Source organism: Mus caroli, unplaced genomic scaffold (assembly GCF_978045245.1).
Source record: "Mus caroli unplaced genomic scaffold, Mus_caroli_1 scaffold_13, whole genome shotgun sequence".
In the NCBI taxonomy this organism is placed as follows: domain Eukaryota; kingdom Metazoa; phylum Chordata; class Mammalia; order Rodentia; family Muridae; genus Mus; species Mus caroli.
In genome coordinates this window covers 15,649,220-15,930,449 of record NW_028227268.1, presented here as the reverse complement: position 1 = coordinate 15,930,449, position 281,230 = coordinate 15,649,220, and the positions used below count along the sequence as shown (strand labels likewise).

Genomic DNA, 281,230 nt, shown 5'->3' with positions numbered 1-281,230 from the left:
GACAGCTGTGTTACCCAGTTGATCAAAATCAGGTAGATGACCGATCGTAAGTTACACAAAGAATGTTTATCATGAATGATCTGTAGTCAGAGATTATTTGCCTATTGTTTTAGCAAGGGTCAAGTAAAATTCAGTATGTGATATATATAACGTGTATACACACACACACGTATTTCTTCATTTATTTGGAGAGTCTCTCCTTGTACTACCTAGCCTGGTCTAGAACTCATGACGTCACAGACAGTCATGCACTGGAGCACATCCCGTACCACATTTACCTTTGTATCCATCATTCCCTCTGTGACTTCTCCCATTTCTGACAGAATGGCCAAAGAGTCTGGCAGTCCATACTTTGCTCCAGACTTCGGTTTATCACTACAAAACTCACTCTGAAAGAAAAATCGACAACAGGAAACATGATATTTTATACAGTTCTTCCCAGACTAGGTAGGTACAATCTATCTTGAAGTGGTGCCTAACATCTGAGAGACAGAACTGTGCTGTCCTACAGAGCTGAACTTTGTGATGAAGAGACAGTTTTGACAAACAATTAAATTAGAGCAACTTGACATACCAGATCCTGCATCTCTTTCTGTAGTCGCAGCAAAGCTTTGCGAGTGCCGACAGCGAACACGTATGTGTCCATGTCCTCGTCATTCATTGTTACTTTTATTTGCTTTAAAAAGAAAACAAGAAAAGACAAGACTCGCTTACTGAGTTCTATGGTGGGTAGGTTTCTAAACAGCCCTAAAAGCTCAGCCTTCTGGTGACCACACTCTTCCCCCGGACAGGGCTCGTGGTGTAACAGAGGACCCGCACTGGGCTGATCCCAACTAAGAAAAGAGCATTGTCCTGGGTATGAGAAGCAGTTCAGCAAGTTAATAAGATAACTGGGCCTCAGCTGAAGGAGAGAAGCTTTCGGACCTACATGATCATCAAGGGAGAGGGATGGATTATAAAGTCCTGAGGTCCAGACCTCCAGACCTGGGTAACTCCTAGTTGATGGGCAGTGAAAAAACAGGTAATTATAAATACAAGGAACTGAATGTGCTTGAAAAGAAGGAAACACAAGCGTGGCTGACACCGTTTTCAGCCTTGCAGGCCTAAGCAGAGGACCCAGCTAACCCACTCTGGGCCGCTTATGTACTCATTCACTGTGAGATAATAAACTGTTCTGGTTTCCCTTTTTCCTTTCCTTTTGTTTGTTTGTTTGGCTTTTTGTTGTTATTGTTGTTGTTTTTGTTTTGCTTTTGAGACAAGGTCTCAAAATTTTTTTTTAAAAGTTTGCTGGTTATGGAAATGTATCCCTTTAATTCCAGTTTGAGGGATGGTCTACAAAGTGAGACTCTCAAAAAAAAAAAAAAAACAAAAAACACGCAGAAAAAGGTTTATTATTTCTATTCTATGTTATATGTTTGCCTGCATGCTTATCTGTGCACCATGTGTGTGCAGCACCTTTGGAGGCTAGAAGAGGGCACTGGATCCCCTGGAACTAGAGTAACAGATGGTTGGTTAAGAGCTGGGTGTTGGTTCTACAATCCAGGTATTCTGGAAGAGCTCCAACTGCCGAGCTGAGCCATCTCTCTAGACCCCGATGGTACTATTTTAAACTAATCAGTTTTGTGGCAAATTGTTATGAAGAAACACGGCACTGATACCCTTTCAGAGGTCCTGAGTTCAATCCCTAGCCACCACATGGTGGCTCACAACCATCTGTAATGAGATCCTATGCCCTCTTCTGGTGTGTCTGAAGAGAGCAATGGTGTACTCATATACATACATTTAAAAAAAAAAATTACGTCTAGGTTTGTCTCAGGTTCCTAAAACAGAGCTAAAACCTTTATGCTTCATTATTTGTAAGACACCCTTTTCAATCAGCCTGCGTTCACACTAATTTAAGTTCTCCACACAGCTTTAGGAATTGGGGGCTGATCATGTGATAGAGCAAATGCCCCTCCTCAAAGTCCTGAAGAAGAGGAACATGGAGCTTTGTGCTTTAGAAACCCTTGAGCCACATTCAGAAAGCTTCCATATTTGTAAACGTGTGGATTCACTAAAACAGCAGGATGCTCAGAGATGATAGAGAGACTCCACACTGCTCCGTCCCTTTCCACAGCACCTCACTGTGTAGCTCTGGCCAGGCTGAGTTCACTCGGCAGCCCAAGCTGGAGCTCCCTATGTAGTCTAGGCTGACTGATGCACCTGCAGACTCACCAGTGCTGGCATGGCATTAAAGGCGTGAGCTACCATGCCTGGCACCCTCTTTTTTTTTTTTTTTTCAAACTGGCTATTGCTGAGTTGTGTCCTTAATAAGTCAGTAAATATAAGCAAAGGTTTGCCATGAATTCTGTGAATCATTCAAAAAAAGTTATTAAATCTAGAGGGAGGGAATGGGAACCCTCAACTTGAGCAGCCAAAAGTGCATATGGTATGGAGGCCTCACAGGGGGGATCTGAGGGTGGGGAGTGGGGCCTGAACCTTCAACCTGTGGGACCTGAAGCTAATTCCAGGCAGTGTCAGAAATGAATTGTTGAATCCCTGCTGATGTCTAGACAATCCAAGAACACATGTGGTACAGACAGACATATAGGCACCTCACACATAAAATTCAAAAATCTTTTTTCCAAAGGAAGGTCCCAGGATGCTAATGTAGGAAAAAAAACCTGGTAAATGATAGCTGTATTAAAAAAAAAAAAAAGGGCTGGTGAGATGGCTCAGTGGGTAAGAGCACCCGACTGCTCTTCCGAAGGTCCAGAGTTCAAATCCCAGAAACCACATGGTGGCTCACAACCATCTGTAACGAGATCTGACTCCCTCTTCTGGAGTGTCTGAAGACAACTACAGTGTATAATAAATAAATAAATCTTTAAAAAAAAAAATTCTGTACTTCTGTATTTACAGGAAATTGCAAAAGCAGTCTCTTTAACAGAACCCAGAAGAAAAAAAGCAAATTAGTAACAATCCTATCTGAGAGTATCTCTTTGAGAGAGGCAAAAGACATTTTTGACAGTGAACACAGTATGTAGATTCATGTCGATTTAATAAATGAAAGACATATAGCCAATAACCTAGATTGTGATTTGAGCTCTTTCAATCAAAATTAATCATTTGAAGTAAAAATATTTGAAAAGAAAACAAAGTAAAACAAACAAACAACTTAAATTCCTGCAAAAAAGCAGTCAGAGGCCTCCGGACAGCTGAAATGAGAAAAGCTGACCGGCTTTGGTTGACAAGCATCACATTTTCTGGCATGGACACAGATTGTCGTGAGTTTCAAACACAATCCAGACAGAAATGGAACAGTTAGGAAACAATTCAGTTTGTAGCCAGAAAGCCAGGGGGAATACTTACCACTTGATCACTCACTGGCCTCATCATCCGGGCCAGGACATTAAGTAAGTCTTGTCTCTTAAGGAACTGCAAAAATGAGAAAAATTAGTCAATACCTTCAGCTTACAGTTACAGAAGGGCCGTGGAGGGACTTCAGGGAAAACAGAACTGCAGGGCAGACAGCCGTTGGAGCGGCCGCTCCCTACTCACCCTCAGTTGGATAAGCATGCCTTCACAGCACACTCGGCCAGAACACCACAGGTTATAGATGTGCTCATTCTCCTGATTCAACTTCCCTGTGCTTGTGGCTTCTTTGTTAGTCCCATCATCCCCTAGGAGTAAAAGCACTGAGTCTGACTCACTGGACCTTGGGATCCCTTTAGGACAGCAATGCTCTGCTATCTCACAGAATCTCCTTGGACAGGGATTAAAGGACCAGCACTGCTGCTTTCACTTCAGTATTATTTTAAAGGTTTTACACCTCAATAGACGTGATGTATAAATTTATCATCTGCTCCATCGTACATTAATTCATCTGTTCTTGAAGACATGCTCAGTGTCACATCTTCATAACAACGGTTGTGTATACGGTCTGGATTTTCTGCATGGGCTCCATTAATTCCAATTACCTCTGACAGGGTAGAGTTCAAAGGCAGTTTCCACACATTTCAAATCACCAAAATCATTATTTTATTTCAATTTTATACCAACTTCACGCAGACTACAGCAAACAACTGCCAGAGATTCCTGTGCAAAGGGACTGATTTCCACTGTTCCACCATTTTATGTTGCTATCCATTCATGTTCCTCTGTAAATTTATGAAGAGAGCAGAGAGAACGGTATCTCCTCTGCTACCAGTGCACAGCAGGCACCAAGACCGGGCATCAAGGAGATAGACAGGCTCTTTATCATCTGCTAGGCCAAGTGTGCTGGGGCGCCGAAGGTTGCTGCACAGGCTAGTAGAGGTGGGGCTTCTTTTTTACTTTTAAAACTCTTTACTGTTTCCATAAAAAAAAGTTATGGATTCTGTCTGGCATGAAGAACAGGGAGGGCAATGAGCCAAAGAATGCTCCCCACCACCCCCAACCCAAATTCTACCATCAAAAAACACCCTAAAAACCATGGAATAGGGGAGACAGCATCCACTGGTAAACAGGTATAGTTTAACATAGTCTAATAACATGGCTGCAATTTAACCCCTTAGATAAGCTTTAACATCAGCCTCCTTCATAGAAAAAACAGAAACTATGTCCCATCAACAGTGCTACCACAAAGAACAATTAGGAAACAATATGTGGCCAAAAAAAAAAAATAAATAAATAAATAAATAAATAAATAAAAGAAAAGGCCAACCAAGCAAAACCCAACATTTTATGAGGCCTAACTTGGTGGCATTGGGGAGGCAGAGGCATGGTCAGGGCTACAGAATCGACCAGTAAGATGGCTCAGCTGGTGAAGGCACTGGCTACCAAACCCTGACTGCTGGGGCCCAAGTGTGGCAGGAGAGAGCGGGTTCCTACAGGTTGTTCCCTGCTTGTGCTCTTGGTCACAGCATTCCTGCCCACCTCCAACACATAAAGTAACAAATTAACTAAAAACAACTAAACCCACCAGACAAAACAACGCAAGGGAAGCACTCACTGCAGTGTGTGTGACCGGCAGCAGATGGGCCCGACCTCACCACTAAGGAGCATGAAGGTGGCTGAGCTCACAACCTCACACAGCTGCCTGCCCTACCGACTGTGTGCATATCCCACATGTGGCATAAAAACCAAAGGACCCAGAACTTGAAGGAAGTGTGAGGATTTCTAAAAATCAAACTGAAATTAGTTTATCAAATAACCTAAAATGACAGTTTCTTGTTTCAACAAGAATTTTTTGGCTGGGCAGCGTTGGCACACGCCTTTAATCCCAGCACTCGGGAGGCAGAGGCAGGCGGATTTCTGAGTTCGAGGCCAGCCTGGTCTACAGAGTGAGTTCCAGGACAGCCAGGGTTACACAGAGAAAACTGTGCTTACCAGACTGTTTCCAGGCAGGCTCCCAGACTTGGATTGGCTTAACTTACCCACTAACGTAAAATTGCTCTCCAAAAGCTCTCTATGAGAGTTAAACCAGGCCTGAGCAAGTCGGCTGTTTTTATTCTTCCCGATGATGTAGTTCATGATATAGGCAAGCAGACCAGTCACCATCAAAATTTCTAGGTAATAACTCTCCCAACTGTTCTGCAGGTGTGCAGGGACCTTAAGAAGGAAAATTCCCATGTAATTTTGGCTGAGGTTGAACACGGAGTCTAAAGAATGGATGAAAAATGAGAAAGCCCAAAGACAGAAGTCGCTACTTTACAGAACTCTCACCGGGGAAAAGTTACACTTTATGGCCAGAGAGAAGACTCGATGGTTAGGAGCACTGATTGCTCTTGGAGAGGACATAGGTTTGATTTCTAGCACCCAGAAAGTAGCTTATAACCATCTCTAACTCCAGTTCTATGGACCTGATACTGTCTCTGTCCTCCAAGAGGAATAGGCACGCACATGGTGCACTTAACATACACGCAGAAAAAACACCCCTACACACAAAGTAGTCATAATTAAAAAGTTACACTTTGAAAAATATGCTCATTTTGATCTTCTAGATCAGCTTTTCATTTTTGAGTTTGTTTCTTTGTTTTGTTTGTTTCAAGTCACGGTTCTGTGGCCCTAGCTGTCCTGGAACTTGATTTGTAAACCAGAGAACTCAGAACCCTGAGATCTGTCTGCCTTTGCTTCCTGAGTGCTGGGACTAAAGGCATGGCTACTATGCCCAGCTCCAGGTCAGCTTTTGAACGCCTTTCAGAAGATGTATATCTGTGTGTGGTGCCACATGCTTTTAGTCCCAGCACTCGGGAGGCAGAATCAGGAGGGTTTCTGTGAGTTCTAAGCTAGCCTGGTCTACAAAGTGAGTCCTAGGACAGACAGCTACTACACAGAGAAATCCTGTCTCAAACAACAAAACAAAAAAAGAGGAAGAAAATATAAAGACTATCAAACGTATCAAGCTAAGTATGCCCAACCATCCACTTTTATACTCGTATGTAAGTAACGGTAGACAGGCCAGACTACAACATGAAGCTGCCTCACAGTGATGGATGCTCATCACAATTCGTGTAGGCTTTTTATTAGACTGCACTATTATTCCAGTACCTACTGTGCATTATGGATTATAGCTATGGTATCAATGGATTATAGTTTAGTTTGTGATTTAGAATCTTATATACTTACATCAACAATTGTTATCGGATCTTTATTTTTGTTAGAAGAGGTATCTGGTTTGTCTTCATAACCCTCAAACTCCTCATCATCATATGGCTCACTTTCTCTATCTCCCTCCTACAAAAACAAAACACAATCACATCTACAAATGGCGCCAGCAGTTGTGTCGCAGTTTGTTGGTAACATCTGTAGAGAAAAACATGACTTGTCAGCAACAAGTACAGAACAGAGAGACGTTCTTTTAGTACAATTCTAAGCTTGGAGGTGTAAGATAAGCAAGTTCCAGAAAACTAACATACACGTCAATGACATTTCATAACGCATTTCATATTTGAATTTCGATAAGAGAGCCAGGAATGGTGGCAAGTACACTGAATCCCAGCACCTGAGAGGCAGGTGATCTGTGATTTTGAGGCATCTTGGTCTACATAGCAAGTTCCAGGATAGCCAGGGCTACATAGTGAGACCCTGCCTCTAAACAAACAAACAAACAAACAAACAAGACAGGAAGACAATGTCCTTGATTTCTCACCTCTTCTCCCTACACATAAAACTATGTGGATGATGAAGATGGTAATTAGCCTGATCGTATTAATTTAATTCTGCAATGTACATGCACACCAAAGCATATGGTAAAAAGAAAAATGAAACACAGTGAGACCTTTTCTCAGTAGCAAACAAAATGAGATATTACACAGCATAAATAAATAGCAAACCTGAAGGATGACACAAAAATCCCCAAACACCAAAAGAGTGAGGACACTTACTTTAGAACCCAAAGTTCTAAATTGTCATTCATACACTATCTACTCTCAGTTCAGATCTTATCTACTCCAGAAAGTACAGGAAACACAATGCTTTATTAAGGTAAAAGGTATGAACATACCACAAAATATTCACAAGAGTTAAAGGTGGTGGTGGCACACACCTTTCATCTCAGTGCTTGGGAGGCAGAAACAGGCAGACCTCTGTGAGTCTGAGGTCTATAGTTTAGTGTCCCAGCCTAGTATACCAAGCCAGGTCCAGGACAGCCAAGGCTACAGAGAGAAACCTTGTGTCAAAACAAACAAACAAAAAACCAAGAGAATAAACTAGAATAGCTAAACAAAAAGTATTAGACAAAAATGAGGATTCCAGACAGCAACAGTCTCCCTATATTTGGGTTTTTGTCTGAGAAAGCACTAATAGATTTTCCCATCCTCCTGAATTCCCCAATAAATCAACAATAAACAACCTACTTCGTGGGGCTGGAGAGATAAATTAAGAGCACTTGCTGCTCTGGCAAAGGGCCTGGATTTGATTCCCAGAAACCATGTAGCTGCTCAGATCCAGAGGATTCTGTGCACATAGCACACCTACAGTCAGGCAAAACACTCAAACACATAAAAATAAATAAATCTTAAAAACAAAAGCCCCACCTGGGTATCTGCATCTTCGAAATCACCTTCTTGGCTTTCATCCTGCCCTTCCAACTCCACGGTGGCCTCGTCCTCATCATCTTCAGTGCTGATCACTCGCTGAGGAGACTCCGTAACAGAATCTTCCATGACATCCTCAAACTCAGCAAAATCATTATCATCATACTCTACTATGTCTTCCTCATCTTCGAAATCATCAAACTTGGCTTCAGAGACACTCCCAAACACCAAGAGGACCACACAGAAAGCATAGAAGGTTTTCATTGCACCTTAAAAACAAGCTGTGAGAAACAGTGTATGCTAAGTGAACGACCCTTGCACATACGTGATTATCGTCTTTTGTAAATTGTTAAGTCATTAAGAACCATCTAAGAGTTGTGGTACATGCTTGTGATCCCATTTCTTGGTGTGGTAGAAAGAGGATCAGAAGTCCAAGGCTTGTCTTTGGCTATATACTGAGCTCAAAGCAAGACCAACCTACAGGCTGACCCTTACTTAGAAAAATAAAACAATCTCACAAATGCCTCCTGCTTTTCTCTTCCGAGATACTCATGGATTCTGAAAGCCCTATGAAAAGGAAACAATGAGCCAAAGCCAAGAGGTATGGGGTCTATCCAGATCCTATCAGCAGTTCTCAGTAAAAACAAGGATACGCAATTGATTTCTTTTGGTTCAATTCTCTAAAATCTTTCTGTATATTATACATTCCATAGTTTTTTTGCCCCACCCCCTCAAAAGTATTTTTGAAGCCAGGCGTAGCGGCACACGCCTTTAATCCCAGCACTCGGGCAGAGGCAGAGGCAGGTGGATTTCTGAGTTCGAGGTCAGCCTGGTCTACAAAGTGAGTTCCAGGACAGCCAGAGCTATACAGAAAAACCCTGTCTCAAAAAACCAAAAAAGTATTTTTGAGAGACTATTAAAACCTTTCTAGGGTCTGGAGAGATGGGTCAACAGTTAAGAGCACTGGCTGCTCTTCCAGAGAACCCAGGTTCAATTCCCAGCACCCACATGGCAGCTCACTACTGTCTGCAACTCCAGCTCTAGGGAATCCAGCACCTTCACACAGTCACGCATACAGGCAAGTATTTTATGCACCAAAGTGCATAAAATAAAAATAAATAAATTATTCTTAAAAATCCTTTCTAAAAGAACTAAGGACTATAGAGAATAAGATACAACTATGGATATGTAAATAGTTACAAAATAACCCATAAATAAAAACCACCCAGACTGGAAAGAAGCTTGCCAGTATAATTCTTGTCATTCTTGTGACATACATAAGGTTGGCTTCACCATCAGTACTAAAAGAGAAAGCCATTTACCTACAGATCAACTGTAGATCTGTGTTTGGCCTGCAGACGTGTTCTCCTGGACACACACTAGCTGTGATAACCACAGGTGTGAACACCACAGAAAGAAGATGCACCAGCACAACTACCACGTCACTACATGGGCTCAGACTCAAGGTATTGATTTTGCATGAAATCACAGAATACAATGCAAAAATATTTTCAACCAACAAAATCATTTATACTATATTTTCAATTCTGCTCCCTCATCTAAATACCAGCACTATATCTTTAATTATCTAAAAAACAAAACAAAAAAAAAAACATCTATTTTTAAGCATTGAAATTCAGCCTAAAGGATAGATACGTGTAAGAGTATTATTACTGATAGGGTACGTGTATTACTACTGATGATTAGAAGTTGTCTTTTGACCTCCCCCCTTATATATGCCTGACCCAAATAAATAAATTAATGTAATTTTTAAAATGTTACAAAGGGAGGCTGGGGATGTAACTCAAGTTGTTAAGACTGTCTAAATTGATAGCAGGACCATATAAGATTAATCGGGTGTGGCGGTTTACTCCTGTAATTTCCAGCACTTGGGAGACTGAGGCCGAGAGTTCAAGGCCATCTTCTTCTACATAGTGAGTCCAGGCTTCAGGAGACCCCCGTCTCAAAAGCTCCAAGGGGCCGGTGGGGTGGGTGAGGTATCCCAGTACTCAGGAGTCAAATGCAGGCACATGTCCAAATTCAAGACTAGCCAGGACTACATAGCGAGACCCTATACTTCAGGGGGTGGAGGTGGTGGCAGGTATAGTAGTTCCAGTGGCCTGCCCTGCCTTGTCCTACATAGTGATAGTAGGCCAGCCTGCAAGAGTAAGAGGCACTGTCTCAAAGAACAAAGAACATCTGCTTTAGTGGCTCCCTTTCCAAGCAGAAGTAACTACATATCCCTGTCAACCTGACAGTCTGGCCATTTCAAACTCAGTCTATACCAGGAATGTTCACAACACAGAAGTGTTTCATACAGGCTCCCCTCAAGGTTATTTATGTTAAAATTATCCAAGCCATTTGTGCACTGGCTTTCTGATAAGACTCAGCTGGACCTGTCAACCGATTTCTCAGATGCACAGCTCTCTGCCTGGTCATCCAGCCTCTAGGACTTCTGAAGCAGAAAACACTAGACCCCAAGCCAGGCACAACATTAACACACCCATCTTGATTATCTTCGGCAAGCTCTCTCAGTAAAAAGGAGTATATGTAGCAATCATTGCTTGTCCTCTCAGGCCTCTGTGGCATTAGTCAAAATGATGAAATTTCTAGAAATGATGTAGACATTACTGTCACCTTACAAAGTAAAGTGTTGGTTACAAATAACTTGCATGTTAGAAACCTTCGGGTAAGGTCGACTCTAGAAGCGGTTGCCTCCGTGAAACTTCTAGTGTCTGGTCCTAGGTCCACCACGGAGAAGCCAAGTTCTATGCTCTTTTAATCTTCTGGCTACACACCAGATATTTTCTCAGATTTTGTCCTGTTGGTTGGGATCTACTCGAAACCTTCCCCCAAATCTTCCTAAAGCCCAACAGAAAATGGACCAGAAAAGGATGGACAGAGGTTCAGTCTTTCTTTTTTTTTTTTTTTTTTTTTTTTTAATTCAGGAGAGATAAGTTGCGGGTATTGATGCATGTCACTACCGGCCGGACTTAAAGGGTTGGTTAGGAGTGAAACACTACCTGGCTCTGCGGCCACGCAACTTAGTCACCGCTCGGCCTGGCACGGTCACACCGACTGGAATGTCATGGCCCCGCTACCTACCTGCACCCGAGGCTGCAACCGGGCCCGGGGGTCCTGAGGCCACTACCTCCAACCAGCCTGCCTTTGTCTGGTATCTGTCTTCAGGTCCCAAAGATAATCTGCGGGCCGCGATGTCACTGAACAGCCCAGAACAGGTAGCTCAGTCACGGCACCCTACTCTTCACGTAGCTTCAGCCGTCCGTTACGTAGAATGCGTACGGCTAGTTTGCGCCTGCGCGCGGGTGGGGGCGGGGCGCGGTCTTCAGGACATCCGCGCAAGGCGAACTAGGGCTGCTGGGAAAATTACGTAACCCCCGGCGTCCCCTGGGCTAAAAGTGCTCTAACTAGCGGAGGCTGCGTTTCTCCCGTAGGGTTCCGTCCGTCGGGTTGACGTCACTTTGATCGGATGCTCCGGAAGCTAAAGGTGGCCATAGTCTATGGGACCATGTGGACAGAGGCATGAAGGGAAATGTTGCCCGAATCGTGGGTTTTTTGTGTTGTTTTCGTTTTTTGGCAAGGGACGAGAGCTAAGGGAGGGTCGACATTCTTATGTAAATGAAGTTTCCAATCAACACCTTATTACCTTGAGTTTTTTGGGCGGTTCCCCATCGCCGCGGCTCTCTTCATTGCAGTTCCCTCACTACACGACCCAGACACAATCTTCACCCAGGAACAGATTCCTGTCCGGGGGTGTGTGACGTATTTATGTTGCGTTCCGGAATCGGAAGGGCGGCCCTAATTGGCGCCTTTCGGCAGCCGTAGCCCCAGCCCCACCCTTCGGCTCGCGCCCTACTTAGCGCGCATGTCAGACGCTCCCCCCACCCCACCCCCAGTCAGCAACGGGCCGTGAGGCGGCGGCGAAGGGGGCGGAGGAAGAGCGCGGCTGGACGCGGTCCCGCACCGCGCGTACGCAGGGCCGCGGGGGTTCTTTCGCGCCGACTGGAGTAGCAACTGCGTCTGCAGCCGCGGCAGCAGGTTTGGGCGAAGGGCTCGCCAGACGCGGCGCCGCTAGCCCCGGGGACACGAGAGGTAACTGGGGCCTGGCGAGGGCGGAGGAACCTCGGCCTCACTTAACAAAGAATCGGGGGAGCCTGGGGACCCGGGTGGCTGCGGGAGTCCGGGCAGGGATGGGTACGCGATCTGGAGCCCCGAGGTGGCCCTCTGGAGCTACGTTGCCTTCCCACGGCTCTGCTCCTCGCACGTCTGAACGAGGCCCACTTGGCGGCTTTCCGGAGGCGGTGCTTGATGGGCTCCAGGAAGGGATTTTTCAGGGTGCTGGGCTCTGAAGCTGTGAGAGCCAGTGGAGGTGTGTTGATCCTTGTAGGTAGCTGTTGGGGATTGCGGACCCACAAATGGAGGCGGGGAGGGTCTCGGTAGCGGAAGTTGACAGATTAGAAGGCTGTGATAGTCATTGATCTTTGTGAAACCTTGAGTAGATCATGATTAACATCATCACCATAGTTACAAACTTTTTGCGGCCTACTTGAGCCTATCTGATTTAAATAATATATATGAATTGAGAACGCGTACCAGAATCGTAAGGAAAAAATTATACTAGTCAAGTTTTATATAAGCTTTTCTGTCATCTTAGCTTTTCCCTTTTTACCCCTACCCCTTTAGGCTGTGGTTTTCCTACTGTGTTGTTGTTGTTGTTACTATTTGCAAGTGTTATTTCTGTATTGTCTCCTACACACACCTGAACAGCGGGGGTTATGTCTTTTTTTTTTTTTTTTTTTCCCTTCGAGACAGGGTTTCTCTGTAACCCTGGCTGTCCTGGAACTCACTCTGTAAACCAGGCTGGCCTCGAACTCAGAGATCCACCTGTCTCTGCCTCCCAAGTGCTGGGATTAAAGGCGTGCGCCACCACCTGGCGGCGGTGGGGGGTAGTGGTGGTAGTGGTGGGGTTATGTCTTAATTCGTTAAAACTTTGTAGAGTCCAATCCTGTTCTGACAGGTGGGAAGTGAGCAGTAAGTCTGATATAAAAATTTATTCTTCCAGGGGCGAAAATGTTAATTTCCTTTACCTAGAAGGAGAATTGCAGTGATTCATTAAAAAAAAATTGTTATTGCCTTGCCTCTGTGCCTGTTCTCTCTTGAATTGCTTAAGTGTTAAATCTATGACCACTGCACTCATGAAACTCTTTATATACATTTTTTGGACGTATTTCTTTTGTTTGTTTGTTTGTTTGTTTTTGTTTTTTCAAGACAGGGCTTCTCTGTGTAGCTCTTGTTGTCCTGGAACTCACTCTGTAGACCAGGCTGGCCTGGAACTCAGAAATCCGCCTGCCTCTGCCTCCCAAGTGCTGGGATCAAAGGTGCGAGCCACCAGTCTTTATGTATGTTTATCATGCCCTCCTGTAGAGGTTAGAGGCCAACCTCTGGGAGTTGGTTTTCTCCTTCCACTATGTAGGTCCTCAGGATGAAACTCTGGTCAGGCAATTAATCTGTAGAACCATTTTACCAGTCCATTTATGAAACTTTCTAATGAAGAAGGAGAGACAGATGTGTGTGATGCTTTATGTTAAAGGGTGGTCTGTACCAGCAAAGGAGGCTTGGGAGAAGCTGCAAGAGAGTAGTCAGGGAAAGCCCTTTCTGGTATGCTAACAGATATTTAAGCAAGCTAGAAAATGGTGAGAGCATCTAACCACGGAGATATCTGGAGAAAGAAACGTTCTGAGCAGGGGGACAGCAATCATGAAGGCCTTGAAGGGGACAAAGCTGGGCCTGTTAGAGGAGCAGTGTGTTTGTAGCATTTGGCAAATGAAGGAATGCGAAGATGAGGATGAAGATGAGATGACGGATGAGACTGTAAAGGAAGAAAGGAAAACAAAGCAGCTAGGGCCTTGTAGACGGTTTTGAAGATTTTGTCCTCATTCTGCATGAAATGTGGCTGTCTGAGCAGAGGAGTGCTAAATCTGACTTACATTGTAATTCAGTTCCATTCACTGTAATGTAGGTTGTGATAATATAATGTGGTCTTTGAAATTATACTTAACTTTGTGTTCTGTCAGTTTCATAGCTCCAAGTTGTCCTTGGCTTTGTTAAAACTGATAGGAGAGGGGTGCTTTTCAGACCACTCTGACCACTCCCCTCACTCGCATTTTATTAGATTTGGAATGTGATGAAAGTGTTGGGTATTTGACAGCTTTGCCTTACATTAAAGAAAGTGACAAAATTATAGTTTGAATATAGCTATTTTTTATTCTGTTTTAATTTCCTATTAGGCCATTAAAGAACTAACTGGCTCTATAGTTTTTAAGATGTTCTTACTCGGCAGGTTATTAAGTAGAGTAGATACTAACAACTGTCATTGTAGCTCTCTTATGAAGCTGCTCACCCCACTCTACTCAGTGATCTTGATATGGTAAGTGGTGCTTGACACTTGCATGTGAATCTGAGTTAAGAGATCTGAGATTATCATTGGGGAGATTGCTTTCTGGAGAGATGATGACTATGCCTGTAGTGTGGGTTGCACTGTGTCTCCATACTTCACTCAATGTATTTGAGTTTTACTTATTGAATTTGGTACAGAGTCTCACTCTTTAGGTCATGTTGATCTAGAGCTCACTTTGTAGCCCAGGTTAGTCTTTAACACACAGGATCCTCGCTGTCAGCCTCTTGAATGCTGAAGCATGGGTCACTACACATTTGTTCCCCATGATTTTGGAGTAAAAACCTAGTAGTAAGGTGTATGATAGTCTCACCATTTTGCAAGTGGAAAATCTGCTAATAACATCTTTAAGATTCATGCTATTAGTGGCAGAATTAGAGTTTGAATATAGCTAACTGGTATTCTTTTTCAATCCTGTTAAAATTTCTAACTGAGCCATCACATTTTGGTGCCTGGATACCAAGCTGTCCTTCATAACATCTTCAGTTATTCTCATCCAAGGGTAGCACCTCTTTAAAACTCTTGTATGTAAAGCATGAATAATGAGTATCTGCTCTTAAAGACCGAAGAGAGTGAAGGTAAATACTCAGTCATGAAATGTATAGTGTTTAAGAAATAACATAGTGTCAGGTGTTTAAAGACCAGAGAAGGGATTTAACATGAATCTAGACAAATCATATTTGTGTTGATGTTCTAGAATTGTTATTCCAGTGAGCTGTACAGGTAAGAAGGACCTTGATAGGTCAATGTCAATAACAGATTTTGTGTGAGAGAACCCAAGTAGAGGTAAGAACTCCATCAGACTGCTTGATTTTCTTTGGAACCCTGGGCAATATGGGTGGTTAAAGTTATTTACTGCCACAATGCAACACCTAATTCTAGTCTGACTAACTGGAGAGCAGTTAAATTGAAGGGAGTGACAGAAGCATAAATTGTTATTTTGAAGATGGTTTTGCTGAGTGTGTGTACTTCAGGAGCTCTGTTCTTTGTTGTGACTTTCCTTGATTACACAGTATTAACAGACACAGTGCTGTTCAGCCAAAGGAAGTAGAAATTCATTTTGTTTTCAGTTTTGTCTCATTCTTACTTCATTTTATACTTTTCATTTTGATTTTATACTTCATTTTTTATAAATTATGGAATGTTAGCTAGTTGTAGATGCAGCGTCTAGATCTGAGTCACATGACTTTTCCAGGACAACAGACATTGTTGAGGCAGAGAAGTAGAACTTTTGCCCTGTTGAGTAATATACTTAGCTCAGTGAGTCCTTGACTTGTCTGCAGTACCTCACCTCCTCGTCCTGCTTGCTTTCATTTCATGGTATTTTTACGATCTAAAATAGAATAATGTCATTCCTTCACTCCCTCCCCATCTCTGACCACATTGAATTCCCTGAGGGCTTTCTGATTCCATGCTTGTATCCTCTGAGCCTAAAAAACAATTGCCTGACACAAAACAAGCAAGCCATGTATTTTGCTATAATGATCACTCTAGTAATTATGTGGGGGCTTGATGACTGTCAGTCTTGTTGGAGAGTTGCAGTGGTAGAGTAAAGATGGAGAGAAGAGCATCTATTCCATATGGAGTTGGGGAGCGCATGTCAGAGAGTGGGTGGTGATCAGAGTGAGACAGGGGAGCTCACCAGTATCCAGCTTGAATTGAGTCTGCTGTATGGGGTTGTTTGGGTTTTTGTTTGTTTACGAAATTAGGTGTTTTAGTTTTTAAAGGGATTCTTTTTTTCCAGTACTTGGGATGAGTCTGGGGCCTCACCTGTGCTAAGTCAAGAGCCATACCACTGAACTGTATAACTTGCCTGGAATCTTCTCTTTAAACCAAAGTGATATTCTGTTTAAGGTGTATATGTAATGTTTTGTTTAACCATTCATCTGTCAGTGAACATGGGGTGGATGTCACCTTTTGCCTATTGCTTGCTATTAATGTTGCTATGAGCTTGAATGAACTTTGCTTTCATTTGGGGGAGGTGAATATTTATAAGTGAAATTTCTGGGTTATATGCCAATTCTATGTTCTTCTAATTAACAATAATAACAACCAAAAGAAACAACCCCAAAACATTTGTTTATAGAATTCCAAGTAGTGTTTCATGGATCCCCCACCCCCAGTTTTGTCATGATTTTTGTTTGTTTTGGTATTAGATAAATGCACACATTTAATATGAAGCTTTACAGCTTACATTTTAAATGCCAGTCATAGCTGTATATAAGTTGACTAAGTAATATATTTGGGTCTGGTTAGTTTGAGTGTGGTGTTTTTATTTTCAAGGGTTTTCTTTTCTTTTTTTAACAATGAAGTTAATAAAACAAAAACAACAAAAATCCTGTATATATTTATTTGTGTTCAGAATACAACTTGGAGGACTTGGTTCTCACTTTCCACCATGTAGGTCCCAGGAGTTGAACTCAGACCGTCAGGTGAGGCAAGTCCTCTTGCCCAGTCATCTATCTTGTTGACCTTGCTTGATTTTTTTTTTTTTTTGGGAAGAAAAATACTGATTGCCATAGTTACCTTTTTGTTTGTTGGTTGGCTTTACATTCTACCAGCAGTTCGCAGAGGTTCCAGTTTCCCTACGTCTTTGCCAGAACTTTCTCTCCCAGAGTTATGTCCTCAGTCCTTAGACTGAGGTGATTGCCAGCATAATAAAGTCCTGGATATACCTTCTCTCCATCAGGCCTGATCAGTTTGGCCCTGATGAGCCTTGGTGAATACAACAAATTGTCTCTGTCTTCCTCCTGGCAACTGTGCAGGGGGTTGATAGCACAGTGATGGAGTGTGTTTCTCTTGAGAGCACTTTGCTGAGGATACTTGTGTTGCTTTTGGGTTAGTACAGTCTTGGGGGCAACCAGAAAGGGAGCGATTGCTGATCTTTATTTTTGTGGCTTTGAGCATCTGTCAATACTGAGTACTGCTTTGGCAAGAGCAAGGGATTTCTTTGCTTTCAAAGATATCTTGATAAAAAGCTGTTTTCTGGGGCATTTGTTTGTTTGAGGCAGTATGAGATACCCTACTGTTTTTTAATAAGTCATCCTAATTGATATGAAATGGTATGCATTGTGGTTTTGATTTACATTTCCTTCATTGTTTATAGTATAAGGATTTTTGAGACAGTCCTATACTGTGTAGACCAAGCTGGTCTTGTACTTGAGATCCTTCTACTGTAACATCTTGAGTACCAACATTGCATGTGTGCATTACCATACCTGGCTTTGATGCAAGGTGTCTTTTCATGTAATCTACTGATCAGTTATATATTGTCTTCAGAGAAATCTATTTAAGTCTTTTGCCTATTCAAGTGTTTTGTGTGTGTGTGTTTAATGTGTATGAGTGTTTGCCTGTGTGTGTGTGTGTGTGTGTGTGTGTGTGTATACCATGTACAAAACCTGGTCCTAGTGGAGCCGGAGGAGGGTATTGTAACTGGTGTCGTGACAGTTTTGAGCCACCACGTGGTGCTGGAAATCAAACCTGGGTTCTCTGGAAGAGCACCAGTGCTTTTAACCTCTGAGCCATCTCTCTAGCCTTCTCTTCCTTACCTTCTCATTTGTTTGTGGCTTTTGTTTTTTTAAGACAGGTTCTCTGTAACAGCCCTAGTTGGCCTGGAACTTGATTTGTAGAGCAGGCTGGCCTTTAACTCAAAGAGATCCTGCCTGCCTCTGCTTCCCCCTTACCTATTTTTAAAACTGGATTTGTATTTAGTGAAATTTACCCGCGTAAATGCTTAGGAATAAATATTTAAGCCAGGGGTGGTGGCAAATGCCTTTAATTGTAGTATTCCAGAGGCAGGTGGCTCTCTGACTTTGAGACCAACCAAGACTACCCCAAAAAAAAAAAAAAAAGAGGAGGGAGGTAGGGTGAGGAACAAGCAAGGATGAAGGGCCAGTGAGCGAGCCGCATGATAAACCTAAAAAGTTCTGATCTGCAATTCCCACAAGGTGACCAGAGCATGTGGACAGTCCTTTCATCTCCACATTTGTACCAAAGCACACGTTTATGTTCACACACACTAAAGATAGTAAAGATTAAGGTTAGGAGATTGTCTTGCAGTTTTGATCCTATATTAGAGATCCCAGTGTAGGTACTGTCTTAGGATCATTTTTGACAACTCCCTCCAATAAATATTTTAAGAGAAAAGTCATTTGGTTGAAGTTGTAATTGTATCTGAAGGCCAGTGTTACAGGCCTTCACGTGGTACTGGGGCCTCCACACGTGGGACAAGTAAGTACTGGACCACTAAGCAGCACCTTAGATTTGAGGGTAGACATAGAAAACAAAATGAGGGTTAGTGAGGCTGTTTACAAAGTCACATTAATATGTGTGCATCTTGTTCCTAGCACCAGTCATTGGCATCATGAACTGGAATAAAGGCGGCCCTGGAACCAAGCGGGGATTTGGTTTTGGAGGTTTTGCTATCAGTGCTGGGAAGAAGGAGGAAGCCAAACTGCCACAGCAGTCCCACAGTGCCTTTGGGGCAGCCAGCTCTTCTTCTGGATTTGGAAAGTCTGCTCCACCACAGCTTCCTTCTTTCTACAAAATTGGATCTAAACGGGCCAACTTTGATGAAGAAAATGCGTAAGTGATAATTCTTGATGATTAAACCAGTGTGAAATACTAATGATTTTCAGGATTGAAGTCCTTGTCCCCCACCCTGAATTTGCTTGGATTAAGGTATACAGTATTCATGTGCTTGCTTAAATTGTTATTCAGGAATGGTGGGTTTTTTTCCTGATTAGTGTTCTGAACAAGATGAGCATAATGATTTTGGTGTTTGAGTCAACTGAAGAGTTTTATATTTAATTCAAATGGAGTTTGATGGACTTGTGTTTTGAAGTAGGATCTGGATATGTAGCCCTACCTGGCTATGATCATGATCCTTCTACCTCGATCTCCTCCGTTCGAGGGTCACAGACATGTGCCAACAAACGCTGCTGGGAATTCCTATTGTGTAATACACCAGGGTGAAAGCGTGGGCTAGTGAAGGTTTTAGTCTCATTACTGGTTTGTCTTAATTTTTAGGTATTTTGAAGATGAAGAAGAAGACTCCAGCAATGTAGATTTACCTTACATTCCTGCTGAAAACTCACCTACCCGCCAGCAGTTCCATTCCAAGCCCGCAGACTCTGACAGTGATGATGACCCCTTAGAGGCATTCATGGCTGAAGTGGAGGCAAGTGTTGGCTCTTGTTTCCTTAAAATAGTGAGCATATTGAAATAGCCCTTGGGAGGGGGGTTGTTTTTGTTTTTGGTGTTTTTAGAATTTTGCTATTTCCATTTGCCCTCTTAAGTATTTTCAGAGGTAATAATCAGTGAGTGGCACGAATAGTTAATTGCAATGTTTGAACATAGTTACTCAAATACATATTTTGTTATAAGAATTTTAGTATATTCTTAAGTGGGATACTGTAGTATGCACTCTAGCATTTATTAAATCCTATTTCATAAGGAAGCTAAACCTAAAGGACGTCATACATAGAATTAGAAGAGTCCATCAGGTGAGGTTTCCAGAGCTTCCTCTATGGTGCCACCAACTAGGCAGTAAACCCAACTTGGGACCCTTTTTAGGAATGTTTCATTACTAAATCATAACCTCCTTGTGTCTATGTCCAACTTTTATCAGGCACAGAACTAAGACTGACTGACTCCTGTTCTCTCACAGCAGCCTAAATAACCTCTTCCAGCACCGTCATGGCTTACCTCATAAGACTGTGCCCAGCACAGGTCTATAGTCTTCTTGTCCTGGCAGCATCCGTGTATTGGTAGCTTGATATGTTAGATGTTTAGCTTTCTCACTTTTGATTTAAATAACCTATTTGTCTAGAGAAAATAAACCTCATAAGTGGTTGAGCCAGAATCCAACTCTAATCCTTGTATTCTTTATGTCTCTGAGTTCTTCTAGCTTACAGGGTTTGTGTTTGTTTTGAGAAAGGGGGTCTACTTAGTCCTGACCATCCTGGAACTCACTATGTAGACCAGGCTGGCCTTGTGATTTTTCCAGCCTCTGCCTCCTGAGTTCTGGGATGAATGCTATGAGCCACATGCCTGGCCTTAACATTTTTTCAAATTAACAGACCATAGAAGACACCAAAACTTAATAAAATTATTCAAGGCATACATGTATCTTGCAGTGTAGTAGGTATTGAATCAGTAAGTAATTTGCTTTAAAAATGAAAGATATATAGTGTTTGATACACAACGTTTTTTTCATGCTCTTGAGAGAGGACATTTGCTACAGGGCAGTATTTCTCAGAAATCTCATTCATTCATTCTTTTTTTTTTAATGTTTGTTTATTTATTTGTGTATTTGAATATAAGATTTGTCTGCGTGTATACCTGTACACCAGAAGAGGGTAGGATCCCATTTCAGATGGTTGTAAGCTTATATGGGTGTTGGGAATTGAACTTAGGACCTGTAGAAGAGCAGAGCAGCCAGCGTTCTTGAGCACAGAGCCGTTTCTCCAGCCCCACTATTTCATGATAATCCTAATGATAAAGTATAAGAAAAGTCAGCTCTTGGCTTTGTTGTTGGTTTTAGGTTTAAATTTAAAGCTTTGTAAGTTTATATGGCTCCTTTTGAATGAGTTAGTTGAGAATGGCCAAATTCTTTTGCTTGACATTTAAATAGCTGAAGTTCTTTTGAGTCCGCTGACACACTCCTGGATCTCTATAGTATTAGGAGATTTATTTAGCTAAGTACAGAGAGCTCAGTTGTCAGATGCTGAGTCCTGATGTCAAATGCCAACTTGTACAATGTATGAACTTTTCTTAGACTTGAATTTGATGAAGGTTTATTTTTAGACAGTGTGCTAATGAAAGATTTATATAGGCTTAAAAGAATATTTGAGGCTAGAGAGATGGCTCAGTGGGTAAGATCACATTACTGGTTTTCCAGGGGACCTGGGTTCAACTTCTAGCATCCATGTGGCTATAATTCCAGTTTTAGGAAATCTGATGTCCTTTTCTACCTTCAGTGTGCACTAGGCACACACACACATAGCATGCACACTTGCATATAAGAAGTGATTTTTTTTTTATTCAGGCTGTGGTGGCGCACGCCTTTAATCCCAGCACTCGGGAGACAGAGGCAGGCGGATTTCTGAGTTCCAGAGTAAGTCCAAGATAGGCCCTGGCTGTACAGAGAAACTTTGAAACTCAAAAAACAAACAATTAAAAAACCAAAAATATGTCCTGCAAATGTAGTGATTTGTTTTATACGTACCAATATTGTTGGTATTGTGTTCAGTTTATAGCCCTAGATGTGTCCCTATCAACCCAATCCCTTGAAAAGTATATAATGTTTCTTTTAAAAATAATTCCTCTTTGATGAAAACATTTCATTTATAAAACATCTGGTCATGCCATGGTATATGTAGTGACTTTTGTTTTGGGGGGATTTTGTTTGTTTGTTTGTTTAAGATAAATACAAGGGCCAGAGAGAGAGTTCTGAGAGCACTGTGTCCTCTTCTAGAGTACCACCTGGGTCTGATTCTCAGTACCTACCTGGTAGTTCACGCTCTTCTATAACTCCAGTCCCAGGGGATCCAATGTTTCCTTCACCCTCTACAAACACTCAACACACATGGCATACAAATATACATGCAGGCAAACATGCAAACACACACTATTAAACTAAAATACAAAGAAAAATTCACATTTTCTTTATGCTGAAGGGCTTTGGAAAAAAGTAATCCTAGCATTACTTTCCAAATGTATCAACCAAAGGATCAGTGTAGAGCAGTGATCTGCAATTGTCATTTTTCTAATATATAAGAACTTGTGTAGAAAATGTAACAATGATACACTTAATTCTATTCCTAAAGGTTTTAATTTACTGGTTTTTTTTTATAGCACATTTTCAACTTTATTAGTATTTATGATTAGGTAATTTTTATTATGAGTGTTTTGATTTTTTTTAAGATTTATTTATTTTTATTTATATGAGTACACTGCAGCTGTCTTCAGACATACCAGAAGAGGGCATTGGACCCCATTACAGATGGTTTTGAGCCACCATGTGGTTGTTGGGAATTGAACTCAGGACCTCTGGAAGAGCAGTCAGTTCTCTTAACTGCTGAGCCATCTTTCCAGCCCATGTTTTGTTTTTGAGAGACAGAGTCTGTGTAGCCCTAACTGTCCTAGAACTCACTATGTAGATCAGGCTGGCCTCTAACTCAAGAGTTCTGTCTACTTTTGCCTCCTGAGTACTGAGATAAAGGTATGTACCACTATGCTAGGCTTTAGGGCTATTCTTGTTGGAGAATGTGTAGAAGCATCTCTAGCCCCTACCAGCCTGTATCACTATTTTTAGTTATCCCACCTCACCCTTAATTCGTAAAAGCAAAAATGCCAGACATTGGGGGGGGTGGGGGCAGGATCAAAGCAAAGGTGGAGGGGAAATTACTTTCAAGTTCAGAACCATCCTTCCAAAATAAGAGTCAGAACTCAATACATCTATTTTTCCCTTTGGCTTTTGTCTGTTTGTTCTTTCAGTTTGGGGTGGGTGAGTGGCTTGTTTTGTTTTGTGGTGGTAGTGCAGGATTTTGGTTTTGTTGTTTCAACTACTTCTACTTCAAGCTATACTTAAGGCTGATTTGCTTGAATTTCAGGGCATCTATAGCAAGTTATTTCCTTTTCTAAGACAAATCACCAAAGATTTATTGGTGGTGAATTAAGCATTTAAAAGTGTATATGCACTTACATGTATGTGTGGCATATGTATTACAATTAAAAACTGTGAAATCTATGTATAGCAAAAGACAACTGGATATTTGTTTTGAAAAATATTTGTCAACGCTTCCTGGAAGACTGATTATATGGAAATGCAAGTGTCAGAACACATAAGGAAAACTGTGGTGAATGTGTTTCAGTATATAAACTGTCTGTAATGAACTTCTCCTGCAGCATTTTAAAGTGAAGTCACTCCATGTAGCCTTTTATTTCATTAGGATCAGGCTGCTAGAGACATGAAGAGACTTGAAGAAAAGGACAAGGAAAGAAAAAACGTCAAGTAAGTTTTTTTCTCCACTCTCACAAAAGTTACATAGAAATTGTTGAAGAATAGCAAAGACTATTCTTAAAAACTTATAAAGGAAAGAACATTAAAGTACACAAAGATCTTTATTTGAGCTGTCTCTGTATCTTGAGTATTTCTCTAGGTATGAAGATGGCACAGCCTTTGCATTTGTAATAACTAAAGGCATTCTGTTTGGTAGAATAAGTATTTGGTTATAAATAGTTGTCCAAGAAATGGGAAGTGAATTATAGTGAGGGTAAAGGAAGTATAGTTACTACAGTTTAGGTTCACTGTCTTAGATTTCTTCTCATAAAAACAATAGACTAATGCCTATGTGATAAGTAATTAGAAGTTATGATGGTTATATAATAAAACTATATAAAAATTACAAGTGAGTAAAAGCTAATTTCATCTGATGTTACTCTGTAGCACCAAATGCTGAACTTAAGTGCTATATTTTCTGGGAAAGAAATCTTCCTCTGCTGAATACACTCCTAAACCTTTAGACATTTTTTCTCTCTGTTTGGAAGTCAGGCCCCTCCCAACGTTTCTGTGCCAGATGGAGAGTCAGCCATCTTTTGATGATTGCTGTATGCTGCATCCGTCTAGTTGCCTTGGGAATAGCAAACGCTGCAAGTTGGTTAGAAAGAGACTGGAAAGAGTGACTGTAGGAAGTAAGCAATAGTCGTAGACGCCTGAGAGATGCAGCAGTGGAGGTGGTTCCATTCTCTATGTGAAGTACTAGTTTCAATTCCAAACTCATGACAGAATTCATGTAGTTTCTTTCTCTCCCCATCCCCAAGGTAACTGATTTTGACTAAAACCAATTTATTCTAGAGCTAGAAGTCACAGGAATAATAAAGTTGTGATACTCCTTCAACTGTACACCAAACCCAGGAGGGTTTTGTTTTCTTTTTAATATGTAGTACACAACTATGTTATGTTTGTTGTATATATTGACAAAGCTTAGTATCCCTCCATACCTCTCTTCACCAAGAAAGGTTTTACTTTTTTTGTTTGTTTTGTCTGCCTGTCTGCCTAAGACACTGTTTCTGTGTGTAGCCCTTAGCTGACCTGGAACTCTATAGACCAAGCTGGTCTCTTAACTCAAGAGATCCACCTACGTTTGCATCTGGGGTGCTATTTAATTCCTCTGAGGAATTAAAGGAATGGGCCACCACTTCCTAGCTAGATTTTACCTCTCATGTCAGTTGGTAATTGATGTTTCTAAGGGTACCATATCATCTCATTGCAAAAAGAGGGAAACTTTAGCTCATAGAGTTAAGCCACACATATATTATGGGTGGATCGTGTACAGTATACTTATTGTTGCTTTGTTAACGTTAGTGTTGAGAGTTCCTGTACTGTATGGAATTCAACACTAAGCTGTTGTAAGTATGGAGCTGGGTATGTGGAACATTTGCAGGGAAGTTTGTTTCTCCGCTTGTTTTTCCAGGGGTATTCGAGATGACATTGAAGAGGAAGATGACCAAGTGAGTTTCTATGCAGTATTTCTATCTTTTATTTTTACTCCACAAAGTCTATACTGGGGACAGGTCAGAGCTTGCCTTCACTGAATGACTCACTCCTTTTCTGCCTGTGTGACCAATTAACACTATCTCCAGAGTCCCTTCCCCCATGTTGCACGTGGGACTTTTGATCAACTGACATTTTTTTAAAAAAGAACTTTACTCAGGTTTTTTTTTTTATCCAAATTTTAGGTTTACTGTGATAAGCCAGTAATATGAGTTGTGTAGGGCCTCTTACTGTTTTTTGCCTCTTTCCAGTAACTGTTTGTGACTCTTACATTGTAGTTGAAACATTAGTAACTGTCCTTTAGTACTTCTTTTTGCCTTGTCTAGTGTGGGATGGTGAGGACCATAGACTTCCAGGTTTGTGATCTTTCTAATCAGTGTTAACTTCCAAACTTGGATTGGCATAAAGCCAAAGCATGTCTTCCTCAGCTCTGGGTAGGGTAGTAAGATGTCCCCACAAATAGGAAGGCTTCTGTTAAATAAATCAGATCATTGTGTAATATTGTCTTGCTCATTGATTTTGAGTATTGCTATTGTAAAAGAAATCATTGCTAAGTTAGTGAAAGTCTTTCCTTATTTGATAGGTATTTGTTTAACTTATGTAATCTTATGGTTCACTGTGTGTGCACTGCATGTGCACTGATTGCAAATGTATAACTGTTTTTAACTGTACTTAGGTTTGATTGTGCTCTTGTGCTTTCCTGCAGGAAGCTTATTTTCGATACATGGCAGAGAACCCAACTGCTGGGGTGGTTCAGGAGGAAGAGGAGGACAATTTGGAGTATGACAGTGATGGAAATCCAATTGCACCTTCCAAAAAAATTATCGATCCCCTTCCTCCCATTGATCATTCGGAGGTATCACATTTTTTGCTTTGTTTCTAACTGATACAGTTTCATAGTTTGGAATCTTTCTTTCTGCTAAGTGGTTGGATCAGAAATTCCATGAGGCATTCATAATATATAAACTAGCTCACTGTAGTCTCAACACTTATGAGACAGAGGCAGGAGGATAGCCAAGAGTTTGAGGTCAGCCTAGACTGCATAGTGGTTTGCAGCTTAGCTTTGTTTACTAAATGAGACTATTTCAAAACCAAAAAGGCTTACTGTAAACAGAAGAAAATTTGGGGCTGAAGATTTAACCCGGTCAGAAGAGTAACTTGCCTGCCATTCACAAGGCCTGTTGTTTAATCCCCAGCATTTCATAAAACTGTATGTGGTGCATGTCTTGAGTTCCAGCACGATCAAGGCCAGCCTGGGCTGCATATTAAGATACTCTCAAAAAAACCAATCAAAACAAATCAGCCAAAATAGGCTTGGTCGTTCATTTTAATAAGTTACGTGAGCAATTTTAGAGCTTTACAGACTTTATTTTTGGAACTGCTGAAGTTATTCTGTGGCTAAGAGCACCTGCTGCTCTTCAGAGGACCTGAGTGTAGGTCATAGCACCCACACCCATACCAGGCAGCTCATGTATAAAAGCTAGTTCCAAGGAGTGTGATGTCCTGTTGTAGCTTCCCCAGGCATCTGACATATGGGACATGCACTCTCACAGACACCTACATAGAATAAAAAGAGTTTTATATTTTTTTAATGATGTGTGCATGTGGTGGGGATGATATGTGCACATGAGTGCAGAGTCCAAAGGACAGAAGAGATCTGCTATCTCTAGAGTTAAAAGCCACTGAGGTGGATGCTGGGAACTGAAGTTGGATCCTCTGCAAGAGCCACTTCTCCAGCCCTAATTCCATGCTTTAAAAAAAAAAATTAGAATTCCTTCTCAAGACAAACCTATCTTTAAAGGAAATACTGATAATGTTTTTAAATGCTTGGGCCTGGATGAACAACTAAATCCTAAGCATAAATGATATTTGTAAAATAATTTCTTTTTAAAAATTTGTCCTCTGAGACCTTTAGCACTACAGCCATTCATTATTCTGCTGCATGTTATTAAAGTCTGAGATGTCTGTGGAAAGTAGATTGGTGTCTGTTTTGAAAGTAGGAGTTGAAGCCGGGTGGTGGTGGCGCACACCTTTAATCCCAGCACTTAGGAGACAGAGGCAGGCGGATTTCTGAGTTCGAGGCCAGCCTGGTCCCAGAGTGAGTTCCAGGACAGTCTGGGCTACACAGAGAAACCCTGTCTCAAAAAAACAAACAAAAAGAAGAAAGTAGGAGTTGGAAAAAATATAGGCTGTACTTTTTAAGAGTGTGTCAGAAATAAATGAATTCATTATCTTTCTAGAGAGAATGCCTTTGTTTTTATAATATTTGTAAAAAGTTATCTTACGTTAAATCAAACTTACAGGATTGACTCTTGAATTCTAGACTAACTTTGAATAATTGGACCTGCAGATTGACTATCCACCATTTGAAAAAAATTTTTACAATGAACATGAGGAGATAACCAACCTCACTCCACAGCAGTTAATAGACCTGCGGCATAAGCTCAACCTTCGGGTAAGAACCATTACGCAAGAATCCTTGCATCAGTGTTTGTACAAGTTTAGAATTACCGTTCATCCAGATAGTAATCCTAGATTTATTTACTAGGGAGAATAATAATTTAGCCCTAGGGTTTGTGTGTCTTAGATTTGATTGTTTTAGCCCTAAAGATGCTATTTCAGAAAGATTATTTTGGTTTTAAGTTTTCCTCGTTTAATAATACTATGTGTGCACATATGTGTGTAGATTGGGGTTGCTTTCAGATATCACCTTGCAGAAGTTGGTCCTCCTTCAGCATGTGGTTCCTGGGAACAGAACTCCTTGTCAGGCTTGACGACACTGCCTTTGCCTGCTGAGGCTCTCATCAGCCCTATGTCTTGTTTTGCACATTCAGTCAACTTTGTACTGAGTTAGGTGGACTAAGAATAAAAAAATAGGAAACACATCTTCAGAGGCAGGAAGTAGAATTAATAATAGATGTGAACAAACCATGAACTGTTGGAATATTTTGAAATTATATTTTCTTCAAGTTTTATATGATGTGATTTTTAAAATAGTAAATGAGAAGGCTGGAGAGTTGGCTTGGTGCTTGCTGCTTAATCATGAGAACTGAAGTTCAGCTATTTGCACATAAGCTAGGCATCCCACAGATATCTGTATTCAAGTTCAGAGGGCTTAGACCTGCTCTGAATGAATGAACAGACACACATGCACACACACACACACACAAATAAAGTCTACTTAAAAAAATATTCAAATAGATAACTGACTTTTAAAAACATTCTTGCACTAATTTTACAATAACACTTTAAATTGCCACCAACAAATTGAGTTGCCCATTTACCATATTACTTAAAATGTTTTTAATGTTAAGGTCACATAGCAGAGAGGATATGTTGGTTTGCTCTGGTGTGAATGACTGGTTTATTTCTGCTTTATTAGTTGCTACATAATGTTTAAAAACTCAAATTTTCAAAGATCCCATAGTATGTGTGTGTGTATACGTGTGCACACATACACGTTTACACTCCTGATGGAGTCTCTAAAGTTACTAGTGCCTTCTTCCCCAAGGAAAGGCCTTCAATTATATGTATATATGTTTATTATTATATATCATATATATATATATAAAATGGAAGTCAGTAGTTCTCTTTCTTTACTGGGACCCAGTTGAAACGAGGCTTGATGGTGGCTAGGCCATCACGCTCTTGAGAAATCAGTAGGTTGCATCTTTACGATAGATGTGTTTTCATCTTATTTGCAGTTTTAATTTACCTTACATTGATTCTTAATTTTTCTGTCATCCCAGCTAATGTTTATTCAACTCGGTAAAAAGAATGCTGATGACTTTTTCAGTTAGTTGAATAATTTGTTTCCATTTCTCATAAGAAAATGAATTTTGAGGTAGTTCTGTGTGCTTAATCATTTAAAATTGGTGGTGGGATTATATCAGGAATTCTTACCATGGTTTCTTTTGCATGCGGCCATCGTGTTCAGGGCTTGACCCTTTTTGGTGTTTTTGCTTACATACCTGCTTTTCACTCTTTATTCTAGCTAAAGTGCTTGGTCTGAGTGTGCACTGTTGAACTGTAAATGCTGTTTAAGTGAAAGTACCGGTTTTCCTGGGAATTGTCTTTGTCTCTAGGTCTCTGGTGCTGCACCTCCCAGACCAGGAAGTAGCTTTGCTCATTTTGGGTTTGATGAACAACTTATGCACCAGATTAGGAAATCTGAGTACACACAGCCGACCCCAATCCAGTGTCAGGTGCGTACAGCTTGGTGGGTGGGGATGGGAAGCCCTGGAACTTCTAAAGATGGAAGAAAAGGAGACATTTTGGAAAAGGTTTTTGTACCTGCTGAATCCATTGAAAATGTTGTGTGCAGAAGATACTTTCTTTTCTAAACCCCACAGAAAGATTTGTCTATGGATATATTTTGTGCTTTCAATGACTAGAATCCCTTTGTAAATGACATGAAAGTTTTTCATTTCTTGCTGTGACGAATAGCTTCTGTTGGCCACTCAAATGTGGAATTTATGTATTCCTTTACAAAAACAGACAGAGAAATTCCTACATATAAGTGAAGTGGTCTATTTATTTTCTAGGAGAGGACATTAGAAAAAAATATATTTTATGCATAGAGTATTTTGCTTGCATTTTGCATTATGGGGTACCATGTGGGTGCTCAGTATTGAACTCAGGTCTTCTGGAAAAGCCAACAGTGATCTTAACCACTGTGTCATCTCTCCAGCCCTGTACAAAATTTTTAATAAACTCTCTTTATACATCAAGTCTTTATTTTGACATATCAATACAAATGGGAGTCATGATATTTTTTATAAATAGTGCCTTCATGAAGGTTATATTTCCTTTAAATCAAGTTGATTGGAATGTCAGGATTCAGCTAATGTTCATGGCCCAGAATATTTTTGTTCAATGAAATGAATGTCCTTTGTAGTAATTTTCCCCAGGACGTTAGTTCATCTTTAGAATTGAGTGTATATACCTTTCCTTTCTTCTTCTCTAGGGTGTACCTGTAGCACTAAGTGGGAGAGACATGATTGGTATTGCTAAAACAGGCAGTGGGAAAACTGCAGCCTTTATTTGGCCCATGTTGATTCATATAATGGATCAGAAGGAATTGGAACCAGGTGATGGACCAATTGCAGTTATTGTGTGTCCTACTAGGGAGCTTTGTCAACAGGTATGTGCTTTGTATAAAAGGCCCCTTCCTACTTTTGGACTAGCAAGGGACAGTGATTAGAATGATCTATGAAGTTTAGTTATTGTTGCTTGGAGGTGCATGCTTGGCACATGCATACATGTGGTTCTATGAGAGAAGTCTGAGGTTGACTTTTGGGTGTCTTCCAGGATTTATCTTCCCATTTGGTGAGCTAGTACTGCTAGTTTGGGTTGAGCGGTTGTTCCATATATTCTGTCTCCACCTCCTGGGTGCTCCTGGGGTCATTGGCAGGGCACTAGTCCCACTAGCTTTTATGTGGGTTCTAGAAGTCTGAATCTCATTTCTCACACTTGCGTGGCAAGTGTTTAACCCACTGAACTATCTCCCCAACCTCCTCCAACTTTTGTTTTGAATATAAAACTATATATAAAATTGGCCATCTTAACTAGCCCATTTTAAGTATCTAGTTCAGTGGCTGATATTAAGCATATTCACATTATTATCTTTTCTGTGAAGTTTTGAGAAATGTGAACATATTTCCGTAATAAGGGTAGCATTTTTTTAAAAGTCACAAAGGGGTGTGGGTATTGTGGGAATTGTTTATATTATAAGCTCACAATGTTTTCTGTATAATGAATTTAATTTTCTTGGTAAATAGACTGGATCAAGAAGAAGATGAATGATGCAAATGAAGACCATAGCCTTGTTTTATGATTAAGCTGGATGTAGTAGGAGATGTATTTAATCCCAACACTTGGGAGGCTGAGGCAGGAGAATTTTCTGACTTTGAGGCCAGCCTGGTCTACATAGCAAGCTCCAGGCCAGACAGAAATAGAGAGAGAGACTCGGCCTCAAAACACAAAAAACAGAAATGGAAAAAGAAACAAAAGAATTTCGTTTTAAGCATGTTCTAGGTTTTTCCTTTTTCATTTTTTAAATGGTTGTTCTTGTTTTGGTGTGTGTGTGTGTGTGTGTATGTGTATGTGTGTATGTGTGTGTGTGTTTTCAGTAATAGGAATTGAACACAGCCTTTGAGCTATATGACCAGCCCTCTTCTGTTTGTATCTTCCTAGTTTTTGTTTTTGAGATTGTGTCTTAAGTTACCCAGGCTAGACTCAAACTTACTATCTTTCTGCTTTAATCACTTAGTTAAACTATAAGCCTGTACCACTAGGTACAGCTACATTTTGATTTTCTATAGTGATATATACTGTGTTCTAAGAACTGTGTTTTGAGTAATGATAAAAGTATTTTTAAGCTTACAGTTTTTAAAATATTAACAACTTTTTAGATCCACGCAGAATGTAAGCGGTTTGGGAAAGCGTATAATCTTCGATCAGTGGCCGTGTATGGAGGAGGGAGCATGTGGGAGCAAGCCAAGGCCCTTCAGGAAGGGGCAGAGATTGTTGTGTGTACCCCAGTAAGTATATCTTGTTCTCAATCTCTCTTGATTCAGAAAACATGATTGCTTTTGAGGGAATTCCCTCTAAATATGGGAAAGCAAGGCTGGGATTATCGTGTGAGTAGCCAACCTTTGGCCTTGGTTTCATGATGATCAGTTGACTAAATGGCAGGCTAGGTATAATATCCATGACCAATGTATCAGCAGCTACACGTTTCCATTTTAAACAGGTCTTCTTAGGCTCTCTGAAAAGCTGGGTCTGTGGTTACCAAGAACATGAAGAAGTGTTCTGAGAGACACTCAGATAATAGTCAGACCTGGCAGAAGATGTGGGGTCGACATAAAACCCATCCAGAAGTTTTCACATCTTTTCAGAGCATATTACAAGAATGGTTCGGGCCCACTTGCCCATAGAGTTTAAACTGTAATTAATGTAAAGGAAGAACTTGAGTCTTCAGAATTCTATTCTCACTAAGTATGGTGGTACATGCCTTTAGTCCTAGCAGTTAGAGGTAGAGGCAGTCAGACCTCTGTGAGCTTCAGGCCACCTGTGAATAGCACCCTGTCTCAAAAGTTATCTATTTTCTGGGATTGGTAGAGAAAGACTGTCAGATCAGTTTGGTTCAAGACCAGAGAATTTACACTTTTCCAGGAATATAACTAAAGAATGTCTTTGACTGCCTTTGATTATATTAACTATTCATTTTGTGAATCTCACAGGGTCGACTGATTGATCATGTGAAGAAAAAAGCTACTAATCTTCAAAGAGTCTCTTACCTTGTGTTTGATGAAGCCGATCGAATGTTTGACATGGGATTTGGTATGCCTTGAATATTAGCTTCTTCTGTCCCTATTCTCAAGTTTTTGCCATATCTTTCTAGAATTAACCAGTACTGTTCATCACAAAAGAAGTTAAAAACTCTTTGGGGTTTCAAATTAAGGGATAGACGAAGCCATAAACCATCGTAGTTTTCTGAAGAGAAGTGCACACGTCTTGACTGGGTTGAGAACTTGGACAAGGGCTAGGACAGAAGGAATGTTTCCTTTGTTCTTCACTCTTACTCACAGGCCTTTGAAGGTTAAAGTCCATATTCATGGATAGGTAAATATTAAATCATCCAAGGTCCTTTTCTTAACCAAGCTGAGCAAATTTCTAAATAACCACTATCTACCTAGTTCAGCTATGTTGATGGTTTTTTGAAATTTCATACTGAATTCTATCTAGGAGTTTGAAAGCTTTTTTAATTCTGGAGCGTTCTCGGGTAGATTTTACTAAAGTAACTTTTCACACCTGTCTTAACTGCATCACATTAGTGTGTTGATTACTGTTCTGTTTTTTTCAGAGTATCAGGTTCGGTCCATAGCAAGTCATGTTCGTCCTGACAGACAAAGTATGTATGAAGCAGCTTTATACTAAAACTATATTCAAAATGAACCCTGATTTTTATAAGTACTTACAGTTATGTAAGCAAAAATTGCTATGTATGTCCTGATAAGTACTGCAAAGAGGAGAGTTAATGACATTTATTTGAGCTAAAACAGACCTTAGACGACATCAGATGTGAGGTGTGTTTTGTTGTTGTCTCTTGTATCGAGCCTATGGTGTCATGGATGTTAGACAAACATTCTACCTCTCTAAGCTGTATATGTATTTCCAGCCCTCTTTTTCACTTTGTTTTTTAGGTAGAGTCTTGCTAAGCTGACTAGGCTGCCCTTGAACTCACTACAGCCTAGGCAGCCATAAACTTGAAGTACTCCTTCATGCTTCCTCCTCCAAATAGCTGGGACTATGGGTTCATGCCACCAGGCCCAGCACACTGCTCACTTTTTATTAGTGCTAAAATTGAATTTAAATAATTTCCTGCAGTGTAAATCTGCTGATTCAAAATTAAAGTCTTTTCCTGAACCATTATGGCAGCTCATTTCTTGATTGAAAATGAAGTTTAAAAAAAAAATCACTTTTATTTAGTGATTCAGTTACATTACAGAAGCTTAAAGAGTGAATTCAGTAAGAAATGATTTTTAACAGAATTTGCTTTATCTTTTAGCTCTCTTATTCAGTGCAACTTTTCGAAAAAAGATTGAAAAGTTGGCCAGAGACATCTTGATTGACCCTATTCGAGTGGTGCAGGGAGACATTGGAGAGGTAGGTAATCCTGCTTAAGGCAGGGTGGGTCCTGGGATTTATTTCTCATGAGAACGTGGAATTTAATTCTTAAGTAATGATTGTTCTGTTTTAGATTTAGGTTTTTTTCTTTTTTTTTTTTTTTAATGATTTGCTTATTTTTATTTTATGTATGTTGGTGTTCTGCTTGCTTGTATGTGTGTGACAGTATTGGATCCCCTGGAACTAGAGGTACAGATAGTTGTGGACTGCTCTGTGAATACCGAAAATTGAACCCTTGTCTTTTGGAAGAGCAGCCAGTGTTCTTAACTGCTGAGCCATCTCCACAGCTCCTGGATTTGTTTTAAGATATACAAGTTAAGGGAATCGTGAAAACAAGAGTGGCACAGACGATTGATAGAAGATGAGTGATGGGTATATGGGAATTATGTTTGTTCCTTAAATGCCTTTTTTTTTTTTTTTTTTTTTTTGGAGACAAGGTTTCACTATGTAGCTTTGGCTGTCTTGGAACTCACCATGTAGACCAGTAGACCAGGCTGGCCTTGAACTCAGAGATATCCCTGTTTCTTCCTTCTGAATGCTGGGACTAAAGGCGTGTGCCACCACGCCTGGCTTTTTCTACAAGTTTTTAATGTTTTAAAGTTTTAAAAGAACTGGGTGGTGGTGGTACACTTCTTGAATCCCAGCATACAACCGAGTGAAGAGAAGTCAAGGCAGGAAACTGGATCCTGCAAAGGCCATGAAGGAACACTTGCTTTTGTCATGCTTCCCATGACTTGCTCAGCCTACTTTCTTACACAACTCAGAACCACCTACCCAAAGGTGGTACCACCCCAGAGGGCTGGCCTCTCCCATCTCAATTAGCAACCAGAAAATGCCCCACAAATTGCCTACAGGCATTTTGTCAATTGAGGTTCTTCCTCTGAGATAACTCTAGCTTGTATCAATTTGACAAAAACTCAACTAGGACAATAGGGTTTTTGACACATAATTATAAATATTTATGGGATATTGTGTGGCATTTCAATACATGTATGTAATATGTAATTAGCATATCTAACACCTCAAATAGTAAATCCTTTCTTTGGAAACAGATCTTTATTAAAATATGTATTTATTAGCCAACCATATCTATAACTCCTCATAATTGTTTGTAAAGTTTCTGAGTGGTTAGCACCTTTCTATGTCGGCTCTTATTTTTAATGTACTTACATACAGATGCTGCTTGACAGTGAGCGGGTAAGACCCTGAAAAGAACTCCCGAGGGAATAATAAACACAGGTTTATAACAATCATTGTAGATTATTTTGGCATACAAATTAGAAATGAACACACCGGGGGAGTTGGTATGCAAGGTGCTTTAAAGGAATAATAAGTTTTAAGCTATATTTGACATACTAAAGGAAACCCCGAAGATAATAGGGATTGTCCAGAGCTATTCCCCATGCAGGTAGAAAATAGAATACCTAGTCTCGGAAGTTTCCTGTGACATCAGTCATAATTAGTTACTTTATTTCCTCTCAGGCAAATGAAGATGTGACCCAGATCGTGGAGATACTCCATTCCGGACCTAGTAAATGGAACTGGCTTACTCGGCGTCTGGTGGAGTTTACTTCCTCGGGGAGTGTCCTCTTGTTTGTTACTAAGAAAGCCAATGCTGAAGAACTAGCCAATAACCTTAAGCAGGAGGGTCATAATCTTGGTCTGCTCCATGGGGACATGGATCAGAGTGAGAGAAACAAGGTTATTTCAGATTTTAAGAAAAAGGACATCCCCGTCCTGGTGGCCACTGATGTTGCAGGTAAGAGTATGAATTTCATCATAACCCCAGCCTTTATTTTATGGGTGTTGCCCTGCTCTGTAATGAGACCTGTAGAGCGCAGTGGCTCTGTGGCCACCTTCACTTACTATTCTTGGTCATCAGAGTACCCTTGCAGCCAGAGGATGTCTTGACGGGAACAGTTATACACTCATGTCCACTGCAGTATCTTAAATTAGTAATATAAGCTTTGGCTTTACTCTGTTAAGTTTATCGGCTACCCTTAAAAGCTAGTGTTTTGGGCCTGCAAGATGGTTTACTGGGTACTTGCCAACCAGCCCTGACAGCCTGAGCTTGGTACTCAGGACTCAAAAGTGGAGGGAAAAAACCCGACCCCCACAAGTTGTTTTCTATCCTCTATACATAAGCTATGATATATATATATGCATACACACACACACACACACACACACACACACACACACACACACACAGGTTCTGGGTACTGAACTCAGGTCCTTACGCAAACATGATACTGCTAACTGAATTACAGTCCTTAAACAGTTAACTTGTATGGGGTTGGGGAGGGGTTGTTTGTTTTCTTTTTGTTTGGGGGGGGGTTGTTTTGTTGTCTTTTCAAGACAAGGTTTCTCTGTGTAGCCCTGGCTGTCCTTATGTAGACCAGGCTGTCCTCAAACTCAGAGATCCACCTGCCTCTGCCTCCTGGGTACTGGGACTGAAGGTGTGTACCACCACGCCTGGCTTCTGTTTTTATTTTTGAGATGAGTTCTTATATACGTATAGCCCAGGCGACCTTGAACTTTAATCCTTCTGCCTACCTCTTTCAAGTATTGGAATTACAGGTGTGATTCCAGTAAAATTATCCACAGTATTTTTTTATATTTATGTTACTCCCAAAAGAGTGAACTACTTTTTATTCTTGGCTTCATATCCATGAGCTTGCCTAGGTATGGGAAATACACATTATTAGAAATCTAGCATTTCTAGTTATTTTGATTATTATTTTTTTCCTTCTTAACTGTAGATAAAAAGTAAAAGAAACTCAATACTTTGTATTTCAGCCCGTGGTCTGGATATTCCTTCCATTAAGACAGTCATTAACTATGATGTAGCCCGGGACATTGATACCCACACTCACAGGATTGGCCGGACAGGAAGAGCTGGTGAGAAGGGTGTAGCCTATACCTTACTGACTCCAAAGGACAGCAATTTTGCTGGTGACCTTGTACGGAACCTGGAAGGAGCCAACCAACATGTTTCTAAGGAGCTCTTAGATCTTGCAATGCAGGTAAGGGTTAGGCACTTACAGTTAATAGAAACAATACAACTGAGTAAGGAAGTTCAACGGGCAAGGGAGGGAGTAACATAGGAGCCTAAAAAGAAAATGGGCAGAAAGGGCTGGTTACTATGTAGACTGGCACCATGGGATGTCACAATTCATGTGTACGTTCTTTCTATACTTTCTGTTGAAAAACTGCTCCTTTCTTTGGGCTAAAATCTGTTTCTTTAGATTCTACTTGCCCCATAGCACACTTTTATGACTAAGTTTAATGTCAAAAGATGCCCACTGTTCTTGCCCATTCCTCTTCCCCAAGTCTTCTCTTTTTGAGGGCTAAAAAATATTTGTTTACTAAGGAAACAATTGTGTGATTATTTGTTTTTGTTTCATTTTTTGTTTTTGCAACTAGGCATTAAATCCATGGTTTTTTGTACATGCTAGGCAGTGCTCTACTATTGAACTACATCCCCTGCCTCTCTGACATGGGCTTTAAGTATTTCTTACATATTAACATTTCACATCTGACCATACTGATTGCCCACTTCCAGATATGCTCGCTTCCAAAACTAAGTAAGATACTATGCCAAATTATACCTTGGATCACTTATTCTGTGCAGTTCTCAAATAACAAGTTGATTCAGGACAGTTTGTTTTTTATTGCAAGCTAGTGATTAAACTCAGGGTCTGGGTGCTAGGCACACATTCCTCAAGACAAGTTCTGATAGTAGGAAGTATTTGACTCAAGCCAGTCTGGCTGTTTTAGCCGTTTGTAGCACAGCTGGGCTGTTGGGAATACTCTTGTTTGTCACGCTAGTGGTAGAGAGCTGCAGTGCAGAAGAAAGGAGAGTGATCTTTTTTACCTTTTCCTTGATAGAGAGCAAAACTAATATGTGAAGGGTATAGTTTGCATAGTGTTTTGTGTTTTGGGCTTTCTGTGCTCAGCACCTTTCCCAGCCTGCCGTACTTTAGTGAGTCTCCGATGAAGCTTTAACCCTGCGATGTTGCATTCTGCTTGTTTGTTTGCTGTTCTGAAGCAGGGCTTCACTATGTGGCCCTGGTTGTCTTAGAACTCACTATCTAGATCAGGCTGGCTTTGAACTGACAGACATCCACCTGTCTTTGCTTTCCAAGTGCTAGAGTTAAAGGTGTGTGCCACCATGCCTGTCTAAAGTCAGTTCTTAATAAGCCTTATTTCATCTAGCTTTTTTCCTTAATTTCTCAATATTTCTGTTCTTTATAAAGCTTTGCTCCTAACTGTGTAAGTTTGTGTCCAGTAGGAGGATTGAGTCATAGTTCCCAACCTGTGGGTCACAATCCCTTTGGGTCAAATGACCTCTCACAGGAGTTACCTAGGACCATCAGAAAACACAGATGTTTATACTATGATTCATTACAATAGCAAAACTACAGTTACAAAGTAAGAACAAAATAATGTGGTTGGGGACTGTATGAAAGGTTCAAGCAGTAAGAAGGCTGAGAAGTCTTAGGATGTAAAGTAAAGTACAGGCCTGAAGAGATGGCTCCGTGGTTGAAAACACTCACTGCTCTTGCGGAAGACCCTGCTTCAGTTCCCAGCATCCACATTAGGTGGCTTACACCTGTAACTCCCATCCCAGAAGATTTCAATGTCCTCTGCAAACACGAGGTGTGTAAGGTGTGTACCACACACTTGGTGAACTTAAACTTACACAGACAGATACACACTCACTAATAAAAATAAATCATTTTTACAAAAGGAAATATAAATAATTTTCCTCTCTAAAGTTAGACGCGGCCAATGTAAAATAGTTATTTTACATTTTATGTTTATTAATCACTGTACTTCCACAAAGCTCTGGAAGAAGGAGTAACAAGGGACACCTTAGATAAGCACCTAAGCACACTGATAAATTTGTTATGTCAAGCTATCAAAAAGAGGGCATATTGGAGTTAGGAATGTGGCTTGTTGTTACAGTGCCTCCCTGGTGTGCTTGAAACCCTCAATTAAATCCCTGTTGCCATGTAAACTGTACATGGTGGTAAATACTTCTGATCCCAGTCCTTACTTAGGAAGTGGTAGTTGAAGGTACAGAAATTGAGTCATCTGTGTCCTCAAAAGGCCAAGACAGGAACTTGACTACGAATGGTCCCTCTCATCAGAAAAGCATCAGCTAAAGATGAACAAGGAAGCTCCTCCTTCCTACCTAAGTGTGTAACCCTGTCTGCTTCTCTTCTCGGGTTTAACCTTGAATTGTGTTCTTTGCAGAATGCCTGGTTTCGGAAATCTCGCTTCAAAGGAGGGAAAGGCAAAAAGCTGAACATTGGTGGAGGCGGCTTGGGCTATAGAGAGCGGCCTGGGCTGGGCTCTGAGAATTCGGTGAGTTTATTCTACAGCAGTACTCTAGGGATCGGCCCTATGTCTTAAATTATGATGATTTGCTGTACCTGAGCCTCATGAGCCCCAAATCCTGTTGTTCGGGGGATTTGTGTTTACTGTGCTGATAGGAGTCAGTGTGGTGCTGTTTCACAATGAAACTGCCATGGGAGAAGCATGTGTGTGCTTGGCTGACTAGGCTTGCTCAGGAAGTTAGTCTAGCTTTAATGGATCTCAAATTGCAATATCCTACTGGCGGGGACCCAGCTGATTATATATGTATATAATTTTGCCCCAAATGATTGGTTTGGTATGGTGTGGGGTTTTTTGTTATTGTTTTGGCCGTTTTGGTTGGTTGGTTTGGTTTTAGAGACAGGCCTTTTGCCATCCTGGAACTTGCTCTGTAGACCAGGCTAGCTGTCCTTAGAGATCTATCTACCTCCACCTCTGCTCCCACCTCCTAGGTGCTGGGATTAAAGGCATGTGCCACCACTGCCCGCCTTGCAGTAGTCTGTCTTTAAAAGCCTCTCTATACTGGCCTAGAATCTGTTGCTTGGAAAACACTTAAGAGGGTCACTTAGCTAGAACTATACTCAGAAATAGTCTCTACCCTGAAAATTTTGGTTAGAAGGATTTGAGAAGATAAGATAGATGGTCTCTCATCGCATAAAGCATTCACTCACTGGCTTGTCTGTTTGTTGTCATAGTGATTCTTAAAGCTAGGAACAAAGCCGTCAGTATACTTGGATAGAGCATTAGTGTTAATTTAGCATCACTGGATAAGCAGTATTCCATACCATATCACGGTAATGTTGATTGTGGAAATATTAGTGGTTCATGGGGATTATTAAGCACTTTAAATAAGCTGGGGCCATTCCAAATATTTCCGTTTTTAGCCAATATAACTGAGTGCAGTTAATGAAAGTTAAAAGTTGCACGCTAGCAAAAGTTGAATTAGAGATTCATCTCTTTAAATGGTGTCACTTCAGATCCTGTGAAGCTACATTGTGCTATTATTGGCCTTTTCATCTTTAACATTTTTACTTAATAGAATGTTGATATAATAAGCACTCATATCATTGATAGAGTATATAGTCATGTACTACACAGTCACAAAACAATTGCATTCTGATCATTGGAGTTGGTTCCCAGAAACAAATGTGCTAGATTAAGGGAGGACTTAAGGGGTTTTTTTTGTTTTTGGTTTTGGTTTTGGTTTTTCGAGACAGGGTTTCTCTATAGCCCTGGCTGTCCTAGAACTCACTGTGTAGTCCAGGCTGGCCTCGAACTCAGAAATCCACCTGCCTCTGCCTCCCGAGTGCTGGGATTAAAGGCGTTCGCCACCACGCCCGGCATGACTTAAGTGTTTTTAATACCTCTTTATTATTGCACCTTTTCTCACAAAGGAAGTAACTTCTAAAAATATCTGGTGCCTGCTGCAGCCCTGAACCCAGGGTTTCAGTGTGATCGGACTGTCTGCTGCAATTGCTTTTCTTTTCTTTTTTTAATTAGGTATTTTCCTCATTTACATTTCCAATGCTATCCCAAAAGTCCCCCATCCCCTCCCCCCACCCCCCTTTCCACCCACTCCCACTTTTTGCCCTGGCGTTCCCCCCTGTACTGGGGCATATAAAGTTTGCAAGTCCAATGGGCCTCTCTTTCCAGTGATGGCCGACTAGGCCATCTTTTGATACATATGCAGCTAGAGTCAAGAGCTCCGGGGTACTGGTTAGTTCATAATGTTCCTCCTATAGGGTTGCAGATCCCTTTAGCTCCTTGGGTATTTTCTCTAGCTCCTCCTGCAATTGCTTTTCTAATAAGTGCGCTTGCTTTTTTTTTTAGGACCGAGGAAATAATAACAATGTAATGAGCAATTATGAAGCCTACAAGCCCTCCACAGGAGCCATGGGAGATAGGCTCACAGCAATGAAAGCAGCTTTTCAGGTCTGAAATAAATATTCCGTTTTAAAAGCTTTCAAGATGGGGCTAGAGAGATAGTTCAGTGGTTAAGAGAACTTGTATTCTTGCAGAGGATCCAGGTTTGTTTTCTTAGCACTCACATAGCAGTTTATAGCCATCTTTGATTCACTTCCTGGGAATCTGGCACCCTCTTGTGGCCTGCACAGGTACCAGGCATGCATGTGCCATACATGCATACATATACACAGGCAAAAAACACTATGACACTTATAATTAAAATAAGTCTTTTTTTTTCAATTTTTTATTAGGTATTTTCTTTATTTACATTTCAAATGCTATCCCGAAAGTTCCCTATACCCTTCCTAAAATAAATCTTAAAAAACAACAACAACAACTTTGAACAGTATCTCTTGGAAGAGTGAGGAAACCTTCCTGAGAAAGCAGCTGAGTCTGTAAGCTTCATGCTAGATTTAGAGCCTTCTGTTCACTTGATTTTCACATACAGGCATTAGCAGTATCCTGCCTGGATATGCAAGTGGAGTTTCAGTACACTATCATTAACGATCATTTGTAACATTATTTGTATATTGAAGTTTGTTATACTTATTCCTGGTGGTTTTTGTTTTGTTTTGTTTTCAGTCCCAGTACAAGAGTCACTTTGTTGCAGCCAGTTTAAGTAACCAGAAGGCCGGAACCTCTTCTGCAGGGGCAAGTGGATGGACTAGTGCAGGAAGCTTAAATTCTGTTCCAACTAATTCAGCACAGCAGGGCCATAATAGTCCTGACAACCCCAGCACCAGTTCTACCAAGAACATCCCAGGCTTCAACAACTCTGGGAATATCAGTAGTGCCCCAGTGACCTACCCTTCTATTGGAGCCCAAGGAGTCAACAACACAGCTTCAGGGAATAACAGCCGTGAAGGGATTGGGGGTGGCAATGGGAAGAGAGAGAGATATACTGAGAACCGGGGTGGTGGCCGTCATAGCCATGGAGATGGTGGCAATCGACATGGAGATGGTGGGCGCCATGGAGATGGATACCGTTATCCAGAAAGTGGTAGCCGTCATACTGATGGCCACCGACATGGAGAGACCAGGCACGGAGGAAGTGCCGGCAGACACGGAGAGAGCCGGGGTGCAAATGATGGCAGGAATGGAGAAAGCAGGAAAGAAGGTTTTAATCGTGAAAACAAGATGGACCCCAAGGTGGATAGCAGCAGGATGGACAAAGTGGACAGCAAGACAGATAAGACACCCGATGGCTTTGCTGTTCCAGAGCCACCCAAACGAAAGAAAAGCCGATGGGATAGTTAGAGGGTATGTGAAAACCAGCATCGTCAGTTGTCTTTAATTTTATTTTTAGAAAGATTTTGGTAATGAGGCGTCTCAGGGCTGGGTTGGGGTCCAAGATATACAGACCCCCTGCCCTTGGTGGAGAACTGGAGAGTGGATTAAACCTTCATCTGGTGTTCAGAGGTTTCCTTGGGAACCTGAGTTGGCCCTGGAAAGCAGAGAGCTGGGAAGCTTTTGTTTGCTGTGGGTGAGTTTTAAGGAGGGTAAGTAGAATACTTAGGGAGAAAGGGCCTTTTAGGGCACAAAAACTCACTCTAGGTTTCTAATAGCTTATATTTTTTACTAAAATGTCACCTTATAAACATCTATAAATTGGACTTTTTTTCTTAGCTGTGGCCAGGCATTCCCAACGTCTGCCCTGTTAGGGTGCTCGGGAAGCAGTGGTGCTTTCAGACGCCTGAGCGCGCAGGTTCCACAGACTGTTCCCAGCCCTGAGACATGTAGGAAAGACAGCCTTCCAGACACAGGCTAGGACTGAAGGAATGATCATCTTGGAAGGATTCCAGGATAATCCAGTCCTGGAGTACTGCTAAATTTACCATTTAAAACCAACCCCAACAGTAGCATTCAAAGTGTCTATTTGTTTTGTTTTGTTGTTTTTTAAACTTGCCCTAATAGTAGAAAAAGTCTTCTGCTGAAATGATTTTGATTTTTGTTCTATCTTGTTTATAAAAGAAAAAGAAATATACAAACTTTGAATTTTGTGATTTTTGTGAAGGTTTCTTTAAGATGTGCATTCCCTCTCTGCTTGCTCGATAGTAAATGTCTTACTACTGGGACCTGAGGGCTGTCGTTTCTACCATACAAGTTAGTTGCTACATATTAAATTATGGCTTGGAACAGTACAGCCCATGGTGTGAAATGTGGGGAAGTGCTTGCTTATTAAACTATCAGAAAAGTTATCTCTTTTATCTTTTTATTCAAATACTGGAAAAGGGTGGGAGAGGACTCCGAAGGAACCACAGGCTACAATAAAGGCCAGCAATACTGAACCCCCCCTGAAGGCTTATAAAAGATTTGTTCCCATCCCAAGTTCCATCTCAAGCCAAAATGTGGGTTGTCAGTCTAACATGATGAAGAAATGTTTCCTCGGTGCTTTCATGGTACTCTTGTAGCAGCTCTCCCAATCCTACCAAGCCTCCAGAGAGAACCGTACACCCCCTCCCTGTCTTTCAGTCTTTGCAGACAACTCCGCTCACTTGCGCTTGTGTTTTTTCTTCTGTTCCTTCCGTTGTTGCGCTCTCTGATCCTTCTTCATCCGAGAGTCCACGACCTTGAAATGACCTCTGACTCCAGCTGGCCTCCGGACCTTACGGCCTACACCCTTTTTGGCTACAACATAAGTGACCTGGCGTTTCTCCTTGCCAAGTCCAGCCTTCTTGTAGAGACTATAAAAGAAAGAACGAAACAGGTTAAAGGTCTGCTCTCTAGAACTCTATTTAACCCAGTGTCCTTGTGACTATTCTCTGCCAACTCACCTTCGCAGCTGTGCCACCTTTTCTCGTTCCGAGATGTCCACTGTGTTCACCACAGCTTCTGCCTTCTTTTTGGTCTGCTCCAGCTTCTTCAGCATCTGGGAGGAGGCATCAGTTAAAGTCTCTTACACCTTTCTCCACAACTCCTAACCTCAGGCAACCTCAGCCACTTACCCTCCGTTTCTTTCTGGCCTTGGCCTCAGCTACTTTCTTGATGGGCCGCGCATTGATTTCCCGCCAGCGTTTTCTGTAATGTTCCACCTCCTTCTTATCAACAGGCAGCTGGCGTATCCGATGCTGCTTTTCTTCCTGTGCAAACCACTCAGGAAGTTCTCCCTCCTCTTCATTAAAAGCATACCTGAGTAGAGAGGACACCAGGCCACTGATCACCTGAGGAAAAGTTGGCCTTTGTGCACTGCACCTGACAGTGTGCTGCCCCTTACCGGTTGAACGAGTTATCTATAAGGTCTCTCTTTGCCTTTTTTGAAGAGGCAATAACAGCACCTAGAGCAAGGCCTTCAGGGTCCAGAATTCGGTATTTCACTAGAGAGGGAAAGACAAAAGTTAAAGCCCCATCCTCGTCGCTGAAACTTGAACTGGTTTCTCTCTCCACTTTGTATAAACCTCTTACCTGGGTCCTCAATAGGCACCACCTCAAACCCATCCTCCTCTGCCTTAGAGCCACGGCTTCGCTTCACACCACGGGATACTTTCCAACTGGAAGAGATAGATTGTGCTTACTCCACCTTGCTTCTACTTTCCTCCCATTTAAAACTGCCTAATGCAATTAATCACACAGAAACCCATCAGCTGCATCCACTTACCTGTCTTCATCCTCACTACTACTGCTGTCACTATCTGAGCTGTTGCCTCTTTCCTCCCCTCCAGGGTCAGTGACAGCCTCTGTCCCCAAGATGGCTTCTGTCTCCTTAGGGGCCTCATTCTGGCACTGGGGAGATTTCTTCTCAGTCTTCAAATTAGTAGGTGGTGGAGGTGGATCTGTTGGCTGCTGCTCCTTCCGACGGCTCTTGTACAGCAGCTGTGCCTGACTGATCTCCAGGGCTTCGTCAGCATCATCCTCTATCCCACTGAAGCCGTCCTATAATAGGAAAACCTCAGCATCCCTTCTGCTAGGGAATGCCATGTCCCATCAGGCTCCCTAGCTCTACCTTGGAGAACCACAGGCTAGCTTGCTCTTCCTGCAGTACTGCCTTTTCTTCTAGTGGTACCAGCAATGGATTTTCTCCTTCTTCCTCTTTATTGTCATCTACTTGAGCAAACCGCAAGCTGTAGACCCAAAGGAAAGAAGTCAGATTCAAGAGACCCAACCAACCTCATAGGCCTTTCTTTGTCCGTGCCCACACTAGTTAATTCTGTCTCAGAGGGCAGCACTTGAGCCCTTACCACTTCTGCTCCTTCAGATCCGAGTGTGTCTTGACTCCTGCCAGCTCTTCTGGATCCAGGTCACTTTCCAGAGAAGTATCATCATCGTCCTCAGCATCTGACACATAGATGTCATCCCTTGGCAGATCAGACAGAAAGGTGTCTGCAGCGTTCATGTCTCCTTGTGTTACTTCCTCTAATAACTGAAATAAATTCAAGAACGTAGGCAGCATCTTCCCAAGCCCATTAACTTAGCTCAGCAACATCAATAAGAAAGAACACTGGCAAATATTAGTTCCTACACAGCAGCTGTGACCTAGGAAGTAACCAACCTGTCTAAAATGTACAGGTGCTACATACTGACTAGTTTACAAAAAAAAAAAAAAACCCTCAAAAGCCACTTGACATACAGAATTCACATTTGTGTAATTTGATCCCAAGTAAAGGAGCACTCAACAGGCATCAAACTGCATCTGTTGATTTTGACTACTATTAGAACCCCAAAGCCTCTTCTCATGGTGGACAGAGCTGCTATTTGAGTATCACAACATTCTGGGGATAATACTCAACCATTTTTTTTTAAACCTCTCGATAAGATATGGTGTATTCTTATTTAACAAATGGGGAAAACAGACTTAAGTTACATAATAAAAGGGGAGTTGGCACTAAACTGTTCCTGCTCTATTGCCTCTCCTGTGTCAGAAAGGTGACCATGCCATTGCACCACAAAAGCTCATTTTGCTGTGAGATTGCTTTGAAAGGCATGTTCTTCAGCAGCCCAAATCACGGTGCTCATTAGACCCAGTGAGGTCAATTGTGCCCCCTTGGTAACCCAGGCACTACAACTTCATCTCCTGTCATGTGAACTCTTGGTCTTAAATCTAGCTTATAGATCTTCCTGATGTCATCATATTAGAGGTGTTTCATTTGAGCATTCTGGAGTCTCGGGTACTCCTTTTCTCCTCTAGTATTTATAGGTAAACACAACAACCAAACCCCATGATCACTCAATATATTTAACTTGATGCTTCCCCCGACCTCTGAGCCCTCAAACTGATGGCCCAGCCCTCCCTTACCTGCTGGCCACGGATGGTTCGCAAGGAGAACATGCCTGTCTCCCCTTCATCTGCAATAGAAACTCCAGGCAAATCCATCTTCAGCTCGACACGCTCCCGCTGCTTCCTCTGCTCACGAAGCAATTTCTTCTTCTTCCTGATCAGATAGTTGAGGGATTTAACCTGCTTGTCTCCAAAACTTTCCACGTACTCCTCCTCAGACCCCTCACCTCTTGAGTTCTGCCACTTCTTGGGCTTTCATCTCTGCCAGAGTCCGATTAAGCTGTTCTTCCTCCCTCTCTTCTTCCTCCTCTGGCGCCTGCTTTGTCTCAGCTACTGACTCTTCTTCATCACCTTCTTCTTCTTCTGAGCTGAGGCTGGCAAACCAGTTGAAAGGTGTGTTTATTTTCCCAGACACTTGATCCCACACCCAACCCTCCCTAACCCTGGCTACCTCCTCCTTACCTGATGTCCAATGCCTTTGCTTGCTCTTTCAGCTTCTTGGCCACATATCGCCGAAGCTTTGTTCTCCAATTCAGAAGAGACCTGCCCAAGAAATACTATTACTGACTAATCTATCTCCATCTTTGTCCATGTCTCTTCCTTAAAGTCCACACTCCAGATTTCAGGCTTTAGCCATAAACTTAACAAAATCCTGGTCCCCAGAGTTCAACATCATGTTGCCCTTACACCTGTGTACCTAAGTTCCTTTCGCCCCAGCACTTTGATGTCCTGACAGCATACTCTAATGTCTTCAGTTGTAGCTGGGTGCTGTGCCAACTCTTCATCATCTATTGAGATCTGTTTGTGAGGGAAGGGAATGGGATGTTGTTCTGGCCATGTTTTCAGGCCTCCCAGAGACTCTCACTCTGGGAACTCACTTCGCTGGCCTTGGAGAGGAAGTCAACAGGATTGGCGGCTCGCAAGAAGTCCGTAACTGAGGTTCGATGATAGAGAGTAAGGTCACCTTCGGCATAGCCTTCAGCCTTAGGAAGAGAAATAAAGATAATTACTTGACAGTTGCATCTTAGATAATCAAGTTCTCCAGTTTCAGAATCCACTTCTTACAACAATAACAAAGCCACCTTTGGCTTCTTCTTTGTCACCAACTCAGTAACGGTTTTAGCCTGAACTTCAACCTCCTTAAAGGCAAACTTGGGATCGAAGAATTTAGCATCAACCTTGTCCGGAGCCAGGAATCCTAAAAGGAGAAGATAGATTAAAAGTATGCTTTCATAATTAGGTTGTGTCAAGAGGAAGCAGTGATGTCTCACCTTGACAGACTACAAAGATTTCTGCAGACTCATGGCGAGAGGCTTGGGGCTTCGTGGCCTGGACACGGTGGAACAGCTGCTGGAAGATCCACAGCAAGGGCTGATAGTCTCGGGAACGAAAGACTTTTGTGATGAAACAACCACCACGGGCCAAAAAATCACAAGCCAACCGCAAAGCCATCAGAGTTAGGTGAGCTGTAGGACGGAAACAGTCAGGGAACCTCTGCAGCCTTGAGATGTGCCACCTCCACCCTTACCTCCAAGCCCACATTCCCTGTACCTTGTGAGTAAGCGTCATGGACCCAACTAGCCCCCACATTGGGAGCCCCATCATTGAGCACAACATCAACTTTCCAGGTCTTCAGCTCCTTCCTCAGGGCCTAATGAAAGTAAAAGGGTTATAGCAATGGAAACACAGTAATTGCTAAGAACAGAATTCTGGTTCAGTCATCTGTCTAGTCATGTACTGAGTGCCCATCATTGTCAACATCCTGCACCAGGGACTAGGGATGCAACAGCAACAAAAAATATGTATCTTCACCAAGCTTAGAATTAGTTCCCCTGGAAAGAATTTTAGATCTCTTATCCTTCCACCAATTCACAGTACTATCCCTGCCAGGCACGGTGGCACTCGACTGCAATCCCAACTTAAGAGACAGAGGGAGAGATACTGCACGATCAAGGCCAAACTAGGCTATGTACTCAGCTCCACAGTTAGCTATCCTAAAGTACACAGCAAGACTCTATCTCAAGGAAAAACGAAAACACTTGATTGTAAATAAAGATGGAAATGTACACAAGGATTGTCAGTCTTTTTGGCCATGTGCTTGAAACCATGGTAAATTGGGAAGTGTTTCATTCACTCTTAAGAGACAATGACAGCCGGGCAGTGGTGGCACACCCCTTTAATCCCAGCACTCGGGAGGCAGAGGCAGGCGGATTTCTGAGTTCGAGGCCAGCCTAGTATACAGAGTGAGTTCCAGGACAGCCAGGGCTACACAGAGAAACCCTATCTCGAAAAACCACACACACACAAAATAAATAAATAAATAAATAAATAAATAAATAAATAAATAGGCAATGACACCAGCACATAAAGAGGAAAGAAAAGAAGATGAGGTCTTATTACCTGCCTACAGCGTTCTGTTGTGATGTCTTCCTGGAGAGTCACCACATTGGGGAGAGGCTTGATTGGAACCAGGTCCACTCCTAAAAGATGTTAACTCAGTGTATTACAGGGTGGAGGAAGATGCAGGACAAAATTAGTACCTAACCCACCTCTCCCCCTCAAATACCCAAGAGTCACTCACCTACAATAAGACTGGATACAGGCATAAACTTGGCAGCCACCTGCAGCCTGTGAAAGAGACAGATTTAAATACCTTTCATCCCTTGGCAATGTGACTTCTCATCCCCTTAAGGGATGTTAAGTGTAGTGGCCAAATGTCTATGCATACATTCAAGAAGCAACCTGTTGGGCATGGCAACACTGGGCTGCATTACCAGCCACTAAGGAGGGCAAGAGATTAAGACCAAAAGTTCAAGGCCATTCTTGGCAATTTTTCAGAGTCCCTGTCTCAAAATAAAGCAATTGGAGATATAACTCGGTGGTGGAGGGGCTGCCTAGCATGAGTTAAGTCCTTAGGTTCAGTCCCACAAGAAGGGGAAAAATGACGCTCCCTTCCAAAATTTGAGACACATACTATGGAATATTTAATCTGAATTGTGTAATCGGATTCCCATTCTCCCCCAAAAGCAACTCAAAGCCAACCAGTGCCAGGAACGTGTCATCATAGCAGCCCCTGCCAAACGTTACCATCCGCCAGGCGCAGCACACAGGTCCAACAAGGCCCGGGCTTTCTGCAGGAACTGAAAGCGGCGATTGAGCTGGATCAGTTTGAAGGCAGAGCGCGAACGATAACCTGGATCGTGGAGCGTGGATTTATAAGGCAATACTGTCTGCGGAGACCTTTCCTAGGAGGAAAGCCTCACAACCCCATAATCCCCTCGAAGGAAAAGGAACTCGGGATTAGAAGAAGCGAAAAGACGGGTATGTTGTTCCTCAGCGCGAACCCACTCACCAGTCTCCTTGGCCAAGTGATAGAACTTGTCCCGCCGGCTCTTGCCTACTTTGCCTTTCTTGCCCATGGCGGGATGGGGTAGTATCACTCACTCTGGGGAGAAAGAAAAAGGTGAGATCGTCTTTCCGAGCACTGGATCTCGCTTCCTCAGGCGGTGGAGCAATCACTTACCCGGACGTTAAATAGCCCTTAACTCCGCAGGTTTTCAACCCTTAGGAAGCAGCACATGTAGGCAGTAATCGTACTTCCGCTTCTGCGCGCGTTTCCTACGTTCCTGGCGTCACGATTTCTGCCATTTTGAGTGTGGCCAAAATGTTTGTGTCAGCGGGTCTTACAAGTTAAAAGTAGAGGCTAGGAAGTAGAGTGCAATAACTCGTATCCTAGACGCTAGGAAGCATCAACCAGAAGTTCTATATCTCTTCACAAAACTAGAGACCTCCAGTAGAGCCTCTACTACTAGAGCCACTGTGTTTGTCCCGCCACACACCCCGCCCATTGACCCGGAACTGTTCTCGGTGGTGACCCAGGTCGCACGCTTTCGCCTCCGCGCCTGCGCGATAGGGTGACTTGGATGCCGGCGGTCCCTGCCGAGAGAGGGAAGATGGCGCTTGATGGGCCAGAGCAGGTAAGGATTCTGCCGCGGTGGCTGGGCAGCATTCCAGCTGAGTGCGGAGTGCACAAAATCTGAAGTGAGGGGTGGCCACGAGCGAGAGGGTCGAGTGGCTCAGGGGTGGGTGGATCACGTCAGACCCGACCCTGCCTGGGACTGGATCTGCTGTGTCAGCGCCGCCCTGAGGAAAGCAGGACAGGGGTGGGTAGAAACTGAATGAAGAGCTGGCAAGCCGAATGGCCTGGGCTTCGACCTGGACTTGGTCCCTCCGTTCTGCCGTTGACTGTAGTAGTTAAACCTTGGGGATGTGTAGCTCTAGCCACAGGGCAGTGCGCTCGGTGGGTATATGGCCCCTTGAGACTCCTAAAAGTCTTCGAAGGTAGGCGGTAATTGCATCCTTGTAGTGGATTCAGAAATGAAGGGTTAGAACCAAGAACTAAGCCTCCGAAGTTCAAACACACAGACCTCGCCCATCGAGATACCAGTTTCTGAGGAAAAGGAAATGATATTTTCCTGGCCTTGTTTCTTAAGCTATATGGTAGAGTGCCTCAAAAATACTTTGACTTTACCCCTTAGTAGTTTATGCCTTTTCTTTTCTTCTTTTTCTTTTCTTTTCTTTTCTTTTCTTTTTTTTTTTAACATTTACACGTGTCTTCAGATGGAACTGGAAGAGGGGAAGGCAGGCAGTGGACTCCGTCAATATTATCTGTCCAAGATTGAAGAACTCCAGGTGAGTACAGACAGCAGAGGGAGCTAGTGGAGGATGGGAGCTGGTAGGTGCAGATTTCTCTGTGTCCTTTTTCCACTGGGAGTGCAGCAAAGAGTTCTTTTCCAATGTTGTTCGTTTGCAGCTCTTTGGTTGTCTGTTTCTTATGTGTATATGTATATATGCCTGCGTAAACTTAGGTGTATCACATATATACAGGTGTCTGTGCAAGGCAGAAGAGGGCAGTGGATCCCCTGAAACTTGAGTTACATACAGATAGTTATGAGCTACCACAGGTGCTGAGAAGTAAACCCAGGCCCTCTGCAAAAGCAGTAAGAAGCCCTCTTAACTTCTGAGCCATCTCTCCAGCTCCTTCTTTGTAGGCAGGAAGTACCAAGCTGTGTAAGGTAGATTGATAATCTCTTTGATGGGAATAGTGTTTAGTTAGGATTTTTGTTGGTGTGCTTGCTTGCTTGCTTGCTTTTCCAGGTTTTTCGTTTTATTTTATGTGTTTGGGTGTTTTGCTTGCAGCTAATGTCTGTGCCCTACGTTTGCCTGTGAAGGCCAGAAGACAGTGTAGGATGCCCTGGAAATGGAGGTACAGAAAGTTGTGAGCTGCCATGAGGGTGCTGGGCATCAGACCCAGGTTCTCTAGAGGAGCAGCTGCCTCATTTATCCACCTCTCCAGGCCCAAGAGTCAAACCTTACACCTGTAAGGTTGGCACTCCAGAGCTGAGGCAGGAGCAGTGTTTTGAGTTTGAAGCCAGTCTGGATTATGTACAACCCTGTCTGGAAAACACAACCACCTGCAGAGGAACCACTGGCCAAAGGTGGAGTGGGAGCGAGAGTCAGAGAGAATGTCTGAACCTCAGGCGTATTTGCAGTTTTTCTGTTTAGTTTACTTTTTCTTCTTTAGACAAATGTCTCACCATGGACCCGCAACTCCCCATGTAGACCAGGCTGGAATCAGTCTCAGAATTCGCCTGCCTCCCAGGTGCTGGGATAAAAGCATGAGCCTCCACACCCAGTATGGTTTTTATCCCTTTTTAATGCTTCTCCGTGTGATTTCATCCCTCCTGCGTCTGAAATGAAGCCTGAGAGTGGATGCTGTTGTCTGTCGTCTTCTATTGTCTTGCCTTTGTCTTATTTTTGTTTATTTAATGGATTTGTTAAAATAGAATCTCATTGTATAGCCCAGACTGCAGCCTCAGCCTCGTTAGGGTTGGAATTACAAGCCTGTGTCATCATGCCTACCTATTAGACTAACTGTTTTTCCTAATTTTATATTTTGAAATCCTTATCACCACCATCACCCTAAATACTTAAATACAACCTGTTCAGTCTATATAGTGTTACCGGTATGTATATGCTCACTTGGTATTGGATAACCAAATGGGGGTTCTTCCTTGGAGAAGTCTATTGTCCTCTTAGCATTTCTCAGTAGCCCTTAATTTTTTGTCTAGGGTTGAGGCCCCATGAATGAGCCTCTCCCTTCCGGGTTACCAAGCATGTCCGTTGGTGTCATCAATGTTCAGGACTTCCTTAATTTAAGCAGCCATATTGATGAGACTTCATGAGTGTGGCCTCTCTGACATTTCTTTTTTGTTTGTTTGTTTGTTTTTTTTGTTTTTTTGAGACAGGGTTTCTCTGTGTAGCCTTGGCTGTCCTGGAACTCACTCTGTAGACCAGGCTGGCCTCGAATTCAGAAATCCTCCTGCCTCTGCCTCCCGAGTGCTGGGATTAAAGGCGTGCGCCACCACGCCCGGCCTCTCTGACATTTCTAAGAGACAGTCTCCCAGCAAACTTTTGTCTCTGGCTCCTAGAATCTTGAAACTCCGAGCCTCAGGTGTAGGGCTTGTGTTGTCCGTGCATCAGTTGGGACCAGCCACCGAGAGTCCCGGTCTCTACATTTTGATCAGTTGTGGTTGTCTGTAATTGTCTCCATTTGCTGCCAAGAGAAGTTTCTTGAGAAGGGATTAGAACTCCATTTGTCTGTAGTAAATGCGCTCAGTTGGGGATTATGCAGGTAAAGTGATTGTCGGTTCTCCAAGATTCATAACTTAACTAGCCCAGCGTAGTTGGCTATGTTTCTAATGCCAGGCGTGGTTTTCCTCCTGTTAAGCAGGCTGCAAGTCCAGTTTGAGAACTGTTGGGCGCCACCACGGTAATCGTGGTTCATAGAACTGTTAGTTGCGCCCCCCCCCCCCGCCCCCCAGAAGCTTGTGTGGCACCTTAGGGAGAAGGCAGCCAAATCAAGTGCTCTGGGTCCTGTGTGTGAAGTGAACGGTGCCTTCAGCAATGGAGTCGTGCTTCACTCCTCGGGAGGAGGGGCACCACGAGCAATAGAAATTGCTTGTGTTTTAGGTGGCTTCTCAGACGTGGTGGGTTTTTATTAACCAGTCCTGAATGGAGCATTATCAATCCAGATGGGAAAATTGCATTTAACTACATGTATAGCCACGGCTTATATGCATTATATATTATGTAGGTAGTAATGCCTTGGTGACTTTTTCAAATGTCCTTACCATCTCATCTTGCTCTTCCCTCCTGTATTTCTCCTCTTCCTGCTCTCTAATTAAAGTGCCCTCCATTCTTCTCACTTTCCCTACAAATCACTTAACACCCGTCTGTTACACACATCCACACACACACACACCATGGTTTGTGTGTCACTTCCCTGGTGACTTCCTTTCTGCAGTCACTCCAGGCTATATACATACTTCAGAAGACCTGCAGCTTGGAACTGACTTCCCTTAACTCACAGCAACTGGGCCAGAACTCAGGCTTCTCACTCTAGGACCTTCCCACCATACCATGTTACCTCTCCAGAGGCCACTCCCATGAGCAAAATATAGTTCTCTCCATTAGATTTTGTTCTTCCTGGACAAAAAGTGGTGGGCCTTTTGTGATACTTGCCTGGGGCTCATTAGGAAATCCTTTTTTAATTTTAATTAATTTATTTTATTTATATGAGTACACTGTAGTTGTCTTCAGACACACCAGAAGAGGGCATCAGATCCCACTACAGATGGTTGTGAGCCACCATGTGGTTGCTGGGAATTGAACTCAGGACCTCTGGAAGAGCAGGCAGTGCTCTTAACCGCTGAGCCATCCCTCCATCTTTATGAAATCTTAAAGAGGACAGGACAGGGTCTTCAGATACTGCTGGAGAAGCTAAAGAGGCAACTTAAACCTGCCTTTAAGAGGCTCAGCCAAGTGCTCGCTTCGGCAGCACATACACTAAAAATTGGAACGATACAGAGAAGATTAGCATGGCCCCCACACAAGGATGACACGCAAATTTGTGAAGCATTCCATGTTTGTATATGTAGCAGAAGATGGCCTAGTCGGCCATCATTGGGAAGAGAGGCCCCTTGGTCTTGCAAACTTTTATGCCCCAGTACAGGGGAACACCAGGGCCAAGAAGTGGGAGTGGGTGGGTAGGGGAGCAGGGTCAGGGGAGGGTATGGGGGACTTTCAGGGTAGCATTTGAAATGTAAATGAAGGAAATACCTAATAAAAAAATTGGAAAAAGTTAAAAAAAAAAGATGTTACTGGTCAGCTGTTTCTACCCCTATGCCTTTGTTTTGCTATCATGAAATCTAACCCTCTTAAACCATAAAACATTTAATAATAATTAAAAAAAAGTCTCAGCCAAGCTGGGCAGTGGGGCGCACGCCTTTGATCCCAGCAATTGGGAGACAGAGGCCAGCGGATTTCTTGAGTTGGAGGCCAGCCTGGTCTACAGAGTGAGTTCCAGGACAGCCAGGGCTACACAGAGAAACCCTGTCGAGAGAGAGAGAGAGAGAGAGAGAGAGAGAGAGAGAGAGAGAGAGAGAGAGAGAGAAACAGACAGAGAGAGAGAGACAGACAGACAGAGAGAGAGAGAGAGTCTCAGCCAAGATCCAGTTTCCTACAGGCTTTGACCTTGAGTAATGGGGTTGTCTCTTGTCTCCACAGTTGATTGTAAATGATAAAAGCCAGAATCTCCGTAGACTGCAGGCACAGAGGAATGAGCTGAATGCAAAAGGTGAGAGGGGAGAAGACAGAAAATTCAATGTTGGTTTGAGGCAGGGTTTAGGTGTCCCCATCTTTGTGCAGCGCTCAGTCTCCTCTCAGTCGACAGTGATGCTCTCACTGTTCTCTGTGGCTGTTTCCCGTCCTCTTCAAAGCCCTGCCAGAAGCCCCTTTCAAGTCTTAAGTTCTTTCTTCCCTTCCAAGTATTAAAAAATGGTCCTTAGGTGGCTGATGTTTCTTTAATGGTTTGGGGGGGTTGTTTTTAGTTCGCCTGTTGCGGGAGGAGCTGCAGCTGTTGCAGGAACAGGGCTCCTACGTTGGAGAAGTCGTGAGGGCCATGGATAAGAAAAAAGTGTTGGTCAAGGTAAAAGCAGCATGCCACTGCGGCCAGGCTCCTAGCGCTCCCTCCCTGTCGTGTTGCCCCCAAGCTTCCCTGTGGGAATCCTGGTTGGGGTGGCTATGCTGACTACCGAGGGAGAGCATAACCCCTTATTATCTCCTCAGGTCCATCCTGAGGGCAAATTTGTTGTTGATGTGGACAAGAACATTGATATCAATGATGTGACGCCCAATTGTCGGGTCGCTCTAAGAAATGACAGCTACACTCTGCATAAGATCTTACCTAACAAGGTGGACCCTTTGGTGTCACTAATGATGGTGGAGAAGGTGCCAGATTCAACCTACGAGATGATTGGCGGCCTGGACAAGCAGATCAAGGAGATAAAAGAAGTGATCGAGCTGCCCGTGAAGCACCCCGAGCTCTTTGAAGCACTGGGCATCGCACAGCCAAAGGTACCATCAGTCTTAGCCTCCCGCTGACCGCAGCCAGCAACAAGGTTTCCAGAGCAGTAGTTTGAACACACAGTCCAGGAGAGGTATCTCCCTCACCTCAAGCAAGGACCCACACAAAGCCCTTACGTGTACACGTTCTGTGAGAGAGTTGCCCTTTCCCCTAAGTGGAATGTATACTCTCCCTCTAGGGAGTCCTGCTCTACGGACCCCCAGGCACTGGGAAGACATTGTTGGCCCGCGCTGTGGCTCATCATACAGACTGTACCTTTATTCGTGTCTCTGGCTCTGAACTGGTACAGAAATTCATCGGGGAAGGTAACTGGCTAAGGCTGTGAGGAGTGAGTGGAAGGGTAGACGGTGGGGTGCACATAGCTCTAATGCCGGGTTGGCCTTTGCACAGGGGCAAGAATGGTGAGGGAGCTGTTTGTCATGGCCCGAGAACATGCTCCATCCATCATCTTCATGGACGAGATTGACTCTATTGGCTCCTCACGGCTGGAGGGGGGCTCTGGAGGCGACAGTGAGGTACAGCGCACGATGCTGGAACTGCTCAATCAGCTGGATGGCTTTGAGGCCACCAAGAATATCAAGGTGAGATGGTATGAGCCTAGACAGGCCAGCGGAAGGTGTGAGGCAGGCCTGAGCTGTGTAGCTGACCCCACTCCTCCTCTTCCCAGGTTATCATGGCTACCAATAGGATTGACATCCTGGACTCTGCCCTGCTTCGTCCTGGGAGGATTGACAGAAAAATTGAATTCCCACCCCCCAACGAGGAGGTCTGTGCTGGAGGTGCCTGGAGGAGCTCTGGCTATGGAGACAGTGCAGGGCTTAGGGCTTTCTTCTCTTATCCCTAGGCCCGGCTGGACATTTTGAAAATCCACTCTCGGAAAATGAACTTGACCAGGGGGATCAACCTGAGGAAAATTGCTGAGTTGATGCCGGGAGCTTCAGGGGCTGAAGTGAAGGTAACTGGAGGCTTCAGGGGAGCAGGCAATAGCAGGAAGCCTTAAGAGCCAACTCAGTGCTAAGGGGCTCCAGCAGCAGGGTCTCAGCTTCTCTGTCCACCTAGGGTGTGTGCACAGAAGCTGGCATGTACGCCCTGAGGGAACGGCGTGTCCACGTTACTCAGGAGGACTTTGAGATGGCAGTAGCTAAGGTATGTGCCTCCACTTGTCTGTCTTTGCTGTGGTGGCTCTGGAGCAGGGGTCACGCTTGTGTTCACAGTTCATGAATCCCTGCTCACCCGTGTATATGCGTTCTCTCTCCCTCTCCAGGTCATGCAAAAGGATAGTGAGAAAAACATGTCCATCAAGAAGCTATGGAAGTGAGGCTGTGTCCTTTGTGTGCTCCCCCTCCCCCTAAATAAAGGTCTGTGCGATGATAAACACTACAACTCCAGTTTGTTAATACGCGGTTGCACTGTTCAATGACCAGGTCTGGGCACCACCAATAAACAAAAAGATTTATTTGGAATTTTCCAAGTTTGCCAAGCCTTAGGCCCATCCTCTTTAAGACCAACTGCAAAAGGTAACAGCAGTCCTCCAGCTTTCCCCTTCCCCTGCAGCACGCACGCGCACACACGCACACACCCCTGCTGTAACTGGGTTAGAGAACTGGCTCATTCCCACCCTCAGGAGATTCCACTCCCCCTACCCAAGCAGCTATGGGTTGGGCAGCCTTGTGGCATCCCAGGAGATGATGGCGGCTGCAGCCGCTTGCATAGATTAAGAAAAGAAAGGAAGGAAGGAGGCACCAAGTGGGCTCCCTGAAAAACCCCATTACCTCTGTACAAAAAGTGGCTCCCACATAGAAAAACCTGCTCCCCAAATAGTGCAAATACCCAAAAAGAAGGACAAACCAGCAGCAAGACTGGGCTTGTAGGAATGGCAAAAAACTTTGGTTAGAAAGGCCAGGAAGAGTCTAGGGCCTTCTCTTCCTTGCCGAGCTCCCCAAAGCCAGCTCTGGCACTGGCCCTAGGGTGGAGCCTGTAAACATGCAAACCCAGCAGCCTTTGGTTTGGAAATGTCTGTTACAAAGTTAAAGCACGGCCTCCAGCAGTCCTACTCGGGCCTGCCTGCCTGCAGGGGGCTGAGGCGGCACATTGCAAACCCAATTAAAGCCAGCGCTAAAAGGTCAGTAATAAGGCTTTGGGAACCAAGCAGTGAGGGATCTAAAACTACATTTATGAAACTAAAGCTGGGGAGTGGAGGGTGACAGGAAACACGCCTCACTCCATCCTACATGTCTGCAGCCCAAGCCAGAACCAAGAGGACGGGCTCTTGCCAGGTTCCAGGGCAGGGGAGGAAGGAAGGAAGCGATCCCTGAGCAGTTAGGTCAGGCGAATTCCCAGCACCTGTTCCAGTTCCTGCCTTCGCTGCTGCACCTAAAGACGACGACAAAGCATTACCTCAGGCTTCAGCTTCTCAAGAAAAGCGGAGGCCAAAATGGCAAAGCCTCACCTTGGCAAAGATGTGCCTCCCCACTGCTTCCTGAGCCCAGGGCTGGTGGTAGAAAGCAGCTCGTCTCTCCTCCTCAGGGTTTCCAATCACATCTGTGATGATCTGTGAAGAACAAGGGGTGAGGTGTGGCATGATTCGATTCCCACCCCTGCCTCGGTCAGAGACATGGGGTAGAAAACCTTTCACCCACTATGTTCCATGGAATACCCTTCAAAAAACAAGTATACCTTGAGGTCTCGGCGTTGGGAACGGAGCCACTCCTGGATGAAGTCCTGAGGCTCGGTGCTAAAGCTGAGCATGAAATCCCTCTGGGTCTTTAGCTGGTTGATGGACTCAATGGTCTCATGGATCTGGAAAAGGGGTGTCTGTGTCAAATGTGCTCCAGCTCTAGGGTCTGAGGTCCTGTCAGTGTGCTGGGTGAAAGGGACAGACCAACTCACCATCGCCCTGGCCCCAAAGGACTCACCTTGACATCAAGAGAGGCAATCTCCTGCTGGTTGGTGGTAGAGGCCAGGAAGTTGCTCATCTGGGCCTTCAGTGGGTCATCAACTTCTACATCAATGTCATAGCAGGCTGTCTTCTTTTGGTCATTAGGATCCACACTGCAGGCAGCACAGAAAAGCATAGAAAAACATGGCTATCTTCATCCCAACCACCAAGTCTAAGTAAGGTTTCAGGGTGAATTCTGTTTTCCAAGAGCCATCTCATTTCTCTTCCTTCTATTTACCTAATGACATGATTAATAACAATGGGGTCTGGATGCTGCAGCAATCCAGCCAGCTTCATGGGAATCTCGGAGAAACGGAGTCGGCCACAACTGAAGATCTGGAAAGAGCATCAAAGGCACGGTGATATGAGCCTGAGGGCCTGGGGAGTTGACTATTCCAGGGCCAGGACACAGCAGTCAAAGAGGACTAAGCACTAGGGTTCCAGAGCAGCTGAGCCAAGGGCTGAGAGGAGAAGAATCAGGTAATTCCAGCTGACCTGGCGGAAGTAACGATTGCAGTTGATGTACTCGCGCTCATGGCCATCCTGCAGCTGGTTGTGTTTGATGTAAAGCCACAGTGCCTGCATGATTGCCGCCCTGGTCTGTGTGTGCACTCCCAGCAACCTCGCCAGGCGGGGGTCCAGTTTATACTGAGGAGGCTGGGAATGGACAGAAGGAGTCAACTAAGATTCTTGTGCGGAAACAGCATCTGAAGGGGTTAGAACCATGGTTCTTAACCTTCCTAACCATACCATAAAATCATTTTCTTACTATATAACTCTAGTTTTGCTACTGTTATGAATTATAAATATCTGTATCCCAATGGTCTTAGATGACCCCTGTAAAATGGTCACTTGACATCCTCCCCCAAAGGGTCATGACCCACAGGTTGAGAACTGCTGAGTTAAGAGGACCCTGCACCCCTTCCCTGCATGAAACCTATGGCCTCATTTGTGAGCCTAGACAACTGTCACCTGATGATCCAGCATGAGCAGAAGAGTGCACTTGACATTAAGATCTCCTGGCCTTTTCACCTGAAAGCCATCTGTTTCCTGCGTGGTGGGCATCCGATGCCACTGTCGGGAAAGAGGACAGCAGAGTTCATCACTAGCAGATAGGTTACAGCACTCTACCAGCACACTGATGGTCTGCTCTGTATCCCCTGGCAGCTTGTCCCCCCCTCCAGGCTCCAGAACCATTCTTACCTCCACCAGATGATTGTCCGGCCCATACAGTTCCTTGTCCAACTCAATCACAAGGCTCTTAAAGAATGATGAGAACTTCCTCTTCTGTTTGCTAGGCTGTGAGTGGAAAAAGCTACATAAGATGGGTGTGCTGCAGCCGGGCGTGGTGGCACACACCTTTAATCCCAGGAGGCAGAGGCAGGCGGATTTCTGAGTTTGAGGCCAGCCTGGTCTACAAAGTGAGTTCCAAGGGCTATACAGAAAAAACCCTGTCTCGAAAAACAAACAAACAAAAGATGGGTGTGCTGCTGAATTTATCAATCAGAAGAAACGATTCAATCATGAAGCTCAAGGTCCAGTCTTGGGCCCTGAAGTAGCATTCAAAATTTGAGCAAAGTGACAGGAAAGGGCACTTCATGAGCCCCACTGCCAACCAATGAGGAAGTGAATCCGATACATCTGACTGCCATCTACAGGAAAACTGTAGTAACTACAGATGTTCACTCTAGACTAGTATAATATATGTGTGGGGCATAGAAACAACCACCCCAAGTCTAACCTCTAACTGGATAGATTAAACCCTTTCCCTAGGCTAGGACTTCTGAAAGAATGCTCACATCTGTCCTCAGTCTAAGCTCACACAGGCCTCCTCCCCTCCCAACTCACATCATCCAGCAGTTTCCCCTCCACTCGAAGCTCCCAGGAGGCCACCTTGTCTGCTGCCGGGGTTCCCCCAGGGGTCCCCGCAGTTCCGGCATTATCTCCATCCGCCTTACTGGGGCTGAATGTATTGGAAATATAGATCCGAAGTTTTCGCTTTTGCTGAAGAGGAAGAACAAGAGGCAGGAGGACTGAGTGAGTAGCCATATGTAGCAAGACACCATTTCAAAGCATGCTATAGGGAGTGTGTGCTCTACTGGTGAGTCCTGTGCTCACACTGTGAGTCCTGCTCGAGCCCAAGCTCATCCCTAGAAACCAAGTCCAGGAAGGAAAACAGTTTGGGAGAACTTGGGGTAGTATTTACCGTCAGAGGCTTCTTGATGGCCTCTTGAATCTCCATCCGCTTGCGAGCGATGGTCTGGTCCAGCTTCCTCTCGAAAGCTAAAAGATCCATGTATGCCTGAGACTCTGGGACAAGCTCCCGGATCTGCAGGTTGAGAAATCCGATGGCTTGTTTCACCAGCTCTAGTTCTACCATCCTCCCCTCCTCCCCACTCCAGGACTCCCACCCTGGTCAGCCAGACCTGGCAGGCCTCCCAACACACTCACTCGCTGAGGTAGAACCTTATCTGCCATCTTTCTCCTCTTTAGCCTAGTAGGAAAACAAACCCATTTAAGAGGTTAACAGTCCAAACTCACCATCTTCAAAACCCTCTCCCAAATGGCCAAGAGCCTCCTTGTGGTCAAGATAGAGAAACTTACCACCCAAGACAAGCTAGGCAAGGTATGAGAAATAGGCTTACCCTCGGCGCTGGGCAGGCATTGGGGGCTGGGCCTGAGGCACAAGCAGGCGTTTTCGGAATGGATCCATCATGGTAGGTGGCATGCCAGGTCGGAGTGGAGCAGCTGTGCCAAATGGGGAACCGGCGGGAGGTCCCACCTGCAAGCCAGCCATGGGCATCCTGCTTCCTGGTGACATGCCAGGACGCTGAGGAAAGTGGAACAGTGGAGGGACACAGGTCAGTGGCGGAGCCCTCCGAGGTCCATAGCCCATACCCTCCATCTCTCTCTCAAATGGGGAGACCAGGAACAAAGGGGAACAGGCGCCTGAGCCCAGCGTGTAAACTACACCTGCCCCGCCCCTGCAACCGCCCTGGCAGCCGTGCCAACAAATGAGGCAGCCAGAGTCCATGGGTGGGAGGGGGAGGAGAGTACCTCTTGCAGAAGGAAGGGCCTGAGGGACTTTCTAGTATTAATCAACACCTTTCCAGCTCCCGTATGCTATGTCCTGCACCCTGGGATCAGCCAGCTTCAAGGTATTTATAGAGTCCTTAGATAGCCCACTAGAGACCCCTTCTTCCTTTCGCCATCCTGAAGGAAAAACATTACTCAGGAGACCAAGGACAATGCATAGCAACCCAGGGGAGTCCAGGAGGCTCTGTGAAGTCTGCTGCCTGGTGGCTGACGGGAAGAAAGGCAGTAGGGATAGCAAGCCCGTTAGGCCACAGCACCCCAGGTGAGCAGGTACAATAGGATGGCTCGGCCATGTCACAACTTGTGGGGATGGCCTCAAGAGAGTACAGACACCATCTGGTCACCACATGGCCCCTATGGCTCCTAACACAACCTGGACCCATTGTCCCCTCCCCCACCCCCCCCTCGCCCTCCTTCCTTATTGCCATGCCCCTATCTCTATGTCAAAAGACTTTCAAAAAAAGAAATTATGGTTCTTGGGTGGCCTGTGGGAATGGGAACAGCAAACATCTGGACTCTGCCCATGGTCTCTGCACCACCTGGCAGCCAGGCCGCTGCTGGTTCAACTTAACCCTAGCCATCCCCAGCCGCAGAATGCGACGGTCCTGGGAGGCAAGGATACAGAGTCAGCAGCAGCATCAGTCTAGGTGGCACAAGCAGCCTTGACTTCCCATCCAAGGCCCAGGTTTCTGCCGTTTCCTGGGAGCCCTCCACCTCCCAACTCATCCACATAGCTGCTGCCTGAAAGGCCTGTTTGGCAGCTCTGCCTTGCACACACTGTCCCTGGCAGCTTCACAGGGCTGGCCCCGGGGGCCCAGGTTATGCAATCAATCAGTACAACCAGACAACCGGGCCAGCCTGGGTGGAGATTCACACTGAGTTAAAAGACAGCCCCCCCCCCACCCAACCCCCACACCCAAGCATCCTGGAGATGAGTCCCTGCAATTTCTTTATCCAGCACTAAGGAGTCAGACGCATGACCCAGAGACAAGGGAAAGGGGACGAAAGCAGAGCAGGATGACAATGGCAACTGAGGAGTTAAAAGTGGGAGACCCTGGGACCTTGGGAGTCCTGCCACAGCCTCTCCTCATCAGGAAGAAATTCATCAACGCTGCTGAAAGGCAGAAGACAGCCTGTTTCTCTGCCCTAATAAAGCTAGAGCAAGAGATTATAGAAGGGGGGAGGGGGACAGAAGAAAAACCTCAGGTGGCCACAACCTAAGACCCCCATCATCACTCCAGACTCGAGGTTTTCCTAGAGTAACTGCAGATATAATCTGAAGTGCTCTGCCCCCCCACTCCCAAAGCTCTCCACTGGGGTTCATAAAGCCTGTAGTATGGCTGAGCCCTCCAGGAAATCCCGAGGCAAGGCAGCCCAGGCAGGCCTGGAATAGGCCCCACCCAGACATCTGCTCTAGACTTCTGGGGCTCAGGCTCCAGGCCCCTAGCTCACCCACAGCCTCAGGGGAAGGCTGCTCACAATTCAAGTCCTAGTTTCCTCTTTGTCAAGCTCTACACCTGGGCTTTGACGAGCTGGTAACTCCTACTTAAAAACAAAACAAAGTCAACCACCACAGATTCTCAGCCTCTCTGCCAGCCTGCTCCACCATGGGGATAGGCAGGCCTGCTTACATCCCCAGGACACCAGAATGCAGTAACTTCCACTTGGTCAAGCACCAACCCCACATTCTAGGCTTGATTTTATAACCACCAAGGCAAGGGAAATAGGCTAGGCCTGATTCTGCCATCTCTGGATTAAGAATGTCGGGCTCCTTAGCCGGGCGTGGTGGCGCACGCCTTTAATCCCAGCACTCGGGAGGCAGAGGCAGGCGGATTTCTGAGTTCGAGGCCAGCCTGGTCTACAAAGTGAGTGCCAGGACAGCCAGGGCTATACAGAGAAACCCTGTCTCGAAAAACCTAAAAAAAAAAAAAAAAAAAAAAAAAAGAATGTCGGGCTCCAGCAACTACATAATGGCTCACAACCATCTGTACAGCTGGTATACTCATATACATTAAATAAATAAATAAATCTTTTTTAAAAAAGAAAAAAAAAATGTAGCGCTCAAGTAAGCATGCTCTGCCGGACGTGGAGGCAGAGGCAGAGGCAGACGGATTTCTGAGTTCGAGGCCAGCCTGGTCTACAAAGTGAGTTCCAGGACAGCCAGGGCTACACAGAGAAACCCTGTCTCAAAAAAACAAAACAAACAAACAAACAAAAGAAGCATGCCCTGCTCTCCTCCAAGTCTGTAGCCTGGTCCTTCTGATAGCTGCCTGACCCTAAGAGCCTCATTTGGAGGACATACCCTGACCCTATGAACAGAGGTATTTTAAACTCTGAGCTGAGTGAACCCTGCAATAATGCACACTAGGTTTTGTTAAGCTCTTCAGGGTAACTATACTCCAAAACTAGAAAAACCCTCTAGAGGTCGGTGGGCGATCAATTTACTTCAGCAGCTTCCCAATATGCTCATCTTGAGCACACAAGTCTTTGTTCTTCCTGCTCACCCCAAGAACTCTAACCAGGAGCCCCTCTGTCCTCAGATTCCAAGACTTTCTGGAAGTTGGGCACTTGGACATGGGAAGAAGCAAGCGGGATCTCCTTCAAACTCAACCAATGTTAACTGGGTTCTCCTTCCCTCCTTTCCCCTGCCTTTCCCTGGAGGAGGAGGATGAAGAAGAGGAGGAGGAGGAGAAGGAGAGGAGTGGGGTGGAGGAGGGGGGAAGGAGGAGGAGAGGAGGAGGAGGAAACAGTTGGTATGGGATGCCCAGATTCAAGGCCATCTCCTTCCTCACAACTAGCAGCCGCAGCCATTCGGCTGGCCAGCCTGGCCTCAGCATAGACCCAAGGCTACTCTACAAAATATGCAGGAATCCATCTTCCCATCTTCAACAGGGGCTTTCCCAATAGCATGTTCTCTATCAGCTGCTTTCCAAGGAAATGGGTCTACATAGTGAGTTACAGGACAGCCAGGACTATAGAGAGAGACTTGGAAAACCAACCAACCAGACAGACAGACATCCCCAGTGCCTGTAGGAAGCTTCCAGACCAGCTCTAAACAAGCAGAGCCAAGGGCTGATGCCGAGCCTCATCAGTGATATACTAGGGCCATGAATCTCCAAAGAAAGCCACGTGGGAAAGATAACCCCAGCTAGTATCCTTGGAACCACATCTATCTCTGTTTATACCCAAACTCGTCATTTTCTTTTTAGATAGGAGTTGAAATGAAGGGGGTCACTTATCCCCACCCCGACCCCCAGTTAGGTATCTCCTTAGAAATCTGATTCCTGGGTGGAATATGCATGCACCATGAAGATCTATTTCTGAGACTTCTACCTAGAGACACCAGCAGGGGACAGAGCAAGCTACAGTGCACACCTTCGCACCTCTCTGGCACATAGGTTGAGAGACATATGGCCTTGCCAGGAACCTGAGGGACAAGGAAACAGAGGTTGGGTGTGATAGTGTGTGACTGTAATGCCAGCACTTGAGAGAAAAGAGCTCAAGGTGGGCTTTGGCTACACAGCCAGCCTGGACTATATGAGACCCTGTATCAAAAAGCAAGTAACAAAAGTGACAAGGATGTGGGAGAAGGATGGACACAATCCCCAGGCACTCTGGGAAAGGAGGTGCAGCTCCCTGATACAGCAATCGTCTGCCACGTGCAAAGCCCTGCCTGGATTCCATACTCAGCACCAAAATGCAAAAGCAAAACAAAATTCCCAAACATTCTGGAGCCACTTGAACCAGAGCTCTGGGGAATGAGGAGCGCCACAGGCAGAATCAGGCTGAGTTCCCAATGCACTGACTGACCACGGGATCCTGTCTCTGCTTGTCAATGGCCTTTGATGCTGCAACCTGAGACAGCTTTCTGCCAAGACAGAAGGGTCAGGGCAGTACCCTGTGCAGCCCAAGACCAGCAGGACTCCACAAAGCCTCCCTGCTCCTCCAAACTTTACTGGACACTGGCATCAAGAAGGAAAGCCCCGCACAGAGGATATCTTGAATGGTCTGTTAATGGGATCGGGCCTTCTTCAGACCTGGACACAGCTACTTCTAATCCATCCTGGAGTTATCTGGGCCCAATCTCTTTAGTCTCCCATTTCGTAGGAAGCCTGGCTTCCTTCCTACTCAACTTGAGCAGCTGGGAGCCATCTCAGACATACTAGGGATCTGCCAGTTCCCAACTAGGGGAAAAAAAAAAAAAAAGCCAAGGCAGAGATGCAGTGGGACCGAGGCCAAAGAAAGAGTAACCCTGTTTTCTCACTAACGACCCTCTTCCAAATTTTCCTCATCACATCCCGGGTCACTCCCTCACCAGTATCTACTCCGGGACCTGCCTTACACTTTCAACCTGATTGCCCACAATTCTCTAGATCTCACGAAGCCTCCATCTCTAAGTTACTCAGAGCCAAGAAGCCCCGGGACTCCTCTAACTGCTCAATCCTTCCACCGCAGAGGGTTTTCACCCTTTCCCCAACCCCAAGCCACTAACCAAGGGACTCTGGCCTGCCCGCCACCAGCCCTCGACAGTTCCTCCTGCAGTGTCCCCTGGGCCGCCTGTCCTCACCTGAGGCCCCAGGGAGACCGACCCGGCGCCCTCGCGGCGCCGCTCGCCTGCCTTCCTCACCTGGTACTGCGCCGCGGGGCCAGCGGGGCCCATGGGGCGGAAGGCGGCGGCCCCCGGTACCCCCATGCCTCCAGAAGGCCCCGGGCCCCTGAGCGCCGGGTTGGACAGCATTCCGGGTCCCGCAGGCGGAGGCGGCGCACCAAGGGCCGCGGCAACGGCGCCGCCGCCGGGGCTCAGCGGAGGCAGCGGGAACCCGCCCGCGCCACGGCCCGACATCACTCTGTCCCGTCCCGCGGTGCAGCGATCCGGCCTCCGGTCTCCGTGTTGAGTCCGCTCCGCGAGCTTCGTTCCGCGATCCGGGACTTCCCGATTTTACTACCGGGTTCCGGGATCTTCTATTCCAAGTTCGCAAGTTCTTCGCAGCCCGGCTTTAGGATCCCGCAGCCCCTCTGACTCCGCTCCTGCCAGGGATACTCCAGATCCGGGATGTGCGGCAAGCCCGCAGGCCTCTCCCGGCCTCCGGAGGTTTGATCGCCCGGGTCCAGTTACCCAGAGGCGGTTACGAACTCCCAGCCCCGCCCAACCCAGGCCCTGCAGACCCCGCCCCTGCCCGGCAACCCAATCGAGAATGCCTCTTTAAATCCCGCCCTCGCGAGACCCGCCTCAAACCAGCACCTCCCATAACTGACGGCCTTAGAGCCCCGCCCTTTGGGGAGGCCGCCTTTTCCCGGAGGAGCAGGAGCGGAAACTGCACGCGGAAGCGCGGAGGAGAAAGGCCGGGGGTCAGAGTTCGAAGGTCGCGTAGGGCCGTCCGAACTGTTACGTGTTTGCTGTTTGCTCCGTAGTGCTGCTGCCTCTTCGAAATCCCCGATATGGCCCCTCCAAAACGGTTCCGTCAATTCTGCGTCTTCAAGCCTTAAAAATAAGCGATCCGCGGCAGGAAAGCCGCCAACCACTTTTTAAGAGCCCATCTCCGGGCCGGTGGCGTAAGGCACCCCACATCCAGCACCCCACACCCACCCACCCATCTACCCCCAGAAGCCTGTATTGGTTGCTCTGCGCTTCCGAGGACATGGGCGGCCTCAGACTTGACCCAGCTGAGTGAAAGCTTGGCTTGGCCCAGCTCCGAGTACTTAACTGCACTAACTTTGCCGGTGCCTTACTTTAAGGAAGCCTGGTAATTTACTTCGCAGAAAATGTTTTTAGGTGAAGGGATTTTGCATGCTAAGAGAACTCCAGGTACTGAAATAAGTTTTATCCAGTTTGTATAGGACTTAGTTTTGAAAAGTTGAGAACCAGCCGGGCGTGGTGGCCCACGCCTTTAATCCCAGCACTTGGGAGGCAGAGGCAGGCGGATTTCTGAGTTCAAGGCCAGCCTGGTCTACGAAGTGAATTTTAGGACAGCCAGGACTACACAGAGAAACCCCGTCTCGAAAAACCAAAAGTAAAGAAAAGAAAAGTTGAGAACCTTTTCAGAAACCTCTGGCTTCGGCTATGTTATAGACCTACCCTCTGTTGGTATCTCCTCCCCATGGTATAGGATAGTGCTGCTACTTAACTAGGCACTGAAAATCCTCAGAATCGGGTCAGGGGGTGTAACTCAGGTTATAGCATGCACAAAGCCCTGGCCTTGAACCCCAGACTGCACCAACTACATGGTGGTGCATCCCCAAAATCCCAGCACACAGGAGGAGGCAGGTGGGCCAGAAGTTCAGGATGGTTCTCTGCTACATCACCAGTTGATTCTACAGGAGACCCTATATCAAAAGAAATCTGAGCTTTTTGTTAAAATGTGGTTTATGGTTCAAAGAAATGGGGGCAGGGTGCAAGATTCTGTATTTCTTTTTTGTTTTTTCAAGATAGGGTTTCTTTGTGTATCCCTGGATGTCCTGGAACTAGGTCTGTAGACCAGGCTGGCCAAAGATAACATGGGCTTTTTTGACTAAACTGCTTTTGTTAACTTGTCCAATAAAGAGTTGACCTGAGCCGGGCGTGGTGGTGCACGCCTTTAATCCCAGCACTCGGGAGGCAGAGGCAGGCGGATTTCTGAGTTCGAGGCCAGCCTGGGCTACAGAGTGAGTTCCAGGACAGCCACGACTACACAGAGAAACCCTGTCTCGAAAAACCAAAAAAAAAAAAAAAAAAAAGAGTTGACCTGTAGGTGGGTTGATCTCACTTGTATGTCACAAAGCTTTTGAACTTTCAGAGATGGTAGCAGATCCCAAAAATGTCAGGGAAGGAGGGTCTTGAGACCAAAGCCAGCATGAATTACTTATATGAAAAGTAAGGTCTGGATCAGTTACCTAAGAACTAGACCATCTGGGCAGAGAGAATGGGGGGAGGGGGGGTCTGTCTCCAGAAAGGCACCTTCAAGTGACTTTGGTTCAGAGCACCTGTTTAGTGGCAGCCATTTGAAAATTAAAGCCCTGGAAGTGCACAAACACACACACACCTCTTCTGTGATCACAGTCTTTACATACATAGTCTTAACAGGCAATCTAAAGTATAGAATCTGCAGACAGTGGAGGGACCAGAAGCTGATGTAAAAGAACATGGAATTAGGTCCTAGGAGCTCAGCTTCCTATCCTGGAACATCCCAAGAAACTTCATTTAATTTGCTTCTGGGGCTGCAGTGACAAAGGCTTGGCAAAGAGGAGCTTATGGAGTTTGGAAAGGCTCTTTTGGAAGGAAAAAATGACTTGTAACGTTTACAGCTTTGCTTGGGTTCTGCCATCAGAGTGTTTGCCAGATGTTTTCTTCTACTTCCTAAGCTAGCGTATCATATCGGCTTCTTTGCTCTGGACTGAGGAATATAACCGGGTTGGCAGTGTGCTCGCCTAGCATGCATGGAGCCCTGCCTCCCATCCCTAGCACCACATAAAGCTGGGTGTGGTCATGCATGCCTGTAATCTCAGCACTTGGGAGGTGAAGGCCGGAGAAGTGGAAGGTCAGTTTCATTATTGGCTACAGTGTACATAATAAGATCCTGTCTCCAAAAGATGGGGGAAGAGCTCCTTTGTTCAAAGAGCAGGAAAGCTAAGCATGCATGAACTGGCCTGTGAATCTTCTGTGGGGTCAGCCAAGTTTGACTTGCTGCTCTGTAGAGCCAAGGCTTGCTGTTATCATCCTAGTGTTTTCTTTATATCATGTAACAGCATCGGTGTCTGACAACAGAGAATCAGATAATACCCATGAAACAGTGTTACATGGTCAGTAAAAAGGATGCTGCAGGGATGGAGACATAGCTCGTACATTAAAGTTGCTTTCCAGTGGTATTGGCTATTTTTGTATTGCTGTGACAAAATGTGATGACCAAAGCAATTTAGAAAAGTTAACACTTAAACTGCCTGTGGGGGGTGCAGACTTTTGGTCCCAGTCAGGACACAGAGGCAAGTGGATCTCTGTGAGCTCAAGGCCAGCCTGGTCTACAAAGCAGTTCCAGGACAGCCAAGACTGTTGCACAAAGACACCCCATCTTTAAAAAACAAACAAAACCCATTTAATTGGCCTTATGGTTTCGAAGGGTTAGAGTCCGGTCCGTGATAGGGATAAAAGGCAAGGTGGTGACAACAGCTTAGAGCTTTCTCTTTCTCGACACCACCGTCATCGGAATTCCACCACTACCACCACCCCACCATCACCACCATTTTGAATCACTGACTTCTGTGTTTTCCCAGATCTTTCCTAGCTCCTCAGCATGTCTTTCTCCCCATCCAACTGGCTTCCTGCATGGGCCACCCTAGCCAATCCTCTGGCATTTCTTCTCCCCCCCCCCTCCCCCGAGAAAGCAAATCAGGACACTTCCATCCACGAACACGGGTGTCCTCACTTCATCTTCATCAGGGGGCTTCAGAATGTGGCTCTCTGGGCTTCTCAGAACTCTCAGGGACTCTGAGCTGAGTCTGAGATAGGAGAGGCGCTTCCACCTTCCCTTCCATCCCGACTTTGGGAACAGCCCTGCTTTGCTGTATCACGTGATCGCAGGATTGCCTGTAAAGGGCCCCACCGCTCTACATAGTCTAAACGCCGGTAACTTTTGGAAAAGCCTGTCTAAACAACTTAGTGCGGCATGGTTGACTTTACTGTCCCCACCTAGCTTACTGTCTACCAACAGCCCAAGTATCAAGGCATGACCTTGCACTGGTATTTCTCTTGCTACCAGCTCCCATAAGCAAGGGTTATGGGTCTGCACCACCAAGCCTCGCTCAGTAGCGATTGTCTAGAGACAAATCCGCACTCCCTTCGAAGCAGGAGATGGCTTCCCTACTCTTCCGAAGCACCCAGCTTTTTAAGCTATTTGTTCACGCTTCTCCTCTCAGCCAATCCTGTTAAGAAGCTGAGTAAGCGTCATGAGTTTCTGGGCAGATCAGGGAACTTCGGCGCAGCACCGGCGCACAGCGCCCCTTGCAGGAGCGCGGACTCAACGGTTGCCGCACGTGGCGGTTTCAAGTGCGTTGGCGATGTCGCTGTTCAGTCTGAGGTCCCCAAGCATCGAGGAAGGTTCGGCAGTGAGGCAAGAGGGACAAGACGACCGCTTTGACTCAGTGAGGATTTGGGTCCTATTTGGTTTGCTTGGATTTATGTCGGTTTGTACTTGTGAAATCCAGGAGAGGATCAGCTAGCTGGTGGGGGAGTTCGCCAACACGCCTGGAAGTATTTGGTTCCCATCTATTTACAAGTGTTTTAAATACTGCCGTTAAATGCCTTCAGACTCAACTGTATGCATGCCACTTTCCCAGCTAGAGGGAACCTCCTTACCAGCAAAAGCTGGCCTTTTGATCCCCATCCAAGTGTTCCTTCCCACAAGTATCAGTTTATATTTCCTTTGGTTCCACCATTGGTAATTGCTATAACCGTTCCAGTCTGTAGGAACCCATCAGTGGATAAAACAAGAGGCCCTTCCTTCATGGTGTTTATAGTCCAAGGAAGACAGACACAGCCTTTTTTTTTTTTTTTTTTTTGGTTTTTCGAGACAGGGTTTCTCTGTGTAGCCTTGGCTATCCTGGAACTCACTTTGTAGACCATGCTGACCTCGAACTCAGAAATCCGCCTGCCTCTGCCTCCCAAGTGCTGGGATTAAAGGTGTGCACCACCACGCCCGGCCAGACACAGCCTTTTAGTTCAGGGAAGAGAGACACAGCGGAAACTTGGAAAAATGTTCCTGGCATACCACCACCACCACCACAAGCCATTGGCAAGAGAGATCTTTATTCAGTGGCCAAAGATGCTTCTCAATTCAGAGCTGCTGATAGTAGTGGTCATGTTTTCTGTGACAAAGTCAGAACTTTCCAGGACTCAGGGTTAGGCAGTGCTGTCCCTTTTTGCTAATTTCATGGCCTGATGATTGTAGTCACCACTGCTGTAGGTGACTTTAAAGGGGGGTGGGCTCTAGGTCAAGTTAACCCCGTATTATCCTTTTGAACTGAAGTGTTTTCAAATGGTCCCATATATCTGCATGCAACACTGTCTGAAGACAGAGGCAGGCCTCTTTATTCTCTCCAATCACTCATCCAAGGCTGGAGTGAAGAGTGCTTTCAGTCGAAACAGTCTTCAGGATGTTTTTAAAAAAAAAAAAAAGTAACCTAGGCAACCATTCTTAACTCTGTGGTCAGTTGCAATCTATAACTGGGAGGCCAACACTGCATTGCTACACTGTGTGACCTTCACAGTGAGTGGCTTTTTAAGTTAACAGAGAACAACTGAAATTAGGGGGAGTTATTTAGGTTCTCTCTGTGGTAACACTTACAGGGCATGGCCACCATAAATGTGTTAGAGGTGATGTGTCGGATAGGAAAGGAAAACAGTGGCATGGACAGGCATTGTGGGTGCTGAGAGCTGAAGGGAGAGCAGTCAGGGTAAGGGGACCTCCTAAGAGATGAGCAGAGAGCAAGGGGAGGAGGGGGTGGCTCCCAGGCAGAGAGGAGGAGGCTCCCGCTTAGGAGAAATCTCAGGAACACTTGGATGCGAATGGGCTTCGGGCTTCGAGAACCCAACGTCCAAAGCACAGGATGTGGCTGAAGCCATACCTCACACATCCTGTCCCACAGTCAATCCCCAAGGGTCTGGACCCTGGGCCTGAACTTTCCAGTAGTTTAATCCTAGCTGGTCCTGGTGTTACACTCCTGTAGTCCCAGCATTAGGGAGAGATAGGAGGATCAGGAGTTCAAAGTCATCCACAGCCACATAGCAAGTTCAAGGCCAGCCAGCCTGGGCCTCGTGAGGCAGTCTCAAAAACAACAAAGCCAAAGGAAAAAAACCCAGTTTAAGTTCTCTAAGTTGGGATATATTTTACAGAATAAACCCAAGGAATACATAGACCATAAAGTGAGCTGCCAGCCTTGGAGTGACCAGACAAGTGTAGGCTGAGTGCTGGCTCATTCAGAATCAGATCATATGCGTGCTGACGAAATGATGAAGGATTAGAGCTGTGGATGTGACAGGCAGATGGGAGGAGGGCATGACACAGCATAGCGCACAGAGTGTCTGGGAACCTGGTATGGTGGCACAAGCCTTTAACACAGCGCTGGAAAAACCAAGTCAGGAGGACTGTGAGTTCAAGGTCAGCCCAGGATAAATACAGATTGGCCTGGGCTATAGAGCAAGATCCTGTCTCAAAATAAAAGAAAGAAAGAAAGAAAGGATGGAAGGAAACAAGGAAGGAAGGAAGGAAGGAAGGAAGGATAAACACAGGTGTGGAGATGAGGGGTGATGGGGTGATGACCAAAAAGAACCCTCACTTTTCCCTGTTTCCCTGTGTCTACTGAGGGGCACAGACCTATACTAGTAGCAACTATAGGGAAACCCAACCAGTTTGACTGCAGTGTATCTGTTCCTTTGAGCCAGCATCTCTCACTCAGCTTAGGCTGCTGACCGACAAGCCCCAGCAAGCCTGTCTTGGCCCTTCTTAGGACTGGGCTTGTTAGTTGTTAGGTTTTTTTTTTTGGTTTTGTTTTTGTTTTTTTTAGTTTTTTGGGGTTTTTTTGTTTTTTTGTTTTTTGTTTTTTTTGAGACAGGGTTTCTCTGTATAGCCCTGGTTGACCTGGAACTCACTTTGTAGACCAGGCTGGCCTCAGAAATCCACCTACCTCTGCCTCCCAAGTGCTGGGGCTAAAGGTGTGCACCACCACGCCCGGATTGGGTTTACAGGCTTGCATGGCCACGTCCAGATTTTTATTTGAACTCAGGTCCTCCATATCCCCAACCAATATTTTCTACATCTTATGGAAAATTTACAAAATATTGAGGCCATCTGCCACCCACCATGCCACCGTTTGAATGCAATACATGACTGACAAGGACTCTGCAACTGAGGCACATCCTTGGGTCTAACCTGTCATTACATCACTTAGCAAAGGTATCGTTTTACATTTGCCTTTCCTACTATAAGGAATCCATTTCTACAGGATAAAGGTGTTTCTCGTCCTCCTCCCCCTCCTCCTCCTCTCCTTCCTCCTCCCCCCCTCCTCCTCCCCCCTCTTCCTCCTCCTCCCCCCCCCCCCTCCTTTCTTCTTTGACACAGAGTCTCACTGTCTAGCCATAGCTGTCCTGGAACTCACTATCTAGACCAGGCTGACCTTGAACTCAGAGAGAACCATCTCCCTCTGCCTTCTCAGTGCTGAAGTTAAAGGCCATCAGCACCTGGCTGATTCTTCCCCATTTTACTTGGAGCCTGGCATGCTCAACAATACGTTTATAAAAATGCATGAATGAGCTGGGCGTGGTGGCGCACGCCTTTAATCCCAGCACTCGGGAGGCAGAGGCAGGCGGATTTCTGAGTTCGAGGCCAGCCTGGTCTACAAAGTGAGTGCCAGGACAGCCAGGGCTACACAGAGAAACCCTGTCTCGAAAAACCAAAAAAAAAAAAAAAAAAAAAAAAAAAATGCATGAATGCCTTCTGTCCAGTCTGGGGACATTTCCTTCGGAATTGTTATCCAGCTTACATTTGGAAATTCAGTATGCTGGGCGTGGTGGCACACGCCTTTAACCCCAGCACTCAGGAGGCAGAGGCAGGTGGATTTCTGAGTTCGAGGCCAGCCTGGTCTACAGAGTGAGTTCCAGACAGCCAGGGCTACACAAAGAAACCCTGTCTCGAAAACAAACAAACAAACAAACAAACAAACAAAAAATTCATTCAGAGTCTAGTTAAGGTATTCTTCCTTAAATAACGACAGCTCTTAGGAAAGAGTTGTAAATCAGCTGGGCACGGTGGCGCATGCCTTTAATCCCAGCACTTGGGAGGCAGAGGCAAGCAGATTTCTGAGTTCAAGGTCAGCCTGGTCTACAGAGTGAGTTCCAGGACAGTCAGGGCTACACAGAGAAACCCTGTCTTGAAAACAACAACAACAACAAAACAAAAACAAAAACAAACAAGAAAAGAGTTGTAAGTCACTGGAACTAAGTTTGGAAACTCCCGTGGCTAACACTGTTTTCTTTTTTTGCACACACACACAAAGGAAGAATTTAATAAAGAAAATGATTTTTCCTGTGTAACTTAAAAGCTAGTTATAAATCACTTCCAACAGACTTTTTAATAATGGTATATCATCTTTGGAATAAGTTCTGGCCCAGAACTCAGTATGTAAACCAGGCTGGCCTTGAATTCATAGAGCTCCACCTGCCTCTGTCTCTGCCTGCCAAGTGCTAGGAAGAACTTAAAGTGTGCTGGCTCTTAAAGTGGTTATTTTGGAAAAGTAACATTCACTTGGAAGTATTACTTTTGATATGCCTGCTACATATGTACAAAAAAAGACCAAAATAAAACAAACAAGCCGGATGTGGTGGTGCACGCCTTTAATCCCAGAACTCAGGAGGCAGAGGCAGGCAGATTTCTGAGTTCGAGTCCAGCCTGGTCTACAAAGTGAGTTCCAGGACAGCCAGGGCTATACAGAGAAACCCTGTCTCAAAAAAACAAAACAAACAAACAAAAAACAACCTCCAAATCAAAACAAAGCAAGAAGGCTCCTGGCTGGCTGGAGATGAGATCCAGAGTAGAACACTTGTCTAGCATACCAGAGGCCTAAGCTGTGTTCCCTGGGAGAAACAAACAAAGAGGGAAGGAAACGGGAATGGGGGAAACTTCCAGAAGAAGTTAGTTTAGATGGGGTTTTGTTTTGTTTGAATAAAAAGAAACAGAACAGGGACAGGTGACCCAAGCATGGACCTGGACGACATAAGTGGAGCCAGCTGAAGGGGAGCCATTTGTTTGTTGAATGTGGTGGCGAACCAGGGAGAGACAATGATCTTGAGAGATGTTTCACAGAGGTTCTGAAGAGGCCAGATGGAAACATTTCTCTCTTCTATCAGAGAGCAAGCTTCCAGTGACTGTGTTCGCTGGGTTCAGGGTCACTTTGCACTGAACACGGCCAACTAGATTTCATCTCCCCAATCACCATGTTTAATGGTTCCTTTCTGACACACTTTTTTTGGACTCAGTTTAATAGACAAGACAAACTAGGAAAAGGATATGTACAATACAGTCAATACATTCCCGTCCTCCTTATGCCTTCCCTGTCCTTGAACAAGGACCAAACTTAAATCAGTTGTCTGCAGGAAGTTCTTTCAAGACCACACTGAGAGTCTTGCTATAGTGAAGTTTCTGGTTTCATACACATGCATGCACGCACATATATAAAATATGGGTGAACATAAATATATGAATATATGTGTGTGTGTGTTCCAGTCCTTAATTTTTTTTTTTTTTTTGAGATGAAGTCTCGTGTAGCCCAGGCTAACCCCCAACTCTCCAGGGACAGTAAAGGAGGGTGACCTTGATCCCCCTGCTTCCACCTCAGGTGCTTGACTGTAGGCAGGAACTACAGCAAATCACTTCCTTTTACACCTCTTTATTTATAAAATTATTCTCCAGACTGGAGATTGGCTTGGAGGTTAAGAGCACTGGTTGCTCTCGCAGAGGCCTGGAGTTGGATTCCCAGACCCTCCAGGGTTGTTCACTGTCTTCTATACCTCCAGTCCCAGGAGAGCCAGGCTGAGTCCCCACAGGTACCAGGAACATGTGTGGTATACCGGCACATACACAGGGAAGTCACTAATACACGTAAGTTATTATGGAAATTTAATGAAACTGTATCTCTCCAGCTCTTCTTTCTTTCCTTATTCCCCAGCTTTTGGACTTTCTCCCAAGAATGAAAATGCTTCTGTTGGGTGTCTGGACACTGCTGGCCTTGATCCCTTGTCCAGGTGAAGGTATCTAGACACATTTCTTAAGTCACTACGTGCCAGGACACACATGGGTGATCACGGAGAAGGGGATGGGGTGATGGTGAATCTCAGTTCTCAACTTGATTGGAGCTAGGAGGTCCTGAGAGATGAACCTCTCTCTGGGCTTGCCTCGTGGTGGATCGTTTTGATTTGTTTCATTGGCGTGGGAAGACCCGCCCGCCCACTGTGGGTGGCAGAGAGCCTGCACTGAATGAAAAGGAGAACATGCCCTGGTAGCGGTGGTGACACACACTTTAATCCCAGCTATCTCGAGGTCATTTGTTCCCATGGTCCTATGTAGAGGAGGGCTCCCACGAGGCTTGTTTTGTTCTCAAGCATATTTCTGGGCGTTCGCTGGTGGATAGTCACTCTGACGTGCAGCTGGAGTCTGCAGTTCTACAGCCATTCCAGGTGATTCTGGAGAAGGTAGCCTTTAACTATCATTTGAGAGAAATACTGCTTTGGAGTGTAAGAATGAAGGCCCCACTAGGGTCTTTAGTGCCTGATCCCAGACAGCTACGAAGATCTCTAGAAGCTTACAAAGAGAATGCTTTCCAGCATGTGACTTTTCAAAATCTGTGGCAAGATCTAGACCACAGAACAGGAGGGTAGGGGTGAGACCAGGGTCCAGACTTGCCCTTGGTGATGCAAGGGCTAACTCACCAGATCCTTGTACTTAGTTATTCTTGGCAGGTTGTCTCTTCTCTAACCTAGGTCGAAATGACAGAATGGCCTCTCAATGCATTCTGGATCTCCTGATCTCCCCAGCGTTTTTGGCATGTGTGCTTCTTTTCAGGGGCCACCGAGGAGCTGTTTCAGGTATCTGTCCATCCAAATGAGGCCCTGGTAGAGTTTGGACACTCCCTAACGGTCAACTGCAGTACCACCTGCCCAGACCCTGGGCCCAGTGGAATTGAGACCTTCTTAAAGAAAACCCAGCTAAGCAAAGGGTCCCAGTGGAAGGAGTTTCTCCTGGAGGACATCACAGAGGACTCGGTGCTGCAGTGCTTCTTCTCTTGTTCAGGGGTGCAGAAGGACACAGTGCTTGATATCACCATGTACCGTGAGTACGGTGGAGGGAAGACTTAGAAGAAGAGAGGAGTGGGGAGATAGGAAGGCATCCTCTAAGAAGAATTAGGAAGTTTTCTTAGGGGAGAGAATTTTACACACACACACACACACACACACACACACACACACACACCAATACACCAAGTAAAGATTCAACCATACTGTCAGGATTCTCTCCCTTTGTACAGGCTGCCTTCTGAGTTTACAGCATAAGCCATGGGGCATCCTTAAGAATGCACAGATAGCCGGGCGGTGGTGGCGCATGCCTTTAATCCCAGCACTTGGGAGGCAGAGGCAGGTGGATTTCTGAGTTTGAGGCCCGCCTGGTCTACAAAGTGAGTTCCAGGACAGTCAGGGCCATATACAGAGAAACCCTGTCTCGAAAGAAACAAAAAACAAAAGACCAAACAAACAAAAAAGAAGGCACAGATCAGACAGGGAGCAGATGCTAAGAATGCCAGCCTCAGCGTGGCCAGAAAAGTGTAAGATGAGTGCCAGCTCTTACGCTAAGCAGAGGATGAGGGACAGATGGGCAGTTAGAGAAAGAAGCCTGTGGTGCAGGCCCTGAGCGGCCCTCCTACAGAGCAGGAAAGGGGCTCTGAGGTGTTGGGACTGGTAGGCAGGATCCTACAGGGGGCCATCTTGCATTGCAAAGGTAAGAATGAGTAGGATCTCTGTGGGGATGAGTGTAGTTTTCATTGACTGCTAAAGACCTACCCACCAAGCTTCTTATGCCTCTGAGACCTCTCTGATAAGAAACAAAATGTCCCAGAGTGGCCAGAATAATCAGAGCAGAGGCCTTCCTGCTAACTGTCACAATTCTTGGCCATGGCCACCTTCAGCAGACAGGGAGCTAGCTGGAAGGCTAATTCATCTCCGAAGCTTTGAGGGTCACAGTCACTTTCCGCTGAGACATTTCCTTCTGGAGGTGAGTGCCGCCTCATGGAGGCTTGCCTTTTTGTCTTAAAGAGCCACCAGAGCAGGTGACGCTGGACCTGCAGCCTGAATGGGTGGCCGTGGATGAAGCCTTCACAGTGACGTGTCATGTACCTAGTGTGGCACCCCTGCAGAGCCTCACCCTCACCCTCCTCCAGGGTGACCAAGAACTTCACAGAAAAGACTTCCTGAGTTTATCCCAAAGAGCCGAGGTCACCGCCACTGTCAGAGCCCACCGGGACAATGACAGGCATAATTTCTCCTGCCGAGCAGAACTGGATCTGAGCCCACATGGTGGGGGGTTGTTTCACGGCAGCTCAGCCGCCAAGCAACTCCGGATCTTTGGTGAGTCAGAGTGCAGTCATGAAGGGAGCCCAGGGCCTGCTTTGCCCTTTGGGACTCTGTTCCCACGTGGTTTAGGGGTGAGGGTGACTGAGCCTCACCTCTAGTTCGCCATCAGCCCTGTTCCCTTCCATGGCGACCCATGTGACATGTTACTGTGGCTTTCCTCCTTTCTTTTTCTCCATTACTTGGCAGAATTCTCTCAGAATCCCCAGATCTGGGTGCCTTCACTGCTGGAAGTTGGGAAGGCAGAGATTGTGAGCTGTGAGGTGACCAGAGTATTTCCAGCCCAGGAAGCTGTCTTCCGAATGTTCCTGGAAGACCAGGAGCTGAGCCCTTTCTCGTCCTGGAGGGAAGATGCAGCATGGGCCAGTGCCACCATTCAGGCCATGGAGACTGGTGACCAGGAACTGACTTGCCTTGTGTCTCTGGGTCCCGTGGAGCAGAAAACAAGGAAACTAGTGTATGTCTACAGTAAGTGACCTCGCCCCTTCTCCATATAGGGTCTCTGCTAGGGAGAGTTTTCATAGCAATATGCATGGCCTTGGCTGCAGATATTTATCCTTGCTACCCTTTGCTGGGCGTCTTCTTAAGTCAGCATTAGCTTTCCTCTTTCTCTGGTGGAGGTTGGTTAGAGACCTGATCGTGACAGCAGCTCTGTGTGGCCTTCATCTTCAGTTTCTAACCTGTTCTGCTGATAGGGAAATTGTAGATGCTTGAACTTCATTCTAGAATAAGCCTTTGAACTGAGTAAAAAGTCTGCACAACAAGGAGACATCCTGTTGTCCTCTCAGAAGGGACCTGGCCTAATGTGGCCAGGTGTGAAGGGAAGCTCCCAGTCCTTAAAATACATTGTTGTCCCCTCTCCTGAGCCTTTACAGGATCAACGATGCTTTCCCAAGTCCCTCCTTACATCATCTACCCGAGGAGACCTCCAGCATGAAGAGGACAAAAGTGCGTACCAGGCTGGAAAATGTGTCCACTGTTCTTTTTCCTTTCTTTGTAGGTTTCCCGCCACCAATCCTGGAGATAGAAGATGCTTACCCTCTGGCAGGGACGGACGTTAATGTGACCTGCTCAAGTCACGTGTTAACATCACCTAGCCCTACTCTTCGGCTTCAGGGATCCCTAAACCACTCTGCCCCTGGGGAGCCTGCCTGGCTTCTGTTTACTGCCAGGGAGGAAGATGACGGCCGGACTCTGTCCTGCGAGGCCTCTTTGGAGGTACAAGGCCAGCGACTGGTCAGGACCACGGAAAGCCAGCTTCATGTCTTATGTGAGTAGAGGCCCCATCGCCCTGGACAAAGGCAAGATACTTAGTTTCCCTTAAGGAGAGTTGGGTAGCAGCCTTGTTAGTTGCAGGACCACACTTTTCTAGTTGGAAAAACCCAGAGAAGAAAAGAAAGTGAACTCTCACCAAGCTTGTCTTGCCCTCAGGAAGGTGAGTGGGAACAAGATGGGAGAGGCAGCCCAGACAGGAGAGGGGTTCCTGTAGTCAGACGCTGTTAGTGGAGACCAGGAGCCGGGGGACACAGCATAAGAGGAGACAGCTGAGGCTGACGCTAGGGAGAGAAACCTCCAAAATTCCATATCAAGATTTGTGTTGGGGTTGGGGATTTAGCTCAGTGGTAGAGCGCTTGTCTAGCAAGTGCAAGGCCCTGGGTTCGGTCCTCAGCTCTGGAAAAAAAAAAAGATTTGTGTTTTGGAAAATAAGGAAATCCTTATTTCTGAGGTGACCCTTCGCCCATCCAGAAGCTAAAATGGGAAAGTCCCCTGGTTCTCACTGGCAAGGCTGCATTATTACCTAGCTGAGTCCCCAAAAGTGCCTAGGCTGCGTCTCATATCCTGTACGGTAGGGGAGGGGGGGGATGAGAGGCTTGGGTCTAGGCAGGGGGCTGATTCTCTTCTCTGTGAGGAAGAAAGTGCTGGGTTGAGGGAGCAGAGTTTGAGTTGATGGGGAGAGGAGCTGTGAACGGAAGTGAGAAGGGAATGGGACATAGAACTGGGCTCCTGGCGGGCCTCTCTTGCAGACAAACCAAGGTTTCAGGAATCCCGCTGCCCTGGCAACCAGATATGGGTAGAAGGGATGGATCAGATGCTTGCCTGCATCCCAGAGGGAAACCCCACTCCAGCTTTGGTGTGTGTCTGGAATGGGATGATCTTTGACCTTGATGTACCTCAGAAGGCCACTCAGAACCACACGGGAACCTACTGCTGCACAGCCACCAACCCACTCGGCTCCATCAGCAAAGACATCACTGTCATTGTCCAAGGTACCCGCTGCACCAGGGCCCCACCAGGCTCGGGTAGGGAGGCCCCCTAGGGGTTTGGGATTCTCCCTCAAGCGTGGAGGGAAGAGAGATGCTCCTGGGCTGGAGAAGATGTGGGCTTGGTGGCTTGGGACAATGATTTTCTCATCCTCAGCCCGCCTTCCCCAGTTGTGTCTTCTATGCCTACACAGGCCTGCCTGAGGGCATCAGCTCCTCCACCATCTTCATCATCATCATTTTCACCCTGGGCATGGCTGTGATCACTGTAGCATTATACCTGAATTACCAGCCCTGCAAAGGAAACAGTAGGAAACGGATGCACAGGCAGCGGGAGCAAAGCAAGGGCGAGGAGAGTCAGTTCTCCGACATTCGGGCGGAGGAATGCCACGTGCATCTCTGCTGACCACAAACAAACTCTTTGCTGGAGTGTGACTTCAGCTACCAGCATTTCCAGGGACGCAAGAGCGGGCCAAGGAGGAAGGCGGAGACAATGTGAGGCTTCACTTCCTTGCATTCCCTTGTCCCCCAAAGCAGGGTTTCACGGGCCCCCGTGGCTGGCAGCCAGTCTGTCTGGAGCTCATTTCTCTTTTGCGTTTATTCCAGTTTGTAGACGTTTCAGTCTGATTGTTCCATCTGGTGAGGGATCCTCTCATTCCTACTCTGTATTTAACCAGGCCACTCTCAGGCACACAGAAGGCCCTGTCCTGGCCTCTTATTCCCACTGCCCACCTCTCAAACAGCAATGGAGAAGGGTCACCAGAAATAGCCTGGCGTGCGTTGCTCAGGGTTTCCGGATGACTGGCTAGGAACTTATTTCATAGTTCAGGGACAAGACTTCATACATAGGATAACAAATCAATAGGCAGGAATTAGACCTCTTCCCCTGACCGTACTCCCCTGCTCCCCAAACGGTGCCCGTTGACATCACGAAGGGTGCTGGCTGGCTTCACCCTCACCCTCGTGTAACCCTCTGCAATTTTACTTTGGGTCAGTGAAGTCAGCTTACCTAGTTTTCTAAGAAAACAAAAAACCAAGGACTTACTATGTAGCACAAGATGGCTTCAAACTTGTGATCCCCATGCTGAGTTCTGGGACTACAAGTGTGTACCATCACACCCTAACTAACTTTTGGAGGGCAGCTGTAATGTAGAAGATAGAATACCTCCATGAAATCGGTCTTAGGGTGCCACACTCTGAATCCCTTTCTGTTAGAGGCAGAGTCCCAGGTTTGCTCTCGCCCTCCACAAGAATTGCCTGTTTTCATCGTTGTCGGTGCCACAGAGCCCCACCTAGGATGGAAGTACACAACCCCAGGGCAGTGTGCTTAACACACAGATGGGTCTCTGTTCTGTCACCGGAATTCTCTGTGACTGGTTCACCCTATGCAGTAACAGCTCAGCTTCTTTCACTGTCCTTTGGAAGGACTGTGTCCGCCTAGGTGATGGCTTGAAGTACATCAAACCAGGTCTTTGCTCCAGAGCTGTCATGAAATGTCTACTGAGACATTAGCTGTGGCAAAATAATATAGGCTTTGTGAATATGAGTTTCTTTTCCCGTTATTGTAAGTGAAGCTTGTGTTATGTTAAGCATAAATGGTTACGTTTCAGAACTTTGAGGATAGCTTTCAGTTGGTAATGTGAGCAGCTAGCCTACAGCAAGGGATGTCTCAGTTCCAGTCAGCGGCCTGTTTTTCCTGCTCTCAAAACCAAAGCTCACACTCATGCCCAGTTTCCACCTTGCAGATACTAGCTAGAAACGACGCAGGATCAGATACCAAAGGGTGTCTCCCTTTCTTCCTGGACCATCCTGAATCTGAGGTTAAGGATTTGGTGTAAAAATCATCCTTTGGGGGCTGGAGAGATGGTGCAGAGGTAAAGAGCACTGACTGAGCTCAATTCTCAGCAACCACATGGTGGCTCACAGCCATCTTAATGGGATCCGATGCCCTCTTCTGGTGTGTCTGAAGACAGCTGCGGTGTACTCATAAATAAAAGTAAATATTGGGAGGCAGAGGCAGGTAGATTTCTGAGTTCAAGGTCAGCCTGGTCTACAGAGTGAGTTCCAGGACAGCCAGGGTTACACAGAGAAACCCTGTCTCGACACCCCCCACCCCCGCCAGATTTTTAAAAATAAAAATAAATAAATCTTTTTTAAAAATTATCCTTTGGTTTCACCATACAAGGTAACAGAGGCCCTGTGGCAAACACAGTGTTTGTCTTTGCTTCTACAAACAGAATCTACGAGGAATGTGCTCACTTTTTGTTGCTGTGACAAATATCAGGTAAGTCAACCCACAAGAAAGAATGATTTTCACTATAGTCTCCAAGTCTTCAATTTATTTGGGCTTCTGTAGAGGCAGTGTATTCTGCTGGAAGCACAGAGGGGGCCTTCCACTTCATGGAAGAAGGAAGCAAAGAGAGAAACACAAAGGGGCCAGAATTCTAGAAATTCCCTCTGGACATTTCACTAGGTGCCATCTTGTTTCATGGCCTCCCAATTGTGCCATGGTCGGGGAACCCTTAAGACATGGGCCTTAGGGGGAACCCAGGTCCAAACTGAAGGCACATTTATTTCTATGACCAGAAAAGTGTGGTTTGTTTAGAGAAAGTCTTAACTCAGGACCTAGAACGTTTTTCAAATTTGTAAATCAGTATTCCCAGAAAGGCCTTCGCAATGCCAATTTCCACACTGAGTTTGGTAGTTCCTCTCAAAGTCATCTTCTCAAGGCTAGCATGTGGGAAAGTACATTAGGAAGCAGATTTAAGACAGGTACACAGACCACCTTAATCCAGGGACCTCAGCAGTCTTACTGTCTTGGATTAGCTGCACCAGACTTGGTCAGCAGCAGTCACATTTGCAGATGCCACCTAGGGCACATAAACCCAAATGTTGACGATGCCATTGGCTTTGTAGGCCCAGCAAGGGGAGCTAGTGGTTTAGACTGCTGTGACTTCTTACTGCCACATGGTGCCACTGTTACCAGATGGCCCTGCTAGGCCCCTGTTGGGCGAGCTGCCAGGTATCTGAGATGATCCTGCTGACTCCGGCCCGGCTTTCCATGTGACATCTTTCATAGGTTAGTGTACTGACTGGTTTTGTGTACTGACTTGACACAATCTAGAGTCATTATAGAGAAAGAAGCCTCAGTTGAGGAAATGCCTCCATGAGATCCACCTCTAGAGCATTTTCTCAAATAGTGATCAACAGGGGAGGGCCCAGCCCATTGTGTGTGGTGCCATCCCTGAGCCAGTGGTCCTGGGTTCTATAAGAAAACTGAGCAAACCATGAGGAGCAAGCCAGTAAGCAGCACCCCACCATGGACTCTGCATCAACTGCAGGTTCCTGCCCCGCTTGAGTTCCTGCCCTAACTTCCTCCATGATGGACTGTGATCTGGAAATATAAGCCGAATAAACCCCAACTTGCTTTTAGGTCTTGGTATTTCATCTCAGCAATAAAAACCCTAAATAAGACAGTACCTGCGTCTCTCTTCCATAGTTACACCTTTTGTTTTGTTTCTGAGACAGGGTCTGTCAATGTAAACCTGGGTGGCCTGAAACTTGCTATGTAGACTATACTGGCCTTTAATACATAAAATATCTACCTGCCTCTGTCTTCTCAGTACTGACTTTAAAGTTGTGTGCCACCATACCTGGTACATAAGCCTAGACTTTGAAAACCCCCAAAGACAATTCTTAATACTATTGGCACTATTCCTTCCAAGACAAAGGACAGGAAAAAAATTCTGCTAGAACTCCATTCCTTGGTAAACTCTCAAGTTTGGGACCAGGGCATCCCCGGAAATGGTATAAATGTCCCTTATCTCAATTAACTGTCAAAACTTGACACAGCTTAATGTCACCTGAGAAGAGAGTCACAATTGAAGGGTTTTTCCCAATTAGGTTATCCTGTGGCCTGCCTTAGGGTGGGCTTATTTATGTACTAATGTAGGAAGGCCCATCCCACCATGGGCAGTGCTATTCCCTGGGCAGGTGATCCTAGGCTGCATAAGAAAACTGTCTAAGCACCAGTCTGAGCAAACCAGCAAGGAGCAATCCTCCTCCTCACAGTTTCTGCCCCGCCCTCCCCCAGTCATGGACTGAAACCTGTAGGCTGAACCATTCCCTTTCCTCCCTAAGTTGCTTTTCATCTAGTTTTATCAGGGCAACAAAATGAAACTACAACACCAGCAACTGAAAACTCACCACTGACCTTTGCCCAGGCCTAGACTAGGTCCCTCCATGCCCTGAGCCATCTCTCAGCCAAATGGGGTGGGGGCGCATGGGGAGGAAGCTTCTACAAGGTCATCAGGGAGATCTGTAGCACTTGTATTACCTCTTCAGGACACACTAAAGAAGATATGGGAAGACTAAGACCAGGCTAAATGGCTTCATGCTTTAGGAAAGGAGAACTCACCTGCTAGTACAATTCAAAAGACCATTGATTACTCTCCTTAACCTGGCACTTACCATGTTTTAAAAATCTCAGCCCGGCGTGGCGTCGCATGCCTTTAATCCCAGCACTTGGGAGGCAGAGGCAGGCAGATTTCTGAGTTCGAGGCCAGCCTGGTCTACAGAGTGAGTTCCAGGACAGCCAGGACTATACAGAGAAATCCTGTCTCGAAAAACAAAAAACAAAATCTCTCTCTCTCTCTCTCTCTCTCTCTCTCTCTCTCTCTCTCTCTCTCTCTCTCTGTGTGTGTGTGTGTGTGAAAAAGAAGAATCCATGTGTAGCCCAGGCTAGCCTCAAACTCACTACCCTACACCCTGGAATGATGGCCTCGAAAGGATCCCAGCCATTTCGACTTCAGAATCACCTGTAACATTGCTGGTCCTACTTACTGGTCAGAAAGCCAGAGACTTCTACTCCCAAGAAAGACAAGGGTCAGATATTCTGACCTCGGCAGCAGGAAGCTCTGGACATTGGGCCCCCGGTTAAGAGATGTGCTGTGCTTTGAATGCTAAATTCCTCCTACAAATTATATGTTTGAATGCTTGGTCCTCAGCTGGCGACACTGTTTTAGGGGGCCAATGGAATCTTTGGGTTAGAGGGCTTGCTAGTAGACAGGTCACCAAGGGCAGGCCTTGGAGGTATACCATCCTGGGCTCAGCCTGTCATCTCTACCTCCTGCTCCACCAAGATGTGAAAGATGTCACCTTGCATTGTGGACAGCCCAGCTTTTACACCTTCCCTTGTCATGATGGACCAGCGCTGGAGCTGTGACCCAGATTAAACTTCTTTTGCCTTAAGTTGCCCCTTAGATGAGGTAATTTTGTCCTAAGGACTAGAAAAGCACCTGATGGAAATCTAACAGGGAAATGGAATAGGGGCCAAATGACCCAGGGAAAGAGGCAGTTGCCTAGCAACACAAGGCCGATGCAACTGCAGAGTTGCCCCAAAGCAAACAGCATGCAGCTTCGCCCCAGGAAAACAAGACCTTGCCAACACTGCCTGGGTACAACTTGGCTGACCAAAATGTTTGCAACAGCGCCTCCAAGCGGGGAAAATGGGCAAATGACCCAGGAATGGCTGAAGGAATCAAAGAGTACTTGAGATACATACACCAGTGGGATCCTTCCAAGCGTGAGCTGTGTCTATCTTACCTCCCAGGAAGACTTTTCACCGCTTAAAATTTTTTAAACTAAGTGTGGTACTGCATGTCTTTCTCATTTTTTCTTTTATGTATGTGAGTCCACTGTCACTGTCTTCAGACACACCAGAAGAGGGCATCAGATCCCATTACAGATGGTTGTGAGCCACCATGTAGGTGCTGGGAATTGAACTTCCGACCTCTGGAAGAGCAGTCAGTGTTCTTAACAACAGAGCCAGACCCTCTCTCATTTTCAAAGACAGGATTTCTCTGTGTAGCCCTGACTGTTCTGAAACTCCTCCATAGACCAAGCTGGCCTCAAACTCATTGATTCACTTGCCTCAGCCTCCCAAGTGCCGGGACTAAAGGCTTGTACCATCGTACCATCATGCCTGTCTGATACTGCATGTCTTTACATGCTTAAAGGGATGAGGCAGGAGGATTACAAGTTCAAGGCCAGCCTGAGTTATGTAGCATGACCTTATTTAGAAAACAAAGTTCGTTGTGCCAGGGTTGGGTGGTAGCGCATGCTTGTGTTCCCAGAACTTGGAAGTCTGAATGGAGCACAGGGATTCTGACTTTGACCCCAGCCTCGGATGCTTAGCAAGATTGTCTCCCTTACGCCCCTCCCCCATGTTACAAAAAAATACACAATATAAAACTTACATCTTCACTGTTATGTGTTGAGCATGTCCACACTACAACCATCAGTCAAGGGAACTTGTTAGTTAGTGATTGTAGAAACAACTATGTTACGGGGTGTGGGCGTGCAGCAAAGCTCCAAGGGAGGCCTTTACTCAAAGGGACCGGGACCGGACCAGCACTGCTCAGGCTGCCTTGAAGCAAAGGACCCAGCTTTTTATCGGGTTGCCAGTGAGGGCTGAGACCATCACTGTACTGGCCATGAGTACAGCCTTTTATATTTCTTGTGTAAGATCTGGGCCGTGTGGTTTTTGTACTATCCTGGTTGTTGTTATTTAAGATTAATGATTTTTATTTATGTGTACATATGCGTGTCTGTGTGTCTGCCATATATATGCAGGTAAACATAGAGACCAGAAGAGGGTATTGGATCCCCTGTCATAGGTTGTTGTGAGCTACTCAACATGGGTGTTGGCAGTGGAACTCAGGTGCCCTGGAAGAGCAGCAAGCGTTCCAAACCTCTGAGCCATCCCTCAAGTCCCCTCATCCTAGATTTTCTGGTGCACCTGCTCAGCCTGATCCCAGGGGTCAGAGTGGGAGGCTGAGAAAAGATGCACCTACATGTAGGCCACTAGGGGAAAGACACAGCTGCTACTCTTAGTGGGAAACATGAATTAAAACCCCGGAGCTCACCCACCTCTCTCCCCAGGTGGTCCTTGACTGGCTCCTCACCATCCATCTCCAAAATGCTTTGCACATTTCACAACTGTTTTTTGTTTGTTTGTTTGTTTGTTTGTTTGTTTGTTTGTTTCAAGACAGGGTTTCTCTGTGTAGCCCTGGCTGTCCTAGAACTCACTGTAGACCAGGCTGGCTTCGAACTCAAAAATCCGCCTGCCTCTGCCTCCCAAGTGCTGGGATGAAAGGCGTGCGCCACCACCACATTTCATAACTATTAAGCTGCATCCGTCACCCAACACACACCCCTTTCAATCAGGATACTTTAATGGAATGAGTTGTCTTGGGTCTCTCAGCTCAGAGAAGGCCAAAGGTACAGCTTTGGCCACATCATCTGAACCTAAACCTGAATCCAGCTGCTACACAAGTTTGACACCAACAAGATCAAAGTCATCTATTTGAGCAGCATCGGGGCCATAGTTAGCAAAAACAAACAAAACAAAAAAATACCCTTGTCAATGACAGGACAAGGGAGATTGTCCTGAAGGACTGAGGATCATAGCAGACTCACCTTCCAGGAGGGCAGAAAGGTCCTGCTTTCATTTAAAATGTTTTTTATAGATATTCACTTCAGATGTTCACATATAAGTCTGGATGTCCCCACCTCAGAGGGTTTTAGAGACCTATTCCTCCGTGGTAAGTGGTGACAAGGTCAGAGGATCCCCCGTTTAGTGAGGCCCTCGGTCTTCTGGTTACACAGGTCCCCACCCTTCCCTTTTGTAGCTTTCCCTCACACGGAAGCCTCGTGTCAATGGTGATTTATCCCCACCCAACGAGCTTTTTCTATCTGATACATATTTGTGTGTGTGTGTGTGTGTGTGTGTGTGTGTGTGCGCGTGCGCGTTTCTGTGTGTGCAGTGCACATAGATGTACACATAGATGTGACAACTTCAGATGTCATTCCTCCGGAGCCTTACTTTTTGAGACAGGGCCTCTCACTGGCCTAGAGTTCATGAAATGAGCAGGAATCTGCCTGCTTCCACCGCCCCAGAGCTGGGCTTACAATCTCCTGCCACTGTACCCCGGTTTGTTGTTTAGGGTCTTGTGTTGTTTGTTTGGTTGGTTGGTTTGCTTTGCTTTGTTTTAATGTGGATTCTGGAAATTGAACTCAGATCCTCATGCTTACAAGCCAAGCACCTTACCAACTGCACCATCCCTCAGCCCCTGCCTGGTACCCACTGGAATTACTACTGCAGTCTTCATCTTACAGCCTCTCTTCCAAAACCTTTACCCTAATTTAGAGGACAGACGTCCTAGACTAGCCTCAAACTCACAGCCATCCTCCTGCCTCAGCCCTTTAAATGCTGGGATTGCAGGTGTGCACCACCATGCTCAGCTTCTAAATTCATGTTTGAACTGCCTCCATTTCCCAGGTGTAGTTGATACGAATGAAACCCATTTAGACTTAGGTACAACAGTAAATCTGTGATTTTACTCATTTTCTCGTTTCCCTCCTGTGCTTCGTCTCCCTTTCATTTCTTCCTAATCTCCAGGGCAGGGGGCCATTTGGTCTTCCTGATTCTGGCTGGAGGAGGGAGGAACACATTTGAGTACTTTATGGGGGTGACCTATGGCTTTGTCGTTGTTGGCTTCTGGATGCCTAGAGAGCTGGGATTTTGACCATGACATGGGAACGGACTCTGTGTAATGGAGAAAGTGGTGTGCTGAATCTATGTGGCCCAGGGAGAGCCAGGGCTGCTCTTCCATCAGCCCACAGGATTCTCGCAGGCTTCCAGGATGCACATTGACACAACTGCTCCATCCCATAACAGAAAGACCTCTAGCCGGGTGATATGATGCATCTTAATTTTATTAGGACAAAGCGCAGGGACGGCAGTTGCCAGGGGGCAGGGAGGCACGGGAGAGTGCAGCAGAGACACTGGTGAGTGGCTAGAAGGCACAGCTGCTTTCCACAAAGCGGCGACACTTCATGACCCGCAGGTAGGTCTCCGCTTTGTGCAGGTCCTTCTTGAAGCAGGAGAGCAGCCCATAGTTTTTGAGCAGCGCGTCGTCGCTGCGCATGTTGGCGTCAAACTTGTCATAGGTTTGCTTGAGGATCTGCCCAACACGGGGGCTGCCATCTTCCAGCTCCTGTCGTGGGAAAGAAGGGCAGGAGACTCGGGAGCTGTGCCTCCCTCCACCCCAGGACCAAAGGAAAAGCCTGGAGGCTTCATAAGGGAAAATGAAGAAGAAGCCTTCTCAAGGGTCTAAGGGCTGACCGGTAAAACAGAGAAGGACAGTGAGCCCCACCTAGGCTCCAGGTATAACCCCAGGCTAGGGACCCCCAGTCCATCCTCACCTGCATCAGAGCCTGGATGCCCTCTTCCAGGTCCTTCAGTTTCTCATAGACACGGTCCGAGGTGCCGAACATCAGGCTGTTGGTGAAGATCCTGCTGAGGAACTGCACGGGCCCCAGCCATGACTGGATGAGCAGCAGCGAGAAGCGAAGCAATTCCATGTCCTGAGGGGGCAAAAAAGGGGGCTAGGGGTAGTGTATTGCCTAGTGACCTCTGCCTGGGACTCCCAGGTTACCCCAGCTTCAGGGAGGAGCTGGTCCCTGGACTGGAGTGCAGCTAGGGCTGCATGGAGGGAAACGAGGATTTGTGCAGACAAGGCCTGGGACTACTCACAGTTCTCTGCTGGGCCTCCTCCTTGCCTGTGGGGGCTGGGATGGTCTCTGAGAAGCAGAAAGCAGCCTGGGCATTCTGAATGGAATAGCGCTGTCCCTCGGGAATGTAGGCACGCTCCTGGAAGAAGGGTGGTCACTGAGGGACCAGCTTGTGGCTCGTCACCATCATTACTATGGTACGGCATTGGCTAAGATTTCCCTACCCCATAGTTTCCCTCAATGACTTCCTGGGGGCAGGAGTATGGGGTGGGACCTGCCCCTTCCTGCTTCCACAAACGGGCACCCATCTCTGGGGGACTTACGAACTCTTTGTAGGTGTCAGCAGCCAGCTGGTGCAGGTGCTGGGCTCGGAGCACAGCATTGGAAAACAGACTGGACAAGGGCATGGCGGGAAAAGCATTAGCCTCCTGAGGCCAGAGCAGGCAGAGCAAGCTGACGGTCAGGAGCCAGGAGGTCCGAGAGTCTAGAGAGAGAGAGAGACAGGAGGGCAGGACAGACCTAGGAGCAATGGCCAATCTCTCCCAATCCCCATAGGGACCCAGAGTATTCCCGACATGGCAGAAGTTGGGACGCACTCACATTAGAAGCCTCAGATCCATCTTCAGGGGCCCTTGGTCCCAAACCACACCCAGCGGGATTTGCGCATGCTTACCTGTAGCCATTGCCACGCAGTGATCTGTCCACAGGACCCTGAGCAGTTTGGAATCTGGACTCTAGGATGCTGGACTTGGTCCCTTGTGTGCCCTTTTTATACCCTACCTGTTTTCCTCGACCCCCAAGGCTCCTGCCTTTCCCCTATACATTTATTCATGGCTGGGGCCACTGACAGCTTGTGCTGATGGATAATTTAGGAGCTCCTCCCACTCATCGCGTCCCCACTCCTCTCCTGCGGTCATGTCCCTGACCTTATCCCTTATCGTCTCATCGCCACCTTTGCCAGGCTTATGGGCATTGGTTATGCAAGATTCCAGCGACAGAGACCACCCGGTGTGTCCTTTTGCGAGCATCTTGAATCCAAGGGTAGGCTACTCTGACAGGGAGGAGGAGCTGTTTGTTCCCTAGGATGACGGGCAACAGAGCCTCTCCAAGAAGGCGATGTCCCCATAGAGGTTTCTTTTTCAGTTACATTTGTGTGTGTGTTTGTGTGTCCGTCTCTGACTGTCCATCCTCAAGTGTGTGCACATAGGGATCAGAAGATAACTTTTGGGGAACGATTCCATCTTTCCATCATGTGGGGCCGGGGGATTGAACTCAGGTTCTTAGGTTTGGCTTCAGGTGCCTATACCTCCTTGGTCATTTTGTTGGTCTTATTCTGTCCTCTTCTTCCTCCTATTCTTCGTCTTCTCCTATTCTTCCTCCTCCTTGAATCTCTAAATCCCCGCCCCCCCCAAAATGTCCTGGATTTAGAGATGGCTTATATGATAAGGGAGCTTGTTGTTCTTCCAACGAACCTGAGTTTGGTTCCCAGCACCCATGACAAGTGGCTCACAACCACCTATACTCCAGTTCTAGGGGCTCTTCAGATGCCCTCTTCTGGTCTCCACGAGCACTTTCATACATGTGACATAGACTCACACACATACACACCAGTAAAAATAAAAATAACCTAGGGAGGGAGGGAGGGAGGGAGGGAGGGAGGGAGGGAAAGAGAGAGAGAGAGAGAGAGAGAGAGAGAGAGAGAGAGAGAGAGAGAGAGAGAGAGAGAGAGAGAGAGAGAGAGAGAGAGAGAGAGAGAGAGAGAGAGAGAGAGAGAGAGACTGTTGGGAAAAGGAAGACTTCTTCCCTTAGCATAAACTGGTGGAGGGCAACTGGATGTAGTGCTAACACTGACCACTAGAGGGCACTGTCCACAGTCCACACACAATGCTCTCCCATAAACTCTAAGATAACCCTTAGGTCTGCGGAGCACAGGACCCAAACCTGCTCCTTGGACCGGCCAAGCAGCTGTAAACCAAAAAACAAAATTCTTGTAAACGGACTTGGACCTCAGGTGCTTCCCATACAGTCCTGAAGCCTTGGGCACCTCAAAAGCTCTTCAGGGTTTTGAGCCTTCTGGCTGAGGTGGGAAACAGGGTGGCCTCTCTGAAAGAAGCCACTTCACCCACTGTAGCATTCTGCTGCCCTGAGTTTCTCAGGAGGCAAAACCCACGCTCACATTTGGTCCCATGGCTGACTTGGGAATGCGGGATACACATCACACCCATTTTTCAGAGGAAGAGACTGAGGTTCTGAAAGAACAAATTCAAGCGCTGGTTCTGCTGAGGCAGCAGCTCCTTGAGCTTTGTAGTTCCCATGGTCCATGGCCCAAGGCCCCTTATCCCTAGCACCTTTGTGGTATCACCCAGCTATCTCAGTTTCTGAATCCTTTTGAGTACTAGGTCTTACCCCTAAATGCAAGGGTGCCTTCACCCCATCTTGTTTTCCCTGGCCCATAGGAAAATGGCCCAGGAGCATGGGGTGCAGATGGGAAAGCCCACAACAGGACAAAGTCAGGGCCAAAAAGGGCTGAGCTGTGTCAGCATGTGAAGATCACCAGGACCCGAATCCCCAACACTCCCTGTGGCTAGATCTCTTACCTTTGGATCTCAGGATGTTTAATGTTTGATCCAGTATGAAAACACACAAGCAAGCGAATCTCTCCAGAAGTACTTGGTTGTGATGTCAGCAACCAACATTGAAAAATCATGTCCCTGGGGGCTACAATGTAAATGTCGGGGCCTCTACACCTCTCCCCATTGAGGACCAACAGATATAAACATCCCACAAAGCATTTCCCAACAGCTTTCCCTGATTTATCCAGCACTCTTAGGAGGCTGCTATGGCCTTAAGGGCTAAGTCTGGGGAAGGCTCCAGGGACTAACCAAAGATACAGGCGCTGAGAAAGAAGGTACCCCTGAGGGACAGGGTTGTTGACATCTTCTCTTGCCATATCAGAACTGAAGTGACCTCAGAATGGAGTTGCCCAGAAGATCTTGGGGGACCCCTGGGGATATCTTTATAGAACACTAGTATTATAAGCTCTAGGCCCAAGAGGGTGAGCTGAGATAAATGTGAGATCAGAGTGAGTTGGTGATCTTTTCTCTAGTCTGGACCATTTTAAGATGTCTGGTGACAGAGACCAAAACCAGAATTCATTGCTACTAGAAGCTAAGCTTTGACTTAACTTAGGGTTTGTTCAGTACTTCTGGAAAGTTGCCCAGTCTTGGTGTACCGCTGAGACCTCTGAAAACTTCAGGCTTAGAGGCTGCCAAACAGTGTGACCAGCATCTCTGATTCCAGCCTTCAAAAGTTCAGACTGACAGCTCCCGTTGTCTCTAAGAAATATCCATTTTAGAGCTGGAGAGATGGCTTGCTTCATAAGCATGAAGACCCTGGCCTGGATCCCCAGCATCCAGACTTTGTAAATCAGAGGTGGCTCTGTATACCTTAATCCCAGTGCTGGAGAGGCAGAGACAGCAGGATGCCTGGAACTGCTCTAGATGGATCTGTGAGTTTCAGGTTCAGTAAAAGACCCTTTCACTAAAAACAAGGGGCTGGAGTGATAGCTTCAGAGCATGGACCGCTCTTGCAGAAGACCCAAGTTTGGTTCCTACTATCTCCATGGGGCCACCACAACTGCTTGTAACTATAGTTCCAGAGGATCCAATACTCTCCTCCCGCCTCCATGCTCTCCTGCATTCATGTGTACACACACACATACACACACACACACAAATACACATACATACACACATAATACACAAAACTTCAAAACAAAACAGTGAAAGTGAAACGGAGTGGACAGTGCTGGAGAAACTATCTGCTGACTTCTGGCTTCCACACACAGGTGCACACACACGTATGAAGAACATACATGAACGGATACAGGCATACACAGAGAACACCCCTTAAAACTTTGGGTCCATGGGCTTCTATGTTTGGAAGCACTTTGTGTTTCTAGACTTGACTGTCTTTGGAATTCTTCGAACCTATCAGACAAGGTCATAGACCTGCTCCAAAAGCAGCGTCTTCTACACCTTGAGGTTCAAGTCTCTGGGTGGAAGCAGTCTCATTTTTCCTAATTCTGGTAGTGGGAATGACCTCAGGGGGGTTAAGGGGTAGCTCTGCACACTCCTCACTGGGAATATGAAGCCTGCCCTTTCCACTTCTTGCTCTGTCCTCTTTTGGAGGTCAGGATTGGCTATTGCATTCGCATACATACATATACTACATAAAAACGCACATACATATTCTTGTTCAGGCTACCTTGGAACTCACTGTGTAGCCCAGGCTGGCTTCAGACTTGTGATCCTCCTGCCTCAGCATCCTGAGTGCTGTGTAAGCTGGTACATGAGTCTTAGCACTTGTTGATCACTTGCTCTATTGAGCCACAGTCTTTAGACTCTGAAGTTGGTTTTTTTCTTTTTTTCTTTTTTTCTTTTTTTTTTTTTTTTTGAGACAGGATTTCTCTGTGTAACAGAGCCCTGGCTGTCCTGGATTCCCTTTGTAGACCAGGCTGACCTCGAACTCACAGAGATCTATCTGCCTCTGCCTCTGCCTCTGCCTCCTGGGTGCTAGGAATAAAAGCATTCGCCACCATGCCGGGCTTAGACTCTAAAATTTAGAGTATTGTTTGGGGATTCCCAAGGGCCTTTCCAGGAGGAGTGTGTTTCTGAAGACCCACCTTGTGGCAGGAACTGTACTGGACAATAGGGCATGTGCGTCTCATTTGAGAGCAGAGGAAACTAACGCTTCAAGATAGATTGCCTGGGTCTTGTAGTTTCTAAGGGGTGACTCTGTAGTCTCCCCCACCCCAACCCCCATGCACAGCCCTTTAGAAGCCTGCTCTAGTAAAGACAAGGGCCCTGCCTGGCCTGGATAGGACCTTCCTCAGTGCATAGCAAGCCCTCACACAGATGTTCACCGAAGGTGGGAGGAATCAAGGGAATTGGATTTCCTATGCTAAGAAAAGTCGTAGGAAAAAAACCCAACCCGATGCAGCCTGGGTCAGTGAAGCAGACCACACCATCGCTCTTCGTATTTGTATTGCACGTTTCAGTGTGCCCCGTGGTTTCACTTCCTGTATTTTCTTGGACCCTGGAGTTCTCTCTCCCTGCAGTGCAGTAGAAGGCACTGAGTGGAAGGCTGGGTAGGCACCCCTTTGTATCAGTGGGGGGTTGTTTATGCTTGGGCAGGGTGGGGTAAATATATGAGCAATCGTGGTGCTGAGGAGACAGGCAGGAGGATCCATGGGGAGAGTGAGCCAGCCATGTTTGCTGACTCAGCCGGTTCCAGGCCAGAGAGGGACCCTGCTGAAAAAAAAACCCTGAGGAGTAATACCATCCAAAGTTGTTCTCTAGCCTCCATAAGCAAACATGTATACCTGTATACACATGTGCACACACTCACACACGTACAGTGCTCTCAGCTCTTACCTTATCCTTTGGCTATTTGTGATTAGCTTGTTCCCATTACCTCGCTTTGAGGTGGTATTCCTGCCTTTCTTCTACTCATTCCCCACCCTGCCCTACTCCTCTCAATGAGACAGAGATCTCACTATGTAGCCCAGGTTGGACCCAGTCTCTCTATCTTGCTGCCCCAGCCCCTGAGTGCTGGGATTACATACAGGTGCAGGCAACCATTCCCTGGCCCCTGGCTCAGCCATTGAGCAACTGCTGGCGATCCATCCTCCAAGGCCAGGAAGCTGGATGGACCTCCAGGAACAAAGGTCAGGATACTTTCTTTTCTTTCTTTCTTTTTTTTTTTTTTTAGGTTTTCGAGACAGGTTTCTCTGTGTAGCCCTGGCTGTCTTGGAACTCACTCTGTAGACCAGGCTGGCCTCGAACTCAGAAATCCACCTGCCTCTGCACCCCGCCTGGTGTGACAGGATACTTTTTTTTTCACTGAGGTGAGAACAAGCCACCCCATGGAAGGAGCAGGCAAGCTGGTGTACTGGGCAGACGACCAAAGAGCACCTGTTCATAAGAACAAAGCTTGGGAAAAGAGAACCAAGGGAGACCCAGGAGGCAAACCAGCTACAAATAGCAAGTAGACATGTCCTGTCTCAAAGTCTTTTTACTGAAACAATTCTTTTGTTTTTCTGTTATTGTGGTTTCTTTCTTTCTTTCTTTCTTTCTTTCTTTCTTTCTTTCTTTCTTTCTTTCTTTCTTTCTTTCTTTCTTTCTTTCTTTCTTTCTTTCTTCCTTTGAGACAGGGTCTCACTATATATACAGTCCATCCAAACTTGAAATAAATGTAGCAACCCTCCTGTCTCCACCTCCCAAGTACTAGACCTACAGCTGTGAGTGGCCACGCCCAGCCCAACTTTCCAACTTTATAGCTGCTTTTAAATCACAGGGACAGGAACACAAATGTACAGCAACATACATGTGAAAAAAAATAACTGGAAAAGTAGACAAGGGTGCATGCCCACACTGATAACAAGTCTACACAAACAGACCCATGCTTGTGGATTCTGGACCCTAGTGGTGTCTGGCTTCTCCATCCTGCCAAGTGGAGGAGATGTAGCCAAGGAAAGATTTTTTTTTTAAAGATTTGTTTATTTATTTACTGCTTTGATTGGTTGTTTTGACAGTGTTTTACTCTGTAACCCAGGTTGGCTTCAGACACACACACACACATGTCCATCCTCCTGTCTCAGTTTCCCAAGCTCAGGGCAAGTGGGGTTACAGATGTAAGCCACCACACCAGGGTCCAATGTTGTTTTTTTTAAAAAGGCAAACCAACCGTGCTAGGATCGGTTCAAATGTTTTTAAACAAACTACTTTCTGACTGAACTCAGAATTTAATGCCTGTTAATTTTTGTTCTTTGCAGTCAGCTGCGTTTCCAAGGAAAGCCTCCCGGGTTGGGAAAGGCACACCCACACACACCCACACACCCCCTACACACCGCGGGTTAAACGTTGGTGTTTTCATTACAATGCGAACACTGTGGGTGGAGGTAGGGGTGGGGGTCAGCTTCAAGGCTTGGGAAGCATCCAGAAAGTCTCCAGTTCTCAAGTGGACTTAAAAACAGCAGACAGAATCCCGCAAGTACAATGTTCCAGTGACTAGCGATGAGAACTACCTGCTGTTCCCACCCAAACAGACATGGCCTTTGGTACTTTGTTTTTCTCTCATCTCTGATTGTGCTGGAAAAACACCCAAAGCCATGGGTCAGATGGACCCGGCTCAGGCAGCACCTGCATCGAGAAGGGCCGGAAGTCAAGCTAGAGCGGAGGAGGAACCATTCTGTGCTTAACCCAGGGCCCCGAGGGACCGGGCTGGATTCCCCCAGTGGGCAGTGGGGCATGTGCCCACCCAGGGCCTCTGAGCTGCGTTCTGTAGAAAGGAGGCCGGCCGGGCCCAATAACAAGGGAGTGCGTCCTACTTTGTGATAAATGGGAAGAGTGGAGCTTGCTAAACCACAGTTCTTTAAACACCTACTGGAGTCCCGTCCCATCGTCCCATGGGCGGAGAGGGGTTCTATCCCCAACTCCCTTTCTTCTCCACCCACCCCCCTCTGCCCCCTTTCAGTTTTGTTGCTGCCCAGTCCCATGAGGGAGGCAGCCATGAAGCAGTAGCAGAATGGATCTTTGGATCACAAGACCTGGCTGTTGCTGTTGGCCAGTTTTTCTGAGCTTGCTAGACTTTTCCTGTGAGTGTGTTATGGGACAAGGTTACTCCTAAGGTTAAATTAGGGCTAAGCAGTATCCTGTAGATGAGGATGGGGGGGGGGAGGTGCCTCACAAAAATTTGTAAGCATTAAAGAGGTGTTCAATATTTATTTGTTGTGCTCCGTAATAGCTTTTGGTTCCTGTTCCATTTCCCAGTTAGTAAGAACTTGACATGTTTTAGAATTCATGGAATGAATGACACAGAATAACAGAAAAGTAAACAAACTTAATTATTTGATGTGACATTAAAAAAAAAAAAAAAGCGGGCAGTGGTGGTGCACGCCTTTAATCCCAGCACTTGGGAGGCAGAGGCATGCCGATTTCTGAGTTTGAGGCCAGCCTGGTCTACAGAGTGAGTTCCAGGACAGCCAGGGCTACACAGAGAAACCCTGTCTCAAAAAACAAAAAACAAAACAAAACAAAAAAACACAAAAAAAACCAAAGCCAGGCAGTGGTGGCCCATGCCTTTTATCCCAGCACTCAGGAGGCAGAGGCAGGAGGATCTCTGTGTGTCTCCAAAACAAGAACAAAAAACCAAACAACAAAAACCAAAGAAAAAAAATGAAACCCCATTTAGGCTGGGAAGACACCTTAGCTGGTTAAGCATTGGCCGCATAAATGTGAAAGCTTTGGCTCAGTTCCCAGAACAAATGTGCAAACCCCTGGCACAGTAGCACATATCTGTAATCCCGGTGCTGGGTAGGGGGGTGGGTGGCGCAGATCATAGATGCTTGGAGCTGGATGGCCAGCCAGGCTAGCCTCATCCAAGGGCTCCAGCTAAGTTAGAGGCCTTGTCACACAAATTCATGAAGCACCCACCATTTTTCTGTATAAGAAATACCCGGTATCTGGCTCAACTGTCTTCCTTCAGATTTTCAGACAATTCTCAGTATATTGCCAAAACTGGCCTTGAATTCAAGCCCCTTCCTCAGCTTGGGTAGCTGGGGTCAGTAGGCATGGGTAATCATGGCTTGTGACAGCCAGATTGCATTTATGATCCCTGTGTTGCAGATAAAGCACCCGGAGACTGAGAGGGAGTGTGCCCTTGCACTCATACGGCCTGAGAGGGCCCTCACACTCATACGGCCCAGCTAAGTTTTCACCATCTGTGTGAGTTCTAGGGGTCCAGGGATCCCCAAGACAGGCAGAGTGAGACCATCAACTCTCTTGAAACAGAAAAACACACCCAGGAGGGATCCGGCATCAAAACCAAGGAAGTCACTGCCCAGCGAGGGCGTCTGCTGAACTTGGGGTGCCTCCTGTCCAAATGATTCTTTGTCAACAAACATTTCAAGGCCCAGGGAACCCCTGCTGCTGAAGTGTGGTCTCCCCTGAACCAGGGCGGGCCCCAAACAGAGGAGATCCTACTTAGGGGAGAAGTTAAGACTCCCCCACCCTGGCTGACTACCTAGTCCCTAGTGGAGGTAGGGGACAGAATTAGCCCTCATATGCAAAATAGCAGGAAAGTGAGGCTCTAGCTCAGTGAAGGCAGATGGCAAAACAAGCCAGTTCCCTCTGGCAGCCCAGACCAGGGGGTGGATCCTATCCTGGTTCACTGTGTGACAGGGACTCTGACCTGAAGGCCCAGGCCCATGTGCCTTATCCACTAGTCCCACCCTGAATCCCCATAGCATCGGTAGTCTCAGTCTTTCCCACATGCTGCCCAGGGTAGAGATTCACCTGCCTGAATTCTCAGCAGGAACAGTAAAGATGTGTTATGGGTTCCACCGAGGTCAGTTAGGGAGTAGAAAGCCAGAGTGGGGCTTGGGAGGCAGGCTTGGCTTATACAGGCTGACTGGCCCGGGCTTCCTAGTTGTTTAAGGGGCTCCCAGATAATCTCACAGCTGGTAGGTCACGACCTAATTTGTAAGGCATTAGAGTCCATGGAGGGTGTGGGTAAGGACACTTTGCTTCCCTGTGATACAGGGATCACCCTGAAAAAAAAGCCCCCAACATTCACCATTCGAATCCTGTTTAGGAATCTATCTCTGTCTGTCTGTCTCTCTCTATCTCTCTTTGTGTGTCTCTCTCTGCATGTCTCTCTCTGTGTGTCTCTGTCTCTGTATCTCTCTCTCTGTGTTTGTGTCTGTGTGTCTCTCTTTCCATAGCCTTGTCTGTCCTGGAACTCACTCTGTAGACCAGGCTGACCTTGAACTCAGAGATCTAAGTACTTCTGCCTACTGAGTGCTGGGATTAGAGATGTGTGCCACCACACCCAGTAGGAATCTCTCTCTTAATGGTTTAAGGAAGAGCAGGTTGAGGGTGTCCCTGTTCATCAGAAGGATGGGTTGGATCCACTTTCTCCAGCAACTGTTTCAGGGCCCCAACTAGGCCTCCAGAGGGAAAGGTAGGGTGACTAGGGCAGCCACTCCCTCTCACAGTTTCATAAACCCACAGGTACCACATTCAGATGTCATCGTAGCTTATAGAACCACACCCACCCACCCAGCTCAGAGAGATGATATCACGAAGGTCTCTGGTGTCAGGCACATTATTTATTCCACAGAAGGATGGGTTGTAGGCTTTGGGTGGTCCTTGGGATGGGAGAGAGAAATGGCATACTGGCAACCTCTTCTGGTGCCAGTGTGAACCATGGTCCTCCTGGACTCCTCTTGAAGCCAGTGTGCTCTGAGTCCATTTGCAGATTCCAACAAGTCCCTGCTTTTCTTTCCCAAACATGGGGACAGGTCCTGCATGGCACTCCCAGAAGCCTTGGGTCAAGTCTATCCCCAGAGAACTCCTTACTCCATGTCACCACCCTATTGTCCTTCCACCCCAGGCCCTTCAGCAAGAGCTGGGGACCAGGGGCTAGAATGAGAGGTGGTATTGATGGTCCAGCTTCAGATGCTGGCCGGGGTATCCAGGAAGCAGGGAATGGGCTGTGAGCCAGGCGGTTTGGAAGCAGTGAGGCCCAAGAGTTGAGCAGGATGAAGGTGACCCTCATTCCTGGCCTGGATGCTCTCCCACCGACCACTTTACCTCCCCTGTCCGAAGAGTCACTATGTCTTCATAGGTGGCTGTCTGGTCAATGTTCAAGCCCTAGAAACACGAATTGGAGGTCAGGTCTGGGCCACATTCTAACTATCACAACAGAGGGTGAGCACCGCAGCTCAGAGCTGCTAAGTAACCCTGTCCCTTACCTCATAGGTGTGATCTTCCTCCATCCCAGCCTTGCCATCATCCTGCACAATGGGGTGGGGAGGGAATGCAGTTCAGAGGGTTAGTATCTTCCATCTCTGTCCCCTGACGGGCCAGGCATGTGGGTCTGGGTGGGAACGAGGAAGAAAGAATCTCCAAGACCAAATGAGTGAATGAACAGGGAGCCAATGGACAGAACTTGGGGCTGGATGAGCAGCCAGAGTCTCAGAATATGGAGACCCTGCCCATGTCCTGTCTGCCCTGCGCCAACCTCCCAGCCTTCCCGAGGATCCCCCTCCCCCAGCTCCTGTGGGCACCTTGTCAAGTAGCAGGAAGATGGGCACAATGATGAAGAGGATGATGAGGAGGGTCTGGATCATGATAATGCCATCTTTCAGTGTGTTCCGCCGCTTCAGTTGGTTCAACGTGCTGAATCCTGGGGGAGCAGGGGAGCAGGGCAGGGCATAAGGCTGGCGTTGAAGGTTAAACATGGTGGATCGTTGGACACCATCAGAAACTACTGCTTAGCAGCTCTCCTGGGGACTCTAGAATCATAGCCACTTCCCCTGGTAGGTAGGCTGAGCTGGGGAGTGGGTGTGGATGGCTACACAATCTACCTTGCACACACCTAAGACTAGAAGTTCCGTGCCACAGCTGTCGGTGACATTATGGTTGGCGTTGTCACATTTCTGCTTGCAGAAGTAGATACCATTATCCTCGTACTGGATGTTTTGGATAGTGAGGGTGTAGACAGAGCCATTCTGGGTCTGCACAATGCGTCCTTCTTCTGAGACCAATTCCTGGGGCTGCTGGCTACCTCGCTTTCGGAACCAGGTCAGTGCACCTGAGTGGTTTGTGTAGCAGTGAAACTTCACCACGGAGCTTCGCTTTTTGGCTGCAAACCTCGGGTGCTGCCAGATCTGGGAACAAGGGCTTCCTGCGGACATATCAGGGCAAGGTTCAAAATCAGGCTTAGCGTCTTCCTGTAGCCTATCTCACGTGTCTGGAGCATCGGGTTCATGAGGCAGTCAGAGGGTAGAGGTATGAGAAAGTAGAGTCTGTGAGAGGCCTCATACCAAGCCACTGGTGTACACCTCTTCCTGATCTAACCCCTGTCCAGTTGTCTGTCCTTACGGAGGATGCTGGAACCTTTCCATTGCTTTTATGTTCACTGGAATGGCCTCATGAGCAGGACAGCCTTTTGACCTGGTTGGATACTTTTAACTATTTCCTCTACACTTTCCTACACCCACTCCAAATTCTCCAGGTCTGCCCACCATCCCCAGGGTGATCAAGGTCGAATCCTTAGCCTGTCACCCGAGGCCCACCTCCCTTACCCTTCTCAGGGACCCACGCCTCTCAGGGTTCGGGCCTGAGAGGTTTGTTGGGTTTCCAATAACACAGACCCAGGCCTGTGGCCTTGTGGACTCCCCTCTAGCACTGTCCTGCTCTGATCCCCAAACTTGGCTTGGTTCTGGCCTTCAGTGGCCAGGGCTGGAGCACACTAGTCTGATGAGAGCGACAGCTGTCCAGCAATGGAGCCTTAATGAGGCCTTGATGAGGTGGTGTAAGTATGGGCACTCTAGACAGGGAGCTCCAGGCAGAGATAGGGCTGTGTTAAACAGACACATTTGTCCTAGAAGTGGTGGCTGAGGCAACTAACCTTGGAAATTCAGTGGCAGGTCACTGCTTGTCATTGCTGGTACCGGCTCACCTGGAGGATGGAAGGAAGTGGGCAGGGCTAGGTCAGACCTCTCTACCCTCAATTGATTGCCCCACCCATAACCTCTCCACATTCCCAGAGCTACTTCCTCCTTCCGGGACTACAGCTTCAAGCTCCTTTAGCTCCCCTGCCCCCCGTCCCTGTACTGGAGAGGCAGAAATAAGGTAGGGGTACTGGAAACCCCATACCCAGGCCCCCTGCTGCCTTTGATCATCAGGCTGGCCTGTTGCTTCTGTGGAAATGAGAGGGAATCAATCCACAGCCAGCAAGGCTCTCCCAGTCTTTCCGGGAAAGAGAGGACAATTCCTGGAGCATACTATATTCCAGGATATAGGGAAAGAGCCTTTTCTATGCAGTACCCTCAGGGCCTCTTCCTCCTGCAGCCCCCACCCAACACACACACACACACATGATTAATTAGCCCCTTGTACTAAGCTCAACCTGATACCCTCCAGGCTGGAAAGGGCTGGGACACCTCTGACCCTGAGCCCACCATTAAGACCCACAAACTGGGCACAGGACAGTTAGAGGGAGACAGACAAGAAGCAGACAGCAAAATGCAAGAGGCCGAGCCGAGAGACCGAACTGAGACAGGGAATGGAGCCGACCGACCGACCGACGGTCCTGTCTCAAAGCCAGAGAGCCTATCATCTGTCACATAAGTCATACCTGAGAAGAGCAGCAGCAGGAACAACAGCCAGTGGCAGGGCATGGAAGACAGCACCAGTGTGGCCATGGTCACTGCTCTGTCTCTGAGCCCAAGGAGGTTTGGGGGCGAAACATGTAACTGTATGTCAGCCTGGGCTGCAGCTTGTCTCCTCTCCACCTCTTCCCCATTAGGCCCCTTCCTGTCATGCAAATTGAGACCCAGGGGAGGCACCATCCCTCCAGGGACCCTATGGGAGGGCAGCTTCATCAGCTGGTCTGCTAGGACTCGAAGGGTGGTCCTGCCTGGGCAGCACAGCTTTGGGGTCTTGAGAGACCCCCTGGGAGGGGGTTGTTCCTGAATCTTCTAGGGACAGCCAGTGTTTCTAACTCCCTCTGTCCCACTGCGGGTCATCTCTTAGGTCAGCTGGTCTCCTGTGGTTGCCTTGCTCTGGAAGAGTTGGGCCTGGGGACTTTAGCTAAACACACACCAACCTTCTCAATCAGCAGTTTTCAACCTGTGGGTGGCAACTGCACACATTTCTGGTGGTCTTAGGAACCCCCAACCATAAATTAATTTTTGTTGCTATTTCATAACTGTAATTTTGCTACTGAGCAGTGTCTCAGTTCCTAAGACCATTGGAAATATGTGTTCTCTAATGGTGGTGACCCACGGGTTGAGAACCATTACTTAAATGAATCTGACCTTGAATTCTCTGCCCTGGACAACCCTTATCCTCTAGGAGGAGATACACCAAGGACAGACAATTTAGGAGACATACTCACACCAGGCTCCTGGAGAGGTCCAGAATAGAACTTCTTGGAGTACAGGAACCCATGTCAAAAGTTGGCTTTGTGGGAAGGGAGCCATAGAGGTTCTTGTGCAAAAGTATGCCAACAAATAGAAGAAAATACAGCCCAGAGTCGGGTGGTGGTGGGTCATGCCTTTAATCCTAGCACTCGGGAGGCAGAGGCAGGTGGATCTCTATGAGTTTGAGGCCAGTCTGATCTATAGAGTAAGTTTCAGGATAGGCAGGGATACACAGGGAAATCCTGTCTTGGAAAAAGAAGGAGGAGGAAGAGGAATAGGGGAGGAAGAAGAGGAGAAAGAGGAGGAGGAAGAGGAAGAAGAAGAGGAGGAGGAGGGGGAGGAGGGGGAGGAGGAGGAAGAGAAAGAAAATGAAGTCTAGGCCCTCAACACAGCCCTCTTCTTCTTGTATAAGAGTTTGCTGTGGGCTCCCAAAGGGGCTGGACTTAAGTAGAAACCACTTAGGGAAAACCCACCACTTAACCATCACGGTTGAAGGGGCTTTTCCAGAGAATTCTGTGGGATGCTGAGATCATTGAAGTGCTGTGTATAGGAGTCCTGAGTTCGAAGGGGGATGTGGGCTGAGATGGGCGAGCCCTCTGATTCTTCAATGAAGGCTCTTTGGCCCTACCTTGACATCTGGCAGGACCATAGGAGAGACCAGAGTGTTCAGGGGTTCATCTGAGCATTCAGGGGTTCATCTGAGCTTAGCTTTGTGTCCTTGCCCAGGGTCTATGCAACTCTTAAAACCTTGGGTGATATCCTTGTCCAATGTGAAATCGACACAGCCACCTGTGGCAGTCATGTAGATCCTAACCTGTAGCCTAACCCCCTCTGAGTCACCTCTTAGTAGCTTCTCTCTCTTTCTTGTCTTCTAGTCCCCAGGAAAGACAGATCAGATATGGAGTCTTCAGTAGCCTCTGTTGACACTCACTGTCCCCACAGCCCATAGGCAGCCTCTGTGGCTGGCAGAGTAGCCCAAACTTGAAGAGTAGCAGTGTCCTTCTTCCTTCAGCAGAGTTGGAAGGTGCGGTGGGGTGTCTGGACGCTCCTACCCCTGTCCCGAGTCTGTATCTCACTTGACAGTGGCAGGGTAAAGCCACTGAGGGAGTAACGTAGGCCTAGGTTCTGGGCTATGGGTATGGGGGATAAGAGGGTTAAACTTGTATCTGAGAAACAATTCATTCTGGGCAGTCGCCGATGTTTTTGATTCTTTCCAGATGTTCCCAGTGGAAACAAAAATTCTCTGAAAAGGTGTCACAGGAGAAACAGTAAATGTCACCTAAAGTCAGCCATGGGAATCCTGGGCCCTTCCCTGGCAGTGAGACAAAATCAAGGGTCCCCCCCCCTCTTGATAGACTGGACCCCTCTGAGGATCTAGTGACGGAAGCCTTAGTTGGCTGTGGGGTTAGGGAACCTCAAGGTTGAAAGGTCAATAGCCACGTTTTCAGGGGGGACACACACGTGTCACCCAGGCTGTGTGCTTGCTCAGGAGGTAGTTCTGGGGCTCAGGTAAGTAAGGGAGGGCACGAGGGGTTGACAGGGGGTGGCTGACACCAACATCCTCTGTAGGAGGGATGTTGATGTGCCCTTTGGGTTTCATCCCCATTCATGCTAAGGAAGGAGGCAAGGGGGGGGCGCCCCTGGAGGGTTATTTGTCACAGTTGGGGCCATGTTGTTCCCTTGCTAGTGACTGCCTTGTCCCAGGGTTATGACACCTGTTCCTTCCCAGAACAAGAGGTCTGTGTAACCCACCCCCGCCTCTGCCCTGGGTTGTCCGAGCTACATACCCCAACATCTGGCAACCTCTCCCCTCCCCTTTCCAGAAAGATAGCACGAAAACAAGATGAGGAAGACAGGGGAGGGACAGGTGCTCAGGTGTATGGCGAGGAGTCACAGACTCCAGGATGGAAGCGCTTAGGAAGAGTGAACGAGAGGGACTCAAACTCTCCCGCTCTTGCCTGAGTATCCTGTGCCTGCAGATCTTGGTTACCAGGAGAAAGGGCTGTGGAAGGACAGGGGACTCAGATTCAAGCCCAGAGTTCCTGTCCTGTCCTGGTCCCCAAATTCACCATCCCCGCTTGTTGCCATTGCTGGCTTCTCCTTCCCTCAGCCCTCACCCATATGGAAGTTTAAAGGAGACCACAGCCCAGAGGCACCAGGTGAGGGTTTATTATAAGAACTGTACAAAGAAGCTTATCCAACAGCCTGGAGTCAGGCTGGTTCCCACCTAGACAAGGTGGGAGCTGGGCTCACTCAGCAGAGGGTTCACAGGCAGCGACAGCAGGCTCTGCTCACAGATCTTCCTCCACAGTGACTCTTACAGTTGGTGGACAACATCAGACCTAATAGATTCCTGAGGCTCTGAGGGCCAAGCCAGGCTGGGCTGGTGTGGGAAAGACAGAGGAGCTGGGTTCTGGGCAAGGGACTACTGACTCCCACTGCAGGGACCTTCTGAGGGGACAGTCAGTACCACAGGAAGGAGGACTCAACTCCTTCTACACAAGAGACATGGGAAGGGGAAGGGGGCGAGGCCATGGGTGTTGAGGAGAAGAAACTGAGAAAGGGGGAGACAGAAGCTCAGAAGAGGGAGCCAGAGGTGAGGCAGGGAGGCCTGACCGAGCAGGGTAAGCAAGGAGATCCATGGCGCCCACATATGTGAATGCACGTGCGCACATGTCTTGTTTTTACCACTTCCTGAGTTTTACCCAAACTGTTTATGAGAAACAAGAAGAAAAAGAAAAGGAATTTAGGCCAGAAGGAGACTCAAAGCTCAGATATGTGTTCCTCCGTATTTACTCCTGCACAGGAAAATGCCCTTTCCCACATTTAGGGATGCTTAGATGAACAAATGGGTGGGGAAGGCAAAATGTTCATATTCTCTCTCTCTCTCTCTCTCTCTCTCTCTCACACACACACACACACACACACACACACACACACACACAAACATTCATACACATGCATATCTGCAACAAACACACAAACATTCACAGACACATTCGTATCTGCAGACACAGTGGCTCACATACATACAGTCGTGTACAAACTCAGGATGAGCTCAGGCTCACAAGCACAGATGTGCAGGCACACACACAAGTGACTGCTGAATCCAGAGACCCCTGAGCAGGACCCTCATCCCCTCTTCCAAGCCTGGTCTCTGCTCTCTGAGCCTGGCGAAGTCAGATCCTGGTGAGCAGCGCTAAGCACATTGGCTTTCCTCTTGGCAGTGGTGGTGCAAGCCTTTAATTTCAGCACGTGGGAGGCAGAGGTGGGCGGATCCCTGAGTTTGAGGCTAGCCCAATCAACAGAATGAATTCCAGGATGACCAGGGATACACAGAGAAAAGAAACCCTGTCTCAGGGGGAAAAGTGGCTTTCTAGGTAGCAGGAAGCAGGAAGACTGAGACCGAGCCTGGTGAGCCTTCTTACTGCACGCCCCAGCATCAACACATCTCCCCGAGTGCTGAGTTCTAACATTCTCAGAGTCACTTGAGGAAGCAGAGAAGGGGCAGGGGAGAATTGGACAGAGATTAAACAGGAAGAAGGAGGTCTCTCGGGCTTGATGGGGCTCCCACGAGCCCTGGTGGTCAAAGGAAGAAGGCGTGGAGACAAGGAGGAGGGAACAGACAGATTCTTATTAGAGAGCTTCCAACCTGACCTCAGGCAGATGTGGGTGCTCAGACTCAAGTGCATGAATGCAGCTGGCAGGACCCAGCCTGTATGACCCATCCATGCAATCTAGAGAGCGGTAATTCCTCAGGACAGTCCTTCCACAGTTCTTCCCCCAGGGGCCAGCCAGGGGAGCTGTCCACCGGCCTGGATATGACTGGGCGAAAGGTTTCAGAAGTCATGTTTCCAGCCTGATACATCCGGATCCAGCAGCCAATTGGCTTGGTGCAGCAATTTCTGTACCAGAACCGGTTCCCCTTTTCAGGGCATTCCTGAGCCGGCGAGGGGTAGGGGGGAGCTGTGTCCCAGAATCATGGGGGTGAGAGGAGTAGCTAAGCTCTAGGGTCAGGTGTAGGTTTGGGGGTTAAGGTTTGTCTTTGTCCTGGCTAGAGCTGGGGGACCTGGGCTCTTAAAGTAGTGACAGGAAGGTGACCAACCCCTCCATGGTATGCTGACTCGCTCCCAAGAAGGAAACAGTATTTCCTCTGGCCGAGAGAATGTTAGAGCATTGTAAAGATGAAATCAGGAGGCGGGGGTCTTCAGAGCCACCTGACCCTGAACACAATCTCCATTTCCCTCAGCCCAGGTGTCAAGCCCTGTAGAGCCCCACCCTCTTCCATCTCAAAGCCCCATTCCCCAACTCTGCATACAGCCTTGATGCTGCTCTCTAGACAAGAGACTCTTTGACCCCTGGGCGCACTGTCTGCCCTTGTGGTGGTGATGATGGTGGTGGAGGAGAAGGAGGAGGAGGAGTCAGAGCAGTGTCCGAGCTGCTGGGGGCTGTGACTTCCGTGGTGGGTCCAGCATCCTCTGTTGAGCCTTTCTCTTTCTCCCCCTGGCTCTGCACACCGTTGTCCTCTTTCTCGGAGCCATACATCTTGTTCATGGTGTTGGCAAGCAATCCCTCCTTCTCAGGGGCCCCGTCGCCATTGCCTTCCTGGCTGTGGCGGTACATGTAAGAGGCCTGCTTCACAGAGCGCTGCAGCAGGTGGCGGCGGTAAGCCCTCTGGATTTTGATAGCACACACCTCCTCCTGCTTCCTCTTGAGGGTGGTGGTGATGGGCTCATAGGAGACCTTGGAGGGGTTGGCTGCCATGAACTTCTCCTCCATGGTCTGTTTGAGAGCATCCATTTCCCCAGAGTCACCCAGTACCTCTTTGGTCAGGGCAAAGAGGATGTCCAGGCAGTGGATCTTGTCCCCGGGTACCATGGGCAGGTCTAATGTGATAAGCTTGATCTTATTGGGCTTGGCAATTTTCAAGGGCTCCTGCAGGGTGTCCACAAAGTCAGAAAGGCGGCTGTAGTCGATGAACTGAGTTGCGTCAGGGTCGAACTTCTCCCAGGTCTCATAGAACATCTCGAAGTCGTCCTCGCAGAGGGGCTCACTGCTCTCTTCAGTGGCCACATTGAAATTCTCTAGGATGATGGCAATGTACATGTTGACCACGATGAGGAAGGAGATGATGATGTAGCTGCAGAAGAAACAGATGCCGATGGATGGGTTGCCGCAGTCACCCTTGATATTGGTGCCTGGGTTCTCCAACGTTGGGTCACAGTCTGGGGGCCCGCTGTTGAGGATGGGGTTCAGAAGCCCGTCCCAGCCAGCGGACGTGGTGATCTCGAAGAGGCAGATGATACTGTTGCCAAAGGTCTCAAAGTTGAACATGTCGTCGATGCCCGACTCTTTCTTGACGTAGGCGAAGTTAGACATGCCGAAGATGGAGTAAATGAACATGACCAGAAAGAGAAGGAGGCCGATGTTGAAGAGGGCAGGCAGGGACATCATCAGGGCGAACAGCAGCGTCCGGATGCCCTTGGCCCCACGGATCAGACGCAAGACACGCCCGATCCGAGCCAAGCGGATCACACGGAACAGTGTGGGTGACACAAAGTATTTCTGTATCAAGTCAGAGAGCGCGAGACCTACAGAGACAAACAGAGGCTCAGTCACGGAACTGGGGACATGGAGGGCTGGGGGCCTGGCCTGGTGTGCTCAACCCTCTGAGCACGGCTTCTAGGGCTCTTAGGGGTGCAGGGGATTACGGTGTCCTGACGGTTACAGGTGGGATATACTAAAATGGATGGGGAGAAGGGAGGAGAGAGTAGCCATGTGGTTTGTCCTCTTCTGTAAGATGGGGAGTGAGATGGCTTTGCTATGGAAAAGCAGAGCCGTGCCTGTTAAGTACATAGCAAATGTCTGGCCTACAGTAAACCCTCAGTAAACAGTAGCTACTTACTGCCATGGTTGCAGACATATCTGTTCTCCTCTTGGTCTATAGAGATTCTGGAACCCTTTTCTTATCTGTGTGTGTGTTTATACATGTATATATGTCCTTATTTGTATATATGTGTACATGTGTGTGTACATGCTTGCATGTACATTCTTATACACATATAGTGTGTGTATGTGTGTGTGTGTATGCATAGACATAGACCAGAGGAAAACCTAATGTGTCATTTCTCCTCAGATGTCATCCACCTTGTTTTTTGAAACAGGGTCTCTTACTGGCCCTAGGGTCCAATGATTAGGCTAGGCTGGCTGGCCAAGGACCCCTTGCTCCCCAGGGTTCCAGCAAGCATGTGTCACCATGCCCGGCTTCTTTACATGGATTCTGGGGCTCACACTCAGATCGTCATGCCTCTGCAGCAAGTGCATTATCAACTGAGCTACCACTCCAGCCCCATCTCGTGCTTTTGATTCAACATGTGGCCGTCCAAGTACACATGTGCTGATCCGGCCAGTGTGTCTCAGGGTGATAGGTGGCCTATGAGCAATGCCTTTGTGTATTAAAGGTGAAAGAATGGCAGACACACGTGTGTGTTTGTACATGTGTGTGTGCGCAGGTCTGCGTGCAGGAGGAAGGACTTCCCTGGATGGCTCATCTTGGTGTGGCCCTGCCAGCTCACCCACAATGGACAAGATGACAACCACGAAGTCGAAGATATTCCAGCCAATGGTGAAGTAGTAATGGCGCAGGGCAAACATCTTGAGCACACACTCCCCTGTGAAGACGATAATGAAGACCATGTTGATGTTATACAGGATGTCCACCTTGAGCTGGCTCTGGTCGTCCGTCTCCACCATCATCGTCACCATGTTGAGGCAGATGAGGATCATGATAGAGATGTCAAACACCTGCTTTGTCACGAAGTCGTACACCATGCCTTGGATCTTGTTCTGCAGTGACACGGAACATGCACACATGGGCTATGGGGTTGGGGGATATGGCCAGGACCCAGACAGGATGGGTATGGGTATGCATTGGGTGGCATGGGATGGCACAAAGATAGCATGGGGGAGGAGGGGAGAAGGGGGAGACGGTATAAAGGATAGTGGTGAAGGATGCCACAGGAGGGAAGACATTGTGACATTGTTCTCTCTCTCTCTCTCTCTCTCTCTCTCTCTCTCTCTCTCTCCCCTCCCCACCCCCCATTTTGTATTCGTCAGTCTCTACTATGGGACCTTTTCTCCCTTTCTCCCTATGATGTTGCCCAGTTCTCTCTACCCTTCTTCCCAAGTCATTGCTTGCTGGACTGTGTGGCCCTCCACATCCTGCTCCTGTCTCACAGGCCAGAGGTCCCACATGGGAAGGTGGGTCGATACTGGGAAGCTGCACAGGGATAGATGAGCGATAATCTAATAACAGGAGCCCAGAGACACTTGCTGTGCTTGGGAGCAGAGCCTTTGTGAGGTTATGAGTCCCCAAAGGTGGTGGGCAGAGCGCAGGCTGCATTGACTCCTGCTGGCCTCGTAGGCAGCAGCCTGTTAGAAGTTACAGGAGGAGGGCCCAGAACCTGGTACCTGAGGCCGGGGGATTGGCTTCTGGGGCTTCTTGGAGCCAAGCTTCTTCATCGCGTTGTAGTATTTCTTCTGTTCCTCTGTCATGAAGATGTCTTTCCCTCCAAAGTATAGTAGGACAGAGACAGTAAGACTGAGGTGGGTCCCTTTCCCTGCTTCCAGGACCTCCTACTTCAAATACCACCTTGAAGGTGACGTTACCCTTGAAGAAGTGTCTGATTGGGGAGACAGAGCTTTGGAGGGACAAGAGGTAGAGCAGTGAAGAAGGGAGAAACTGGGCCTACAGAAGTGGGGGAGGGGATGAGTCAGGTGGTGGCGGCGCATGGTTTTAATCCCAGCACTTGGGAGGCAGAGTTTGAGGCTAGCCTGGACTACAGAGTGAGTTTCAGGACAGCCAGGGTTACACAGAGAAACCCTGTCTCAAAAAAACAAAACCAACCAAGCAACCAAACATACAAAAAACCCCAACAACAACAACGAGAGAGAGAGAGAGAGAGAGAGAGAGAGAGAGAGAGAGAGAGAGAGAGAGAGAGAGAGAGAGAGAGAGAGAAGAAGAAGAAGAAAAAGGAGGAGAAGGAGGAGGAGGAGGAGAAGAAGACGACGACAACGACAACGACAACAAGGGGGCAAAGAGGGTTGTTTCAGGTCAATTTCCCAGTTTCAGGCTAAATTCTACCAGTGCTTCACTAATGAGTCCTTAGTCTGTATCTACATAGTTTCATTTATTGTTATTGAGGTAGGGTCTTTCTTTACAGCCTAGGCTGTCCTCAAATACACTATATAGCCCAGGCTGTCCTACAACGTATGAACTTATTGTCTCAGATATGTTAGTGATAAAATTCCAGGTTTATTACCATGTCTGTCTCTACATCAATCTCATTTTATAGATCAGAAAAATGAGGCTCACGGGGTCAAGCCCCTGCTCAGTCCCTAGTGAGATTTCCATCCATGTTTGCTGCCCCAGCCATCTAGGTCAGTGACTGCTTGGGGCTGCCCAGGCAGCTCACGCCTCTAGGAAAGAATAGAAGGATGGGGGCGGGGAGCCTCTGAGGAGGGCCAGATACTCATCTTCTTCTTCTGTTGGTTGAAGTTGTCAATGATGACGCCAATGAAGAGATTGAGGGTGAAGAAGGAGCCGAAGATGATAAAGATGACGAAGTAAAGGTACATGTAGAGGTTCACCTCGTAGTCTGGCTGCTCCTCTTTCTGCAGGATGGGGTACACACATGGAGTTTCTCTTTGATCCCCAAAGTACTGTGAGGAGGACACCCCTCCTCCCCAGGCTGCTGGCCTTCCAAGGAGATAGCGTGGTGGGGTGGAGGTGTCGGGTGAGAGTGGGGAGGGCAGAATGGACCGCTATTGCTGCTCCTCCAACTTACCAACTCGGTGACCCCACTCACCTCCCGGGAGTCCACAGCTGCATACATGATGTCCATCCAACCCTTGAAAGTGGCCTGAGAGATCACGGCAGGGCATGAGGGGGGGGCAGGGCACCACACACCACCATTCATGTTCTCCCCCCTTTCCTCGATCAAGCCCGCCCCCGAGACCACCTGCCACCCCACTGGGTTCTGATCCGATGAGGCACAACCAGGCACTTCTACCCATTTCTGAGCAGGCTCAGTGGGTGCCACTCACCACCTGAAGAAGGGAGAGGTAGCCGAGACCCACGTTGTCATAGTTGACCTTGACGTTCATCCAGCGGACCTGGCCAGTGTACATGAGGCTCTCACACTCGGACTTGTTGTTGACCACAGAGACGTCGAATCTCTCGGAGGTGGTTGTGTTGATGCAGTAGTAGAACTTTCCAGCAAACAAGTTGACCCCCATGATGCTGAAGATGAGCCAGAAGATGAGGCAGACAAGGAGCACGTTCATGATGGAAGGGATGGCTCCCAGAAGGGCGTTCACCACCACCTAGGGGCCAGGGTGGTGGTTGGGGTCATTGCTAGAGCCACTCTCTGGCATCTGACGGGGGCTCCCAGCTAAGATCAGCTAGGGGACCATGCAGGAGCTAAGCACTGCCACTCAGAAAGGGGCAGGGTTAGCCAGCCCGGGTGTGAGAGGAGTCTGCTGGGGTCTCTGTGTGTAGGGTAAAGGGTAGGATTAGGAGCTGCCACGCTGGTCTTCTAGAAAGGTTCTCTGCTTGGCTGGAGTCATTAAGGCAGAGTAAAGGGGCCAGGCTTCTCTGGAAGCAGCCCAGGTCATGGATGACAAAGCACAAGACAAACACTGCTTTCTCAGCCCCCATAGGAAACTCAGCCCACGTGACCCGGCTGTGACCCGGCTTGGCTCGCTGCTTCTGTGAGAGACACAGAAATGGCCTAAAAAAGAAACCACCTAGATCTGTGAAGCCACAGGATTCAGGATCAGGTTCCTGACCCTCACCAGCCCCAGCCATATAGGCCTACCATGCTGCGTTAGTCTTGGCTGGATCTGAGAACCGCCACGATCCTTCTTTAGGTCTTTTGAGACAGGGTCTCGCGTATCCTGCCCTGGACTTGAACTTGCCATGTAGCTGAGGGAGACCTCAAGTTTTTGCCGCCGCCTCCTGAGCGCTGGGGTCAGAGGGTGTGTGCTACCACACCTCATGTATGAGTCTCAGAGGGTTATCCTGAGCTTACTGCATGCCAGATAAGCACTCGACCAACAGAGCTTACCCTAGCCTGAGCTATGTCATGACCTCTGGACAGAGTCGGTGGCAGGAGCAGGGGTGGGGGCGAGGGGGTGCTGTGTTTCTTCAAATCACTCAGTTGGCTCTGAGCAGATTATTAGTGGGCAGAGGTCCCAGCACCAGGACTGGGGGCCTAGCCTTAAGCCAGCATCTTACATAAACTAGGAAGGGCAGGGTGCTTAGTCTGAGCCTGCTGCTGCCCTGGAATGAGTCTCATCTCCTGTCAGTGGGGGAAGTCCCACTGGTCGTGCCCTGTGTTTACCTGTTACTTCCTCTCTCACAGGCCTTTGGGGATCTTTTCTAAAGTGCCCCTGAACCCAAGGGCATGGCTCCATGCTCAAGAGAGACAGGCTCAGAACTGAAGCAGAAATACTTGTTCACGTGCTCATGTTACAGGGCCCTATGGGGGGCCCCCAATCTGAGTTGGAGGGGGGGCCCCCATGAACCCGCAGGTAGATCTTTCTTCCTGGTCTTGCCTCAAGCCTTCCAGGCCACTGCAGCAGCCTCTGCTGCCCTCCAGTGGTAGCAGAGTTAAGTTTAGAATCTACTAGAACCTGGGGTGGGAATGGGGTTACCTGGAGATAGGTCACAGCCCTAAACCTCAGTGTCCCTCTATCCACTACTCACCCTCATGCCTTCAAATCGGGACAGTGCCCTCAGAGGTCGCAGGGCCCGGAGCGTGCGCAGGGATTTGATGGGCCCCAGCTCAGAGTAGCCCAGCCAGTTAGCCACCAGGCTGATGATGGAGACCTGGAAGAAGTGCGTGCTCAGGAGGTGGAGGGTCCCTGGCTTTCTTCTAGCCTGGGACACATGAGAGGGGTACCCCAGTTTCTGTGTGTCTCCTGTAGACCCCATCCCTGATGGATAATCCTGTCTTCTGGGAAGAGTAGGCTTGTGGCCTCTAGCACCTGTAGGACCAGGGTTCACCTCAATGATGTCACCTACAACCATAATTGGGAAGGGCAGTACCCATCTCCTCAGGTTCCGTGTATCTATCAAAGAGCATATAAGAATTACACTGGCAGGGATCATAAGGCCCCAGGTCTGGGCTGTCATGTCTGGGAAGGAAGAGGCTGGTCTATAGGGAGCAGTGCTAACCTGGGAGCTCTGACTGTGTCAATTCAGATAGGTCCTACCTCCCAGAGCCTGGGTTATCTAAAGGTCATGACATCCGGCTGTGTGGCCAGATCTGGGAGACTCACATCCACAATGAGGAAGTCGAGCCAGCACCAGGCATTGGTGAAGTACACCTTGAAGCCGTAGGCCACCCACTTTAGCAGCATCTCCAGGATGAAGATGTAGGTGAAGACCTTGTCAGCATATTCCAGGATGGTTCGGATGACTCGCCGCTGTTCAATGTAGATGTCCTCGAAGGCCTGGGGACACCAGTATAACCCACAATGGCCAGGGGTTCAGCAGCTGGGGCAGCAAGCTGTTCCCCACCCTGCCTGCTGTTGCTGGTTTCACAGGACATAGGCTGTAGCACCTCTGGGAAATTTCCATTCCCAGTCCTATCATCAGGAGGGGGAGGGGCAAGATTCCTGGTAGGGAAGGAGGCTTAGCTCTCAACACTCTGTTAGGGGTCCACAATAACGTTATCTTCAGTTCTGTCCGCCCTTAACTCCAAATTCCCAGGGCCCACCTACCTTCCTATTGGCTGAGGGGACAGGATCTTCAAAACAAAGGGACCAATCTTTTACTTTAAGAAACTAACGCTGAGCCGGGGAGATGCCTTATCTGTTGTGCAAGCATGAGAGCTGAAGTTTGGATCCCCAGAACTTGTATGGAAGCCGGGTGGCAGCAGCAGCCTGCCTGTAACCCCAGGCTTACGGAAGACAGAGACAGGGAATCCCTTAAACAACCCAAAAATCGAGCTCTGAGTTCAGTGAGAAACCCTGCCTCAATGCAAAAGATGGAGAACAACTGAGAAAGACACCTACCATTCACAACACGCTCTCGTGTGTGTGTGTGTGCGCGTGTGCGCGTGTGCACACACACACAGACACACAGACACACACACAGAGCTAATGCCATCTAGAAATCCAGATGAGTCCCCCTTTAGATCCTCTGGGTTTGGCCGTGTCCTGTTTGCCTCCATCCTTGATATGGAAGCCTTAGGAAGCAAGGCACCCACTCCTGCTCCCACCCTGTCCCCTGGGGGAGGGTGCCTACCAGGGCCCCGCTGCTGAGCAAGATCATGAAGACGATGAAGGTCTCAAACCAGTTGTGCTCAACAATCTTGAAGCAGGCCCTGCGCAGTGTCCACCACATTTTCCCACGGCCCTGGGAGATGTCCACATAGAGGCAGGGGCAGCGCTTCACACAGGCTGGGAGGCAGGGCGGGAACATGTCACTGGCCTTTGGATGTTTCAGAATGCACCTCCCCACCCTCTGCCATGCTACCCCAAGACTGGGGCCCCACCTCCTCCCCACAACTGGCTCCATCTGGTTAACACAGCAGGGACTCAGGGACTCTCTCAACAGCCCGAGACTAAGATGCTTCACAAGGAAGCTCAGGACATCAGCTCTCCCCATGGTCCCCCATCTCAACAAGCCTAGGCTCTTTTGTCAAATGCCTCTGGGGCTCAGGTGTCGGCTCCCCAGGTAAGGCAAGGTGAGCAGAACCATTTCTGTATTTCTCCTCTGGCCTGGGTGTGGGTGTGGTCTGTAGGGGTGTCCTCACCCTCTGTGAAACACTCTTCAGGTAGCTCCCCCTCAGGGTTCTCCTCAGCCTGCTCCTCAGGGTCCTCTTCGGGGGGCTTGTAGTCAGCTGTGCTGCAGACGGAGGAGTTCCCGTCGTACAGGGGCTGTAGTGGCTTCTGTGGGAACCACAGGGCATGTGACTCCTAGGTCCCAAGAGATCCCTTCATTCTCCCAATAGGTGGGGTAGTATGGGAGACCAGAGAGAAAGAAGAGAATAGAGCAGGAGCCACTCATTCATTAGTTCATTCATTCATTCACTCACTCAGCCCTTATAAAACTACCACTGTGCCCTGGCAAAAGCACCCTAGTGACAAAAATGTCCTCAGTTCTGCCCTCATGGTACGTGGCATCTAGGAAAGCACAAGGGTGACATGAGAAGGCCTGGGGAGGAGTGTGGGGAGGATGGGAGATGGGCTGTGGGGTGGTGAGGTGGGGGGGGGCTGGTTGGCTCAGCCCTGTGGGGTCCTAGGAGGTGTAGGGATATATGAAGGGGTCAGTAGAAGAAAAGAGGCCTGAAGGTGCTTTTGCAGGGGCAAGGTTAAGAAGCGGAGCCAAGACAGATCTGGGCTGCCACAGCTGCAGAGAGCAGGCACATGGTGCCCCCAGAGTCCAAGCCTTGCCACCCCCAGGGTCTATTTGGCTGAGAGACCCAGAAAGGATGGAAAGTTTTCCCCAGCCAAGGCTCCGGTGTGGCGCCAAGGGAATCTGATCATGGTGGGGGCAGGGTGTGGGGGCTGGAACTCTGGCTTAGCTAGTTCTCCTCCCACCTCCTAGCGCTGTCCCAGGCCAGATTCTCAGGCTGGCCTCCATGCTTCAGGGAGATCCTTCACGGTGAAATCTCTGAAGAGAAAGATGAATTGGGCAGTCCCTCCCACCTGTGTGTGTGTGTGCCTGTGTGAGTGTGTGCATGTATGTGTATGTGCACATGTGTGTGCCTGTGTGTGCGTGTTCTCATGCACATGTAACTAGGGCAGTAGTCAGAAAGCCAAGAGTGGGCGGGTCTTGCTGCCAGTTGACAGAAGGGAAACTGAGGCACAGAGCATTTGATCAATCAGGGCATACACTGGACTGCTGACTTCACCTTTGCACGTTAACTCCCATGATTGCCCTTTAAGCTCTGCTTGCAGCTCCTCAGATATCTTGCCTCCCCAGAGTCACGGACCTACCACTCTCTAGCTAGCCCCTCCCCCACTGAGTTCCTCATACCGAGGTCGAGGTTGGTGCCACGTTTCCTAGGGTATTTATAGCACAGTAGGCACTCAAGCCCCTGCTAAGTCAACGAACCACATACTGGTGTGTGTTGGGGGCTGGGATAAGGAGTCAAGAGTTTTTAGGGCAAAGTTCATTAGGTTCTAGTGCCCTAACGGGCCTGGGGCAGAAGGGTGTCATGGGTAAATGTCCCTTGATTCCATCACATATTAATCCTTTTCCTATTAGGGCTGCAAGAAAAGTGAGGGGCCTCAAAGCCAGCTCACCCCGGGCAGCCCTGACAGGGTCCCACACTCTAAAGGTGACCACCACCTGTGTCTCCCAACTCCCGTTGGGTTCTCTATCCTTGTATCCTTGCCCTGGCCCTGGTACTCAGCCCTACACAAGGAAGATTGGAAGAGTCCCAGAGGAATTCTACATAGAAATGTGAACATGCCATTATCAGCCAGCACGGGGGGCCTCGGGGTTTCGGATCAGATCTGAACATATTTGGAGCAAAGACTTAGCAGGGCCTTCAAGCCCAGAGAAATATTTAAGAGAGGCCTCTTGGGTTCCTAGGGGTGGTGCTGATGTGCCACAGATAGGAACATTTGTCAAAGAATGCCACGTGGTGGTAGAAAGGGCCACCAGGTGGCATTCTTTAAAGTAATGTAAAGCTAGGTCTTATTGGCCCTTATCCTCTGCAGGCAGACACTCAATGGCCTCACCTTGATGTCCTCAGGCTCCGAGAAGGTGTCAGTCTCCTCTTCTGTGGGCATTTCCAAGTCGGACTCCTCGGAGGCAATGGGCACATGGATAGTGAGGTAGGGGTTGTTGATGAAGTTAAGGTGGTCCATCTCGATGCTGGAGCGGGGTCCATCAGTCAGGCCCACGTGGTTCAGGATATGATTATCTTTCAGCTCCTTGTTCCCATCTTCCGGTGGCGGCTCCTTCTTCTCATCCTCGGGAGGGCTCTCCCCGTTTTCCCCAGCACCCCCAGGCTCGCCGAGACGGAGCATTATGTCCTTGAGGCTCAGGATCTTGCCATGCAACAGCCCCAAGAGGAAGGTTTTGGCAAAGGCGATGCCCCACTTGATACGCCCGATGGCGATCTGTAGGTTGTTCATCTCACCATCTTCATCTGATGCTGCCAAACTGTCAGCACTGAAGGAACTCAACAGGAGAGCCAGGAACAGATTCAGGACCTGGGAAGCAAGGGACAGATGGTCTCAGGACAGCCCGGGTCTGGGGTCCTCAGGACTATACAGCGGAACTGCCTCATGTTGGGTACTTAAAAGGACGCCATCTACCGGGCAGTGGTGGCACACACCTTTAATCCCATCACTCAGGAGGCAGAGGCAGGCAGATCTCTGTGAGTCTGAGGCCAGCCTGGTCTACAGAGTGAGTTCTAGGACAGACAGGGGTGTGTAGAGAGACTTTGTCTCAAAAACAATCAAATAAACAAACAAACACAAACAAACAAACAAATAAAAGGGGTGCCATCTAGTGAGGTGTTCACAATTGCCAGCAGGAGGGTGGGGTGCTGGTATCATTCCCCCTTGCTATAGAAACTGGGCTCACATCTGTCATAGGACCGTGCTGCTCAAAGCAGTGGCAGGGTCCACCAGATGACAGAGGCTCTGACTGTGGCTGCTCTGTGCTTCCTCTGTTGGGAAAAGAAGAACAAAATTCAACTCCAAGCTCCTAAAGCTTTTTAGAATCTTAATCTTTTTAGTTCACTTTTAAAAGGAAGTCTTAGGTAGCCCTCGTTATCCTAACACTCACTGTATAACCTAAGCGGGCCTTGAACTAGGGATCTTCCTGCCTCGGACTCCTGAGGGGTGGCATCAAGGGCATGTACCACTCACTTGCCTAGAAACCCTAATCTAATCACAGGTGCCCCCCCCTTCTTGGATTAAATAGAACTTGTAAAAAAAATTAGTGTGTGTGTGTGTCTAAGGCAATAGTCCCTGAAACTGGAGTTATAGGAGGTTATAGCTATCAGGTTCTTTCACATCCAATATTTGTGCTAAGACTTGAAGCTGGGTCCTCTGTTTAACCACTGTGCCATCTCTCTAGTCCTTAAATGAGGCCACTCCCCAGGAGCAGGAGAGCTCAACTGGGGGTCTTCTCCTCTACTGCTTGTTCCCTGCTGCTCTGGGAGGGACATCTGACCTGCAGCCTCCCTACCCACTCTAGTTTCCTTCCCTCATCTCTGTGGACTGGGTCTTAAAAAAAATCATAGATCAACCCATCCAGACCCTCCATTTTATTGTCCAAGGGACAATGACTACACACCTGCCACGTGGCCTCAAGGAGCCCACAGCCTAGAGAAGCAGACCTTCGATCAGACAAATCCAATACTGTGGTCAGAGGTGGCAATAGAAACTAGGGGGTAAATTTTAGCACCATGCTACCACAGATCAGCCTATTAGCTGTCCGGACATCCTACGCCTCTGTTCCCTTATCTGTATGATTCAGGTAGTTCCAGCACACTGTGATGGCTAGAAGAGTTCCAGCACACTGTGATGGCTAGAAGATCAATACAGATAGAACGCGTAATAGGTACTTGAATTGGCAGCTATTACACACATGCTGTGCTAGGTATGAAGACTGAATGAGTGGCCAACCCCAAAGTTGGGCTAGCGTTTTGTAAGTAAGAAAACTGAGTCCCTGAGAGGTGGAATGATTTGTCCTGAGTCAGACAGCACAGCCAGGACAAGATCTCAGGTTTCTAGTGTCATTATACAACCTTAAGAGAGCACCACTCCTTTATACTACAAGACGAATTGAATCCCGGGAGGCTCGAAATATGGCGGCCCTCCCTCCCACCAGTCTTTAAACAACAGGATGAAGGTGAAGCTGTCTGGGGTGGTTGGTCATAGCTTCTGCCTGACAAGGGCATAGCTAAGGTCTTGCTCTCCTGGGTATGAGGGAATGAGGGAGCTTATGTGTGAGAATCTACTGTCGCTGACTGTCTTCATAGGCTCCACTGCCTGGCACCATCAGTGTCCTCCCAAGGTCTTCTCATCATGGGCTTTAATGATCAGGTTAACATGGAATCTCTCAAAATTATGTTAGAATCTTTTCAGAGGAATGTGCTTAGAGTCACTGCCTCACATCCCATACCTTCCTGCCATTGCCCCCACCCACATTTACTAGTCGTTCTTCTCCCTCTGGGGAGGGGACATCCAGCTGCCAGAAACACATTTGAGATGGGAATTAGCTGCTCTCTGGGTCAGCAGGGTTTGCACACGGCTCCTGCCTGGGACAGAAATAGCTTCCTCAGGCAAAGAGTGGGGGAGGGGGTGAAAGAGGGAGGGCACATTCCCTAGGGGGCTCTGTGGGGTAGGGTACTTGTGTCCTGGTCCTTTACCTTTTTACAGTAACCCAGAGGAAGTGATCAGGTGCCAAGGCTGTGGAGGGTATGAGTGCTCACGAGCCCTGGCAGGGTGCCTTGGTGCCCTCTGGCAGACACCTGCTTCTCTGTAAGCCTGAGAGGGAGAGGGGTGAGAGGGGTGAGAGGAGACAGCACCCAAGGAAATGGCCACAGTCTCTTCCTGGGCTGCTGCAGGCCATCTGAGCTAATGGGAGGAGTCACAGAGATGGGCTGGAAAAGAGCTGGCAGGGTGTGTGTGTGTGTGTGTGTGTACGTGCGCGCGTGTGCATCTGTGTCTGTGTCTGCATCTGTGTCTGTGGTGTATCAGTGCACAGAGGCAGTGCAGTGTCATGACTACAGATTCAGGAGTCAGAAAGCTTGGCTTCAAATATAGTAGCTCTGAGCCTTTGCTTCCTGGTCCAGCCCTCTTAGGGTGGTGAGGATGGAGTGAATACTCAGACCCAGCACAGGACTCTGGGCAAATGCTTGACCAAGGGCTGCTGGCATCAAGGTTACCAAGTCACTGCCACTCTCAATGATGCTCTGGTTATTAGAGCCCCACACCCAGGCTCTAGTCCCACTTCATCATCTCAAGAGCTGGGCATTTCTGGGTGACGCCTCCTCCAGGGTGGAGACAGTATTCCCTGCTTCACAGAGCTGTGCTGTCAGAAGCTTCAGGCTAATGGCTGGAGCTCCCCTCCCCAAGGGGAGACAGTAGCCAATTTTATTATAATAATTATTAACCCAAAGCTACCCATCGCTAACATCTGGCCTCCTTGAATTTAGAGCCTAAGTATTGAGACCTGTGCCCTGTAACTCTTATGACTACACCATTGGGTATCTTTGTTTTCCAGATAGAACCTTATAGATAGAATCCAGATAGCTAGGCACCTCTGTTTTCCACCAAGAAAAAAACAGGTGAAAATTACTGCGAAGCATGTGCCAGTGAGATGACCAGAAAAATGTAAAAGGGCTTGTCACAAAAGTGGTCCCACATTCTTTCTCTCTCTCTCTCTCTCTCTCTCTCTCTCTCTCTCTCTCTCTCTCTCTCTCTCTCCCTCTCCCTCTCTCTCTCTCTCTCTCTCTCTCTCTCTCTCTCTCTCTCTCTCTCTCTCTCACACACACACACACACACACACACACACACACACACACGGTGGAGCATGCTTGCAAATCTCAGTGCTTGAGTAGCTGAGGCAGGAAGATCTTGAGTTCAAGAATAGCCAAGGTAACAAACAAAGAGACAAACAAACAGAAAGTGGCACAAAATGTTCATGACCGCCCTTGTACAAAGAGCTAAGTCTCCTAACTCTTTTAGCCACCCCAGCCATTAAATCTACAGTCACAAACTTTGACTTCAAGCATGCCATCCCCCTGACTCCCCCTGACTTCAGAACACTCTCCGAGGAACTGCAGTTCTGATTTCTCTCCTGTAATAGTCCCACAGTCTCCTCCAGCTGGGGTGACACCCCCTCCCCCATCAGCACCAGCCCCCAGGCAGAGCTCAGCGATATCTGAGAAGCGCTGACCCAGCAGCCCACAATTCCTCCAGTCTTTGTGAAGGACATGTGGGCAGCCTCTTCCACCCTCTGTTGCCCAGGGCAAGTGTCAGCCACCACAAGGGGCAGCTGAAGGCAGCACTAAAGAGCCCTGATGGAAGAGAGCTGACCTCTACCCCAAGTGGTAGTAGAGGATTTGGCCCTACCCCAGCCACAGATATGTTGGCCAGCTAGACCATGAGCCTCACCCCTGACCTGTCTGCATCTCTTCCATGCACAGCACCCCCCCCCCCAACCCTGGGTGTGCACACACAAATACAGCCTACAAGCCAGACATGGTACACAGCTTTACTAATGGGCCTCAGGAAACTGAAGCAGGACTGCTGAAAGTTCTAGGCCAGTCTTGGATTATAGAGTGAGCTTCAAAAACAAACACTGTCTCTGAACCAGTGACAGCAGCTTTGTGTGGCGCTCCGAGCCTAAGCTCTGGAGTTGGCCGAACTAAATTCTCCAAGACTGGGGACAGGAACCTGTTTTAAGAAACTCCTCCGGATTGTTAGGCGGACAATTTTGAAGCTCACTGAGAGGAATCATATAAAATTACCATCTTGGGAGGCGGGGCATAGAAAACATTTTTAAAAGTTAGATTTCTTCATTTTATTTTATATATGTTTTGCCTGTGTGTGTGTGTGTGTGTGTGTGTGTGTGTGTGTGTACCACATGAGTGCCTGGTGCTGGAGGAGGTCAGAAGAGGACATTGATCCCTTGAAACTGGAGCTATGGATGATTAGGAACCACCATGTGGGTGCTGGGAACTGAACCCAATCTTCTGCAAAAGCAACGAGTGTTTTTAACTGCTGAGCCATCTCTCCAGCCCCCACTGGTATTTTGTTGTTTGTTTGTTTGTTTGTTTGTTTGTTTTTTAGACAGCCTTGCTCTAGAGCCCAGGCTGTAGGGGCATTCACTAACTAGCCCAGACTATATTTGAACTCTCCGAGATCCTCTGCATTAGCTTCCAGAGTGCTGGAAGTATGGTGTCCACCACCACCAGGCCCCCAAAGACCAAGAGTTTTATACAGCTATACCTTAATGAACAAGCCCCTCAAAAGAGAAAGAAAGGACCTGAACATGCTTCATGGATTTCCTGTGTAAGAGTCAGGAAGCTTGCCTGACAGCCTCACTTACCACCAGGTTGCCAATGACCATGACCATGAGGAAGACGGTGAGGCACATGGCCTGGCCGGCCACTTCCATGCAGTCCCACATGGTCTCAATCCACTCCCCACAGAGGATGCGGAAGACGATGAGGAAGGAGTGGAAGAAATCGTGCATGTGCCAGCGGGGCAGGCTGCAGTCTGAGGCAATCTTGCACACACATTCCTTATAGCTCTTGCCAAACAGCTGCATGCCCACCACGGCGAAGATGAAGACGATGATGGCCAACACCAGGGTCAGGTTGCCCAGTGCGCCCACTGAGTTGCCAATGATTTTGATGAGCATGTTGAGTGTTGGCCATGACTTGGCCAGCTTGAAGACACGCAGCTGCCAAGAAGAGACAATCCGAGTATGAATGAGTTTTGGGTCCACCAGCCAACCCCAATCCCAGCGAGCCCCAGGAGGAAGAGCAATGTCCAACAGTCTTAAACCCCACCCTCCTGATGAGCAACTTCAGTTTGTCTCTCTGTTATTGGATGTTTATGTCTTACCCCTCCTGTCATCCACATTTAAAAGTAAGATGTTCTTATCCATCGAAGATAAAATCTGAAGTATTTACAAGCAAGATTATATACCAGAATTTGCTTTAACGTATTCTCTTCAGGGCTGGAGAGATGGCTTAGCAGTTAAGAGCACTGACTGCTCTTCCGGAGGTCCTGAGTTCAAATCCCAGCAACCATATGGTGGCTCACAACCATCTGTAATGAGATCTGACGCCCTCTTCTGGTGTGTCTGAAGACAGCTAAAGTGTACTTACATATAATAAATAAATCTTTAAAAATTAAAAAAAAATATTCTCTTCAATAAGAGGAGATCATTGAAACAGGAATTGCAGCGTGTGGGGCTGGAGAGTTGGCTCTGCAGTTCAAAGCACGGACTGCTCTTCCAGAGGACCTGTATTCAGTTCCCAGCACCCACATTTGGTGGTCCACAACCACCTACTACTCCAGCTCCAGGGGATCCAACATCCTCTTCTGGATTCTACAAGCACCCACAGCACAGACATGTGGCATACAGACACACACATATAAAATTTTAAATATTTTTAAAGATAAAATTATGATCAATATGCTGGTGGCTGTTGGGTGGGAGACAGACACCCAAGGGGCTATTATACTTCTGCTACACTCTCTGCTGTTTGCACCCTCCTGATGACATTTAAAAAATAGGAGTGAGCCGGGCGTGGTGGCACATGCCTTTAATCCCAGCACTCGGGAGGCAGAGGCAGGCAGATTTCTGAGTTCGAGGCCAGCCTGGTCTACAAAGTGAGTTCCAGGACAGCCAGGGATACACAGAGAAACTCTGTCTCTAAAAACAAAAAACAAAAAACAAAAAAAAAACAAAACAAAAAAAGGAGTGAACTTCAAGAGGTAGAGCAAAAATTAGTAATTCCTAAGCCCCAAGCTTGTTACTAACTCATAATGAGGATTTGTCTTCCTTCAGGCCTGCAACATGGAGCTGAAGTCTAAGGTCACCTAACGTTGGCTCCCAGGGCGATCATTTCGGTGCCCGACCCCAGCCCTGGGTAACAGAAAGGAAGGACTCTCTTTCTCCTCCTTTACAGTTGAGCTTCCAAGGGGCCAAGTGGCATGCACAGGGTGGCCTCTTAGGGAATCTCCTCCCACCCTCCTCAGCCCCTGGGTCTGTACCAGACGGAAAGAACGGAGCACTGATAGGCCCTGCACGTTGGCCAGGCCCAGCTCCACCAGGCTGAGGGTGACGATGAAGCTGTCGAAGATGTTCCAGCCCTGTTGGAAATATTCATAGGGGTCCATGGCAATCAGCTTCAGCACCATCTCTGCGGTGAAGATGCCCGTGAAGACCTGTGGGGTGGGACAAGGAATCCCTGTCACAGAGCCTCGTGAAGAAGGCTCCCCTCCCCCACCTCCTGGCAGAGGCTTTGGGGACTGAAGGGCAAGCGTTCAAGACCCAGAAAGGGGGCAGAGAGCAGTACTCACAGCCCATGTGTGCATGCAGTGTCTGGTACAAAGGCCATGTCATATGAACAGGTGGGTACAACATAGACCCATTCCTATCCATTTATGGATCTTGTGACCACAGTCAAGATGCTAACGTCTTGTGTCTTTGACCTGATCGTAAAGTTCAACGTTCGTGAAGTGCTAGTCACACAGACCTCATTGGCATGCTGTTCTCTACAAAACTGGAGGATTATCACACTCTTTCCACAGTTAAGCAATGGACGCTCAGTGACGTGCACCCCAGCTCCCTTTAAGACAGGTTCTCAGCTCAAGATTTCTCCTCTGGGCTCCAAGTCTCCCTACTAAATATAACTCCAGGACGTAGCAAACTTTACTTTTTGATTTTGAAACATGTATCATGTAGCTCGGGCTGGCCTTGAACTCACTACAGAGCAGAGGATGGATGACCTTGAACTGCCTCCACCTTCCAGGTGCTACGGTTACAAAAGTATGTATTATCACATGTATTATCACGCCTGGCTTTATTCAGCTCTGGGAATGGAGGTTTGCACATTAGGGAACCACTCTCTACCAACTGAACCACATCTCAACCACCTAGCGAGCTTTGATGGGCACAAGGTCTCGGGCAGGGACAAAAAGGAATAAAATTGATAAACAGGATCAGATCTGCCTCCTCAACCCCAGAGCAGGTACACAAAGGCCTCACAGCCCCTTAAAGTTCACTGGGCACGACCCCACTCCTACCAGGCACCAGCTGCTCTGGGGTCCACAGCCTGCCTAGGCACACACTGGATCCCTCCGAAGAACTTTCCCTGGCCATAGCAGGTGCCCAGATAGCACCACAGTGTGCAGTGGGTGGGCAGGCAGACAGGTCCTGCCCATTTATACACACTCTGGCAACTGTGCCATGCCTGGAGCACGCTCTTGCCTCCCTTGCCCAGCCTGGCCACAGCTGCTTCACAAGATAGACATATGTGCGTTGAAGGCTGAGGATTTGAGTGATTTGGGAGTTTCATGTCCCCTACCCACCCAGTCCTGCCCCAACCCTCCCTCACATCCTACACTGTGAGTCTGCCTCTCCCTGGAGGTAGGGGCGAGAGCCTCTTGCCCATTTTCCACTGGAGGTGGAATGGGACAGCAAAGCACATTGGGAAGAGTGGAGTACAATGGGTCGGGGCTGGAGGAGGAGGCAGAGGCTTTCCCTTTGTCAGGCTCCACTGGGGCTGGCAACGAGGTGCTAATGCTCCTAATGGGTAAGGATAAGCAGTCGGATCAGAGCATGTCAACAATAGCCAGGCAGCAAAGGGCTCCCGGAGAGAGTAGCGGGTGAGGCTGGAGAACAGAGAGGCCTCTGGGGGCAGGGGGAGGTAGACCGCTTTTGCATTTGGATGTCTCTGGCTATATGGCCCCACTCCCAGGTCCCTTGGTCTCTTTTAGGCTCGTGAGAGTCTATAAACGTTGAGAAACTTGTTACCTACCCATTTACTCTCTCTCTCTCTCTCTCTCTCTCTCTCTCTCTCTCTCTCTCTCTCTCTCTCTCTCTCTCTATCAAATCCAATATCAAATCCAATTCCAGGAGGTGGCCTGGATCCCAGACCTCCAAGAATCCCGATCCCAGCTCACTCCACCTCCTTGTTCCCAAATGCTTTGAAGTTCAATTATTGTATCTGCTAGACCACTGCCTGTGCCTCCTCTGTACAGCTCATGCCAGCTGTCCCCACATGCCCTGCATGGTCACACAGCCCAGGCAACCACGCATCTGTCCTGTCCTCCAGATGACCGACCTCTCCTTCGTCTGTCCCCTCCTTACCAAGTTGCCCACAGAGAGCACGTTGTCAAAGTGCTCGGTCATGGGGTAGTGCTCCATGGCCATGAAGAGGGTGTTGAGCACGATGCAGATGGTGATGCCCAGGTCCACAAAGGGGTCCATGACGATCAGGAGGATAATATGCTTGAACTTCACCCACGGGGCACAGCAGTTCCAGATGAGCACTTTGTGTGCACACTTGTACCACCATGGGGGGCACTTCTGATGGGCCTCTTCCAGCTCTGGAGGTCATTGCAACGGGTTATAACGGGCTATCTGATGAAGAGTCTCTGCCTGGCTCAACTCTTTCTCTGTCTAGCTCTTTGCTCCTCTTTGGCACTCCTCTCAGGACTCCCTTCAGCCACTGACAGGCCTGCTCTGACATCTTCCCTACAGACTCCGCCTCATGGGACATTGCCCCGTAAGCTTAGCTTTCTCTCTTAAAGATTTATTTATTTATTATATATAAGTACACGGTAGCTGTCTTCAGACACACCAGAAGAGGGCATCGGATCCCATTACAGATGGTTGTGAGTCACCATGTGGTTGCTGGGAATTGAACTCAGGACCTCTGGAAGAGCAATCAGTGCTCTTAACTGCTGAGCCATCTCTCCAGCCCCCTTCTCTGCCCTCTTTTGCCCACCCTCTTAATAAGGCCTTCTCTAGCCTCGCCCCACAACACCTCACTCTCAGGACCTGTTCTCTCCGAGCTCAGCCCCCTCGCGCACACCTCCTTGGTAAGCCTTAACCCACACCCCTCCCTAGAGCTCTGCTTTGAATGTTACCATTTATTTGAGTTCCCACAATGCCCTCCTCTCAGTGAGCTGGAGCTGAGCTATCTGCCAGCCTCTTGGGACTGGGATTCCACCAGGGGAGAGAGATCCCCTGGCCTCTGTCTGGGTTCCGGAGTCTTTAGGGAACAGAGAGTCCACTTTAGGGGGACAGTCCCCAGTGCTGCCAGCCAGAGTTCCTGAAGGCCTTTCCTCCCTGCTGGTGGTAACATAGGTCACTCCAGATTGTCCCTGAGCATAGACACCTTTCCCTCCAGAGACTTTCTGGAAACCGCCTATTCCTGCCACCCCCAAGCTGTGGGGTCTATGGGATAGGGCTGTTCCTTCACATGGCCTCCTTCTGGATAGGCTCTCCAGCACTGGGAACAACAGTCTTGACTCCACCTATTTAGCAGGTGAAGGCAAGACATTAGGACAGGACGGATGGCAGGCCCTTGGGGACTCTGAGTGGGGCTGGGGTTCCACCGAGGAGTGAGAAGAATGAACCTCTTTGCAGACTGTGCCAGACTAGTCTGCCTGAGCTACTGTGGGTGCTTCAGCGAGATTGGAAGCCCGAGAAAGAGACCACAGCAAGAGCAAAGAGGGTGGGAGCTTATTGGGTCAGCTCCGCCCAGTTTTCCCTGGACATTTCTCCACCACCTCCACCCTCTGGCAGGACACAGTCACCTGAGTGCAGAGTGTAAAGTCAAGTGAGATGGATCCCTTCAAAGGTTTACAGAGCCCTGAAGAACTCTAGACTCTGCTTTTAACACTAAGTAAGCCCTGGGGAGCGACTGGGTCCCTTCTCTGGGCCAGAGATTCTTTCTAGCCCCCTTCTTCCTCATTTCCTTCCTTCTTCCACATCTCTACTGCTCCTTTCTTCTTCCCTCCCTCTCCCCTTCCTCTTTACCCCGACATACAGCCATCTTTCTTTCTTTCCGGTCAGTTATCCGTTCCCCCGCATCTACTATGCTTCTGTCTGCCCTGTCTGGTTACAGATTTTTAATTCTCCTCCTGAGACTCTGGGGTACCACAGGACTTGTGGAGAGTCTGTGATTCTACTTGGGGGATTTAACCATCGATCTTTAACCTGTGCCCAGGAAATAGTGGAGTAGTTTCCGGAACACCAGGCCTTCCTGGTTAGTATTATTAGCCTGTCCTTCCCCGTTGCCTTGGCAGCCCCAAGAGCCCTCCCGGAAGCCCCTAGTTCCTGCAATGGCCTGGCCTTACAGCCAGAAATGGGCCAGGTTGACAGGTCTATATTTAACCCAGCTTATTTCTTTGGTGTCAATATTAAGTTACTGCCCTCCTGAAACTGGGTCCAAGCAGGCCCCACCCTACAGCTCAGGAGGCTAAGAAGCCTGGTGGGCAGCGCAGGCAGAGTAGGAGGGGAAGGGGGCACAGGGCACTCACCCTCCATAGCATCTGAGATGGCACTCTCTGCGCTGCAGCTTGGCCTCGGGGGCCCCTTCTCCCCGGATGTATCCAGGCTACCATTGCAGTCTTTGCTGTGGGTTGGGTCCCCATCTGCCTCCTCTCCACCTTCCAGAGCCTGGGCAGCCTTCGCCTATAAGTCAGCAAAGATGACAATTAAGAAATTTCACTCTGGGGCTGGAAAGATCTCTCAGGAGCACTGACTGCTCTTCCAGAGGTCCTGAGTTCAATTCCCAGCAACCACATGGTGGCTCACAACCATCCGTAATGGGGGTCTGATGCCCTCTTCTGGAGTGTCTGAAGACAGTGACAGTGTACTCACATACATAAAATAAATAAATAAATCTTTAAAGAAAAAGGAAAGAAGGAGATTTCACTCTGAGCCAGGAGTATGAACATGCTGACCCTTACTGAGACGTTTGGATGACAGGCACTTTTCTTAGCTGATGTCAAATCTAGTGCATGTAGGAAAGGGACAGTCCTTAGTGGCAATTGAATGACAGGGTAAAGACAAGGTAACCGAGGACCCTTGACCCTGAAGAACCCTCAACCCTAAGAGAGAAGCTGCTCCATGAATAATCGGGGACCCCATCTCTACCTCAACAAGGACCCAGAAAGCAAGCAGCCATAGGCCTTTACCCTAGAGGGAAGTTCACATTTGATGGTTGTCCTGAGGCAGCAAAGCTCCCAACCTGGGGCTTTCTGCTCGTTTTGCCCCACAGTCCTTTCTTTCCTCTTTCCCTTCCTCCCCCCAGCCTGCCTGGAAGGAACTAGTCACTAAGTCCAGGCCAGAGGCAGGGAGACCCTTGGCTCCTCACCCTAAGCTCCCTGCCTGGGTCCACACCTTTTCCATTTCCTCCTGATGTTTTTTGAATTTTTCAAGCATCTGTTGGAACTCCTCCTCTTTCTCCTGGTCTTCGGCCAGGGTAGCCTCGTTCTGCTCAGCGTACGCCATGGCCACCACCGCCAGGATCAGATTGATGAGGTAGAAGGAACCCAGGAAGATGATGACCACAAAGAAGATCATGTAGGTCTTGCCAGCGGCTCGAAGGGTCTGGGGATGCGGAGAGAAGGAGAAAGAGAGAGAAGGAGAAGGCGGCTGTTGCTCAGGTGGGGAAGCAGAGGAGGGTCCCTCAAACAGCCCAGAGATTTGGGGGTCTTGGAGACAAGGTACGGCCATCCTCAGCAAGTCAGCCATATTCTAGAGAACCTCAAAATACATGCGAGTGGCCCAGGCATTCCAGCCTCCCATATCAGAGCTGTGGGGAGTCCACATAGGCACCCTGAGGCCAGAAAACCAGGATGGACAAACAACAAGCAGGGCCTGAAACCTTGCCTTACCCCATATCCTGGTGCCTAGTACACATTCAACGAACAATAGACCTATGATCATTGTTATTATTAATCTTGTTAGAAACGCTGCCAAAGATCAGAGGAGAAAATCATTCATTCTCAACCCACCTGCCACACACACAGTAAAGACCAAGTGCAGGCATCCCTTGGTACCCTGGGAATTGGTTATATCAAGACCTGCAGATGCTCATGGCTCCTCTAGGAAAGGATGCAGTGTTTGCATCCAACCTAGGTACAGCCCCCTCTTCTAATCCTTTCTAGATGACCCATGGTATCTAATACAATGTAACTGCTACGTATACCGTGGCTGGGCTTGCTAAGTTATGGAATAAATATCTTTGCCCATAGAATATCTGTGTGTGTTTTCTGAAAAGGTGTCTCATCTATAGGTACAGTTTTTCCTTCTGAAATACTTTATCTCTCACTTACACATTACCGGGACTTGGACACAGTACCTTGTGTGCGCTAGGTAAGTACTCTCCCATTGAGCCACACACCCAGCCTGTTTTATTTGTTTTCATTTGTTTTGTTTTGTTTTTTCAAGACAGGGTTTCTCTATATAGCCCTGGCTGTCCTGAAATTCATTCTGTAGATCAGGCTGGCCTCGAACTCAGAGATCTGCCTGCCTCTGCCTCCCAAGTGCTGAATTAAAGGCACATGCCATCACTCTCTGCTCCATTTTCTACCAAGTATTTTCAATCTGTAGTTGGTTGAATACAGAGGCAGAGCCTACAGACATGGAAGGTCAACTGTCATTGTGGAGGCCGGCAGGGTTCAGTTTCTCCGTTGGCTATCTTACTGGTGCCTCTGAGGCTTGGAGATTCCTGGGCCTGAGTCTGTGGCAGGCCTAGACTCTCAGCTCATAAAGCAAAAACAGAAAAGGAAAAGGACTGGGATTTCTAAGAGCCCACAGTGGGACTGAAGAAGTCCCTTAGGGGAGACAGTGCAGTGGGGGTCTGTCCATTGTGGGTGGGCTCTGTGAAGCTCTGAGGAGAGTGGCATGAAGTGTGTCTGTGGGGCCAAATGGCAGAGTGAGGGCATCTGTACCAGCTGGAAAAGGTTCTCCCAGTAGTCCTGTGTCATGAGACGGAAGAGAGCCAGGAAGGCCCAGCTGAAGGTGTCGTAGCTGGTGTAGCCATAGTTGGGGTTCCTCCCAGCCTTCATGCATTCGTAGCCCTCAGGGCAGTGCCTGGTAGTAAAAGGGGGGGCTGCCTTAGGGAGAGAAGAGATCTGAAGACAGGTGAAGAATGGGGGATCCCCAGGTCTCCATATGTCCTCTAAGCATGAAAGCTTTCTATTCTCGACCACTGGTTCCCTCACCTTCTCTCCACCCCAGATCCCTGTTCCTAATGAACCCCACCCCCAGAATACTGGGGTACACTTTGGCCACACAACTCACCCGGCATCACTGCTATTCCCACAGAGCAGGGCATCATTGGAGCCCTCCAAGAAATAGAAGTTCCCTTTGGGAATCAGAGGTCACAGAGAAGACATGTTACCACACAGAAGCCCAAGAAACACATGTACACATCAACAGATCTGTGTGCCCAAAGAGGCCATGCAGACACTCCCTGCCCCCCTCACCCCCGTCTTTTATGAACAGTTCTGAACTCCAGGGTCTCCAGTGGATAAATTGCATGGGCTCAGCACTAAGCCACATCAGCTTGGTACCTGCTGTGGTTATGAAGTCAGGATTCACCAGAGCCCTAATAAGGCCCAATGTCAAAAAGGCATGTTTCTGTGTGTGCACTGGGGAGGGGTTGGGGTTGGAATCTAGAGACCACAGTGAAGGAAGGACACTATTCCCATGAAGACACTGTGTGTAATAGTGACTGCGTGAGACTGTGTATGTGTGTTGTGTGTGCTGTAAAGGACAACCACGCAAATGGGATGTGACTGGCAACAGCTTTACCAGGGAGGGCACACAGAATGTGGGGAAGGAGAATATGCTTAGGCTATAGAAGGATGATAGACTGTCTCTTTGTACAGTGAGAGCCTTAGCACACACGTGTGTGCGTTCCTCTGTGTGTGTGTGTGTGTGTGTGTGTGTGTGTGTGTGTGTGTGTATGTGTATCTCTCAGGGCAACCTTGGGTGCTGTTTCTCAGGACCAATGGTACACTTTTTTCAGAATTCTCTCATTAAGATCTGGTGCTTGCCAATGAAGCAGGGTTGGCTCGCTGCACAGCAAGCTCCTGGGACCTGCCTGCTTCCACTCCCCCAGAGCTGGAACTACAGACATGTGCCATTGTGCCTGGTTGTTTACACAGGCTCTGGGGATTAACCTTGAGTCCTCAGCTTTGTGGGGCAAGCACTTTGTGGATTGAGCTCTCTCAGCCTGACAGATGCAGGATTTTAAAACGGTGTGTCGTCATCACATTAACCCTTTGAGGGAGGTTTTGCCATACTCCACTTAATACGAAACGGTTCTAAGGGTCATGACTGAGAGACCTGTTAGAGGCTACTACCCAAGCTGGAGAGGGATGGGCATAAGCTATGTCTTCTCTGAAGAAGCAGCTGAGACAATGGGTACCTGAGGAGCCAGGTATCTCCTCTAGCCCTTCTACCTCCCTTCTCACCTTCATCATTGATGTAGGCCTCCCAGTCAAAGGTAGAGTTGCTGACCCAGCTCTCCTGGCTGTTCCAAGTGTCATTGCCATACCAGGTGTCATTGCCATACCACGTGTCATTGCCGTACCACGTATCATTACCATACCATGTGGTGTTGGTGTCATTCATGGGCGGGGGCCAACGCACGCACTTCTGACGCAGGTTTCCCATGAAAAGCTGCAGCCCCACCAGGGCAAAGACGCTCAGGCAGAAGACAGTGAGGATCATCACATCGGACAGCTTTTTCACAGACTGGATCAGGGCTCCCACGATCGTCTTCAGCCCTGGTCACAGGGAGGGCGAAAGCGTCAGCAGGGGTAAGGGTGGGATGGTCGAGGGGCTCCCGCTCTGAGCCTCAGCCAGCTCCAGCTCTGGTTTCACTCCTCACAGCCTCTTCCCTGAGGTCTCCCTATAGCAAGCCTTTTCTAGGCACTTCCCCCAGTGTGGAGCTCGGCTTTGCCCGCAGAAGAACGACCTCTAAGATCCAATGGGCTGTTGCCTGACCTCAGAACCACACAAAAGCATACAGAGAAATTTAGTAAGTGTCACTAGGTTAGCGCTTCCAAAGTGTGTTCTCAAGACCATCCCTCATCTCACGATGCCCTTAAAGAAAAGGGGAAGCCACCATGTTTAGGAAAGGCAGTACCCTAGAGTCCATTACTGATTAATACCCAAGGACCAGTGGGGTTCACCTTAAAAATCTCTAGACTGATTTTGAAAATCAGTGTCTTCATGCAGAGCAGTGGTGCATATCTTTAATCCCAGTACTCAAGAGGCAGAGGCAGAGGCAGAGGCAGAGGCAGAGGCAGAGGCAGAGGCAGAGGCAGAGGCAGAGGCAGAGGCAGAGGCAGAGGCAGAGGCAGAGGCAGAGGCAGAGGCAGAGGCAGAGGCAGAGGCAGAGGCAGAGGCAGAGGCAGAGGCAGAGGCAGAGGCAGAGGCAGAGGCAGAGGCAGAGGCAGAGGCAGAGGCAGAGGCAGAGGCAGAGGCAGAGGCAGAGGCAGAGGCAGAGGCAGAGGCAGAGGCAGAGGCAGAGGCAGGTAGATCTCTGAATTTGAGGCTAGCCTGGTCTACAGAACAAGTTTTAGGACAGCCAGGGCTATACAGAGAAACCCTGTCTCAAAAACCAAACCAACCAACCAACCAACCAAACAAACAAACAAACAAGCAAAATCGCAGTGTCTCTTTGGATAAACATTCGTTCCACCGGACACAGAGGTAAGAAAGCAATTCTGATGGAATCCCATGGGACAGATTTCTGTCATTGAAGGAAGTCACAGCTTCCTTCTTGGACCTGGTCATTCATTTCTCCCTTCTTTTCCTGACATGGAAACCAGATGTTCAGCATTTCCCTTTGAAAGCCCTCCTGAATACTGAAGATGCTGAAGAGGAAGGCGTTTAGTGAACTCCATCAGTGCTGCGTGTCTCACAGGTCTCCAGTGCACGAAAGGGCTCTGGACTATCGAGGACCGCCATACTTCCTAGCATAAGGACTGAGTGAGCTGTGTCTCTCCTCCACAGCCTGCTTGCCATCCCTTTGGGATAATCTGTCCTCCCTGAGTAAGCTGTTTACAGGTTCTGTCTATGCTTTCTGATGCTGGGGATAAACCCAGGACCTCACAATGCAAAGCAAGAAGAAATCAACCACTGAGTTACACCTCCTGCTCTCTGCAGGTAGTGTGTGCACAAATGTATATAAGTATGCATATATACATACATATGCATGTATATATTGTTTGAGACTGAGTGTCTATATGGAGCACAGGACCGTCTCACGATTGGAGACATTTGGTCTCTCTGGTGCTAGGATTGCAGGTGTGGACTCACCCACCATGCTGGTGTTTTCTGAGTAGCTGTGTGCCTCATTCTTCTTTTTATTAGAAAAAAAAGATTCATTTTGGTTTTGCTTGGTTTACTTTTGCGTATGTGTGCATGTATGCATGTGTGTGCTGGTATCCAAGGAGGTCAGAAGAAGATGTTGGGTCTCATGGAGCTGGGGTGAGGGGCAGCTGAGCCTGATGTGTGTTGGAATCTGAACTCTGGTCACTCTGAAAGCTTAGCCATCCCTCTAGCCCCTGGTTCTTCTTGATTACTTTGGAATTGCCTGCTGGGATGGAGGGGATGCTTTTCTCTGAGAGCACCGAAGACTGGCACTTGTCCTGTTTGGAATCACTTTCAAGTAGAGCTCTGGGCTCGTCTGATCTCCTTGTATCTCAGGCAGAATTCTCCTTAGTGTAAACGCATGGGCCCTAGAAGATGCTGTTTTAAGCATCTTATAGATCGGTGGTTCTCAACCTTCCTAACCCTTTAATACAGTTCCTCATGTGCAGTGAACCCCCAACCATAAAGTCATTTTTATTGCTACTTCATAACCGTTAGGGATCGTAATGCAAATATTTATCTTTTCCCATGGTCAGGCAGAGAGTCCCCACACCTCCCAATACCTGGGATGACCGTGATGGTTTTCAGGGCCCGCAGCACACGGAAGGTCCTCAGGGCTGAGATGTTGCCCAAGTCCACAAACTCTGTCACATACCTGAGTGGGAAATTGAGGTGGGGCATGTCAGAGCTGGGACAGAAATCAAGTGTCTCTGGGTCCAGAATGAGGATTCCTAAAGAATTTCTTGCAATTGGGATTGTCACAAGGAGAGGAAGGTGAGGTCACAAAACCCCCAAAGGTCCTGTTTTAGCTGGGAAGACTAGTGCTGGGTTTTTACTGCTAGAGAATGGAAGGACAAGGACATCCCTGGTCACCCACTGGCTGTGGAGCTCTGAGTCAGGCTGCCCGCTAAGGTGTACATAGCTTGAGGAGGGGACACTGGCCTCTGAGAATGCCCTAGATCATGTGGCTCAGTAGGCATAAGTGATCAATAGCCCCCACCACCTGTCAGTGCCCGCTTTGGTGCATTGGCCCTCTTGCAGCTCCCACCCCAGCTTCTGGTCCTGCTCACGCCATTGTGATGACACTGAAGTCCAGCCAGTTCCAGGGGTCTCGGAGGAATGTGAAGTCATCAATGCAAAAGCCTCTGGCCAGCATCTTAATGAGGGACTCAAAGGTGTAGATCCCTGTGAAGGTGTACCTGGAGAGAAGAGGGCCAGTCAGGGTCGAGTATGCCGTGTGAGTGTGTGTGTGTGTGTGTGTGTGTGTGTGTGTGTGTGTGTGTACTTGGCAACTGTGGGCACTAGAAGAGCAGAGGTACCAAGATAGCATAAGGCCACCCAGGGCTGGGACATCTGTGAGGGAGAGAGCATGCCCACCCCACCTGGCTTAAGGTGTTGTGTCACAGGGACAGTGTCTCCCCTGAAAGATAGAAGCAGCATCACTCTGAACACTGAGTGCAGACCTGGGAGAGGGAGTTTGGTCGGGGGGGGGGGGGGGGAGGGAGACACACACTTACTCCACGTCCTTGGACCAAGAAGGCGGGTTGCTCATGGTCATGAACACGCAGTTGGTCAAGATGGTAATCATGATGAACATGCTGAACAGCGTGGGGGGCGGGTCAAGGAAAGATAGGGAGCAGCTGGGAAGAGGAGGGCATAGGAAGGTCTCCTGCCCACCCCTAACCTCCCCACCTCTCCCACGTAGGCAGGATATGCGTGGATGAGCACCTTGATAGCCACCCGCCGGACGATGCTGAAGGGGCTCAGCATGTAGAGGGCAGGGGTGGCAGAGAATCGGAAGATGGCCTTTCCTTTGTTGAGCACAATGAAGGTCTGAGGCAGGGAGAGAAACTGTGAGCCTGGCAGACAGATTGATGGAAGGATGGATGAATAGACGGACGGACAGACAGACAGGGAGCCCTCCCACACACGGACCTTCTTGTCACTGTAGTAAGGGTCCAGGTCCTCCAGGGGGATGCCAATGACTTCAGGTGGGGGGTCCCCATAGATGAGTGGGAGGTTCTTGCCAGCTTCCAGGTCACTGCGTGGCTTCCGCTCAGGCTCCTCAATCTCCATTTGCTTGTTCCGCTGCAGCCGGGCTTCCTCCTCCATTGCCCTCTGCTCTATGGCTGCCAGGGACTCTGGGGTGAAGGGGCGCAGGCAGTGGGGACCCGGGGGGACCAGGGTGGGCAGAGATGAGCTGGCCATCCTTGCATTCTGGGCTCAGGGTCCAGAGGGTGGTTGGCAAAGATGGAGCAGCTACAGCCTGAAGTCCTTGGGTTTTGGGTGGTCACTAACGCCCTGGATCTACTGTGTATGCCTCACTCTCTGCCTGCCCAGGGGTTGGGTCAGGGAGGTGGGTGTCCTGGTCTTGTTGGAACTGAGAGATGTGCCTGCAAGACCTGGGTGTGCTGATGCACAGGACACTGGGCACGGAGCATCCCCCCACCCCAGGCCCCACTGTGTTCTCTTCTCAGCAATAGGTTGTGCCAGCTTCAGGATCAACAGAAAGCGAACCAGATCTTCTCCAGCCTTAGGAACTTGGGGCCAATGCCCCACTGTCCTGAACTGTCTCCTGGGTTCAGATGCCAGGAACTGTGTGACTTCAACCTATAGGGACACAGAGAGAGAATCTGTACTGGCTGTCTACATGACCTCCAGATGGACAAGGGTAAGGGTCTGGTGGGGTTACCCTAAAACACGACTATAAAAAGAATTTCAGCTTGAAAGTCATGTGGATTGGCTGATATTGGCTAGCAGGAGATGTGGGTGGAGACCATTGAGGTTTCAGCAAGAGTCAGTGCCAAAGGATGATGTCTACCAGGGACAAGCTCAGAAAAATGTGGGCCCTGTCTGTATTTGTCATCTTAGCCTGGAGAGAAGGAACAAAGAAAGAGCCCAGGTCTGCACGGGGTCTCAGCACCTTCCTCCCATGGCTCTCTGCAATTAAAACCTCTGGGCAGATGTTGCTGGAAGAAGATGTAAAGTACAGGTGGGGGTGTTAGAAGACCTGGGACTGCTAACTTAGATGGCCAGGAAAGGGATAAAGAGATGGACAATTCCAGTAGGGCAGGGTTAGAGCCCCCGCCCCGTGGGAACAGTTTTTGGTCACTGTTCTCTTATGAACTGGAATGGAGAAAGAAGACTCAGCAGAGGCCTTGGATTTTATAAGCAGCAGGTGGACCATCCTTAAGGTAGCTCCTCCACCTTCTCTGGCTCCTGCTCCCCACAGAAGGGCTGTGCTCGGTTAGTTATTGGAAATAGATGTTGAGGAATGATCCCTTCAGCAAACAGAATACTGGTCTAGTTCCTCAAGGCCACTGAAAGGCCAATATGGGACTGAGGGCATATTCAGAGGCCTCCTCTGGCCTCTGCAAGCATGCAGCTCAGTGGGTAAGAACATATAAGGACCCCAGTAGGGATTCTAGCATTCAAATTTAAAAGTAAAGGGGGATGGAATAGCCTCATGCACATTTGTAACCCCAGTGCTGGGGCAGGAGCAGAGAAGGATGGTTTCAGGGTCTCATTGGCCATTAGCTTAGCTCCAGATTCCAGGAACGAGCTGTCTCAAAGAAATGTGGTGGGTAGGGAGAAAGCAAAATGGTCAATGCCCTCCTCCGGCCTCTATAAGCACATGTGCACACACACACATACACAGAGAAAGAGAGAGACGGAGACAGACAGAGCATGCACACACATGGGTGGATCCTAGAACCTTCACCCTAACAGGCCCCCAGATCAACATCAAGTACAGCCCTCTCACAGAAGACTCGGGCACAGAGGCTCTGGTCATTGTACATACTTCTCAGGCTTGGTCAACAGATAGAGCAGATGACAGGGAAGGGCCAGAGCCATTGGGCAGAGCTGGCCACACCCCCTTGCCCGCTACCCAGCTGCTTCTTGCCAGGCTCCAGGGAGTCATGTTTCTGGGGGATGACTCTGCTGGTTTCCAGTCGGTCAGTGACCCTGCTGTGTGCAAGCGCACGCACAACACACACGCACACACACACACACACACACACACAGAGGTCTGAGCTGCAGCCCCTCACAGAGACACTCAGCCTGTCATATATACCTTACCCTGACCCTATACACGCACTCGCATCTTATCATATAGGCAAGGCTGGCCTGCTAGATGACCTCGGAGGGACCCACCCAGCCTGAAGCCATCTTGGCAACAATACCCTGATTCTGGTGCTGCCCTCCGTCCCACACTGGAGCCCAGAGGGACCACAATAGCCCAACACCATAGTCTGGGCCTAGTCCAGCCCTCGAGGAAACTAGCCTCATCTGAATTCACAGGAGCGCAGGGACAACCCCAGTGTTTCTCTCAGCTGACCCCTCCCCCCAGCATCCTGCCCTGCTCCCAAGTCTTGGAAATGTTGTGGTCCACCCCACTGGCCCACTTCTGGTCTCTGTTATAGTAACACTTTTCCCCTCAAAATCACCTCCCAACCTTCCTAGCCTTTACCAATCCTGAAGCCACTTCACGTTTGGCTGTTCTGCTGTGTGAGGGGAAATTATCTGCATTCCCAGCACCCACACAGTGGCTCACAGTCATCTGTAATGTCTGTTCCAGGGGATCTGATGCCCTCTTCCGATCCCCACAGGGACTGGCACACACCTGGCAAACAGAGGTATGTGCAGGCAAAATACTCATACAATAAAAATAATAGTTACTTTGTTTGTTTTTTGGAGACAGGGTTTCTCTGTGTAGCCCTGGCTGTCCTGGAACTCACTCAGTAGACCAGGCTGGTCTCAAACTCTGAGATCTGCTGACTTTGCCTTCTGAGTGCTGGGACTAAAGGTGTGCACCACCACCCTTACCTACAGCTCCATGATCACATTACCTACGGTAGCTGTTTGTGGGGATGCCCCCTTCCGCAGGGCTGGGATAACACATATATTCTACCACACCCTGTGTTGTCTGTCTGGGGGTTTGTTCGTTTTGTGTAGGAGCTGAGGCTTGAAGTCAGGTGCTCAGGCCTGTACCACGTGTGCCTTACAGACCAAACCATTTCCCATCCCTGCAGTGTTTCTCATGAGGCCTTTCGAGAGCACTCTTTGAATGCTTCATGTCATCTAACACTTCTTCAAATGCCCACACTCTCCCCTTAACACTCCCTCGACGACGCTGCCTCGTCTTCCTACAGAAAGTCAGCATGGAGTCAGGTCCACAGTCATCTCCACTTCCCTGACTCTTCATTCTTCCCCATTCCTGGCATATAATAATAATAATAAATATTAATAGTTAATACTACATCATTCCACAATTCCGGGCGTGGTGGCTCACACCTTTAATCCCAGCACTCAGGAGGCAGAGGCAGGTAGATCTCTGAGTTTGTATCCAGTCTGGTCTACAGAGTGAGTGCCAGGGCTACATAGAGAAGTCCTGTCTTGAAAAACTATTAGGGGCTGGAGAGATGTCTCAGAGGTTAAGAGCACTGACTGCTCTTCTAGAGGTCCTGAGTTCAATTCCCAGTAACCACATGGTGACTCACAACCATCTGTAATGGGATCCGATGCCCTCTTCTGGTGTGTCTGAAGACAGTGTACAGTGGACTCACATACATAAAATAAGTAAATGTTAAAAAAAAGAAAGAAAGAATACTTGTAGCTGATGGTACACACCTTTAGTCCCAGCACTTAAAAGCAGAGGCAGGTGGATCTCTGAAATTCAAGGCCAGCCTGGTCTACAGAACAAGTTCCAGGACAGCCAAAAACAAATGAATGAAAAAATAAATATTAAAAAGAAAAGAAAAACTAACAAACCAACCAAATAACAACAACAACAACAACAATAATAATAATAAACAACCACCACCACAGTCTGGTCCTCACACGTGCACCCAATCCCTGGGCTCCGTGCTTCCCCGTGACCTCTCTTTGCAGGTCTTTCTGTCTCCTGCTCCGGGATGACTGACTTCTACATTAACACTAATGACAGCTGCCACTCATCAGCCCGCACCTCCCACCATCCAGTTTCCGGTCTTCCTTTCTCTGTTCGCAGAAGAACTTCTTGGAAAGTCTCTACACCAGCTGTCTCCACTTCCTTACCTGTTGCTCCCTCCTCAACCCCTTCCAGCCCGGCTGCTATCACCCCTCCCGCCCCCCTGCTCAACCGGAACTGCTTTTATTGAATCACTAATGCCCTCTGCCAAGTCCACAGCACCGGTTCCTCTCTTCCCCTCTCTTGACCTCTCAGGAGCGGTCAGCCCAGTAGGCCACAGCCCCTCTCTGGAAAATTCTGTTCCCTCGGTCTCCATGGGATTACACTCATGGTTTGTCTTCCTCTCTGGTTGCTCCTTAACAATTTCTGCGGTATGGCCCTTTCTGTACACGATCTCTGAGATGCACAGGGCTCCGCCCTCATGGAGCGCCATCATTTCTATGATGGTAGAAAATGCCATAGGAATAAAACGAACCTTTTCCTTTGAACTCTACACTGGTCTCTGGACAGCTCCACAATGCTAAGATGTCCCCCCCTACCCTGCCCCTGCCGCACACAATTGGAACAGAGCTTTTGTGGGTTTTCAGTGGTTCCATACACAAGCCCTATTAAGCCATAGTTCCATAATGCATGGAAACCCATCTTTCCCCAAACTCTCATGCCCACACCACAGACATTTCCGGGGGTAGCCTGTCTCATACTACCACCATCTTTGCCACTTGTCTTCTGAATCGGTCCTACAAAGGCAGCCACTGATTCTTCAAAATAAAAGTTGGCTTGTGTTTCTGTTAAAACTCTCTAATGTGCTTGGAATACAACCTAAGCCTCCTGTGGTGGCGGCCCAGGTCCTGGCGCTCTGACCCCGCCTACTTCCCTCACTTTTGTCTATTGCTGTCACCCTGGGCACTCTGTTCCAGTCCCATTGTCTTCCTTGACCTTGTTCCTGCCTTTGGGATTTTTACCAAGCTCCCCTCTGTCTCTGGAACTCCACAGCCCCCCTTTCTTTTCCCATAGTAGTTCCCTCTCTGTCTTCTATTTTGAGAGAGTTCTTCCTCTTCTTCTTACCACACACCCCTGCATCCCATTGACATTACTTTTCATAAGTTGTAAATGCTTGCCTCATTTGTTTTGCGTGTATTCTCCACGAGATGGAAATGTCAACACAAGCAGCAATTGTGCCTGTCTGTGTCACCATGGCTAGTCCCAGCAAGCAGCAACTGTGCCTGTCTACATCACCATGGCTAGTCCCAGCAAGCAGCAACTGTGCCTGTCTACATCACCATGGCTAGTCCCAGCACTGGGCATGTGGTGGGTATTTAGAAAGTGTGTGCCAGGCATGGTGGCACATGCCTTTAATCAGCACTTTGGAAGTGAGACGTCATATCTCTGTGAATTTGAGATCAACGTAGCCTAAAGTCCTCTAAAGTTCTATGCCAGCTGGGGCTACATAGTGAGACCCTGCCTTAAAACAAAAATACCAATAAGAGTGAGCCTTGGATACAGATCTTCTAGGGACCTCATGGGCTTTTCTATGCTTCATCTACCAATCCATTTATTCATCCATCGGTCTGTCCATCCATCCACCCATCTATCCATCCATCCCTCTATCCGTTCTGTTCACATCTCAAAAGCCAAGATGGCTATGTGTAGAGCTCACTGATCCACAGTTACATGCTTGCAGAGAGCTGACAGTCTGGGGAAAATGGTCCTGAGCATACACGGCTTTGACAGGATGACACAGAGCCCATCTTCAAGAGGGGCGTGGCTGGTGTTGGAGGAGCTCAGGTGTGAGAGATTACTTACAAGTAGGAGGAAAGCGGATGACCTTTTCAGGTGGGTCCCAGTGGATGGAGGAGAAGGATATCCCAGGGAGAGGGGACAGCCAGGGTAAGGGCAGGACACTGGAAACTCATATGGGTCACAGAAGCCATGCAGGGAATAGGATGGGGAGAGGTGGATGGTAGGGGGCAGTTACGGTTGCTGCCAGGCCTGAGGAGACCAGACTTCACCTTGTAGCCTTGGAGAATCCCTCCCAGGGCTGGGAAGTCAAATAGAGTCACTACCGCCCAGGAGTGAGCTCCTTCTGCCTGCCCTTCCCATGCATCTGGAACAGATGGGGAGAGTCACGTTATCTTTGGTGGTACCAGTGACAGGACAAAAAGACAGCTGCGGAGTATGGATGTTCCTGTCACCATGTAGTAGGCTTCTTGGGATACAGTGAGGTGTGAGCATGGTAGGATGACCGCTCCTTCCACCTAACTCTGTCCCAGTTTGGCCCGAGATGTGGCATTTGAGGGTGAGGGTTAGGGTCCTCAGGGCAACCTTTTCCCAGTGCAAATGAGAACATTGGTGTTTGAAAGACCTGAGAGAGCAGCGCTCCCAACAGGGAACTGAGACTCGGCAACCACAACTTCCCAGACCACAAGTTCACTCATTCATTCAGCGAACCTTCAGAGTTTGTGGTACATGCCCGGCTCTGGTCTTGGCCTCAGGCAGAGCAAAGAGGAGGTAAAGTCCCTGCCCTCACGGAGCTTGCATTCCAGAGGGAGGAGGCAGGCAGTAAATAGGGAGCAAATAAGATAATTTTAGCGTGTGATAAATGAGCGGCCAAGCCAAGGCTAAAGCTATCTCCCAGGAGCCAAGGCTGGAGCCCATTTAGGAAGTGCAAAGTCTCATGAAAACCGCCTTTGAAAAGGAAGTTTGGGCGGAAGTGGTGGGTAAATCAAGCCTTCCTGGGGGCCTGGAGACGGTGAGCCAGAGCAGGATGGAGGTGGGGGGGGAGGAAAGGTCAGGAATGGTGAGCCAGGCTGAGGCCAGCTGTCCGCAGGCCAGGAACTGAGGGTGAGGACGCTGAGGGTGAGGCAGCTCCTCCTGGAGCAGCTCCAGCCCAGCATTGTCTCTCCCTGCAGGGCAGCCAGATTGGAGCACCAGATTCCAGATATAGTTTGACCACAGAGGCTTTTTCTCCCTGGCCTGGACACTGTGTGTCCATTCATCGTAGACGGAGTCTGCAATCACTTTGGATGTCTCTAAGACCTGTTGTCTAATTCCCCATCCTGTAAATTACCCCGATTCTTCTCTTTTCAACCTTTATACACCTCAACAAAAATAGTAGCTGATTTAATATCCAACAGCATATCAAGGGATTATGTACCACGGCCTCATGGGATTTATTTCAAATATGCTAGGCAAGCTCAAAAAGTTAATGTAACTTCATATCAATAGAATGAAGAAGAAAAAAAAAATCCCATGATCATATCAATGGATGAGAGCAAAAATTAAAAATAAAAGAAAAAACCCATAGTCCCTAATCATAATAAGGCTGTGGCAAATTAGAGAGGAAAGGAATTCCCTCAAGTTAATGAAGACAATTTATGAAGAATTCTGCCGGTAGTAGTGATGGCACACACCTTTAATCCCAGCACTCAGGAGGCAGAGGCAGGCAGATCTCTGAGTTTAAAACCAGCCTGATCTACAGAGTGAGTTCAAGGATAGCCGGGCAACACAGAAACCCTGCCTTGAAAGTCCTGCAGCTACTTCAGTTGGCATTTACTTTAATGATGAGAAATTTCGGTAGAGAAATTCTCTACCGAAAGTCACAACCAAAGCAAAGGCAGCTCCACACTTCTTTTCAACAACCTGACCGAATGGTTTACCTTTGCAATAAGACAAGACAAGGAAATAAAATAGAACAATTGGGAAGGATGAAAATACAACTGAGCCAGGCGTGGTGGCGCACGCCTTTAATCCCAGCACTCGGGAGGCAGAGGCAGGCGGATTTCTGAGTTTGAGGCCAGCCTGGTCTACAGAGTGAGTTCCAGGACAGCCAGGGCTACACAGAGAAACCCTGTCTCAAGAAAAGAAGAGAAGAGAAGAGAAGAGAAGAGAAGAGAAGAGAAGAGAAGAGAAGAGAGGAGAGGAGAGGAGAGGAGAGGAGAGGAGAGGAGACGAGACGAGACGAGACGAGACGAGACGAGACGAGACGAGACGAGACGAGACGAGACGAGACGAGACGAGACGAGACGAGACGACTGTCCTGTTGACAGGTGACAAAGTCAGAACTGACCAAAAGATTCTAAGAACTGGAAACAACCACAGAAAAACCGCTGGATACAAGCTTAACACAAGTCGATGTCTGGGCTACAAAGACCTTGGTCACTCGCCCCTCCTAAGCCCCAGGACACCCCAGTCTATCTGCTGGATGCTGGTTTCCTCTGAGATCAAGCCCTTCTACCATGAATGAGTATCTGCGATGCTAAACATGCCAAACGATTGGCCAAACCCAGCTCAGGTGAGTCTCCTAACCCCAGATGCTTCCACATACTTCTAGAACCTTCCTTTTTGGAAAGGTTCATATCTTTTTCTTGGGGGGGGGGAGGTTGTCTTCAAATATCCAGAAATTCATTCATCGACAGCAGCCTGCAATCTTTCATGTGGTCTCAGCTATGCCCCTATTACTCTGTGATATAAAGCTACTGTAAGAAACCGTCTTGGGAAGTTGGCCATGGGTAGAATGGCCTCTGTGCACACCTCTCCTATCCCCTTTAGAGAACACCTCTACAAGTACAAAGACGGCCTGCCTCTCGTCTCACTAGCTGTCTTTGTTCAGGGTCCAGCTACCACTCTTCTTCCCAAGTAGTCCAGCCTTCAAATCTCACAAGACTGCTCATCACCCACCACTCTCTTGTTTGTTTAAGAAAGAAATGAAAGGGCCAGCTAGATGGCTCAGTGGGTAAAAGCACACAGTACCCAAGCCTGATGATCTGAGTTCTATCCCAAGTAAAAGATGTAAGGGAAGAACTGACTCCGCCCCCCACGTGCATGACGTGATTACACACATACCCTGCCTATACACATCACACATTTATAATAATAATACAAGTAATAGAGAGGCGTGGTGGCACACACCTTCATCCCCAGCACCTGGGGAGCAGAGGCAAATGGGTCTCTGTGAGTTGGAAGCCAGCCTGGGCTACACAGGGAGCTCCAGATGAGCCAGGACTGCATAGTGAGACCTGTACTTGAAAAATAACATAAGACGAACAAAACTATCTAAAACAACCTGAGTATGCGAGCTCGTGTCGGTAATCTCAGTAAGTGGAGGGCTGAGGCAGAAGCATTGCCGTGAGTTTGGGGCCACCCTGGGCTACATAGTGAATTCCACTACAGAGTAAATCTTATCTTAGTGTTTGGTTTCAGGGGTGGAGGGTTAGGGGGACTGAGGTGTATATTGTACATATCAAAGCAGATCTGGTCTTCAGGTCCCCCCCCCCAGCAGCCCTCAGTCCCTACCTGGCATACCCTGCCCCACAATCCTGAACTTTCCAGCCCAGGGGCTGAACCGTCCTCCCCCAGATGTTCTTCCCTATATAACCCAGATATTTTGGTGTCTCTCTTCTTCCCCCTCCCCCTGCCCCTCCCCCTCCTTCTCTCTGCCCATGTGCCCTTTCTCTCTTCCCTACCCCTCACCTCTCCCCATGGCAGCTCCCCTGGGCTCCTTCCTTGGGGCCAGTAAACTCTCCCACCCGAGAGCAGCTTCCCAATAAACCTGCCTGTAAAACATTCTAATATGGCTTCAATTGGCTCCTGTCACAGGCAGAGAAGAGACTTATCACTCAGAACAGACAAGGCACAGACAGACAGATAGATGGACAGACAGACAGACAGACAGAAGTTGCTGAGCGCTTTATGTGCCAGTGGGGATCTGCTTTAAGGGCCTCCCACAGTGCAGGCTCCAATACAAAACTTCCTGGGTGACTCTGAACACACCAAACTTCAACTCTGGTCAAAGTGAGCAATTCCCCCAAATCCTTGGGTTCCCACTGTGCCCAGTTCCAAGAGTGAAAAATGGATGCTCACATCCCCTGGCTGGAAGTCTCAAGTCACAACTCTTTTTTCCTGTGGAGGTGGGGATGGGAGGCTGGGTAGCTGTGTTACTGCTCTGACAACAAACACTTAGCCTGGAGAGGAAGGAGAACAGCAGCCTTGGCCTTGGCAGGCCACAGTACAGAGGAGGTCATCCTAGGTGGCCCTTCCCTCCCAGTCTAACACTGTCTGTAGAGAAAACTGTTCCCGTGGGGCCTCAGAGGGTGGCCTAGAGCTGGGAGCCTAGAGTGGAGCCCCAGGGGCATTAAGTGGCCCCCAGAATTCAGGAAACCAATGGTGTTACCCAGGAGACTCATAAAGGGGTACAGGGGCTTAGAATAAACCTTCTTTCTTCAGATTCCAAATTCACCCAGCCTGGTCATCAGTTAACCAAGGGCCACAGGTAATAGTGATGGACACATTTATTTTGCACTAACTGTGTACCAAGGTGGCCGTCTGTTCACATCCAAAGCCTCTTCTTCCACAGTGAGTCCTGCAGCCTGCGGGCTCTAAAGACCCTCAAAGGCTGCTGGATGGTCCTCTCCTGAGCGCCCCCTGATGGCTCAAAGCGATGATGTAAGAACCTTGTGAGTAGGCTGAACCCAGCCTTTGCCCCAGACAGCACCTTCCCAAACTCCTCACAGCTCCTCTATCTCTAGGAACACGGCCCCAGGGAAGATTTTCCCTCCCAGGCCTAAACCTTTAAAACCAACAAACAAAAAATTTATCTCAAGATGCAGAATTCCAGGTGTCTTCCAACATGGAAAACGCTCTACGGAACAGGATGGGTTCTTCTGGCCCTAAATCTTGGGGCGTTCACCTGTACATCTGACTCAGGAATCATGGAAAGGGGCAAAGTTACTGTCCAAACAAAAAAACAAACCAAAACCAAAACCAAAAAACAGGTCTCACATAATTCAACAACCCAAACTAGACTAGAAGTCCCTATCTAGTCAAGAGCGGTGATCTTTAACTTCTGACCCTCCTGCCTCCACCTCCCAATGCTGGGATTACAAGCCTGTGTTACTGTACCTAGTTCAGTGCACTCTGGGAATTAAACTCCCAGATTTATGCATGCTAGGCTACACCCTCAGCCCTGAGCTATATCCCCTTCCCTCCCTTCCTTCCTCCCTCCCTGTCCCTTCCACCACCACTTTATTCCTCCATTTCTTTCTTTTCTTTTCTTCTCTTTTCTTTTTTTTCTGGTTTTTCAAGACAGGGTTTTTCTGTGTAGCCCTGGCTGTCCTGGAACTCACTTTGTAGACCAGGCTGGCCTCGAACTCAGAAATCCACCTGCCTCTGCCTCCCAAGTGCTGGGATTACAGGCATGCGCCACCACTGCTCGGCTTATTCCCCCATTTCTTTTTCCTTATTGTTGATACAGGATCTTATGTATCCTAGGCTGTCCTTGAACTTGCTACATAGCCAAGAATGACTCTGAGCTTCGTATCCTTCTGCCTCTACCTCAGGAGGACTGGGATTGCAGATGTGCACTATGCCTGCTTTCTGTGCTGCAGGGACAGGGCCCACACTAGGCAGGTACACAGCACTGAGTCATCCCACACCCCCAGATTCTTTGTTGAAAAGTCAGCACCATGTACCAGGCCCTGGTTCACCTACTGCGGTTTTATTATACCAAGGAAGGATTTGAACACAGCTTTCTTTCATGCCAACCCCACGTACCTACTACTACAAACGTGGCCTCCCTCCAGCCCTTTACAGCACTGACCTGGGCATGGTTGACCTACAGCACAAATGGCCCCCTGCACTGAGCTGGCTTTTGCTTCAGGGCAGGCTAGAGGCCTTGCTTGAAGCCCCTTGAAAGGTATGGCTGCTGAAGATGTCTGACAGGCCTAGAAGGACCACGCTTGCTTCTTGGGTCTCTGTGTCGTGGGCTGAAGGCCTGGGAACACACCAGTCAGCAGCCTGGCAAAGAACTTTTTGGATCCTTGTTAGTTTTAACTCAGGATCTCAATATGTGGCTTGGGCTGACCTTGAACTCACTATAGGATTGTACCACCATCCCTAACTGGAACCAATTAGCCCCCATATCTGTCTAATGTCTACTATGGCCTATTTGTATGATCCATTTCTTGGCACACGCACACATACACACACAGACACACAGTGTCAGCTCTGTGACTCATTTCCCAGCTGTCAAAGGGTTGTGGAGACCGATTTGTTCTATCCAAGCCTGGGACGTCCTGCCTTCTGTTAGCTTAAATCTCCCTAAGGAACAGTGCCTAGCATCCAATGCTGGCCCCTCTCCTTTGCTCACACTACAGCCATGTGTGAGCCCCTCGCCTTCTCTAAACATGTCTATGTAGGCAGTGCTGTCCCCTGCCGTGGCTCCTCCTTCTGGATCTTTCTTTTCAGGAGCTCGATGCCTCTGTTGCTCTCCTTCAGCCTCTATATACTTCACCCTGCTCCTTCTTTCTCTATATGTACTTCACCCTGCTCCTTCTGTCCCCCTAGAGTCCAGAGAATTCCAGCTCTATACCTTCTTCCATCAGCCCCCATCACATGGGCAGGCTAAAAAGCCTCCTTGCAGAGACCCTGGGAGCAGACTGTGGCTAACCAGCCATCCTACAACACCTGAGATCAAGGAAGACTGACAGGTGTCCTGCTCTGACAGCTGCCACCTGTCCCCAGGAAGCCTGGGCTGCCTCCTGCTCCTCCTCCTGCTCTTGGGGACATTACCTACAAGTTGTTATCAGGAAAGGTCTTTCCCCTTCTCTCTTGGAGCCTCTTTTTCAAAACTGGACTGACCGAGACCTGCCAACCTCAGCAAAGACACAAGGGAACAGAGAACCTTACTACAGCAGACTCCATGGCCTCTGCCTTATTTCAAAACTCCACAGCTACCCAGATGAAGGGCTCCCCCGCCCATGTAAGTGAGGCCCTTACTTCCAGAGGAAACAGATAGGAATAAAAACTAAAAACAACCGTTAACTTCCCCTGCCATGTGTGTGTGTGGTGTATGCATACATGTGTGTATGTGTGTGCACATACATGTGTGGGCTAAGACTAAGGCTACTACTATTTGTTGTTGTGTTTTGAGCCTGAAGCTCACTGATTCAGCTGGACTAGCTGACTAGCAAGCCCCAGGTATCCTCTTGTCTCTACCTCCCAATGCTGAAATTACAGGCACACCTGGCTTTTTATATGGGTTCTTAGGATTCGAACTCAGGTCCTCATGCTTACACAACAAAAAAAGCACTTTATGGACTGAGTCATCTCCTCGGGCCCCAAACCTTGGTTTTGAAGGGTTTCTAGAGCCTGTAGCTTTCTTCCTTATCTCACTCCTGTGGTGAGGTGTTTCCTTTGTCTTCATAGGCACAGTGAATTTAGTGAGCTCTTCTACAGAGCTACGACTGCACGTGAGATTCCGCTCTGGACATTCCAGGAACTCACTGGTCCCTCTCTGTGAGTTTGTGGTTATCACCTCACCTGATAGATGATGCAGGGGAGAATAAATGCTCACTATGTAGTAACTGGGGTTGACAGCTGGGCCTTCAACTTGCCTTAACCACCAGGCTAAACTGCTCCTCACAGGCTGTAACCCACTAGCACTTCTCAGGGGCTCCTGAGTGGAGTCCAGTGACCACTGAGTTGTACCTTTCTTTCTTATGCCAGGTCTCTAGGCAGAGGGCCCTGAGACAGGGACACAGCCTCAGGTGTCTTCCACCTTGCCCACTCTTGCCCCTAGGACCCCTGGAGCCCTCAATCCTCTGCCTCCCTCCCCACTCTCAACATAGGGTGTTGACTGAGAATGGCGGGGAATAAAAATAGCCATCGCTGATGCGGCAGAACAGGACGCACATGTGAGGCCAGGCATGGTGGTAAAGGTGAAAGAAACCTGGGTCCCTGGTGCCCTCAGATGGAACCTTCCCCGCCATAATGAGACTGGGGACCCCTGAAAGAGTCATCAGACTGGCTCCAAGCCCCAGAATCTTCTCCCATAACATAGTCTCCACTGTCCCAGGAAAGCTCTGTCCTGACTTAGTCCAACCCAAGTTCCTCCCCAGAGAGCACTGGCCGTGGCCACTGTGGATGGAGCCTTGGCCACTCACTCACGGTGTGCCCCAGGCAAGTGGTGTGACCCTTTGGCATCTGAGGATCTGCTGAAAGGTGTTGAAGAAGCCGACTGTAGGACCCATGGAGTGTAAAGCCGTCACCCACACATCTGCCTCTGTCCCCTTCCCTCATGGCTCCTCCCTGTTCTCCAAGCCTCATGTCCAGTCTTCATGGGTCAGCCACTCCCCTCTTCTGGGAGCTATGACTCCTTCTCTCTTCTCCATTCTCCCTCTTCCTGGAGCCTTCTCTGAACACTGCTGCCCTCAGCTGCGTTAACTACTCCACTTCCCTGTCTACCCATGTTCCCTTGCTGTTCTGATGGCTGGAATTGACGGTCCCCCAAGGCAAAGCCCTTGTCAGGAAATCCCCAGCATCTCCATAGGAGGTCCAGTGACATCTGTGTCTGAGTCAGGTCCTGGGCCCAGGCGTCCAGAAACCTCTGGAGAGAAGTTGCTGGAGCAGGCTTCCCCTCTGCCCATCCTTGAGCAGGGGAGGTGAGTCCCAGTTCCAAGTCCTCACCCATACATAGTTCCAAACCAGAAATGGCAGGCAGGGCAAGGCTGGGCCTACAAAGGTCCCTCATCCACCTTCTCCTCACTCCCTAAATCCCTACATATAATCCTTTGAGGGGTGCCTTTGAGGTAAACTTCTGTGATCACCAGACACAGGGCCTATAGTTTCTGTCCTCTGTTACCTGGGCACTGTGTGGGGACACAGGCCTGGCTTATCTTTGGATACCCTGCCTGACATGGCCGGTTCAAAAGTCCTGAGATATTTAGCTTCTTCTTCGTTCTACATAATTAGTGTGACTGCAAAGGGTAGCATAGTGGCCACTGCTGTCCCTGTCACTGCCACAGAAGGCCATACCTCCTGCTCTAGGCAGAGGTCTTGGAGGAACACCCCTACCTACCCCTATTTCCAACCCTACCACACACAGTGATCACTCAGCCTCTGCCACTGTTAGGATCCTCCTGACACAGCTACAGCTGTGGTGGCTGGTAATATACCTTGTTCCCTAAAGCTCAACCCCTCTCCCTCCCCAACTCCCCGACCTGCTCATTGGCAGGACTTCAGCAAAGGCTCCCCGTGCGTGCCTCTAACCTTCCAGGCTCTGCTGAGTGACTTGTTCATGTGCAACCTTCCGGAGGTAAGGGAGAGGAGGGGACAGGTGGAGGGTTCCCTCCTGGGTGGGTGGGTGGGCGGGGCTGCCTCCTGACAGGAGAGACTCTTGGGCATAGCCTAGCCCCACACTGTTCTATCTTGGAGATCTCTACCCATATGGAGTCATATGTTACCCAGACTGGCCTTGAATTCGAGGCAATCCTCCTGCCTCAGCTTTCTGGGATTATAGACCACTACGCCCAGCTAAGACTATAATGCTTTGATACCTATCACCAAGTTGACCCTTCTGGTAAACAGCCCAACTAGTGCCCGCCCCTCCAGCCCTGGCACACCTCTTCTCTATCAGCTATTACTGCCTACCCTCTGTCCTGGTGTCCCGAGGGCTCTATTCTTAGTAAAGGGGGTGAAAGGGGTTGAGGTCCCCTGACCTACATTAGGAACCCATGTATCCGCCTGAGTGTACTCAGGGCTGCCTTGGTCTCCAGCGTTCCACACAAGTGATTCAATTCCATCTCTCCTCTCAAGGTGCACTCTCTGGCTCTTCACACCCACGTCCCTCTTAGCTATACATGGGCAGCTTCCTGGGTCCCCTCTCTGCTGTGTGGGACTACACCTCTGCCCACCCCCACCCCGTCCAGATTCGCTAGGAAAAGAGACCTGTGGCTGGCAGAGAGGGCTGGAGGAGGGCGGGACAGTGGGCAGAGCCTTGCCTAGTGGCAGCCGGGATGTGTCCTCTGCTGGCATCTCACAGATTCCTCTTTCAATAGAGCAAAGGAGCCGCCACCGCTGCCACCCTACCCCCACCCAGCCTCCAGCCGCTCTGCTCCTCCACTCTCCACCTCCCTGCTCCTTAGCAAACAGGCCAAGCCGAGTCACTGTTTTGGTTCCCCGTTATGTCCCTTCCTGAAGAAACTACAGCCTGGGCCCTATCCTTTGGATCATCCTACGCCTGTCTGGAACTAACCTTCACTCACATTTGTAACCGGAATGAGGACTCTTGCTCAGGGAAAGTTCAGCTAGGCAGGGGCAGAGAGAACAGAAGACAAGACAGAGAAGGCAAGTTTGGGGACAGAGAGGGTCAGGGTACAAGGAGGTTTTGACAGGGCAGAGTGGGGTCCGGGTGCAGACAGGAGAGCTGGGCGCAAACAGATCAGTGGCGCGGTAGCAAAGTGGTGACTTCCTTAGCCCATGCTGGGGTTGAGGCCAGGGTCACCTGTCTTTTGGGGTGACCCACCCCTGGGGGTACCAGGCTGGGCTGGCACAGAAAGGCACAGTACTCACTGTTGGCCAGAAGCAGAGAAGAGCGGTGGCAGACGAGAGCCCCGGGTGCCGTGCCCACCTCGGGCTGGGGCTGGAGCTCTGGGGGACTTGGCTGGGGGGCCGGGCCGGCAAGGACAGCTGCTACTGCTGATGTCACAGAGTCATGAGTGAAACCTGAGGACTGGGCCAATCTTCAGGTGGGTGCCTCAGCCACTCTTTTCTCTTGGCGTGTTCCAGGCTTCTCCTGCAACTGCCTGGGTTCTGGGACTACACTGACCAAGACAGACCTATCCACACAGGAGCACACACTCGCATGCATGAACACACACACACACACACACACACACACACACACACACACACACGAACTTCCCCCATCCAGGATCTCTCCTAACCTCAGCAAACATACGCAGGCTCGTTTTTGTACCCAATCTCCCTGACAGTCACTTCTCCAAGTGTTCACAGGGAACAAGCTGGTCTACACACTCAAATTCACACTTAACTGTGGTGCACGCTCACATGTGAGCTCACTACACACTAATGTTGCATGTCTATTCTGTCAGCAACACAACAAAGAACCTTTCACACACACACACACACACACACACACAGGCTCACACCACAGACTTGTGCAAGCCTTCAAAATTCTATGTTCTCAGTCACACCCATGCCAGATAACACAAACATCACATGTTTCAGACATGGGCTTTTATGAAGGGTATGTCTGTGTGCACGTCCATGAATTCATATTTTCACTAGTGTGACTTGCTTGCCAACATAATCACTTCTGTTCACATGAACAGAACCTGCTACCTCTACCAATAGATTTTTTTAAATCAAATATTTATCAAGTCTGTACACCCCCAGTCACACCCCCACACCCACACACAGATGCACATACATTTACACCCAACTGTTTAACAGGACCACACAGAGGTCCCAAGAAGCATTTGTCTACCCCCTCCCCCAACTCCCAGCTGGCAAGACATCTGTCCCTTCCAGCCCAGGGAGGGGTTGTGGTTGGGAAAAAACGAAATTGGCTTAGCTCCCCTGTTCACTCTGTAGCGGTGGTGCCCCTAGTGGAGCTGTTAAGAAGTGCCTCATCTCTGCCTGAAGGTGCTATGGTTTCTGTCTTTGTCCTCCTGCTCCAGATCTTCCAAAGTAGTCTGCCTGCCTTGACCATGTCGTGTCTATTCCTGCTGCAGGCAGTTGCTTCCAGCCCTCAGCAGATGAACTCTGGGTGCAGTGTGCTTTGGTAGGCTCGGGGAGGCCTGACCAACAGCCACCCTTGACTTTTCTAGCACCTCTGTGGACAGAGCCTCGGATGTCACTGAACCCCCCTCCTGGGTGGCCCTGCCTGATTGTTGTTACAGAATTTCTTGCTGGGCCTGGGACTCCCCACCTCTCAGCTCCCTCTGCATCGGTGACATGGAGAGCCACTTGACACTCTGAGCAGTTTCTAAACCCAAGTGCGTACATTGGTCTCTTCTATACACAGTCCCTGCCTGGCTTGGGGTCCTTTCTGAGGGGCAATCTCTACAGAGCTCTGTTGCTAATGGAATCCTGGCTTCTTTCTAAGGGTTTGCTTCCAGAATGTAGAGGAAAACACAGTTTCTTTCCAGACTCTTCACAGATGGCTTCCCCAAGGCCATTCAGGGTCCTTCTCTCACTTCTAGCCTTGCTGTGGTCTCAGGTCACTAGTCACTGTCCTCTAGACAGGGCATTGCCCCTTGTTTGTGGATACTGGGTGGGTGATGTGGTGGTTTGCGTGAGTATGGCCCCCATAGGCTCATAGAGTTGAGTGCTTAGCCACCAGGGAGTGGCACTATTTGAAAGGATTAGAAGGATGAGGAGGAAGTGACATCCTTCTTCCAACAAGTGTTGGCTTTGAGGTTTCAAAAAACCCATTCCAAGGTCAGAGTCTCTCTCTTCCTGCTGCCTGTGGACTAGGAGGTAGAACTCCCAGCTCCGTCTTCAGCGCCATGTCTGCCTGCCTGCTACCACACTCACCACGTTTTCAAGGCTCCGAAACCATTTTCTTTTATAATGGGCGTGGTGTCTCTTCACAGCAACAGAACGTGACATAGACGTTAAGATCATCTGTGCCTTGGCGTCATCTGTCGTTTCCACATACATCCTTGCCCCTTTGGTCTCTGCCTCTTTCTGGTCACAGCTCTATGGGGTAGGATGTTCTTAAATGAGGGATTAGAGTAATGGAAGGGGGGGTCATCATATATGAGGGAGCAAGGCTGAGATAGTCAGTTGTGTGAGCTGAGTACTGTGAGGATCTGGGTACCAGTCACAGCTGAAGTAGACTGGCCGCATGGTTACTTTGTTGCAGATGGCAGGAAAACCTGTAAGAGATGAATGGAGCTAGGCTTCCTATTTTGTATCAAGGATTATTGGGTTAATCATATTATGGCTGATGGCACCTCAGTTCCTACCTAGGGTTCTGGTGAGGAGAAAGACTCTGACGTTCCATCTTGCAGTTCCAGTGGGTAGGACTCTGGAAATACATCTCCACCCCTGAGCATCCCGTCAGCAGCACTCACATGCTAACAAGTCCCCAGAGTACCACCAGCTAACACAGAACCACATGCCCGCCACACTCAAGGACAACTGCAGTGGTAGAAGTCGCCCAGTGAGAGCAGGTAGGCAGGGACAAACGGCTTTCGCTGGTGTGTTTCCTAGACTCCTCCTTGCCCATATATTGTCAGACACAGAATTCTGCAGACCTAATTTCCATCACCTCTCAGATCCTGGCTCCTTGCTTCTTTAGAAACTGGGCCCTCACACTGGACAGCAGTCACGCATGCTTTTAATCTCAGAATTTGGGAGGCAAAGGCAGGCAGATTTCTGAGTTTGAGGCCAGTCTGGTCTACAGAATGAGTTCCAGAACAACACAGAGAAACCTTGGCTCAAAAAGAAGGGAGGGACAGGGGCTGGAGAGATAGCTCAGAGGTTAAGAGCACTGGTCCTTCCAGAGGTCCTGAGTTCAATTCCCAACAACCACATGGTAGTGGCTCATTTACCATCTAGAATGTGATCTGGTGCCCTCTTCTGGCCTGCAGGCATACATGCAGGCAGAACACCATATAAATAAATAATATAGTCACAAATAATATAAAATGCCTTGGTGTGACTCTAACTAAGGAAGTGAAAGATCTGTATGATAAAAACTTCAAGTCTCTGAAGAAAAAAATTGAAGAAGATCTAAGAAGATGGAAAGATCTCCCATGCTCATGGATTGGCAGGATTAATATAGTCAAAATGGCTATCCTGCCGAAAGCAATCTACAGATTCAATGCAATCCCCATGAAAATTCCAACTCAATTCTTCACTGAGTTAGAAAGGGCAATTTGCAAATTCATCTGGAATAATAAAAAACCTGGGATAGCAAAAACTATTCTCAACAATAAAAGAACCTCGGGTGGAATCACCATGCCTGACATTAAGCTGTACTACAGAGAAATTGTGATAAAAACTGCATGGTACTGGTACAGCAACAGACAGGTAGATCAATGGAATAGAATTGAAGACCCAGAAATGAACCCACACACCTATGGTCACTTGATCTTTGACAAGGGAGCTAAAATCATCCAGTGGAAAAATGACAGCATTTTCAACAAATGGTGCTGGCACAACTGTTGGTTATCATGTAATAATAATAATAATGAGAATTAATCCATTCCTATCTCCTTGTACAAAGCTCAAGTCTAAGTGGATCAAAGACCTCCACATAAAACCAGAGACACTGAAATTTATAGAGGAGAAAGTGGGGAAAAGCCTCGAAGATATGGGCACAGGGGGAAAATTCCTAAACAGAACAGCAATGGCTTGTGCTGTAACATCAAGAATTGACAAATGGGACCTCATAAAATTGCAAAGCTTCTGTAAGGCAAAAGACACTGTCAATAAGACAAAAAGGCCACCAACAGATTGGGAAAGGATTTTTACCAATCTGATAGGGGACTAATATCCAATATATACAAAGAGTCCAAGAAGCTGGACTCCAGAAATTCAAATAACCCCATTAAAAATGAGGTACAGAGCTAAACAAAGAATTATCAACTGAGGAATACTGAATGGCTAAGAAGCACCTGAAAAAAATGTTCAACATCCTTAATCATCAGGGAAATGCAAATCAAAACAACCTTGAGATTCCACCTCACGAACCAATCAGAATGGCTAAGATCAAAAATTCAGGTGACAGCAGATGCTGGCGAGGATGTGGAGAAAGAGGAACACTCCTCCATTGCTGGTGGGATTGCAAGCTTGTACAATCACTCTGGAAATCAGTCTGGTGGTTCCTCAAAAAATTGGACATAGTACTACCAGAAGATCCAGCAATACCTCTCCTGGGCATATACCGAGAAGATGTTCGAACTGGTAATAAGGACACATGCTCCACTATGTTCATAGCAGCCTTATTTATAATAACCAGAAGCTGGAAAGAACCCAGATGTCCCTCAACAGAGGAATGGATACAGAAAATGTGGTACATTTACACAATGGAGTACTACTCAGCTATTAAAAACAATAAATTTATAAAATTCTTGGGCAAATGGATAGATCTGGAGGGCATCATCCTGAGTGAGGTAATCCAATCACAAAAGGAGTCACTAGATATGTACTCATTGATAAGTGGATATTAGCCCAGAAACTTAGAATACCCAAGATACAATTTGCAAAACACAAGAAAATCAAGAAGAAAGAAGACCAATGTGTGGATACTTCATTCCTCCTTAGAATAGGGAACAAAATACCCATGGAAGAAATTACAGAGACAAATTTGGAGCTAAGACGAAAGGATGAACCATCCAGAGACTACCCCACCCGGGGATCCATCCCATAATCAGCCACCAAACCCAGACACTACTGCATACGCCAGCAAGATTTTACTGAAAGGACCCTGATATAGCTGTCTCGTGTGAGGCTATGCCAGTGCCTGGCAAATACAGAAGTGGATGCTCACAGTCATCTATTGGATGGAACACAGGGCCCCCAATGGAGGAGCTAGAGAAAGCACCCAAGGAGCTGAAGGGGTCTGCAACCCTATAGGTGGAACAACAATATGAACCAACCAGTCCCCCCAGAGCTCGTGTCTCTAGCTGCATATGTATCAGATGTCCTAGTCGGCCATCATTGGGAAGAGAGGCTCCTAGGTCTTTCAAACTTTATATGCCCCCGTACAGGGGAAAGCCAGGGCCAAGAAGTGGGAGTGGGTGAGTAGGGAAGCAGGGCGGGGGGAGGGTATAGGGAACTTTCGGGATAGCATTTGAAATGTAAATAAAGAAAATATCTAATAAAAATAAATAATAAATAAATAATCTTAAACACAGAGACGGAGAGAGGGGGATAGGGGAGGGGGGAGGGGGATAAGGGGAGGGGGAGGGGGAGAGGGAGAGCCCTCTAAAAAGGCCATTGCTGTTTGATGTTCAGATGTTCCCTGCCCTGTTGTTGCTCAGTTGTGGCTGAAGTAGTCATTGAGAACCCTGGAATTCCCCCAGAGGTCTTTTCCGGTCTGTTTTCCACCCCAGAGCAGAGGGAGTCCATCCTTCCAGCTGTATGTTTTAGTGACATTACAGTGTTCCTTTGGGTGAAGTGCTGTCCTCTGCTTAACCACTTTTATTCTTGGACATGGAGTAACATTGCATTTTTAGGTCTTTCCATGTAGCACCATGGGTACTGGAGAGCTGGCTCAGTGTGTGGGTTGCACAGGCATGGGGACCTGAGTTCGGATCTCCAGCACCCAGGGAAAGCCTAGGAGGGAAGTGTGCTTGGTAGTGGGAAGTGGGGACAAATGGATCCCAGGGACTTGATGGTCAGCCAGTCTGGACGAAACAACAAAGAACAAGTTTAGTGAGAGACCCTGTCTCAAGAAATAAGGCGGGAGAGTCGGAGAGATGGCTCAGCGGTTAAAAGCACTCACTGCTCTTCCAGAGGTCCTCAGTTCAAATCCCAGCAACCACATAGTGGCTCACAACCATCCGTAATGAGATCTGATGCCTTCTTCTAGTGCATCTGAAGACAGCTACAGTGCACTTACATATAATAATAAATAAATCTTTGGGCTGGAGCAAGTGGGGCCCAAGCCAGCAGAGGTCCCAAGTTCAATTTCCAGCAACCACATGATGATTCACAACCACCTGTACAGCTACAGTGCAGTCATATAGATACAAACAAACAAACAAACAAACAAATCTTCTAGAAGAAAGAAAGAAAGAAAGAAAGAAAGAAAGAAAGAAGAGAGTAAAAGAGAGAAGAAAGAAAGAAAGAAAGAAAGAAAGAGAAAGAGAGAAGAAAGAAAGAAAGAAAGAAAGAAGAGAGTAAAAGAGAGAAGAAAGAAAGAAAGAAAGAAAGGAAGGAAGGAAGGAAGGAAGGAAGGAAGAAAGAAAGAAAGAAAGAAAGAAAGAAAGAAAGAAAGAAAGAAAGAAAGAAGAGAGTAAAAGAGAGAAGAAAGAAAGAAAGAAAGAAGAGAGTAAAAGAGAGAAGAAAGAAAGAAAGAAAGAAAGAAGAGAGTAAAAGAGAGAAGAAAGAAAGAAGAGAGTAAAAGAGAGAAGAAAGAAAGAAAGAAAGAAAGAAAGAAAGAAAGAAAGAAAGAAAGAAAGAAAGAAAGGAAGGAAGGAAGGAAGGAAGGAAGGAAGGAAGGAAGGAAGGAAAGAAAGAAAGAAAGAAAGAAAGAAAGAAAGAAAGAAAGAAAGAAAGAAAGAAAGAAAGAAAGAAAGAAAGAAAATAAGGCAGGGCTAGAGGGATGGCTCCAGAGCACTTGGTCTAACCTGGTGGAGGTTGCACACACCTTCAGTCTCAGCACTCAGGAGGCAGAGGCAGATGAATCTCTAAGTTGAAAGCCAGTCTGTTTTATAGAGTGAGCTCCAGGACAACCAGGAACAAATAAATAGACAAACAAAACTAACAACAACAAACAAACAAAACCAAAAAACAAACAACAAACAAAAACCAGTTTTGTTCTTGCAAAGGACCCAGGTTGGGTTCTGAGCGCCCACATGGTGACTCACAACCATCCACAGACTACAGTTTCAGGGGACTTGATGTCTCATGCACACGGTGCACATAGGTACACGCACACATGCAAGCAAAAACTCATATACACAAAATAGAATAAATATTTCAAATTGTCTAAAAAAAAAGCAAAGAAGTGTTTGAGAAAGACATGTTAATATCAACCTTTGGCCTCCACAGGCACACACACAAGCATGCACACACGCACACACACACACACACAAGCGTGCACACATGCAAACACATAGCCCTCCCTTCACACACAAATGAACAAACAAACAAACAAACAAACAAATCCAAGGACATTAGGAAGAGTCCCTACTGAGGGACAAAATAAAAAGGAGACGGGGGTAGGGGAGAGGTGTCCAACATCTGAAAGAACATAACCCTGGCCAGGGAAGTAGCTGTTGCCTGTACTTCTTCAGTTCTCCCTGGGCTGACAGAACTCTGCAGAAATCAGGCGGACATTTGGGAATTTTCAGCCTTTATACGAATATGGTTTGGTTTCCTCTGACAAAAAACTTGGATAGGGCACACTAGTTCCCCCCTCAGCCCTGTATTCTAAATACAGGTTCTCTCTCCACCTTCCCAGGCTCCTTCCTGAAGGATGAGGGTGGTGCCCTCTTCGCCAGCCTCAGTTTCCAACTTTGCCCACATTGCATCCATTTTACACCCGGCAGTATTTTGTTTCTCAGAACCAGATTTATTGTAGCTCAACGGAAGCGGCATCTTTCCAGGGCTTCTCTGTGGAAAGCAGATGTGAATGGAGGGGGCTGGTGTCTCAGTGGGGAATCTTCTCAAAGCAGACTCAGTTGCAGGGATCTGAGTAGCAAGTCTGTGACGGAATGAAGAAAGGACAGGGATAGGAGAAAAGCCCGTAAGGAGCCCATCCAGGAGTGGAAGGGTAAGGGTTAATCCGTAATGTTCCCGCAAGAGTCTATGTGGGATTCGCCTTGGCCAACCCCTAAGGAATACTCCCTGGCAGGAGATGCCCAAGCTTCCTGGCCTGTCTTGCCTGTGGATAGAAAATGTGGAGAGCCAGGCAAGTGTGTGGACCAGTCACAGAAGACCTGAGAGTGGCAGCCCCACAGACACAAGAGGAGATCTGTAATGTCAGCACTTAAGAAATACAGGCAGGGGGGCTGGTGAGATGGCTCAGTGGGTAAGAGCACCCGACTGCTCTTCCGAAGGTCCAGAGTTCAAATCCCAGCAACCACATGGTGGCTCACAACCATCCTTAACGAGATCTGGTGCCCTCTTCTGGAGTGTCTGAAGACAGCTACAGTGTACTTACATATAATAAATAAATAAATCTTTAAAAAGAAATACAGGCAGGGCGATCAGGAGTTCAAGGGTGTCCTTGGGTACATATGGAACTTGAGGACAACCTAGGCTGAGCAAGATCCCGTCCCCCCCCAAAATGTGTTTGTGTATGTGTGTGTGCATGTGAATGTGTGTATGTGTATATATATATGTGTGTGGGTATGTGTATATATGGATGTGTGTATGTGTGTATATGTGTGTATATGTGTCTGTGTGTATGTGTGTGTATATGTGTGTATGTGTCTGTATGTTTGTGTGTGTGTATGTGTGTGTGCGTGTGTGTGTGTGTGTGTGTGTGTGTGTGTGTATCCATAGGATTGGAGTAAGACACGAGGAACAAAATAATTCTTCTAGTTTTGGCTGTGCATGTCACCCGTTCTCTCCCGCTGGCCCCGCCCATAGCCCCATTAATCTCAGGATAATACCTACATTCCCTATCTTGGAATCTCAGCCTTTATCACGGCAGTTCCCAACCTGTGGGTGGTGACTCCTTTGGGGGTCGAATGACCCTTTCACAGGAGTCACATAGCAGATATCCTGCATATCGGATATTACACCATAATTCATAACAGTAGCAAAATTCTTACAGTTGGGGGTCACCACACCTTGAGGAGCTGTGTTAAAGGTCGCAGCGTTTTGAAGGCTGAGAGCTCTGCTCTGTTGGGAGTGACCTCCCTTTTTGCTAATTTCCTGGGTACAGTGATTTCCCTCTTGGGTTGCTTAGCTGTTCTTTCCACCTAACCCTCATGCCAAGACCCTGAGGGTGCCCTGGGGGGTGGGGACGGGGTTATCACTGGATCTCTTTGTCCTCCTTCCTAATGTGGCCACATCGGAGACTCTCCTTTTCCCACATTTTTAATATTAATTTATCTTTTTAATTGCCTTATTGAAGATGACTGGCTAGGGCTGAGAGAGCGAAGGCTCTGGCCATAGTAAAATGCAGCAGCAGTGTCACTGACAGACAGGGACAAAGAGGAGATGGGGATGTTCTTCCTGGCTCTCCACTCCAGGACTATGGAAAGGGGGAAAGGAGTGGAGGATGGGGGAAGGGTGAGTCTCTGGTGCTAATCCCAGCTTCCTGTTGGGACTGTGCTCGACTGCTGCACAGGGCCTATCTTCGGATGTCACAGCTGTGGAAATAGATCTCTCCCCTCACCTGTCTTTACGCAATAGACACTTCACTAACTTCCTGTCGGAAGAATGCATGCCTTGGAAACAGAAGATGGTGTTGTGGACTCCGGTACTGAACTGCCCATCTCTGAGAGGGTAGTGAGTGGTTCACCTCTGCCAGGAATTCAGCAAATCTGCAGGGGAGAGGTGAAGAGCCCCAGACGTTCTGGGCCAGAGCCCCAGCCTGTTCTGTAAAGTTGCCCAGGGTCTGCCTGGTCCCCTCCAGAAACCACTGGATCTTTGGATTCCCCTCTCCTAAGCATGACTGACTCTGCCTTCCTTACTGACTCAAACGACCAGGAAACCAAGTCACCCCAGCTTCTCACTCAACAAATGTGGGTCACCCAGGGTTAGCGCCAGCACCAGGTGCAGGAGGAGTAAGGTCAGTCTGGGAAACCCCGTACAGGGGCCTCCCAAGATGGATCTCCAGAAGAGAGACCCACACACACAAGCCGGAAGAAGAGACTAGGGCAAGAGACTTGGGCTGTTTCCTAGGCCCCAGACATCCTGGGCTGGGCGGGTTTGTGTACTTTTGGGAGGAGCCCTCCCTGGCGTCCCCAGAGTTGCCAAGGTAACTTAGCCTGCTAGGGCATGGCCTCCCTCGGGAGTGGGAACTGGAGTGGTGTCCCAACACAGAGCACAGTCTCTACGGTGAGGCCGGGCCCAGGAGCTTACTGTCTTAAATGGGAAGGTGGGGGTCTGGGGAGAACTGTGGAGCTGGGGTAAACTCTGGGGTGTGTATAGGATGGTGGGAAGGGAGATCCCTAACTAAGAGGAAGAGAGTGGACTGGGAAGAAGGAGGGATGGTCATGAGGTGCAGAGACACTGAGAGGGAAGTAGGGGGCTCCTGACATGCCCCACCCACGTCTCCTTGGTTTGGCTGAGTCTCCCCAACCACATCCCCAGCCCTGGGTGACCATCTTGCAGCCCTTCCCTTGGACAGTCCCATCTTCTCAGCCTCAGCATAACCGGGTCAAGGAAGGTAACAGTTCTGGGTCACCCTCCTGGCTCCTCTGTACCACACACACTTGGGGCTTTCCTTCTTCTGCCGTTACATCCTTTATAAATGAGGTCGGGCCTGGGCCTGGGAGGGAAGGGACTGTGTGGAGGCCTGGTGGGCCTGTTGAATCCTGCTCCCCAGACCTGCTGGAGCTGATGATGCTACAGAACGCACAGATGCACCAGCTGCTACTGGGCCAACTGGTGGCAGATGCCCTGAACCCAGGGCCAGAGTGGCCCAGCCCACCGGTAGGTGAAAATGGGGGCCAGGGCGGGATTCTATAGGGGGGGTTCCCTCCACCTGGAGACAAAAAAACCAAGGACAAGAGTAGCAGGAAACTAGCCTGCACCCCAGTCTGCCTGAGTCTCTTTGGCATCTACCGTGTGCCAAGGGCCGGTCAGATTCCACTAGGAAGGGAGTTGCCAAATCTCCACTACCACCCAGATCTTGTCTTTAAGGTTTTCCTTCTGGATATTTCTCTGTGCGCCTCAGGCCCAGGAGGGCAGTAAGGGTAGTGAGGTCTGAGAAAAGAGGAACCAAAGGAAGGGGGGCTCTAGGAAGCCCAGAGGGGTCCAAGGAGGAGGAAAATCCTGAAGTAGGTGTAGATCCTGAGTTGTGGCTGCTACCTCTCGCTCCTAGGTCCTCTGAGGGCCTGGGATGAGTATCTCCCTTCTTTCACGGGCCCCAAAGGAACAAAGGCAGATGTGTAGACTTCTGGTACCCACTCTGGAGTCACTAGGACTTTTCCAGTCAGTTCTGCACTACCTCATTCCCTCCTGTTAGCTCTGATGCTCTTAGATGAGTGGCTTAGCCTCTTAGAGCTTCTCCTCTCTGCATAGTAATGGGGTGGGCATCTCCAAATAGCCTAGTCGCGGTTACTGTGAGGTGGTGATTATTTGTGCAGACAGTAGCTCAGGAGGTGGAGCAGTGGAGGCAGGGAGGGCCAGGCCTGAGTCATCACCTCCCCTCTGCACTTTGCACAACCCCCAGGTCCACACCGACAGCCACGAGGAGCAGATGGAGGAAGAGATGGAGATGCAGGAGCAAGAGCCTTTGGTCTACCACCATCACTACTTGCCTTGCCCAGTGACTTCCTTGGGTCCCATGTCACTCTGGCCAGCCTCCTTCCTCCCTGTTCCCCCACATCAGCCTCCCTGGCAGGGTGCACCCAGGATTCAGCACCAGCCCCCTGCCTCCAGACAAGAGGAGGTGTAAGTGAAACGGGAGGGGGCGTGACCGGGGCGTGGTCAGGATCCCGATCTAGGTCGAAAGGAAGAATTTGGGGGGGTAAAGCCTCAAATGCCATCCAGAGCCTCTGAAAGGGTCTTCTCTCTCTCTCTCTCTCTCTCTCTCTCTCTCTCTCTCTCTCTCTCTCTCTCTCTCTCTCTCTCTCTCTCCCACCTCAGGAGAGATGTGCCCCCACCCCCACCCCCCAGTGCAACGGGGACTGTCGGTGCAGATGTACCTCCGGCTTCAGGTAGGGGCAGGGTGGGTGGGCAGTGGGGCCTGACTTGGGGCAGACTAAGATGTCAGAAGGGCCATGTACCCTGTGAAGGGGGTGGGGGTGGGGTCCTGCTAATCACGACTCCGGCCTGCTTCATTCCAGTCTGTGTTCCTCGTTGGGGTCCAAAATGGCAGGAAGGAGCAAACTGAGGGTTCTGTCTTTCTAGACTACTATGATGCGGAGAGCCTGCCATGAAGACAGATGTACACCAGGCCTTGTCACCTTCTGCACAGGGCTGCCAAACCCTGGAGCAACTCTGCACCCATGCTGGCCCTTCTTACCTACTCTGCACCCCCAACCCCAAGCCCTCATCAGGCTCTCTACTGCCATCTTGTACTGGCTGTTCTGGAGTAAAGGCTCCTTTAAACCCAACCATGACCCAGAAGGCACATAAAACCAATTGATCCGCTGTTTCCCCATAAGACCCTGATACCAGAGCCCAGCTGGTCTCTGCCTCTCTCTGGGATGATGAAGGCTGTTGTGTCTTCATCCCTAGGCCTGAAATAGGGGAAGAGAGAAAAGGATCGCTCACATCTCCAAACTCCTTAAGAGTCCCAGAGGGCAGCATGGATGGAGAGGGACCCAGATCAGGAGGCCCCTGCAGCGGATTCAGCTCCCTTGAGCCTCCTCTTAGTGTTGGCAGAAAGGAGAGTCAGGGCTGTGTCCTGATTCAACCAGGAGCAGCATGAGGTCCCCAGGGTCAGGTGTGAACAGAATGTCCTTCACCTTATGGGACCTCAGGAGGAAATAATTTGCTCCTAAATGGTGTGGGTAGATGTCTGGGGTCTGGGATGCAGAGCCTCCAGAAAGCCCTGGGAAAGAGCAAGGGGTGGGAAGAGCTGAAGAGACACTGGTTGTAAACAGGAGGCACTTAGTACCTTCCCTGGCATAGGTCTTAACTGTTATCCCCGGAGCAGTCATGGCAGGCACAGGGTGAAATCCAGGTGTTTGTATTGAGGCTGAAAAGGAGAGGAAATGTCCCCAGCATTTTCTGCTGCTGCCACAGTCCTTCAGCCAGTGCTGAACCACACCTTGAAGGTGCCATGTTGAGTTCTGGAAACCACCAGGGGCCTGGCAACGTCGGCTCACTCGGGACGTGCCCGCAAGGCTCGGGGCAGCCTCCTCCAGGCAGCTAGCACCCTGTAGGTGCCTGTCCGTCTTCTGTGCCAGTGCTGGCCAAAGATAAAGCATAGCAGGACAGATGTCACAAATAAGAACAGCAGTATTGACACCACCACGATAATGATGACCATTTGGTTGTCCTGCATCGGCTCTGGGGAGGCAAAAGGCGGTGGTCTCAGAGATGGTCAGATGCTAGAGCCCCGGGAGTCTGCCCCATCACTCCATAACCTCTCATACATTCCACAGTCATCCCGGTAGCAGCGAGTGTCTGCCTCCAGAGTGACATCTAAGAGGAAGGTGGCCTATGTTCTAAGCCATCAGGCAGCGCAGACACCCTTCTCTTCCAGCAGCCCCTGATATCAGTGCCTCCAGGTACCATGGCCTGGAGGACGTCATGGTCAGGTTTAGACCATGCCTTTCTCAGGCGGACCTGGGTGAGCTTCAGGTGAGCTCTCTGACAACAGGCTTTGGCTGTAGAGAATCACAGAACAGTAGTGCTCTGGGGAGCCTGGGGATCAGGCCAGCCAGCCTTCTCATTGTAGAAAGAGAGAGCTCACTGCCACACATGGCTACACAGCTCAGTGATGGCCGAGCCAGCTGGTTGAGCTCTTCTGGCTTCTGGAAAAGTTAGGGTTCAGCGTGGAATTGGAGAGAGAGCCAGGGCATCAGGGTATAAGAGGGAACCCTCAGAATTATATGCGCACATCAGACCGCCTAGGAGTGGGGCTCGTGAGTTTTCTTTCCCCACGTTGCCAAGAAGTGCTACTTCTAACCCTCTCAGCCAATAGGGTCTCCTTACCATAGACTTCAAGGATCTGGTACTCCGAGATGCTGCGGATGATATACCCACCATGGGGCCGTAGATCCAGCTCAGCCTGGCAGGAAAAGTTAAGACCGTCCTTTTTCAGAGCTGTGCTGTTGAACGTGGCTGTGGCCTCTTGGGGGACAGTTTCTGCTCCCCCAAAGGTCTGATTCTTCAGGGTCTCTCTGCCACGGAGCAGAGAGAGGGTGAGTCTCTCAAGGGGCTTCACAGGGGACACCGTGCACTCGATGGTGAAGTCTTCACCCACAAGCACCCGAGGCGGCTGCAGCTTCAGGGTGACTTGAGCTGGAGGCTCTGCAGGAGACAAAGGAGGAAGGCCAGACAGGATGGAACTGTGTCCCTGAATGTCCTGCTGGGCTAAGGCCCACTCCTCCTCGTATCCCAAATCCCTAGCTAAACGTGAGAAAGAGGAAGTGAGCGTGGCCTGCTCATTGGAAGAGGGAGGAAGAGGAAGTGTATGGGAGAGGGTGTGCAGGGTGCTAGCTCTGCTCTGCAGACATGGTTTGGAAAATAGAAAAGGGGTCTACAAAGAGAAGATGCAGAAATGGTACAGGCAGGCTGATGAGATGGTTCAGTGGTTAAGAGCACTGACTGCTCTTCTAGAGGTCCTGAGTTCAATCCCCATCAACCACATGGTGGCTCACAACCATCTGTAATGGCACCTGCTTCCCCCTTCTGAATGTACACAATATAAAATAAGTAAATCTTTAGGAAGGAAGGAAGGAAGGAAGGAAGGAAGGAAGGAAGGAAGGAAGGAAGGAAGGAAGGAAGTGTACAGCCAACTAGAAGGATTTAAAAAACCATCTGGGGCCAGGGAGTGGTAGCACACACCTTTAGTCCCAGCACTCGGGAGGCAGAGGCAGGCAGATTTCTGAGTTCGAGGCCAGCCTGGTCTACAGAATGAATTCCAGGACAGTCAGGGCTATACAGAGAAACTGTCTCAAAAAACCAAAACCAAAACCAAACCAAACCAAAACAACAACAAAAAACCAAAAACAAACAAACACGCAAACAAGCAAATAGGAAAATCGGGGCCTGTTTCCATCCTCTCTAGATACTAAACAAACTTCAAATGGGTTTCTGTGCTGTGAACATCTGGAAGGAAGCACGTGGGTTGCTGACTGAGCTTCCTCATGATGCTGGGACAGGAGCCAGGTTTACCTCGCTTCTCCAGTTAGATTGACCAATATAATTCCAGATCGACTGAATGAGTGCTACGGCGGTACCCCACTTCCCTTCTAAATTAGAGCACCTCTCCTCCACTCACTCCTACACACCTAGGACTTAGGACATCTATTCTTTGACCCGTTGATGTTGCTAAGACGCTGAGAGAATCCTGGCCTACCCCCGCAGGTGTATACGCAAGGCTCACACACTTGCCGCAGGTCCTTGGAGAGAACAACGAGAATACTGCACAGCACCTCCACTTTCCCCATGAAATGAGGGAGCTACTAGAGAAGGCTAGGTCCCCTGACTCACTCGATGCTCGTGAGGGAGGGAGTGCCCTGGTGGCTGAACTAGGGTAGGAAGTGACATCAGGGTCTGTGCAAACCTTGGCTGGACTGACCTTCTTGGAGCAAGGGTAACAACCTGCACAGCTTGCTTCTGAGGTATAGGAGGACTCATGGAGTCCAACCAGGGCTGTAAGCAGGTCCTGAGCCTGCAGGTCTGTCCTGCTTGTAGCTCAGGAGCCAAAGGAGATGAATCCCATGATGAGAAGACCCAGGAGAAGTCACTGAGCAGTTAGTGTGTAGTAGTGGTGGTGGTGGTGGTGGTGGTGGTGGTGGTGGTGGTAGCAGTGGTAGTTGCAGCAGTAGCAGTAGTAGTAGACATGGGCACTGCACTGAGGAGTAGAGCCCCCAGCATAGACACTCACGGTACACCCTGATGTTGAGACTGTCCGACTGCTGCTTTCCCGAACAGGTGAAATGGCAGAGGAAGACCGTGTCTTTGGAGACGTTGGAGACTAAGAACTGCTTCCACTTCCCTTGAGGGTGCTCATCCAATATAATCTTATTCGTGGGCGTCTCCAGGCCACCCACGTCTGGGGCCGCACAGCTGGTGCTGCAGTTGATTTTCCAAGACTCTGTGGCTTCTACTATCTGCTTCTCGGACCATATGTAGACCTCAAAGGCCTTCTCACCAGACCCTGTAAGACCAAAAGCACTTGGCAGCAGACGTCTCTGATGCCTGCCCTTGGGGCTCTCTATTACCAGTGGCCCAAGGAGACAGGTCACCTTTGGTTGGCCCCTTTCCTCCAGTCCCTTTATCAGTCAGCCCTAGGTCAGTCTTCCTCAAGCCTACTTTTGGCTTCCTTAAGCCCCCGTACAATTTTCCCTCTGTCATGAAGTCACCTCTGAGAAAGGAGGTAAACTCTGAGCTCACACCAGCATCGACAACCGCCAGGATGCACTCTGGGTGGCGGCAAAGCTCCAGGGAAAGAGAGTAGAGGTAGTGGAGGGACTCCATTTTTAATAACGTGGCTAATAAAAGATATTGAGGCAAAGACAGAGGGAGGTAGAGAACCTTTCACGCGCTGTGGGAGCATGTTGCAGATAAACGGAGCCGCTGGCTCGCAGACCTGCCATTGGGAGCATGCGTTCATGAAGCAATGGAGAACGGAGACGACCAAACCTTAGCTAGGAAGAGGAATGGGGGAAATAAGACCAGAATAGCAACAGGCCACCATCAAAAGGACCTGTTGCATAAAGACTCATAATTTATGTTGATGCTTCGTAGGCATCGTTGGAGCCAGGACATTTAGGCTGGGCCTGAGTTTCCCGTGTTTTTCTTTATGGTGACCACACAGTCCTATGCAGGACAGACATTTGGGATGTACCTGGTGTAAAACAATGGGGCCCTCAGTATTCACCTCCACTCTGTGAGGAACCACAAAGGTCCTGGATCCTAGCTAGCAGGGTCCCTACACATGGCTTATCTTTCTCCCTCCCCACGCGGCCCACTCAGCCATCAGCTAGCAACATTCAATTCGGTGGCAAAGGAGGGGCTTTCCATGTAGATAGTGCTGGATTTGAACTTTCAATGTTGGTCATATGTATTCTTTCTGTGAGCCTCAGTTTCTTCACTTGTTAAGAGGGCTCATGTGCCCTCCCCTGGGTCCTGAGTGCAATCAGGCTTGGAAGCATTTGGCAGGTTGTCTAAGACATAGGACACTCAGCACGTCGAGGCCATGTCCTTCCAGGTTTCCTTGACCCACTGAAACAGCTTTCATTTTCATTTTGTTCTGCCAGTGAGCACAGCATCATCGGCTGCCCTCTGCTGTCCACTAGGCCCCTTTGGCATGCTGCCTCATCTTCGCTTAGACCCTGGCATCCCTTCTGGAGTCTCCCATTTACCCACTGTCCACCACCAACAACCTCGGTAGCCTGTCACATCAACATTCATTGATGAATGTTTCATCGACATTCTCAGATCTCTGAGTTTGTTCCCTCTAGTATCCAAAAGGCCTTGATCCTAGTCCTTAGCCTGGGGCCATGAGAAACCAAAGCCAGGCTGACACAGTCTTCTTTACCTATGGTGGAGAGGCCTCTGTGGCCGAAATGTCCCCATCCCCTTCCCCCACCCCGATGCCTGAGGAGTATTAGTACCCCCCACCCTAAGATGCCATGTGCTGAAACCCCTGGGAGCTGGCTTACCTGGGCTGTAGAACAGGATAAGAAGAGACAGGCTCCAGCAAGCAAAAGAAGACATCTCAGGTGGGGTCTGTGGGGTCTGTGGAGTCTATGGGCTTCAGGGGCACAGCTGACGGCTGCCTGGAGGGTTAGGGAGAGATGTATGCTACAGGTCGGGGAGTGAAGCCTGGCGCTCCCGACTGAAATCCACAGTCTCCTCTGTGCCAGTGAGCTCATTTCCTTTAATTATTTGAGATCAGGAAACAATATGCACAGACCAGCTCCCAAGCCTTTAGGGCCTCAAGAATTCATGTAGAGGAAGCCAGGAAGCAGCAGATAAGCAGGGGTGTAACAGGGTTCTCTCACGTTGCATGCTCCCTGTGAGGGGATAGGAAAGCAATGGGAAATCACATGCAGGAAGTGTGTGTGCTTGCATGAATGTGTGCAAGCGTGCATGCACTTATATGTTTTGTGTGTGGGGGCGGGGGAGTGTACATGGAATTTCTTTAACTGTGCATTGGGCAGAATGAGGTCTCCAAGGCTCAAATAAGGGGAACTCTGAATTCTACCAGGCCTCTGTTGGCGTCATCTCTGGAAAGATGATATCCAAAGTTAGAACGCAGTCACATAGTAATCTCTTGCTAATGCCCTGCGTATATCTGCATGCCTCAATGTCTCATTTAGTTTCCAGCAGAAGCCTAGCCCTAATTTAGCCAACACAGGGCTCAGAGATTGCAAAAGAGCAGCCCACAGTCGTCTCCTGGGGCCCAGGAGGTCAGGAAACAGTGGCTACAACCTATTCCCAAACCCTAGGCTCTTTCCTGGCCTTGTCAGTCAGTGTTTTCCTGTGCATCTCCTTACTCCAGGCAGGACCTTGGTCTTCCTAGCCTTCCTTCCGGGCACGCTTCACCACAGGCAGTGAACTTTGGATACACGGCCTTCCCAGGAGGCACTGTGTTCACCATATTTAGTCAACCTTACTGCCTTAGAACCTGGGGGATAGGCAGGGCAAAAGCAGGCCTCCTTGCTTTCTCGGTAGAATCCCAGAAAGGGCCTATCCAAAGGAAGCCCCAGGGTTTTGAGGGTTCATTATTGGAGCTCAGGAAGCCACCTGCAAGACCAGCTCCCAGTCCATTGTGTCCTCCAGATTTCAAGTAGAGGAAGCCTCAATGGCTCAACCGGTGACCCAGAACACTGTGACATCCTGTCCTTCCCACAATGCTGAGTAGTGGCTGTTGTATATAGCTATCTAGTGCAGATGTTATCAGCCTGGATCAAGGGAAGTCCCAGCATGAGGCTGTTGGGCTTTGAGATTCCACCGGAAGGCGAAGACCAGGTAAGGAGAGAAAAGAGGGAGAAGGGAGAAGTGGGGTGGGGGTAGAGTGGGGGTAGGGTGGGGTGAGGGTGGGAGTATCTGATCACACATTAGGCTGATAGAGTCCTGAGAACAGGGGACTGGAGGGCTTCAAAGGTTTTGGGTGGTAAGGTGGGGACTGGCCTTCTCTGGGTAATAATAATAACGTGATAATAATACAGCAACACAAACAGACAGACAAACAGACACCACTTAGGGAGGGAAGGAGTTGTTTTTTCATTTTTGGGGGGGTGTTGATGACTGAGACGCTACAGCTTCATGCATGCTAGGCACATGCCAAGAGCTGCATCCCTAGACTCTTGGTGTTTTTCCATTGGAGGCAGCGCCCCACTAAGTGGTCCACACTGGCCTAGAGCTCACTTTGCAGTTCACGTTCAGAGAACTTTGCCATCAGGTGGTGTGAGCACCGCAGTGTGTCCACGCAAACCTAGACGGTACAGGACACTACCATCCTGTACATCGTTATGCATGTTATACTTGAACACAGCTGCACCACAGTAGCACACTAATGCCACCAGAAATCTGGGAGCGATGCATTCAATGTTGTCACCGGGCTGTGATGACTATAAGGCCTCCATGTGGGATGACTTTTGTAGCTCCAGTGTAGTCTTCTGGGACCTCTATTGTACATACATGTGGCCTGTCATGGATGAGAGGGTTGTCTTGGAGCAGGTGACTATACCTACGTCAGGCTGGTCACTGTCAATGCGCTCCCTAAATATTACCTGATTACTCCTAAATTCTACAAGCTCAACTATGACTACTGTTCTCATCTCCTAGAAGGAGAAACTGAGGCACAGAGAGGCTAAGTGGCTCCACCAAGGTCACATACCGTGGGAAAGGTGAAGTCCCCATGAGTGGCAGGCAGTTATGGTAGCTGATAAAGCTCAAAGGAAGCCATTGTGAGGGTCAGATTCTCCCAAGACCTTTGGGAGGGACATGCAAGGCCAGAGGCAACTTCCAGACAGGGCTCAAGAAGAAAGCAAATAACCATGGAAACAGAGAGGGCTATATACAGACTGATCACACCCCAGAAGGAGAGGGGGGCTGCCGGGGCTGGGAAGGGAAGTGGGAGGTGTCTTAGGGGTAGCTCCATTTTGTAAGATTGCTCCAAATATAAGGTGCAGAACAATGCGAATGTGATTGGCTGCAAATAAATAAACAAATGGACACAGAGCATACCTTTTATGTATAGTACCACCACTAAAAAAGAATAATAAGCCAGGCGATGGCGCTGTGTACCTTTAATCCCAGTACCTAGGAGGCAGAGGCAGGCAGATCTCTCAGTTCGAGGCCACCCTGGTCTACAGAGCAAGTTCTAGGACAGCCAGGGCCACACAAAGAAATCCTGTCTCCAAGCCAACAAATAAAACCAACCAACCAATAAACAAATAAATGAGATAAAACTAAATAAAATAAAAATCAACCTGGGCTGTGGTGGTGCATGCCTTTAATCTCGGTCTTTGGGAGGCAGAGGTAGATGGATGTCTTGAGTTCAAGGCCAGCATGGTTAGAGTGAGTTCCAGAATAGCCAGGGCTACAGAGAGAAACCCTGTCTCAAAAAAAAAAAAAAAAAAAAAAAAAAAAAAAAAAAAAAGAATGAATGAATGAATGAATGAGTAAGCCAGCCAGGTGTGCTGACCCAGTTGTATAATCCCAGCACCACTTGGATGGCTGAGACAGGTGGATGGCGAATTTGAAGCTAGTTTGGGCTACTGTCAACCCCTCTACCCAATAAGAAAAGGTAAAGGTTATAAATAATGTATGCCATAAAATATGGAACAAAGGAAACAAAATCCCAGAAAAATTAGCTTTACAGACTTAATTTGAGAAGAAATAAAAAGTCTGAGGGGCTCCTGGGACAGCTCACTGAGAGGGTAAAGGCTCTGGCCACCAAGTCTGGTGACCTGAGCTTGAGCCCTGGGACTCCCATGTGACAACTGACTCTCACAAGCTATCCTCTGTCTTCTCTATGAGGGCTGTGGCACTTATGTGCTCCTGAAATAAAATGTAATGAAATACACAAGAAAGAGCATTTCTTTCCCAACTGATATACAGATTCAGCGAAACCCCAGTGAATCCCAATACGGTTGTTTATGGAAACAGAAGGCTGGTCATGAAGTGTTTGCAAAGGAATAAAAGATTCGGGACACATGGGAAGGAGAAGAGGGGCAATTTGCTCTTTGAATATTGAGATTTGATATAAAATATTAATACGAGTGTCAGATCAACAAATGAGTCCTAGTTTCTAGACCCTAGAAACACACCTGTGACTAAATCAGACCATGGTGACACTGGAAGGCTGGGTTAGAAGACAGGTCTGATATGTGAGACTGGGCCAAGTGATTAACTGGATGGGAAAGGGAGGGGGCGTGGCATCCTTACATCACATCAATGGAGAACTCAATTTCATTCACATTAAGTACTCATATGTGAAGGAAAACGTCATAGACATTGACCAGAAAATGTAAGCGAATGTTATGTCGTTGAGGTAAGGTATTAGGCAAGACTTCAAAACTGTCAATCATAAACAATAGGGGCCAGGGATGTAGCTCAGTGAGTAGAGCGCTTCCCTGGTATGCACAGGTCCTTGGTTCCATTCCCAGCACCGAAAAATAACCGAACAAATTAAGTCATTGATAACTGAGTGCATCAAATCCACAAAACAATTTCCAAGGAAAGAGGACATTACTTTTAACTCAACAGTAGCCAGGAAATTAAAAGGAAAACTATTAAGTTGGCGGAGGTTAAGAAAGCACCACGGAGCTATCTCTCCACACACAGTCCTCCTTCCTATCAGATACAAACATGCCCTAAAAGAACTTTTGTGCTGAGACTCGGGAAACATAAACATTCACTTACTACAGTCTGTGCGGCCTTGGACAAACATCCAATCTCTTGATGTGTCCGACCCCTCACCTGTAAAATGGTATTAGTGAGAGTATCATAGAACTGTTGTCGGAATTTAAAGAGTTAATCTTCCCTCTCTAGACAGAGTCCTCTGTAGCCCAGGCTGACCTCAAATCTGATCTAGAGTTAAGGCTGGCCTTCAAACTCCTGTTCCTTCTGTCTTCATCATGCAAGGACAAGGAGTGGAGGCAGCTGCCACCACATCTGGCTCAAGTGATGTTTTAAGGGATTTAGAATGTTAGGCACCATGTAACTGTTTCATAAAATAAAAATAAGCGTGTTTGAATGACCAAGGACCTCAAAGAAAAACTAACACAAAAATCTAGCAAGTCAGGGGGGCGGGGGGAAGAGAGTGGCCCCTTAGGGGTGAAGTCCACTGTAGGGGGAATCTTTGGTGCAATGTGTGGAAGCTTCACCTGTCAATAAAAGGCCATTGGCCTATGAGCTTAGGCAGGGAATAGGGAGGTGGGAACTCCGGTATAGAGAGAGGATTTCTGGGATAGAGTCAGAGGTGAGGGAGGTCGCCCTGTAACGATAAAGAGAGGCAACACGCCTTTCATAGAACAGAACAGACAGGTAATTGAGATATATGCTCATTGGGGAACAGGCTGAGCTTACGGCCTAAGCATTTATTCATATATAATTCTGTCTCCACGTCATTATTTCAGGGATCTTGGGCATAAGTGTGAAGCCCTCGGCTACAGTCCATGAAAGTCTTAGTGACATTTCACCCACAACCATTACATCACCGTGCACTATGGTGACAGATATCTCACCGACACCTTCTTATTCAGTGTGCGTTCGATTTTACAGAAAGAAGACGAAGAGGAAAGGAGAATTCCTAAAGGTCTATGGGGAAGGAGGAGGCTTGGTGGGAATGTGGGCCAGAGCTTTGATGGGTCCCCTGTCTCTAACTGGCATTGGTCTCAAGATGAGGACCACTTGAGAGAAGGGGGTCTGTCCCTTCTCAGGCCCACGTGGGCCTGGGGTTATGAAACATGTCTGACTTTAATCCCAACACTAGGGAGACAGAATCAGGGGGTGCTCTGTGTGTTCCAGGTCAGCTAGGGCTATGTTTCTAAATCTGTAACCTAAAGGGATGCCACCCAGAGCAGGAAGGGAGGGAAGAAAACAAAACAGGAAACAGTCACTAAGGCGGGGCAGAGATGGTGGGCTGGGGACCAGAAAAACAAATGTTTTAGAAACTTTTAGGGAGGTGCTCTGCTGAGAAGAAGAGATCAGAATTCAGGCTTATTTAACACTCAAGAGGCCAAAAAGTTCCCTGCTGCTGGGCTCCTGGGAGGGGAAGTGGGGAAAGCCAGATGCTGTGACTTACCGCGTGGGGGCTCAGATGCTGGCAACTGGGGATCCTGCCGCAATGTGGTTGTGTGTGTAAGTTTCTACCAGTTGAACTGTTAACTCTCTCAGGAGTCACGTGTTTCCTGTGCTGTGGTTTCTACACCAAATTAGCATGACTTTAGCTCTACTACCGGCTTTTACCACACACTGTCCTAAAATATACCTAAGAAAATCTATTACTTTGTGGGTTTTCTTGGGGGGAGGGCAGGATCCTCATCACATAGACCAGGCTAGCCCCAAATTCAGTTTTCCAGCCTCAGCCTTTTGAGAGCTAGCTAGGGTTACAGGCATGAGCCACCACACCCAGCTCTGCAGTTGACTTCTCTAGGTCCTTCTGTGACGGCTTCATGTCATTCAGCATCTTCAGGGTTCAGCCACGTGGCAGAACATCCTTTTCTAAGGCTGAGGACGGCCTCATTGGACACAGTGACCACCACATTTTTGTTTATCAGTCAGTCACCTGTCCACAGCTGGACCCCTGTGTTACTTGCACTTTCTAGCTGTTGTAAATATTGTTGCTATGATGTAGTATGCAAATTCCCATTGTCTTTTTAGCTTTTTTAAAGATTTATTTATTATTATATATAAGTACACTGTAGCTGTCTTCAGGCACACCAGAAGAAGGAGTCAGATCTCATTACGGATGGCTGTGAGCCACCATGTGGTTGCTGGGATTTGAACTCAGGACCTTCGGAAGAGCAGTCAGTGTTCTTAACTGCTGAACCATCTCTCCATCACACCCCCATTGTCTTTTTTTAAAAAACTTATTAGCGCACATATTTATTTAGTGTGCACACGTTCATGAGTGCAGATGTGTGTGCAACAGAGACGAAGAGAACACATTAGCTCTCTCTTACCATGTGGGTCCTGAGGATTGAACTCTGGTCATCGGGTTCCATATACACCATTTTTCGCTGAGCTACCTTGTTGGTTCAAATTCCAGTTTTCAATTTCTCTTTCTCTCTGCTCTCTGGCTACCACAAAGTAAGTATCTCAAATCTCCCCCCCTGCTCCCTGCCACAATGTTCTATGTGTCCACTGCCCAGGAACAACAGAGCCAAGTGGCCATTGCCTGAAAGAACCCTGAACTCATGACCTAAAATTCTTTCAAAGAGAGTAAGGACCTCTGGGAGATCTGTAAGTCACTCAGGGACCATCTTTGAAAGACATCGTGGGACTATGTTCCTTCCTCTTTGCTTCCCAGCTGGAAATGTGGCGGACCCCTATCCATGAATGCTTCAGCCACTGCAGAAAGGTGCGATTATATAATACTACAGAATCGTGCATTTGAAACTGGTTAAAGGGCCAGGCAAGTTCAGCTTCAGTTCTTTGGGAACACAAAGCTGTGTCAGGTGGCTGCTTACTGCAAGTTACAGATGAGTTGGAGGCTTGCTTGCTCTCCTTGATGTGCAGCAGCTTGAGGCCTTCAATGGAATAAGCCATCTGTCTGTCCTCTGTGCTTGTAGCAGACACAGAGCATCCTCTTCCCTGGCTGTGTCCTGCACTCCACTAAAACCTCTTAGTGACGAAGAATCATCACCCAAAATTTCTTCATGTCTGTAGCCTCAACTAGCAAGTCATTTACACCAGCAGGGAGGTTTTGTTTTAACAAGGAGGAAGTGTGAAAGCCAGGCGCTAGGGGCGGGTCCTGGGAAACCAGCCAGCTTGGTTCACTCAAAAGCAAAGGATCTTGTCCCCATGGGTCAGTTTCACAGCCTATACAGGCTAAAGCTCTGACTCAGCAAAGTCACAAATTAGATCTTAGGAGTCCACAGAATCTTCTGTCTGTGAACAAATGCCAACCAAGAATGCTGGGGTCTGCTGGCTCTGGAACAATTTCTCTTGGTGCTTTTGTGCCTCAATTTCTTCAAAGCAACCCCCCTCCCACAACAAACACCCTCCCCACCAGATCAGGTTTCTCTGTGTAGCCCTGGCTGCCCTGATCACTCTGTAGATCAGGCTTAGCTGAATGCAAAGATATTCCTGCCTCTGCCTCTGGGGGTACTAGGACTAAAGACATGTGCCACAGTGCCTGCCTTCAAATTAACTTTAAAATATCCTGCCATATGTTTTAGAGGCATCTATTGTAGACATAAATTGGGGTAGACATCTGTATCAGTCAGCATCATATTGTTACAACGAAACACACTGGTATAATATATGTGGGTTTTTTCTTTTATTATGTGTATACTTCTGTGTACATCATGCAAGCCTGGTGCACATAGAGGTTAGAAGAGGGCATCAGATTCCCTGGAAATGGAGTTACAGGTAGTTATTAGCCACCATGTCAGTGGTGGGAATTGAACCCTTGTCCTTTGGAAGAGTAGCTAATGCTCTTAACCAATTATCCATTTCTCCAGCCCTGCTGTACTGGCTAGTTTTGTGTCAACTTGACACAGCTGGAGTTACCACAGAGAAAGGAGCTTCAGTTGAGGAAATGCCTCCATGAGATCCAACTGTAAGGCATTTTCTCAATTAGTGATCAAGGGGGAAAGGCTCCTTGTGGGTGGGACCATCTCTGGGCTGGTAGTCTTGGTTCTATAAGAGAGTAGGCTGAGCAAGCCAGGAGAAGCAAGTCAGTAAAGAACATCCCTCCATGGCCTCTGCATCAGCTCCTGCTCCCTGACCTGCTTGAGTTCCAGTCCTGACTTCCTTTGGTGATGAACAGCAGCATGGAAGTGTAAGCCGAATAAACCCTTTCCTCCCCAACTTGTTTCTTGGTCATGATGTTTGTGCAGGAATAGAAACCCTGACTAAGACACCTGCTGACCAAACTTAGAAAGGAAAAAATATATATTTAGTTCGGTTTTAGAGGTTTAAAGTCCCAGATGTGGGGGAGAGGAGGCATTGGTTTAGCTTCTAGGAAGGACGGTGTATAGCAATGGTGGACACATATGGTAGAAGGAGTCACCTCTCAAGACACTAAGCAAAGTCCTACAGTCTCTTTTGAGATGGGAAAGGACAGCTGGGATGTTCTCACATATTCTCTACTCTAAACACACACTTGCACTCCACCCTGTAGAGAGCAATCGGGATATCTATGCTTATCACTGGCTCAGCGTGGGCACACTGTTAATGGTTTGTTTATTCTGAGTTGACCCCCACCCTCTTTTCCCTTGGTGGGTAGAGAAGTATCTTAGTTAAGGTTTCTATTGCTGTGATGAAACACCACGACCAAAAAGCAAGTTGGGGAGGAAAGGGTTTATTCAGCGTAACACTTCCAGATCATAATCCATCATTGGAGGAAGTCAGGACAGGAACTCAAGCAGGGCTGGAACCTGGAGGCAGGAGCTGATGCACAGGCCATGGAGGGTGTGGCTTCCTGGCTTGCTTCTCCTGGATTGCTCAGCCTGTGTTCTTATAGAACCCAGGACCACTAGTCCAGAGATGACACCACCTACCATGGGCTGGGCCCTCCCCCACTGATCAGTAATAAAGAAAATGCCTTACAGCTGGGTCTCATGGAGGCATTTTCTCAACTGAGGCTCCTTTTCTCTGATGACTCTAACTTGTGTCAAGTTGACACACAAAACCAGCCAGTGTAAGAGGTGACAGGTGTATACACTGTTTTAGCAGAGTGAAGAAGAGCTAAGTAAATAATATACAACGAACCACATGCAGAAAGCAGGGTAAGGTGTTGATCAGGACGGAGAAGGCTAGAGTTTCACAGTAAACTGGAAACTCATTGGCCGAGAGCCCAAATAAGAGGCTGTGGGTCAGTCTGGAATCATGGGTTACACAGATAATTTGTAAAACCATCGAACAAGAGTTTGTAAATAACAGGCACACAACGGAGATTGGTAGCTACGGTTGGTATCTGTGTCCTTGTAGCCTCTGTTCAAGGACACAGTGGCACCTGTACTTTTGCAGGGGTTCTTGGAATGCCCAGTTCCAGGATCACCTTCACTCTTCAAGGGGCAGGGATGGCATATATTCTGGCCAATGTTAACTTGTAATGGGAAAGCTTGTGGCTATGGGGTTATTAAAAAACCTATCAGCCGACGAAGGAGTTGGGTTTAGAAAGCCGGGTCCCTGGGGGAAAGACGGTTCAGTGGCTAAGAGCACTCACTGGTTCACAACTGTAACACTAGTCCCATGGGATCTGACACCCTCTTCTGACCTCTGTGGTTATTTCATATATGTGGTATACAGACAAAACACCCACATACATAAAAACAAACTAAATAAAAACGGTTTAAAAAAAAAAGGAAAGCTAGGTCTCTTTGTCTCCCTTGGTCTGGACCCCAGCCTCATTTCAGGGGAGTCCCACTGCAGGGTGAGGGGTCAGATCTGCATCCAGGCTGGTCACACCAAGAACAAGCCACTGCAGGAGCACTGGGGATGGACAGCACACGAGTGCCACCTAGTGGTGGAGAAAGTAAGCATCCTGTCACCACCTTCTCTAAAAGGCATGAGAATTACATCTCTGGGCTGGGTGGCTGCCCCAACATTCCTTTGTGTTCAAAGGTGGGTTGGGATGCAGACGAGTCCCTGAGAAACTGTGTGTTTTGAGACAGGATTTCACCCTGTAGCCCAGGCTGGCCTGAAATTCACTGGATAGCCTAGGTAAGTTTAGACCTCATGGCAATCCTGCCTCAGCCTCCCAAGGGTGTGAGTCACCAGGCAGTTTGATAATCTTAGTTTTATTTGTATATGTGTTTTGTCTGCATAAGGGTATGTATACATGAGTCCAGGTGCTCACAGAAGCCAGAAGGTGGTATTGGGTCCCCTGGAACTGGAGTTATGAGTGGCTGTGGAATATGCCATGTGGGTGCTGGGAACTGAATTGGGTTCCTCTGGAAACCAGTATGCTCTCTCTCTGGGCCCCCGAGGGACTGTTTTTAAGGAGAATAATATAGACGTAAAAGAACACATCCATAAACATTCAGGAACTGAAAAGCTGAGAAGAGGCCATGCAGACATGCAGGAGGTACCTATGAGGACCAGGCTGGACTTGAACTCCTCCTGGCAATCCTCTTGCCTCAGCCTCCCCCACCCTCTTTTTTTCCCCCTCTGAGACAAGATCTTACTACACAGCCCTGGCTGACCTGGAACTGGCTATGTAGATCAGGCTGACCTTTAAACTCACAGAGATCTTCCTGCCTCTGCCTCTGGAGTGCTATGATTAAAGGCAAATATGACCACGTCCAGCCCCTTTTCTATTTCACGGCTAAATAAAACCAGTGAGCTCAACTGGAAACTAGAAGGGAGGATACACTCTGATACACTCTTTCCTTTGGAAGAGCCCAAGACTGCATGTTTGGCGTGGGGAAAATCCAACAAGCACAGGGTTTACACAGCTTGTTTGCTCTTTTTTTTTTTTTTTAATTATTAACTGAATCTTTTCTTTTTATTTATCTTGTATACATGAATACACTGTCGTCACTGTCTTCAGACATACCAGAAGAGGGCAATGGATCCCATTACAGATGGGTGTGAGCCACCACGTGGGTGCTAGAACTTGAACTCAGGACCTCTGGGAGAGCAGGCAGTGCTCTTAACCGCTGAGCCCTCTCTCCAGCCTGGGGTTGTTCTTTTGTTTTTTAAGCCAGTGAGCAGCTGCAAATAGAGTCATCCTTTGTGGTGGGGCCTGGCAGCGCCCCTCTTGCTGTGCTGGAGACTACCACCTTGGTCGTTTACAGGGAATGTGATCTCTCACTGTGGAGGGAGAGACAGTACTGGACCCTGGCTTTCCCAGACTCCTTTGCTCCTCCCAGACTACTCATGCCTGTTACTCTGGAACTCCGTGGAGATCAGGATGGCAGTTCCTGGAAGTAGGGGCCGGGTGACTGTAAGGATATGGTAGAGTTCTGGGGCATAGACCTGGCCTCCCTCCCAGCCTACTTGTCAGTTGCCTTTCTAGCTGCCCTGAGGCCAAAGGAATGAACTACTTACACACTCTGTAACCAGAAAACAGAGGAAGGGGAGGTGCCCAAATCCCCTTAAGAGCACACTCGAAACTACCTGACTGTCCCCCTCCTTGTACCACCACCCAGGACTAAGGTCTCTACCACCTCCCAGTAGTGTCCTCTGGGGACCAAACCTCAATATGCTTTTATGGGTCATGGAAAAGGTTGGTCTCTGTCTCCTGATGTGGCTGGGCTCAAGATTTAATACTTAAAAAGATAGGACCACCAGTCTCAGGACCTTCTAGGCTCCTGAGGCATGATGTAGGAGGGATGGTTAGCATCTCCAGTGTCTGGCAAGATGTTCTGAGGCTAGTGAGATCCTGGGGTGTGCGCTTTGTAAACAGCCCTTGTCTTGGGGCAAGAGCCCTGGGAGCCTCCATGACTTCTCTGGACAGGAGGAGGAGAGGAAGCAGAGGGAGATTCTAACTCGACTGCAGGCTGCATCGGCACATCTCGTGGGAACATGGCTGTCGTGTGAGCTGCTAACATGGTCCAGGTTGGACGGTCTCTCTTCCCTAGCGCTTTTTAAAAACTTAGTTATTTTATTTATGTTTCAAATGTTATCCCCCTTCCCAGTTTCCCCTCCACAAGCCCCCATCCCCTCCTCCCTCTCCCCCCCTCCACTCACTCCTGCCTCAGCAGCCTAGCATTCCCCTCAAGCCTCCACTGGACCAAGGGGCTCCCCTCCCAGTGATGCCTGATACAGCAGTTCTCTGCTACATATCCAGCTGGAGCCATGGGTCCCCCTGCGTACTCTTCAGTTGGTGGCTGGAGTTAATCTTCTCTCTTCCCAGGTAGCTTAGTCCAGGATCCTATTCACTTGGAAACCTAATTCCCACTCTGAAGTAGGTCGGTCCCAATGGGCTACCTTCCTGAAATTCAATAAACGGTGCTTCAGGAAATTTCCTGCAACATTTCAAAGCGGTCTTTTCTTCAACAACCCCCAAGGAGGATGTTCTAGCTCTGGAGCCTACTGCAGATGCCAGCTGTTCAGGCCGAGCAGATGTTGTACCTCTGACGTGGGTGGGTCTGGCTCCTTGCTCTGAGCGGCACTCTAGTCTTTAAGAAACAAGGCAACTCCCAAATCTAAAACTACCTTTATTTGTGGTTGGCTCAGCATAAGTCGCCTTCATCAATGAGCAGAATTATAAAACTGTACAAGAGGTAAAAAAAATAGGCCGTTTAGATAATGATCCTCATATCATGAGCTTTAAAAATACACATAAAAGTTGTACAATCTGGCAGTTTATAAAATATAAAGCTAAAAAGAATATTTTAGTTTCCACAAAGAGGAGTGAATCACATAATCAGCACATATCAATTAAACAATTAACTGTCCACAGAGAAGACACATGGCACAAGATTTTTTTTAAAAAATCATCTAAAAATTAACATTTTACCCAGACCAAATTATTCACCCTTTAAAGCCAAGGCTACCATAAGGTGGCAGGATACAGTGTAACTTTTCCTTTTCCAGTTTTAGAATGGTCAGGGGTATTGTCCAAAATAGATCTGATGTGCTTTAAGCAAGTGCAATTGTAACCGGATATACTTCAGAGTAAAAATTAAATAAATATAAATAGATTCAATAAATATGTCATTGCAAAAAGAACTACACAAGGTCTTCGTGTTGGGATGCCACATAGCTGGCTGGTAATGCTTAGGTGAGTGGGGACTCCCCCGTCACAATTTTAGGGACAACTGGGAAGGAATACTATACCCAAACACACGGGGAACAGGAGAGATGGGGCCACAGGACTCTGGCAAGCAGTGTGGATAAGGCTGCTCTGGGGGGGGGGGGGGCTCAGCACAGACGGGCTTCGGAGGCTTTCTAGTAAGTACAGAAGAGACCGAAGTGCCAAGAGCAACCAGATTTATGCACGGAAATTCACTAGTTCAACATGAAAACCAAGATGGGAGGGGAGGGGAGGGGAGGGGAGGGGAGGGGAGGGGAGGGGAGGGGGGAGGGGAGGGGAGGGGAGGGGAGGGGAGGGGAGGGGAGGAGGCACTTTGGCTTAAAAGAATTCAGACCTCAGGTGGAGGTCTGATAACCTTCAGATGAAGCTGATGTCAGGCCCCAGATGGCCAACACCATGGCTTCCAGACAAGAGGGATGAGCAAGGACAGAACTGCTGGAAAATCAGCCACAGAGCAGGGTGAACTTCAATGGCTCTCTCCAGGGTAGCTACTGCTTGCACTCCTGGCTCTTGCTACACCTCTGGACCATGATGATGAAGGCAGTGGTGAACACGGAGCAGACCCAGAAGCAGACAAAAGAATCCTGGCACAGCTGGAGAGTGGGACCAAAGCCCTGCAGATGACAAGCAAGGGCCAGCACAAGACAGCTTGCAGCCAGAGATGGCTCTGCAGCAGTCACAGCAGCAACCAGCTGATTAGCCTTTTACTTTGGGAAAAGGAGCTGCTGCAGCTAACTGAATCGCATGCACATAAAACCTCCACAAAGTCAGGTGGACTGAGGAGAGTCTCGTGCCTATCCTCAATTTGGTGGAAACCACTCAGCCATATCCAGTGATCTCTGACCTCCATCCTCTCTGTATTGCATCATGGGAAGAGCCTGTGGCTACTGCTGTATCGGGAGCAGGGGACACCTCTGCAATCAGAGGTTCACCTTCAGTCTCGAGATGGCCTAGTGATTTACCAAGTGACACCTATGTTCCCAAAAGTGCAAGTGCTTTGGTACCTAATGAAACGGCACACTTCCAAAACTGAAATTTCAATACAAGACAAGGTTTAAGCAAAGACAACATCACAGACACAGCTCAATTCCATGCTAAAGCTGAAGATGCTGTACTTGTAGACAATCTGCAGCCTCTGGGGATGTGTAATGCTACAGAGCTGCCTTGACCCAAAGCCAGCATCTCCGGCTGAGCATCCAGACTCACAGCGCTTTCATGACACACTCAGAGGACGGGCAGAAAGTGAGCTGATCAGACCTGACTGATTCCGAGATGGGACAGTTTTAAGGCACAAGCAGGGCAAACCCCAAATATACACCCATCCTAACCCCTAGAGTTTTCTTTCTGCCCTGACACTGTGTGCTGCTGACTCTCAGGAGGCTTCAAAGGCAGAAGTCTTCCTGTATTCTTCCTCTTTGTCCCAAGCATCTCATGTCCCACCTAGCTCTACACAAAGTTTTCAAATAAATATAATGAACACAGGACTTTGAGAAATTTGATTGATTAGAAGCTGATCTGATAAACGGCAAAGACATTTGAAAAGCTGACTCCATTCAAACTGGAAGGTAACACAAAGTTGAGCCTTTAAAAAACTTCAGCACTTCCCAAAGGGGAGCTCAGGCACGAGGAGCAAGGCGAGCAGCAGCCCCCAGTGACATTGGTTCCTCTTCCTCACATTGGTCTTGGCTGTTACCTCTCAGCCACTGACAAAGGGCTATGCTAAGAAGTGAGCAGGGAGCCACACATGGGGTTGAGGTTCCAGGGTCTAAACAGGGTCACCCATGAGGTCCAAAGATGTAGGAGGTTAAGAAAAAGTCCTCTTTGGCCACCATGAAAGTAAGAAAATCAAATTTTACAGCAGCAGGGGAGCTTTGGGTAAGTGGCCCTGGTACCAGCATACCCAGAAGCCCTCTTAGGGGACACAGGGGCAGGACTCCAGTCAGTGCAGTGCTGCTGAGGTCACTGATCGCCTCAGCTCCCCATGGCTATACAATAGAAACCGTGGCTGGCTCCAGGGATCCTACACAGATTCCCCCACAGACCCTGACTCCAGGAGCCTCTAAGGCTCCTGGAAGGGAGAAGACAATAGATTCTGATTGGAACTAAAATTAAAAACTAGGCCTAGAGAAACATGGTACTGATGTAATGACTTTGACATTAATACGTTTACAGTGTTGCTAGAATGTCTTCCTCTTCAGCATTACACAATGGTCTACATTCTTGAGGGAATGGTGATTTTTGGTAACACATAATACAGAAGATATATCTTGCATTTCTTCTTCACAAGCATCAAGCTACATTTAATTTATTTATGCAAATGTAGCTTTCTGCAATATGATCAAAATTCACTTATTAAAACCTGCCAGGAGAAACATAAAAGCTGGCCTACAGAGTCTGTGGTAGCCTGACCTTGGCTCTCTACCCCCAGGGCCTTGATTCACTGATGCGCTAATCTGCTGGCCTCTGGGGTAGAGGGACCATATCACTCACCTTCTAGTTCTGAGCGTCTCTGAGTGACTGGGAAGCTCCCTCTAGTTGCTCCTCTCTGGCCCTGACAACCTGTCTCTGTCCCTGTCTGGTCTTAGCTGCCACCTGGTGGCCAGGAAACTCATCTCTGGCCCACATAGCCAGGATTCAACCTATCAGGGGCCACTATTTAGGTCACTGTGCTGGGCCAGCACCACATCCAGAACTGAGTGTCTGCTTCATCTTCCAGACCCACAGCACATGTCAGTGTCCACAGCATTGCTAACTAGTCTCCAGAAGCCACTCTCACAACTTGCTGCATGAGGCAACACGGGCTATCAGTAACTTGGAGGTGCCTCCTATCCCCATGTCAACACCTCTGAACATCTCTTTCTTAGCACCCCACATCTCTCAAACCATTTCTATCAGAGGCTGCACATGCTATACCCCAACCAGGCTGCTTCCACCATGCAGGCAAAACCGGATTCTTCCACTCTCACTGAAAGGCCCCCCAAAATGCCGTCCCACAGGAATTTTAGAAAGAAAGCGAAGTGGAAGCAAGCTCATCCGGTGAAAGGCTGATGCTGTTCTCTTTGCAGCCTCTGGGATAGGCCACCTTCGCAGACGTTCTTCACTACAAGGTTTCAGGGCCACATCTGCTCAGGTCTCTGTAGTCACAGGGACCATCTTCCCCTGCGTCCTAGGATCAGCGGTATCCTCTTCTGGCTGCAGATCAGCAGCTCAAGGCACTTGATTTGAGAAGCTTAGTCTTCCTGCTAATCCCAGAGGCAACAAACTATGACTGCAGAGATCGGGCCCATGGTCATTGTTGGGGCCACCAGACCAGAGGGCTGCCCTAGCTCAGAGGACATCTGGAATCACTGGAGGCTGGGGTTCTGTGGGCTCGTGCCAGTAGTAGGTCTGGAAGAGTCTCTCGTGTCTGCACAGCTCCATGGCTTGGTAGGTGTGAGAGAGGAGGTGGGGGAAGCGGGAAGTGAAGTAACGCACAAAGTCATCTGGGATGGAGCCCAGCGTCTCTTGAACCTCCACAGGGAGCTCCCGGTAGTGGTGTTTCTGTGAATGAGCAGAGACACAGCTTTAACAGCCAGGCAACAGTGCTAAGGGCTTCTCTGTAAGGAAAGGACACGAGATGCATGCACCATGGTACATCCCAGTTGTCCTGTAGCCTTTCTTCCTCCAGAAGTAAAGCTCCAAGCAGGTAAGGCTTGGCTTAGGGAGAGTAGCTTTAGCTTCACTGGGGTACAGGCTGCCAGGAAGAGAGCACAGGCCTCCTATGAAGGCCGTGGGATTGGAGTGTTTGTGCCAATAGGCTTGGAGGCTGCTTCTGTGACTGAGGTCTGCCTTGTGTGAAGGCTGCTTGGTGACAGCACAGGTCAAGAGCATTCCTAGGGCTCTAAGAGGACACAGAGGAACCGTCCCAGATCACTGAAGACCTGGCCTTACACAGGAAAGTAACCAGGGGTTCCTATTAGAGAGTATTTATACACTGGCTGTCAGCACACATACCCCAAGACTAGCCCTTACAGCTTAACCCTGCATTCTAGTCTTTGGAGAGAAATTCTGAGGGAAGACATGGCCTTTTTACTTGGTTGTGGTGGCTAGAATGAGAATGGTCCCCACAGGCTCATAGATTTGAAGGTGTGGTTCCCAGTTGGTGGACCCAGGATTAGGAGGCGTGGCCTTGTTGGAGGAGGTGTGTCATTGAGGGTGGGCTTTGAGGTTTCAAAAGCCCATGCCAGGCCCAGTGTCTTTCTCTACCTCCAGCTTGTGGATCAGAATATAAACTCTCAGCTACTGCTTCAGCCCCATGCCTGCCTGTCTGCCGCCATGCTCCCTGCCAGGATGGTCATAGATTCACCCTCTAAAACTGTAAGCAAGCTTCCAGTTAAAATGCTTCTTTTGTTCATGGTGTCTGTTTACAGAATAGAACGGTAACTAAAATACTTGTCAAACCCAGCTGAGACTGCCCAGATAGGATCCATTGTAAGAAAAAAATACACAGAAATGAACATAAGCCATCAGTCTCTGCTGTGGCCACCTCCCCTCCCCAAGTCCTCACAAGTCCTTTACCTTGTTTCTCATGGCTCGGAGGAGATCTCTGACAGAGCCACCTTTGTACGTTCTGAATTTGCGCAGATCTAGAAGAACATAAAGGGATGCATGGTTAAGTAGGTACATTTTTACAGAGAACTCCTGGGCTCTTGCAACTGAACTAAAGTGATACAAACTCTCAGTCAAGACAAAAGATGCTACCTCTTGGACCTAAATAAAGGTGGTGCTCTTCTGGAGTTCAGCATCTTAGAGCACATCGTTATCACCAGCCTGTCACTAAGGGACAAACGTAAAACTGCATCGCTTTGACCAAGCCCACAAGGACATGCTCAAATAAGTCTCAAATCCAAGAAGAGGGATTTGGAATTCCAACAGCTGGAGCTGCCTTGTCTACATCAAGTTCTCAGAAATAGTTGCAGCTTTCAAAATGTCTCCTCCTGCCTTTAGCATGGTCACCTGTCTGCAGGGGGACAGTGATGTTCTCCCGCCAGTCCATCTTGACCACAGCTCTCCCGCCTCTCTCCAACTGCCGTACGATTGGACCGTCTAAGGCCTCCTTTTCTATTCGGTCACTTACATCCTGTGAGGGAAAACAGGAAACAGGTGCTGGTCAGGGTAGGGATTTGGGGTTCGTCCACGCTAAGCTACAGAGCAGGCACTGGAGTGTGAGCTGTAAGCAAACTGACATTCCTCTTAGGTCTAAGCTGCAGGCTCCTCAAAGCTTCAAAGCCTCAAAGCCGCAGGCACCTACCCTGATCCACTGACTTTCCCCCTGTGAGCAGATTTATCCCTCACTCACTGGGACAAACTTGCAGAGATCCCTTCTATGACGAGAGAGATGTTATAGAGGTGTACCTGTATGCAGGGCACACATCCACCTCTGGAAGTTCACACTCACACAGAGCACATTTACAAAGAGCTACAGGTACAAAACACATTTTCCAGGGAGCTGAAGCATAAAGGGGAAAGCTTAATTCATTCTGCGCTTCAGATATCCTTGAAACAGGGCATCTCAATGGCTAGCCAGAAGGTCATAACACCTCACTTGAGCACTAGAGAAGCTATGAAGAGCCCTCTTTTCAAGAGCACTGGGTGGTAGGTGTGGGATCTGGCCCTACTGGGCTTCCAGCTCTGTAGGAGGGAAGGGAGGGTCAAGAGTGGGTAGCCTATGTACTAGCCTTCAGAGCCCCTGCCAGTAATAACGGCTATGAGATGGAATGATGAGCCCACACATCAATGCTGAGCCCTTGGAAGAGTCAGTTACATAGTACTTTGATAAAGGAAAAATCAGACTGGATAATTTTTCCTTTTTTTTTTTTTTTTCTCCAAGACAGTCTAATGTAGCTCAGGCTGGCCTTGAACTTGCTACATAGCAGAAAATGACTGAACTCATCGTTCTTTTGCTTCTACCTCCAGAGTGATGAGATTACAGGTTATGGGCTACAGGTGTAAGCTAGCATGACCAGTGTACTGGCTGAATTTCTATTTGAACTTACAGGGAAACGCCTCGAAGAAAGGCTGGCAGGATGGGTCAGCAGGGGAAGGTACTGGCCTTCAAGCTTGATGATCTGAATTTTATTCCTGAACTCAGATGATGGAAGGAGAGAACTGATATTCACAAAAGCTCTTCTGACCTCCACATATACACCAACACACAAACACACACACATAAATAAATGTAAAACCAACTACTTTGCAGAGACTAGACTGTTAGACTCTCCTGGTGGGCATGGTGGAAACATGTTTCAGAGTTGCAAAGTAACTAGTTAGTCACAGCTGGTTGATAGAAAAGAAGCCAGCCATCTTTGCCAGATATACAATTTAGATACACTAACTCTTTCATGTGAGGTTAAGGTCTTCATATATATTTCTGTTGTCTGTTTTGTCTAGTAACCTAGACTTGAGAATTTTCATGTTATAACCTGTGGCATACAGTGACCAATTGTGCTGCTGAGCTGGAATAAGATACTGGACCCTTTACCCCAAAGACATTTGAATGATCACTAAGCACCAGGACAGAACAATGATTACAATTATCCAGAAAGTCCTGCCTTCAAGGAGCATATGTTCTGGGCATCTCTATAGCCAAGGCCCCTGCCAAGCTCCAGACTATGTGAGTGTCCATTCTAAGTCGGGTGCTTCCCAGGAGAAACTCCTGCTGCCCCAACCCTACTCTTCATGACTTACTCATCTCATGCCACCTAATACCCACAAATAGTCTATACAAAGTCACTTGATAATGTCACAGAACCACAGCCCTGTCACTTGCCAAAGGAGTTCTGAGCCACTGACCTTAAATTTTAGCCCCACAGTATATACTAAACAAAATGAGATTTGAGAAAAAGACAATAGAAAAAAAAACTTAAAGAGATGTTTGAATTTATGACACTGAATGGAATTATATGGTATTTGAGATTTGCTTCAAAAGACATCTCAATAGTTAAGAGCACTTTATGCTCTCACAGGGGACTAGGATTGGTTCCCAGACCCCTTCCGGCAGCCTACAATCATCTGTACCTTGTTTCAGGGGAGCCAGTACTCCATGCTGGCCTCTGTGGATACCAGGGCAAGTATATGCTACACATTCATACACCTGTCTCTGCAAAGTAAGTATACACTGACACACATCAAGAAGAAATCTTTAAAAAGTTATCTGGGTGTGGAACAGCATAGAAATGAACACTTGCTAAAACTGGAGGATGGAAAGAGGAGCTCTTTGGAGCACCAGTGTACCTGTGTGACCATTAGGGATCCCCAGATATAAAGTTTAACAATTAGGGCACAGTTAGGGGCTGGAGAGATGGCTCAGTAGTTAAGAGCACTTCCCACTTCCACAGAGGACCTGGGTTTGGTTCCTAGCATCCACACGGTGTCTCACAATCTTCTGTAGCTTCCTTTCCAGGGATCTGCCACACTCTTCTTAACTCCACAGCCACCAGGTACACATATGGTGCACAGACACACGTGTAGGCAAAACATTCATAAATATATATAAAAAAATCTAATCTTTTAAAAGAAATAAAAAATTGGGTACACTCATATGATAGAATGTTATAGTCATAATTTTATGTATATGTTTTAAAAAGCAGGATATAACACTATATATAGTTTGATCCTAATTATACTACTATTTATATGAAAACATTCAAAATATGACAGTAAATTTCAGTTGTCAATAAGACATATGCCTGAGCTGGGCGTGGTGGCGCACGCCTTTAGTCCCAGCACTCGGGAGGCAGAGGCAGGCGGATTTCTGAGTTCGAGGCCAGCCTGGTCTACAAAGTGAGTTCCAGGACAGCCAGGGCTACACAGAGAAACCCTGTCTCGAAAAACCAAAAAAAAAAAAAAAAAAAAAAAAAAAAAAAGACATATGCCTGGGTGGGTCTGTGAGGGTAGTTCCAGAAAGGATTAGCCTAGAGCAAAGGGCCTCCCCCCAGCACAGAGAGCACCCTCTGCCAGGTGGGCTGCTAGAGAGAGGTCTTAGGGAAGCAGTCTTGCCCGATGGCCTTTGCTTCTTGCTGTCCCATTCTGTTGCTGCTGTCATCCTTCCCTAGCATTAGAACCCTGCTCCTTCAGCCTTCCACTGTGGCCTAAAACCAGGGGGTCTCTAATCTTCCAGGTCTTCAGTGCAGACTAGCTGCTGAGGCAACCCAGTTTTGTGGACTGAGCAGCTACTGGCTCTCAGTCTCCCCAGGGTGTAGATGGTCATGACTAGACTACCTAGCCTGCACTGTGTGAGCCATCCTAGTACATTCCCTTTACACATAGAATCTACCAGCAAATGTCAATCACATTTGTCTTGGTTGTAGACTATAAGTCGTTGGTTTTTCTCACTGTCCTTTTTACCTTTTGAGAATCTGGAGGACATTAGGACTTTGATGGAGAAACAGACCCAATACCTGGAAAAACTGGAGCTGCTTCTCCAGGCTCCAGAAGAAGGGGTGTTTCAGCACGTGCTTTGCAGAGGGACGCTGCTGGGGATCCATTGCAATCATTTTCTCTATCAATTCACGAGCAATGACGTCCTCTAAAGAGGAAAAAATAAACCCATTATTTCCAACTTATAACCAGATGAAATATCAGAAGCCTTACAAATGTATGTGGTCCCCTACAGTTGTGTGCTTCTGTTACATATATGCGTACAGGTTTGCATGCAGGCTTACAGAGGTCAGAGTCTCTCACTGAACTTGGGATCACCGATTCAGCCGGCCTGGCTGCCCGGCAAGCACTGGAGCCTCCTGTCTCTGCCTCTCTGTCCTGGGTGTTAGGATCCAAACTCAAGTCCTCATGTTTTCCCGGTAAGCACCTTACCACCTGCGCCATCTCCCAAGCCCCTGCATGCCCTTTGATACCACCTTCTGCTAAAGGAATTGATTGTAATAAAATAATGAAAAACTCACACCAAACATCAGTTCATAACAGATGTTCACTATGTGGCTTGTGAAAAGTAGTGACTAAAAATATCCCAAACCTGAGCTGTTAAGAGGGTGGTGGGGTAAGCCTGGATGGTTAGATAGATGTTCAAAGTAAGGTGAAATGGGCTTGTAATATCAGTACTCAGGAAGCTGATGCAGGAAGATCATGATTTTGAGACAAGTCTGACTTACCCAGGAAGACCTAGGCTAGCCTGAACTACACAAAGAGACCCTAATTAAACCAATTAAAAAAAAAAAACAAAAAACAACCCCCCCAAAACAAACAAACAAAACGAACAAAAAAAGATGAATTTGAAAAAATGAGACTATTGTAAATGTATGACTGAACCCCATCCCCACTTCCACCAGGGGCCAAGCAGCTCAGACTTACCTGGAACTCTCTGTGTATCCTAGGCTGATCTCAAATTTGAGATTCAGCATCCTAAGTTTTAGGATTACAGGTATGTTCAACCACCCATATGTATGTATATATGTATGTATGCATGCATGCATGTATGTGTAGGGGAGGACATGTATATGTGACACAGCACACATGTGGAGGTCAGAGGACAACTTGTAGGAAGTTAGTTCTCTCCTTCTACCATGTGAGTGGGTCCTAGGATTAAACTCCAGTCATTAGGTGTTCAGGCAAATGCCTTTAGCCATTGAGCCATCTTGCTAATCCCTCAACTACATCTTTTTGTTGCTGTGCAGTCTTGGCTGTCTGAGAACTTACTATGTAGATCAGGTTGGCCTTGAATTTATAGATTTATAGCACATGCCTCTGATGTGCTGAGATTAAAACTGTGTGCCACTATTCCCAGATCCACTTTTATAAAAGTAAGTACACATATCTAGATAGGCAATTAGAATAACACATACAAAGGAATTGACAGCAGATACCCATCTCTGTATAATGAAAATATGGGGGCTGGAGAGATGGCTCAGCGGTTAAGAACACTGGCCACCTGCTCTTCCAGAGGTCCTGAGTTCAATTTTCAGCAACCACATGGTGGCTCACAACCATCTGTAATGAGATCTGATTTCCCTCTTCTGGTGTGTCTAAAGACAGCTACAATGTACTCATATAAATGAAATAAATAAATCTTTAAAAAAAGAAGCCGGTTGTGGTGGTGCACACCTTTAATCCCAGCACTTGGGAGGCAGAGGCAGGTGGATTTCTGGGTTCGAGGCCAGCCTGGTCTACAGAGTGAGTTCCAGGACAGCCAGGGCTACACAGAGAAACCTGTCTCGAAAAACAAAAGAAAAAGAAAAAAAAGAAAGAAAGAAAAAAAAAAAGAAAAAGAAAAAATATGGGTCTTTATGCTAATGTGTTTTTCTACAATGCATAAGGGGAAAACTCATAAGCAAAACAATTATTTCATTTTAATCTTTTCATACTGTGGTGCTTTGTATGACTCAGCACTTCCTGAGGTCAGACAGGCAGTGTGTTGGAAGGTGCTGCCGGCCAGACCACCTGCTCACCATGCTTGTCTGAGTGGAAGCAGTCAAGGTTGCAGGCGCCCAGGAGGATGTTGGCCTGCCGCTGCAAGGATTTGCCAAAAGGATGGTTGCCCTCAGAGATGACATAGTAAAAGACACAGCCTGCAGAAAAGATGTCCACCGTGTAGGTCTGAAAGAAACACAGAGTCGGATGTCTCAGATAGCCGTCACTTCACTCACAGCCCTGACTTCACTTCAGCCCCTACTGATCAGTGGCTAATGAATGTGAATTGTCCAAAACAGCAAGGGGACACCCTGAAGTATTGCCCTAGTGTTCCGATTAATGTCAAGGTCATTGGCTTATGGGCTGACAATCTGGGATGCTGGCTCTGCCAGGTGCCACAAGCTAGTCACTGATCAGGGTGCAATCTGCCATCACACTCATCCTTGGCAAAGACCTGTAATCTATTCTTGCCTGAAACATTTCTCTTGAATTTACACAGTTGTTTTATTTTGTTTTTCAAGACAGGGTTTCTTTGTGTAGACCAGGCTGGCCTTGAACTCAGAGATCCACCTGCCTCTTCTCTGGAATCTAAACAAGCCTCTAGTCTTAACTTCTAGCTTACAGAAAATGCAGAGAGCTGTGAAGCGATACCATGAGGAAACGAGCAAGCAGCTAAGAGTGGGGATTAAAGGGCGTCTCAAGAGTAAGCATCAGAGAACAGAACAGGGAGGGAGGCTGCGGGGATGCGGAGATGCAGTCCAGTTCAGCACTTGACGGAGTCCTGGAAGACAAAACTGGCTGGGAAAGCCTTGGGGGTTTCTGGGGGAATGCGAACATGGACGAGTGTTAAGAAATAGGACAGGGAGATGCTGGTGGCTCGGGTGTGGCAGGGAGGTGGTAGGAGAGGGTCTGTCCTTAGAAAACAGGGCTGCGGCATTTAGTGGTGAGGGGCCAAGATATCTGCTCCTTTATAAGTACATGGCATAGCCGCAGGTAAAGAGAGGAAGACAGACAAATGTATTATGTATTAACAGTGGCTTGGGGTGGAAGTACATAGGTCTTAATATTCTTCCAGTTTTCTGTATGTCTAGCAATTGTTAAAATAAAAGTCTGGGGAAATGAAAATTGGAGGTCTGCTCATTGTAGACAAGGCCTGACTCTCCAGGTTCCCAAAGGAAAAGAGGGTACAAGTGATGGAAGGGTTGGGAGAGACACTGTTCACACCTGTCTGTCTTAGAACATGAGACGTTTGAAGGGATGTCATTCTGTAAGCAGATATGCCTGGCACCCAAACCTTGGAATATAATGGGCTGGTGCTGTGGTTTTCTTTAAAAATATTGCCATTTACTTACAGGGTTGTCCTTACAGTCTTCACTCAGCATCTCTGGGGCGATCCACCCTTCAGTGCCAGGTACCCCTGAACGGCGGCTGAAACTGTGCCTGCCCACTGCCAGCTTCTTGCAGAGGCCAAAGTCAGAGATCATCGCCTTGATCCTGCCATGTGCGTTGGGCATGGAGAGGAGAATGTTGTGGGGCTTCAGGTCTCTGTGAACTAGGAGAAAACCCCAAATTCATCCATGCTTACCATGAGTGACCCCAGCTTCCTACATGGGCTGTGGATCTTTGTCAGCTTCCTAAACACCTGCTGTCATCTTCAAAATGTTCAGTGTTCAGTTACCTAAGGTTTTTCTCAAATTCCTGCACAACCTGTCAAGAGACCACTTACATACCCCTTTCTCCTATGAAGGTCAGGAAGCCGCCCTAACCTGGGGCCTTTTAGCCTGGCAAAGAGGATACGCTTACCAATGTTGAGAGAATGCAGGTGTGCCAGGCCTGAGGTGGTTTGATGAAGCAGGGTGATGGGCTCTAGGCCAAGGTGGGCAAAGTCCTTCTGCTCCACATACTGTAAGAGACACACATTGGCAAGGTCACAGCATATAACCTTCAGAACTCTGTATTTGTGACTGGTGTTCAAGTGGATGTGTATGTATGTATATATGTATGTGTGTGCATATACATATACAAGTTTAAGAAGAGTAAATAAGGCTGGAGAGATGGCTCAGCGGTTAAGAGCACTGACTACTCTTCTGAAGGTCCTGAGTTCAAATCCCAGCAACCACATGGTGGCTCACAACCATATGCATAATGAGATCTGACACCTTCTTGTGGTGTCTCTAAAGACAGCTATAGTATACTTACATATAATAATAAATAAATCTAAAAAAAAAAGCATAGTAAATATATACTTCCTGAACAAATGCCAGTTAGTGGGAAAAGAGGCTAGTGGCTGTGGCAAAGCTGTCACTGACCCTGGGTACTAGAAAGCCAGCTAGACCCACCTCTTGTAGGGTGGCTGCACACAGCTCAATGGCAATGTACTGGAACTGCCGGTCCTTCTCTGTGCAAAAGTAGCGGATCACATTTGGGTGCTCGTCTGATTCTCGAAGCAGCTGGACCTCACGGTCGGCAAAGCTAAAACACTCAGGGAGGATCCTCTTCACGGCCACATCTCGGTTGTCAAACATACCTCTGTAGGACAAGGAGTAGCTGAGTCTGTTAGTGCACACTGGGCTGTAGACATGAGATCAGCTCTATAAGATGCCACTGCTCCTTATTCCAGTATCAGCCTCCTCAGCTTCCAGATCCAGAGGCCTTGGCCAACCACCAGCAACTCACAGTTGCTGTCCTGACTAGTACTAAGTCAACTTGACACAAACTAGAGTCATTCAGGAAGATGGACTCCTAACTGAAAATACAGCTCCCTAAGATTTGCCCATAGGCAATTCTGTAGTATGCTTTGTGAATTGGTGATTGCCCAGCACACTGTGAGGGGTATCACCCCTGGGCAGGTGCTCTTGGGGTATAGAAGAGACAGGCTGAGCAAGCCAAGAGGAGCAGGCCAGTAAGCAGCACTTCTCCATGGCTTCTATTTCGGTTCCTGCCTTGAGTTCACATCCTGACTGTGATGTGGAAGTATAGTAGAATAAGTCCCTTCTTCCCCAAGTTGCTTTTGGTCATGGTGTTTTTTATCACAGCAGCAGAAACTCTTAAGACAGTGTGGGAACTTACTGGAGGTGAGGCTCACCTGCCTTGATCATCACTTTGACCTGCTAGGCCTCCAGACCTGACAAGATTCACATAGCTGGGGGACTGGGCCATACCACTCACTTGTATACAATTGTGCCCTCAGCTCCATGACCCAGGACATCCTTGGGGCAGAATGAAATTTTCCCAACAATCACCATTCTGGTTTCCTCATCTGGGACAAAACAGGAAAAAGAAGAGATCATTTTAAACGGACATCACCTAAAGACCTTTAAGAATGAAAGGGCTTCCAGATTTCTGAGTAAGATGTGGAGTTTAAGAGGCTCTATATTCCCAGACTCCTGGCGGGCAAGAGTCAGGCCCACTGATCAGGACCACTGCCTCCTCCCCAACATTTTGCCCCTGCTCCTATGTTCTATTTCTGCTTTTACATCATTTTTACATTATCTCAGGAGTCTTAAACTTTTCCAAGGAGACGAATTCTGTGTGGAACCTCATATTTAGTTAATAGTGAACAACAGCAATAACAACATCAACAAGGACTACCTCAAAGATCCATATCTAAAACATCCCAGTGTGGTCTGACAGTAAAACAAAGAGTTTGCTTAGAACTAGAAGCGCTAGGGTTCCTCCACAATCTCTATGGCAATCCTCCCAGGATGTGGCCTGACAATGTCTAAGCCCCCAATAGGAAAATAGGCCATTGCTTCATTTCTGAACCTGGCCAGTGGCTGATCTTAAGAATTCACTTAAGCTGGGCGTGGTGGCACTTGCCTTTAATCCCAGCACTTGGGAGTCAGAGGCAAGCAGATTTCTGAGTTCGAGGCCAGCCTGGTCTACAAAGTGAGTTCCAGGACAGCCAGGGCTACAAAGAAACCCTGTCTCAAAAAAAAAAAAAAAAAAATTCACTTAAGCCAGATGGGAAGATGGGAAACTTCTCTCTGGCCAATAGCAGTTCACAGTCTTTTATCCAGAGATCAGTGGGTAGGAGGAATCCAGGGGAGAAAGAACATAGTGAGCCCTCAGGAATCCGGGAAGAGCATGCTTGCTCTGTGTTCCAGGTATTGCTCCCAGATAAAATGGGGAACTATTTACCCTCATCATCCTGCTCCAGAGAGGGGCTGGTGCCGGCCCTGGAGGCAGAGCTGCTGGAGTGGAGGGAGTGGTTGGAGGCTCTGGGGGATGGGCTGGGGCTGCTGGTGCCCGAGCTCTCTGAGAAGGGGCCAGATGAACCCAGGAACTCGGGGTCCTGGGCAAGGTCTCCGTGTGGATGGAAGGGCAGCTGCTGCTGCTGCAGGAGATGAATCTTCTCCAGCTCCTTCTGCAACTGTTGGTGCTGGAGCTGACGCTGCTGATGCATGCTCTGTGAAGAGAATCGCACAGCCAGGCTAGTTCCAAGTAGAAACAAGTCAGAGGGAGAGGTGTTCCTGTGGTCAATGAGTCAGGCTGGCCTTATTTGAATGCTAAGGCACAAGGTCAGAGAGAAGCCATAACAAGACAGAGTTGATTCAGTAATCTTACACTTCTGCAGGGCCCACAGTCTAACTCTGGAGGGGGCTGGTAAGATTAAGTGGTCACCAAGAGAAGCTGTCCCTGAATAGAGGTTGGAACAGGGGGGCCCAAAGTCTAGAAGGCATGCTGGAAGCAGTGTGGGTGGGGATGAACCTGGTGCCTGGCTAAGGCCCTGCTCCTCAGGGCCTAGTCCCATCTTCCTGCTGTGCAGACCCTCTTCTCAATACTCTGAAAGCTCTGCTTCACCATCAGGAGAAACATCAGTGGCCTGTACACATTCTTGCCTGGGCATGGAAGGTGCACTAAAAGGGAGTTTTCTAGCTCTTTTTGAATCTGGGGTCAAAGTTCTGGGAGTGCCACCTAGTAGCCCAGGAAGGCACACTGCCTCCCCGAGTCTAGTTTCTTTTTCTGTGGACAGAGAATAAATAATGACCTCACAGGGCTGTGTGAAGTTAAAAAGATTAGGTAATGACACTTTGCCCACAGAAAGCAAAGCATACAAAATCTGTCTTCCCTACCCGATGGAGATGTGAGCTGCCTATGTGCTGTATTCTGAGACAATTCCACAGGCTTGCTGAGGGGACTTCTGTCTTCCCTACTCAAATAGATCAGCACTATTTGACTTGTTTGTAACTAGGAAGTGAAAGGAGCCACTCTACCAGTCTTTACCCGTCAGCAGGTCTCACTCCTAAGTAGTGTGAGGAGCACATTTTCATCTGTTATCTAGCCTTCCTTTAAAAACACAATTCAATTAACTATTTTAAATAATCCTAGGCAGAGCTATATATCAGCTAGTTTACCCTTTCTTAAAAAACACTAAGATTTAGTTACAAATTGTTCTTTTGGGGGCTGGAGAACTGCTCTTCCAGAGGTCCTGAGTTCAAATCCCAGCAACCACATGGTGGCTCACAACCATCTGTAATGGGATCTGACTCCCTCTTCTGGTGTGTCTGAAGACACTGACAGTGTAGTCACATATATAAAATAAATCTTTAAAAAACAAAACAAAACTGCTCTTTTAGGAGAAGCTAGTATCTCTAATGATGTTTTTGAAGATAAGCAAATGCTTCTCTTTTTCCCCCTCACAATATAGCCCTGGCTGGTTTTAAACTTGCTATGTAGACCAGGGTAGCCTTAAAGTTCTAAGTGCTACAGTATGTGTAATACCACATCTGTCTCAAACACTGACTTTTAAATATGAAACATGTTGCCTGCTTTTGTGTAGCCCTGACTGACACCCAGTGACTGACAAGGGTACCAGAACTTGGAGGATACTAAGAAAGAGCAAAGCCTTACCAAGGGATAAGTGATGATGAACGCCACCCATCCAACCAGCAGGAAGGTGCTCAGGATAATCGTAGCCATGTCCTTGAGCATGGAGTCCACGGGGGCCTCAGGCTTGGCAGGGGCACGAGAGAGCTTCTCCTCCACATCCTGAGATACGGTGGTCGGTGTGTTGTCTGAAGTCTGGCCAACTATGTTGATAACCTTGTATGGAAGAGATTTTCTAAATGTCTAGCCAGATATAGATCAACTTGGCACTCGAGAGAAGCCTTTCTATTTAAAATGTAGGACTAAAATGAATTTTTTTTCTAGTTCACCAAATTCTGATGGACCAGATAACTGTTCCCTCTTTAAGCAATTGCTGTGAGAGACCATACAATTCTACAGCGATGCTGCCATTGTTCAGAGATTTTAGAACAATATATTTGGAAATACCTTTCTTTAAAATTTTTCAATGATAAATTTCAATGATACATCTACAACTCTTCTGAGAGTAGATTTTCTAGCTAAGGAAAACCTGTAAAATCACCTAAGTCAGATATTGAAAAAAGTCTAGTGAAAGTTGGTCACCAATTTGATACCTTTTTACACAGAAAAATAAAGCTAGCCAGGCATGCAGAAGGTTCTGGGTTTAACCCCCACACTACAAACAAACAAATCAAACCAGAAAAACAAAGCAGGGCTGTACAAGCATGAAGATCTGAGTCCAAACCCCAAGAAGCCACACAAAAAGTCAGATGTAGCTGGGTATGGTGGCGCACACCTTTAATCCCAGCACTCGGGAGGCAGAGGCAGGCGGATTTCTGAGTTCGAGGCCAGCCTGGTCTACAGAGTGAGTTCCAGGACAGCCTGGGCTACCCAGAGAAACCCTGTCTCGAAAAACCAAAAAAAAAAAAGTCAGATGTAGTAGACATGTATGTGCACCTGTAAGCCCATCAGTGGGGTGAGGTGGAGACAGGAGGGTCACCAGGTCAGCTCAGAGTCAGACAGACTCTGCCTCAAAGGGAAGAAGGTGGTGAGCCAGAGTAGAATACCCTACATCTTCTAGCCTCTTTACACTTACGCACACCCCCATACTGTACCACATACACACCAACAAAGAACAAGATGGTTGTTCACATGTATATATGTGCAGGTATATACCTAGCATACCTAATGAAGCAATAAAGCCACTTTCTCAGGTTGTTTTTCCAAAATTAGAGAAAAGTATCAGCTGCCTTTATTAAATGCTTATGAAAAATAAAATAAACAAAAAGTAAATGATTATAGAAGTTCCAAATTAAATCAGATAAGCATGTAGCTTCCTTCCAAGTTCCTCAGAATTTTAGAGGTTTCCTGGAACAGTTCAAAAAAACGCACTGATCTGTACACAAACATCTGTGTTCTCTGTTTGTCCAGCAAAGCTAACACAGCTTCCTGGCCCTGTGCACTCTGTTTTCCTTCTTTTCTTTTCTTTTCTTTTCTTTTCTTTAGGTTTTTTTTTTTTTCTTTTTTAAAGATGCAGTTTTTTATTTTATGTATGTGAGTACACTGGCGCTGTCTTCAGACACACCAGAAGAGGGCACTAGATCCCATTACAGATGGCTGTGAGCCACCATGTGGGTGCTAGGAGTTGAACTCAGGACCCCTAGAAGAACAATCCATGCTCTTAACCACTGAGCCATCTCTGCAGCCCCACACACGGGTTTCCACATGCTTACATCACTATAGTCTCTCCTGCAAGATATCAGCTTTTGATGCCCTTCTCTCCCCTTCCAGTTGCTATCTGAGTCCACCCAGGTATATAGCTCTTGAGTTCATGCCTCTCTTATAGTGCAGTGCATGGGGAGTATGGCTTGTTTGTTATATAGCATGTGGCTGAGAAATCTGTGCTGAACATGTGACAGGAAGAATATTTATTTAGATATTAGCTGTTCAGGAGTGTTTAAAAAGACAGTTGTGGGGCTGGGGAGATGGCTCAGTGGTTAAATTCAGGTACTGCTGTTGCAGATCTGAGTATGGTTCCCAGGACCACCTGTAACTCGAGTGTCGAACCTCTTTGGCCCTTTGCTTATACCAGCAAGATGGCTCAGTGGCTGAAGACACTGCCAGCAAGTCTGACAATCTGAGTTTGATCTCTGGGTGAAAGGAAAAACCAATTTCTGCAAGTTGTCCTGACTTTTACACCTTCACCATGGCATATGTACGTACACACACACACACACACACACACACACACACACACACCATGGCATATGTACGTACACACTCACACACACACACACACACACACAATCAATGTAAAAAAAAAAACAAAACATTCAAAGACCCCTTTGCTCAAGCTCAGCTGGTTAAATATAAACTTTGACCATGGCTATCTCTGGATATAAGATTAATTGTATTCTCTAGTATGCAATAATAAATATTCAGGACTTTAATAAGATCTTCAAGCAATACAGTTCAGGATCTCTGTTTTAGAAACCAGCCTATTCCTCCAACTCAGCTAATACCATTGATGATGAACAGAGACATTGTACCCTGGACTTAAAAGACCGTAATATTCCTCTGCTTTTAAATAAAACCTAAAGCCAGCACATGACTTTAATCCCAGAATTTAGGAGACAGAGGACAGGTAGATTTGTGAGTTCGAGGCCAGTCTGGTCTACATAGTGTGTTCCAGAAGTACTACATAATGAGACCTTGTCTCAAAAAACAAACAAACAAACAAAAATAAATAAATAAATAAATAACTGTCTCTCAAGTGATTTGTTAGACCCCACATGATCCACAATAGTCGCTCTCGTTCTTCAAAGCCTCCCCAGTCCAGTCCATTCACCATTAACTCCAACCTACTCAGGGGGACTGCAGGAGTTCAGGCCTAAATTACTGGCTTACCAAGGCCTTCAGAAACCTCCAAGTCCCCGTTGCTGGCCATGCAGGCCAGGAAAAAAGTCTCCGACACTCTGATATCTGACCAGGAAAGCAATAGGATGCATCAGAAGATGGAGGCAAGACAGTAAGTCTGAGGGCTCTGGGGACTCTTGTCTAAAGCTCCCAGCTTCTGCTTAGAGGCCCTTTCCACTCTGGTTCGCTGAGAAGATCTGGTGTAGGCCCTGACCCAGCTCCCTAACACCTGTTAGGAGAAGCTGGAGTCACTGGTTCACTTCCCACTCACTTCCTCAAAGCTCCTTTTTTCTGAATCAGCAGGAATCACATTTTCTCGATGTTTGGGCAGGTTGTTAGGAAATCTCTCCAGCATCTTGGTGGATGCAGACAGAGGAGTTTCATGGTGTCCTACAAGAGGAAACAAACCTTTAATGAGAACAGTTTCCAGGGAGTGGTAGCTCTCAACACAAAATATTGCAGCTCTCTACCCTCTGAGGGAGTCTTTCCTACAATGCAAACTCAGAGCTACACAACGAGAAAAAGGTAAATACAGCAACTAGAGAATTAGTGTGCAAACAGAGTATTTTTTGTTTGTTGTTTGGTTGGTTTTTCAAGACAGGGTTTCTCTATGTAACAGCCCTGTGCATTCAAGACCAGCCTGGTTCACAAAGGGAGTTCCAGGACAGCCAGAGTACAACCCTGTCTCTAAACAAATAAATACCTCAAAAACACTTCCTGTCCCCCAATAGAAATTTTAGGGTTGGGGAGACAGTTCAGTCAGTAAAGTGCTTGTGAAAGCAGGAGGACCCACACTCAATCCCTAGAACCCATATGAGAAAAGCTGGTCAGTGTGTGTAATCCAATGGGGAGATGGAAACAGGGTGATCGCTGGAACTTGTCCCATAGCTAGCCTAACTTAATCACTGAATACCAATGAGAGACTTTTTCAAAAAGCAACAGAGGAGTGACAACTGAAGCTGTCCTCTAGTCTCCACACAAATGCACACAGACACCTGCACACACATGTGAAATACAAGTTTTAAAATAAAACAAGATTTATTAATTGACAGCAGAATGCAGTCTTCTGCATTTTAAAAATAGTTTACTCTTCTTATTATTAATTACATGCCAGGGTGTGGGTATGTGCAGTGCTCAAGCATAGGTGACAGATCCCCCTGGAGCTGGAATTACAGGTGCTTGTGAGCCACTTGGCATGGGTGCTGGAACCAAACTTGGGTCCTATGCAAAAGCAGTTTTGAGTCACTTCTTCGGCCCAGTATTCTGTTTTGTTTGTTGTTGTTTTGTTTGTTTGTTTTACAAATAAAATGACTTGTGTGGGTGCATGTATTCAACTCAGGAAGCAGTGTGATGCTTCAAAGTTCAACAAGTTCTTTCATCGCTTTTTCTAGCAGCATCAGTCTAGTGAGGCTACCGGGGTCCCTCCTGCACATTTCCAGTGTTCAGGCAGAGTTCTAGTCCTTCTCCGAGCTACACTTGAGCTTCCATCTAAGGAGTGGTGAGTAGCTGAGAGAATGAGAGAAGTAGGTGCTGGCTGGACAGGAAGAATGGTGCCCACTCACTTGCTGCTGTCCTGTACATACTAGTTCATGACCGCCTGACATTCAGCACACTTCCATTCCATTGTCTCTGTGTGCAATAAAAGAAACAAAGTAACTAAAATAAGGAACCGGGCTTGAAGAGCCCCAGCGTTTCCCTCCTTTCTGGATGAGTTCTTAGCTTGACTCAGGCCTTCTCCTCTGTACTGTGCTTTTCTTCTTTGTGGCTGTGTGTAGATCACAGGGTGGCCTGAGGTTTCTTCCTCAGTTGCTTCTCTATCTTACTATTATTTAAAGAGACAGAGCCTCTCATTGAAATTGGAGCTGAGTGTTTCAACTAGATTGGCTGGCCAGTGAATCCCGAATCCCCGTTTCTGCCTCCCTACACTTGGCTTTTCAGTTTGTTTTTTGTGACAAGGTTTCTCTGTGTAGCCTGGCTGTCCTCAACTCAGATCCGCTTGCCTCTGGCTTCCAGAGCTGGGATTAAAGGTGTGCATCACGCCTGGCTCACCCGGCTTTTGACGTGGTTCATACCTTCTCACAGTAAGCGCTTCAGCCAGTGACTCATTCATTTCCTCAGTGCTCGCTCCATGACCTGTCTCTCCAGTACTACCAGAGACCTATTAGAGACTGTGTGCCATGTGTACCAAGATAAAGTCTGACAGGAACTAGCCAGAGCTTGCACTTCTTGATCTGGAAAGTCCCTCTTTAATCCCTCATCTGACCTCAATCTTACCAGGCTTTGTCACTTATGGTGTGACATGGTTCGTTCAGGAAAACCTACTTTTGTTCTGAACCATCACACATTTTCTCATGCATACCATGGCCTGCTGAGGCATGCTCTGCTCTACAAAGGGGCATGCATGCTTTTCTCACATGTGGCTGCCTATGTCAGAATTCTGCGTCAGACTTGGTATCTGAATGTAAGCAACCATGGGTTACCGATGACAACCAACAAAAATGATCAACAGCCAGGAAAAATGAAGCTGTCCTTCCACGAGCCACTCTGCATTACAGTGTCCTGTCTAACTCATTCCCTGATGTCCTACTGTGAGAGGACATGTCTGTAAGGCCTACCAATAGACTGCTGGAGATATCACTGAGTTTCTTTATAAACAGGCTCCCACTGAAGAAGGATGTTCAATAATATCCCACTGTACACTCAGGACCTCTCTCTCTCTCTGCTGGCACAGGGCCAGCTTACTGCATTGGGTCACCCATGGCAGTTCATGCCTATTTGACAAAGCACTAGGGGATGTTGAACACCAGGTCAGGGTCACTGCTGGGGGCAAAAACCAGAACAGACCCCACCTTCTGATTTTATCTTCAAGATGAATGTGAAGGTAGACTATCTTGCAGTCTTCCACAAGAACCACAGGGCCTATCTTGACATTAACAGTATAAGCAGTGGCCTTGGTCTATGAGAAGATTGTTATGTACTCCCACTGCCTTATTTTAAGCTGAGCAGTTACAGAGTTCCTCAAAGGGGACCTCAGAATTGCGAGACCTTACTTAGCTGCCCTCTTAGAAGCTTGTTAGGCTTCCTCGTTGTCTCACTCTGACCATTTAAAGGGATTTTAAAGGGATCTCATTTTCCAGTTCTGCCACGGAGACTCCTCTGGAACATTTTCAGTGCCTTCATACACATTTCCTTTGTGCTACTTCTTAACCACTGCCAGGCAGTTTATGGACCCTTCATTGGTACATAAAACCGAGTAGCCTTGTAATTCTAATGAGCTCTGCTCAATTAGCTTTCCCTTCCCATCAGCAAGGATCCATTCACGCACACTTTCTCAAACTACTTCTGAGAAGAAAAGAAAGAGCTCTTGTATTATTTTCTTTGACTATTTCTCTCTCTCTCTCTCTCTCTCTCTCTCTCTCTCTCTCTCTCTCTCTCTCACACACACACACACACACACACACACACACACACACACACAGTGCCTGGCAGGTCCTGCTGCCTTCTGTGCCCACACATACTCTTTTCTCTACCCACATCTACTCTAGTCTGCTGGGACTCACCCCACCTCTCACGTTTAGGCTAGGTCATCAGAATTGGTGTGTATTGTTGGTATAGGGCACAGGAAGGAAAGATCTAAGAAAATCCCATCCTGCTCAAGTTACTTGGGATATTTGCCAGGGACCCAATCACCCTCACTTCTGCCTTTGTTTGCAATACTCACTGCTTTGGGGTATAATCTCAACCTCTTATCTTTGTAACCAGACCTTTGATTCACCCCCAGGGTCAAGGATAGTGACGGCAACAACAATGGGAAGAAGAAAAAAGATAAGGCCAGGGTGCATCCCAGAGTCAAAGTATGCTTGGCATGCCTAAGGCCCTGGTCTCTGCCTTAGCAAATGGGAGGGAGAAGAGAAGCCAAGCACTTGGGAAACAGGGACTGAATGAATTGGGGGTCACCTGAGTAACATAGTGACATTCTGTCTCCAACAATATGAAACAAACCAAAAAATCAGACTGAGAAAAAGAAACTCCCCAAGAGCCTTTCTGTGAGGGCCCAGGAACAGCACAGACTCTTCATGGTTGTTGATTCTGGTTTCTCCTCAGATTGCTAAGTATTTTGCCTTTATTTCGACAACTGTCACTCATCATGGGTCTTAAACTGCCCTGTCCAGCCTCTTATCCACACTGATTCCTATTCCAAATGACAAGTCCCAGTATTCTTAGTTATAGAGTGGAAATAACAAGGGTACCCACCTCACATGGTCACTGTGAGGAACAGGGAGCGGACATTGCCTGAAATTTACACCAAGTGTTTCAATCTTGGAGAGAAACTGGTTTTTTGAGACCTGATTAAGCAACCTGGAACTCCTTGAAAATAAAAATATTCCCAGGCCTAAACCATCTTGACATGGACAGAGCACACAATGCATTCACAATGAAGAGCAGCAGTAAACCAGCAAGGCTGGCTTTTGCCCACCAGGGGGCAGTATGTTACCACCCAGCAAGAAGCAGCTCTTACCTATGAGAAGCCAGTAATTCCTCAAGTAGTTCAGCTTGCTCTTCCCTTTGAGTCCAGGGTCAAACTTGAGGTCTGTGCTGGGAGTGATCACACACTCTCCTTTGTCTCCAATGGTGACACCATCTGTCTGGGGGCCTTCCAGCAAAGGAAGAGTGCTGCCTCGAGGCTGTGGAGATGGGATGCGGTGAGTTACAGGGCTGGCAAGAGAGGTTTCCCAAGGTCCTAAAGGTTTCCCTAAAGGACAGTTGTGGCTCACACAGCTCAACAATCATCATCCATCAAAGCATACACAAAGATCCTGGGACCGGGCAAGGGGCACTCTACTGACATCTTTTCAGATTGTTTGCTTAAGACAGAACTCAAGCAGCCTAGGTTGTTCTTGAACTCTAGACTCTCCTGTTTGCATCTCACAAGTGCTGGGATTACAGGCATCAACTATCATGTCTGGTCCTGCCATGTCAGGTTTGCATGTTTGGGTACCGAGAACCAGGAAGAACATGCATGATAGAACTCCAAGAAGCTACTATCAGAAATTCTATATGGTCACAGATGACACGACTGACAGTGTGGAATAAACTGCTGAGTTATTAGACACTGATAAGTTGATAGATTCAGGAGTGGCCTCACTGCTACAGCAGCCAACCAACTCACCAGGCAGACAATATACAACCAGCCAGTCCAGGCACAAGCACATCAGGAGTGTAATGTCCCAGTCACTCAGTGAGAGTGCTCAAAGCAGGCTGGAGAAGCCTGAGGAGGCATGGAGCACTCACAAAAGGATTGAGCAGGGGAAAGGAGTTGAGAGACCAGCAACTGAAGCTCAGAAGAAAGAATAGGGAAGTTTGGGTGGTCATGGGAAGCATGTGCTTGTCTGGACCATGGAACCCTGAAAACTAGCAGAGTGGTAGGTAGGCACGGTGGGACTAGCCGGAAGAAAGCCTGACGGTTAGATCTGAACACAAAGCCATGGGAAGTGAGTGTTTCCTGGCTTCAGGGAGCTGCTTCTGTCAACATCTGCTTTCAGCGTAGGATGTGGATTTATAGAAGCTGCTCATGATTCATTCAGCTCTGCACTTCCCCTTCTTAACCAGACGTTTACACAAAACTCAATGTCACTTTTTGCTACAGAAGGAACAAAAGCAGTCAAGCAACTGCATCTTTGGGTCCCACACTTGACTCACCACGACAGCAACCCCCTCATGCACCATTGAGGGAGAGGCATAGAGGCTGGTGGAATACTTCCCAACATACAGAGTAGGCCTGAGGAAAAAAAAACAGAAACATACATCTTAAGTCATTTTAAGTCCAAACCCCATACACTGTGGCTTTTAGGATATCAGAAGCATAGACTCAAGTGTCAACTGCCACACATGAGCCATGAAATTCTCACAAGGAAACCAGAAAAGTGGCAGGGGTACTGTAGAGTGACAGGGCAGTAGGTCTTCAGGCCCCAGATTTACCTATCATCTACTACAGCATGGGAAGCCTCTTTTCCTGCCTGCAAATGCCAGGACTGGACTAGACCGGACTAGACCAGTGCAGCCGAGGAAAGGGCCGCACTGATGACTAGCAGGAGGCTCAGCACTTAGCACCTGCTGCCAGTTTCTCAGGTGAGTGAGCCAGCGCTCTTCCAGAGCAACCACACTCGGCACCACCATGCTGCTTTATGAGGACTTCCGGGCTCAGCAAGGGAACAGCTGCTCCATTCCAGATGCTGAGAGCAAAAGGAATGTATCTTGTACAAGGGCAGTGCCTGTAATCCCAGGACACACAGCACACTGGAGCCCAGTCTAGGCTCACGAGACCCTGCCTCAAATAAAGAAAACAAACAAAGCAAAAGGCAAAATGAGAAAAAAAGAAAAAAGAAACTCCAATTCAAACTGAATGCTATTTCTTGGTAATGTTCTCCCACCTGAGCTATCACAGAGGGCTGTCTAGCACCAGCATGAAAACAGCGGGAGCTGTACCTACAGAGCTACAGTAATTACTACTGTCAAGAGCCTTGGATCAGTCATCTATGAAATTATCCAAACTTCTTTCTACAAATACCTTCTACCTAAATGGTGTTTCACTGTAGACAACACTTTCACATATATGATTATATTTCATCTTCTCCACAAACCTATGGAGTAGGACAATTGAGGCCTAGCCTGTTAAGTGACTGACAGGCTTTTAACAGGTAGAAATGAAGGATACAGCCTGCTGAGTTTTGGTCACATACACTGTGATACTTTTTTTTTCCTGATTTTTAAAATGAATATGACATGTAATAAAAATTTAAAATATACAGTCTTAAAAGCCGGGCGTGGTGGCGCACGCCTGTAATCCCAGCACTCGGGAGGCAGAGGCAGGTGGATTTCTGAGTTCGAGGCCTGCCTGGTCTACAAAGTGAGTTCCAGGACAGCCAGGGCTATACAGAGAAACCCTGTCTCGAAAAACCAAAAAAAAAAATATATATATATATATACAGTCTTGTACTACAGTCTCCCCTCATATTTTATAGTCAATGTTCAAGAAGTCCAGGTTGGTAGACAACTGTAATCCCATCACTTAGGAAGCTGAGGCCAGCATGAGTTACATAATGGGACTTTCTCTTCAAACCCATAAACATAATACAGAAGCAGAGAGAGAAAGAGAAAGGCGGTGACAGAGAAGTCTGAAGTATAAAGGGGTACTCCAGGGCTTGCATTCTGAGGTTCCGAAATGAGCCAGCGGTTTGTCTTTTGGGGGGGTGGGGTGGGGGTAATTTGTTTTTCAAGACAGGGTCTATCTGTAGAGCACTGGCTGTCCTGGAACTTCCTCTGTAAACCAGACTAGCCTCGAACTCAGAGATCCACCTGCCTCTGTCTATTTTAGCTGGGATTAAAGATGTGCACTACCACCATCCCCCAGCTCAAAACAAGTCATTGTTGACTCTTGATGTTCTACACGAGCTCAGAGATATCTGCCAATTCCCTGACTCCCCCTGTATAGGGCATATTACACTGTAGCAGTCCTAGAATGCCAAGGTTGTCCTTTGCTGCCTGTCCTGTCCTGTCCTCATCTGTCCCAACTCCTCCAACTCACGTTAGCTTGCTCTTGGCCTCTGTCTCCTTGGGGAATGGATACTTCCACTTGGTGATGCGCCCCACTTCCCCAGACATGAAGGTCAAGTAGCGTAGAGTCTCCACAGCAACGTTGATGTGCACCACCTTTCTCAGGCCCTCCCGCTGCCAGATGTAGAAGGCCACCACAGGAGAGGCATAGTTTTGGATCCACAAGACATCCCCAGATTCACTGTCCACAGTTACCACCAGTCCATCGCCATTGGACACAAAGTGGGACATCTCTAAAGATCAAACAAAGCATGTCAACCACATTCGCAACCATGATCTCTATTCTCTTGGCAAGCTGCAGTCATTTCATTTAAGTGGAGACTTCTAGAATATCCTCAGGTCACAAGAATTCACTGGTTTACAATGAACTCTTCAGTTTTAAGACACTGTGATATGCCTGGCTTATAAATGTAAAATAGGCTTCTTTCCCACCCCCCTGCCTTTTTTAACAATTACTCTCTCAGTAAGTGAGAGGCAATGCAGAGAGGAAAGGAGAGAATGCAGTGCCAATGACACTGACATTTATAGCAATCATTGAAAACCTGGGCACCCAGAGACAGTGGGCCTGGTGTGTGTGAGGTCCTGAGCCAGAAAGAAGGGTCAGACTTTCAGATACCAGTGTTAAGATAATAAACTCAGGGGCTGGAGAGATGGCTCAGAGGTTAAGAGCACTGACTGCTCTTCCAAAGATCCTGAGTTCAAATCCCAGCAACTACATGGTGGCTCACAACTGTCTATAATGAGATCTGACGCCCTCTTCTGGTGTGTCTGAAGACAGCTACAGTGTACTTATTTATAATAATAAATAAAATCTTTGGACTACAGAGAACAGGGCAGAAGCAAGCAGAGTTGACCAGAACAAGCAGAGGTCCTAAATTCAATTCCCAGCAGCCACATGAAGGCTCACAACCACCTGTGTAGCTACAGTGTACTCATATACATTAAATAAATAAATAAATAAATAAATAAATAAATAAATATTTTAAAAAAACTTAGGCTGCACAGTTATCATTTAAGTTGCAGAGTGTGACAGCTACAAGTTATTAGAGTATAAACCACATTTAAATGTGGACAGCCTTTTCTTATCATGATACTTGGGATTGGACCCAGGGATTTGAGCATGCTAGGCAAGATTTTTATTGTTGATTTGTTTTTGAGAGAGTCTCTATGTAGCTCTGGCTGTTCTGGAACTCACTATGTACACCTAAAACGATTTTTAAGATTCATTTATTGTATGACTGAGTAAATAGCTGCATGTATGTATTTATGTGTACCACTCATAAATGTCTAGTGTCTGCAGAGGCTAGAAGAGGGCATTTGATCTCCTGGAATGGAGTTACAGGCAGTAGTGAGCTGAGCCATCACATGATAGGAACTGAACTCAGGTCCTCTGCAAAAGCAACAAGTGCTCTGAGCCATCTCGTCAGCTCTCTAGAGTAGTGGTCCTCATAACGGAGGTGTTGCTGCCACATGCTAACGTCCGATTCATTGCTCATGTGCTGGTGATACATTCCTTCTGGGATACATAAAGACTCAAAATGTGTGCCTTTCCTTCTCTCTGGCTAAAGCTATCATCACAAGCCCATGAAAAACCCAGAACTTGGTGGTAAGGGGTTATGTTGTTAAACTCCTGCTCTCTGGAGCGATCATTTCTCTATGTGGAAGGTGCATCCTTTCGCACACTTACTGTAGTCCACGTCATCTTCCGGCAGTGAGGCTGCATAGTCAAAATAGGTGGCATTCCAGCGGAGCTCCCGGGTCTTGGTGTCATACATGGTGATGGTGTACTCTGGAGAATACAGACTAGTCGGTTACCATGGAGGGGATGTAGAACCTACTGAGGTGTTATATAGTTACAAAAATAACATTTTCACTAAATTGCATCAAGCCTATCCATGTGGAAAGGGAAAGACCAGGTGGAGGGCTCAAGTCCCAGACAGAAGAACAAACCTGACAGAGTCAAGGCACCCTTGCTCTGCTCTGAAACACACAGTTCATAAATCATTAGCCATGCAATGGCTGTTTTTAGCCACTAAGTTTCAGAGTTCTTTATTACACAATAAGACATAGGTAATATTAGAAATGGGTTCTTAAGTTGGGCAGTAGTGGCGCACATCTTTAGTCCCAGCACTCAGGAGGCAGAGGCAGGTGGATCTGTCAGTTCAAGATCAGCCTGGTCTACAGAGTGAGTTCCAGGACAACCAGGGCTACACAGAGAAACCCTGTCTGTCTGTCTGTCTGTCTGTCTCTCTCTCTCTCTCTCTCTCTCTCACACACACACACACACACACACACACAGGCAGAAAGAAGACAAGGAAAAGAAAAGAAATGGGTACCTAGAAGTGGCATGGTACCATAATGAAAACCTAAAACACGTGCCACTGACTCTGGGACCATATAGTGGAAGATGGGAAGGTGGGAAGGTGATAAGAGACTCGGAGACGCAAACTTGGAAGGACAAGTGAGGAGACCACCGTGGGAATCTGAAAGGGGTAGTTCAGTTATGAACCTATAGAGTAGACTCGTAAGGCTACTGCTTTCAGTCACTTGGCAGACAGAAAAGGTGCATCTGGACTCAGCAGTCTAGCTAATGAGACTCGAGGCGGCAGCAAAAAGTGCTAAATGGTTTTCCTAGCTGTGTATGACATGTTACAAGACAATGAATTCAGGAAGAAACTGCCAGTTTCAAGCAGAATACAGAGAAAATAGAGTTCAGGATGGACTCTCCAGCTGAAAAACTCTTTTTATGAATGAGTGAATGAATGAATAAATGAATGAATGCAAGCTAAAAAAGAAGTCCAGAGTTACCAGCACAGGGAAAAAGTTCCAGGTCAAGGTTAAAATCAAACTCAGGTGAGTCTATACTATCCTTAGAGACCTCAGGGAGAGTTAGGATGAATCTTTAGTTAGGAGGCACTCTACCAGCTAGAGTCATAAGAATGCTGGCTCGTATTAAAAGATGGCCTAGTCGGCCATCACTGGAAAGAGAGGCCCATTGGACTTGCAAACTTTATATGCCCCAGTACAGGGGAACGCCAGGGCCAAAAGGGGGGAGTGGGTGGGTAGGGGATTGGGAGGGTGGGTATGGGGGACTTTTGGGATAGCATTGAAAATGTAAACGAGGAAAATACCTAATTAAAAAAAAAATAAAGACTGAAAAAAAAAAAAGAATGCTGGCTCATAGCACTCTCACATTCTCAACTGGACATTTGTGGTATGGAATTTATCTAATAGATGGATTATAATTCAACACATGAGAAGCCCACCAAGTTTTTAGAGTAATATTAGTACAATAATCAGATAGTAAAAGGGGGTAGGATCCAGGCTTTCTACTTTTAACAAGGAACAGATGAGAAAGCTACAAAACTAGCTGGTTTTTTTCTTTTCTTTCTTTCTTTTTCTATAGTTCATTTAATTTTACTTCACGTGCATTGGTGTGGAGACGTCACATCTCTGGAACTGGGGTCACAGGCAGTTGTGGGTGCTAAGGATTGAGTCCAGGGCCTCTAGAAGAGCAGCCAGTGTTCTTAGTAAGTCACCTCTCCAGCCCGCCTTTCTTTTAAAATTAAAATATACTATATTACCCTTTACCCTTTGAACAACAACATTTATTACAGCCATGCTGTCCCATTGTATACCACGATGAAGAAGGGGAAGGCACAAGAAGGGAAAACCCTCCTCCCCATCCCTCTCATTTGTTCATCAGGATCTGGTTTCCTGCAGCCCGAGCTGGCACTGCACCCATATGCAGCCAAGGCTAAACTGCATTCCTGATTCTCTTGCCTTTACCTCCCGCCCACTGGGATTTCAGATGTGTACACCATGTTCAGTGAAAACCTGTCTCTTTAATCCAGTCTCTAGATCAGATCCTCTATCCCATCATGCCTGATACAGATGCCAAGACACTGGGCTTTGGTTGGATTTTAGGGATCTTGGGAGGAGGTGGATGAATTCTGTATGTAGGAAGGTTACACTACTGTAGCCAGAGGATAGACGATGTAAGAGTCACTGCACAGGGCCATCATTACTTTTTTCTTGTATGTACAAGCCTCTTTTCTTTTTTTTTCTCTTTGCTTTTTAAGATATATTTATTTGTTTTGTTTTATGTATGTGAGTACACTGTTGCTCTCTTCAGACACACCAGAAGAGGGCATCGGATCCCATTATAGATGGTTGTGGGCCAACATGTGGTTACTGGGAATTGAACTCAGGACCTCTGGTAGAGCAGTCCATACACTTAACCGCTGAGCCATCTCTCCAGCCCACAAGCCTTTTTTTTCCTATCAAGAGGCTGTGTCTTTGTCTTCACCCTTGGCTCTGGACCTGTATCGATCAAATGACTGAAGCAGAAGAAAGCTGTGTGAGGCACTCTGATATCCATTTTTGCCCAAGAAGGAGCCATGTCAGAAAGTACAGGCTATTCACATATGCAATGGGGCAAGTTTACATGGAGCTGAGCCAGAATCCCAGATGAGTCATCTCAGCATGAAGACTGGAGAAGATCTGTGTGTGAAGCCCTCCTGAATTCCTTAGTCAAAGCGTTAGGAACAACAAAATGGTCGTTATTTTTAAGAAACTAGGTTAGGCAGCTTATTATGAAGCAATGGCTAATGGAACAGTGGCTTTATGGACTAAGTACACACATTCCAACTAAAGCCAGAGCATGTCCAGATTCCCTCCAATACCCAGACAGTTTTTATCCCTGTGTGAATCTAGGAATCACTCGAAGGCTTTAGTTGATGGAAAAAGGAACAAATCTTAAGTTGTCCTAAAAGTTTGGAAATGAGGATCCTTGATTTTTATAGGGGAGGATGGCTGCTTTAACAGGCCGGTAAACTGGTACATGTGTCCCCAGAACAGGAGTTAAAATGGGGTGTTCCTAAACAAGGTGGGAGCTTGCAGACAGAGAAACAGCTTCACAGAGGAGAGAACTTTTGAGCAGAGCTGTGAAAGGAGAAAGAACATTTACTTGCCAGACAGTCAAACCAGGCATACTTGGTGGAGAGAGCCACTCCACCATGAGTCCTTAAAAATAGTACTGCTGTTCTGAGAGCTGTAGGTAGTGCATCCACTTGAAAACACTTCAAGAAGGGTAATGCAGCGGCTGAGTCACAGAGTCATCTGGACATATCCCTGGGCTCTGAAAGGTCTAGAACCCTGGCTGCCTGGAGAGGGCCACTCTGTCCACTTTTTGGAGAACAAATCTATTAACAGAGGCCAGTAGAGGAGCTTTGTGCCATCCACTCTAGAAACAGGAAGGCTGTACAGCAAAGGCTTACTTCTTACCTGTCCGTCCAAGATATAGAAGGGAAGTTGATGGGCAGAGACTATCAGCAAAGGCCGATGACAAAGTCTGCTGCTTCTCGCCAGTCAGGAGGTCGATAACATACCAAATATCTTGCTTTTTACCTGGAATGTTAGTGGATACACGGTTAACATCCACCGCAAATGGAAACTAATGGCATTGCCAAGGTAGCACTTCTAGCCATTCAAAAGCCTCTATGCTGGGACACAGGCCTGAAATGCCTAGGATGTTGGAGATGCTTCTATAGTGCTCTGGAAGTGACAAAGTAAATGGTAATGTCAATGTAGTAACTCCTTGGGCCACCGACTCTTATACTAATTTAATAACTTAAAGCTGACATAAAAATTTATCTAAACCTTATAGTGTGAAAAATGTTCTCTTAACTTTCAAGTTGGATTGTATTGCTTTGAGTAACTATCTTAAATATGAAAAATCTTGCCTGTCCTTCTCCCACGAGTGAGGATCTATATAAAGACAAGCACACCTCGGGCTCACCTCCAGGTTAACTATGATTCATATTCTTCAACATCCCTACCAGTTAGCTCGCATGTGAAGCAGCAGGTAACTATAATTAGCTAGTACCTGTGACTGCTGGTCAGCAGAGTTGCTGTAACCTGATGCTAATGAGGCTAAAGTTATCTCAGCCTTTGTCTCTGGCCAGTAAACTAGTCCCAGGTCACAGGTTGTGCCACTTGCCTTGGTCAGCTGATTAAATATGAACAGGCAGACAGCAAAGCCTTTTAGGTGAACATACAGCATATGAGTCTATGGCACAGACACAGGCATCTTGGTCTGAAGGCCAACAGTCACTGTAATGTGTACACTTCTGTTCTTTAAGCCACAGTTCTGGTCATTTATGCCTTCCTACCTTAATAGTTATTTCCTACATTCAAAGTCCATGGAAGCAGAATAAAGAGAAGCCAGAGAAGGTCACAAGGCACCAGAATTTGTTAAAGCTATACTTAGCTGTAACAGATGTAACACACCATATTCCACACATGCACAATTTGTTTGTGGATCCTAACTGTTCTCAACAATAAAGTCTTCATAGGTCTGAAGATAGAGAGTAAATTATATCCAAGTAATTATGACCATAAATATCTTCCATCTATGTGATACACATCTGGTTACTTCAAGGACCGTTGCAGTCTGTATAATCTACCTATAGCTCCAATGCATGGACTGAATAACTATATGTTCATAAGCATACTCAGTGAAATCACGTAAGACATGGCACAAAGATGGTGGAAACACAATATCCTTTGGCCACAGGTGATGAATTGTTGGCAAAAGCTGGAAGACTAGCATGGAACTAGTCAAAAGATAGTCATATGGGCCCAGGGCCCGGCCCAGAGGAGGGAAGGTTTGCTAGTCATTTCCTCTCACTCCCTGGGCTGGGAGTTCCTCATTCTGAAAGGCTCATGCAAGGAGGAGGAGCACTGGTGTCCCTACAAAAACCTTACAAACCAGCCTGCATTGGAGCCTTGGAAATGGATGAGAGATCCTGAAGCATGAATAGGCGATACACACTTTCAGTTCCTCAAAAAGAAAGCTGCTATGTAAACACGGGCTATTATTGCTACTAGAATTTCGAGATAAATACAGTTCTTTGTGCTACAAATGCATTTTTATTGACATTTTGGCAGCTTCTGGTGGATCCTAACGCTGAGGAAAAGCAGGTGAGCTGGTGCTTTGAAAGCTGAGACCTCACAGGTATGAAGGCAGCTTATATACGCAAGCTGCTAAGTGCTGCTGCTACCAAATATTCTGATAGCAGGAAATACTAAGAAAGCCCTATAATTAATAGGTAGGCCCTGCTTTCTTAGCTCAGACTATTGTATTGTATTTGCTTTAAATTTTATCCATTTGCAGCTCGGTATGTTGCAATCATGAAATAACAGCAGTAGACCATAACCCAGTGGCTAAAAGCTTGTTAAATGAGTAACTATATTAATAGTGTCAATTTTTCCTTAGAGGGGGAGAGCTCTTTCTTAATTGGCCCGATGATGCTGGTATGAACAACCAAAGCACAACTGAGGCAAAAAAGACTTTATTCAGAAAGATTTTTTAAAGAGCGTGACAACAGCCTGCTCTCTCAACCAGAACCCTCCCAGAATCCAGAATTCACTTTCAAAAAGAACCAAGTTTTCAGTACTGAAAACAAGAACTCTTACCCATGTAGAGGATTCCATCTGAACTTCGGCATGGGGAGGCCTGAACTAATTCTGGGATGGTAAAGGGAAGTTTCTTTAAAAAAAAAAAAAAAAGAACGAAAGAAAGAAAAGAAAAAAGACAGGAAAAAAAGTTAAGTCTTATGAAATTTAATTTTACCAAACAGGCTGTTTCTGTTACCCAGTTCTTCTAAAAACAGAGGCGCACATTGCAGATGGGGTCTCTTGCTAGAACCTAAGTAGGAGGTCCTGGGCTTCCACATCGACTTCCAACAGCCTCTGGTTTCCTCCATCTCTGAACTCTGTACACCAACTCATTTATTTGACACAGGATGTACAGGTCCCTCGGGTCTCCTGTCCAGATATTCCCCGAGGGTGCCATAAACCTTTTCTGAGATCACACAAATATGAAGAGTTACAGTCTTTGCTTTTTTTTTTTTTTTTAATTGAGACACAATTTCTCTGTGTAATAACCCTGACTTTCCTGGAACTCCCTCTGTAAACCAGGCTGGCCTCAATCTCACAGAGACCCATCTGCCACTGCCTCCTGAGCTCTAGGATTTAAGGCATGTACCACTATGCCTGGGGCCTGCCTTAGATATTTTAAGGGAGAAAGAAATCTCCTGTCTTTCAAATCTGACCCAAAGACAGCCAGGCTAGGAAGAATGGCAATGCCTTTACCATGTCATTGATGCTGAAAAGAAGCAACTTTGCATGGGCAAAGCACAAAGGTCTGAATTTTGGTGTTTTCTTCAGTACGTAGTCTTTGGGTTATAAAAAGGAAGTTATGGTAGGTGCTGGGAAAAGAAACTCTAAGGACTCCCAACGTCTCAACACATTTCATCATAAACTGCTTCTTCCGAGCCCACAGTTGACCTCTGATGCCCTCCTGGCCACTGCTTGTTTTGGTGAACTTTATTTTTGGAATGGGCCCTGAAACTATGCAGATACCCTCTGTTAGCTTCTACTAGGCTGTAACCTTTTCTCCAAGCAAGAACAGATTTCTTGGTAGTGTTAACAAACAGAACCATAGGTAGTAATGATCTACATTTCCCCATCATTCCAACATTCAAACTAAACCTTAGAAAAAGGAAAACGCCAGCAGAAGGTAGCAATCCCTAGAGCTGGCAGATATTTCTGGAATCAGAAAGTCCTTGTCAGTCCAGCACTCTGGAGTCCTATGCTCCAAGACAGACACTACCACAGCTTTGAGAGCATCCTTGGGAAGTCACATCTCCAAACACCAATCCTGTAAGCTTTGGTCTTAGTTCACTCCTTGACTTCTTTTCTATATCTCTAAAGTGATCAACACCCATGGACTAACAAGAAGTTCAAATGCAATGACTTATACCAATCACTCCACACTATTTCTAGCAAGCAAAATGCTTAAAACACAGGTGTGTTTCATGTGATGTGGAGAGAAACCAACACAAAGACGTGTGAACAGTGAAGTGCATGCAACTCCACCCCCAGGCTTGCCCCAGGTGCTCGAAACCTAATTTTAAAATACCCATTTGGGAGCCCACAATACACTTAAAGTCTAGACCAAGGGTTTCCATCCTTGGCTGCACCTCAGAACCACATGAAGGCTTTTCAAACTTCCGGGTGAAGCATAACATACAAGCAGAATGGGATTCATAAACATAGCTCAGTAATTTGCAGCAAGTAAACATATCTGTCACAAACATCCTTATCAGACAGAGAGAGAGCATTTCAAGCTCTTTGGAAAGCCCCTTTGTACCCTTTTGTTGCTATTAACTCTCTGGAGTAACTTTATCTTAATTCTAAAACCAACAGAATCGATTTTGTTCAGGTTTTGAGATTTATAAAGCAAATTCCTGAGTATGTAGCCTATTCTGTCTGTCCTATTTTGTTTGTTTGTTTTTTGAGACAGGGTTTCTCTGTGTAGACCAGGCTGGCCTCAAACTTACAGAGATCTGACTGCCTCGCTGGGATTAAAGGTGTATGTCACCTGAATAACTGACAGTCAACTGAATGACTATCTCACAATTTATTTCTCCATTCTATTTATTGATATACTTAGTTACATTCTGCATTTTGCATAGAATAAGCAGTAGGCGTGAATAAATGTCTGTCCTGGTTGGGTGTTTTTTTTTTGGTTGGTTGGTTGGGTTTTGTTTTTTGGTTTTTGGTTTTTTTTGGTCAACTTGACATGGGCTGAAGTCATCTTAGAAGGAAACCCCAACTGAGAAAATGTCGCCAACAGATTGGCCTGTAGGCAGACCTGTGGGGCATTTTCTTGATTAAAAGGGAAGCCCCCTGCCCTGTGGGTGGTCCCACACCTTAGTAGGTAGTCCTAGAGTGTAGAGGAAAGCAAACTCAGCATGCTAGGAGGTGCAAACCAGTAAGCTGCATCCCTGCATGATTTCTGCTTCAGTTCCTATCCGTGGAGCTCCTGCCTGGCCTCCCTTCAGTTCCAGAGTGGGAACTGAGAGCTGTGGAAATTAAATAAACCCTGTCCTCCCTGAGTTGTTTTTGGTGCTGGTCTTCGCACTAGAGACCTGCTAAGGCAATGTCTTTGGGGAGAACACAGCCATATATTTCTCTTGGGCACATGCCAGGGACAGTGTTACTTGGTTTTAGGTTAAGTGGAAACTTCTAGTTTCTTTGGAAAGTCAGTTATGTCAAGTGATGTTTTGCTGGGGCACACAGGTGAAAGGATGTTTTAATATAGCAAACACATAAAAGGACCCGTGATGAGTATAGATATGACCCCACAGTCAGTGGGGGATGACCACTGAGCACTGGTTTGGTTTGCTCCACCTCACTATTCTTTGATAAGGACACGCATGTATTGGTTTGCCTTACATAGAATTGTTGAGCTCCATTTGTGATAAAACCACCATTGAGAGAAACCTGCCGAAGAACTCCTTGTGAGGTTCTCCTCAGGCCTGTTGGGGAGCCTCAAGGTTTCTTCAGGATGGAACTACAGGGGCTGGTTGTGCCTGGTGTCTGCCTGCCTAGAGGGCTGGTCTGCAGCTGCCGAGTTGTAATTGGCGTTTGCCAAGGGACTGAGCTGCTGCCAAGGAAGACTGAGCTCGCCCTCAAAGAACCATTGCTGAACAGGTCCACTTCCCCCACAGCCTAAAAACTTTCCTCTTCCACTACCTCTGCTGGAAGGTTGAACACTTATTAAAAGTAGGCTTCAAAAACCTTATGCCTACAGTAGGTTCTGTTACATATGCTGCTGAGTCAGTTATACCTCCTGCAGCTCCCAGTGGACAGAGTTTTATGGTTATTGGCACCTCCGCTGGCCTTATGACTTCAATTTCCTTAATTACACCTCTTCATGCATTTGTTCAGTATTAGAATAGACTCTGTTACCTTTCCACTGGCTCATCTGTCTTTGTTGTTGTCGTTGTCATTGTTGTTGTTTGGTGTTTTGAGATAGGATCTCACTATGTAGCCCTGGCTTCAACCCCACTATATAGACCCATCAGGTTGGTCTCAAACTCACAGAAATCTGCCTGCTCCTGCCTCTACTTGGGATGAAAGGTATGCATCACCATGCCCAACCATCTGACTTTTCCTAATGATACACGGGAGTTCTTTTGGTTGGTTAGTTGGAACAAAGTCTCATGTAATGCAGTTTGTTCTCAAACTCTCTATGTAGCTGAGGATGACCTTCCAATTTCCGATCTTCAGGTCTCTACCTCTTGGGTACTGGGATTAGAGACATGAGTCCCCACACTGAGTTTCTGTACTTGTTGGGGATTGGACTTGTTGTACTTGTTGGGGATAGGACTCAGCCCCCATAGGATTTGTTTTTGTTTCTTAAATGTAGATATTTGGATTTTGTTTCTGTTTTCCAAAAGTTGGATGTATGGACTACAAATACTTTGTGGCTTCCTCTCTTCAGGAAGAAAAGCTCTTGATCCTTTATTTAAATTTATGGTTGGTGTATTTAAAAGTATCCTATTTTAAAAAATCATTATGGGTTGGTGAAATGGCACATCTCCTCTGATTTTTACATATTCACTGTGGCATGAATGTGTGGATATATATACAAATAAATAAACGCAATAAAAGTGTAAAAAAAATTTTAAATGATAACGTATTCTAAGACCACGAAGCTGTTCTGTTACTTACTCCCAAGGCTGTATTGCCTTACACCTCACATTTATTAAACAGAGCCATGATTTGTCTGAAACTGGTTCTTACTCAGATGGATGCACACTCAAGATTTATTTCTACACGGATACCCCACTGATCTCTATATCTTCACCCCCTGTGCTGGGGAGGAATCCCAGAGCTCTGTACATACAAGGCAAGTGTTCTCCTACTGAGCCATATTCCCATTCCAAGATGTACACTATTTATTACAAAGGTACCCCCTGCCAAACTGTGTCATCTTTGTCACAAGTCAGTTGGCCATCTATGTGGGTTAATTTAAAATTTTTCTTTTCTGGAGAACTTAAAAGAAAGAAGCTGATAACTTAGATCAACAGTGGGGCTGAGACCTAGGTTCAGTTGTCTTGTTGTAGGTATGGACAGGGTTTCACTCTATAGCTCTAGTCTTACTATGTAGTCTGAGCTGACCTGGAACTTTCCAGGTAGACCTGGCTAGCCTCAAACCCACAGAGATCTGCCTTTGCCTCCTACGTGCTGGTATTAAAGACATATACCACCAAATCTGGCTAGGTTCAACATGTCTTTTAAAACTTTTTAAAAAATATTTTATTATTTTTATATGTACAAATATTTGCCAAATTATGTTTGCATATCACATGCATGCAGAGTCTGGGGTAAGCAGAAGGTAGTATTAGATGCCCTGGAACTGGAGTTACAAATGGTTGAGCTGCTGTTTTGGTGCTGGGAATTGAATGTAGGTCCCCTGAAAGAGTAAGAGCAAGCAGTGCTCTGAGACATCTCTTGAGCCTGAGAGGCTTGGTAATTTTTGTTTGTTTGTTTTTAGCATACCTCAGGTTGTTATAATGTGTAGCAAAAATCGACAATTACTGGCCTAGAATCCCAAGTCTAGACTGTCACATGCTTTCGCTAAAAAAGAAGCACATTTCTCTGATATGAGAGGGGTGGAGACATTATTTTTTAAGCTTTTTGATGACATTTATTCATTGTGTGTGTTGTGAAGGGGACTGAATGCATGCCACAGCACACATGTGGAGGCCAGAGAACAACTCAGAGGAGTCGGTTCTCTCCTGCCACGTGGGTCCTGGGGATCCAACTTGGATTAGCAGGAAGTGTCTTTAACAGTGTCAGTAAACAGTTAACCCAGTAAACAGCATTTCAGACTATACTTCTTGCTCTCAAGTTGAAGGTCTCTAGTTAGAGTAAGCATGTCACCGTGGTGATCCCTCTGTACTGCCAGGGAATTGTCTGGGACAGCAGCATCTGCTGGTATGGGTCTGGGATTCTGAACTAGGGCTAGACAAGGGGCTGGAGAGATGGCTCCTCAGCATGAGGCCCTGAGTTCAAACAACCATAGTGCACCTAATGCCAGACACAGCTGAGTGTCTATAATCCCAACAGTCCCGCAGAGAGACAGGAGGCAGAGGGAGGAGAATCACTGCAAGTCTGTGATCAGCTATCCTGCCATACAGACTGGAAAAACAGCAACTGCCTGTCTCAACTAAGGTAGAAGACAAGAACTAACACCTATGGCTGTCTTCTGACTCTATATGTGCACTGTGACATACATACATGCATTCACAAACATGAATATGCAAACATATACTACACACACACACACAATTTAAAAAAAAAAAAAACTAATTTAGGAAGCTCTAAAAAGGCAGTGATGCTAAGAAGTTTATCTGAATCAGAATGCCTGCAGTTTTTGTGAGGCTCCTAGGGTCTCACATAGAGAAGCAGGTAAGGACCTGGTTAAGAACCTCAGAGTATACCAAGAAGCTAAATATTCTCACCGTCAGGCCTTCGTTGTTCTTGCCTCCAAGTGTGTACAGACTGCCATCATTGGGATCTGGGAGGAAAGCAGGCCTAGAAATTAAATTTAAAATGTCAATGATAAACTATAGCCCAGAACACAGAACAAAAGACCAAAATGATCAAAATCATGCAGAGCCATGGCATGGGGGGTGAATGAGTGAATGTGTGGAAGCTAACATTACCAACTGCTTTTTTCATGTCAGCCACATAAAAATAAAATACCTCATTGAGGTACATAGTCTACTTAAACAGAGAAAAATAACCTGAGAAAGAAAAGTCATTTACTGTGAATGATGACGAAAATGAAAAGGGCTTAGCAAATCTATTTTCAACTTCTATGTCCACTGTGCCTAGACATTGATAATATTTTACAGCAACAGGAGCATGCATCTCAGACCAAATCCAAAGTTTTATTTATTCTTAGAGAATTTCATAAATGTACATATGTTTTGATCATATCCACTTGCCACACCCCTTCCAACTACTCCTACACCTCTCCTGCGATGTATATGCACCCTACTTATGGCTGCAGGATCTCCAGGGACTGGGGATACAGAGGCGCATGCTGAATCCAAGTCCTCTGCAGGAGCAAGTAGTAAGTGCTCTTAGCTGCTGAGCTATCTCAGCTCCCCTCTTTTTAATTTTTAAAAAACAATCTACTGAGTCTAATTAGTGTTGCCAGTATCTACTTGTCATTTTCAAACATTTCTTTCTTTTTTTTAAAGATTTATTTATTTATTATATGTAAGTACACTGTAGCTGTCTTCAGACACTCCAGAAGAGAGCCATCAGATTTTGTTACGGATGGTTGTGAGCCACCATGTGGTTGCTGGGATTTGAACTCGGAACCTTCGGAAGAGCAGCCGGCACTCTTAACCACTGAGTTATCTCGCCAGCCCCCAAAAATTTATTTCTTAAGTGACAGCAATAAAAACAGACTCTGAAGCCTGACATCAGAGAACATGTTAGGGATACGATCAAGGTCTCTGTCTGTAGCTCTCACAAGAAAATGAGAGGTTGATCATGTGCCTGGTGCTAAAGATGGAACTCTAATTAGTGCCAATGAGGAATCCTTTTTCTAATCTCTTCTCAACTTGGGTTGTTCCATCATTTCAGGCTCTGACAGGTAACAATACTCCCTTGAATATGCATACACCCTAAGAACAGGTTACCTTCACCTTTCCTCTCTGTGATGTGAGACAGTGAACAAAGAGATCCAGGGGATGGAGAGATGGGTTCGGAAGTTAGGTGCTGTCTACTCTTCTAGAAGATCCATATCCGATTCCCAGAACCCACATGGTTGACTCACAACTGTCTGTTAACTCCAATCCCAGGAGATCTGATGCCTTCTCTGGCCTCCATAGGCACCAAGTAGCACATGTGAGACATAAATATGCACCAAGGCAAAACAACCATACACATAAAACAAGCAAGCAAACAAACAAATAAATAAATAAATTTTAAAAAATGAATACATAAATAAGTTTTAAAAAGAGAACCGGGAGCTGGGCGTGGTGGCGCAGGCCTTTAATCCCAGCACTCGGGAGGCAGAGGCAGGCGGATTTCTGAGTTTGAGGCCAGCCTGGTCTACAAAGTGAGCTCCAGGACAGAGAAACCCTGTCTCGACCCCACCCCCACCCCCCCACCCCACCCCCCACCCCCAAAAAGGTTTGATTGAAATGGGACTTCTTGTTGTTTTGTTTTTTTGTTTTTCTTGAGACAAGGTCTCACTATAAAGCCCTGGCTATCCTGGAGCTCACTATGTAGGCCAGACTGGCCTCAAATTCAGAGTGCTGGGATTAAAAGGCTCTCAATCAAACCTTTTTAATACGACTGTCCTCTTCCTTACCAAGGAACAGAGGCTTCTATCATACTACATGGAAAAATTTTATGTGTCAAAAATTCTTGTTACAGTTTAAACTTGTGCATATATTTTTACCCAGCAACTAAATAAGATGTAAGTCAGGAGGAGATACTCAGGAGAAAGGGAAACTTACTCTTCCACGTGTGTCGGGACCTGCAGGACTGGATCTGTGCAAAAGAACAAGAAGCATCATCAGAAGGGCTCGCAAATGTCAGGCCCTGGAGGTTTTCCAGGACCAACTTACAAGATGTACCAACAACTAAAGCTGACCTGCACTGCATAAGTCATGTGAGGACACTTCAGGAAACACAGAGGCACAAAGGTACGTGCTTACAATTCTTACTAAGTGCACACAGTACAGTCTGAGGTACATAGTGGGCCGGAGAGATGGTTGGGTGGTTCTAAGCATTTGTTGCTACTGCAGAGGACCCGGGTTAGATTCCCAGAACCCACATGGCACTTCACAGCCAACTATAATTCCAATTCAAGGTGAACTGATGCCCTCTTCTAACTTCTGAGGGCACCAAGCATACATGGTGTGTGTACACACACACACGTAAAACATTCATGCACAAAATAAATCTAATAAAAATTTTTAAATATTTACTTTTATTTTATACATGAATGTTTTGCCCACATGTATGTCTCTGTGCCATGCATATAAAAAGTGTCTGCAGAGGCCAGAAGAGGGCATTGGAAGCCTGGCAGTGGAGTTACAGATGGTTGCATGTTGGGTATTAAAGCCAGGTCCTCTACAAGAGCAGCTAGTGTTCTTAACCCATCTGGAGCCATCTCTCCAGTCCCCACCACAGGAATTTCTAAATGCTGACTCATCAGTTTTTTGTTGGGATCCCTTCGCATTAGGAAACGCCACACTTCGTGACTGATGCTAACTGGATAACAAATGCTCTTGTGGAGCTTATGGCAATCCTACTAGCTTCAAGTATTGATTTTCTTTGATCCACCAATTGTATTTCTATAAAATCTAGCTTAAAATAGTATAAAATTCAAGAAAAGCTATTTGCACAAAGATGTTCACAATAGCATTATAAATTCTTTGATATGATTAAATTATCTGTTTGGTAGAAAATTAAGGCCTCTTAAGAAGTCTAATAAAATGTTTCTTTTTGTTTTTGATTTTGTTTTGAGACAGGGTCTGACTAGCTCTGGCTGGCCTTGAACTTACCGAAATGGCTGCCTCTACCTCCTGAGTGCTGGGATTCAAGTTCTACACCACCAGGCCCAGTGCTAATAAGCCTAAGTTTTAAGCATATTCAAGTTTTTCTGCTTCTGCAGTCATGTAGTCAGGTAAAAGGCACATTTACATAGGTTATAATGTAACAATACAAAAAAACCTTCAGCACAACAGAAAAACACTAGATGGAAAGATCAAAAGTCTAATGATCTTTTTTAAAGTATGACCAAATTTCACTCTTTCTACAAGATTGGATTTTACTTTTTCAATTAGAAAGAAATGGAGTTTTTCCTTCTCTGTTTACAGCAGTAATTCCATGTTTACAATAGTAAACTCTGGCCAAATTCCTCTCCTGGGCATAGCCGAAGACCTGGCTGCTGATTGGCTGGGATGGACAGTGTGGAGATAGGACCTTAGTAGCAGGAGCAGGCTGCCACATCTGAAGACCTCAGGGAAGAGACTGCATAGTGAGGCAGCACTGCCAACAAATGCCCACAGCTAAAACCCAACCGTGCATCCCAGAACAGAAGAGAGAAAAACGTTTTAACAAGATTTTGTATGCAGAGTTCTAGACTCAGGAGGCTCATGGTGACAGACTGCTGTCTGATCTTCTTGTCACTTGAGACTCTCCTGTGAAGTAGTCTTTCAAGCCTTATCATATACTGGCTGTGCTTACAACAGAGACACACACCAGATGTGCTGTGCAGGTAGCAAACAAATTCACTAAACCAAAGGACTCTCAGGAAACAGGGTGAACTTTCAGTCAGTAAGCACATGTTTATCTTTCCCATTAATCACCTCTCAGTACACTTTCATAAACAGACTGATGCAAGAGACAGGAAATAAAGGCATATGACACTCACTCAACTGAAATAAAGCAGGCAAGGTGCAATTAGGGCCCAGCATCTCCAACTCAGCCTCAAAGCCAGGCAAGCCACACAAGCCAGCAAAAGCAAGAATGTCAGACTCCAAAGAAAGCACAACACTGTAACAAGCCATCTTTGCCACAGGTAAAACAGAGGGCAGAGGTACTGCTAAAGCCTAGCAATTATAAAAATAAGACATGGATGGTAAAGTGTTTGAGTTCCTACTCATAATCTGATCTTTGCTGTACAATGTCTGCTCAGTCTCATGGACTTCAGAGGCAGATTTTCCTAGCTTTTTATGGCTTATCTACTGGCTCTTTGATTTATTTTTTATTTTTTATTTTTTTTTGAGGCCTGCAGCATAAGATACAGAATATCAGTGGAAAGCAGAAGGTTCCCTCTGCCAACAACATCAGTGATAAAGGGATGTTCTTGCTTTCTAAGGAAAAGATAAACTTTAGAGGTGTGGTCATGTGGCTTCCTTTACACTTGCTATATACGCAGTATAACAGGGTACCTGGACACACTTCTGCTAAGGTTTAGACCAGATTAAAAACTCATTTATTAAGACACCTCTGACAGAAGCAAGCAATACGCTACTCAGCTTCTGAGGGGTAACAACGTCCTGTTCTACAGATACTTTTCTTCTTAAAGAACAATTTGATAGCCAGGCATAGTAATATATGCATGTAATTCTAGCACTTGGAAGCATAAGGCAGGAGATTTCAAAGTTCAAGGCCAGCCTGGGCTAGTGAGACCTTGTCTGGTGCAAGGAGAATCCAAGATTTGCTCGAAAATAATACAGAAAAGAGTTGTGTATGGGGCAGATTAGCACAAAGTGGCAGAGTACTGGTAACTTGTTAGAAACAGAATCAGGGACACACAGTCTTTCCACTATTTTTTGTATATATGCTTGGAATTTTCTACATTAATAAAGGTTAAAGATTAACATTTTTGTGACCCTCAACCAAAACAAAAATAAACATGACTTGAAACCGTGATGTGATGTAAGATCAACAGGGAAAGTGGTTTTTGATTTACTAATGAGAACTATACATCAGGCAAGATACTTGCTTACAAGTGTCAGCTGGTGAAAAGAAACCCTGGGCAACTACAGGGCTGTAAGCAAATAGACCAGCAAAACAGGCCAGGTAAGGAAGGGTAAATACCAACCTCATGAGCTGTTTTACTTACAGAAATAATAATAATACTTTTTTTAAAAAGGAGGGTTAAGTGGGTATAACTCAAGGAAAAGATGAGGTAACACTCTGGGAAAATAGCACTGAAAACAATGCTGGGTCTCTCCCAAGGTTACCCTGGGAAGAAACCAACCTGCTCACTGCTGCCCTGGAAGGATCAAACTCCATCCGGGGCCAGGGCAGGTGGCACTGCTACCATACTGTGCTAATCTACTCGTCCTGGTTAACCAGAGGCAGAACTGGGAAAGCAGATGCCCATACTGTCTCGTCTAAGCTCATCAGGGCAGAAGTGTAAAAATGTCCCCATCTCCAACAGACAGAGTACTGTCTCTCTCCATCTGGAGGGGCATCTATAACCAGCCCTAATTACAAGATGGGGAGCGGCCTGGGTCCCTACTTGGAACTATTTTCTCAGAATCAACTGGACATTTGTACTAGGTGCTACCAGCACCTCAGCCTCCACCCTACAAATTATTCCCTCCATCTTTCACCCGAGACTGGCTTCTTGAGTACACTATATTTGTTTTTTGTTTATTTTGAAAATAGGTTTTTTCATATAATATATTCTTTTTTTAAGATTTATTTATTTATTTTATGTATATGATGAGTACACTATTGCTCTCTTTAGACACACCAGAAGAGGGCATAGATTCCATTACAGATGGTTGTGAGCCATCATGTGGTTGCTGGGAATTGAACTCAGGACCCCTGGAAGAGCAGTCAGTGCTCTTAACCGCTGAGCCATCTCTCCAGCCCCACCCCACCCCCCTTTTTTTTAAAGACAGGGTTTCTCTGTATAGCCCCGGAACTCACTTTGTAGACCAGGCTGGCCTCGAACAGCAGAAATCCGCCTGCCTCTGCCTCCTGAGTGCTGGGATCAAAGGCGTGCGCCACCATGCCTGGCTTATATAATATATTCTATCATGGTTTTCTCCTCCCAGATCCTCCCCACTTTCCCACCCATCAACTCCATCCTCAACCCCCTTTTTAGAAAACAAATTGGGGAGGAAGTATTATAGGAACCAGATGGGTAAAGACCACAAGAAACCCCACAGAATCAACTAAGCTGTGCTCATAGGAGCTCACAGGGACTGACCTAGGACCTCTGCACATATGTTACAGTTGTATAGCTTGGTCTTCTTGAGGGGCTTTGAACAGTGGGAGCAGGGGTTGTCTGTGACTCTGTGGCTCACTTTGGAGATCCTTTCCTCCTACTAGGTTGCCTAGCCTTAATAGGAGAAGAGGTGCCTCGCCTTATTACAACTTGATGTGCCATGGGAGACCTGCCCTTTCCTGAAGAGAAAACAAGGAGGAGTAAATGTTGGGAGAAGGTGGGGACTGGGAGGAGAGGGGGAAGGGGAAACTGTGGTAGGAATGTAAAAGACAGCAGGAAAGAAAGAGAGGTAGGTAGGAAGGAAAAACAAACAGAATAGAACAAAGCAAGCAAACAAACAAACAAAGCCCAAGAAGCAAATACACACTGAGAGACAGACACACAAATGACATCTCCAATGCCAGGATTGAGTACGCTGCATTATTAACAAAGCCCAAATTCTTAAACCCACAGGGGGTTGCGTAATTGAATGTGAGGATCAGGAAGAATTTGACAGCAGTGAAAGTTTCTGGACACCAAGGTGTCCTTGGCAGCCCTCACCCACACTATACTACACAACCTCACTGCAGCCAGGTCCTGAATGTACACATATACTTTGCACCTTGAATGCCATCATGCCACACAGCATCAGTTAGTACTTCCTGAAACACTGCAGCTCCAATCAGAGCCTGTAAAAGTTTTCTACTCTCATAGAAAAACAATGGTTTCAAGTCAATTATGGTAGAGCACACCTACAATACCCAAATTTGGGAGGTGGAGAAATCAGTGGAGAAATCAGAAGTTTAAAGGTCATCCCCAGTTGCACAGAAGTAAATTTTAAGGTAGCCTGGGTTGAGAGTATATCAAACAAATTAACAACAACAAAACCCACTACCAGTAACAAAAGAAATATGCTTTAATTACAGATTACATAATTTAATTACAGAAACAAAAGCCATTAATATTTTCCTAATTTCTTTACACACTGAGAATGTATCAAAACACTATTACCTTTAGATTGTATCAAATTATTGTTTGACTTAAAAATTGATGTTTGAGTCAGGTTTGGTGGTCCACGCCTTAACCCCAGAACTCAGGCAACAGAGACAGGCATGAATCCCTTGAGTTTGAGGACAACAATGTCTACATAGCAAGTTACAGGTTAGCCATGGCTCAAAGTGGGAACTTATCTCAAAGTAAATAAACAAATATTAAGAACTGATGTTTGAGTCATTGACATTACATTCATAAAAAAGAAATCATTAATTTAACTTTGCCCTGTAATTAGGAGATTTCTAACTATTTCTGAAATGACACTAAATATACTTCTGTCATTCTGTACTACAGATTTGTATGAAGTGGGTTCTCGACAATGACAGTTAAAAAATCAAAATAGTGATCAACTGAAAACTGTTGAAGATGCCCCATGTCCTACAGTGTCAAGTGTTCAGCCAAGACTTTTCTCCTTCTCTAGAAAGATATCTTTACTTTTCACTTTTTTGTATTTTCATGTGTATGTACAGTATGTACACATACATACACATCAACATATACCACACTCATACACATACAGGACTTAATTCTTTTATGTAAAAAAAAAAAAAAAAAAAACCTTTGCCCTCTCATTGGTATGCAAATTTGCTTATGCTTTAAACAAATGGAAAAATTATATATATATATATATATATATATATATATATATATCTCAAATAATTGACTTAAAATAAATTTCATTACTATTTATTTATCAATGTACATCAATTTCATGGAGCATCTTTTTAAATTTTATTTTTATTTATGTTCATTAGTATTTTGCCTATATGTATATATGTGTGAGGGTGTCAGAAGCTCTGGAACTGGAGTTCCATGTCATGCCATGCTATGCCTGCCAGGTGGGTGCTGGGTATTGAACCAGGATCCTCTAGAAGAACTCTTAACCAGTGCTCTTAACCACTAAGCCATCTCTCTAGCCCCTCACAGAGCATATTTATATGGATTAAATACAGATTCAATAATTATAAGACTTTGTTTTTGTTTTCTGAAGAGAGGGTTTCTCTGTGTAGAAACTGTCTGGCTGTCCTGGAACTCCCTCTATAGACTAGGCTAACCTTGGACTCAGAGATCTGCCTAGCTCCCTCTGCTTCCTGAGTGCCCACTGCAAGACTTTACTTCACTGCTGTCAAACAGAGAAGAATGATCCTCAAAAAGACATACTCAGATCACAGGTCTAGGACTTGAGACCATCTGGTGGTTCCCCAGCTCACTCTGGCCACTGTTCACACACACGCCCTCCCTGTCCCTGCCCACTAGCTCCTCCTCTTCTCTAGTCCTGCATGCTGCTTCTCAGTACTCCTCCCCATCCTGCCAGGCCTACCTCTGCCCCAGAGCCCATGCATTTCTCTTCCCTCTGCCTAGGTCTTGACCAGATGTCATACCTCAAAGGTCTTCCATGACTAGCTCTATCCCTCAGGAGTCCCTATATCCTCTGCTGAAATCTTCCCTGTGGCACTTGTCTCATCTTAAATTCTGGGTATTTTGTTATTGGTTTGTTTATGTCTGATTCTAGATACTATCTTCTGTTGTCTGCCACATTGTCTCTACCTAAAATAATCTGACACATAACAGATGTTCAGTGCATTTGTTGAAGTAATTAAAAGGCATTAATTTACTTCCTACTTCCTATTCAGCCCACATATCAATGATCAATTCTAATTACTCAACATATCTGCTCCAACTGTGAACCCCAAATCTATACAGTGATCCCCCTTCCTCAAAGCAGGCCTCTGAACACTGTTGAAAACACTGCAATCAGCTGGGCAGTTGTGGTGCACCCAGCATTCATGGGCAGAAGTAAGCAGTTCTCTGTGAGTTTGAGGCCAGCCTGGTCTACAGCGTGAGTTCTAAAACAGCCAGGGCTACACAGAGAAACCCTGTCTCAAAAACCCAAAAAGAAAACACTATAATCATTTGGGGCAATATTATGTACATATATTACCACATATATTCTGCATATGATCTCCTTTCTTTCTTAAATGCATTAAAGTATATAGTTTAAGTTATCTTGGAAAGATGTATAGCTCACGTCACTACCTTCACAGTCATCGAGCATCTCCGCTACCCCAAACACTCTTTTACCCCTCGGGAATCAATATTCCCAAATCTCCCCCACCCCCAACAACCACTGATTCCTTTGTTTGTGTGGAGATTCTTTTTCACTGTACACTGTCTTTGAAATCCAAAGCTGTGGTATTACTAAGATTAAAGAGTAGCATTCTGCCTTAAGTCACTATTTGCTTACCTGTTAATTTGTTGAGGGACATTGGATTATTGTAAAATAAAACTACTAGCCGGGCAGTGGTGGCGCACGCCTTTAATTCCAGCAATTGGGAGACAGAGGCAGGCGGATTTCTGAGTTCAAGGCCAGCCTGGTCTACAGAGTGAGTTCCATAACAGCGGGAACTACACAGAGAAACCCTGTCTGGAAAAAAACAAAACAAAACAAAAACAAACTACTAACATTTGAGTATGGGTCTCTTTTGAACTATTTTTTCTTTCCCCTGGGAAACAACTTAAGAGTGGATTGGCTGATCGTACTATCTACATTTGACAAAAAATTGCCAAAACGGCTCTCCAAAGTATTGCCCAGCTACCTATAGCATCCAACAGTAACCCCTAAGGTTTTTGAAATGCTGATTTCTAGGCTCATCCCCTAAAAAATTACTGTCTTGGGAGGTATCAATTCTCTAGCTACATATGCAATGTGCTGGCCCTACCGAAAAGAACTGTTCCAAGTTCCCTGTCTGCCTTCTCACCTATGCTTTCTCCGACCTTTCTCCCCTGTCAGAATCACACTGCCACAGTAATCTTTCCTGAGCAAGCCTCAGAGATACTCTGAAATCCTTCCGCCAGGTCTCCACCGCGCACAGACAATGTTTCCATTTGCAGCTGCTCAGGCCCTCACACCTGCTCCTCACTCTAACCCACAGGGACTGCCGTCTCAGTACTACCCAGGCACAGGGACTGCTGTCTCAGTACTACCCAGGCACAGGGACTGCTGTCTCAGTACTACCCAGGCACAGGGACTGCTGTCTCAGTACTACCCAGGCACAGGGACTGCTGTCTCAGTACTACCCAGTCACATAACCTGAAACATTCCTGTCCTCAATATTACTTTCTCTTACTAGTTCCATTCAATTAGATCCCATGTTTTATAAATTTTGATTTACTAAATTTTTTTGAATGTACCTCTTCCTTTTCATCTTATCACTTTAAAAATGAGAAAGCTGCCAGGCAGTGGTGGTGCACACATTTAATCCTAGCACTCAGGAAACAGAAGCAGGCTGGTCTCTGAATTTGAGGACAGCCAGGTCCATACAGTGAGTTCCAGGACAATCAGGGCTACATGGAGAAACCCTGTCTCAAAAAAAAAAAAAAAAAAAAAAAATTAAGGGGGAGGGGGTTGGGGGGAACGACAACAGACAGACAGGCATCATCTCTCACTGGACTACACTCCAGCTCCCCATCTCAGAGTCTCTCTGGTTCTCAGACCCACATTCACTGCTATCTAAGAGGGCTGGGCTTAACAAAAGTAATGCACATATCTCCTCTTGCCCAAACTCCTCCAATGTCTCCTCTCCAGTATTGAATGCCTTCTACTGTGGCTTCCCCATCCTTGATGGTCACAGTACCTTCATGTCTCAGCAATTTCCCCAAAGGAATTTCAAACAGTCCCATTTCTTGATTAGATAGGTTTGAGAAACTTAGTATTTAGGATACAATAACTGAGAAGTCATGGGGCAAAAAGATACACATAAGTGAAATTTTTTCATTCTTAATCATAATTACTAACTACAGAATGTATGTACCTGTCAAGTACTATACAATTTTCAAACCTTAGAATAAACTGGTTGTGGCCACCCTCATTACCATTTAACATAGATGTTCACATGGTACTTGAATTTTGTCATAAGCAACTGTCAAAAACTCCGCTTTCACAAAGATACAATACCATCGAAATGAATGTAGCCTTACCTGAGATTAAAACCTATCATGTCCTTCAAGCATGATGTTTGACATCTGTCAATTGCAGGCCCACTTCTCTGTGCCTTCTTGTGTGAGTCACTCTTCCATAAACTCCTCTTGGCCTTGATGTTGCTCCTGCGCTCACCTCCATCTAAGTCAGCTCTCCTCAGTCTCCATTCAAATAGCCCGTTCTCAAGGAAATAAGAAACCCACTACCTACTGTGTGTACTTGGTCAATTGCATCATGGACCTACTATGTTTCTCAAGGAGTAAGTACTCTGTTTCATGTAGCTTCCTTGGTATCAGCTACTTAAGGATTGTACTGAATTTCAAATACTGTGGCCCAGGGTCTACCTATTTTGTTTGCTGGGAAATACATAAAGCAAATAGAGAAAGCTCACATATATTTAGTGAAACAGGCTGGAGTTATCACAGAGAAAGGAGCTTCAGTTGGGGAAGTGCCTCCATGAGATCCAGCTGTGGGGCATTTTCTCAATTAGTGATCAAGGGGGAAGGGCCCCTTGTGGGTGGGACCATCTCTGGGCTGGTAGTCTTGGGTTCTATAAGAAAGCAAGCTGAGCAAGCCAGTAAGGAACATCCTTCCATGGCCTCTGCATCAGCTTCTGCTTCCTGCCCTGCTTGAGTTCCAGTCCTGACTTCCTTGGTGATGGACAGCAGTATGGAAGTGTAAGCTGAATAAACCCTTTCCTCCCCAACTTGTTTCTTGGTCATGATGTTTTGTCCAGAAATAGAAACCCTGACTAAGACACACGGGGAACAATGTAGTCAGCAGAATGAAAGGTAATCAGGTATTTAGAATACTGCAGGTAGAATGCAGCCAAACTTTCCTAACGAAAAGGATAAGCCCATGTGAACACCTAGGGAATACAAGTTAAAAGTAGCTGCCTAGGCACAGTGCTGATTATTCATCCATGTTTTAAAACATTACTTAAATTGGGCTGGAGAGATGTTTCAGCGGTTAAGAGCACTGTCTGCTCTTCCAGAGGTCCTGACTTCAATTCCCAGCAACCACATGGTGGCTCACAACCATCTGTAATGGGATCCAGTGCCCTCTTCTGGTGTGTGTTTATTTATATGAGCTACAGTGTGCTCATATAAATAAAATAAATAAATCTTTTTTTTTACTTACTTAAATTTATGGATAAGATGATGTGGCATTTGGTTTAAAATAAAAGGAGGAGAGGGGCAGACTGTCATGTGTTGACGGGCCATCACTGCAGCTGGGCACTGGCTACATGTGGCTCTCTTGATTACATGAAGCTCTCTTGATGTTGTTCCCTTTAATTCTGTATGTGCATTATGTGTGTGTGCGTGCATGCGCATATCTTTTCATTTAAGATATATATATAAAATATACATATACATATATATCTTTTCTAAAATGAAAAGATAAAAAATAAAAACAAACAAAAAAGACTAAAAAGGAAACCATTTCAGGAAACCCTTTCCACAAGCTGGAAGCAAAGACAGTCTTACCCCACCTCCACCTGTGAGACACCTTTGGAGGTCTGATCCTCCAGTTCCACAGGGCAACTGCATGCCAGAGACACCCTACCCCCACCTCAGACTTCCCTAGCAGAAGCTGGTCAGGCTGCGATGCTATAGGAGAAGATTGGGGGTTGAAGGTGGGGTGGGGACAACACAACTTGGCTAGAGAGAAAAGGGGCTTTAAAGAAGTCAGTGAAAATCAACTGTTTTAAGCTATAGTTGACGATGAACAGCTTTCTCTAGAGGTGGCTCTAGACAGACTTCTTCTATGTATCAAGAAGTAAGAACCTTTGATTATGGACCCTGTGAGAACACACTGCTCACTTAACTGCTGCTCAAAGAGCCTTGAAAGATCATTCTCTTCTCTACTCCAGAACAGCAATATTTCTGGAACTTCTCCAGGGTCTGCAGGTACACATGCAGGGTAAAGCACAGGTTGTCCTGCCCTTCTACACTGCCATCTTCCAACTTCTATCAGGCTCCACAGAGAACCACTGAAACCAGCTCTTCTCTAACTAGACAACCTACACGCTATGGCATTTGATCAGACACCCTTCTAAGTGTCTCCAAGTGATCTGAAATGTTCTGAACCAGGCCTTTCAAAAGGCATTGAGGGACTATAGACACCAGAGATGAAGTCCCAAATGCTTTACAACACCCCCCTATACACACACACACACACACACACCCCTTCATAGAGAAAGCAGGCAGGACCAGAGCATGGGGGTGATGGAAAAGAGGAGTTGAAAACCACGTACCTGCCACAAGCCTAGTCAGTGTGGTGTGCTCCTGATGAGACAGAACAAAAGCTGGACTGCTAGCAGAGCCACCACAGACAAGAAAGTATAGAAAGCCTCAGAAGGGGAACATAAGCACCGAGAGCAAACTAGAAGCTTCTAAGGTGAGAGAAGTGTGGTGCAGGCCTATGAGAGTGGGATGAGCAGTAGGCGGGTATCAGAGAACTAATGAGGAGGGAGGAGAAGGAATACAGCATAGGGGCGGCTGCAACAGCTCAATGAAAACAGGCCTAAGCTAGTGTGAGATGAACAACAGAGACAGACAGCGGCCAGAGTCCTGACCAAAAGAGAAAAAGCTGACATGAGATTTTAGTTCTAGCAGAGAAGACAGCAATAAAACAAGAAGGGTGTGGCCTGAATGCAATAAACAAGTGCTACTTCCTCAGAAATGAACTTAAATGTCCTAACACTGTTCTCTGATATAAAATATTGGAAGAAATAGTCATTTATGTTCCTTCAACTCAAAACTAAATTTCATGCATCCAAGCAACCTAGTTAAGGAACTATTTCTCCCCAGAAATAATCGAAGCCTTATGCTCCTTAAAGTTGTCAGGTTTATATTGTAAAGTACAAAGTCTTAAATGCCCCTCAAAATCTAGCTTTCATGGGGAAAGAATTTTAAAATAAATGTTTACTCAAAAGGTCTTCATGTTCTAAATCTTACCACAGCTTTTGTCTTCATGGAAAACTAGTGCATGTCACAGTGTCATGTTGGATAAGGACAATCATGCAGAATTAAATACCCAAGCAATCAGGAAAATGGCCCAACAGCTAAACTATTTTCTTTTTTTTTTTTAAGATTTATTTATTATTATATCTAAGTACACTGTAGTGGTCTTCAGATGTAGCAGGTGAGGGCGTCAGGTCTCATTACAGATGGTTGTGAGCCATGATGTGGTTGCTGGGATTTGAACTCAGGACCTTTGGAAGAGCAGTCAGTGCTCTTAACTGCTGAGCCGTCTCTCCAGCCCCTAAACTCTATTATTCTTCCTCATCTCACCTCAGCAACAGTAATTCAGGCCAGGTGTTACCATCAATCATGACGGGACTGAAAAGACTGCACACCCAGGTGCCTTCTGGGATGCCACACCTTAACAGATACAATAGGGGTGGGAGGGAGGTGACATCAAGCCACTGATACCCAATGGCAAGAATGAACAGGTTACAGTTACAGCCAAAAAGAAGCATTTTATTCATATGCTTCCAAAATCATAATTATGCTATACCAAAACAGATGGCTAAGAATACACTAGAGGCCAGATTTCTGCTACTACTAGTAGGGATTTGCTAGCAAGAAAAATGTCCAGTGCACTACATTTTGAAGTGTGTCCCATCAGGAAGGGAAGTGAGTCAGGTACAAAACGAACAAGGCTGGTTGTACACAGGATGGTACTTATTGAAGCTAACAGGCAAGTGCATGGTATCCTACAGAGAACATTTATGTTGGAAAATGTTTAAAAACATTTCACATGGGGTTAGGGATTTAGTACAGTGGGAGGACACTTGCCTAACAAGTACAAGGTCCAGGATTTTGTCCCCAGTATGTCCCCCTTCTCCCAAAATCTTTCACATTAAAAAGTAAAATTCATTCATTCATTCATTCATTCATTAAAAAGTAAAATCCAGGCCTAGGGAGATGATGAGTAGATAAGGCACTTACTATGCAAGTGTGAGGACTAGTGCTCAGATTACCAGCACACATAGGGCAAGCTGGGTAGCTAGATTAGCTAAACTTGCAAGTACCAGGTTTATCAAGAGATCCAGACTCAGTAAATAAGGTGAAGATGCACTGAGAAAGACATCCAATCTCACTCTCTGGCCTCCACACACCACACACACATGTGCATGCACACAATCATACCACACACACTTTAAAAAACTAAAATACAAGGTCCATGAAAAAGCTGAGCTTAGCATTAAGCACCCATAACTTCAGCACTGGGGGAGGGAAGAGGACAGAAACAGATGGATTCCAGAGACTCGTTGACCAGTTAGCCTGTCCTGCCTAACTAGTAAGATTCAGGTTCAGAAGGCTTGGAGAAATTACTGCCGAAGACATCTTGAAGTTAACATCTGATCCCTACACATGTACACACACGGGTGAGAGCATGCATGTGGACACATGTGCACACATAGGTGCAGAGAGAGAGACAGAGAGACAGACAAGGACAGAGAGCTGGGCCTGATGACACATATCTATGATTCTAACTGCTCAAGAGGCTGAGGCAGCAAAATCAAAAGCTCAAGGCCTACAGGGTCTACAAACTGAGATCAAGACCAGCCTGGACAATTAGTGAGATACTATTTCAAAACACAAATAAAAAGGGAGTTGGAGACACAGCTCATCAGGAGAATGCTTGCCAAGGATGCATGAGGACCTGGTATTAATCCTTAGAACCACATAAAAGAAAAAGACCCCAGTGCTTCGGAAACAAAAAGCTTTGCCAGACTGGGTGGTCTGTAGCACACATCTTTAATCCCAGCACTTGGGAGGCAGAAGCAGGTGGGTCTCTATGAATTCGAGGCCAGTTTGGTCTACAGAGTGAGTTCTGGGAACTACACAGAGAAACCCTGTCTCAAAAAATAAACAAAAACAAACAAAAAGCTTTGTCATAATCCCCTCATGTCAGACTAATTTTAATCCTCACAGACATTGAGAAAAAACACCTTTCTTGTACTTGAGCAGTGAGATAGAAAGGAAGAAGACACGCATCATCCAAAACCTGGGAATTCCTTAAGAAATAGAACTACTAAGAAAATGTCATCGCCACATTTCATAATTTCCCCACCTAATGCTGTCACTCTTCTGCAGATCTGACTGTTCCTCCGAACACACACTCAACCTAACAGGTACTACAAAAGGCAGAAAAGGCTGTGTGAAATTCAAGAAGCCAGAACTACCTGCCACCACAGTGGTACAAGTGTCAGGGATTGACGCATGCAAGGAGGCAAAGCAAGTCCCACACACTTGCAAGGACCCACAAAAGACACTTGGCCAGAAGGGTCCTGGGAACCAAATGGCATTAAATGCCTCAGATGTTAACTGAGCTCTTCAGTGGTCAAGAGGCCCCATCAAGGAAGACAAAACCCCAGCACAAGCTGGAAGACCTTCATTCATTGCAATGAAGAGTCTCAGAGCCCACATGAGGAAGGGGCTTCACTTTGCCTGTAGATAAGAAGGTGACCTGGCCATGGGGTCTTTGCCCAACACTATTTTAAGTCAAGGTCTAGACTTTATTTACTTACTTATTTAACTAACTTACTTAGTGTCTCAGTGGCTTTGCCTGCATGTATGTCTGTATCACTTTCATGCTATCTCTCTCATTCATTCATTCATTCAGTGTCTCAGTGGCTTTGCCTGCATGTATGTCTGTATCACTTTCATGCCATCTCTCTCATTCATTCATTCATTCATTCATTCATTGTCTCAGTGGCTTTGCCTGCATGTATGTCTGTATCACTTTCATGCCATCTCTCTAGCCCATAAGACCAAAGTGCTGAGAGCTAGTAAGAAGTTCTGTGCCAGTCAAAGGAGTGAGGCTTGAGATGTGAGTGATGCAGACTGATGGGTCTTCCAGGCGTCCTATGAGCTCAGACCTGACCACATGAGCCAGTCCCCTCAGACTAGCTGTGGTAACGACCCCATTAAGGGTGCTCACACTCCCTTTCCTCTCTCTGTGCACAGGTGGCACACTCTCCACATGGATATAGGTGGCAAGCACTGGAGGCAGCACAATGTCCCTTGAAGGGTGTGTGTGTGTGTGTGTCAGCACAATGTCTATTACAAGCAAGAGACCGTGGGGAATCCTGACAGTGGTCAGCAGACTGCCACATGAATCTCGGAGGTAGATGCCACAAGCCTGGCTGTGACCTGGAACTGGAGACTGAGAGGAGTGACAGTCAGATTTGGACGGTACTTCCTGAATCTGCACAACAGGACCTGATGGCCAGCTGAGCAGTAAGAGGATAGCGGAGAGCACTGTTGCACAACTCTCAGCATAGGAAAAGGTTCAGAAAGAAGCGCCCACCTAGAATAGGACATTCATGTGGTTGTATAAGTCTGTCTTTAAATTGTTAGGAATAGCAACATGTGTTTCATTGAGAGCAACTGTACCTGCCAAAAAAAACTGTGGATACGGGGGGAAATATTTGTAGGTTTTTAGCTCCTAAAAAAAGGAAACAGGAAACCATGAAATGAGTCCCAGATATGTACTCCGAAGAACATCAGTTTGCTGGTAAAAGACTTGTGCTTGAATTCACAGGTTTCTCCCACCCATTCCACTGTTTCAAGCCCAAGCCAAGGTCCTCCCTGGTATGGACATGCACAATACACTATTGCTTAGCATCCCAACTTCTTCCTAGTCCCATCAGCCCAGCCTCATTCTACATAGCACCTGCTTATCCTCAAATTGGAGAATACATTGGGCATAATGTTTTTGTACACTGTGTAAAGTTTACCCTTGTGTTAATCAAATACCGATTTCTCTGCCCTCCCCAGGCAAGGCACTGTAATGCTTATAACAAGAATCTCCTACCTCAGGTTTGTGTAAACAATTCTTACCATTTATGTTCTGCCTTGTCAAGAAATGCTAATTACACAATGGCTGGGCAGAATAGAGAATAGGGTGGGAAGTCCACAAAGGGTGGGGGTGCTGAACCATGAGGAAGAGGGGGTCATTGAGAAGAGATGATCAGGGCTGGAGAGATGGCTCAGCAGTTAAGAGCACTGACTCCTCTTCCAGAGGTCCTGAGTTCAATTCCCAGCAACCACATGGTGGCTCACAACCATCTTTAATGGGATCTGATGCCCTCTACTGGTATGTCTGAAGACAGCTACAGTGCACTCATATAACTAAAGTAAATAAATAAATCTTTTTTTTTTTTTAAAGATAACTCATTTATAGATACCAGGTACACTAGTCTGCTTGAACATCAAAACATCACAGACTAAGGGACTCTAGAAACTGACAATTATTTTTCATAGTTCTGGATGCTGGAATCCTGAGATCAGGATCCAGCAGGCTTGGCTCTTGTCCAGGAACCTCTTCATGGCTACAGACATCTTCTCATTGTGCCCTCACATGACAGAGAGAAAGAACACAGACAAGTCTGTCCTGTTCTTACAAGGACACTAACGCAAGTGTGGAGTCTCACCCTTATGCTATTCATAAAGTCCCACAGTCACTTACCAGTACACTGGAGCTTAAGACCCAACCTGTAGAAACACATTCTGTCTGTAATACGTAGGCATGCTACTCCTATGCTTGGATTCTTCCATTTCTTTCAATGTCCTTCCATGGCAACCAGGCCTACACAAGCACTCTTTATGGGGGGTGCAGACACAGTTCACTATGGAGTGCTCAGAAATCTGTGAGTACATTTCCTGATGGCCATGGGGACTGGGGCCAGAGATGCCAGGTAGTTTCATTTGTTTGGTTTTGTTTGGATTGTTGTTGTTTGAGACAGGAGCTCTCTAAATAGCCCTAGCTGTCCTGGACCTCACTATGTAGACCAGGCTGGCCTTGAACTCATGGAGATCTGCCTGCCTCTGCCTCCCGAGTGCTGAGATGTAATATGTGTCTGAAACGTCAGTAATAAGGAGTGAAAAGAAGCACAATTTTGAGGCCAATCTGAGCTATACAGCCCAGCCTGTAAAACTACACAGAAAGACCATATCTCAATTTTTAGAAATTATTTTCCTATTATTCAGTTTTAGATTATCAATTGCAAAACTATGTAAGTCACTATCTATAAATTTTGTTTCAGGAAAGCAAAAGGATACCTTTCTAATAAATCATATAAAGGCAGAATAGGGTCCCTTATATTCTGTTTGGTCCCCATTTCCCTCCAAGTTCAGTGTACTTCCACCTGCTGCCCTGCCCCTGCCGCACACGTCCATTGCAATGCTCTTCAGGCGAGGAGACGCCGACCCTTCCCCGGGATTCTGAGTTACTTTCTCGTTGCTATGACAAAATCCCAAATAGGAGTAACTTAAGGGGGAAGAGATTTATTTGGCTCACAGAGTTGGTTTGGTTTTGTTTTACTTTATGTGCCACGGGCATGCCTGGTGCTGTGGAATCCAGAAAAGAGTTGCTGGATACCTTGGAACTAGAATTACAGACCATTGTGACCACCGAGTCATCTCTTCAGCTCCAAGCTAAGGCATGACAGAAGCTTAGTCCATGTGAGTGGAAATGGGGGGCTGCTGCAGTTCTCGTGCTGACCAATGAGAAAGGAAGTTCCAGCTATAATCCTAAGGGCTCATCCCCAGGGGCCTACTTCCAGCAGTCAGGCCTTACTCTTTTAAGTTTCTACAACCTCCCAAAAGAGTACCACCAGCTGTGGACATAAGCCTGTGGGAGATAATCTCAAACTCAAACAATAACACTCCATCATACATCTCACTACAAAAGGTTCTTGTTTCCTTCAGGTCTTGCTCAAATGACATGTTCTCTGTAGGCCTGTTAAAAAGTGTGGCCCCTCAACCCTGCCCCTGCCCAGTGCTGACCCTTTTTCCTGATCTGGTTTCTCCACAGCTCTTTCTTGCGCATATTTCTTTCCTGTCTGTGTCCCTACTAGAACCAAAACTCTGAGCTCAGGCAAGGGAGGTTTTTTTCCCCCTCCTCTTTTTTTCCCTTGATGTATCTCCAAGGTCTATAATAGTTCTTATGAACTATTAGATGAAGTCTATAACTTCATAATATAGTTATATATTAATAGTTTTAGATATGCCAACTTTGAAATATTTAGTTATAACCATAAGAGTAAAATTATATTTCCAACTCACAGTATCAGTGTGTTACTATCATTATACAGAATTATAAATTGAGCTGAGCGTGGTGGCGTACGCCTTTAATCCCAGCACTGGGTGGGGGTGGGGGGTGAGGGGGGTGGGGCGGGAGTGCAGAGGCAGGCGGATTTCTGAGTTCAAGGCCAGCCTGGTCTACAAAGTGAGTTCCAGGACAGCCAGAGCTACACAGAGAAACCCTGTCTCAAAACAAACAAACAAACAAACAAACAAATGTAAATTGAAGTTACTGCTATCCAGGACTTAATTTAATTTTAAAGTGTAGTTCTGCTGAGTTTGGTGATATACATCTATAATCCTGTCACTTGGAAAGTGGAGAGAGAAAATCAAGAGTTCTAGGTCATCCTTAGCTACACATGGAACTTGAGGCCAGTCTAGGCTCCAGGAAGCCCGTCTCAAACAAAAACACAAAACCAAAACAACCCCTCCCCAGCTCCTATCACTTTAAGTGGTTAGATTGTTAACTAAGTACCACTCACCCATTCTTAAATGTCATAATAGTTCTGTCTGCTGGGCAGTGGAGGTGGCTCACTCCTCTAATCTCAGCACTCAGGAAGCAGAGGCAGGTGGATGTCTGAGTTTGAGGTCAGCCTGGTCTACAGACTGAGTTCCAGCACAGCCAAGGTCACAGAGAAACCCTGTTCTCAAAAACAACAACAATAACAACAGCAGCAACAACAACAACAAAAAAACAAAAAACCAACAAAATAATAATAAACCAAATTGCTGTCTGAACGCCTTACTTAGTGCTAGGCCCTGCCTATAGGCTCTCCCACTCTGTTCTCTTCCCACACAGCTACTTACTCCTGGATTAATCTAAAAGGGGAACACTCAATACATCACTCACCTGTTCAAACACGCTAATAGCTCCCAACTTCCTGTTTCATCAATCAGGCCCAACATACCTTGCTGCTCTCTCCACTCTCTACCTGCTGTGTATCCCACGCACCAGCACTTTCCCTGACCCACAACCCTGTCCCAGGTCTCTACCCCAATGACCCCCTCCCCTCCACCCCAGCCACAGACCACCTCTGAAATCATCACTCACTAGGTACAGGCTCACAGTACATTGCCAGAACCTTCCTTAAGTTGTTACAGAACCTTGTTCTACACTGAAGCTGTCTTTGATCCCTATCAAACTATAGGTGCCTTAAGGACAAGGTCTTTTTTTTTTTTTTTTTTTTTTTTAATGTCCCATACAGTATCTTTCCCAGGCTAAGGTTCTATTAATACACATTACATTGAATGAAAAACAATTTCATCTCTAAGCCACAAGGAAGGACAGACTGACTGGTGTATTTGAGTAAGTAACAGACAAGACAAGCCCCAGCTGTGCTGGACACAACCAAGACTACTTGTAAAATAAAGACCTGTGTGCAGAGAGCAGGGGAGGAACAGAGCAGCCTGAGTGGCAAAGGTGTCTTGCCTTGAGACAGTAAATGGAAGAATAGGCCTCCAAAATATTTCTCCCTGTCCTTTGTGACTTGTTGGTTCTTAGTTTTGAAATTTAAAAAAATTCTTCTTTCATTATAAAACACTTAAAGGTTAAACACCGACCATGAAGGAGCAACTGCACACACGTGTCCCCAGAGCCTACAACACAAAGAAGGCACTGAGAATGCTGATTTAGCCACTCACTCCTCATAGTGCTGGCTTTTTGGATGCCTTAAAGGTCTTGCTGCTCCATGCAGGTTCCAAACAGGTGGGGCAGGATGCCCAAAGAACTTGAGCTGGCCTTTACTATGGATAGGAAGCAGGTTTACTGCAGTAATGACGTGTGACCTTCTGACATATGACAATATTTTTCCATCTGGAAGACTGCTTAACAAAGGGAAATTAATGCTGTGCTCAAAAATAATAAACCATGGAGACATGATAAAAGAGAACACACCAATCAGGTCTGAATTAAGACCAAGTAAGAATTTTTAAGGAGGGTGGGGGTGGTGAGATGGTTCAGCAGGTAAGAACACTGACTGCTCTTCAGAAGGTCCTGAGTTCAAATCCCAGCAACCACATGGTAGCTCACAACCACCTGTAATGAGATATGATGAGATCTGACACCCTTTTCTGGAGCGTCTGAAGACAGCTACAGTGTATGTATAATAATAAATAAATCTTTGGGCCAGAGCGAGCAAAAGTCCTAAAAATTCAATTCCCAACAACCACATGAAGGCTCACAACCATCTGTACAGCTACAGTGTACTCACATACATAAAATAAATAAATCTTTAAAAAAATTACTAATGGATAGGATAACAGAGAAGAGACTAAGATCCCTGAATTTGATATGTACATAGCTTTGTATGGGATGATCACTTTGGAAATTAAGTACAATGAGTTGCCAGCTGCAGAGTTCCCCACCACCAGAAGGGAATGACAGCAAGATGGACACGTAAGAGTTAAGTGAGAAGCAAGCCTCATTTCAATAACTCAGTTAACGGGGTTATGTTGGATGTCAAATCTTACAGGCCCTGTAAAAAGCAAGTGAGTAATTTAAATGGTTGAGAAGAGATCTTCTTGCAATTATGATTACAAGACTCTAATCATTAGAACTTAACAAATCTTATGCAGCAGGTCTTCAGAAAGCCCAAGCAGCCAGAGCTATTAATAGAAAAACCTAGAGCTATTCAAACCCAAGACAGAAGCAATGAAGTATAAGAGATAAGACAGTTTCTGTTACATTCAGTGGAGTCATAACAGTTCAAGCTTTAAACTCACCCTCTTTGGAGTACAAGTCCGTTTCCTCTTTTTATCTCATTCTCCATTCTTATTTTATTAAACAACATAGAACCATTTCCCACTGGAATATGTTTACTTGAGTTCTGTGTCACTCAAGAACGATCTGAATTACCTTCTTTTAAAGTCCACTTGATGGAGCCCGTCCTCTTGCTGACAGCATGCAAGCTTCCATCCAGGGTTGAGACAAACAACAAGGTCTCAGGCAGTGTTACTGTGCTGGCTCTTCCAAAACTCTGCAATGAGATAGAATGCCTTCATGTCAATCCACTCTTTCACCCTGGGCATGGATAATCAAACTCCTGCCCTCAAAATCATCCTTCACATTACCATCCATCTTCCAGAGGAAGAAACCGAGGTTGGAGGGCCTAAGTTCTCATCCAAGAGCACATCTGACAGGAGCTGAGTCAACTTTATTCTAAGTGTTGGTCTTTCCCGCAGACCGACGAGTCTATATGCTAACATGACAAAAAAAATCTAAGACAGCCATGGGCAGCTGCCCCTGAAATAGAGGGGTCAGGATGTCAGCTCTTTGGCTTCCTTCTCTTGGGTCTCTTTTACTCTGTAAAACCTTACTATAAGAATCCATAATAAAAAAGAATAACAACTATTCATATGCCAGGAGATTTTTTTAAAGCAAACTAGAGGAAAACATTTAAAGTAAAATAGGAAGTCAGCCTTTATTATATAAAGTAGTACATATGCTAAATTATCAAGATTCTTGGGCCAGAGAGATAGCTCAGCAGTTGAGAGCATTCTCTTCTTCCAGAGGACCCTAGCTCAACTCCCAGCAGCTATGTTAGGCATTCATAACAGCTTCTAATCCAGTCCCAGAGGCTCTAATGTCCTCTCTTCTGGAACCCGTGGGCTCCCATACTATGTGGCATACATACACACATCTATGTAAATACATTTAACAAAACAAAAGGATTGAAGAACAATACACTTCAAAAAATGTCAAGATTCCAATGTAAATTGTAAGTTGAAGCTATCGTTATTGAGGAAATCGTCTCTATCAATCGTCTCTCTCTCTCTCTCCAAACGTTTCTTCACAATCAAAATATGGGGCTGGAGAGATGGCTCAGCGGTTAAGAGCACCGACTGCTCTTCTGAAGGTACTGAGTTCAAATCCCAGCAACCACATGGTGGCTCAAGACCACCCATAATGAGATCTGATGCCCTCTTCTGGTGTATGAAGACAGCTACAGTGTACTTACATATAATAATAAATAAATAAATCTTTTTTAAAAACTGAAAAATATACAATTTAAAGTCTATCTTTTTTTCAATAAATTATGAAAAATTATTCAACAAATTATGAAAGTAGAGGGCCAGGTGTGGTAGTTTGTGCCTATGGTCCCAGAACTTTAGAGGAGAATACAAGAGGATTTTGATCCACCTAGGCTACATAGCCAGGATACTGTCTCAAATAAAATAATAAGATTTTAAAAATTATTTTATTTATAGTTAAAAAAAATATGTGTAGGAGTGTTTTGCCTAAATGTATGTAAGTGTACTACGTGGGGGCCTGGTATTGCAGAGGCCAGGAGAAGACATCAAATCCTGGAACTGGAGTTACAGAGGCCAGGAGAAGACATCAAATCCTGGAACTGGAGTTACAGAGGCCAGGAGAAGACATCAAATCCTGGAACTGGAGTTACAGAGGCCAGGAGAAGACATCAAATCCTGGAACTGGAGTTACAGATGGATGTGAATTTGAGTGCTGGGATCCCACCTTGAGTCTTCTACAAAAGCAGACAATACTCTTAACCACTGGGCCTTTTCTCCAGTTCCCAAGATAAAAATGATAAAACAGAATATTTTAGGCCTAGGAACATAGCTCAGTGGTACAGCAGTTGTGTAAAGCTCCCAGTTCAAATCCTAGTAGTAAAAAATGAGATTAAAAAAAAAAATCTAAAGAGGAACTCAGCAGTTAAGACTGCCTGCTGCTCTTGCAAAGAACCTGATTCAGGGCTCAACACCCACACCGGGCAGCTCACAGTCATCTGTGCTCCAGCTCCAGGAGGATCTGTAACCTCTGCACTCCACAGGCGCCTGTGTTCACATGCACAAAATGTCACAACTAAAGACTGTGAAAATTATCTTTATCATCCATTGCTAGGAAACAGAGAGAAACATTAGTATAAGCTTTCTTTAAAAAGAGTTTATTTAGAAGCTAGAGAGATGCTTCACTGGTTAGGAGCACTGACTGCTCTTCAAGAAGACCGGGGTTCAATTCCCAGCACCCATATGGCAGTTCACAGCTGCCTGTAAATCCAAGATCTTACACCCTCATACAGACATACGGGCAGGCAAACACCAGTGCAGTTATACAGAAATAAGTATTTTTAAAAAGAATTTACTTAAAGTAAAGTGACATTTTCATACTTGTGTATCACTGCATGTTGCTCATATCCACTTACATCCCTTTTTCCTTGTTCCAACACAACATGCACACACACACACACACACACACACACACACACAGAGTTGCTCCTTTCATCCCTCAAATGACTTTATAAGAAAGCAGAAGTCCCTCAGATTTTAGATACATGTTTCAATATCTAAAGAAAAAGTTCCTGATACAGAAACATCTCAGGGCACAGTGACCCTATATGTATTTTTTAGAACTCAATTTTCTAATATTTAAAATGCTGAAACAAACTGAAACATATCTCAACAATAAATGTTGCATGTGTCATTAACACAGACCTTAAGAGAAATCTATGATACAGCAAAGTGATCATATACATTCGCCAATGAAAAAAAAAAGAAGCCAAACCTTGGTGTGCACTGTGGAGTCTGCATGTCCTCTGGCTTTGCTAGGATCTTTACTCACCACAGGGTTTCCATAGGAGCTGTCACAAGCAATCACATAGATGACAGTTGATAGTTTCCTAGAAAAAGCTGCTCTTTGAGATGGGCCCCAGTCAACTGTGCCACACTTTTGTAATTGGCTTTTCTTTTTCTTTTTCACTAGGCTATCCTACAATCTATTTAGTTGTGTGTGTGTGTGTGTGTGTGTGTGTGTGTGTGTGTGTGTGTGTTTGGGGTGGGAGAGTCTTGAATTAAGCAGATCAACAATGCTTGCATCTGAATTTTGGTGTAAGTACTCTTTTAGAATGAGTTTAACTGTCTTTTCATGTTCATGTTAAACACAGAAGGACTGGGCAGTTACTTGTGAAAGGGAGCCTGGCACTAGAATGGTCACTCTCTTAAAAACCTTAAAGGATAGACCCTGAGGGTTCTCTTTAGTGAAGCCTGAGGGAGGCGGCAGGACAAGCACTCCAGGCCCGTACTCCGTTTCCCACATCAGGGAGTGATGTTGGGAGTGGCTGCCAGAAGTGCTGGCCTGGAAGGCAGGAGGTGCAGCCCTTGATTTGATATGGCCCAGCCTTCTTTCTGGAAAGGGAGAAAAAAGAGCCAACTTTACTGCTGCCCAGTGGATCTGTTATCTGTACAGAGCCTCAAGTTTGAGTACCAAGAGCCAGCTTTTAATTCTACCTGAGGAACCCGGAAATAAGACTAAGAGAGAAACCACAGAAGCCTCAAGGGTGGTACCTGTCCTATCTGACGATCCAAAGGTCACTGTTTGGGAATGGTTGAAATCATTTTAGCTCCCAAGGTCCAGAGGGTAACAAGCTACAAGTGGACCTGCCTTCCCCCGTCATGAGAAAACTGCATGGCACAGAGCAAACAGCTATCACAGGAATAACCGCTTTGTAAAACCAGTCTTGGAACCCACACAGGAACCCAGTCCAGCTGGCTGAAGTAGAAAATAATAAACTTGGTAGAGGTTTGTAGCTTTTAACCATATGGAAAAAACTGGATGAGAGAAAGAGACAAAAGGAAGCCTAAGGAGAAACTCTGTTCAAAGATGGAGAGAATGCTTGTCCTCCATAAAGCAAGAAGGGCTTCCCTTAAGCTCAAAGACACTTCTGCCCTTAAAACAAAGTCTGCTTTGTGTAAATTTGCTGCAACTAGGTTTCTGTTACTTGTACCTAACAGCGCATGCCCTCCCCCGCCTACTTTTATTTTTTTATTTTTTTATTTTTTTATTTTTTTATTTTATTTTATTTTATTTTTTTTTTTTGGTTTTTCGAGACAGGGTTTCTCTGTATAGCCCTGGCTGTCCTGGAACTCACTCTGTAGACCAGGCTGGCCTCGAACTCAGAAATCCGCCTGCCTCTGCCTCCCAAGTGCTGGGATTAAAGGCGTGCGCCACCACGCCCGGCCTACTTTTATTTTTAAAAAGCGAGTGGTGGGTCTTTAAAGAGATGCCTGGCTGGTAAGAGCACATGCTGTTCTCAGAGGACGGAGGTTCCGGTCCAAGAACCCACACGGCAGCAGCTTACAACCTTCAGTGACTCCATTCCCAACGGATTAGTGTTCTCTCCTGGCCTTTGTAGGCACCAAGTATCCATGCAGTATATATACATACACTAAGGCAAAAATCCTCACACACATAAACCAAAATAAATAAAAACAGAGTGCTGAGGAGATGGCTCAGGAGGTAAGGGTTTTTGCCACCAAGCCTGATGACCTGAGTTCAATTCCCAGTATACACAGAGTGGAAGCAGAGAGCTGTTCCTGTGATCTGTCCTCTGACTTCCACATATGGTACTAGGAAAAAACAAAAACAAAAACAAAAACAAAAACAAAAGCAAAACTTAATTTAAACACACACACACAGCTGGGCAGTGGTGGCCAATGCCTTTAATCCTAGCACCTGGGGAGGGGTGTAGAGGGATGGGGTAGAGGAAGGCTGATCTCAGAAGCCAGCCTGAGTTTCAGGACAGCCAGAGGTAAAACAGAGAATCCATGTATTGAAAAAAACAAAAAACAACAAGGAAAAACAAACCAAACCAAAAACACCTACAAAGGAAAAATATTACAATATTATAGCACTATTATTTTCTGAATTTTTAATAATATGATCATGTAATTTGCAACAAGTCTTTCATAGACTAGAAAGAAAAATACAAGTTTGCAGGTGGGAAAGAAGCTTACACTCAGCAACACTAATGTAAGTACCTGAGCTGAAGGGGCACACTTTCAATTTCAGGATTGAAATCAGGCAGCTCTACCAACTTTGATTATTAGTAGTCACCAAAAGCAACAAGGCAAAAGTCTCCCAGTCAGATCATGAGCATCTGAGAACAAGAGAGCCGGCACTATTTATTACTGAAGCACATTGCAGCACAGAGAATGCCCCAGATATCTCATAACAGCAGCAGAATTTAAAACACTCCACAGAGCTCGAGAGGTGGCTCAGTAGTTACCAGCATCTCTTCCAGAGGTTCTGTGTTCAATTCCCAGCAACCACATGGTGACTTGAACATCAGTGCTCCTTCACTATTAGTGTGGAGACAAAAGCCACCCACCTAGTTTGAATATCTTGAAAACACAGGAAAAGCGATTGTCTGTGGTTGACTGGTGAACCGAAATAAACCCTTCGTCATACAACTAGCACACTCTCCCAAAAAATCTCAACAAACACAAGGTCTGCAGAGAAGAAGGATTAGTAACTGAGCTCTTGCCCAGGTACATGTCCACATGAACATCACAGCCCTGCCAAGTTTGGCAAGTTTTGTTCTTAACTGATTCAATTTGGGTGCCCCTGGGAAGCCACTATAATTACTATAATTAATTCTAGTTCATTCTCTCTCTCTCTCTCTCTCTCTCTCTCTCTCTCTCCCTCCCTCTCTCCCTCCCTCCATCCCCCCATCCCTGAGATAGAGTCTCTCTATGTAGCCTGTCAAGCTCTCATAAGTATGTATTACAAATTTCCTGGTGTTTCAAAACCTCAAGCATAATTTATCCCTCCCTCTCAGATAGAGTTTTACATAGCTCGGGCTGGCTTTGGACTCTATATATAGCCAATAATAATCCTGCTCCTTCCATCTCTGGTGCTAGAATCAAACTTAGGGCTTCATGTGTCCTAGGGAAAAACTATCAACTGAGCTACTCCCCCAGACCTTCAGCAATTTTCTTAAACATGAAAATACCTGTCTCTAAATATAGCTGCTAAAACATGAATTAAATATGCTCCTAGATGCCTTTTATGATACTGATCACAGTCAAGAACTATTTGTACCTGAACACTGAAAAGTGCTGCTTCATGATAATGAACTTGCCCATTACCTCTGCCTAGCCATTTCAGACTTTAGTACTTTTTTTTCTACAACAGATGAAAAACAGGAACAGACTCTACAGCTATGCATGCTAGTTTCCAGAGGGCCTGAAAATAGAAAAAGGTCAAACTTACATCTGCTTTATGTTCTCTGGAAACTGATGTTTAAAACTAATACATATATACTCCTAGCTTGAAGATGGCTCTAGAAAGTGACCAACAAGGAAACTTGTAGTGGGTTAGAATAACAGGGACAAGTATTTTAGTCTACCATAAAACTGAACATCTACTTCCCAAAGACATCAGGCTCTGTCTAAACAGTCCCTCTCATAAAAGGTGACCACAAATCACTTTGGAATTTCCCAGCCTTTGAAGTAATCTATGCTTGATGCAAATATACTGTCCCACTTATAAGACTGCAGCATAAAGAGGACTGTAATTGCTGTTCCATTTATAAAACTCCCCAACACACATACACATTCATATTCATATCTCTCTCTCTCTCTCTCTCTCTCTCTCTCTCTCTCTCTCTCTCTCTCTCTCTCTCTCTCTCTCGGAACCTACAACTAGCCATAAACAATCAAGCTGCCTTCTGCAGTACAAGGACTCCTCAGGGATTTACTCTAATAGTCAGCTTGTTCCACTGGTGAAGAGCAAGCAAAGGACTTTAAAAAGTTCATCTGGGAGTCTAGAGAGATGCTCAGTGGTTAAGAGCACTCTGGCTGCTCTTCCAGAAACCATAGATCCAATTCCCAGCACCCACATGGTGGCTGACAAACATCTGTTACATCAGTTCTGACTCCCTCCCTCTTCTGACTTCTCAGAGCACCAGGCACACAAGTGGTACACAGATATACACAGAGGCAAAACACCCATCACATAAAATAAAATAATTTTCTTTTAAAAAGTTTCTTTTGTTGGGGTGAAGATATAGCCTAGTTGGTAGAGTGCTTGTCTAGCACACATGAAGCCCTGTGTTGGACCGATAGTACCACATAAACCAGATGAATGGCTATTATTCCAATCACCTGGGAAGTAGGGGCCAAAGTTATCTTTGGTCACTGAGGATGTTTGAGGCCAACCAAGGAACATGAGATTCTAGCCTCCAAACAAACTAGAAAAAAACAGAGCCCATTCTGGATCACTAATGTATGCACAGTACAGGGTTACAGGTAAGACATGAAATAAGTAGGCCAGTGAGACATATCAAGTTTCCACAGTGTTTTGTTTTACTACCCAGTTTGGACATATAAACTCTTGACGGCGATTAGATCTGCATGTCTCTAAATGAAGAATAATTAATTTTAAGTGAATGAAAATGTACTAAAGAATGAGAGTTTGTAATTATTAGCTCTAACAGTAATGCTCAGAAATAGGAAGGGTATTTTCCAACGGGCAGGCAAGACAAGACCTTGCATGTTTATGCAGCACAGATGGACAGCGTGCAGTGGATGACAAAGCAGAGGTCAATATCAAATAAGCTGTATTATTCTTCTTTCTTAGATGAAGTCTTGTTATATTAGCACAAATGGTCTTTTTTTATTATTTATTGTTTTTAGGGGTTAGAGAGATGGTTCAGCAGTTAAGAGTACTGACTGATCTTCCAGAGAACCCAAGTTTAATTTCTAGCACCACATAGCATCTCACAGCTGTCTGTAACTCCTGTTCCAGGGGATCAGGAAATTTGGAAATTCCCAGCCTTTGAAGTAATCTATGCTTGATGCAAATTGCACTGTCCCACTTATGAGTGCAGCATAAAGAGGACTACAATTGCTGTTCCATTTATAAAACTCCCTAACACACACACACACACACACACACTCTCTCTCTCTCTCTCCCTCCACCCCCCCCTCCCTCTCATAGAGGATTCAAATTAAGTTCCCAGTACCCACATGGTGGCTTACAAACACCTCCAACCTCCAGTTTCAGAGAATCCTACCTCCTCTTCTGGTCTCTTCAGGTACCAGGCATACATGTGGTACACATACATACATACATTTGCGTATTTACACACACATATAAAAATATGTCTTTTCCATTAAAAAAAAGAGAGAATTACAACCTAGACACACTAATTTTTTTCCTCTTTAGATGGGTTTCTCTGTGTAGCCCTGGCTGTCCTGAAACTCACTCTGTGGACCAGCCTGGCCTCAAACTCAGAGATCCACCTGCCTCTGGAGTGCTGGGATTAAAGGTGTTTGTCACCACTGCCAGCCCAAATTCACTGATTTTCAAGAATATCAGAAACTTTTCTAGCGTATCACCACAGACTCCAGTCCTGTAGTGCTTTAAATAAGTAAACAAATAAATTGGGCTGGCAAGATGGCTCAGTGGGTAAGAGTACTACTGACTGCTCTTCCAAAGGTCCTGAGTTCAAATCCCAGCAACCACATGGTGGCTTACAACCACCCGTAATGAGATCTGACGCCCTCTTCTGGTGTCTGAAGACAGCTACAGTGTACTTATGTATAATAAAAAATAAATCTTAACAAATAAATTAACAAACTAAGTTAAATAAAACACCTACAGAGCATGTCAATCCAGCAAGAAGTCCCTCAGAGTAGTGTCCTATAACCGAGGACCTTGATGGCATTAAAAGATATTTTAGGGGCTGGAAAAATGGCTCAGTGGTTAAGAGCACTGACTGCTCTTCCAGAGGTCCTGAGTTCAAATCCCAGCAACCACATGGTGGCTCACAGCTATCTATAATAGATATAATATATATCTATCTATGATGCCCTCTTCTGCTGTGTCTGAAGACAGCTACAGTGTACTCATATAAATAAAATAAATCTTTTTTTAAAAAAAGATATTTTAAAGAACATTTGTATCTACAATTCTGTTTGCACAATATTACCTCTTATAAATGCAAACAAAGCCTGGATACTGAAGAGTCTAGTTGCTTTATAAAAGTACTCAGCAGAGCCAAGCAGTGGTGGCACACGCCTTTAATCCCAGCACTTGGGAGGCAGAGGCAGGCGGATTTCTGAGTTCAAGGCCAGCCTTGTCTACAGAGTGAGTTCCAGGATAGCCAGGGCTACACAGAGAAACCCTGTCTCGAAAAGATAAAAAAAAAAAAAACAAGTACTCAGCAGAATTCAATCATTGTGTCATTTAATCACATGTATGAGACTGTGTCCAATAAAGGCCAGAAGGGCATCAAAAATTCACAGCAGGCTAGGGAGATGGTTCAGCAAATAAAGGCTCCTGATACTGAGCCTGATACCTGAGTTTGATCTTTTAGTACCCATAGAATAAAAGAAAAGAACCAATCTCTGTAAGCTGTCCTCTGACTTCCACACACATGCCCAAACATCATTCATATACACATAACTATGATAAAGAAAATACTTTTAAAAAATTCACACAAGGCAAGGAGGCACACTCACCACAATAGCATGAGACAGAAATCAATGTCTGGTAAGAGTACAAATCTATTACACAAAGCCCTCTCTATGCCAAGGAAAGCCCACCTGATCCACAGAGGACCAAGCCTCTTGTACAGCCCAAGAAAAAGGGCTAAATTCTCAAGCAGAAGGTCTGCCTTTAGGTAAAGGCTTGTTAACACAAAATATTTATTTTAATCCAACGCTATTCTCCAATCCCATCTCATTCAAGTATCTGATCCAACAGCAAAAAACAAACAAACAAACAAAAACCTGCAGAATCACAACACTGGTGACGGTGAGAGACTTTTCTAGCTTCCTCGTGTCTACTTTTAATGAGCTTCATTATGTCCAGTTTTAAGGATTCCAGAACAATCCTAAATCGTTCCAGATTCTGTCCTGCCGAGTTTACCTGTACTGTCAGCAATAACCCATCAACCATTCAGTTCCTTCTGGCAGCCCATTCCCGTGCCATTTCCTGAGTTTTAGTAAAGGTAACAATGGCATTTGCTTTGGACAGGAGTCAGGTGTTTCTCTGGGGAGGCAGTAAAGGGCAAGGCCTAACTGAACATACTGTGTGGTTTCTAATGAAGCAGCTGAGAGAGTTAAACTAGCATTTGTGGCAATTTTAGGGTGTGGTGTAATTAACCACCACCCAAGACAGTTACAACCCCTCAGTTCAGTTCAGGCTACCCCTCTGCTTTACCAGATAGATCTGATAGAAAGCACTTCCTAAGTCCACTTTATTCTTGAGCACAAAGGTGGCTGCTTTCACAACAGGTGACTGTGTCCCACTAACAAGCTGTAGGGCCCAAGGCTCAGTCCAAGTTCTGTCATTTGTAGTTCTGCTTGTCTTCATGGTCCTTCTGCCACACTGGAGAATGGACCAGAAAACACAGCCTGTTCTTAGGATGCTATCAAATCTCCGAGGTACCTGAGGAGTATTGGAGATCTAGAGAACATCACTTATTTTATAGATACAAAAACAAAAACCCAGGTGATACAACTTAGCAGCCGAGCCTTACTGTGCAGGCGTGGCCACTGCTTTCCCACCGTCTTCAGTAAAGAGAAATGACTGCAATTTAGACCTGGTAACAATAAAGAAACTGGCCAGGTTTACTTATCCTAACGGAGAACCACCTCAATCTAAACTAATAAAGAGCTGATTAGACTACAAACGTGTAGGATGCACCAACCTTACATCTATAAAACCAAACTCCTCTTGATGGATATTCATGTATAGTTTAACTTATTATTAGAGTGCTCATGTAGAAACCCCAAAAGGAAAATAAGTCTCAATTACACTGCAACATTTTCAGTCCTCATAATAATCTGAAGTTGTCAATTTTGATCTTTACACTTCCCTAGAGATTCCTTGGGGCAGAGGGAGTGGAAAGGGAAGAGGTCAAAGAGAAAGTAGGTAAGTGTTCTAGTTAAATTTAAATTATCTACAAACGATTGTATTTATGACATAATTGCCACCTCCGCTTGCCAGATGTTGCCAAGTATCATGGTAAAAGTTGAACAGCATGAAATACTCTGGCCAGACCCCAGCAGGATCCCAGGGTCTGAAATAACACTAGCAGGTTATCCACCGCTACCAACTTGTCCACAGCAGCATTTTCCTCTCTAGTTAGCTGGATTTAATCATCCACAAACACAGATCAAACAGCAGAGCTGCTTATGCTCCTGAGATTTATAATTTTTAAGATGAAAGGACCAAAACATCACCTTCCCAACCCTCTCATTGCACAGGGAAGAAATCAAGGCCCTCAGAGGTGAAGTGACTTGCCCAAGTCACCACAGACAGTTAACCATAGACACAGGGCAGGCTCAAAGCTCCACCTCCCAATCTGGTCTTTTGCCCACAGTCCTTGAACTATAATCTTACTACTTTAAGTAATAGTTCTCTACGAGCCATAAGCCTACATTATTTCAGGTCTGAAACTCCCTGCTTAGAACCCCAGTGGGATGGATGAGGCTCAGCATTCTGCTTTGATATAAGGGTTAGATGTCTTGAAGGAGACTATAATATAATTTATAGGTTCTCTAAAGACATGCACTATATCACATAGCACAGCAAATTAGACAAGGTAAAGTCTTTTTTATTTTGGGGCTTTTTTTTTTTTAAAGTGTGTGTAGGGTTTTGCCTTCATGGGAAGTCTATGCCTGGTGCCTGAGGAGGTCAGAAAATGACATGGAAACTGTAGTAATAGATGATTATTAGCCATCATGTAGGTACTGGGAACTAAACCTGGGTCCTCTGGAAGAACAGCCAAGTGCTCTTAACCACTAAGCCATCTCTCCAGCAGCTAGGGTGAGGTCTTTTTAAAAAATGCTCTAGATGAAAATTCCTGAGATCCTACTATCCATGTAAGTTGGTGGGAGTAATACCACAAAAAGTCATAGCCTTAATCATCATAAAAACTTCCTATAGCACACACTGATCCAATCCAGACCTTTCCCTAATTAAAAAAAAAAGTATGTTTTAGATGACATCAAAATTTATATACTTAATGTGTACAACTCAGTAGCAGGCATTTGTCTGAAATCAATCCCATGAACCCACCCACAGACAGGAGGAGAGAATCCAGTCCTGAGTTCCAAATGCATGCACATTCACAGACACAGACTCACATGCATACACAATTAATTAAAACACTCTTCAAAAACATGAAATCTTGTTATTAACTGTAGCCACCGTGTTGTAAAGCACGCCTCTTGACTAGCCCAGTTCTGATTGTCTATAAAGGTCTCTGTTGTGAGATGATGAGGACGCAGTCGCTGCTTCCTGCTTTGATAAAGCCAGTTACGCTATTAATGTCACTTAATGTCACTGCACATGAGGAAATGCACATTACTGACTAGCATGAGACAACTTACTTCTACAGCAAGAATCACGTTAACAATCACAAATTGATGAGCTTCCCAAAGTAAATTATGCCTTCTGTTTCACTAGAAGGAATAAAATGCTGACACAAAAGGAGGATATCAAACACTGACATTGCTTGTGGAGAAAGTTTTATTGCTAGCTGGCTGTGATGGCATATGCCTGTAATCTCAGCACTTGGAAGCTAAAGGAGGGAAGACTGGCAATTCGAATCCAGCTTTGGAACTGCAGTGAGTATAAGCAAGCCTGGGTAGTGGGGAACTGTGGAGATGGTTCAATGGGTAGGGTGCTTGCTGTACAATCATGAGGATCTGAGTTCAGCTCCTTAGCATCTATGCAAAAGTCAGGTGTCGCAGCCCACTCCTGTAACCCCATTACCAGGGGGCAGAGACACATGGATCCTGTGTCCAGCTAATCTAGCCAAAACAATGATTCCAGGTTCAGTGAAAGATCCTATTTCAAAAAGTATGCTGGAGAAAAAAATAAAGGAAGAATTCAATGTTGGCATCTGGCTTCCACAAATGCATGCACAGATGAGTACATACACCACATATACATGCATATACCGCTCTCTCTCTCTCTCTCTCTCTCCCTCCCTCCTTGCCCCTCCTTCCTTCTCCCTCCCCACACACAAATTATGCCATCAGATTCCCTAATTTCAAAATGGGTTTCTCATATATTCAGACAGAGACAGGTAAGCATAAAAACTGCTTGGAAGACTATGTTAGAACAACCAAATCTACAGACCTGTGGCCTTTACATGGAGAAATGAAAGAAAAAGCCAGAGGAACCAACTGACATGGAGCACCACTGCCTTCTCTTAACTTATCAAGGGGTAGGCAGGAAACAGAAGCAGGATGGAGTAACCACAGGAGACACAGAGCCTCTGGGCTCAAAAAGAAGCAATAGGTTCAAAAAGTGTCTTTCCAAACAGTTAAATTAGGGGAAAATGCCTGTCCAGAGCATGGATGGAGAAGGGGACATACTCTTCACAGGACACATTCTCCCATGCACAGGTCCAATTCTTCCAGGACTCTCTCTTCCTAATGTCATGCTCAGGCTCTGGAGGTCATCCAGTCTTCTCTACTGCCAACTTCTATGGGTCCTGGGCATCTGCACCCTGAGGCAAGGACATTAATCTTCTAAGTTTTGTTGTTTTATTTTCCCCTCTTGAAAATTGAGAAATAAACTTCTCTCTAACTGTTGAGAAGGAAAACAAATATTAAGAATTCCAAAGTGGCCCGGCAGTGGTGGCGCACGCCTTTAATCCCAGCACTCGGGAGGCAGAGGCAGGTGGATTTCTGAATTCGAGGCCACCCTTGTCTACAGAGTGAGTTCCAGGACAGCCAGGGCTACACAGAGAAACCCTGTCTCAAAAAAACCAAAAAAAAAAAAAAAAAAAATCCAAGGTAGCTGAGGATGTGGCTTAGTTGGTACAGTGCCTCTCTAGAATGTAGAAGCCATGGGCAGGATCAACAGCACTCTCTTATAGTTTGAGAACAGCCTGGGATACATTTGAGATTTCTGTCTCAAAAATTAATTTAATTACTTAAATAGCAAAAAATAAAAAACTTCAAAGCAAGAGTTATATAAATGTAACAAAGAACATTTGACAAAGAATATTGGTAGCAGCCAAGGATATCTTCAGAAAGTAAATAAAACTCAAAAACCTGATTATCCACTCTGTCTCAAACAGTGGTTACTCCCATCTCTCATGGACAGACATTAGCAGTACAATAGACGGTACTGCCAGAGAGAAGCTAGGAAGAGGAAGGGAAGAAAAAATGTGTTTGTTTTGTGCTGTTTAAGGAAAAGTTCAAGCAGTGAAAAGATTCTTAAAGAGATTCTTACCAGACAACACTCCATTTTACATCCTGGGACTGCATTTCAACCATCTAGAAACACTTTATACAACATACCATTCTCCTCCTCCCCCTCCCCCTCCTCTCCCTCCCCTAAAACCCCCACTACCCAACAGAGTTTCAGAGCTTCTCTGTGTAGCCACTGGCTTTCCTAGAATTTGCTTACTTTGAACTCAGAACTATCTGCTTCTGCCTCCTGAGTGCTGGGATTAAAAGCATGCAATGCACCACCACTGCTGAGGTTTGGTCTGTGGTTAAGTATTGTAATGCTAAGTGCAGGCCCCCAAGATCAAGTTATTTCTGATGGGTAAAGATACCTATAGCCTATAGCTGGGCAGAATTGAGATAGGTGGTGCTTGGTGTTCCAGGCAAGGGGAGGAGAGGTCGGAGGAGACCAGGAGAGAGAGAGAAGGTGAAGAGAGGAGAAAGACAATGGGTTAGGAATAAAGAAAATGTGGCCCTGAGAGCTGGCCAATTGGAGTTAAGAGCAGCCTAGATGAAACACAGTAAGTAATAACTCAGGGTTATCAATAGGAAAGTAGATTATAATAGGATAGAGGATAGATATCTGCCCAGCTCTTGTGCTGATTAAAGCTTATTATAAAAAATAAATGGTGTGTGTGTCCCCTTTATCTGGTAAATAAATGGTTGAAGATGGGGTAGAAACCAGATTGGAATTAAAAATTTCTACAATACTACCACACCTGATCATACCATTTTCTGATAATGCTGGACAATTAAAAAGACATAGTACAACATAGAGCCTGATCATTGTGCTATGGTTATTAAAAGGCCAGATTCTGAGCCGGGCATGGTGGCGCATGCCTTTAATCCCAGCACTTCGGAGGCAGAGGCAGGTGGATTTCTGGGTTCGAGGCCAGCCTAGTCTACAGAGTGAGTTCCAGGACAGCCAGGGCTATACAGAGAAACACTGTCTCAAAAAAAAAAAAAAAAAAAAAAGTCAGAGCAGTTGGGGCTGGAGGGATGCCTCAGTGGTTGAGAGCACGGACTGCTTTTCCAGAGGACCTGAGTTAAATTCCCAGCACCCACAATTGTAGCTCCAAAATCTGATACTCTTACACGGACATACATGCAGGCAAACAGCAATGCTCGATAGATAGATAGATAGATAGATAGATAGATAGATAGATAGATAGATAGATGGATAAATGTCAGAGCAGTCAATTTTACAAACAGAAAACAAGGTGCTTTGTTAAGCACTATGAACGAGACAGGAGTCACAGAAGTGTAACAGAAGACAGATTCAGTTTTTTGATGGGGTGAGTTGGGCTTTGAGGGTGAAGATTTCATGTCAAAGGTTTTCTTGAGTTAATATCCACAGAGAGGAAAGGAAGAGCTACCTAGGCAGTGGACAAAGCCTGTGCACTGAAAACAATCTGTATTTAAGGACCTCTAGGACCAGTGTGGCTGAAGAGAAAGACAGACAGGAAATGTGAACAGATAGGGCTGGGGGGAGGGGGGGGAACTTGCACTTACAGAGCGGGCCACAAAGGCTGGAATCAATGAGACATGTCTAGTTGGTTATTTATCTACCTATGCCCCACAGGAGCAACAGGACCATATGCTGCTGTGACACTGACACTGGAAAACCCCACTCCTGAAGAATGAAGCACTCCACACACCAATGTGGGAGTCCTCATTCATGTTTTAATTTACACTATTACTATGTTAATGTTGCTTAGCTGGTTGTAGACTATAAGGACAACACAGTAAAACTTCAGGGGAAAGCTTAAAGGGGCCTTGTGGTAGACCCCAACTCAAGGTCTGCTTTCTAAGACCCCATGTCTAAGAGTCTTCTCTGGTCAGCCACCTCACCTGTGATCAGAATGATTGTTAAACCTGCCCCTTTCTTCTGAATCACCGCATGTGTCTCTATGGTACTTGCACCCATTCTAGGATGGCTTTTACCACAATAGAGAGAAATCTAGACCCCCACAGACTAAGATAAGTCACTGAATCATCGCCTCCATTGCTCAAGGAGGTTGGCAAGGACTTATAGGATTTACCAATCTCTTCCAGGCACTCCCTGCCTCCCTCCCTCAGCTTCCTGTTGGCTGACTCTTCAATTTCTCTTACTTGCTAGTTCACTTATTTCAACTCCACTCTCAGACTGGTCTCTTAGCTTTATCCTATACATGTACAGAAAGAGGCTTGTTATGAAGAACCCCCAAAGCTTACAGAGCTCCTGTCTTCAAGGAGCTGACCACCTCACAGAGGAATCATGGAAGACAATGAAAAAGCATGCTCCACCACAGTGCCTCCAATCTTCAAAGCCTTTCTCTACCTTCCTGGGCCAAGTCCTCACACTCCTGTGCCGAACTCAAATGTGTTCATTTAACTTCAACCAGAACTTGTGACTAATCCTCTCAAAATCTTAGTTCAAAAACCCAGAGCTGCTGGGCATGGTGGTGCTCATCTTTTAACCCCAGCATTCATAAGGCAAAGATAGGCAGATCTCCAAGTTTGAGGACAGCTCAGGCTATGTAGGCCAGTCTAAGCTATGTACTGAGACTTGTCTTATAAACTAAAACAAAACAAAATAGCAAGGTTTGGGGATAGCCCCATGGACCTGGCCTATGCTTTGTTTGTTTGTGGGGGAGAGGACTGAATGAAGAAGGTGCTGTGGGACGCACTGATGTGTCCTAGCCTGGGCTATGAGTAGGGCATTCCACTTCTATTGGGGAAGAAGAATGGGCTAGATGGAGCCTTTTAGCTCCACTGTGTAAGTAGCCCATAATTTAACAGAACTTTGCCTCCCTCAAGCTTTGCTGAATGTTCTTCTAGCCTCAGCCCATTAAACCACATCCAAAATCCACATAGAGGCTGTAGAAGTCTTGACGCCTTTAAACACAGTCGTTTGAATCCGTGCCTCACCCTGGCATCTCCTTTTATCTCAAAATATTGCGACACTGGATATTAGTAATTATCTGATTCACTTTAAGGTAGAGCAGGGAAAGAAATACCAAAGGAAAAATTTAAAGCTAAAACAAATTAACAAAATTAAAATTAAAAGAAAATTCTGTAGGGACCAGAAGACTGATTTCTGGCTATATGCACAGGGTATATAGACTCTTAAAGCATCCAGCATCTAAACCTAAAGGGAGAGAACGTTTTTCTCTCCAACCACAGATCAGATAAGAGACTGAACTTTACCAGCACTAAGAACTCTATAAAGATTTCTAAACACTCAGCCCTCAGAGCAGGAATAGGGTTAGTCTTAGAGAAACTGTGGGCTGATTGTTAGTTACACAGAAAAACTATAGATAAATGTCTTAATCATACAGTGTAAGGAAATTGTTTTAATCTTTGCAAAACTAGACCATGACAGGCTGGAGAGATAGCTCAGCAGTTAAGAGCACTGGCTGCTCTTCCAGTGGTCCTGAGTTTAATTCCCAGCAATGGCTCACAACCATCTGTAATGCAATCTGATGCCCTCTTCTGGTGTTACTCATATACATATAATAAATAAATCTATCTTAAAAAAAAAAAAAAAAAAAACTAGACCATGACAACTAGAAAACAAGCCCTCGAAGAATTATGGTGAAAGACTGCTGAACTGCCCAGAGTAGACAGAAAGTGCCTGGGAGGTGAGAGAAAGTTTTACAAGTTTCTTACACTATTTTAACTTCTTTGGTGATGGTACAAATACTTTTATATTGGGAAGAATTTTAATTTTGGTTAATGTGAAACACACACACACACAATGCACATTTGGAAACAGAGTCATCACAAAAATCAAATAACTACTGGGGAACTTCCCTGATTTTAAACCTTTTCTTGTTACCACTAAAAATCAACAACTTGATCAGCACTTGGATTTGCTCAGGGTTTTCAAACACATCTGAAGCTGGTTGCCACCACTCCTCCAGAGGAAGAGAAGCAAACTGGAGTCCAGACCTGCATGTGGACCCTGACAATAAGTGATGTGATGCTTATCAAAGTGCTAGGCTAGGAGCAGTGCTCAGGAAAGGTCCCCTGAAAGCCGCCTTTAATCCCAGCACTTGGGAGGAAGAGGCAGTTAGATATCCAAGTTCGAGGTCAGTCTGGTCTACAGAGTGAGTTCCAGGACAGCCAGGGCTACATAGAGAAACAGGAAAGGTCCCATGATTCCATGATGCCAGAGTGGCCCAGAACATTTGAGCCTTACCTGATGGAAACACACTCACTCACTCACCAGGTCCCTACTCTCCTGCTCTACATGTTCCTCTTATTTAACATTTATTTAATGTGTACAAGTGTGGCCTGTGCATGAATACATAGAGGTTAGTTTTTGAGGAAAGATCAGCTTTCAGGACTCCATTTTCTTCTTCTACCATGATGGGTCCAAGGTGCCAACTCAGGTAGACAAGATTGGTAACAAGATACTTTATTTACTGAGACATCTTGCTGACACCTAAACAATGTTTTAAACAAATAGAGTAGTTGAATGTATTTATGTATAGACAATGTTTTTTAGACCTATACAATATGTAATCAAGTCAGAGTAATTGGTATATACATTATCTCATTTATCATTTGTGTTAGAAACATTAAAAATCCAGAGCTGGAGAGATGGCTCAGAAGTTAGAGCACTGATTGTTCTTGCAGAGAACCCTGGTTGGATTCCCAGGACCCATACAGTGGCTCACAGCTGCCTGTAACTCCTATTCCAGGGATCTGATGGCTCTTTCTGACCTCTACAGGGTCCAGGTACATACATGGCAAACGGAAATTCATACAAGCAAACATTAATACAACAAAAATAAAGATACAAATTAAAAAGAAAAAAAAAAACATTTAGCCAGGTGGTGGTGCACATCTTTGACCCCACCATTGGAAGACAGAGACTGGTGGGTCTGTGTGTTTGAGGACAGCCTGCTCTACAGAGTTAATTTCAGGATTGCCAAAGCTACATAGAAAAACCCTGTCTCAAAAAACAAACAAACAAAAAGAAACATTCAATAATAAATTGCCACTATTCTAGTGTGTCACCCAACTCCTTCTAAATATGTGTGTGTGTGTGTGTGTGTGTGTGTATGTATGTATGTATATGTATGTATATGTGTGTGTTTTAAATTACCTATCTATCTATCGCTCTATCTATCTGGGAGGAGGGGGCATGTGCTAGGGCATGTGTGTGAAGATCAGAGGATAATGTGGAGGATTCAATTCTGTCCTTCCACCATGTAGTTTCTAGGGATGGAATTCAGGTCATTAGACTTGGTAGCCAGTGCCTTTACCTAGGTGAGCCATCTCACCAGTCAAACCATATTTTTAATTATCTGCCCTCTGTACCTTTCTCACCCAATCCCTTGTATCCACTCCCCCCAACCCTGAGATAAGGTCTGAAGCTATGTAGCCCAGGCTTTCTTGAGCCTCCCATGTTCTGGGATTACAGGCATGTGTCATCATGACTGGTTTGGTAACCACTATTCTATTATCTGTTTCTATGAGATCAATTTCTTTAGCTTCTACATGTGAATAAGAACAAATGGTATCTGTCTTTCTATGCCTGGCTTATTTTACTTAGCATTATGTCTTCCAGTTCTACTCACGTTATCACAAGTGACAAGATTTTGTTCTTCTTCATGACTAGATAACATTCTATCAGATATACATACCACCTTTCTTTATCTGCTCATCCACAGATGAACACCTAGGTTGATTCCCTACTGTGGCTGCTGTTGAGTAGTAGCTCACTAGACACAGGACACAAGTGTGTCCTGGCATAGTGGCTTCTAGGAAAACACATGTTGCACTCTTGTACTTTAAAGGTCCAACTTACTTCCTCCATGAATGCCTGTCATCCACTTCCCTTAGGTACTTCACTCCTGCTATCAAGTTCCTGCTTTCATCCTTTGAACCACAAGGATACTTTACTTGTCAGGGTTTGTCAAGGGAACTCTGTTGTTTTGATTCCCAAGTCTCTCAATAAACAAAGAAAACAAAAACAACTGTTCGGTATCTTCTAGTAAGCATCTCCTAAACCTCTTATATTTCAGTTATTTAAGTGTATTTGAGGCTGGAGAGAAGGCTCAGAGGTTAAGAGCACTGGCTGCTCTTCCACAAGTCCCGAGTTCAATTCCCAGCATCCACATGGTGGCTCACAACTAGCCGTAATGGGATCCAATGTCCTCTTCTGGTGTATCTGAAGAGAGCAACAGTGTACTCATATAAATACAATAAATAAATAAATCTTTTTTTTTTTTTTTAAAAAGGAAGACATAGGGATTACCCACAAGCCTCTACCTGGCAATATATTAGTGACCTGGGGTTGAAGACTATTTCTTTAAAGATGCCAGGCTGTGTTTCCAGGGATTTTGACCTCCTTCATTTCGGACAGTAACTGGGCACAGGCTTTAAAAGCTTCCCTGGTGATTTCAGAGGAGTAATCTGAGTTCAGGCTAGAAAGCTTCGCTGCAAGTAACACACACTTGGTGCAGCTGTGGCCTTCTATGCAGATGTTTCTCTCTCTTTTTCAAGGCCCCTCAGGAGTCAAGGGCTATTAGTTTTAAGAGATATGATTTACCTTAGTTAAAGAGCTCCTCTGGCTGGGCCAGAGCTCACTGACAAGATCAGGATCTGGGGAACTGGCAGCACCTTGTGTTCAGAAGTGTAGGAAGAAACCAGTTTCTATAACAAACACTCCTGATGGGGGGGAGGGGATGGGGGGCTTTTGGGATAGCATTGGAAATGTAAATGAGGAAAATACCTAATAAAAATATTTAAAAAAAAACAAAACACTCCTGAGACTTAGACAAACAACTGTCCCCACATCTGAGGTGGGGGAGGGGAGATAATCCACCAGAACAAGATGGTTTTGAATTATAATTATAAATTAGTCCACAATCTAATGAAATCATGTTTAATACATGAAGACACTCCTGCATCAAGGATCCTGTTTTAGTAGTGACACCTCATGCTGAGGGGAGGAATGAAACGGACCGCACTGATCACCCCTATTAACCCGATGGGTGCTGACAGGAAGAGCTCAAGGAAATGTTCTGAAAGGCCCTCTAATTGAATAAAAGTGTACATTATCACTGAAATCCTTTTAAAGATTATAGAATAGAGACAACCAAAGTGACATCTTTCCCCATCTCAACCCTAAATCCACAAGCCATTTGCTTTATGTTAAAATAGCAGCCCCTTGCTCTGAGCAGTGGTGGCAGCACTGGGGATACAGACCTAGGCACATCTCTGAATTATGGGCCAGCCTGGTCTACACAGGGAGCTCTAGGAAAGTCAGGGCTACACAGAGAAACCCTGTCTCCAAAATAAAATAAAATAAAATAGTCCCTTGCTTTCTGGTCCCTTAACGAACTTCAAGGGGAAACTCAATCTTTATTTGCTGAGTGCCTATACTACAGTGTGTATGGCTAACACAGCATGCCAAACTCCATAGAGGAGGCAAGAAATAAAAAATAAAAAAGCAAGGCAGGGTTGTTTCTCAGGCTTTAGCATAAATCAGCAAGAAGTCACACACACACAAGCCCAGAGCACCTTCCTGTTTCCCCACCCCCCTTATACTCTCCTTGGTTCACCTAGGCTAATCTGAGTCCCTCCTCTGTGGTCCCAGGGTCACTGCCATGGTCAGGTCCTTCCTGTCATCATAGGCCCACTTTGGTGACAAAACTGCTTGGGAGGTGGGGGTTTCCTGGTGAAGGCTTTGGCAGGGTTGTTAATGAGAACTTTGTCAAGGACTTCTAAGACATGAGTTTTCAGTTTTGATATTTCAGACACATTACTAGGCAAAAAGTTACTGAAAAACATGCACCTGCTTGGTTATTATTAGACCTTAAAGAAATGAGCTTAAACTGCGAGTCTGGCCTAGTAGTTTCTTGATCTTCACCCTCTGAAGCTGGGTCAGCCCACTAAAGATGGCCTGTCTCCTGACGGAGCGTCCCTGATGAAGTGAGGCAGCATGTGTACCTCATGCTGAAGCTCCACGCTACAACACAGGGTAGGCGGTCACAGCTTATGTGGGAGGAATAGACACCATTTAGTAAGTAAGCACTTTCCAGCTTAGCAGCAAGCCTACCAGATGGTCCTTCAAACCCAGAGCCTCATGGCAACCTCCTTAGTTTACTCCTCAGACCTAACATAAGCCCCAGGACCAGAGAACTGCAAAAGGGCTGGGGTAGTGGACAGCTCTCTGTAGAGAAGCAAGAGGATCAGGTTCAAAGGTTCACATATAACCCAGGACAGATGACCAGACCTCCCTGACCCTAGCTTTCTAACCTCTATCCAGAGGGCAAGGGTTCCGACTGTCACTGAGGGACCAGCACTGCACTCTTGATGAACTGGATCAGATGGCTTAGACTGAATGGACCTGTCTTCTACACACTGACCCCAGTAACCCCAAGAGTGTACACATTTATTCATATATGTTACTGCAGCTTGAAACATTTCTAACATTTTTTGGAAACTCCTTTCAAAGACTATACTTCTGAATCCCCTAGGCAGGAGGAAGTCCTGATGATCTGAGCGTGGGTCAGATTGCAACATTTTAATAAACAAGTAAAAATCTAACCCAAGGGTTTGCAATAAACTGCTAACACAGTAGTAGCAGTTGTGGTCAAACTGCAGTATGACTCATGTAGAAGTTGTATTTGGTGATGGCCAGAAAGAACTGGGAGCTGTTTTAAGTTATATAAGGATAATTGGTTTAAGAGTAAATATATGTATTTTTTAAAAGATTCCTGGCCGGGCGTGGTGGCGCACACCTTTAATCCCAGCACTTGGGAGGCAGAGGCAGGTGGATTTCTGAGTTCGAGGCCAACCTGGTCTACAAAGTGAGTTCCAGGACTGCCGGGGCTATAGAGAAACCCTGTCTCAAAAAAAAAAAAAAAAAAAAAAAAAAAAGATTCCTTCTTGGTTTAGGGTTATTAAAACTGTTTTGGCAGGACATCTTATCCCAGTTAGGGAGGCAGAGACAAGGGATCACACAAGTTTGATTAGGCCAGCCTAGTCTATACTTTGAGTCCCAGGCCAGCCAGCACTACATAGGGAAATCATGTCTCCAAAACAAAACAAAAATTTTAAAGTTATTTTGGTGCATAAAGTTATTATGGTAGCACACACCTTTAATCTCACCCCACCCCCAGGAGTAAGATGCAGGAGAATCTCTAAGTTCAGGGCCAGCCTGGTCTACTTAATGATTTCCAGGACAGCCAAGGCTATACAGAGAGACCCTGTCCCCCCTCCCCCCAAAAAAAAGTTATTTTTAAAGTTACTTAATAGTACATAAGTAAACTACATGATTAGAAAGTTATAATTGCTATAACCAAAATGTTAAAGGGGGGGGAGAGACAGATCGGGGGGTTGGGTTTTTTTTGGGGGGGGGTCTGGTTTTTCAAGACAGGGACAGGGTTTCTCTGTGTAGCCCTGGCTGTCCTGGAACTCACTCTGTTCGAGACCAGGCTGGCCTGGAACTCAGAAATCCACCTGCCTCTGCCTCCCGAGTGCTGGGATTAAAGGCGTGCGCCACCACTGTCCGCGGGAAGACAGATTTGTATAACTGTAAATTGACCCTGAAGAAGCAATTATTTTGAAAGTGACACTTTTTTCTTTTGAAGAACAGGTTCAGGTATGTTTGTAGAGGGGGAAAAACCTACCAAAGTAATAAGTTTGCTGTCAACTGGTACTTCAATCTTCCTAAGAAAAACAGCTGCAAGGACAAACCAGGAGAAGAACAGAAGCCTCTAAAAGGACAATTAATACGTTAGCTCTTGATTTATGAACACTCTTCAGGCGAAACTTTAAATGGTTTCAAAACCCAGCAAAGGATCTTATCTGCAGGAGACAGGCTGCAATCAGAACCTAAGTCACAGGATGACCCTCGGGTATTTCAGAGCGCTCACAGGGCTGCATCTGCTAGAAAGCTGATCTGAAACCACTACAGAGCAAAGGAAGCTGTGAAGGAGCTATTTAAAAAGCCAGAATGAAACATCTTCCCACCGACACTTAGTTACACAGGGGTCAGAGACTCAACCAAGATTGTTTTCATCCTGAAAACATAAGCCAAACATCTCCATCCATCTTATAAATCCATGCTTCTAAAAGAAAACAGCTTACTACACAGTGGTTGTCATAAAACCAATTAAAGTTGATTTTATGCTTTTATAAAAAAAAAAAAAAATCCAACAGTTGCAGAGATGGCTCAGTGATTAAGAGCACTGGCTGCTCTTTCAGAAGACCTGGGTTTGATTCCCAGCACCCATGGGGTAGCTCACAATTGTCTGTAACTCAAGTTCCAGGAGGGACTGATATGGCTTCTGTAGGCACCAGGCATGTAGGTGGTATATACACATACATGCAGATAAAATGCCTGTACACATAAAATGAAAATAATAAAATTAACGGTAGCTGGGCATGGTGGCGCATGCCTTTAATCCCAGCACTCGGGAGGCAGAGGCAGGCGGATTTCTGAGTTCGAGGCCAGTCTGGTCTACAGAGTGAGTTCCATGACAGCCAGAGCTACACAGAGAAACCCTGTCTTGAATTAATTGATTAATTAATTAATTTACTGATAAAAAATATCTGTTTCAGTCTGGGAAAGAAAAACATTATCTATGTAAATCTGTGCACAGAAAAAAAATGTCTGAAAAATATCAAGATATTAGAAGATTAACGTCAGGGAAAAGCATTTCAAAACCACAATGAATTACCACTCATCCCTAGAGAACTCTAAGAACAGAACAGACAGTAGTGCATATTGTAATTGTCCTTTTGGAGGTTCCTGTTCTTTTCAACACATTGCAGGTGAGAATGTAAACTATCAAGTTGATTTTAGAGAAGAGTCTGGCCATTAATCAAAAGGTTAAATGTGTAGGTATCACGTGATCCAGCAATTCTACACCAAGAAAATGGAAAACATGCATCCATTCAGAAAGCAGCACCTAAGTGTTCTTAGTAACACCCACAGCAGTCCCAAAGCAGAAACAGTCCACAAGACCATCAGCTGCTAGCATGCGGTGTCCCACAAACAGAAAGATTGTCTGCAACTAATGATATGTTCTGTGTGAGCCTTGAAACAACCAGAATGACGTATCAACGGCATCAGTGGTGCGATGCAAGTATTACACGATTCCATCCATGAGAAAGGTGCAAAACGGGCAAAGCTACTGAGACAGAAAGTGGGCTAGCATTGCGAGAGCACAGGAGGTGGAGGTGGGAAGGAAAGAGAGCAACAGCTACTGAGCTTAGGATTTCTTTTAGTGACAATGAAAACGGTGCAAACTTCCTCATGGAGATGGTTGTACAATTCTATCAATACACTAAAAACTATGGATGAGCCCTTTTAGTGGATGAACTAGAGTCAACTAAGCTATTGGAAATGTTACTGGAGGTGGTGCTCAGTTTGCAGTGATTATACAGGGGCTTTAGTTTCACCTCTGCTTTAGCTAGCCTTTCTAAGTTTTCTTCAATAAAAATGATTATTTTGGTTGGTTTTTTTGTTTGTTATTTGATTTGGTTTTGTTTTGTTTTGTTTGAGACAGGGTTTATTTATGTAGCCCTAGCTGCCCTGGAACTTGCTCTGTAGACCAGGCTGGCCTTAAATTCATAGGGATCTTTCTGCCTCTGCCTCTCAAGTGCTGAGATTAAAAGTGTGTGACACCTCTGCCCAAATCTGGATTTTTAAAAATTTGCCATGTTATCACACAAAAAGGAGCATGTGCTGAGAGAGAGAGAGAGAGAGAATAAATATCCCTAAATAGGCAATACACCCTTCCTTATAAAACTGGGAAATGGAAACAACCCCATGACTCCAGCCAGGCAACTGCTAGGCAAACCATGGCTCAGTGTTCTTCCAGCCCAATCAGGACCCCACCATTACCCAACCTGTGGAAAGACACAAAAGCTCAAACGCTTTTTACCTGGTCTACAAAGTGAGTTCCAGGACAACCAGGGCTATACAGAGAAACCCTGTCTCGAAAAACCAAAAAAAAAAAAAAAAAAAAACTTTTAAAATCAAATGCAAGTAACAACCTTATGATAATTTGTTTTAACTTCTACTTTTCCCAACAGGGTAGGGTGTGCTCATCCACCCTTTGTAGTGCATACCTCTACAATATGTCACTCTGAGGCAGGCAAGTCTGAAACCAGACATGGAATATGGTAAAGCTGAAGCCACAGCGCAGTCTGCGGCATCCGGGAGACACGGCCAACCAACACCCTTATTATTCATGGGATATGATTCACCAGCCCTACTTTTTAAGTCAGCATCACACTCTAATCATCTTGCGAGGTGATAGCCCCCAAATTATTTGAAAATAATATGAACTGAATCCATTAAAATGACATTAGGTATTTCTCCTCTGTATCTTTCCTATGGAGGAAATATTTGATCACTATAAAACACACAAAATATTAAAAAGACTTTAGACCCCAAAGGCAAGGGAAAAATCCAATAATAATTAAATAGTCATCTAATGATTCTGTAATGTGAAAATGGTGTGGAAAAGCCTAAAGCAAGCAAATAACTCCCTGCCCTCAGCCTAGGAAGGAGGAGCTACGCTCCCAGACAGTGTGAGGGAACCTTGGCTCACTGGATGGCTGGCTAGTCATGATCAAGCTCTGTCTTTGAATTTTGGAAAAAAAAAAAAAGATTTACTTTTTATTCCATATATAAATGTTTGCCAACATGTATGTATTTGTTTACCACATGAAAGCCTGGTGTCTGCAGAGGTTAGAACAGGGTGTTGGATCTCATCAAATTGGAATTACAGACTGCAGTTAGCCTCCATGTGGGTGCTGGGAATCCAACCCAGGTCCTCTGTAAGAGCTGTAAATGCTTTTTTTTTTTTTTTTTTTTTTTGGTATAGCCCTGGCTATCCTGGAACTCACTCTGTAGACCAGGCTGGCCTGGAACTCAGAAATCCACCTGCCTCTGCCCCCCGAGTGCTGGGATTACAGGTGTTCGATACCCCTGCCCAGGTGTAAATGCTCTTTCTTAAGAGCAAATCTCACATAGGATTCTGAAACACTATCCTGCTGAAGAAAGCGGAGTGGGCTGCTAAGCTGCTGAACCTTAACTTACATATGTGCGCAACTACGGCTTAATTTTACCAGCAACCATCCTGATAACATCAGCAATGAAACATCTTAATCATAGCCACAGAACAAATAACTCCATGTCTCTTACTAGGATAATTCATTCAGGTGATAGCTATCAAGGAAAAGGATAAACAAGGGCATTTCTGGTTGAGATTTCTCTCTCTGAGGCACAGTGTGTTTCTTACATCTACAGTCCTTGGTTCTCAGGGACTTTTCCTTAACCCACATCAAACCAAATACCGACTAAATAAACTTGATATATCTTCGCTGAGCTTTTTATTTATTTTTTTTTAAACAAACGCATTTGGTCTCACATGCTGCCAATCTTGAAGTGGTGCCCATGTAAAATTAACCCACATTAGGTATAAGATAAGGGTCTGGGAAGAAAGGGAAAACTCTAGAATGTAACTAACTTATTAAGCACATTCCAAATTGGCAAAAGCAGCCTCTAGTACTTACTAATGAGGATGTTACTGCATTTTGGGTCTTGTAGCCTCGAATCTCAACTAATACTGAGTCAGTGACAGGCTCAATTAAAAAACACACTCCCTGAAAATCACAGCATCACCTCCAGTGCACTAGCTACTCCATCAGTCAAAACAAAATAACCATAATAGCACAACACTTACAATGATGGAGTAAAAAGGCACTTTGGCAGGGAGAGGAAGAGAATACACACACACCACCCCGTATGTGCAAGTACCTTCCCTCCCACGCACTAGCTGCCCCCATTTCACAGATCAGGAAACTGAGTCCCTAAAAATAAAATAACTTGCCTGAGGATACAGCTAGCAAGTTCTCAGTTAGACTGGTCTATCTGATGTAACAGCTGCTGTGCTTTGCCCAGCGTCATTGCTGTCTACTGTAAGTATGAATTCTGCTCTGACTTCCACTTCAGATCTTAAAAATCCTATCTTACTATGTTTGGAGTTAAAGAAATCTTTTATTAGAAGAAAATTCTGAAAAGTAAAAGCCAACCTTTCGACTAAAAAAGTTACAGTAAAACAACCTTTGCTAAGGGCCTGGAATCTTTTATGTGAACTCTGACAAGTCTGAGTTTCTAAGCAGGACTTGAAAATACATGAACTATGCTGCTGAGTGACAAAAACACTAGAATCCAGCAAAAGCAGAAGAAATGCCAAGTTGTTCAGAAGGAAACCGGGTCCACCTCGGCTGTGAAACTATGACACATTGGAGCTCCATGGGAAACATCCAGTCATTCTGTTTATACTCGTTATCTGTGAGCAGATACCAGGCAGCAATCAATCAACCCAAGGTGAAGTGCCCAAGTTCAAAACCTGGTCCTAGTTGTGAAAAGTACATCTTTTCTTTTTAATTAGGAGAAAAAGAAGAAGAAGGAAAACAAACAAACAAAAAAAAAAACAAAGAAACAAAAAACACCTAGGGTCTACCATGAAGAAAACGCATATAAATTTCCGTTTGGAAAAAAAACAAACCAACTTGAATTTGAAAAAGTAGACCTTCTTTAATACTTCAGTAGTCTCTAAATTCTAGTGTGTTATTCTGAGAGCACAGACAATTATTTACCTACAAGGCATAAGAGTTCAAAGAGTTGGCCGGAGCTAACAACGCGCGGCTGGCCCGCGGGTCTCCACACATGTCAGTCTTCCACCAGGACACCTGGTACATGATATGCCATATTAAAGGGAACACGGTACCTTCAAAGAGGTCATTAAATAGAACCAGTACAAGTGCACCATGCCCACATCCTGAACAGTGCATTTTAAAAAAAAATTTAAAGCCCCCAGTTCTTCCAACCAGAAGATGAAAATAGCCATGTCCGCCTACAAAATGTCCTCTTTAGCCAAAGTGTTCAAATCCTGAGTGGATAAAGAGTTAAATAAATATAAACCGATATTCTTCTCAAAAAAAAAAAAATGCGAAGACGTTTCTAACGGCCCCGCACGTGAGACAGCTTAAGTTTTGCAGTACAATTCTGGCCCACACAACCGGGTCTTTAAAAGGATCCAATGCCCACAGCTTAACTTGTTTAATGACGCCTTCGCCGTCTAGCAAAATTATTGGTAGGAAGCCCCCTGCCTCGGAATACAAAGAAACCTTCGGGTCAGGTAGGCAGAAACCAGCGGCGGCTGGGTAAAAACGCCGTACCCATTCCCGGCTTCAATCGCTTTCCAAAGTCTCATTTAAAAACAAAACAAAACAAAAAACTTTCGAGCAAAGATTCAAAACTCCAGTCCACCACCCGCTTCCCCCGGCTTCGGGTGTCCATCCGCGGCCACGGCGACAGTGCGGGCGCCCACCTGTGGAGACCGCGGGGCAGGTGGGCAGCGCGCCCAGGGCCCGGCCTTCGGGAGACAGCTCCGAGTCGCGCGCGTCCCGGGCCCTGGAGCCGCTCGCGGTCTGCCTCGGCCGCGCTGGCCCCGGAGGCGGACGCCAGTGTGTGGCCGGCCGCCGCAGCTCCCACCGCCAAGCCTCCCGCAGCTGCCTCAGCCCAGGCGCCGGGCCTCCCGCCGCTGCGGCCCGGCTCGGACGCCAGCCCCCGCCACCGCGCGACTCTCCTCGGGCCGCGAGCCGGCCGTCCCCGCACCGCACTCCCCTGGTTACTCACCCCGGGGCCGGGCGGCTGTAGCAGCAGCGCCAGCAGGAGCAACAGCCACCGGGCCGGCATGGCGGGACGTGGCCCTAACTCCGGGCCCCGCCGGCCGGTTCTGGAGACCGCGCGGACAGAGGGCTGGACGGGGGCGCCGCAACGACAGCGCGGCACCGGCGGAGGATCGGTGGACACGGAGCTGACTGGGCGGCGGCGACACCCCCATTCCCAACCCTATAAGTGCCTTGTGTCCCGGCTTCTTCCGGTCGGGGCGGGCTTTAGGGCGGTCCCGGGGGCGGAGGCTGTGAGAGGCGGAGTCACTGCCTGGATGGGGAGGAGCCTATGTTGTTTTGTGGGCGTGGTAAGAGTGGGAGGGTGGGGTTAGAAGCCAACGCGGTGCTAGCTTCTAGCTGCCTCCTATCCTGGGCGCTAGAAGCCGAAGACCAACTCTTGGCTTTGGGTATTTGTGGACGCTGTGCTTCTGAATGAAGAAGCTTGTTCGCAAGCCAAGGGAAAATGACATGTTACCCCACAGGAAGTCCCACTCGCCCGATGAAGAACCCGAGGCGCCAGGCTTGGTCTGGAAGAAGGGAATGCCCACAACCCTCCGTCTCCCTGCTGCCAGTCAGCACTTACTAGGGTTGCCTAAGCGACCTCTAGAGCAGAGCAAGGGTTTCAGCAGCTGGCGGAAATTCGACCCTGAGCCGCAGCCCTAGAGTTCACGAGGGTCCTCCAGCTGTGCCTCATCCAGCCCGAAGGCCCCTTTCTTCCCTAGCCTTGCCCCTCAGGAATTCCCCGAAAGTCATGTCCAACAGCCATCCGTTCCTCTCGGGATGAACCACAGCCAACTCATTCACCAAAAATTATAAGGAAATCATGCCGGCCTCTCGTGTGACATGTGTTTACGTGACCTTTGTAGATGTGGCCTGGTGAAGCTTGAGAGGACACGTGTCACAACTCTTTGGAGGTGGGCTGAGGACTCCAAGGTCTATTTAAGGGTGTGGATTATTAATCAGAACTAATGAGCCCAATAAGTTGTTTGGTCACTGGGTCCCAAGCTGCCCTCCTCTGAGTTGGAAGAGGGAGAACTTGTTTATAATAGGAAAGACAAAACATTCAGTGCTCAAGGAAAAAGTAGCTTATTATTCTAGTAGAAAAAGGGAGTTGCTGGGAGTGTAGCTCTGTTGGTACAGCACTTGCATAGTCTGCGAGAGAGGTACTGGGCTACATCTCCAGCCCTCCCAATACTGGATGTGTTGCCTCACAACTGAAATCCCAGCACCCTGGGGGTGGAGACAGGATCCGAAGTTCTAAGTAATCCTTGGCTACCTAGTGAGTTTTAAGACAGCCCAGATTATGTGGGGCCACGGGAGAACTGGAGCAAATTCTCTGTTTCCCCTGGCTTGCTCCTTTGACAGCCCGTTGGGATTTTCAGGTTTTTGAAGAGAAAAGGTTATGGGGGGCGGGGGGGGGAACACACAAAGAAGTAGTATATGATAGGTAGGGATTAGGAGTGCGTTGGGCTCAGGGCCCAGTCAGTATGTGCTTTGGGTCAACTCTATCCAATGGTAACAGACAGAACTGTCCCTAGGAAGACCAATCCTATTCCCGCCTCTACCCCCACAACCTGGAGAAGCTCCCACCATGCTGCAGAAGCCAGCACCAGCCTGTGAAGGGAATTTTGGGCAAGTTTGAAAGCAGCAGACACAATTAGAAGTGTTACCCACAAGTCTCAAGGCAAGTAAGTTTGGGATTTGCAGAGAGAATAGAGAAGACTAGAAGCTCCGACACTCCTGAGCATGGGCCCCCACCCCAGCCCCCGCCCTACGGGGAGAGCATGGGGGCCCAGGGAAGCCATGGAGCTGGCCAATAATGCAAGCTGACAACGGGACCTGTGAGACCACATGCTTGGATTTTCAAATGAAAACCCCTGGAGCCTGGAGCCAGTGACATGACTCACATTCAGCAGATAACAACGTGTGATGTGCAAGCCTGACTTCAGTCCTCCTATTAGTGAAAGGTGAAAGCAAGCTCCTGGAAGTTGACCTCTGACTTCTCATACACATTGTAACATACGCAAACCCCCACTCATACTCACAACTCACATAGTAATAAACTTTAAAAAAAATTTTTTTTTTTTTAGGCCCATTGGACTTGCAAACTCTATATGCCCCAATATAGGGGAAAGCCAGGGCCAAAAGAATGGGAATGGGTGGGTAGGGAAGTGGGGGGCGCTATGGGGGACTTTTGGGATAGTATTGGAAATGTAATTGAGGAAATTATGTAATA

At 46.5% G+C, this 281,230-nt stretch overlaps 12 protein-coding genes, 1 long non-coding RNA gene and 1 other non-coding gene across 22 annotated transcripts in view; 5 read left to right on the top strand and 9 right to left on the bottom strand.

The window, feature by feature from the left end:
• The window catches only part of Ccdc47 (coiled-coil domain containing 47), a 17,956-nt gene extending 6,536 nt beyond the window's left edge, over positions 1-11,420 (bottom strand). The window contains exons 1-8 of the mRNA XM_021177865.3: positions 11,103-11,420; positions 7,998-8,278; positions 6,589-6,696; positions 5,397-5,571; positions 3,541-3,662; positions 3,352-3,417; positions 575-676; positions 279-389 (exon numbers count right to left, since the gene is read on the bottom strand). Of these exons, the coding sequence (XP_021033524.1) occupies positions 279-389; positions 575-676; positions 3,352-3,417; positions 3,541-3,662; positions 5,397-5,571; positions 6,589-6,696; positions 7,998-8,261 (948 nt within the window). The 5' untranslated portion in view covers positions 8,262-8,278; positions 11,103-11,420. The remainder of the gene's footprint in view (positions 1-278; positions 390-574; positions 677-3,351; positions 3,418-3,540; positions 3,663-5,396; positions 5,572-6,588; positions 6,697-7,997; positions 8,279-11,102) is intronic.
• LOC147001386 (uncharacterized) lies at positions 3,764-5,372 on the bottom strand. Its single transcript, XR_015044937.1, has 2 exons — positions 4,973-5,372; positions 3,764-4,357 (listed from the first exon to the last, which is right to left on the bottom strand). It is a non-coding gene; the product is annotated as an uncharacterized LOC147001386 (long non-coding RNA).
• Positions 11,421-11,903: 483 nt separating the features above from the next.
• Ddx42 (DEAD-box helicase 42) lies at positions 11,904-43,266 on the top strand. Its single transcript, XM_021177866.2, has 18 exons — positions 11,904-12,110; positions 18,819-19,056; positions 19,501-19,651; positions 23,427-23,488; positions 24,951-24,987; positions 25,737-25,886; positions 27,381-27,485; positions 29,116-29,235; positions 29,997-30,173; positions 31,444-31,572; positions 32,275-32,374; positions 32,898-32,945; positions 33,603-33,700; positions 35,204-35,480; positions 36,521-36,747; positions 38,984-39,094; positions 40,934-41,035; positions 41,651-43,266. Exons 2-18 carry the CDS (start codon positions 18,836-18,838, stop codon positions 42,323-42,325), a joined length of 2,790 nt encoding a protein of 929 aa, XP_021033525.1. The 5' UTR covers positions 11,904-12,110; positions 18,819-18,835; the 3' UTR covers positions 42,326-43,266.
• Positions 43,264-49,976, bottom strand: Ftsj3 (FtsJ RNA 2'-O-methyltransferase 3). The gene is made up of 21 exons (XM_021177867.3): positions 49,804-49,976; positions 49,633-49,725; positions 49,368-49,473; positions 48,862-48,908; positions 48,681-48,760; positions 47,832-47,931; positions 47,552-47,746; positions 47,363-47,478; positions 47,159-47,263; positions 46,978-47,078; positions 46,743-46,823; positions 46,508-46,654; positions 46,299-46,434; positions 45,244-45,425; positions 45,009-45,126; positions 44,664-44,938; positions 44,471-44,556; positions 44,283-44,382; positions 44,014-44,197; positions 43,843-43,937; positions 43,264-43,752 (listed from the first exon to the last, which is right to left on the bottom strand). Exons 2-21 carry the CDS (start codon positions 49,697-49,699, stop codon positions 43,560-43,562), a joined length of 2,514 nt encoding a protein of 837 aa, XP_021033526.1. The 5' UTR covers positions 49,700-49,725; positions 49,804-49,976; the 3' UTR covers positions 43,264-43,559.
• Positions 49,977-50,157: 181 nt separating this feature from the next.
• On the top strand, positions 50,158-57,142 carry Psmc5 (proteasome 26S subunit, ATPase 5). The gene is made up of 11 exons (XM_021177868.3): positions 50,158-50,257; positions 50,901-50,972; positions 54,909-54,978; positions 55,232-55,329; positions 55,470-55,757; positions 55,946-56,072; positions 56,158-56,348; positions 56,435-56,533; positions 56,612-56,722; positions 56,827-56,913; positions 57,032-57,142. Exons 1-11 carry the CDS (start codon positions 50,204-50,206, stop codon positions 57,083-57,085), a joined length of 1,251 nt encoding a protein of 416 aa, XP_021033527.1. The 5' UTR covers positions 50,158-50,203; the 3' UTR covers positions 57,086-57,142.
• LOC115032596 (U6 spliceosomal RNA) lies at positions 54,165-54,272 on the top strand. Its single transcript, XR_003838241.1, has one exon. It is a non-coding gene; the product is annotated as a U6 spliceosomal RNA (small nuclear RNA).
• Positions 57,143-57,202: 60 nt separating the features above from the next.
• Smarcd2 (SWI/SNF related BAF chromatin remodeling complex subunit D2) lies at positions 57,203-66,939 on the bottom strand. 3 transcript variants are annotated; one of them, XM_085829477.1, is made up of 14 exons: positions 66,429-66,939; positions 63,258-63,275; positions 61,351-61,616; positions 61,157-61,199; positions 60,912-61,034; positions 60,554-60,709; positions 59,909-60,004; positions 59,678-59,779; positions 59,201-59,362; positions 58,944-59,041; positions 58,683-58,818; positions 58,444-58,566; positions 58,217-58,318; positions 57,203-58,140 (listed from the first exon to the last, which is right to left on the bottom strand). In XM_085829477.1, the coding sequence occupies exons 1-14, from the start codon at positions 66,642-66,644 to the stop codon at positions 58,087-58,089; spliced, it is 1,695 nt and encodes a 564-aa protein (XP_085685603.1). In that variant the 5' UTR covers positions 66,645-66,939; the 3' UTR covers positions 57,203-58,086. The 3 variants fall into 3 exon arrangements, with proteins under 3 accessions (XP_085685603.1, XP_021032970.1, XP_085685602.1); XM_021177311.3 differs by lacking the exon at positions 63,258-63,275 and having other exon boundaries at positions 61,351-61,535; positions 66,429-66,936; XM_085829476.1 differs by lacking the exons at positions 63,258-63,275; positions 66,429-66,939 and adding an exon at positions 61,763-62,008 and having other exon boundaries at positions 61,351-61,535.
• A 133-nt stretch (positions 66,940-67,072) lies between these two features.
• On the top strand, positions 67,073-83,317 carry LOC110306240 (intercellular adhesion molecule 5-like). 3 transcript variants are annotated; one of them, XM_085829475.1, is made up of 8 exons: positions 67,073-67,545; positions 76,490-76,571; positions 77,383-77,649; positions 78,627-78,938; positions 79,131-79,409; positions 79,942-80,211; positions 80,966-81,208; positions 81,397-83,317. In XM_085829475.1, exons 2-8 carry the CDS (start codon positions 76,511-76,513, stop codon positions 81,606-81,608), a joined length of 1,644 nt encoding a protein of 547 aa, XP_085685601.1. In that variant the 5' UTR covers positions 67,073-67,545; positions 76,490-76,510; the 3' UTR covers positions 81,609-83,317. The 3 variants fall into 3 exon arrangements, with proteins under 3 accessions (XP_085685601.1, XP_021034088.1, XP_021034087.1); XM_021178429.3 differs by lacking the exon at positions 67,073-67,545 and adding an exon at positions 70,464-70,912 and having other exon boundaries at positions 81,374-83,317; XM_021178428.2 differs by lacking the exon at positions 67,073-67,545 and adding an exon at positions 70,468-70,912.
• Positions 83,318-89,974: 6,657 nt separating this feature from the next.
• Positions 89,975-91,505, bottom strand: Gh1 (growth hormone 1). Its single transcript, XM_021177735.2, has 5 exons — positions 91,452-91,505; positions 91,102-91,262; positions 90,801-90,917; positions 90,470-90,631; positions 89,975-90,261 (listed from the first exon to the last, which is right to left on the bottom strand). The coding sequence occupies exons 1-5, from the start codon at positions 91,459-91,461 to the stop codon at positions 90,061-90,063; spliced, it is 651 nt and encodes a 216-aa protein (XP_021033394.1). The 5' UTR covers positions 91,462-91,505; the 3' UTR covers positions 89,975-90,060.
• Positions 91,506-100,941: 9,436 nt separating this feature from the next.
• Cd79b (CD79b molecule) lies at positions 100,942-104,072 on the bottom strand. Its single transcript, XM_021178200.3, has 6 exons — positions 103,985-104,072; positions 103,256-103,306; positions 102,221-102,529; positions 101,910-102,028; positions 101,595-101,636; positions 100,942-101,493 (listed from the first exon to the last, which is right to left on the bottom strand). Exons 1-6 carry the CDS (start codon positions 104,049-104,051, stop codon positions 101,395-101,397), a joined length of 687 nt encoding a protein of 228 aa, XP_021033859.2. The 5' UTR covers positions 104,052-104,072; the 3' UTR covers positions 100,942-101,394.
• A 5,031-nt stretch (positions 104,073-109,103) lies between these two features.
• Scn4a (sodium voltage-gated channel alpha subunit 4) lies at positions 109,104-155,062 on the bottom strand. Its single transcript, XM_021175424.2, has 25 exons — positions 154,982-155,062; positions 138,622-139,296; positions 138,401-138,519; positions 138,204-138,293; positions 137,757-137,885; positions 137,250-137,341; positions 134,778-135,092; positions 133,600-133,663; positions 133,248-133,389; positions 131,692-131,901; positions 130,827-130,980; positions 128,647-128,885; positions 126,546-126,719; positions 124,867-125,223; positions 119,532-120,008; positions 117,596-117,731; positions 117,085-117,239; positions 116,115-116,288; positions 115,540-115,662; positions 113,877-114,155; positions 113,639-113,692; positions 113,307-113,444; positions 112,242-112,346; positions 111,347-111,617; positions 109,104-110,362 (listed from the first exon to the last, which is right to left on the bottom strand). The coding sequence occupies exons 2-25, from the start codon at positions 138,892-138,894 to the stop codon at positions 109,107-109,109; spliced, it is 5,526 nt and encodes a 1,841-aa protein (XP_021031083.1). The 5' UTR covers positions 138,895-139,296; positions 154,982-155,062; the 3' UTR covers positions 109,104-109,106.
• A 7,415-nt stretch (positions 155,063-162,477) lies between these two features.
• On the bottom strand, positions 162,478-178,249 carry Icam2 (intercellular adhesion molecule 2). Of its 4 annotated transcripts, XM_029483876.2 has the most exons (6): positions 178,179-178,226; positions 176,795-176,851; positions 172,582-172,698; positions 170,802-171,074; positions 168,902-169,219; positions 167,424-168,152 (listed from the first exon to the last, which is right to left on the bottom strand). In XM_029483876.2, exons 3-6 carry the CDS (start codon positions 172,634-172,636, stop codon positions 167,611-167,613), a joined length of 1,188 nt encoding a protein of 395 aa, XP_029339736.1. In that variant the 5' UTR covers positions 172,637-172,698; positions 176,795-176,851; positions 178,179-178,226; the 3' UTR covers positions 167,424-167,610. The 4 variants fall into 4 exon arrangements, with proteins under 4 accessions (XP_021033252.1, XP_029339736.1, XP_029339735.1 ...); XM_029483875.2 differs by lacking the exon at positions 176,795-176,851 and having other exon boundaries at positions 167,425-168,152; positions 178,179-178,249; XM_021177593.3 differs by lacking the exons at positions 167,424-168,152; positions 176,795-176,851; positions 178,179-178,226 and adding an exon at positions 162,478-162,818 and having other exon boundaries at positions 172,582-172,771.
• Positions 165,038-167,322, top strand: Prr29 (proline rich 29). 2 transcript variants are annotated; one of them, XM_085829474.1, is made up of 6 exons: positions 165,038-165,127; positions 165,383-165,458; positions 165,618-165,724; positions 166,467-166,687; positions 166,883-166,953; positions 167,083-167,144. In XM_085829474.1, exons 1-6 carry the CDS (start codon positions 165,068-165,070, stop codon positions 167,127-167,129), a joined length of 582 nt encoding a protein of 193 aa, XP_085685600.1. In that variant the 5' UTR covers positions 165,038-165,067; the 3' UTR covers positions 167,130-167,144. The 2 variants fall into 2 exon arrangements, with proteins under 2 accessions (XP_085685600.1, XP_021033253.1); XM_021177594.2 differs by lacking the exon at positions 167,083-167,144 and adding an exon at positions 167,147-167,322 and having other exon boundaries at positions 165,040-165,127.
• Positions 178,250-186,088: 7,839 nt separating the features above from the next.
• Positions 186,089-279,187, bottom strand: Ern1 (endoplasmic reticulum to nucleus signaling 1). Its single transcript, XM_021175571.3, has 22 exons — positions 278,960-279,187; positions 249,155-249,275; positions 227,948-227,981; positions 225,929-226,001; positions 220,026-220,098; positions 217,833-217,955; positions 214,234-214,335; positions 212,518-212,779; positions 210,633-210,711; positions 209,452-209,617; positions 205,204-205,322; positions 202,062-202,253; positions 200,349-200,616; positions 199,377-199,467; positions 198,548-198,737; positions 198,012-198,111; positions 197,561-197,760; positions 196,247-196,394; positions 194,246-194,373; positions 190,803-190,926; positions 190,365-190,432; positions 186,089-189,347 (listed from the first exon to the last, which is right to left on the bottom strand). Exons 1-22 carry the CDS (start codon positions 279,017-279,019, stop codon positions 189,135-189,137), a joined length of 2,934 nt encoding a protein of 977 aa, XP_021031230.1. The 5' UTR covers positions 279,020-279,187; the 3' UTR covers positions 186,089-189,134.
• Positions 279,188-281,230: the final 2,043 nt, after the last annotated feature.

What these genes read in the sequence shown, in the direction of transcription:
- Ddx42 (XM_021177866.2), top strand. Translation starts at nt 18,836, where the DNA reads ATGAACTGGAATAAAGGCGGCCCTGGAACCAAGCGGGGATTTGGTTTT. An exon ending in CATTCATGGCTGAAGTGGAG is followed by an intron (nt 19,652 to 23,426) that starts GCAAGTGTTGGC and finishes TTATTTCATTAG; the next exon opens with GATCAGGCTGCTAGAGACAT. An exon ending in TCTTAGATCTTGCAATGCAG is followed by an intron (nt 36,748 to 38,983) that starts GTAAGGGTTAGG and finishes TGTTCTTTGCAG; the next exon opens with AATGCCTGGTTTCGGAAATC.
- Ftsj3 (XM_021177867.3), bottom strand. Translation starts at nt 49,699, where the DNA reads ATGGGCAAGAAAGGCAAAGTAGGCAAGAGCCGGCGGGACAAGTTCTAT. An exon ending in GCAAAGGCATTGGACATCAG is followed by an intron (nt 46,655 to 46,742) that starts GTAAGGAGGAGG and finishes CTGGTTTGCCAG; the next exon opens with CCTCAGCTCAGAAGAAGAAG. An exon ending in AAGGTGGCACAGCTGCGAAG is followed by an intron (nt 43,753 to 43,842) that starts GTGAGTTGGCAG and finishes TTTCTTTTATAG; the next exon opens with TCTCTACAAGAAGGCTGGAC.
- Psmc5 (XM_021177868.3), top strand. Translation starts at nt 50,204, where the DNA reads ATGCCGGCGGTCCCTGCCGAGAGAGGGAAGATGGCGCTTGATGGGCCA. An exon ending in AGAAAAAAGTGTTGGTCAAG is followed by an intron (nt 55,330 to 55,469) that starts GTAAAAGCAGCA and finishes TTATCTCCTCAG; the next exon opens with GTCCATCCTGAGGGCAAATT. An exon ending in TCCCACCCCCCAACGAGGAG is followed by an intron (nt 56,534 to 56,611) that starts GTCTGTGCTGGA and finishes TCTTATCCCTAG; the next exon opens with GCCCGGCTGGACATTTTGAA.
- Smarcd2 (XM_085829477.1), bottom strand. Translation starts at nt 66,644, where the DNA reads ATGTCGGGCCGTGGCGCGGGCGGGTTCCCGCTGCCTCCGCTGAGCCCC. An exon ending in ATGCCTGCCCAGCGCCGAGG is followed by an intron (nt 61,200 to 61,350) that starts GTAAGCCTATTT and finishes TTTTCCTACTAG; the next exon opens with GCTAAAGAGGAGAAAGATGG. An exon ending in AGGGGAAACTGCTGGATGAT is followed by an intron (nt 60,005 to 60,553) that starts GTGAGTTGGGAG and finishes TTCCACTCACAG; the next exon opens with CCTAGCAAACAGAAGAGGAA.
- LOC110306240 (XM_021178428.2), top strand. Translation starts at nt 70,718, where the DNA reads ATGAGTTTCTGGGCAGATCAGGGAACTTCGGCGCAGCACCGGCGCACA. An exon ending in GATCCCTTGTCCAGGTGAAG is followed by an intron (nt 76,572 to 77,382) that starts GTATCTAGACAC and finishes GCTTCTTTTCAG; the next exon opens with GGGCCACCGAGGAGCTGTTT. An exon ending in AAGCCAGCTTCATGTCTTAT is followed by an intron (nt 80,212 to 80,965) that starts GTGAGTAGAGGC and finishes CCTCTCTTGCAG; the next exon opens with ACAAACCAAGGTTTCAGGAA.
- Gh1 (XM_021177735.2), bottom strand. An exon ending in CTGACACCTACAAAGAGTTC is followed by an intron (nt 90,918 to 91,101) that starts GTAAGTCCCCCA and finishes CCCTTCTTCCAG; the next exon opens with GAGCGTGCCTACATTCCCGA. An exon ending in AGGAGGCCCAGCAGAGAACT is followed by an intron (nt 90,632 to 90,800) that starts GTGAGTAGTCCC and finishes TTGCCCCCTCAG; the next exon opens with GACATGGAATTGCTTCGCTT.
- Cd79b (XM_021178200.3), bottom strand. Translation starts at nt 104,051, where the DNA reads ATGGCCACACTGGTGCTGTCTTCCATGCCCTGCCACTGGCTGTTGTTC. An exon ending in CCTGCTGCTGCTCTTCTCAG is followed by an intron (nt 103,307 to 103,984) that starts GTATGACTTATG and finishes TCCATCCTCCAG; the next exon opens with GTGAGCCGGTACCAGCAATG. An exon ending in AGGAAGATCACACCTATGAG is followed by an intron (nt 101,494 to 101,594) that starts GTAAGGGACAGG and finishes TCGTGTTTCTAG; the next exon opens with GGCTTGAACATTGACCAGAC.
- Scn4a (XM_021175424.2), bottom strand. Translation starts at nt 138,894, where the DNA reads ATGGCCAGCTCATCTCTGCCCACCCTGGTCCCCCCGGGTCCCCACTGC. An exon ending in GGCCTACATCAATGATGAAG is followed by an intron (nt 133,664 to 134,777) that starts GTGAGAAGGGAG and finishes TGATTCCCAAAG; the next exon opens with GGAACTTCTATTTCTTGGAG. An exon ending in TGCTCCGTTCTTTCCGTCTG is followed by an intron (nt 125,224 to 126,545) that starts GTACAGACCCAG and finishes TCTTCTTGGCAG; the next exon opens with CTGCGTGTCTTCAAGCTGGC.
- Prr29 (XM_085829474.1), top strand. Translation starts at nt 165,068, where the DNA reads ATGGCCTCCCTCGGGAGTGGGAACTGGAGTGGTGTCCCAACACAGAGC. An exon ending in GCATAACCGGGTCAAGGAAG is followed by an intron (nt 165,459 to 165,617) that starts GTAACAGTTCTG and finishes CCTGCTCCCCAG; the next exon opens with ACCTGCTGGAGCTGATGATG. An exon ending in AGATGTACCTCCGGCTTCAG is followed by an intron (nt 166,954 to 167,082) that starts GTAGGGGCAGGG and finishes GCTTCATTCCAG; the next exon opens with TCTGTGTTCCTCGTTGGGGT.
- Icam2 (XM_029483875.2), bottom strand. Translation starts at nt 172,636, where the DNA reads ATGTCTTCTTTTGCTTGCTGGAGCCTGTCTCTTCTTATCCTGTTCTAC. An exon ending in TATCCTGTTCTACAGCCCAG is followed by an intron (nt 171,075 to 172,581) that starts GTAAGCCAGCTC and finishes TTGGTCTTACAG; the next exon opens with GGTCTGGTGAGAAGGCCTTT. An exon ending in TCTCAACATCAGGGTGTACC is followed by an intron (nt 169,220 to 170,801) that starts GTGAGTGTCTAT and finishes TGTCTCCTGCAG; the next exon opens with AGCCTCCAGCTCAAGTCACC.
- Ern1 (XM_021175571.3), bottom strand. Translation starts at nt 279,019, where the DNA reads ATGCCGGCCCGGTGGCTGTTGCTCCTGCTGGCGCTGCTGCTACAGCCG. An exon ending in GGAAGATGACGTGGACTACA is followed by an intron (nt 212,780 to 214,233) that starts GTAAGTGTGCGA and finishes TTTGATCTTTAG; the next exon opens with AGATGTCCCACTTTGTGTCC. An exon ending in TCATCATCACTTATCCCTTG is followed by an intron (nt 200,617 to 202,061) that starts GTAAGGCTTTGC and finishes TTCTCTTCACAG; the next exon opens with AGCATGCATCAGCAGCGTCA.